The sequence below is a fragment of the Astyanax mexicanus genome, chromosome 5, assembly GCF_023375975.1.
Source record: "Astyanax mexicanus isolate ESR-SI-001 chromosome 5, AstMex3_surface, whole genome shotgun sequence".
Taxonomy (NCBI): Eukaryota; Metazoa; Chordata; class Actinopteri; order Characiformes; family Acestrorhamphidae; genus Astyanax; species Astyanax mexicanus.
In genome coordinates this window covers 48,241,198-48,470,301 of record NC_064412.1, presented here as the reverse complement: position 1 = coordinate 48,470,301, position 229,104 = coordinate 48,241,198, and the positions used below count along the sequence as shown (strand labels likewise).

The following is a 229,104-nucleotide window of genomic DNA, read 5'->3' as shown; positions in this document are numbered from 1 at the left end:
CTGGCTGCAGGAGTTTTATCACTGAGTAAAAGTGTGAAATATTTTTCACAGACGTCCCTTTGAGAAACTAATCCCATTCGAATAGGGCTTTAGGATACTTTTGGGTAGTGCACCTCTTGGTGAGAGATCATTGACTGCTAGACATGGCTTTATGTGTCGGCTTTAAGCTAAGAATCAATGTTTAGTTTGAAATCTTACTACAGGCGTGACTACAGAGTATGAAGGCCTCTTTAGTGTGAGCACTTCAATCTAGCCTTTGATGTAGAGATGGTGTGATGATATGGGGGGGCATAGCGTACGAGATTCAGTTACTCCTAGTAGTGATACGAGGGACATTAACAGCTCAGTGTTATTCCCAGAAATGTCTTCAGTAGATTTCAATACATCCTTGTTCTGCACGATTTCCAGATTTATCACTAATCCAGCATTTATGCGATCAGCTGGGATGCAGCTTCAGCTTTAGTAACCTATACGTGTAGAGCAGGATCTACAGACCCAGCTGTAGCAACATCTGTGGGTAAACGTTTTACTCTAATTTTGTAATCACTCTTTAGATCATTATATTTACACAAATACATTCCAGTTTTGAACTTCTTGCTGTGTTATGTTTTAGTGAATGAGTGTATTATTGCTAAAATGAATGATACACCTGCTGGAGTACATTGCGTCCGTGTTGTCCACCTGACATATTTACTTACATTTCAACCGTGTGATGCAATCTGTAAAAGCCTTAATTACCTTCTAACAGGAACACACAGTTCCCTCAGCTGGGTCAGTATACTGTACCAGCACTGCTCACATCACCGCTCAAGCCCTTCAACAGCACATCAGCAGAGTTCACGATGTCCTTACACCCAGCAAGACCAGGCTTTTCCCACCAGCGTCACAGCATAAGGACGATCCACCGACAGCACAATGAGCCTACGCCTTCAGAACCCCAGTCCATCTCAACACTCCAGTGTTCTGCACTGCTTACATCAGCGCTCAGGAATGTATATTTACACTGTGGATTCTCGGGAAGTGTGCGCTGTTGAAATCCGCCAGCCTTAAACTGTCGCCACGAAACACAAGACAACTAATCATTGAGTGCATCACGAAAAAATAGAATATCATTGGAAGAGTTACTTTATTTCAGTAATTCAGTTCAGAATGTGAAACCCATATGATATATAGATGTATTAAACACATAGAGTGATCTAATTTAACCATATATTTCTTTTATTGTTGGTGATTATGGCTTAAAGCCAATGAAAACCCAAAAAATCAGTGACTCAGAAAATTTGAATATTATATAAGAGCGATTGGTACTTTTGGCAGTGTGAGTCCTGCTGGAAAATGAAATCCCCATCCCCATAAAAGTTGTCAGCAGAGGGAAGCATTAAGTGCTGTAAGACTTTGGATTTGATAATAAAACACAGTGGATCAACACCAGCAGGTGACAGACATGACTCTCCAAACCATCACTGATCATCAGTAAATTTTACATTTCATTTGAAAATCAAGGAACCAGAGTCTGGAGGAAGATTCGAGAGACACTCAGTCCAAGCTGCTCGAGGTTTAGTGTGCAAGTTTCTACAATCCAATTCCAAGTAATGGTTTGGAGAGACATGTCATCTGCTGGTGTTGATCCACTGTGTTTCATCAAGTCCAAAGTCTTACAGCACTTCATGCTTCTTCCCTCTGCTGACAACTTGTATAGAGATGGGGATTTCATTTTCCAGCAGGACTTGGCACACTGCCCACACTGCCAAAAGTATCAATTGGTTTTGTCTAATTTTCTGAGACACTGATTTTTGGGTTTTCAATGACTGTAAGCCATAATCATCAACAATGAAAGAAAATAACACTTAAAATAGATTACTCTGTGTGTAAAACATCTATATAATATATGAGTTTCACATTTTGAACTGAATTACTGAAATAAAGTAACTTTTCAATGATATTCTATTTTTCTGAGGTGCACTAGTGTACACTCACTGGAACTGGATTTGTCACTGAAGATAAAATGGTTTCAGTCTGTAGCAGTCTGTCCAGGTTTCTCGTTCACACCACGACTGCAGTGGTGCCCCTTTCTAAAAGTATTTCCACTGGCTGAAATGTCTTTGAGTACATAGTAGAGGCATGTGTAGCAGTCCACAGCCTCTCACCAGGACATACACCACTCAAATGCAGTCTCTTCTAGAGAACCAGAACTAGAAGTACATAGAATGGGACTCTCTGTAGTGCATAACCAAACATTAATTTGTTTGCACCATGCAGTACCAGGCTTGAGCTGTAGGGATCATCAAGCAATTCATTATAAATGCAATGTGTGTATATAAGTAACCTCAATGAAGGTGGTCTGAGATGGTCAGGCTCGGTCTTGGTCTAACAGGTGAGTAGATCTGATCGACAACATGGCAACAGTTTTTGGCTTCATTTCTCCAGTGAACGTCGCCTCGCTTTGCCAAACATTCACACAAAGCAATCCAGACTGTTCTCATACAGAGCTCCCCAATGGTGGAACAAACTACCTTCCACTACCAGATCAGGAGAATCTCTCACTATCTTTAATAAACTCCTGAAGACTGAGCTCTTCAAAGAGCACTTACTCTCCTAACACCTCTAACTAACTACCTTCTACTACCAGATCAGAAGAATCTCTCACTATCTTTAATAAACTCCTGAAGACAGAGCTCTTCAAAGAGCGCCTACTCTCTTAACACCTCTAACTAACTACAAATTACTTCCACTACCAGATTAGGAGAATCTCTCGCTATCTTTAATAAACTCCTGAAGACAGAGCTCTTCAAAGAGCACTTACTCTCCTAATACCTCTAACTAACTACCTTCTACTACCAGATTAGGAGAATCTCTCACTATCTTTAATAAACTCCTGAAGACAGAGCTCTTCAAAGAGCTCTTACTCTCCTAACACCTCTAACTAACTACCTTCTACTACCAGATCAGGAGAATCTCTCGCTATCTTTAATAAACTCCTGAAGACAGAGCTCTTCAAAGAGCTCTTACTCTCCTAACACCTCTAACTAACTACCTTCTACTACCAGATCAGGAGAATCTCTCGCTATCTTTAATAAACTCCTGAAGACTGAGCTCTTCAAAGAGCACTTACTCTCTTAACACCTCCAACTAACTACCTTCAACTACCAGATCAGGAGAATCTCTCACTATCTTTAATAAACTCCTGAAGACAGAGCTCTTCAAAGAGCACTTACTCTCCTAACACCTCTAACTAACTACCTTCTACTACCAGATCAGAAGAATCTCTCACTATCTTTAATAAACTCCTGAAGACAGAGCTCTTCAAAGAGCGCCTACTCTTTTAACACCTCTAACTAACTACAAATTACTTCCACTACCAGATTAGGAGAATCTCTCGCTATCTTTAAGGATCTCCTGAAGAAAGAGCTCTTCAAAGAGCACTTACTCTCCTAACACCTCTAACTAACTACCTTCAACTACCAGATCAGGAGAATCTCTCACTATCTTTAATAAACTCCTGATGACAGAGCTCTTCAAAGAGCACTTACTCTCTTAACACCTCTAACAAACTACTTCCACTACCAGATTAGGAGAATCTCTCGCTATCTTTAATAAACTCCTGAAGACTGAGCTCTTCAAAGAGCACTTACTCTCCTAACACCTCTAACTAACTACCTTCTAATACCAGATCAGGAGAATCTCTCGCTATCTTTAATAAACTCCTGAAGACAGAGCTCTTCAAAGAGCGCCTACTCTCCTAACACCTCTAACTAACTACCTTCTACTACCAGATCAGGAGAATCTCTCACTATCTTTAATAAACTCCTGAAGACAGAGCTCTTCAAAGAGCACTTACTCTCCTAACACCTCTAACTAACTACCTTCTACTACCAGATCAGGAGAATCTCTCGCTATCTTTATTAAACTCCTGAAGATAGAGCTCTTCAAAGAGCACTTACTCTCCTAACACCTCTAACTAACTACAAATTACTTCCACTACCAGATTAGGAGAATCTCTCGCTATCTTTAATAAACTCCTGAAGACAGAGCTCTTCAAAGAGCGCCTACTCTCCTAACACCTCTAACTAACTACCTTCTACTACCAGATCAGGAGAATCTCTCACTATCTTTAATAAACTCCTGAAGACAGAGCTCTTCAAAGAGCACTTACTCTCCTAACACCTCTAACTAACTACCTTCTACTACCAGATCAGGAGAATCTCTCGCTATCTTTATTAAACTCCTGAAGATAGAGCTCTTCAAAGAGCACTTACTCTCCTAACACCTCTAACTAACTACAAATTACTTCCACTACCAGATTAGGAGAATCTCTCGCTATCTTTAATAAACTCCTGAAGACTGAGCTCTTCAAAGAGCACTTACTCTCCTAACACCTCTAACTAACTACCTTCTACTACCAGATCAGAAGAATCTCTCACTATCTTTAAGAAACTCCTGAAGACAGAGCTCTTCAAAGAGCGCCTACTCTCTTAACACCTCTAACTAACTACAGATTACTTCCACTACCAGATTAGGAGAATCTCTCACTATCTTTAATAAACTCCTGAAGACAGAGCTCTTCAAAGAGCACTTACTCTCCTAATACCTCTAACTAACTACCTTCTACTACCAGATTAGGAGAATCTCTCACTATCTTTAATAAACTCCTGAAGACAGAGCTCTTCAAAGAGCACTTACTCTCTTAACACCTCCAACTAACTACCTTCAACTACCAGATCAGGAGAATCTCTCACTATCTTTAATAAACTCCTGAAGACAGAGCTCTTCAAAGAGCACTTACTCTCCTAACACCTCTAACTAACTACCTTCTACTACCAGATCAGAAGAATCTCTCACTATCTTTAATAAACTCCTGAAGACAGAGCTCTTCAAAGAGCGCCTACTCTTTTAACACCTCTAACTAACTACAAATTACTTCCACTACCAGATTAGGAGAATCTCTCGCTATCTTTAATAAACTCCTGAAGACTGAGCTCTTCAAAGAGCACTTACTCTCCTAACACCTCTAACTAACTACCTTCTACCACCAGATCAGAAGAATCTCTCACTATCTTTAAGAAACTCCTGAAGACAGAGCTCTTCAAAGAGCGCCTACTCTCTTAACACCTCTAACTAACTACAGATTACTTCCACTACCAGATTAGGAGAATCTCTCACTATCTTTAATAAACTCCTGAAGACAGAGCTCTTCAAAGAGCACTTACTCGCTTAACACCTGTAACTAACTACAAACTACTTCTAACCTCGTTTCCTTCTTCCCTTTATCTACTTCTCTATCCCATTATCTCCCTTTGACCTCCTTGCCCTGTCTAAAGTTGTTTTTTACCTTTAACTTCTATTACTTTTGTGCTTCACTATTGTAAGTCGCTTTGGACCAAAGCGTCTGCCAAATGTAATGTAATGTATTGTAATGTAATGTAATCTCTATATGAAAAAAAAATAAATTTTCCAATCCCGTTGCGAAGTCGATTCAAACGGTGGAATAACAGGGATTATTATATTCACCCCTTCACCCTCCTCCTAATTCTTGACCTCTCACAGTTTATAATGGCTGCTTATGTCCAGTGGATGTTTGTACTGTAAACAATTATCATCTATATAGATTTGTGAAGTGATTGTGTCTCTGTTACTATTCTTTTTCCGTAAACACGCATTGTCCTCGTGTGTCGTGCAGGAAAATAACATCCATTGTTTTAAACTTCAGCCGTGAAAGAGAATGAAGTCATTGGAAGTGTGCACTTTTTGTTGATGCTGTAATGGAAAGTTATTTAGAATCTTTAATTTGTTGGAATACCCCGAGAGAACTGGAGTGTGGAGAGAGTGCCAGGCTTTAAATCTTTTTACTGAAGGACAGATACTGTTGCACCGTTCAGAAGCCTCACCCACGGCATACCTACTGTTATAGTTTATACTTTGTGTTTCTTACATTGCTTTGACCTTTTTATTTGATTGCAGATGGAATGAACCTAAGATATTTCATGTTTAATCTGCTCAAGTTCATTTCATTCATCCGTTCATGCGTTTTAGACCTGCTACACATTCCAAACAATGTTGGGACAGAGGAAATTTTAAAGTTAAAACTGATTGAAAGGACCATCCAGACTGTTATCAGCAACAAGTCCAAAAGCCATGTTCAGTCATGGTATGGGGGTGTGTTCGTACACTTCTGTGATGCTGCATTATTGCAGAAAAGCACATTTTAGAGATCTTACAGCAACATTTGCTACCTTCAAGACCACATAATTCTTTCATTTTTCATCAAGACAATGCTAAACCACATGCTGCACACATAACAAAGGCATGGCTGCGAAAAGAAAGAGTTTATGGGTAGTGCACTGGCCCTTCTTCCTGCAGTCCTGTTCTGTCCCCAATAGAGAATGAGTAGAGAATTTTGAAATATTGTGACAATAATGTGACAATTGTGATCCTGTACTGTTGCACACCTTGTCTCATTCCATCGTTTTTTTTCTCAATTCATTTTAAAATGTCTAGTTGTGGTCTCTAGAATGAACGAAAGCCGTGTGAGACGTTTTTGTGTAGCCCTGCTTTATTTCACTCAATTAGAGGTCTCTGAAAAAAGACAGGACTCGGGCTCTTGCTCATGAATATTTATACATGCAAACAAATCAGAATCCACCGGAGATCCGATTTACACCTATAGTTACTAACACAAGATAGCTCACATTAACTAGTTGGTGTAAACAGAAGCTGTAGCTAAGCATTTTAGCTGACAGTGTCGGCCAAGGTGGGTGGGGCCATCAACTCACTGGTTGACGTAGACACCCTAACGTCTCACTGATCAACTCGTATTTCTGAGGATTTTCTTTTACCAGCTACTGCAGACAAGGGAGGTTAAGGAACAGTTTCATATGCAGCATCATATACAATGGAATACCGGAAGGAGACCTCTAAGACGTATTTACAAGAAGAGTGGGGCAAAATGTATTGCTGTTAAATGTTTAACTTAAACACAATATATTGTACATCCAGTACTATACAGGAGACGGCTTACTCTTAACAAATTCTTATAAATGCATCTTATTTAAAGATTACTTTTGTTGGACTAGTTTGTAGGTAAAATTATTTTTAGTCCCAATACCTTTTGTCATAATAGTGTGTAAGACATCACTAAATCATATATAAAAGATAAATCTCATCATATATTTAAAAAAACTATTCTTATTTTGCACATTTCTCCAGAAATCTTTGAACAGTCATTTGCACATTTTGGTTTTAGGCCCTAAACAGTGAAAAAGTCAAATATGTTTTTAGAGAGCAGGGATTCAATTCTAGCACCACATTTAGCAACAATCGCTGAGAGAAACTGACAACAGTGCTGGACGTGACCCAACACAAACCTGGAAAATATTTGCACTAGAGCTAAAGTCCAACACTCCAGAGCACCAGAGCACACAACTCACAATCTGTCACTATCCAAAAAAAAAACAAAACAAAAAAAAAAAATTTCCAAAAGCTTCTGCTCAGCAGCAGCAGCACACCTGTACCCTGACATCAACACTGTTGCTAATGTGTTAAAAATATTCAACCTCAACTGCAGTGTTTTGGCTGTTCTGGTTTAACATTTATTTTTTATCTTGTTTAGATCAAATTAGGCCTTGTAGAATTGTCACACGGACCAAACCAAGGACAGACACTCGCAGATTTTTTTATTAAAACATACAGGGGTGGTCAGAGACAGAAATGGCAGGAATCAAAAACAACATATACAGGTCATGCAATAGGAAATCCAAACAGGTATGGGTATAGGTAAAACGAGTAGTCTAAATACAAAAATCAAAAATAGGTTTGGCAACGATAAACAAACGATACAATGAGGAAAAGGCAGAAGAGTAGTCGAAAAACACAAAAACTGGTTGGTAACAATAGGAACCAAACAAAAGAACCACTTAGAAGTAGAAGAGCTAGAAAACTAGATTCAATACCCGGCAAGGGACAGAGAAAACAGAGAGGTATATATACAGGGCAGACCAGGTGTAAGCGATCAGAAGCATGGAGAGCATGAACAATGTAACGTCATATGATCAGCAGAGTCAGGGAAGTCTGGTGAGAGAGGATGCTGGGAACTGGAGTCTTTGTTCAGAGTTCAGAACAAGCAGACTACCAGCGTCAGGACTGACAATAATAGGCAAAAGGAATTTAAATACAAGAATATATATTTTTTAAATGTCCTTTTTGTAATTTTCTCATTGACAAAATGATTTAACCCCTCAGTCACATAAACATTAGTACTTAGTACAACTAGCAGTAATAACGTCCTTAAGACATTGGCACAAGTTTTTTGCAGCGATCAACAGCTATCTTATCCCATTTCTCATGAGCAAAGGCCTCCAGTTCTTTAACATTTTTGGCCTTCTTCAAGTCCCACCTGATATTTTCTATAGGATTTTAGGTCAGACTTCAGAATCTTCCAGCCCTTCTTCTGCAACCAAGCCAAGAATTGAAGGTATGCTTGGGATCATTGTCCTGGTGGAACGTCCATCATCTTCCCAGCTTCAGCTTTGTCGCTGACTGCATGACATTTCCACCTAAAATCTCCTGGTAGTTAACTGAATTTATGATACCTTCCACATGGTGGAGATTCCCTGTACCTGAAAAGTGAAACAGCCCCAGAACATGACTCACCCACCACCATGCTTCACAGAGTGGTAATCTTTATGTGGTTAAATAATTTTGTCATTGAGAAACATTTGTTAGTAAATGTAATTTAAGTGCTTAATTTATCTGATTGTGAACAAGATGTTATGTAATGTAATACAAACAAGCTGAGCACATCCGAAATCCAGGTCGACCTGATCTGCAAACTGAAGATCAGTTACAGATAAGTGCTGTAATTGCTGTAATAAACTCTGCAGCTCAGGCTGTTACACAGCTGAGGTCAGCACAATGTGGCAAAAGTGTTGGGACACCTAGATTCTTTACCTTTTCATTTCTTCTTTCATAATCAAGGGTATTAAAGGAGTTTATCCTGCTTTTGTTGGAATAACTGTCTCTACTGTCCTGAGAAGACTTTCTACTTTAGATTTTGGATTTAATCGGATTCTGCAATGAGAACCTCAACCCATCGCAGACTTCCAGAAGTTTTGGATGGAGCTCCATCATTTCTAAGAAAACACAATTTCATAGCTTTATACCCCTCTATATGCCACATTAGCCTGGCATTAGGCAGTGGTGGCTCAGTGCTTAGAGCACTGGGTTATTGGTGACTAGGGTCGTGGGTTCAATACTGCCCACTAGTGTGTGTGTGCCAGAGAGTCCTATTGTATTGGCAGTACAGTAAAATACCTGGATACTGATGGAGGGGTCTACACAAACATCTGGGGATAAACGACAGAAATTCAGACAAAGATTAAGCCAAGTCATGAGCAAAACTACCATTTAAAATGTTTCTTATATTCAGAATTTTTTCAGAAATTTGAAAAATCAACATGCATTTGGTTTGGACACCTTCTCATTAAATGTTTTTCTTTATTTATTTTATTTCATTTATTTTCTACATTGTTAATCAATGTTTAAAGTGTAGTTATGTACAGCAAATACCTTAATTTTGGGAAATTGATCCATGCCCTTTACTTCCCCTCCCACTCGCCCTATATTAAACCAAGTTCACACCCACCTCTTCCCCTTCCTGCTTCTTTCATTCTCTTTTCTTCTCTTCCCGTATCTCTTCCCGTGGGGGGGGCTTCAGCTTTACGCTCCCCAGCAAAGCTGCCCTGAACTCCTGCCCAAAAAACCTCTGAGTTCAGCCCCCCTCCTTTTCCATTCCTATTTCAAGGGCATGGGAAATACTAGCAAATTAATATTTACGAACAAAAGAAAATGCTCCACCTTAATCCTCTGATCTTAATCTGATGAACTGAGATGGTGATTTGAGGGGATATAATTGGGATGAGCTGGAGCTTCACAGCGTAATGAAGCAAAAGCAGCGACTGTTGTTCAGCACCTCCAGAAACTCCTTCCTTCAAGATGCTGAGAAAACTATTCCAGGTGACTGTACCTAATGAAGACAATGAGATAAAAATACCAAGGGTGTGCAGATCTGTCCTCAAAGATACTTAGAAGAATCTAAAGTATAAAACATATTCTGGTTTGTTTAATAGAATAAGTTTGTATACATTTAATATTGTCTGTAATATTAAATTTACAATGTAAAAAAATCATAAAAAGAAAGAAAACACACTGAATAAGAAGGGCTGTGTCCAAACTTTTGACTGGTATTGTATATTAGGACTTTTTTGGACATTACATGATGCATGAGGGTGCAAAATACACTGTAAAATCTGCTTTTAATTCAAATCCAATTCTACTGAACATTTTATGCACATAATAAGTTTTTTTCTGCTTTCATTAAATATTTGATTTACTGTACATCTTTACTACTGGCTTCTGGCATCAGTTATTTGCATATTAGGCAACATTATTCAGTGCAGGCATAACTTTAGTGTAATGATGTTAACTGGCAGAGGGAAAGTGCTATTTTGTATTGAATAAAGGGCAGAAACACTGCTTTTGAGAGTAAGAAGTTGCAAATATTCTTTAAGTTGTAGGCAAAACATTAAAGTTATTCTTTAAGTTAATTAGACATGATAAAATGAATTAAGTTTAAAATCATGTTGGTGGAACTAAACGTATTTGTGTAACTTAAAAAACATAAAACAAGTTCAAAATCCATTAAATCCATTAAATTTCTGATATTACATTGTTTACATCGTAGTAGAAAACGTCTAAATGAATCAGCTTAATTTTACTGGATGGAGAAACATATTTTAAGAAAAGATATGAAATTTACAATTTACACTTTTTTGCCCAATTTAACTTTGCCAATAATCCCACCCACACTTTTTGGCTGTATATCCCCCTATCGTTAGTGATGCCCCAACACAAGGAGGGTGAAGACTAGCCCATGCCTCTTTTGATACATGTGAAGTCAGACTCCGCCTCTTTTTTTTTTTTACTTTGCCAAGTAGCATCACAGCGTGCTCGGAGGAAAGCGCAGCGACTCAGTTCCGATAGATCAGCTCACAGATGCCTTGTGCTGATCGACATCACCCTAGGAGTGATGAGAGGGAAAAGCGCCATCTACCCAACCAGAGAGAGCAAGCTTAGTTGTGCTCTCTCAGACTCTGGCTGCTGGAGGCAAGCTGCATGACCGGGATTCGAATCATACTGACACTGCCTTAGTTATTTTAAGTAAAATCAACACAATATTTTTTTTCAGTGTAGTGTACACTGCTAGATTAACTGCATTAGACAATAGACAAAAGACAGACAGCACCATGGAACAGATCAGGTCTAATAGGCCCGCAGGAGCAGGAACGCTCTCTCAGGCTGGCACATTAGGCAAGCCTTCAGATGCCCGTTCTCTTTCGGAGTGTGCCAGGCCATGAAAGACTGATTGGCAGGCAGAGTAACGTTAAAATACGGGGAAATGGAAAACCACATGGGAGCGTTTTATTGGGCCGTAAAGATTACAATATGTACACTGCTGTTTAAACGCTTGGTGTGCTCGTATCTTTTAATAACTCTGGCGCGCTGACGCTTGTTTGATCTGATTACAGTGAGCGGGACGCGGCGCTGCCATCCCCAGTGACTAACAGCCCCGTAACCAGTACCATCCTGCTGCATCACGGTGCGGCGTTTCTTCACAGTTTAGCCTGAAGACGTTTGAGCGTGGCATGTTTAAATGATTGCTGGTGTTGTGCTGTATCAGTCAGGAGCCTTGGCAGTGTCTGAGGAAGTGATGGGTTCAATGCCAGCTGATGCCCTTGGGCAGCACTGATTCAGGGAGGCTGAAGGCCTGTTACAGAACAGGCAAACATAGAAGAAGCAAAACATTATGACCACCCTTCTGTTGTTACACCAATTATCTTATTATGATTTCAGCTCCACTGTTCTATAATTACAGACTGTAGTTCTGTATGTTTGCCGACACTTCTAATCAATTAATTCAGCTATTCAAGTTTCAAAGTTTGTCATTTATGTACAGTGCAACTAGCTTTTTACATTTGTATATACAGTGCCTTTGATTTTACCAAATTGAAAACCTCTGGAATATAATCAAACCAAACTGAACTGCTTGAATTTTTGCACCAGGAGTAGAATAGCATAAAGTTATCAAAAGCAGTGTGTAAGACTGGTGGAGGAGAACATGATGCCAAGATGCATGAAAACTGTGATTAAAAACCAGAGTTATTCCACCAAATATTGATTTCTGAACTCTTAAAACTTTATGAATATAAACTTTTCTTTGCATTATTTGAGGTCTGCAAGCTCATTTTTGTATAATTTATTATCATATTATTTCAGCCATTTTTCATTTTCTGTATATAACATAAATGCTCTAAATTACAATATTTTTATTTGGATTTTGGAAAAAAATATTGTCCATAGTTTATCGAATAAAACAACCATGTTCATTTTACTCAAACATAAACCTATAAAAAGTAAAATCAGAGAAACTCATTCAGAAACTGAAGTGGTCTCTTAATTTTTTCCAGAGCTGTATATTTGTATAAATGCTTTTTGCTTTAGACATTCACTGAGGGTTTTTTTTCCATTGTGCCGTAGAATATCACACCATTAATTTCATGTTTTATTTCACCTCTTTACAAATAACAAGAAACTCGGGAAGTGATTCAATAGTTTTGGTTATTATTCTTTTTTATCTCCTTAAAAAGAAGCTATAAAAGGAAAAATATCATTAATGAGACGCAGGTGTGGAAGTGTTTGTAGTAAAAAAAAAAAAAAGAAACATGTAATAGTTAAACTTTTCGCAATACTATATATGGGCAAAAGTATTGAAAAAAGTATTTCTTCTAAAATCAAGAGTAAAAAGAGTTTATCCTGCTTTTGTTGGAGTATTTGATTGTGTTCAGTAGTGAGGTCACTAATTTGGATGATCACCTTCATCACTTCACCCTCAACCCCCTCCCTTCTCATACCATCCAAAAGTATATTCACTAATACCACTTACCATATGCAACTTTACTGTACACAACACAAGCCTTATATTCACCATGTCCAGAAGCTCCACCCACTTCTCTACAATACAGAGTTACTATATTCACTAATACCACTTACAACTTTACTGTACACAACACAAGCCTTATGTTCACCATGTCCAGAAGCTCCGCCCACTTCTCTACTGGACTGTTACTGGAGTGTTATTTTCATACACGTGATGAAAGTTGAGTAGGTGTATGTGATTCATGAACACTGAGTGATAAGTGAGATGTATATTCAGTGTTAGTAGTGAGTGTAGTGTGAGTTTGAGGTATACTGTTATGTAAGAGGAGTGTTCTACCTCTAGCTTCTTCCTGTTAGTAAACTCCCATCATCCTCAGCTGACCTGTGTCATTTCCACAGGAGTCATTTTCCAGGACGTCCCTGTTTATGACTGATCCCCACAGCACTGATACATTGGCGCAAAATTGTATCACTGAACTTCACTCACTGGTGTTACTAAATTATTTTAAACTCCTCATTTCTAATAACCTGAACTAAAAAAAAAAAAATTCAATTTTTTATGTATTTTTCAGTAACCATAATCAAATCAAACTCTATGATTATGTCTTATATATACATATATATATAATTTTTAAAAAAATATATATTTTTTATTTTTTATCATTTTAATCTTTCTTTTTTTACTCTTTTTAGTTATGTTGTTCTGGTTCTTTTGTGACCTCCTGGATGAGTTGTCCATGCCCTTTTCTATTAATTTTGGCGAGTCACTTCTGGGAAGGTTCACCAGTGTTCCATGTTTTCTTTATTCGTAAATAATAGCTCTCACTGTGATCTGCTGTAGTCCCAAAGCTCTAGAAAGTATTTAGTAACCTTTTTCTTATCTGTTATTAACTTTCTTCAGATAGCGGCATAATGTGTTGCTTTTTGAGATATTTTAGCTGCTTTATGTTGTCAGATTGATTCTTGATTCTGGCAGTAATCACGTGGTTAATCAACTTTTCAAAAAGTGTGATTAAGCACAGTTATTTTATGGGGAGCAAACACTTATTCACAAAGGGCTAGATTGGTATTGATAGTTTTTTCCCTTAATAAATGAAATGATAATTTAAAAAGTGCTTTTTATATTTACTCAAGATACCTTTGTTTGATATAAAAGTTTGTTTGATAATCTGAGAAGTGTAAGAACATCAAAATGAAAAAACAAAAGAAATCTGGAAGGGAGCAAATGATTTTTCACACCACTGTATTTCGAGATTAAATAACTGCTTAATCTTAAAATGTGGAACAAATGTGCACTGGAGCTCAAAATCAACCAACAACAAAGATCAAAGTCAGGATGATCTTTAATGGCCAATCATTAGTATAAAGTTTAAACAGTGATACTTTAACTCTGTGGTTATGCTGTGGGTCAGGTTGACCTGTTTCAAAGTTTCAAAAAAGCAATAAAAACCTTTCCCCCAATAAACTTCTTCTTCCCCCCAATATTGTAATCACATTATATCAATATAGGAATCATAGAATATATGTCATCATGACATATACCAATGCATCTTGAAAATTAGTTTAAAATGTAAAGATCTGACAGCACCTCATGCTTCCCTCTGCTGACAACTTTTATAGAGATGCAGATTTCATTTTCCAGCAGGACTTGGCACACTGCCCACACTGCCAAAAGTACCAAATGGTCTTATTTAATATTCAAATTTTCTAAAACACTGATTTTTGGGTTTTCATTAACTGTAAGCCCTAATCATCAACAATAAAAGAAATAAACGTTTAAAATAGATCACTCTGTGTGTAATACATATGAGTTTCACATTTTTAACTGAATTACTGCAATAAAGTAACTTTTTAATGAGTATTAGATTCAGCACATTCACACTGCTGAAGCTCTTGTTTAGAGTTAGGTGTGGTGTAAATGAAGAGTGTGTACTAGTCCGTGGTTTTATTCTTATGGGTATAGAGAGCTCGCGCTCCTGCCAGGGGGAAACAGACCGCGTCACTCCACACCGGTGCCTCGCGCCCTCAGCCAAAGCAGCGTTACGTCACCCGCAGCTCGAGCCATAAAAGCCCCGCGGAGCAGCGCGCGAGAGAGAGAGCTGCAGATCCACAGCATCAACATGTTCACCCAGGAGCTCCACAAGCCCCGCCCACCGCACTGCTCCGCCCACTGCAACATCAAGGTAACATTCTAATCATTATAATACTTACTTTTCTATAGTTTAAGATATTACATATATTATTTTTTACTTTTAGAAGTTTATGGGTTGGTTCTCTTAAAGTTCTAATTGGGTAAAAGTTAAGAATGTAACTATGATTTGTTACTTTTTTAATATAATATAATATAATATAATATTATTAAATATTATATAATATTATATAATATTGTATAATATTATATAATATAACAAAAAGAAGTTTTTTATTTAGTAGTAATATTTGTTTTTAATTATTGCTCTTATTATGGCTTTAATATTAGTATTAGTAGTAGTAATAGTAACAGCAGACTTAGTAATAATACAGTATAATTAAGTAGAAATAGTAATAGTAGGAATGGTGGTATTATTAATAGGGTGTTGCTATTTATTATAATTAGTATTAGTAGAAACTACTACTACGATACTAGTGGCAGTAATAACAGCAGTATTATTAGTATTAATAGTATAGTTTGCTTTTGTTATTTTTTTATCAGCCCCAGTAAAAGTATCATTACTAGTCTGTTGTTGGTTTTAATATTAATAGTAGTAGCAGTAATAGTAGTACTATTTGTAGTAGGATCAGTAGTAGTCACAATCTGAATTAGTAGTAACAGAAATAGAAAGAATTATGGTGCTGTTAGTAAGGTTGGCTGTTGTCTACTATTATTAGTAATAGTAGTAGTAAGAGTAGCAGTAGAAATAGCCGCATTAGTTCATTTAGTCTGGTTTAGTGTTTATTATTATTAGTAGTAATAGAACAGTCTGCTGCTGTTATTGTTAGTAGTAATAGTAGCAAAAGCAGTAGTAGTAATACTAGGAGAATGGTTTGTTTATTGTAGTAGTAAAAGTAGTAGTAGCAGAAGTAGCAGTACAATTAGCAATGTTTGTCTTGTTCCTATTCTTCTTTTTTGTATTATTATTAGCAGTGATAATAGTAGTAGTAGCAGTAGTAGTAGGAGCAATAGTAGTAGAGGCAGTAGTGGCAATAGCAGTAGCAGTAGTAGCAGCAATAGTACTGGCAGTAGTAGTGGCGGTAGTAATAGCAGTAGTAGTGGCAGTAGTGGTGGTAGTAAAAGTAGTAGTAGTAGTAGTAGTAGTAGCAGTAATGTTAATAATAGTAGCAGTAGTAGTGGCAGTAGTGGTGGTAGTAATAGTAGTAGTAGTAGTAGTAATGGTAGTAATAGTAGTAGCAATAGCAGTAGTAGTAGAGGCAGTAGTAGTGGCGGTAGTAGCAATAGCAGTAGAAGTGGCAGTAGTTGTAGTAGTAACAGTAGTAGTAGAAGAAGTAGTAGTGGCAGTAGTAGTGGTAGTAGCAGTAGTAGTGGCAGTAGGAGTAGTAGTGGTAGTAGTGGCAGTAGTGATGTAGTAGCAATAGTTGTGGCAGCAGTAGTAGCAGTAATAGTGGCAGTAGTAGTGGCAGCAATAGCAGTAGTAGTAGTGGCAGCAATAGCAACAGCAGTGGTAGTAGAGGCAGTTGTAGTGGCAGCAATAGCAATAGAAGTAGTAGTAATGGCAGCACTGGTAGTATTATGGTTTGCCATTCGTAATGATTAGATGTATTAGTAGTTGTAGCTGTAGTAGTACCATTTACTGTAGTTATTTTTAATAGCAGTAGTAGTAGCAGCAGTAGTAATGGCAATAGTAACAAAAGCAGTAGTGGCAGTTGTAGTGGCAGTAGTAACAATAGCAGTAGTGGCAGTAGTAGTAGTAGCAGCAGTAGTAATGGCAATAGTAACAAAAGCAGTAGTGGCAGTTGTAGTGGCAGTAGTAACAATAGCAGTAGTGGCAGTAGTAGTAGTAGTAGCAGCAGTAGTAATGGCAATAGTAACAAAAGCAGTAGTGGCAGTTGTAGTGGCAGTAGTAACAATAGTAGCTGTGGCAGTAGTAGTAGTAGCAGCAGTAGTAATGGCAATAGTAACAAAAGCAGTAGTGGCAGTTGTAGTGGCAGTAGTAACAATAGCAGTAGTGGCAGTAGTAGTAGTAGCAGCAGTAGTAATGGCAATAGTAACAAAAGCAATAGTGGCAGTTGTAGTGGCAGTAGTAACAATAGCAGTAGTGGCAGTAGTAGTAGTAGCAGCAGTAGTAATGGCAATAGTAACAAAAGCAATAGTGGCAGTTGTAGTGGCAGTAGTAACAATAGTAGCTGTGGCAGTAGTAGTAGTGGTAGTATTATGGTTTGCTGTTATTATTAGATGTATTAATAGTTATAGCTGTAGTAGTACCATTTACTGTAGTTATTTTTATTAGCAGTAGCAGCAGTATCAGTATGCATGGTTTGGTGTTATTAAGTTGGCTTGGTTTTCTTTTAGAACTTATGCTTTTACAAGCCAACTTACTTAAAGTTGGTTCAAAAACCTTCCTTCTCTAGTTATTATTGTTACTGGTAGTGTAGCAGCAGTATGGTTTAATAGTATGGCTTGTTATGTCAGTCTGTCAGTCCAAGGCTTTTTCCTTTTTCCTTCCGATATCTGATCACTCTGCTCCCTGACCTTTTCTCTGCAGAGTCAGAGCTGATCTTATCTCTGGTTAATTGAGGTATAATGGGTTTATAAATCTGATCTTGGCTCTGTGACCTGTATCTAAACCTGAAACCTCAGTGGGGTTGGTCAGAGAGCGGCTCATAAAGCCACGTCTGATCATAATTCCTGATCCCTTACTATACAGGCTGTTCTGATCTACAGCATAACATACATAATTATTTTATTGACCTTAATGAGTCTGAAATTATACCAAAGTACATTCACTGTTGGAATATAGAATGTAGTGAATCTTTGTCTGAGTGAATGTAATGATGATATATAAAAGTGATTACAATATTAGTGTGAAAGGAGGAGGTTATTGTGGAAAACTGTATTGTAATTGAAAGAAGGCTCTAGTACCCTGTTGGAGCCTGTATCCTAAATATATGGCATCCTGTGGCAAATTCCTGTACTCTCATAGGTTGCCAAATTTGGTGTCTCAGTTGCTCCCATAAATGCACATTTGGCAAAGAATCGTGGTCAGGGCAGGCAACACATGTGTCTGCAGGATGTCCTGTGCATATCTCTGCGCTATTAAGTGTCCCTTGCATCACTACTAGAGGTGACGATCATCCCCAGATCATCATACCAGCAGTTGGGGCAGTGTGTTGCTCCACAGCAAGGCTGGGTTGAAGGGCTCAGAGCAAAAGCTCAACAGTAGTCTGTAACAGTTCAGGTTTCTTCTCAAAGTCCAACAACTGGGCAAAATTCAATTTGAGTCTACAAATGCATCACAATCAATAATCTCTTACCAAGAGATACACTAAACAAAACTAGCCATTGAAAGCCTTTTTATAGGTCAGTCAGGAAAACAAGACTCGTGTTTAATCACACTTGTACACATAAAGGGGGTTTCACACCTGTAGTTGGTTTCTCTGGTCCGGATCAGTTGATGAGTTTGTTTATTTGGAGCATTTTCTCCCTCTGTTTGGTTTGGTTTCACACAGGCATACATCTAAATGCACCAATATTCGCACCAATAAACCATGCAGACACATTGTCTCCTCTGATTGGTCAGAGCTGTTTGGGGCCAGAACAAGAAAGTAAATATAGCGAGAAGATCCTGTTTTCCAGCTCGTATATCTGTGCAGTTTAAATGTGCAGATGTACACATAGTAAATGGAGCCACGAGGCTTACAAGCAGTGAACACAGCACAGACTGTGCTTGTGAACAGCATGGAGCAGCAGAGACAGTGTTTGTTCATGGCTGTGCTAATAAGTGTTACCTGGCTAATATATCAGATTAAACTGCACATTACCAGCAGTTTACCTCAAATAAAAGGAGTATTTTTAATAGTTGGGTCTGATCAAGACCAGATCATGTTCTCACCACAAGTGACCCTTTCCAGAGTTCGTTTGGGTCTGGACCGAGACCAGCTCCTCAGTTGTTTTCACACGTTACTGTTTTCACACCTGCTTAATGGAACCGCACTAAGGGTTCAAACAAACCAGAATCCATTTTAGCTAGATGAAATATTTCTGGTGTGGAAATGGCCTTAATTATCTGCCAGTTTTGCAGCAATCGGAGTGCATTAATCTTTTCCTCTTTGACTTTTTGCAAAGTCAACTCTGAGAAATCTTAATTTACAGCCACATATTTTAAATATTTTGGGCTATGTGTTCGTCCCAAATCAGATATTCCTGGAATGCTCTGTTAGGCGTGAACATCGTCTAAATGCACGCTTTCTCAAGCTTTGTGAAGTGTTGTGAGATAGCTGGACCGGGCCCAATCTCTGACCGCACGGTTGAGTTATGGCCATTTAAATGAATGTAATATAAATGCAGAAATACTTTCTCTTGGCTCACGCCTCATAACTCCTGGTTCTGAGCGTGACTGATGGGTGTGCTCGCAGTAAACAGTGCGTATGGTTCTCCAGGGATCGGGTCAGTTCTGTCGGTTGTTTGCGTTGCTCTGTTTTACGATGATCGATTGCCACTAAACTTCGAACCCCGGCCAAGCCTTTCTGTGGCACTGACTGAGAGTTCACTCCAGTTCAGGTTGGATTAGAGGTGAACTTGGGATTGTGTACATCCTGTGCTGGGAGAACAGTATTGGGACACCTGCTTATTTTTTTATTTTCCTGAAATCAAGAGTATTCAAGAGAGTTTATTCTGCTTTTGTTGGAGTAACTGTCTCTACTGTCCAAGTTACTGTATTGGTGCGAGGGTCTGAAGGTTTAAACTCAACAATTATTTACCAACTTTCCAGGTACTTATCCCAAAGTGGTCCCAAATACTTTGGATAGAGCAATTTCATTCCAGAGAACACATTCCAGTTCCATATTATATCAATCTAGCACACAACAAGCATGGTGCCAATAGCTTCATGTTTGATTATATCCTTCAGTTCTATTATATGTGCAGTGTGAGTGCATTTTCACATCAGTGTCAGCAAATGGGTGCAACATAATACTTTCATCCCTGAATTATCTCAAGAAAAAAAAATAAGAATGCTATTTTCTGTCTGGAATGCACAAAAAAGAAGACTCTAATATTCTACTATAAAATTTACACAGCAAATAAATCAAATTAACTAAAATATTTAGCTTATATCTATTTTATTCTCATTGTATTGGAAGCCTGTGTGTAATATTTTATATTTTACATTGACCTATTGTAAATAAACCGGATTAAAAAGCATGCTAAATCAATTTCAATTAGTAAAAATTAGCTGTTAATTAACTTTGACACAATGGCTCTAGAACTTCTGTTTTTTTCCAGTTCAGTGGGCACCTAAGGGCCAAGTTACTGTTTCATTGGTTTATAAACGTGTTCATTGGCTGGTTTTTGGTCTGTTCTAATGGACAACAGCTCTCAAATAGTGTTATGTGCAACAAAACACATGATGTCCATTGTAATGGCTACAGAGTCTGAAAGGGTTAAAGTAGGTGAATGCTACATGCCAAATACTGGAGTGGTGACCATTCAACAATCCAACACCCTAACCTCACTAACACATATCTTGTGCCTGAAGGCAAGCAAGTTTCTTTGATTTTACCAAATTGAAAACCTCTGGAATATAATCAAGAGGAAGATGAATTACCACAAGCCTTCGAACCAAGTTGAACTGCTTGAATTTTTGCACCAGGAGTGGTATAAAGTTATCCAAAAGCAGTGTGTAAGACTGGTGGAGGAGAACATGTCAAAATAAATGAAAACTGTGATTAAAAACCAGGGTTATTCCACCAGATGTTGATTTCTGAACTCTTAAAACGTAATGAATATAAGCTTGTTTTATTTGCATTATTTGAGGTCTGAAAGCTCTGCATCTATTTTGTTACTTCAGCCATTTCCTATTTTCTGCAAATAAATGCTCTAAATGACAATATTTTTATTTGGTATTTGGTATTTGTTATTGGTAGTTTTTTCCACCCCGTTTCATCTCCATAGCGTTCCTTTCTCAGTATTAGATCACAACCTGGACACAGTGTCTCGCCTTCTGTCCAAAACTAACACAGGATGCAGCCCTTTATCCAAATCCACACTTATCTGGAGTGTTGTTTTACCTCCGGCCTCTTTACTGAGCTGCGGTGGGTCTGTTTAGATTCAAATCACTGCTGAGAGCTACCAGCGTCTTCTATCCTACACCTGCAGAATGCCTTCAGTCAGGGTTATGAGGGCATGTGTGTGTGTGTGTGTGTACCACTGTGTGTTTATACACTGAACTGAATGAGCTGAATACGTGTGTGTTAGTAATTACGCCGCTGTGTGTGGCAATAGCAGGTAGTTAGTGAATACATGTCCAATCAGGATGCGTCAGACGGTGATGACGTGAGGGCAGAACAAACTGTTCAGTGTGTCAATCCTGCTAAACACACTGCTAAAGAAGACTCTTCAGTGTCTCAGAAGTGAGTGCTAAAGAAAGAGAGGCTGTAATACATAATAATAATAATAACACTTTGCCACCTGCCAGTTGCATATTTATCTAGATCAGGGGTGTCCAAACTTTTTTTGTTGGGGGGCCAGAAGTAGAAATATATTTGAAGTCACGGGCCACACTCTATAATAAAACAAATAATGAAATATAGCACTTTAAATAATACTTTTTTCCTGATTATTTCATTTACACACCATTTTACTTGACGTACTATCTTTATCTTTGACAGTGTTGTGAAAACTAAGATTTTTCAAATTGATGTTTCATTTCATGATGTCTCTTAATATTAAACTCCTTAATTACAGCAACTTTTAGACTGCGCTAGACTCTCTCCGCTTTTAGACTCTTTGGCTTGTTTTTCTGCGCTAGAAATGTGCACTCTCTCCGCTTTCAGACTCTTTGGCCCGTTTTTCTGCGCTAGAAATGCGCACTCTCTCCGCTTTTAGACTCTTTGGCTTGTTTTTCTGAGCTAGAAATGCGCACTCTCTCCGCTTTTAGACTCTTTGGCTTGTTTTTCTGCGCTAGAAATGCACACCCGCTCCGCTTTTAGACTCTTTGGCCCGTTTCTGACACCTAGTGTTCAAACTTTGAATCTCACATTATAAAAACCTGCTTAACAGCGGGCCAACTTTCATTCTATTTCTAAAATACCTCGCGGGCCGCTCCAAAAAAGGAAACGGGCCGCAAATGGCCCGCGGGCCATAGTTTGGACACCCCTGATCTAGATTAATAGGATAAAGGAAAAAGGTATGATAATTATAGATTACAGAAACTATAACTCAAATACATACATTATTAGTTCTACAATTTCTACAAAGGAAGGTTGTATTTTTGGAAAAAAGCTTATGAACACATTTAAAGGTATTCCTATAATAGAGTTATAAACTTTTGAAATACAAAGGCATCCACCTTTGTATTTCAAAAGTTTTAAAACTCCAGTGTAGGAATGTCTTCAAATGTGTTCATAAGCTTTTTATGCAAAAATACAACCTTCCTTTGTCGTTGTGACTAGTTGGTGTACATTTTCAATTCTACAGTGGAAGAGTTTATTTGCAAACACAGATAAATACTATCCTTTGTTTTTACAATAGAACTCTTTAAATCTCCTACAAAGTGCTCCTGCTTGATTTAATAATTCTACAAAAATTGGTTCAAAATCAGTATAAAGCTATGTTACTGTATAAATATTATTGTGCATATTCAAAGGCTGTACAAGATTCACAAATCAAAGTTGAAACAGAGTCAATGTCTCACAAATTATACTATTAATTCTATGGTTTTGCCAAATTTGGTATTATTTTGTTTCTAAACTGAAAGCAGAAGCACTTCTGAGTGGAGAAGTGATAAAATAGTGTGTGCAGGAAAGACCATCCCTGCTAAGTCTAATATATTTATTCTAAAAACTGGGGTGTCGGGTCATTTTTCGCGGGAGTTTTTCTGGCCACTTTACGTGTCTTTACATATTACGTCACACGTACAGCCTCTAAAAGAGAGTCCGGCTCAGTTTTGCTGAACGTGAGCAGCTGGTGGAGCAATGGAGACTTCAGAAGAGGAAACTACTCAGAGCTCAGTAGCTCATTCATTTACACTGACAAAACTGACAACCGTATATAATTACTCTCTTACATCCTCTGAAGACATTTCCCTCAGCAGTTTCTGACTGAGTGTGCTCTCTCTCTCTGACTGAACATAACCTGGAATCAGATTCATCCGCTCTGAAAGGAGACCGCATCACACCCGCCCAGTTTCAAACGATTCTTCCGCATGTTTTGTGCAATTACCCATTCTTACCAGAGAGAGCCCTAAATTCCAAAACTTACGGACATCAGCTTTAATTTTTGAAAAAGAGTTTATGGACACCTTTCAATGCCTTAAGAATGAATGGTATGTTTAGATCTATTAGCCCAAAGCATTTGCTTTCCACCATTTACCCAAATGTTTTTAGACTTCAACTGTCATGTGGACAGACACACACAGATACCAATCAGACAGTTTATTATTAATGAGGGAAGGTTTATAGGGGTAGTCAGAGACAGGCAGGGTTTGTATAAAAATGCCAGTAATAATAAACAACATACCAGAATTAGCAGGTAAAAGGGTCATACACAGTGAATCCAAACAGGTATAGGGCATAGAATCTCGGAGAGTGTGAATGCCGTAGCGTCAGGGAATTCTGGTGAGAGAGCATACTGGGAATTGGAGTCTTTCTTCTTAAGTTCAGTGTCCAGATCAGGCAGACTGACAGTGTCAGAACTGACATCAACATTTAGGCAAAAGTGTAAAGAGAGCAACACCAAAAAAGTGTTGCAAAGTTTTAATATATTTTATCAAAGAGTCTGATCCAATTCACATTGAGTACAGAGGTGGTTTTAATGTTATGGCTGTGGTTGGTGTAAATTCCCTGAGAGTTAAAAGCTGCAAAAATCCAGAATTAATGTAAAGAATTAATTACAGTAGTTGGACCAGGAGATCCTATCCTATCCTATCGTGATTGAGAGCGCATGGTCACATGGTCAGGAGAACGTTGATAAGATTTATCTGGGCTGTGTTGAACTTGTGGTGGGATTTCAACATCGTATTGTTTGGATTTTCTGCAGCCTGACATTCGTAAGCCTACACCCTTTAAATACAGAGTGGGTGTGCCGTCTATTTGGGTTACAGGTCAGCGCTGGGCTGCTGCACCTGCTAGCAAACTGAACTGGTCTTTCTTCATGTACAAACCTGACCATGACTGCCATCCAATAGCAATGCTCCTCTACACGGGTCCGGGTGTGAAAGGAGCTGCAAACCATGGTCCAGACCAGAAAAACTAAATCTGTTTTGACCAGAAGAGGAGATCTCTGAATGGGTTTATTCACAGTGTGAACACAGTTTTCTAGATGGTTCTGACTTGGTTCAGACCAATTATGGAACGTTGAGGCATCAACCATTAAAACAGGGGTTCTCAACTGGTCTCAACCTGGCACCCACGTTTGCTCATGATGATTAAGTCACGGCCCAATTTTATAGAATACAAAACAACCATTTTTTTTAAATAGTCTTCAAAAAACCCATTTGAACACACATGTGCATTTTTTATAAATCTGAGGAGGAACAGGACCATGTAAACTAAATAGTTAAAAAGTAAAAATTAGATCAGATTAGAGTTTTAGAGTCTGGGTTGAAAGTAGATAGAGTTACGCTCAAAGTATGTTCAGTGTGCAATCTGTTTCTCTGCTAGCTGTACCAAAATCAAAATAATTGTTTTTTAAAAAATGTATGTATTTATTTTTTACAAGCTGTCCTCGACCCGCCCAGAATGTCTCACTTTTGGGTCGTAGATAACCCTTATATATAAACACAAATAAAAGTAATTTGAGAGGGATCTGTTACACTCATTCTGCTGGAAAGAAACTAGTCTACATCTGACCCACATCCTTCTACAAACCAACCAATATAGGCCCAATGTAAATAATCAACAGTAGACACCCAATGGCAGGCCAATGTAGAGCCAACGTTATGCAATGCTAGACACCCAATGGCAGGCCAACTTAGACCCAATGTCAAGCAACGGTAGACACCCAACATCAGGCCAACATAGGCCCAACGTCAACCAACGGTAGACACCCAACATCAGGCCAACATAGGCCCAACGTCAACCAATGGTAGACACCCAACATCAGGCCAGCATAGACCCGCCGGCCAAAATGACATTGGACAGACGCGATTTGCCAACATCATGCCAACGTAAGCAATGATGTTGAGCCAAACTTGAGCCACCGTATATACTTGCTATCTGGGTAGTCCCCACTTAGGAACAGCATAGTAGCCACCTATAGGAACACCTTATTAATCAACGTCTATACTGTTCCCTAGCAAAACTTCTGAGCTTTAATTATACACTCACTTTCTGCAGAAACTGCACCTGTCTAGTTATTATTATTATCATAATTATAATAATATAATTATTTTCATTCCAATCATTGTGCTAAACGGTGCTGTTTATGAATATATCTCCTCTGGCTCCAGCGAACCAAAACAGTCAATTAAATTGTTTATTATTCATTGGATGTGATCCCTTCATTGTGGTGGAGGTGCACTCAAAAAAAAATCTAAAAAATGTCTTCGTACACCAGAAAAACCTCTTATAGACGATTCTTTGAAGAGTTTGTTAATTTTTTTCATATATAAAACTATACTCATGGTTTTAAAGTGTTTAGATCATTTAACTGGATTACAGCAGTAGATTGAGGGAGTTGGTAAAGTGTTATGATGTGAAAACCTGATTATTGCTGTTGTTTCTTATATTCTCTGGCTTCAGCCAACCATAATTGTCAACTAAATTGATTCTAATTGCTTGGAATTTTGATTTATTCATTGTGGTGGGGTCACAAGCTGAGTTTGGCAGGACAGCTGTACAGAATAGCAGCGTTTGATGTGTAAAGCCATGGTCTTGGTCCTTTTGTAAATTGGTTGCTATTAGTTAACTTAGCCTTCTTTAAGGACGGGATTTATATACATTCTATAACCAAATATTTAAGGACTTCTAATGAATATGTATTACACGTTGCACTCAAAGATGTGCAAATGAACCAGAACTTATTGCCACCATGTGCATACAGAAGTATAAAGCCCCCAGTATTGAGCTGTGGAGCAGAAGAACTGTGTTTACTGGAATGATGGAATTCCATCCATTACTCTCAAAACTTTTAGATGGACTGAGTTGGGGAGGTGTGGTGCACTTACTTCACTTACACTAGCTCTTGTTGCACAATGCAAGGAAATGTTCAGTTACAGCAAGGCTGTAATCCAAATTCTGGGAGAATGTTTCTTGTGGACAGTAGAGACAGTTATTCCAACAAAAGCAGAATAAACTCTTTATAATACCATTTATTTCAGAAGAAACAATGGAGCAATGATAGAGCAGGTATCCCAGTACTTTGTCCATACAGTGTATAAGCAGAACCTTTTAAATGTTTAAAGTTCTTCATATTCAAGCAAATATCTGGTAAAGCCTTTAGTATCAAAGCATGAAAGAACGTGTTTCTGAACTGTATTGAGTCTTTTTTGTAAAGAATGGAGTCTTTGTTTATCTGTGTTCTGTATCAGAACATGTTTAAGGAGGTCATAAAGTGGTTCATGTCATCCTGCTTTTATATATGAGTCCAACATCCGAGAACAATTCCTGCCTGTTCCTTCCAGCACTCATTTGTATCTCCTACCAGTGGTGGACTCAGGTTGTTTAAGGGGGGGAACAGTGCTGCCACTATGATCGATAGATCGCTGGTCATACAGCCTGCCATCAGCACAATTGGCCTTGCTCTCTCTGGATGGGTAGATGGCGCTCTCTCCCCACATAACTCCTATGGTGATGTCGATCAGCACAAGGCACCTGTGAGCTGATGTATGAGAACCGAGTCGCTGCGCTTTCCTCCAAGTGCGCTGTGATGCTACTCGGCAATGCTGCATCAGCAGCAGTTTGAAAAGAGATGGTGGCTGAATTCACATGTATCGGAGGAGGCATGTGCTAGTCTTCAACCTCCTTGTGTTGTGGCATCACTAGAGATGGTAGATATATAGCTGCTTAACAGCTGAACAGGTGGAACAATTGGCCAAATAAATTGGGAGAAAAAGAAACTTCAAATAAAGCTGGCTATGTTTCCTCCCCACACAATGTATCAGGGTGCCCAGGGTTACCTTATCCCAGATAACGTTAGAACGTTAGAAGAATGTTTAGCAACCCTTTAAAAGGTTTTTAGAAAGGTTATCCAGAAACATTACAGAAATAAAGTTCCTGAAATGTTCTGCTGCAATAATGGCTTCTATTACAATGTTATTAGAATGTTTCTCACATAACGTTCCCAGTTAGACGAATACTAACAATATGGAAATGTTAAAAAAGTAGTTAAAAATAGTTTTAAAAACTTTAAGAAGTAAGAACATCCAGAAAACTTGACAGGTTGAAGGTTGCAATAATGTTAACTGTAGTTTTCAGAAAACTTTGTTCTAACCAAAAATTGTTTCCTAAAGTTAAGTTCAATCTCTTAATAGGGGTGGTACCGAAGGATACTTGATACATTCATAACAGCACCCTTTTCTACTGGAAGGGCACCCATTGGGGAATATCATCAATGTATATTACAAGAAGTGTCATCATAGTGCCCAAGAATAGCAGCCAGTAGGGTACTTTATGTATTTTTTTATCTTTATTTTTAACCATGTTTGAATCTGCCAGTGTACAGAGTACCGAATACAGACTGTGGCAATTCACTAAGAGCTCAGGCATTGAGACTTTGATTTATTAAATGAAGCCCTGTCTTTACATCTTCAGGAAATTCAAAACATGTCCTGCCTCAAAATGTGCGCTCAGCAGTTTAGAGAATCTTCCGGAAACTACTCAGCCCTTCCCCTCATTCTTCCTCTCAGTGGGGCTCAGTGATGCTCCACAATGGCGTCTGAACTGTGCAGTGATAAGAGCGTGAATGTTAGTGAGGTCAGGATGTTTGGTATGATGATCATTTGCAGTATCTGCTTTAACTAGTTCAATTCTATTGGCAGTACTTCTTTACAGGACAAGACAAGCTGCCCCTTAGCTAGTTTTAATAGACATTTTATAAACATTTCCTTAAAGGAGGTGTTTGTCTGACTGGGAACATTGTTTGAGAAACATTCTAATCCATTATAAAAACCATTGGAACGTCACATGTTTTTTTAAAACATTCCTAAAATGCTATTTCAGAACACTACAAGCTAATCTTCCAGGAATTTTTTAAAAACTTTGTTAAATGTTCTTAGAATGTTCCCTGTTGACTGTGTCAGCTCCAGTGTCCTCAAGCGTCCTATTCAACTGGCATTGCTTATCTACTGTGTAATAAGGACTAGACAGCTGAATGCATTCATTTGAAGGGTTTGACCAGAAACATTTAGACACATAAAAGGTATAATGTCCCTCATTTGTCCTCAGAAAAGGAACAATTCAAATGCTTTACAAGTGACAGTTTGTCAAACCCAGGTATTAACCTCACACTGAGTCACCATTGATTATCTGCTCTAGAAGGTCCTGTTCTTTATAATAGGGAATAGACAAGTGTGTTAGTGTGTGTGTGTCATCAATAGGTGTAACCTAAAGTAGCTAAATGCATTCATTTGAAGGGATGTGCACAAAACAATATTGTAAGCTTGGGTATTGAACCCACAACCTTGTCATTAATAACTGTAGTGATCTACCTGTTGAGCTACAACTACTTGTGATTGAAGGAAGTTACACTTTCTAGAAACCCAGGGATGCTTTACAATCACATTTTTACACAATCATTTATACACATCCACACATTAAAGAGAAGTGGCAGCCAATAGCGCACTGATACTCTCAAGCGCACCAGATCAATTTAGAGTATTCAGTTTACTGGGCAATTTTATAGTATCCAACTTTACCTGATCTCTATGTTTTTAGACTGTGAAAAGAAACCAGTGTCCCCAAAGGAAACCCATACAGACACAGGGAGGACATAAAAATTGGAGACACCCAGATGAGGCTGTGAGACCCCAGTGCTGAGAGGCAAACGTGTTAAACCACAAAGCCACCGTGCCGCTCGATCAGCCCCAGAAGGTCTTATTCAATTGCCATTTGTTCTCTTCAAGCACTAAACAAGTTGTGTGTGTGCATTTGCACATCTGTGTCAGCAATAGAATGTCTTTAAAATGTTTGTCTACACATATTTGAACATTTGTAAAGTGTAGTTTGGTTTGAGGCTTTTGTAGATTGTAGAAATGTTCTAATGAAAAATAAGTGTCTCCAGTCTCCAGTGCTGGGGAATGTATATTAAACCAGGCCTCCTCCATTTGCTTTTAAAGGAATAAAGGAATACACACATAAACACTCAGCGACATCTTTCGGAATAAGGAACGCATTAAACTCAGATTAGAATTGTTGCAGTTTTTCTGACTTCCTGGTAAGCTCTCTGCACGCCTGCCAGGGTACAATTCCTGGAGGAAAAGGATGGAGAAGGCCTGGATCTCTGAAAGTGATTTGTGAGGAAGTATACTGTTCTGATTTCCCTCCAAAAATCTGCAACCTATTTTGCAGTCACTTCATTACAATAGGACAATAATACATGTGTTGTATATTCAACCAGGCCGGCTGTGGGGGCTGCCGCTAATGACACAACAAACAATGCAATTGTGTCATCACTATGAAGATCTGTAGAATCTTCTATCTTCTACTGCAGAGGTCTTTGAATCTTGACCTTCAATCTTGTTTCCAGTCTTGGACATAGTAATTCTTGGAAGGAATTCTTTGGTGACACTACATAGCCAATCAGTTACGTTCACTGTTCCCCTAGCTTCCAGAGAGAGCAAAATCCAAAACAGGGAACTGGAGCTGAATTTCTGGGTTCTACAGAGAAAAAATTGCTTGAATGTGAGACTGCTGACTGTGCCTCGCCAGTATGCAGGCCAATGAGCTTGCAAGGTGTTACTTGTAAGGGGTTACTGCATTTTTTTTCTGGCATCTTTTGACAGAGATGGCAAACCCAAGTTGAGAAAGTCATAAATCCACCCTAGGATTCTGTTTTAAGTTGCAAAAGGAGGTGATTGCTTCTCCTTCAGTAGGCAGCGTCCTTAGTCAATCTTAGTCCACTTCTGTGCACCACCACAGGGGAAGCAAATCAGGTAGTCACAATGATTTGTGCTTACGATAGACCTCCTTCCTGCATCATTTGACATAGAAGGCAAACCCAGGCCCAGAAAGTAAATAATCCTCCACCAGATTTTGTTCCAACTGCCTGGCCAGCTTTGTTGTAGCCAAGCTTCATTCCTCCACCCTCAGTAGTAATGAGGTCTGATCATGATGCACCTTCTAGTATGTTTTGACAGAGTATGAACCATGATTGCGACTCCCTTGGTCAGCCCTGATTTAGAGTACAAGCTGTAAGCATGGCTCTCTCGATTGGCATTAGTACAAATAGCGATTGTTGATCACAGCTCAATTGGTCTACCCCCATGCAGAGTGCAAGCTGTGATTGTGATTGTTCCCCTCAGTTTGCATAGATACACAGTGTGAGGTGAGGTCGTGGATCCCTCGTTAGGCCCTGGTTTAGAGCTCTCCCTCATTTTGCCTTGGTGAGGAGCACAAAGTGGGCTCCCTTGATTGGCTCCCTTGATTGGCCTCAGTACAAACTGTGAGGGGTAATTGAGGTTTTCATCAGTTGACCTGATCCACATCGCTTGGCTAAATTCCACTGTGCAAAGAATGTGAATTGGTAGTCACAGTGATTTATGTTCACAATGCACCTTCTTCTGAGAAATCCAGGTCCAGTAGTAAAAATCCTCCCCTGGATTGTTGATGCAGCTAAACTCCACCCCTCTACCCTTAGTAGTAAAGAGGACTGGTTAACATGTGCCTTCTTCTGTCATCTTATAGCAGAGCACAAGTGGTTTCCTTGGTCGGCTCCCTCATTTGACCCGATCTGCATCCTCTGGCCAGTTTGCTCTGCACATGCACAGGCATGCTTGGCACATATGGTCACAATGAATTCCGGTCTGGGAAGTAAAAATCCTCCCCAGGATTTTGCATTTGCCACCATTATCTTTTAATTATGTCACCAAGTTATAATGTGTCCCAGAAGATGGACTGCCAGTAGTGCTAGTGTTGGCCTGTCCGGGAGTCTTAGGGAGTCTCATAAACATGAGCTGAGCCATTTCTGCTCAAAGCTTCACCCCACAATGCTGCATTTGAAAGGATCCAGACTTGCTCTTGTGCAGCCAGACTAAATAAAGAACATCCCCCTGCTTACTGTACTGTGTGTACATGCCGGTTTTAGTAAAAGGCTGAATCGAATTGAGGCCTCTGCTGCAGTTCAGAGACATAGAGCTGCCATTCAAACGGCTAACAAAGAGGCACAAAAGCATTTTTTGAAGCAGGGCGAGTGCTGCCTGCCTATCCAAACAGCTCGATAATTAAAGAGCCCTCACTGCAAAACAAGGGCAGAAATGTTTGCGACTGTGTAAAAGCGGCCATTGTGCGCGCTAACAAACCATAAAGCCAAGCTTTAATGGTGCCTTAGCTGTTCCAGGATCTGGTGGAAAGCTTAGTGCCCGCCTAGCCTTGGCTGGCAACTGGGGGGGTAGTGAAAGAGAGGGATCTAGGTTTGTGTTTGGGTAGAAAATCCCGAAAGCCTGAATCTCGACATGTCCCATCAGATTGCCTCATACTGCTGCATTCCTCTACAAAATGATCAGCTACTTTCAGCCCTTTTGTATCAGTAGGGCGCCTGTGTGTCCTCCTTTGACTGGGCATGTCCCCTTTTGGTCACCAAGAGGGTTAATCTAGGTTAATTTCACCAAGATAATAATCTCACCAAGAGACAACCAGTATGACCAAGCTTGACCATGCTAGTTCACCAGCATGACTAAGCATGACCAGAATCATGACCAGAATACATTATGCTGGTCAAGAGTCAGTTAAACTTACCAGTATAGGTTATTTTCACTTTTCAGGTACTTTTCCAGCTTTCGATTTTGTTTTATGGAAAACATTTAGAAGGTTTTTATTTGATGTTTTAAACTTTCTATAATTTTGCTGCAATATCACTTGTATTAATTTAGAATCTTTAGTTTTGGGAAACTTTTTTTATTACTTTTAAAGTTTTCATTATGTTAGTACTCCTCAAGCTGGGAACATCAATTAAGAAACATTTTAATAATGTTGTGCTGCTAACCATTATCATGTTAAACATTTTTAGAATGTTCCTGGGACATTAATTCTGTACCAAAACAGGCTAACCTTCCTGGAACCTTTTGGATTTTTTGCTTAATGTTCTTATATATTTCTTTGCACTAACGTTAGCTGGGTTGACCATCAAAAACAGCTTAGAACATTCTAAACCAACTTCCAGCAAAACCTGCCCTTGACCCAAATTTTTAGCAGGGGACTTAAGCCTACTTGAACCTGACACCCCAGTTACAAAGCCCTAACATATCAGACACCCAAGTGTCCTGTGTCCTCTTTTATTTGCAAATGGAAAGATGGTTGACTGAATATTATTGTCTTGGGAAAAAGCAAGAATCACAGAAAGCAGCATCTCTCTCAATATATTTTTTCTCTATATATTTCTCCTCATTTTCTATTTTTTCTCCCTCTCTCACTTGCTGAGGTTTCTGGGAAATGTTCCAAATTTTGAGCTTTGATCTGTGTGCATCTCTGGCTCATGGCCTCCAGAGAGGGTAAAGAGGAGACGATGAACAAACTTTTGTAAGCCTCAAAGCAAACAAAGCGATCACTGAGCTCTGCCTGCACAGTTTAATTCTGACTGACTGCTGAGTGTTGATCTAACAGTGGGAGTTAACTCTCGGTGTGCTGGGTGGGGCCTATGCTTCTATGATACTCCCTACTCTTCTGTGCACTTGCTCAACTTTTCCACTTATCTGATAACACAAGGAGTTTTCTCTGTGTTATCAGTGTATTTCTCCAGTAGCCCGTGGAGTCTGAGGGGCCTGAATATTATTACCAAGCCAACATGCTCACATGGGTCTCTGTTGGGTTTGTACAGTAGGACTAACTTGGACTTAACTTTACAAGGTTCCCATAAGAATGAACAACCCAGATGGGGCAATCTATTTGGAATCCAAGTTGGGCTACCCTTTACTTGGGCATGTTATCTCATTTGAAAAACTTGGACCCAGTTGTGTCTTTGGAGTCTAAATGAAGATGGGATTCCCATGGTTGGAATGTGGGTTAGGTGGACTCCAGGTCGGTTCCAAGAGGGCATGGGCTTGTACAATACATGCATTGGTACCACGACCAACCAGTTGGGTTTTCCAAATATGGCTCATTGTTATAACCCAACTTAAATGCACAGGGGTCCATATCTAGGTCCATGTGCAGTGTACAACCTAGTTGGAGGCTCCTGGTTCCTAAAGGTCATCTTTAAGCCAATGCTGAACCTAAAAAATGTCTTGGTCTAAGTTGGACTAAACAAACAGGCTCTACATGGACATGTTATCCCACTCTCCAAACTTGGACCCAGTTGTGTCGTTGAAATTTGAAAGAAAATGAAGCTATTGCCTCATTTGCAGTGTTCAACACATATGGGTCCCTTGTTTAACACATTCTGGTCTCATAGCTGAACTTGTAAAACAGCCATATGTGGCACACAAATGCCGCAATGACAGTAGACTTGAAAAATGCACATTGATGGTACAATGGTACAATTGCATGAAGAAATGCATCAGGACAGTCTGTGAATCTCAAATCATGCTTCACATCCTTGCATAAAGTATGTTACAGGTCTTACAAGCTAAACACCGGCATGTTAATTGTTGAAAACTCAGGTGATGACAAAGTTGTTTCCAATCTAGGCACCGTGTGCAGTGTACCATCTAGATTTGACCCATGGTTATTCATTCCTGGTGTCATCAGTAGTCCTGGTGGGAATCCATATGTGGGGCAAACATGGATCCTAATGTCAAAGCTTTCTGGGTCCCAGCTGAACTACTCATAGGTTTGAAACATAATTCATGCAGAGATTCGAACAATGCTCTTCAAAAAAACACGATAGAAGGCAAATGTTAACAACTATAAACAGGATAGGTTTGCTGCCATCACGACACAGGACAACTTAGCTGTCTCTACAGCAATGCTTAGAATACAGCTTGGATATGTGTTATGGTATGAAATGTGCCGCGAGCCAAGTTTATAACATTTATTTTAGCAGCTTTGCATGAAGTACGCTATGGGTCATACAAGTCCCACACAGGCATGTTAATGGTTCTCCAAACCAGGACCCATTTGTGTCATCAGATTCTAAAGTTCAAAAAGCTACTTATCTGCAAGATTTGTGACAGGGATTCCAGTAACCCCAACCTTCCATTAAATGAACTTTTAGTTCACCTTGTGAATAAAGTGCTGTGCTGGTCTTCTAGCCCACTGTTTTAGTCATGGAGAAGTTTAGAAGACGGGAAGTTTTTGAGAAGCATTCCAGTTGTGTAGTGGAATGGAGGAAGTGATTCTGTGTAACATTTGTTCTCTGTTCTCCTATTGGAGTTGAGGGTTCAAAAGTGTGGTAGAATTTACTCAGTATTCTACAGAGATTGTTCCCAGGCTTCCCCATATTGAATATTTTCTAAACCATTTGTTCCACATACAAGACTAAAATCACTAGCATGCTGAACGCTTGTGCGGAGTGAGGTCTGATAGACGGGAATAATATTCAGGTCTGGGACTGAGATGATCATTCCAGAATGTTGTACTTCTTCCTCTGCATGAATTCCTTAGTAGATTTTAAACCGTGTTTAGAGTCTTGGTCTTGTTGAAGTGTCCAGCCCTTCAATTTTCTCACTTATTCTTGAAGATTCCCAGTACTTGCACTGATCACACAGCTCCACAGCATGATGGGACCACCACCAAATGTACTGTGGGTAGCAAGTGTTAGTCTTGGAATGCTGTGTTCTTTTTACTCCATGCATACCATCCTCCAAATAAGCACCTTTTTTCAAAATTAAGCTGGCTTCTCCAAATGTGCTTTAACATACCTCAATCGACTCTATTTGTGGCGTGTGTGCTGAAAAGGCCTCCTGAACGATGCACAGTAAACTCTTTAATACCTTTGATTGCAGAAGCAATGCATTTGTGCTGTTTGATTCTGTGCATGTTGTAATATAGTCATCAGGTTGGCATGTAGACATATTGTGATGTTGGTACTGTGGCTCTAGTCTGACCTACTCTTTCTTCTCTTGCAGCTCTTTGTCCTCTGTCAGGGTCTTCTACAGCTCACCCAGCTGCTCTACAGCTCCTACTTCAAGAGCACCATCACCACCATCGAGAGACGCTATGGCCTTGACAGCCTGTCCTCAGGAACCATCTCTTCCCTCCATGAGGTGCAGAATCCTCCACTAACATCACTCTACAGAGCCAAATTTTAGGGGGATTTGGGAAGCTGCCTCAACTGCAGACCTAAAAAAAACTCTTCCAGTTCAAAATTGTGAAGATTAGGTTGCTTTTACACCTACCTTGTTTGGTCCAGACCTTCAGACCAAAAAACAAACTACAGTTTGAACCAAAGGACCAATTTTTTTATCCAAAAAGAAGAGATGGTTTCACTCTGGATCATTTTACATTTACATTTTTACATTTTTAAGCATTTAGCTGACACTTTTATCCCAAGTGACTTACACGGTTATTTCTATTACAAAGGTGAGCCAGTGTAGTGTTAGGAGTCTTGCCCAAGGGCTCTTAAAGGTGGTAGTCACCACGACCACGCTTTGAACCCTAGTCTCTCACATGATGTGGGAGCTCACTAGCAAGTAGTTGTGTTATCCACTGTGCCACACCAACCAAAATCATGGATCAAATGAATCAGGTTTTCAGGCTAATCTGCAGGGTTTTTCTTAGATGATTCAGACTTTTACAGGACCATGTACAGGAAGTTGAATCAGGCTATCTACCATCACGCATTTAACAATTGAAGAAGAAAAAGAAGCAGTATTGTACCAAAATCCCCAGTAGTATGTATAAAACAGATTACACTGGTGATTCCTGTATCTACTGTAACTGTAGATTATCCCTTATTTATAATATATATAAAAGGAATCCAGGGTAACATGTTACACTCATTCTGCTGCAGGATGCACCTTCACTCAAAGGATACCTGAAATACCACAATACCTTAAAAGCTAACTTGTCATATGACACCTTTCAACGCATGCCAATCAGCATCACACATAGGGAAACTCTGCCCACATAGGTGATGATGACAGACTGTAGTAAAGTTTAGTTTTAACTTTTTTTTTAGTGCGTTTTTTCGCTAAACTGCAGTGTAAAACCAAAACCAAATTTACAGAATACAATGTACCAAACACATCAACCTTGGTTTGAACTTTTTCTAGGTTTCAACTGTAAAACCCCCTTAGTGGAGTGAAACGTTTGTTTCTGATAATCTGTTATCGTCAGCAGTCTGGGTACAGTGCTTTTGGTTTCACTTTTCCATTGGCATCGCCGTTCGCTGGTTTATGAGTAACAGTATTACCACTGTGACTCTAGCAGCCTTTCACACACAGTTTCTGACACCACAGATACGTTACAAAACGCCCCAGCCTGACAGCGTCACATAGGCTGTAAGAGGAAGTGCTGAGATTTCATAATCAGCAGAGCCTAAAGAAGCTGTGCTGAGAACATTTGTCATAGCAGTGAGTCACGTAGCATAAGAAGCCCCCACCTGAACGTGAAATAACACAGGAATTTTATTATTTTAAGAAGTGGTGCAAATTTCCTTTAAGCAACCTTTAGGAGCAAGCTTAGAGTCATTACCTGACCTGACAGGCTTATTAATCATAGAGGTGGAAAATGCTTGTGTAATTGTACTTGAAAGTGTTACACTCATTTACAAAAAAGGTAATAATAACGCTGCAGATATGTCTCAGTTATAGCAGATACATTAAGTGATTACAGGTGTGGTCTGATTAGACACCTATTTTACCGTTCTAACATAGCAAAAAATATGCCCATAGCACAAAAGGCATGTACTAATTCTCTTAGTTAATCATGGCTGTCTTTTGGGCGTAACGTGAAATAAACCGTTCAATGTGCCAGTCGTAATTCCCTTTTAGGGGCTTTGGCATGTTGGTATCTTAACAGCGCAGCCCATTTTTGTGTCTCAGCAGAGGATACTGACCTGCACATTCACGCTGCGAAGGTACGTCAGCAGCTCATTTAAGGGCGGGATTTTACTCGAGCTGAAGGCGCACAGTGCTCAGTATGCAAGATAGGATTGTTTGGCTGAGTGTTGCCTGTTGTCAGGGTTTTAATCAGTCAGTGGTGCACCAGTATTTCCCCTGTCAAGATAGAAACACAACAGAAATTTACCTGAACACACCTCACTTCCAGACCACCACACCCATCAGTGTAGATTAATTCCTAAACTCTGACACTATTTTAACAACGTGGACACAAAGCGTGAAAACAGACTGATGTTGGAGTGTAAGGTAGGAATGAGCATCACAACACATCTTGTGCAGGATGCACGATAGGGTCTTAGGTCTTTCCACAAGAGGACATAAAAGAGCTTCCCCCACTGTCCTAACAAAAAAAAATTACTTTTGGAAAGTGTACCTCTTAGTGAGAGATCTTTGACTGCTACACATTTTGCCCAGTTGACAGACTTCGAGGGAAGGTGCATCTTTGGACTAAGAGAAGGAAGATAGACCTTTTGACTATTTTTCATTATCTAGACCATTCATCAGCTAGCCATCATTGCCTTTGTTTAAGTGTTTTTTTTTGTGAATAAGAAATCTGGACTGTTACAGATTCAAATCCGGTTTTCTTTATCCACAAATCCATGTTTTGTCTGACATCTGACAATTTCAAGCATGGAGGCCTTTGCTGTGGGGCAACACACTGCCCAAACTGCTGGCATGATTAATGATCTGGGAGCATCGCTTACAACAACAGGGACACTATCAGCATATGTGTTGATTCTTGTGACTGGATTCCCAAATGCCAAAACAAAGGTTTTCCAGTAATGTCGCCACCTGATTAAACACTTCCTTGGCCTTCTCGGTCACCAGATTTATCACCAATTGAGCATTTATTTATTTTGTCAATGAATGTATTATTATTAATTTAATTATTAATGTACTTATTGTAATGCAATTATAATTAGTAGTAGTATAGAAATACTAAATTATTAGTATGTTGTTTAATTGTAATTACTTTTGTTTACTCTGTATAGGTTGGGAACGCAGTGCTGATTGTGTTTGTTAGTTACCTGGGCAGCCGTGTCCATCGCCCTCGGGTCATCGGCTTTGGTGGGCTACTGATGGCCATCAGTGCTATGATCCTGGCACTACCTCACTTCCTGTCTCAGCCCTACACCTACGACACTGTCCTGAAAGGTAAAGACCTACTTCAGTACAACAGTCTGCACCATGGTGGTGTGATTATGGTGATATACACAGAAGTATTGGGACACCAGTTAATTCGTAGTCTTTCTAAAACCAAGTGTATTAAAAAGAGTTTGTCCTGCTTTTGTTGGAGTAACTGTCTCTACTGTCTAGAGAGAGCTCACATCCAAAAGTATCAGACAGAGCTTTTTTTTTTCTTTTTTTCTAAGATCTTTTCAAGCTCCACCCATCTCAATACCTCACATTCCTGCAACAATAGGAACCCCTAAAGATCGATTCAGTCTCAGGAATGTCCCATGCTGTTGAATTGCACCTCACAAACTTTACGTCACAGTCAACATGTCCAAATTGTGTTACCCCCATTTTTTTTTTTTTATCTAGCGATGCCTCAACCCTCTTGGGCATGAAATTCACATGATCTGCAAAGTTTGCTACTGGAATCCTCTCCATGATGATATTACAGGGTTGGTGGATGTTAGACACTTCACTTCTCTACGTTTCACTTGAGGATGCCCCACAGGTGCTCAATTGGGTTTAGGTCTGGAGACATTCCTGGCCAGTCCATCATCTTTACCTTTAACTTCCTCAGCTGTCATCTTGGAGGTTTGATTAGGGTTGTTATTGTGTTGGAAAACTGCTGTGAGTTGTTGCTGTGTTATTCAATGTGGATGGTGCGGTATCCCAGATGGTTGCAATGGCTTCATAATTAAGTGGTTACTAGGTAGTTGGTATGTTACCCAAGTTAGTTGCTGTGGTGTTCCTAAGTGGTTGCTATGGTATCCCAGGTGATTGCTAGATGGGTGATGCGGGACTGCTAGGTGATTGCTATGGTGTCCAAGTGGTTAGTATGATGTTGCCAAGTGGGTGCTAGATGATTGTAACATGATTTCTGTTACATATAATGATAATGTTATTTTATCTCATCATAATGCATCATATTTTATATCATATTTTATTGTGATATTTTGTTTGCGGTTGTTAAGTGGTTGCTATAGTATCCTAGGAAATTGCTTGCGGTGATGTGACACAGCTAGGTAGTAGTTATGTTAACCAAGTTGGTTGCTGTGGTGTTCCTAAGTGGTTGCTATCGTATCCCAGATGACTGCTAGATGGGTGTAGATGGCTGTAGTAACCAAGTTTGTTAAGTGGGTGCTAGATGGGTGCTAGATGGTGGCAACATGATTTCTATAGTGCTTTGTAAGGGTGTAAGAAAGTATTAATATTTTGTCTCATCGTATCTCATCATATTTTATACACAACATATGGATCGTATTGTATTGTGATATTTTTCTTGTGATTGGGATCGCTATCATGTCAAAAATCTGATGGACACCATCTGAAATAATAAAATATTTGCAGAAACGTGAGGAGTGTACTCACTTTAAGGAGATACTGTATGTATTATTATGGATAAGGATGTATTAGAGTGCATGTGGGTGGGTGTGTTTAATATTGTTTTGTTCACTGTGTACACAGAGCAGCTGCCAGGTCCCTAACCCCTGAAAACCAAAACATCAATTTGCTTCAAACAGACTCAAAGTGTTCTGTTTAAAGAGAATCAGACATAACACAGCGGGGGTTTAAAATAACAGCAAATGGTGATAAAAATCACTGTAAACAGGACAGCGCCTTAAGACCAACACTGTACAATAGCGGGACAGGAAGCTGCTCCAGGACTTCTGCTCTCCACAGGAGATTCAGGAGGATTTAGGAACAGACTGAAGAACAAATGAGAAGAACATTAATCAGACAGAAATATGAAAAACATCATAAAAAGCAGACAGACAGCGTCTGGTACAGCGGAGGCGAGGCGGGGTACGGTACAGCGGCGATACCCACAGATAGAGCAGAGATGATAGATTGCTGTGGGAAGTGGAGTGTTCGTAGCCTGCGGGTGTTGTGTCCAAACTAGTACATGAGTCTGGCACACTGGAGGAACGTGGGGTAGATTAGAATTATCTTCCTGGTATTTCATTTAGCATCTTCCTCCCCCTTTCCCCTCACACTCTCTGGCTCTATGGCCCTGTTCTGGAGGCTCTGCTCTGGCTCTGCTCTGGAGTATATTTATATTAGTCACAGGTCAGAAAATATGTCAGATCACTTACGCGGCTCATTAACCCTCCAGTTCAGTCAGTCAATCAATTTTAAATTAGTATAAATGTGTGTTTTCTGAGGGTAAACCAGGATAGTGACAAAGCTAAAGTGGTTCCAGGCACTTCCAGGCAGTTGTGCCAGGTGGGTTTTATTGTGTTCTCAGCTGGTTGCTATGGTGTTGCTAAGTGGTTGATACATTTTTACTGTGTTATTTCAGGTGGATGCTACGATATCCCAAAAATTTGAGATGGTTGGTTACTAATGCATTGCTAAGTGGTTACTAGGTAGTTGCAAGATAGGTAATGAGGCACTGCTAGGTAGTTGCTATGTTAACCAAGTTGGTTCCTGTGGTGTTCCTAAGTGGTTGCTATAGTATCCCAGGTAATAGCTAGATGGGTGATGTGGTACTGCTAGGTAGTTGCTATGGGACCCAAATTGGTTGCTGTGGTATCCTAAATGGTTAGTATGATGTTGCTAGATGGGTGCTAGATGGTTATTTCTATGGTGCTTTGTAGGGGTGTAGAAAAATATAGATTTTTTTGTCTCATTGTATTACAACATTGCACTGATGTTTGCATGTAAAGACTTATGGCAGACAGTGTTGTAATCTGTCAATAGATCCCACTGTTCTGGCTGGATAAAAATAAATCTTTATTTTGTTCAGATTTTCTTAAATATGAAAGTGTGTTTTTTGTATGATAAGAGTTTTTCTTAATAACAAACACAATATATAGCTTTGCGCTAAGGTATCGCTAAAGATCGTAAGCCCTGTATGCAAATTCTTGCAATACACAACCATATTACTTCATATACTTGTACCAAAATGCCACAATTAATCACTGAAAACCTTGGAAACCTTCATGTTGAAGACGAAAAAAAAAAAAATGTATATATATATATATATATATTTATATATATAGTATATACACTAACTAATGTGCATGTGTGTTTGTGTTTTTTCTCTGTGCTGCAGCGAAAACACACGACATGTGTTACAGTTCGACTCTGCATGTGAACAGAACGACGTGTGGTCAGCAGGACAGCCACATGCTGGTGGATAACACTAAGCTGTGGGTGCTGATGGCCACCGCCCAGCTGCTGTTCGGTATCGGCTCCGTCCCAATCCAACCCTTTGGGATCTCATATGTGGACGACTTTGCTGGACCTGGAAACTCCCCTCTCTACATTGGTAACTATATCTACTAATGGTGTTTTTATGGTGTTCCATTTTTATTGGTGCAGTTTTGTTTTTTGTTGTTTTGTTGTTGTGTGTTTACAGGTGCGTTTTTTTCCCTCAGCTATTTTGTTTTCTGTGTCTGTGTTCGGACCCGCTTTCGGATACCTAATGGGTTCTGTGGTGCTGCGGATTTATGTGGATATTGACAGAGCCGATGCAGGTATGTTTTTTTTTTTATATTATCAAATGGTCAAATGTTAAATCAAATGTTCTACAAACATTTGTAAAAGAATAGGTCACCCTCAGGATCTTAGTGAACTCCAGCGTGGTGCTGTGATAGGATGCAGCACCTGTGCAACAAGTCCAGTCGTGAAATCTCACTACTAAATATTCCACAGCCAACTGTCAGTGATATTATAACACAGTGGGAGAGAGTGGAAGAGTTCACAAACTTTCTGCAGAGTCACTACATCACTACACACCTCCAAACTTCATGTAGCTTCAGATTAGATCAAGAACAGTAGATCTTAGAAAGCTTATGGAATGGAGAGTTTCCATAGCCGAGCAGCTCCATCCAAGCCTCACATCACCAAACTCCGGATGCAAAGCTTCGAATGCAGTGGTGTTAAACACACCACCACTTGAGTCTGAAGTCTAATTTGATAGATGACTCTAGGTTTGGCAGGTTCCCAAGAGAATGGTACTTGTATGCTTGCATTGTGCTAAGTGTAAAGTTTGGTGGAGGGGGGATCATTAGTTCCAGGGAAAGTAATTCCTAATGCCTCAGCATACCAAGAGACTTTGGACAGTCCTGACACTAATTGTACACTTTTGATAGGGCCCACATCATATTAAACCCTACGGATTAAGAATTAGATGTGTGGAAAGGCTGTAAACTCTAATGCTATAATGTGAGTTGTATTCTCTTGGGTCACTCTGTCCACTCTTACACACAGTGATGTAGCGGCTGATCAAAACATTCTTCTGGGGGTCACATGATCAGCCTCTAATTAGCTGTAATTATCTGTAAGAATGCTGAGCTGCTGGGAAATGCTGCACGGCTGGAAGTTTGCACGTCAGCAGGTCTCAGGTGTATCAGGTATATCAGCTCAGGGACAGCATGTGCAGACTGAGGCTCAGGGGGTGGAGGTCTTATTCACTGTGCAGACTGATTTAATAAATATATTCTGAAATAAGTTCATAATCTATGAAAAGTATTTTCATTATTAATTCTTAATCTGCCCATTCGCTCTCCTCTTGTTTTCCAGTGGGAGCTCAGGAGCTGACCCCGAATGACCCCCGCTGGGTTGGAGCGTGGTGGATGGGGCTGCTGATCTCTGCTGGGGGGCTGGCTCTCACCTCCATCCCCTACTTCTTCTTCCCGAAAGCCATGCATGTAGAGAACGTGAGTTTAGTTTAGAAGATTTATTCATTATCCATTATAAACAAAATACAGTTTTACAGAAGAAAAAAATATATACAAATCACAAATAAAATGAAAGGCAGCAGAAAGAAGAAAAAAATCTTTTAATATCTGCCCCTTTTATCTCAAAAATAATTAAGAACAGTAGTAAATTTCGGAAAAAAAAAAAAAAAAAAAAAAATAGACAAAACCATCAAATCCTTCTCAAACAATTTATATAGTTACACATTATACTATTTCATTTTTTTTATACTTTAAGAACTTTAAGAACTTTAAGAACTTTTTCTCTTCACGAAATTTAATTGGATGTTTGTAACTTAATATATTTTTATGAGCCTTATACATAAATAATAATATAAATAATAATATAAAAGTCAACTAAATCATAGAATTTCAATAATTTCAACTGATAAAACAATGTATTTGATGGATGACTGTAATGTTTTCTGGTGATAATTCTTACAGCCCTTTTCTGTAGAATAAGAATAGAATTTGTACCGTATTTTTCGGACTATAAGGCGCACTTAAAAACTTTTAATTTTCACAAAAATTGAAAGTGCGTCTTATAATACGGTGCGCCTTTTGTATGGATTTTACTCGTCAGGTTGTAAGGAGCAGTAAACACACACTCCGTGCAGCGTTATAGAGAGTTTCAGTGCTATACAGAGTCCAGAGCCGTGCAGCTCCGAGGCTGAGCAGCAATAGCATTAGCTAGATGCTAACCGCTAAGCTAGCTAGCTTATTCACTGAGATCAGTATTATCTAAATTTTACTCGTCAGGTTGTAAGGAGCAGTAAACACACACTCCGTGCAGCGTTATACAGAGTTTCAGTGCTATACAGAGTCCAGAGCCGTGCAGCTCCGAGGCTGGAGCAGCAAATAGCATTAGCTAGCTTATTCACTGTTCAGAGATCAGTATTATCTAAATTTTACCCGTCAGGTGTAAGGAGCAGTAAACACACAGTCCGTGCAGAGCCGTGCCGCTCCGAGGCTGGAGCAGCAATAAATAGCATTAGCTAGATGCTAACCGCTTAGCTAGCTAGCTTTTTCACTGTTCAGAGATCAGTATTTTCTAAATTTAGCACTTTTAATACTGCTGGAGCAGTATTATTAGAGTTAGATGCTAATCGCTAAGCGTTCACCGTTCAGAGGTGAGTTATCGGCCTGTAAGTCTGTGCTGCTTTGCCTGGCTAGCATTAGCTAGATGCTAAGCGCTAACTCTCTCAGAGGTGAGTTTTATCAGCCTGTAATCTGCTTGTTTACCGTGTTAAAACAAGCTACGGGGGACGAATCGCTAGCTAATATCTCACTGTCTTACCAGAACACGCAGGATTACTCAGTGTAACGCTGTCGTTTAAGTTTGGGTTAACTTTACTAGTTTAGGTGACTAGCTAGCGTGCTAGCGGATAGCTATGCTAACGCTGGTGCAGCAAGCCTTAGTGGACATCTGGAAATCTAAGCTTACTGTAAATAAACTGAAGCACGTTACTCACCCAAATAAACAGTTTTCAGGAGAGGAATCTGTGTAGATTAATGTCCAGCACTCGTTTGACTTTGAAAGAGCTATATTTTGTATACTGAGACGCTCCACCGGCAAGCGACCACCCCCGGTGGGGGAAGGGAAACATGGCGCCACCCCTGTTCACTTTGATATAGGCACCCTTTCTAGTGTCACTTAACGCGCCTTATAATGCGATGCGCCCTATGTATGGAAAAATAGCAGAAAATAGGCGTTCTTTGATAGTGCGTCTTATAATACGGTGCGCCTTATAGTCCGAAAAATACGGTAATTGTTTTACATGCTTTTCCCCAGACTTCAATACAGTAGATTAAGTGTGGAACAATTAAGCAGTGAGTACTGCTGTTACGCATATCATCTACAGTATATCTGCTTTAGATATACACTAACATGACAAACATCATGAGATATAACAAATAGTATTCATTTATTAGTATTAGTATTCGTCTGCTGCACTGATTTTTAACAGGACAAGTCTAGCCAGATGCTGTCGGTCACCATCATTACCAATTACTGCACTGTCCACTCTGGGTGGTAATATTAGTCTTCTATGGTGTATTCCCCGGTACAAACGTGACACTGTGGATCTAAGAACTTTAAAATGCTGCACAACATCAGAACTCACGTAATTCACATAGACTTGCCATTTATTGTAGGAATATTTAAAAAAAAAATGCAGTTTTGTTACATTATTTGTTTCAAACTGCTGCAAGGCATTCATTGTATTATATTTGAATTATTGTATTTTTAGTAGTGAGAAAGTTACTTCAAACTGGAAAGGTTGTGTAAGAAGTAGTGGAATCAATCAATTAAATAAGTGTATCACATTAATTATAACAGTATTCTCTTTAAAGTTTAAATGCCTGAACTTTCTTTTAGAAACGAATAGGGAGGAATAAGACAGTGAGAGTTATTTATGAGATTTAATCCATATTTTATCATAAACAAAGTGTGATGTCGATCAGCACAAGGTGTCTGATCCGAGTCGCTGCGCTTTCCTCCGAGTGCGACTGTGATGCTTCTCAGCAATGCTGCATCCGAAGCAGTTCAAAAAGAAAAACAGGCGGTGGCTGGCTTCACATGTGTCGGGGGAGGCATGTGCTAGTCCTCACCCTCCTGGTGTTGTCGCATCACTAGTGACGGGGGATATACAGCTAAGTAGCAGGTAAATGGGTGAGAGAGTTGTCCTAGCTAAAATTGGAAGAAAAATGGGAGAAATTTAGAAATAAAATAAAAAAATATATATATTTTTTCCAGGTTAATGGTGTGTTTTAACACCATAACATTAACAGCACTAGTAAGAAATGTTCTAATAACATTATTTCTGTAATGCTTCAGAGTAAACATTTTGAAACTTTTAAAAACATTACTCTGCAAGTTAATGTTGTCCTGTGAACGTTTAAGAGAATGATTGTAGCTCTAAGTGTGATTAAATAAGTGAAAATATGAGGTTTTGGCTTTAAAACCTGCTTGTTTTGATTCCTGTGAAAGACGTTTTTTGCAATTTTACGTGGATTTTCGCCAGAATGCTGTTTTTCTAGTTTAAAAAATGTAAAAAAGCCTGAAGCCACAGAGCAATTTTGAGTGTTTCATTTTGAGTCGAGTCCCGCTGCAGTTCTCACTTCAATTCATCTCTGTGATTTTACAGGAGATTGGTCCTGAGGGCAAAGTTCTGAAGAACGACCAGAAGAAGTCGGACGTCTCCATGCTGGACTTCCTCAAAAGTAAGCCCCTCCCTCTTTACACATGGGGACACTTTCTAAACAGTTTAAACAGAGCAGCTGATTGGCGATGAGTTCTGACTAAGGCCTTGATGTGAGCAGGGTGGTGTTCAGTATTTAATCAGATGGATTCCAAAGTGTCATGCTGTCTGTCTTCTACTGGCTTCAACTGTCCAGTGTATCATGGTTACAAGACCTGACGAGCTCAGGATCATTATGAGTTTACAGGGCCTGAGTGCACTGTACTCTGCTGTTGAATCTATACTGTATGTACTTACGCTGTAGAGTATGTATTGTATGTACCTGCACGTATACGTTTACACATGCATATTTTTTATTCTGTGTGTTTATGTACACTGTCAAGGTACTGGGACACCCCAACTTCTTAGCAGGTTTACTTTCTTTCCACTGTTAGTTTTACTAATATTAATGAGACATCCAGTGCATTTAAATGGTTAAAAATAATATGCATTCATTTTTGCATTATAGGCCTGCAACATGTGGTTCAGCATTGCCTTGCTAAATTGATTAGTGAGAATTTGTTTGTCCATGTTGTGTTAAGTTAAAATCCTTGTACTTCCCTTTAGAAAAGAAAAAGACAGCGAGAGTTAGTTATGAGATTTAATCCATATTTCATTATAAAGATTAAGTAATCTAACTTCTAAACTCAGCAGTAGTGACACTATGTTTAAATCATAAAAAAACACTAAAATGACATTTGGCTCTGTAAACAAAAACTATGGGAGGAAGCTGAGGACAGATATGTTAAAATGATTCATTTGCTTTAAAAATAATGTGTTAAGATTTCCAGGTTAGTACAGCATTTATCGCTTTCTAACAGTACAGGGTGAACATTATAGATTATGTTTCAAAATTAGGACTGCAGACAGGCCAGTCTAGTACTGGTACTCTCTTCTTCCACAGCTGAACAGACATTTGAATAAAGTATGTTTGTCAATATTGTAATCGTGTGTGTGTGTGTGTGTGTGTTCTGTGCAGTGTTCCCGCGTATGTTTGTGCAGTTGTTGATGAGTCCGCTCTTCATGCTGCTGGTTCTGACGCAGTGCTGTTTTTCCTCGGTGGTCGCCGGACTCGCCACCTTCCTCAACAAGTTCCTGGAGCGGCAGTACAGCGCCTCTGCAGCCTACAGCAGCCTGCTGATTGGTTCGTTACTGCATCACTATATCCCTGCATCACTGCATTATTGCATCATTACATCATAGCAATACTGCATCACCACATCATGACATCACTATATCACTGCACCACTGCATCACTGCATCGCTACATTACTGCATCACTGTACTGCTGCATCACTGCATCATTCTGCCACTGCATGACTGCATCACTTCATCACTACATTACTGTATAACTATGTCACTGCACCACTGCATCACCACATCACTGCATCACTTCACTGCTGCATCACTACATCACTGTATCACCACATCACTGCATCACTGCTGCATCTCCACATCACTGCATCACTTCACTGCTGCATCACCACATCACTGCACTGCTGCACCACTACACCACTGCATCACTGCTGCATCACCACATCACTGCATCACTTCACTGCTGCATCACTACATCACTGTATCACCACACCACTGCATCACTGCTGCATCACCACATCACTGCATCACTTCACTGCTGCATCACATCACTGCATTACTGCTGCATCACCACATCACTGCATCACTTCACTGCTGCATCACTACATCACTGCATTACTGCTGCATCACCACATCACTGCATCACTTCACTGCTGCATCACTACATCACTGCATCACTGCTGCATCACCACATCACTGCACCACTTCACTGCTGCATCACATCACTGCATTACTGCTGCATCACCACATCACTGCATCACTTCACTGCTGCATCACATCAGTGCATCACTGCTGCATCACTACACCACTGTATCACTGCACCACTGCATCACTACCATCATAAAAAAATATATGAAGCATAAGTAAATCATGCCATGTGCTTCTATGTCATTAAACAGAACTAAGAATGAAAAAACTAAAGAATAAATATTCCTGAATTTCTGATTAGGCTGAAATGTTGTTTAATATCTCTGTGTTTCTCCTCCTCCTGCAGGTGCGGTGAATCTTCCGTCTGTGGCGATCGGGATGCTGATAGGGGGCGTGATTATGAAGCGTACTGGCCTGTCACTTAAAGCCATTCCCCGGTTCTCCATCGTGTTTCTCACCCTCTCTGTGATCTGCTGTATCCCACTGTTCTTTATGGGCTGCCCCACCCAGACTGTAGCTGGTGTTTACCCACCTCCTAAAGGAGACCATGGGTCAGTACCACTGTATTCATTAACCCTAACTCTCACACTAACACTAACCCTAATTCTCCCCGTGGCTGGACATGGCATAGCATATGTGTCTTCAAAGTTATCACTTGAGACAGTGGTTATGTATGGATGAACATTGTCTTGTTTGAACAACACATAAGTGTGTGATCATAAAAAGTAGGGTTAGTTATTGAGATTATAGATTCCTGAAGTATTCAGAAACCATTGTACACTCTGCAGAGTGCTTTATGTGTGTACCCAGCTGCAAACACTCACCCGTAAGTCTGCAGTGGAAGTGGAGGGGATAATGTTATTTACAGACCTGAGGATTTACAAACACTGGAGATTACCCAGAATACCCAGCACTCAGCACTGACTATAAAACCCAGAACACACTCACAACACTCACTCACTCACTCACTCACTCAATTACAGAGACAATTAGCAGAACATCTTTATTTATCTACTGAAGAGTTTCTGTGTGTGTTTGCTATGCTAAGTTTAACTGAAACACCTTATCACTCTGATGAACTGTCTGCTCACATAATTAGTTCTTTACAGACATTTGCTGCTCCATCTTTATTTGGATTGTTCTATTGTTAAAGCTACAATATATTCTAAATGACAGAAAGCTTGTAAACTGCTCCCGCAGTCCAACTTTAAAACACTGGATGGAGTTGTCTATATGTCCCCTAACTCTGGTTGCCAGGTTGAGGACACAGAACCAACACAAACAAACCCAAGATGAGTTTCCTAGCTAAATTATAAAGTCATTATAGAGTAAAACTTTTAGTTTCTGCTATATAATTCTGTCACTCTGGTTGCTGGCCTGGTAGCAAATAGCTGTGGCGCATCTATCTGCTCCTCTGTTGTGCCTGATAACAGTTCACTTTTATCAGCATGATGTGTGTTAGCATGATGCTGTTAGCCTGCACTAATCTGGATCACTTTACCTAACTCAAACATTTGCTAGCTAAGATTAGTTAACCTTAGCTGAAGCAGAGCTAACTGATTTTGGAGAGAATTTGTCTTGTAGTCCTTCTGGGCTCTAAAGCTTCTCCATCTTTCCAACACAAACACTGGTGTTTTACGCTGTTTCTGCTCATAAAGCTTTCTAGAAGGATACCTAGCTCTTCACTCTTATAGTTTAGCTTTGTTTTCTGTTTTTTGGACAATTTCAGGAAAAGTGCACAAACATAAAAATTCAAACAAACATATTTGAACCATATCCATACATATTTTCAATGCATCCCCAGCCTCTTAGCTCAAAAAGCCCACTATAAGTCCACTTAATCTTACTTTTCCTCTTCCGATGTCTTACAGGCCGCTGCAGACCTGCAACTCCAACTGTTCCTGTCCCAGTAGCGCCTTTAACCCAGTCTGTGGAGCCAACAACATCGAGTACATTTCCCCCTGCCATGCAGGCTGTACCAACTTCACCCTGGACCCTAAAAACCACTTCAGAGTACAGGTGAGTACTGCCCTAAATCCCACCAGTATCAGATAAAAAAAAAACAGATTATAGAGCTCTGGAAAAAAAGAAGAGACTTCAGTTTCTGAATCAGTTTCTCTGATTTTGCTATTTATAGGTTTATGTTTGAGTAAAATGAACATTGTTGTTTTATTCTATAAACTACTGACAACATTTCTCCCAAATTCCAAATAAAAATATTGTAATTTAGAGCATTTATTTGCAGAAAATGAAATATTGCTGAAAAAACAAAAAGATGCAGAGCTTTCAGACCTCAAATAATGTAAAGAAAACAAGTTCATATTCATAAGGTTTTAAGAGATCAGAAATCAATATTTGGTGGAATAACCCTGTTTTTTAATCACAGTTTTCATGCATCTTGGCATTATGTTCTCCTCCACCAGTCTTACACGCTGCTTTTGGGTAACTTTGTGCCACTCCTGGTGCTTAAATTAAAGCAATTCAGCTAGGTTTGATGGCTTGTGATCATCCATCTTCCTCTAGATTATATTCCAAAGAAACTCATCATTTTAAGTGGTCTCTTATTTTTTCCAGAGCTTTATGTCCCAATATTTGTGGACTTTATTTAAGTTTGCATTCTGATGTACAAATGCACACACAGCTTGGAAGCTGGAGCTGGAACTGGAACTGCCAATATAATAGGATTTAACATGAAATATGAACCTATTGGCTCTATGTCTAATGCCAGGCTTGGGTTAAAAAGAGGTGTAATGCCTCCAGCATTGAGCTATGAAACAGTGGAACTGTGTACTCTAGAGTGATGGTGTTTCATCCAATACTCTTGGGATGAGTTGGGCATGAGTTAAGATGAGTTACAGAGTGTCTTAATTCAATCAAATTCTTTAAGATCTCAAAATATAGTGGGAAGAAGAAACAGGGATTGAATGAGTGTCCCATTACTTTGGACCGTTTAGTCATCTTGGACACAGGCCCAGGCTTTAAGTTCTGGCTATAGATTAGATTCTGTTGAAGGTGGTTTATCTTGTCCTGCAGTTTGTAAAGGTCAGCAGGACTGAGGAAAGCACAGCGAGCCGGTGACAGAAATCAATAGCTCAGGCCGATTGATCCCTAATTAGCCATGCACACAGAGGAAACACTTTAAACAGAGTGAAAAAAGCTTAAAGCATTACATCTTGTAAATACATTAGGTGGTATGCTCTTATTGACTGAACATTGGCTGTATATATATATATATATATATATATATATATATATATATATATATCATTGACAGAAAATAGAATGTTTTATATGTGCAAATATGTAATGGTAATATATATGAGTGATTACAATAAATAAATAAATAAGTGAAAGGAGAAGTTTTATTCGGGAAAACTGTACTGTAACCGTTGGGCATCTCTAGCCTGGATACAAGGAACTAAAAACATATTGGATTCATTGAAGGCTTGAAGGTCAGGGTGGAGGTATAGAGGCCTTGTGGTGAGCGTTTCAGTTCTCCCCTCATCTGGACGCAAACATACCATAGTCGGTCACACCTAGTAGTGATACGAGGGACACCAACAGCTCAGTGATATGGGCAGGACATCCTAAAAGCACAGGCATAGCCACTGGCATTATTCAGCAGTATAATACTCACCCAAACACAGCAAGGGTTTTCCAGGAATGTCTCCTCCAGACTGCAGCACCTCCTTGTCTTGCACAATCTCCAGATTTATCACCAATCCAGCATTTAATAGAGTGCAGAGCAGGATCTACAGTTCCAGCTGTAGCAACATCTGTTGGTAAATGAGCAGCAGGATTCCATACAGAACCTGTACACCTCCATACCCAACCATCTCAATCTCTTGCTTATATCCAGACTAGAGGACCCAACAGGGTACCAGAGCCTCCTTTCAGTTACAGTACAGTTTTTTTTTCCAATTATGTCATCTGAAATAGGCTTTTGTCTATTAATTACAGTATGTATTTAAGGCGAAACATGAATTAAGCTTGTCATTATAACAGCACTCCTCTATCTGTTCACACAGTCCTTCAGTAAGTGCAGCTGTGTTGCGGTGGGAGCTGGGTTGGGCAGTGCCCGGCCCGGCCCGTGTGCCAACAGCTGCCCTCACCTTCTTCTGCCCGTCATCTTCTTAATCTCTATAGCTGCACTAATAGCCAGCCTGACTCACAACCCCATATACATGATGTTCCTCAGGTATGACATTCTCTATTTCACACACCATCATTCACAAACACACACACACATGCACACACACACACATTTACTGTATATAATTTCTGTCATGCAAAAATTTTCATTTTTTGCCATTTTTAGTGCAAAAGCCTTCATTATGAATAGACCAATAAAAAAGCTCAAAAAATGAGGTGAAATAAAATCACCTTTGAATATGTGTACATTGTACTCTTAACTCTTAAGAAGTAAGGTTTTTGCATGATAGTGATGATATGTAAGTACATATTTGTAATAATTTATTCCATATTTATGGTATGTAAGCACTTATCAAATAAATCAATTAAGCTTTATTTTCACTCAGAATTACATTTAGGGTGACCCTTAATTACAATGCAGCAGAGCATTTACATTTTAAAAATGATTGAACAAAAATTTAAAATAATAAAGAAAACAAATAAATGTACCTTTTTATGTCCATTTTTATGGTCATTTTTTCCCTTTAATATATATATGTTGACCATAAATTGACACAAAAAAATTAAGAATTTCTAAAATATAAAATGACAAAAAAAAGACTGAAAAAAAAAGACAAAATGAATGATAATGAACTAAGGACACAAGAATCAAAATATAAAAAAATAAAAGATTAAAAATAAAAAATGAATATATGAAAATCAAACAAATAAAACAATACAAATGTAAATTATAACAGAAAAGATAAACTCTGTTAAAACAGTCACAGGCTTTCTGATGGTGATCAGAAACTAAAAGTTTCAGAAACTTATATGTGTATACTTACAGCATAAGTATCTTCTATAGCTGTAATATATAATGTTTATAGAGTAAGTAGGAATTCTGTTTTCTATGTAGAAATCATATGCTCCATGTTTATGGAAGATAATTCATTTATGTAGAAATCACATGTTCTATATAGTATATGATATGTAACTGCTTATTTGTATTTTTTATGCTAAATTAAACTGTATGATTAAAGCAATAATAGAACTGATCTACTGTATGTGTGTGTGTATTGTGATGCAGGACGGTGCCTCAGGAGGAGAAGTCCTTCGCTATCGGGGTTCAGTTTCTGCTGATGAGGGTTCTGGGTGAGTACAGTAATGGAGATGGACTTGTCTCTGAGGTATTTAATAAAGGAGCAGAATGGACTGAAAGGGGAGACATTAGCCTCCCTCAGACACAGACTGAGACCCCCCAGGCTGCTGTTCTCCGTTAAGATTAATGCCTCTGCTTTTATAAGACCAGTCCAGAAACAACGGCATCAATCATACTCACACAGAGAGTGTGTGTTCACACTGCTCAATACACAGTGTACAATGTACTAACACACATAAACAGTGTGTGTGTGTGTGTGTGTGTGTGTGTGTTTGTGTGTGTGTATGTGTATTAACTGGACTACAGGTGTTGTAGCTCCCTCTAGTGGTAAAACTGAGCTTTTACATTCAGCACAGTGTGTAAAAAAATAGACCTAATAATAATTTATAGTTCAAATTTAAGTTTAGTTTTGGGGGCTATGATATTTACTCTATAATTAACACTTTTAATTTGAGTTATTAAAGTCAAAATATATTGTATTTAATATTTTAGGTTTAACTAAAACTAACTTTATTTAGCAAGACTTCTAACAAAAAAGTCACTAGAAATCTGTTCAATGGCATGGTTCTATTTATATTTTAACAATATGATTCTGTACAATTCTGTACAATTTTTTAAAAAGTTTTTATGTTAATTGAAATCGTAAACCATGAATATGTTCATTCCAGTTCATATAAAATTTAAGGTCTCAAACAGGAGTTTAAAATATTATTAATATGTCTAACTCATTCATTTTACACCTGCCATGTTCAGTCTGAATTTTTATACTTTTAGTAGCACAACCAAAATAGTATTTATTTTAATCACAATGGTTAGAATAGTAAAAAAAAAAGTGACACGAAACACAATCTGGACCAAATGACCAAACTTTGGTTTGATACAAAAGAGGAGGTCTTGGTCCATACGAGTTGACCCCCTTTGGCGTGCAGGTGCATCATGCAGCAGTATGGGTAAACAGATTACAGTGCTGGTGATTCTGTATCTACTGTAACTGTAGATTAACCCTTAATTATAAACAGAAATAAAAGGATTTCCGAGGGAAATCTGTTACATACCTGCACTCGAGGGAGTCGAATTTTGGTATGGATAAATTCCTGGAAAGAGAACTCTAAATTGACAACAAACCAATGTCCAGTACATGCCATTCTACAAACCAATCAGTGGGAAGTAAAGATCGACTCCACCCAAGCACTGTATGTGATGATGACAGAATATATTCAGTCACTAAACAGCAGTGTGAAACTAATCAAAGCTAACTAAACTAAATACAGTAAGAATACAATGAAACAAACAAATCGAGCTTCTTTCAAGTATAAAACGCCCTAAAAAATTGTTATTGTGTTAAAACAAGAAGAAAAGGTCCTGTTTAAAATGTACATTGTTTTCTCTCTGTTTGTGTGCAGCCTGGCTGCCCGCTCCGGCTCTGTTCGGGATCACCATTGACTCCACCTGCATCTGGTGGAAGAATATCTGTGGGAAGAAGCTGGGCTGCGGATACTATGATAACAACCTCCTTAGAAACAGGTATGACAATGTTCAGATTTTATTTAGGGGTTTATATCTGCAGCTGATCACTACTGCATTTCATATTTCAGTTACAATACTATACACATTTATAGTGATATAGATAGAAGATAACAGATACAAGTAGCCAGTGTGTGAGACACAAAGCATAATTTAAAGCATGCATTAATGACAATGAATACATTATATTAAATAAGTATAAAATGTAGTATAAAAAGGTCTTAAAAGCAAATGTGAATGCTATGTATAGTTAAAGCGGCTACATTTGAAACATCCACCCAAACGTCCAGAAAAACAAAGGCATCATCCCAATGATGTACCACACCCATACTATAAGACACAGATATACAGCTCTGGAAAAAAATAAAGGACCACTTTAGTATCTAAATCAGTTTTGCTGATTTTGCTATTTATAGGTATATGTTTGAGTAAAATGAACATTGTTGTTTTAGTCTATAAAATTCAGATAACATTTCTCCCAAATTCCAAATAAAGATATTGTCATTTAGAGCATTTATTTGCAGAAAATTTGAATGGGCTGAAAAATGCAAACAAAAAAATGCAGAGCTTTCAAACCTTAAATTATGTGAAGAAAACAAGTTCATATTCATCAGGTTTTAAGGGTTCAGAAATCAATATTTGGTGGAATAACCCTGTTTTTTATCACAGTTTTCATGCATCTTGGCATGTTCTCCTCCACCAGTCTTACACACTGCTTTTGGATAAATGTATGCCACTCTTGGTGCAAAAAATTCAAGCAGTTCAGCTTGGTTTGATGGCTTTTGATGGCCACCAGAAAGTGTTTCTTATTACACAGTTGTAATGCACCCTCTTCATAGTTTGGCCTAAACTTGGTTAAAGTTGGTTATCATGGTTTTCCATGTAATAAATTTTTTCTAATGTTAAAAAAGAAGTGTTACTGATTGTAAAAATGACCATAGCTTTGTGTTTGCAGGTATCTTGGGCTGCAGGTGGGCTTTAAGCTGGTGGGCATTGCCCTGATGGGTGTGATCAGCTGGAAGGTCGGTAGAACCCGAGAGTACAGTCTGGAGAAGAGGCCTGATGGACCACTGTGATGCTTTAGTCCCATCAGAACACACAGTATACACTGGAGACGCTTGTCTCTGAGGGCCCACCGCAGGCCCAGAACCCTGGACACCTCTTATCAGAACCCCCAGAACTCCACTCACGGTTCTGCTGAACGAGCACGACCATATCCTTCTCAGTCATGAGGAGGTCAATCAAACTCATTGACTGGTGGTCAGATGGAGGAATGCTATTTCTACCGTCCATTCTTTTGCACTGACATGCAGCCAAGCCTGTATCAGTCCTCTTATTGGATGAGCCATACTGGGCCTGGAGAGAGACCATTTCCAACTGATCAATTTACATAAAACAACATTTAATAAATATAATCAATTTGCAGTTCCACATAAAACAATAGAACAATTTTACTGCTGCTTGGAAAGTCTTGGGTTCTCACTCACTTGCCAAATATTTTGAATTATTCTCTGTAGTAGCTGGAAATGTGAAGAAAAACTGATACAAGTTACATCATTACAAGTTGGGACAGTGTGGAAAATGACAATACTTTTAAAAAATGCAGCGTTTCACATTTACTTCTAAAAAATGTCCACATTTTTCTCCCAATTTAGCTCGGCCAACTGTCCCACCCATTTAGCTGTTAGTCAGTTGTACATCCCCCATTACTGATGATGCCACAACACAAGGAGGTTGAAGACTAGCATGTGAAATATATCAGAACTGCTTTTTGACCTGCTGCTGATGCAAGATTTCCGAGTGGCATCACAGCGCATTTGGAGGAAATACTGATACATCAGCTCACAGATGCCTTATGCTGATCTATATCACCCTAGGAGTGATAAGGGGGAAAAGCGCCATCTACCCATCCAGAGAGGGCAAGGCCAATTGTGCTCTTTTGGGGCTCTATCAGCTGATGGCAAGCTGCATGACCTGGATTCAAACCCGCAATCTCCTAATCATAATGGCTTCTGCTGGACCACGATCTTGGTTTCATACTGTCTGCAATCAAATAGAAGTCTAAGTAAATGTAAGAAACACTGTGTTTTTTATTTGCATTTTCCATACTATTCCAACCTCTTTTGTTTTAGGGTTGTAAATGTTACGCTGTAACTGTCAATATATTTTACAGTATGGGTGCCTTAAGATTTGTAAATATATATTTTTGTACATTATATAATTTTTATATGATATTACTGATATAATTGTCAGCACAAACTGTTATAATCAAGCCTTATGTGATGATCACAATGAAAATTGCATTGCATCTGTTTTTTTTTATGCTGGGAGTAGCAATTACTCCATATTTAGCTTATCACAATGATAAAATAAACAGTACACAATCTAAATCCTAAGTTATTTTTGAAGCATTATATTAAAGCTAATAAAATGATGGAAATATGTGAAATCACTCTGTGACTCAGTTCTTGTGCAGACGGTTGTGCATTGGGTTTTGAGTACATACTATATACTACAACATATGGACAAAAGTATTGGGATACCTTATTATTATTAGTTTTTTTTAAACCAAAGGTTCGTAATGTGTGTCCTGCTTATTTCCCAGGAGTAACTGCCTCTACTGTGCAAGGAAGTCTAAATTTTAAGCATTTCTGTAAAGATTTCATTGACTCCCTATTTAATTCTTACTCATCACGACTCATCCTAATTGTACTGTACCCCACATGTACCCCTCTGTATCCCACGCCTGGCATTAAGCCTGGTGCCTCTTAATTCTCTGCTCCAGAGAGTACTATTCTATTGGCAAAACTTTTCTTCTACACAGATTAAACAAGCTGTGTGTGTGAATTTGCACTTTTGTGTCAGTATTGGGTACAACTTAATGAAACTGTAAAATATATGTAAAAAATATAAATCATTAAGAAGTGGGGGCCTCAAATACAGAATTATTAGAATAAAAGACTTTATCACACTTTCTGTTTAGTAGAAATGAAAGTCTGAGGATGTCCAACTGTTTGCTGCTTCATTCAGCATGACGTCATGTGGGATACAGGGAGGGGACCAGTTATGTTTTTTCCACACCTGTATTCGTACAAACCCTCCTTCTGCACTGCGATTGGCTGTTCTGCCATTTAAGTAGTTTAAGAAGCCTCCCCTTTCTGTGTTGGAGTTGTTTAGTCTGAGGAGAAGGAGGAAACAGAAACTTTAAGGTATTTGAATTATTTAACAGCTATATTTAACTCTATATTAAAAGGTTTCTAGTTGTAACTGTAAAATATCCTTCTCTATAAATATTAAAATAAAATAATTGAAAAATAATATCAGTTATCAATTTAAATGCATTCTAGTTTAACAAAAAATACATTTCCTACATAAAAAACATTACAATTTTTTTTTTGTTTTTTTTAGAGAAAAAGTTATAATAAATAAATTAGTCTAACCAATCACAGCGTAGTGGGAGGGGTCTACCTGAAAACGGGTGGGAGAACAGTCACGGACGGACAGACGGAGAGGCGAGGCGGCGAGGTAGCGGACTGCGCATGCGCACCATCCCCAGCCTGTGACAGTAGGCAGTAGTGAGAGCAGCAGCGGCGGAGAGAGACAGCGGGACAGAGCGCTGCTTCACCCGGCTACACACCCGCCACCACCGCCACCCAACGCCGGACCCGCCGCCCTCCGCCCTGTCCCCGCGCGCTGCAGGCATGTCCGTGTCCACCGACTTCGGGAATCCGTTACGGAAATTCAAGCTGGTGTTTCTGGGGGAGCAAAGCGGTGAGTGCTGATCAGTTTATCAGCTTTATTAATCAATATCTCTTTTTAATCAATTAACTCACTGAATACAGAGTTCCCGACATTGCATTTAATATTTAATATTCACATTTACTGAACTCTGTATCTCTCCATCCTCAGCGCTGTCTCTGCTCTTATTACATTCTATTTACAAACAAACTGGAATTACTATTTACAAATAATGGTAATTATGTTCTAACATAATTACCATTATTTAATATATTTATATTTATGTTGTTTTTATTTAATAGTAATTTTAAATCTTAAGTTATTAACAACATATTTTAATGTCAAATTTGTGGTATAGTTTTTAAAATAGTTTAATTTATGAGTGTCTTCAATTGTATTTTTATTATATTTTTTAATTTAAGAATAAAGTATTAGTATATATGTGTAAAATAATGTCATTTACATTTACTAAAAATCTGTATTTGTAATTATAACATTTAAACATAACTATATTATTAATTCAAATAAATTAAAATATTTGCACAGAATTAAAATTAAAATATTTGTGTAGATTTGACCTTTGAATTTGTTTACAGCTTACTAATTTTTGTATTTCTTTCATTTTTATTTATTTTTTTCAGTTTGAATACATATAGCTATTTATCTACATATCATTGAAGTTTTTTTTTTAAATGGGTTATTTATGGATTATAGATCGTTTTTTGTTTAACTGTTATTTTTTATTCATTTGAGCCTCTGCCTTTTAGTACATACTTTACAGAACTCAAATAAATAAACACAAATAAATATATAAATAAATATTTAGTGTAGATTCTTGTTTTTTTAACATTGTTCGGATGTGTAGCCTATATGATGGCTGTATGATGTTGATGTGGCGGTGCTCTGTACACCAGGGCTGCTCTGGTGCGTGATGGAGAATAGAGGCATAGATTTAGAAATAAATAAATAATGGAGGTTGAGACACACCCAGAGTGGAAGACTCTGTTAGTGGAGGAAGTTGTGAGTGTATCTGCATCCACAGTGTGTGATGGTGTATATGTGTCTGTTTGTGTGTGTGTGTGTGTGTGTGCTTGGATGGTGGTGGGGTCATTAGGACAGAGAATGTGTACTGTATATACCAATCATCGAGTAATAGCTGCATTCAGAAGGAAGATGAAAGTTATACGGAACATTACTTGATCATAAATACTGTATAGTCTCATATTGGTAATATCTATGAAGCTACGCATACATAAGTAGTGTGTAATGCAAGTGTTACGCATGTGTAATGCTGAAACATGCTAGACCTTTCATCCTGTGATGTGTTTATGCATTTGTGTCTTATTTACACTTTTTGTGGCTGTTGGCTAGATTGTGAATGATCCTGGGTGGTTCTGTTCACACTGCCTGAGCTGAAGTAAGAATGGGGATTCCTCAGTAGACAGTAATTTGCTCTGGTGGGTGGGGGGGGGGGTGGAAGGGGGGTGTAGGTGATATGCTCTGTTTTGAGTATCTGAGGAACACTGAGGAGTCTGTCATGTTAAAGATCTGGTTGGTTCTGGTTCCTCCTGAGTGTCACTGGATTTATAAAGCCAAGTTGAACACACAGATAAATCAGATCCAGTCATTCAGTCCCTCATCTGAGCCTACGGACACTGTGGCACGTCTGAAATGTTGTAGAATATTGAATTATGAGTCAGCATGGTATATAAAATGTATTTTTGGCTTACATATTTGCTACTTGATATAAATGTTTGTGTAATTTAGGACTACACAATGTATTGTTTTAATATACAAACCACTTCAGGAGGTGGTCTGAGACGCATTAAAGGGAGAAATCCGGTGTAAAATTGACTTTTGTTGTAGTAAAACATGATACAGAATATTTACATTTGTTGAATAGCACACCTCCGCTCTCCCACAGCTTTCTGAGATCCAGTAATTTTGTGCTTTTTGCCCAGCACTCTGTACAACAGCCTCTTTGGGACATATTTTGCCCAGATAAATTGCTTTTTACACTGGTAGAGCCTTGACATTTAAAATGAGGCATTAATAACTTTAAAAGTGAACAAGAATCTTATTAAAAACCAAAGGTAAGTATTGTTTATCATATTTTACTACACCCAAAGTCCATTTTACACTGGAGTTCTCCTTTAAACCAGATACAAATCTAATCACTTAAACCACTTCAGTAGGTGGTCTGAAACACATCTAAAACTGGTAAAAAAAACTGATCACTCAAACCACTAAGATGGACTAAGTTGTCTAAGATGCATTTTTTTAGCCATATGTTAAACACATCTGTGTGTTCAAAACACATTCCACAAGCAAAACCTGCTCTCAGATAATAAACAAACCACTGATCACCACATAATGAGAAAACATGCATATTCCATCACACAGCAATCAGATTTCAATCTTACTAACCAGAGAAATAATTGTTTACAAAATGTGTAAATAAAGGCTCTAATAAATGATAACTAAAATGTTTGCTGCTTGATATAAAAAGAAAATGTATGGTTTTTTCACAATTAAAAAAATTCCTGGACGTGTTTATGATATATTTATCCAAATCATTTACTTTACTCCAGTATGGTTTACACAGAGTTAATTATTAATATCATGATATTGGATCATTGGCATCTGGTGAAATTCGGTGAAATGTAAATATCACAATATACAGTATATATTCTATTGGCAATAGTTCTTCACAGAGACTAGACAAGCTGTGCATATGTGCATTTTCATATCTGTGCCATAACGTAGCAGAATGCAGGGTTCATAAGAAGGAGTTTCCATATTTTCCATATTTTTGGACAGACAGTGTAAGGAACCATTGCAGAACCTTTAAGACTCAAATCAAGACATCCCTCCATTTCTATCTGAGCACTGCCTTTGGCAGAATATTGTTTAGCAGATGGTGAATCACGGGCTGAATCTGATCAGAACGTGAATCTGATTAAATCTGTTTGGATAATGTAGTGCAGAACTGAAGTGTTAATAATGCTAACGCTAGAGGCTAAAATATAAGCGCATTGTGAACATCAGACTGATCTACTGCTGAGTAAGGTGGCATCAGTTACCTGGTAACACAGAGCCTCCAGAGACATGCAGTCCAGCGACATACAGTATAATTCACTGTTTGTTCCCATGCTAAAGGATGAGATTAGATAGATCTGGATGACTGAACATTAATGGTGTGCCAATGAGGATTAACACCTCTACTTCCTGATGTATGACTAGGTTTATGTCCCACTGTGATGATGGTGTGTGATCCCTTCCGTTCTAAACAAATGAGGCTACAAATATCTGCCACGTCGTAATTAATTGGTAACCCACCCTTTTCTCCCAGACCAAGTGTCTCAGACTGCCTTCATTGAGTTTACAGTGTAGCCTAAAGGACATGAAGCAGAGTGGATTATTCACCAGTGTACCCAGTTTGTTCAGTAAGTATTTCAGTGTCCCAAAAATAAAAGTGCATTTTAATGCATGTATTTTATTACCAAATTACATTAAATGACATAACCAGAGCTCAGCTCTGTTTACAAACTATTAGGACTGTAAGGAATATCTGGTAGACCGTATGCTAGCTTGTTGACTGACAGCTCGACTACAACTTATCTGTTTTAGTCCATCTAATGCAGATGACCAGCCACTTTCAATCAGTGCTGTCAATCACTTTATTCCTGAGTGTAGATTCGCCTCTTATGATATCACAATAACACAATAACACAGTTCTAATGAAAAAAAGTAGAATGTTGGAAAGCACATGGAAAGAAAAACTGTTGGAATTTGACACTGGATATGGATAGACCAACATTTAGAGGAGAAAATTGAGATAGGGAATAGGTGGGGCTCTTTTGTCATTGAATCATACTGGAATGGGAGGAGCTACTGGACCTGTGTTTGCTTCACTTTTGTGTTTGCTCTTTAAAAGGCAGTAAACATATTTGTAATATTGTTATACTACAATTATACCAGAGGTATAACATGGTCTTAGATCAATAATATAATTTATTGTAGGGGTGTGCCATATCGAATCATACGCAATAATATCATCAGCATTTTTACTGTTTTTAGCAAAAGAAAATTCACACTGTTCTCATTTCCCATTATATATCTACTAGAAAGACTAGAACAGTGTGTTGATCTGGATAACGGCACTAAACAGAACTGCTCTAGATCCCGTAAAGGATAGCCTCCTGTTTCAGCCTGTTACATCAAACGATTTCCTGCCATTAGTCCTGATGCTTAGTCAATACACTTTGCGATAGCTGTGTTTGTAATGTCAGAGGAAGCAGCTGTGTCACATGACGGCTCTGTGTTCTTTATTTTTTTGTTTTGTTTTTTTTCTCCTCGGCTCTGGAGGGAGCGTTTGGAGAGCACAGTGTGAGACACTGTATTGATTTTTGTTGCAGAAAAATGTGTCTTTTCTGCAGATCTGCACGCATACAATCCTGCAGCTCTCACAGAGGATCAGAAAATACTTGTTGAGTGCGCTTTAATGGATAATTAGATAATGCAGATTTAATCCACATATTAATGGCCTTCATTTTCTTTGCAGAGTGTACACAAACAGAGCGTCAGCAGTATTCTTAGTAGAGGTGAGCATGTAAAACCTGCGTTTAATGGATGAATAGGCCTTAAACTGTGTCACTTCTCTTGTTATAGACTATACACTAGTGCTGGGTGGTATATCGGTTTATGTAGTATACCGCGGGGTGAACTTGAACTGGTATGCGTTTCTCTCATACTGCCATACCACTAGAGGGCGCTGCGGAGCGCCGTGCGGAAACGGCACCATCAAAGAAGAAAGGCAAACGCTGATGCAGCACTATCCTGCAGAGAAATCTGAACACCCCCTGCTGCTGTTTCTACTGTATGAGTGTTTTTATCCCAGTAAAATAGAGCAGTAACTACAGCCCTTTTAAATATATTAATACTGTAGCTTTAAGGATGATTTTAATGTATTTGTTAACTGGAGAAGGAAGGGAATTGTGGCTGATTTTAATACCTAATGATAATACCTTAATAATTTTATGTATTATTTAATACCTTAATAATGCCTAATGGCTTCAGGAATAACATACAGTATATTTATATTAAACTTGTATCTATCTAACTGCAATAGGGCTGCAGCTATCGATTCTTTTTGTAATCGGGTACTCTACTGAAAAATCGATTCGATTAATCGAGTAATCGGATAAAACATTTTTTTTGTTAAAGAGCAATTAAAAAGGAATTTTACTCAATAATGAATGACCAATTGGTTTCCTTTTTTAGATAAGTTATATTTTTTAATTCACAACATTTCCAAATTGCAAATACAAATAAATAAAACACAATAAATAAATAAATACCACAATAAAAAAAATAAATTTAATTACATTACTTTCACATTTGGATTTCTTGTAAATAACAAATATAGGGTATAAATCAATAAAAAAGGCATAAACATCGTCTTTGTGTTGTGCATCTTAGCTTCTGAGACGTTGTCAGTTCTGCCAGTGTTGGATCAGTGTGCTGCATTCTTTTACCACCAAGCCGCTTCTCCAAAATATATCAGGACCTGTGCAATAATTGTGACACACAAGTATTACAAATGTTGCTTTTTTCTTTATTTATATGTTGGACTATTTGGGTCTAATTACATCACTAAGACTAATAACTCTAATAATAAGTTCATGGCCGTGCATTTATTAAGATTGACACCTATCGCATTGGGGCACATTAGACACTAGTGGTAATTAATATTTTACCCAATAAATAAGAGACACACTTCCTTATATGAACAAAAGTGTTCATACTTTTTTGTCTCACTGGCCAAATGTACTCTTAGATGAAGAAATCAAGCATTTAGTTTCCAGCCAAAGTAACTTCAGTTTAGCTAACTTTTAACATTTTTATTGTTTATATTCTGAACTGCACAGCGCTGTGTTTACTGTTTAAATAAAGCCTGTATGAACTCTGTTCTAATAAACTAACCACACATTATAGACAGTGCTTCTATTAATTCACACTCCAAAGCGCTGTCGTTTTGTTATTAATTCACATTAATGTTAATCTCATTGATTTATTATAAGTTATATTTACCTGCTCTCTCGGCGTCCTCGCGTCTCGGGTGTCCTCGGCTCAGATGGTGCAGCACTAAAACGCGCTGTTTTGGCACTGCACCGAGTACAGGTCACAGTTCGAACATAAAATGCTTTTATTCCTTTAAAATCGCTGTTTTCTCTCGCCACTTCCATTTTTGCCGCTGCTCAAACCTCCGTCTCCTTGTTCCTGGGCAGGGTGACGTAACGCTGAGCGCGTTGTCAAAATAAAAGTCGCGAAAATACCGCGCGCTGAGTTTATTAATTAAATAAACGATTACTCGAGGCACAGAAAATTAATCGATCAATTTTGTGAATCGAGTTACTCGATTTACTCGAGTAATCGTTTCACCCCTAAACTGCAATATAACTTTTGAGAAATATCTCTTTAAATACTTAAACACTGAGTATTTTAGTTTTTAGTGTTTATGGAACTATTTATTAAAATATTAAATTTTGTTAATGGAGCCGTGTTATATTTGTTAGCGTATCTATTTTTAAGGTCTTTTGTTTACACTCTTTAGCTATTTTGCTGATAATAAAGTGTTATTTTTTTAAATATTGTGTAAATTTGTGGGAAAAAGTAAACCTAATCAAAGCCTTAATTCATACCTGTCAAGTCTCCCGTTTTGTCCGGGAAACTACCGTATTTTAATCCTCTTTCCTGCCGTCCTCCCGTATTAGTATTTTCCCGTAAATTTCCCGTATTATATTAAGATTAAAAAATATATATTATTGAGGAGACAGGGCACTGACCCCGCTGTGTCTCTTAACCAATCATGGAGCCGGTTCAAGGAGAAAGTCCCGCCTTTCAGGAGAAACAGCCAATCAGCTTGCAATAGAGGGTCAGTGTGGGGAAGCCCCCCGTCGCTGTGAGTTCAGGCAGCTAGTCGGAGCTGCTGATGTTAAAACATATCTGTATATTCAGCGATTTTTCTAAAAGAAAGGTAACGGTAGGCTAATTATGTAAACTGTGATGAGATTTTTCTGATAGCTGTTTAAAAATACTCGTCTCCGAAATAAAACACACAGATTAAACCTTTTAAAATAAAAAAATACAGCTTGTGACTCAGTTTAACTAGAAAATGTGGAGAGGACCGAAATGAACTGAACTGATCAGGGGTTGAGTGATCAAAAGAAAGAAGTATTAATTAAAAATGATTAATTGTGTAGGCCACTTAGGACTATTTTTTACTGATGGAATATATCTGGTCCATGTCCTTTTAGTAAAAGCTCATGATACTATTTTAGGTCACCAACAGTCATTTTGCAGAATTTGTGCACCCTTTGTTTAATTTTAAATCTATTAAATAAATAAAAAATATATAATATAAAAGAGTGCATTTATGGCAAAAAAGACATGGAATCTTAACTTTTTTAATATCTAGAAAAGTATTTTTAATTTGGCTGTATTAAAAGAATGACATATATAGGAATGTCCACAACATTTCAGATTCTGATAATCTAATTGTAGTGTGTAAGTGGTTCACATGTGGTTATTTTAAATTTTTTTGTAAACCTGTCTTAAAATGTAAGGGGTACTGAACCTTCGTTGGGCTGGTGGGACGGCTTTAAGCGGACAGAGGAAAATATCCCTTATTTTTAAATCTAAAACTTGACAGGTATGCCTTAATTTAAAGCCTTAGTGTTTTATATTATATGTACTCCTAACAGTACAGTAACTCACAAACCTGTATTAAAGCCCAGTCATGCAAAAAATAATATAAAAAAAATACCTTGATATACCGTGAAACCGTCAGACTCTTGAAAAATACTGTGATATGCATTTTTGGCCATACCGCCCAGCACTACTATACACCTATTCTCAAGTCCTGATTTCACACTCCAGGTTTGGCTGCCAGGTATGAAGACAGTAGCAGGCAAACACAGCAGAGTAAACCTGAAGTAAATCCTGGCAATTTGTTTGAAAGATGTAGTAGACAGAGATGGAGCTTAGAGCCCAGAAGTACTACAAGACAGAGGGTGAGCTTCTAATTTTCTCCTATACAGATATACACTGACTTAAGCTAAAGTTATCTAATGTTAGCTAATTGATTTATAACAGCCACTAGTAAGGATGGGCCCTTAAAAAAGTAGAAATGTTTGAGTGTCGCATTCATACTGGGTTATCAAGGCAGTGAGTATTTGAAAGAGGTAAAGTGATTCAGACTAGTGCTGGCTAACACCATTATGCTACATCATGCTAGCGTGAACTGCTGTCAGCTGAATATTATATGTTGGCACTGAAAAAGTCTTTGTTTGTTGGAGTATTGTTTTAAAGCATTGCCATGAGAATTTGATTGCATTAGGTATGGTGCAGATCGGTTAGTATTTGTTTATCTTCTGCAGAGAAAGACTAGACAAGCTGTGTGTGTGTGTGTGTGTGTGTGTGTGTGTGCATTTCCACATCTGTATGAGCAATGTGTGCAAATTATTGTAGCTGAATTCATTCATTAGATGGGGTGTCCTTAAAAAATTGGACATGTAGTGTATGCTGTCCCATATTATGCTGAATGTGTGCAAATACTTATTGTCCTCATCATATAGTGCTTTTTAACACAGGCAGTCTCTGGACTGCCAATGTCAGCAGTGCTAATAATTACTCCACACATTGCTAACGCATAGCGATTAGTGGCGGTCACAGTTTGACTCAGCAGGACTAATAGCACTTTTGTTGGGACAGTCTGCAGGGATGTGTGGTTTAGAATATGTGGCATATTTATTGGAGAAACAGAGGAAAGAAAATGTAAGCTATTATAGATTATAGAGTCTGTGTACATGGGTCGGGTGTTCCAGGATAAATGATTGCATACACTAAAGAGGTAAAATTGAAATGCAATAATTATTTCCCCAAAGAAGCAACCGGTAATTTCTGTATGTCTTTTCTTTTATTTATCCTGACACTTCTGTTCTGTCCTCTGTGCTGCTGTAATATTGCACATTTTCTCACTTTGGAATAAATTAAGGATTATTTTGTCTTATCTTAATGTACCATTTCATAATTTTGTCTGTGTTGAAGTTGCCAAGACCTGGAAAGTTATTTCGTTTTTAGAATCAACCCTTTAAAAACCACTGTGGTGAGTGCAAGAGTTACTGCACATTCAGTACTATACTTTATTGTAGTAAACTGGTCAGAGTATCATTCATCGTGTTAAGTTTCTATATTAGGCTGAGTGATGAACTTTGAAGAGGGGTCTCTAGTTAGTGTTAGCTAGTTAGTTAGGTTAGGTTTACATTGGTCTTGGGGTCCACACAGTGGCAAGGAAAATATGTGATCTTTTTGGAAATTCATGTTCAAGACTACTGACAAATATAATGTACCTAAAGTAACACAAAACAAACTATGATTCATCATTCATCTCTTTATTAAGAACAATCCTAAAGACATTATAGTCTTTGTATGTAAACCTTTAGTGTTAATGATCTCCAAAAACGTATTGGAGTCAGGTGTTTGCATAGTCTTGTTAAGAAAATTAGTTCATAGGTGTGGACTAGAGCTACTTTTAACGAAAAACGAGAGTTTTCTCTGCACAAGAAGAACACTTGTATGAACATTGCAAGAAAATTGCTTTCAGAAGATCGTCTGTTGTCATAAAATTGTTGACATACACAAAGGTGAAAAGGACAAAAGACATAAACCAGTCTAAAGTAAAGCAAACAATTTACAAATGGAGACAATTTGGGACTGTGGCTACTCTGCCATGAAGTGGGCACCCAGTAAATGACCCCAAGAGCAGAATGTAGACTCATCAGTGAGGTAAAGAAGGCATCTTTGGTCTACAATCCGTAAAACCTTGCAGGGTGTGTAAGGCAGGACACTACTAAGGAAGCCTCTGATTACTAAAATACATTGGCAGATGACTGAAGTTTGCAAAAGAGCACTTTTTGGACAATCCACAATGGTACTGGCAAAATATTGGTACGCTAAATCTGGCATGATAAAAGGCACAGCACCATGAACACAACATTCCAACTGTGAAGTATGGTAAAGGGAACTTCAAGATTTGGGTCTACTTTGTTGCACTGGGGCTTGACCAGCTTGCAATTATTAAGGGGATGGTGAATTCCAAAGTGTATCAAAACATTCAAAAGATAAACTGAGAGTGTCTGTGCATCAGCTGAAACTCTGTTGGATGATGCAAAAGGACAATGAGCCAAAACATGGAGCAAGTTCACAACAAAATGGCTAAAGAAAAACTAAATCTGCCTTTTGAAGTGGCCAAATTAGAGCCAAGATCTCAAACCTAATAGAAATTATATGGATTGACTTGAAAAGAGCCATACACATAAGATCATATGCATGCATAAAATGATCCATGCATCCATTTAAATTTTTAATAAATTTTTTAATTTAAGTAGTTGAGCCACAGTTTAAGGTGCATTCTCGACGGACACAGACTTTTAAATTTAAAGGAAAACTCTGATGTTAAATTGACTTTAGGTGTAGTAAAACATGATCAAGAGTGCTAACCTTTGTTGAATAGCCCACCTCCATTCTCTCACATCATGCTAAGATCCAGTAATTTTGTGCAGTTTGTCCAAACAGGCTAGAATGGATTTTAACAGGGCATAAATTTAATTTACTACAGCCAAAGTAAATTTCACATTGGAGTTATTTTTTAAATGCAATCTTTATAATCGCAGACTGTATAATCTCAGTTTGTATAATCTCAATCTGTATGATTTCAAAAAGAGGTCTTGCTAATAGAATAAACCTGAGGACATTGAGCCCAATTTACACCTACACAATATAAGTATAAATCCCAGAAGTGGGCTCTGCAGCTGTGGGATTGGGCTCTCTATAGTAATGGAGCTCCATCCACAAACCTGTGGGATCAGATAACATGTTCTGCATCACAATAGAACAAAATTGAAAAAAGAAAATTGATGACAAATGGGAAACGTAAATTAGCATTTTAAAATGGAGCAAGAACCCTGTTCTCTCATTGTTCCACAAATCCATATAGTGGTAGATGTTGGTAAATCTCGCTAGATGAGCGTTATTTTATAGGAAGGTGATTGGTGTAATATTTCAGATTGTTCTATGATGTGTCTTGGTCTGGCAGTTTCTTTGGTATCACAGGCGATTGGTCAGGAATACATTATTTTTTTAGCAATATCAGCACAAGGGGAAGAAAATGGTGAAAGAAGAAGAAGAATCCAGAGGGCAGGGAGGAAAGTATCTCTCAGTATATAAGTGGAATAAGATGGAGGTGGAGGCTTGGGGATGAGGAAGCTGTCCAAGGTGCTGAACCCCTCCCGAGGCACCTCAATTTCTAACAAAAAAGAGTCTCATCTGAATTAAGATTTTCTCTGAGAGGTGAGGAGGAACGGGAGAGGAGGAGGAAGAGGAGCGTTAGTTAGTCTGAAAGAGATAACGTCACTTTGGGCCGTTATCTCACTAAGGCACACCTCATCGCCCGAGGGACCATTCCGTTCCTCCATCTGCTCTCAGACGAGCTCAGCCTGAGCACAAGAGCTGGTAACCGACGCTGATTGGCTCCATTTCGATGAGTTTGGGTCATCAGAGGCATGCCGGCCGTAATGGCGACTGGCCAAGCAGCCGTGAATCCCACCTGATCAGATGCTGTTGTTTATTAGCGCTGTGTGACGGGGCTGACAGAATGCGGAGTGTGTTGAGAGGCAGCTCTGGGAAAACACAGCAAACACAGCAAACACAGAAAACACTGGAAACACCAACCAGTTCTGGTCCGCTGCCTCCTGACAGGTCTGGGTCAGTCAGTGGAGAGAGTGTGTGTGTGGGGGGGTGGTGTTGGGGGTGGGGGGTGTTGTTTATTTGAGATATCTGTATTGCTCTGGTGTAGTCTGGACTCTCAGGACATTCTGTCCCAGTAATTTCCAGAAGATCTCCAGCTGCAGTCGAGTCTGATAAGCCTTTTTATAGTTCAGTTTCACTTAGATAGTCCATCAGAGACCATCATCACCTAGATGGGTAGAGTCTTTCTATACTTCACACTGATTGGTTTATTAAAGGACACTCTTTGGATGGTAACATTCGGTGAGTTGCCTTACTAGGCGTTTTGCCGAATTCCAACTTCCGGCTTGAATCGAATTTCCTTTGAGTCTAGGTTTGTCCTGCAGCAGATTTATTCATTTTATTTCTCTATATAAATAAGTATTAATCTACAGTTACAGTAGATACAGAATCACAAGCACCGTAATCTGTTGTACCCATACTGCTGTGTGGCAAGCCTTCACATCACTAAGGGGAGTCAGATTTTGGGCACAACACTGCTTATTTTTCTTCCTCTATTGTTTAAAAGTTAATGACAGCCTTACTCGAATTCCTGAAATTGGTTGAACCATGTGATATTTAATCAGAACCAACACCTTGTCACATCTGGTGCTGTTAGCTCCTCTGTTTCTCACGCACCCAGCTCTGACAGAGGTTCTCAGTCTAACAACTACATTACCCAGAACGCACCACCCGCTGACACGCACACACCTAGTCACACGTCACCTCACCTGCTCCAACCAGGAAGCCCCGAATATTAGTTCGGGCACTATTTAAGGACACCTCTCACACACTTCTGTGCCGGGTATTGTTGGATCTTCCTCATTACTAAGCGTTACTTATCTCTTGTCTCTGTTGCCTTTGTGTATGACCTTGTTTTGTTTTTTCTCAACGCCGATTTTTGGATTACCTCTGATTGTGGATTTTTTCTGTGTATGACCTGGACTGTTTCACGTTTTTTCGATTTTGGATTACCTCTGATGTTGGCCTGCTTGTGTTTGAACTCTGGACTGTCTCTCACTCATGGTATGGTTATTCCTACGTTGCTTCTGTTTTCCGGTGCTCTAACTCTGTTTGTACGACTACCCTTTTTCCTGCCTAGTATTTTAATAAACAACCCGTTTTACTGCATCTGCGAGTGTCTGTATTCTGTGCACACCATGACACACCTCCTATTTTGGTTAGAACAAATTTTGGTCCTTTGGTCTGGGCCATGGTTTGCGGCACCTTTTAATCCTACTATTATTGTTCAAAATAAACTGTAAAATCTGGACCAAATAAGAATGATGTAAAAGAACCCTAAAAAGAATAGAACTTTTAGCAGCATTGCTGTGAGGATTTAATTACATTCAGAGATAAGAGCATTGATAAGAGCATTCCTAACACATCCCAGAAGTATCTAAATATTTTGCACTGTGCACCAGCCATCTATCCATTCTAGAGGACACAGTTTGACTGCACTAAAAAGACACATAGACAGATTTCTATTCCCCATGGAGATTTATTGCTTCATACCCATTAAGCATCAGACAGGTATGTCCATATTTGTTTATCTGCTCCAGAGAGTCCTATTCTATTGACAGTACTTCCTTTCAGGAACAAGACAAGCTGTATGCGTGCATTTTCAGTATCTTTAATATCCGTGTCAACGATGGGTGCAGAATAATTCAAGTAGCTGAAGACATTTATTACAAGGGTTGTTCATATTTGGACTAGGCTTGTACATTATCACAATGTGCACATGAGCAGTTTTACATATAGGATGCGCGATATAAAATTAGATTTTCTTTTTTATTTGTTTATACAACATGACATGTCGTCTTATTTACCTCTTGTGAAATCTGGTGAAAATTCCTGCATTCATAATATCACAATGTATAATGTAGGACATCACAATGCTGTAATGTCCTTTTTTCCAAAATGGTGCAGCCATAATTTGGACATATATTGATGTGAGAGAGACGAGTGTTGTAGAAAGGGTCGTTTAGACTTCTGTCCTCCTCTCAGTGTTAATTCTTGGCTGTCCTCTACACTGTGGCCGGGGTGTAGCGAGAATTAGCCTGTTTGGCTAAATCCGTGGGTTTTGGATCAGGCCGGAGTCAGATGGGATTTTTGTTGTTCAGCGTTCTGTGAAGTCTGCCCTCGTTGAGGAAGCAGCCTTATGCCAACTTCCTGCTCAGAGTAATGAACAGGGCTATTGTGAGAGCGCTTCACACTGATTACTCACTTTACTCACACACTCGGCCAGCGGGCCGACACACGCTCCAGAACCGGCCGGCCCAGAGTGATCCATTACCATCATAACCTAATTGCTTCGTCCCATCAATCGTACAGGAAGCATTGGGACGCTGCTGGTACGCCGCTGGTGCTGCGTCCCGCTGGCCCGGTTCCGGCAGTAGCGCTGCAGTGTGAGTGATGATGGTCTGTTTCCTGATAAATTCTGCTGACTCACGGGCTGGACCACAGTGGTCAGTTCACTGTCCCGCCGTGACGGGAGGCAGAAACGTCAATATGCATCTCTCCAGGCTACAGATCCAGACCAGTTCTACAAATCAACCAGAAACTCAAGCCTGGACTGTACTGCCGCTCCCACCTAGGATCATTCTGAACACTGATTTACTGGAATGTGAACTCTGGACCATCCTGATAGCAACCAACAAAACTCCCTATTAAAATATGTACAAAAAATTCAGCTCTGGAAAAAAATAAGAGACCACTTCAGTTTCTGAATCAGTTTTTCTGATTTTGCTGTTTATAGGTTTATGTTTGAGTAAAATTATTTTTTTTTATTGTATAAACTACACACAACATTTCTCCTAAATTCCAAATAAAAATATTCTATTTTAGAGCATTTATTTGCAGAAATAAAAAAATGGCTGAAATAAAAAAAAGATGTAGAGCTTTCAGACCTCAAATAATGCAAAAAAAAGTTCATATTCATACATTTTAAGAACTCAAGAATCAATATTTGGTAGAAAACCCTATTTTTACTCACAATTGTTAATGCATCTTAGCATGTTCTTAGCATTTATATTTTACTGAACTACACATACAGAAGTAGTGTGTAATGCATACGTAACGCATGTGTAATGTATGCCAGACATCTCAGCATAAAGTTGTAGAGGTTCCTAATAAAGTCCTGTGATAATCCATCACATACCGCTCCGTTAGTCTCACACAGTTCCTGCAGATTTTGCGTTAGGGGTATAAGAGTGTTGATAGTGTGTCCAAAAGCATCCCACACATTTTTAATCAGGCATAGACATGATATATTATCTGTGTCTTCAAGACAAGCTTCTGAGACCACAGCAGTATGTGGACAAGCATTGTCCTGTTGGAATAGAGCACTGAATTGTGTGTTCAGAAAAAGAAGAGCCACTGATTGCATTAATATAGCCTTAAGATGTCATGCGTCTGTAATAAAGACCAAATACAGGAATTTACACCAGATTTCTCAAGAATCAGTGATCCAACATATCATATTAGTAATGTTCTTCCTTGTATCCAGGACTGAGTAAAATAAATTATGTTGGACCTATACATACTTACATACTTACTGAAACACCTGGTTTTAGACCACAGTAATTTATTGTCCCGACGGACAGTTCTGGTGGAAACAGGAGAGTTGAGGTGCACATTGAATTCTGCCGTGATTTGGGCAGCCGTGGTTTTATGTTTTTTGGATACAATCCGGGTTAGCACCCGAACATCCCTTTCAGACAGCTTCCTCTTGCATCCACAGTTAATCCTGTTGGATGTGGTTCGTCCTTCTTGGTGGTATGCTGATATTACCCTGGATACCGTGGCTCTTGATACATCACAAAGACTTGCTGTCTTGGTCACAGATGCACCAGCAAGACGTGCACCAACAATTTGTCCTCTTTTGAACTCTGGTATGTCACCCATAATGTTGTGTGCATTGCATTATTTTGAGGAAAACTGTGCTCTTACCCTGCTAATTGAACCTTCACACTCTGCTCTTACTGGTGCAATAATGCAATAATAATCCTCCCACATTAAAATGACAAGTGTTTCAGTTTTATTGTTCAACCCCTGTACATGCAAAATGTCATGGGACAGCAGTATATACAGTAAATTGATTATGAACCTCAGGTTATGGCGTAGGAACACCCACATCTCTATATTTTGAGGTTTTGAGGTGTTATCTTGTGAGAGAGGTTGACTAAACACTAGTCAGTGTTTTCATGGTAAGGCCAGGTGAATAATGGGAGTTTCATTTCTAAAGGTATGTAACACTCCTCTATACACTGTGTCACGTGTGAACCTGGAATGGTGAATCAGAAGGCGTGTGGTCAGCACTCTAATCTAGGAATGTACTGAAGTTCAGCTGCTGGAACACTCCATGCTCTCTGATATCTAAATGGCGTTTAAGGAATGTTACACTTTAAGCCAGAGATCAAGGCCACAGCGCTGGACAGTTCAGTGCAGGGCTGCACAAAATATATTGTTTTAGCTTTCCTAGGACTGTGGATTAATTAGTGCATTGGTTACTATTTATTAATAAAATAGGGAGTTCGCACTGTAAGATATGATATTGGCATCACATTCCATAATAAACCAAATTACATAATCCCACTGATTGGAATGGACAAACCAAACTCACACAGTTAGTGTTCCCAGTCCAGAGAAAAAAGCTACAATATTAATATCACAATATATTGAATAGTTTTCATATGTAATACATTATCTATACGTGGTTTCAAATATGAATATTTTTATTGAAACATAGGAACACCTTTTCTCCCCAATTTACAAGGCCAATTACCCAAACCACTCGGTAGGACTCCCTCTATCACTAGTAATGCACCAACACCAGGAGGGTAAAGACCAGCACGTGCCTCCTCCGATACATGTGAAGTCAGCGTTTGATGCAGCATTGCTGAGTAGCATCACAGCCCGCTCTGAGGAAAGCACAGCGACTCTGTTCTGATACATCAGCTCACAGATGTCTTGTGCTGATCAACATCACCCTAGGAGCGATGTGGAGAGAAAGCGCTATCTACCCACCCAGAGAGGGCAAGGCCAATTGTGCTTTTTCAGGGCTCTCGCAGCTGATGGCAAGCTGCATGAACGGGATTCGAACAAGCGATTATCCAGTCATACTGGCAGTGTTATATAAAGATGCAAAGGTCTAGTAACTGTAGTCATTGTGCACAGGGAGGACATTACTGAAGACTTACTTTAGATTTACTTTAGACGCTAATCTAATTAATAGGGTAAAACTGCGGTGAAGAATATTGGTTGTAAAATTCAATAAAACTGACACCAATAAATCCATAATTCCTGGTATTTAATTATTTAGGAGTATTTTATCCTTTTCAGTAACACAAACGCTGTGAAGTATTATAGAGAATTGCTTTGTGATATATCGAGTATCACAGAATCCAGATATGGTGATATCATCATAATTGCAGGAAATACATTGTGGTAATATCGTATCATAAGATGCCGTGTGATTCCTACTCCTAGTGTGAAAATGCCCTTTCCTCTCACTCCTTCAGTATCACTCTGTACACTCCTCACTCTTCCTCTACAGGCCTTTCTCCGTTCTGCAGCTGGAAAACTCTGTTTAATTATACATCACCCTCACAGGATGGGCTAGTCTCGCAGTGTCTTCCCTATAGTCGTGTATACATGTGTGTAAGTGTGTGTGTGTGTGTGTGTGTGTGTGTGCACGCACATAGGAAAGTACACACTCAGTGCTCTCTCAGTGCTTGCGTTTCTTTTTTTAGCGTTCAGTGGTTCCCTCTTGCATTTTAATAGGATTCACTGCCATGTTTCCTTTCTGTCTCATCTTTATTCCTTTCTCTCACTTTCTTTCTCTCCCTCTCTCTCTATTTATCTTTCTCTCTTTTTCTTTTTCCTTTTTTTTGCTTTCTTTTTAATCACTTAATACAAAATGTATCCAAGGGCATTCTCTTCATCTCTTCTCATCTGCTGTTGTTTCTAAAAGGACTCAGTTTGAGATCAGTTTGGATGTAGTGGATGTTGTCTATGGGATATACAAAATATGTTCATGAAGTTATTTGCACAAAATCACTCTCACATCTTACCAGCTCTATTCTTACCAGTTTCAGTCCCTTTCAGAATGAGCCGTTTAAGAGCTCTGTCACTTTTATGCAAATAAGTTATTGCTGGCCACGTCCCAGTTTTATGCTGAGCATTCACCACACTCTAGTGTTAGCTTGTGCTAAATGGCAAAACACGAACAAGCTAGTTCATAATTAACTGTGATTAATAAACAAAACTCTATGTGAAAGTTCTTACATCTCCCTCATGAGCTGACTTGCCCTGGACACACCCTGTCTTGCCCCAGATCCCTCCATCAGACAAAGTCTGCTGGCTTATCCAGCTGTCTACTATCAGAGGTTCTCAACCAGAAGACCGAAAAAGGCATTTCTTCATCTGATGTAGTGGGTGGGGCTACGGTGGGGGTTGATGGCTGAGTGGTGGTGCCAGGTTGGTTCTATGCAGGTTTCCTTATTGTGATGTCACATTTAGAGAGGGGCATCCAAACGGCTTGTAGAAGCAGATGATTCCTGGCACCAAACTCTTTTAAATAATTCACAGAGAATGGATGCATGGATGTTTTTTTTTGTGCTTGGACTGTTTATAGGGGCAGTAGAAAAAGCATGCAGAAGTGAGTTTTGCAAATGTCCCCGTTATTTTGCCCTAGTCTAATCAGAGTCTCCTAATACTGATTATAAGTCAATTCTGATCTGATCTTTTTTATAGTTATATTTTTATTTATACTTAGGTTATTGGCTTAAACTACAATATATGAAATTGACCTCAGTCTTGAGCTCAGTATACTCAACTTTCACCGTTTTATCTATACAATACACTACATACTCAAACACTAGTTAGTATTCGTAATACAATGTAATTGGTAATACTGTGCAATTGGGATGCACCCAAAGATTCAAAATTGAATTGTGATTAAAATAAGCAAAACCCACAATATTGATACACTTTCTGTAATTAAGTGTGCTGTTGTGTTAGTGTCCTTTAAGCATTGAATAATATCGCTGGATAGAATGGGTGAAATTGCCCAAAAATAATATTTTTTAGGCATTTTTGTGTTAATAATATTATTGGCAATATAACAAAACATATAAAACAATAAACTGCTGCAACAAAATAATTCTTAAAGGTTCATTTAGTATAAATATATGAGATACATACATTCGATGGAAACAAAATAATGTATAATTTTTTTTTTTATTTAATCAGGACTAAAAATATTTTTAAATAATTATAGTGTAAAATGTAACAAATGCACAATATTTAGTGCATGCATATAAACAACAAACATACAATTAAAAGTAAATATAGTAAATATCAAAATAATATAAAATAGATACCAGTATTCCAAGAGATAAAATATCATCATTTTGCTTAGCACTAATGTGAACAATGTGAAACAAATGATTCCCAAAACACCTGTTTATTGTGTACCTTCATTATGTTCCCTCCAGCTTGTTCTGGTGTGTATACTGGTGGTCTCCTCCTCAGTTCTCATACTGACAGAGTGAATATAAACTCAGTAACTGGCAGATGAACTTTAGCAATAAGCACCGTGCATTCATCACTGCCAGCTTTATTTATAGTGGAAGTTGATGAATGACATCACCCAGACTCACCTGAAGTCCTCTGGGGCTGATTCCCGGCGCCTGATTGGTGGAGGCTGGGAGGAAAAGGTCTCAGGCTTCCAGAAGTCATTAGTGAAGCTGTCCTGATATTACTGCTCACAACCCCGCCCCCAGTCCCCATGAAAATGTGTTTATATGTGCACCAGTCAATCAGTATTACATAGCGTTCAGACAGATGTACGATACACCCACCTTCAGGGCCTGTACTCATACAATCAGAGTGTGAGGTAATGTATCAATGTTATAATAATAAAATTGGTATATTATCACCCCTTACTTTGTAAACATGTGGAGGTAATGGTTTAAAATTTATTTTGTGACAATTTTCGTCTCACATCATTAGGGCTGCCACAAACGATTATTTTTATAGTCGACTAATCACCGATTATTTTTTATGATTAGTCGACTAATCGGATCATACGTTAATTGAATATAAAACACAGTTTATCACAATAGAATGCAGCTGCTATTATACAACCATCATTAGATTTCAGCTATATGCTAACTAAAAATAAAAACAATTAAAATCATAGTTCATTAAACCTTTAATGAAATATGCAGCTTGTTGTAACAGACAATTATTTTACTGTTTAGCATAAAGTGTAAACAACTGTGTAAAATAAGGATAAGGCACTGGCATTTATGAAACATCTCAACTGTGAGGTTGTTTGAACTATTATGAAAAAAAAGTATATTAATAAAAAATGCCTCTCTGTCCAGATATTGTGTACATTACCGTCTCTCTGTCGCACTCAGTGTGTCTTTAGTTTCTGCCCGATCTTGTTTTTCTGCCAGTTCTTGGGCTCCCTATCTCTTTATAAAGGTGTTTTTCCCCGTCCGCGTCCCAATTCACTAGCCAGGGCAGCGGTCTGCACAGATCTGATTGGCAGAGGAGAGCGTTTGGTGATTTTACACCACACATGACTGATCTGTGAGTTTACTGCACCGAAAAGCACTGAAAACAGAAGCCACTGTCAGAATGAAATCCTTCTCTGTAGTTTATCGGTTTGGGACGGCATTTGTGACAACGTCTGGGTCCGGATCCGGATCGCGGTCCGCCTATTAGTGACCTCTGTTTTAAAGCTATCAAGATGAGTAAGTTAAGTACTAAGTTAACGCTCTGTTTACGCTAATTTTAGCAGCTAAATAGCAATTTAGTTTCTTCGTCATTTAATCAGCCACAACATGCCTCCTTTTCAGGTGCTCGTGCATCGCGGTTGTGCTGCCGAGGAAGGCAAGTTCTTCATTGCAGATATTGCATTGCACGCGTTTCACTTTTATTTTCTTGGTGATCCCACACTTTTGAGTTCTGTAGCGGGGTAGCCATGAAACCAGAGCCTGTCTGTATAATGTCCTGAGATGTCGTCCACTACCTACCCCGGTTTCCACTACTGCGCATGTGCGTCCAGGACAGAAAGGCAGTCGCAGCAGTTTGGAGAGAAAAACAAAGAAAAAAAAAAACGACTAATCGACTATTAAATTAGTCGTCGACTATTTTAATAGTCGACATAATCGTGACTAGTCGACTAATCGTGGCAGCCCTACACATCATATTGATTAATAAGCAAAAAGCCAAAATACTTTGACAGTGCAGTGATTCACAGTGCAAAAAACATTGAGCCAGGTATATACATTATGGAAAAAAAATATGAATGAATCAGTTTCTCTGATTTTGCTATACACACTAAGAAAAGTAAGTACAGATTTGTACTTAAAAGGGTACAAAGCTTGTCGCTGGGGCTGTACCTTATATTGAGGTACAAAAAAGTACCTTTCAGTGAAAGTCCTTTTTTGTACCCATGTTTTTTATGCCAGTAAAGATTATAATAAATATAAACATTATCATCAACTAAATATGTGTCAAGAACTTCATGTAAACTTCAAATAAAAAAATGTGCAAATAAAATATATATTTTTTATTAGTACAGTGGTACAGAATACTGAATGTACCTTTTGGCTGGTTAAATGGTACAAATGTGTACTTATTGCTGTTAGGAATGACTTTGTACTTCAGAGGGAACAAATCTGACCCTGTAAAGACCAATAGTGTACCTTTAAGGGGACAACTATGAAGAGTGTACCTTTGAGTACAAAAAAACACTCATATCGTATCTCTGTTTTTTAGAGTGTATATATATATATATATGTTCGAGTAAAATGAACATTGTTGGATTATTCTATAATCTACAGACAACATTTCTCCCCAACTCCCCAACAAAAAAAGATGCTGAGCTTTCAGACCTCAAATAATGCAAATATTCATACAGTTTTAAGAGTTCAGAAATCAATCTTTGGTGGAATAACCCTGTTTTTTTAATCACAGTTTTCATGCATCTTGGCATGTTCTCCTCCACCAGTCTTACACACTGCTTTTGGATAAGTTATCCAAAAGCAGTGTGTAAGACTGGTGGAGGAGAACATGCCAAGATGCATGAAAATGCCTTTACTCCTGGTGTAAAAATATCAAGCAGTTCAGTTTGGTTTGATGGTTTGTGATCATTCATCTTCCTCTTGATTATATTCCAGAGGTTTTCAATTTGGTAAAATTGAAAGAAACTCATTTTTAAGTGGTCTCCTAATTTTTTTTCAGATCTGTCTATAAACACCAATCAAGCATAATATAATGACCACCTTTTTTTCTTCATTTCTACACCATTAAATATGTTTTCAGTTCTATTGATCATATAGGACACTTTGTAGGTCTATAATTACAGACTGTAGTTTTGTATCTGTTTCTCTACATAGTTTTCTGTGCACCCTGTTCTTCAATACTCAGAACCCTAGAGGAGAGAAAACCACCACAGAGCATACCTTATTATTTGGGTGGTAGATCATTATTCTCAGTACTGCAGTGATTAGCACTGATTAGCATGGTGGTGGTGTATGAGGTGTTAGTGTGTGTTGTGCTGGTACAGTGAGTGGATCAGATGTAGCAGTGCTGCTGGAGTTTTTAAACACTGTGTTTAATCACTAACTGTCCTCCACTCTATTACACACTCCTACCTACAGCTGCTCCACCCTGTAGATAAAGTAAAGTTAGAGACAGAAGCTCCGAATCTGTTGCTGCACAGATTGTGATGTTGCTCATCCTCTAGTCCTTCATCAGTGCCCGCAGGACGCTGCTAACAGCAGGACACTGCTAACAGCAAACTGCCCACAGGACGCCGTTGGTGGAGTATTCTCTGAGCAGCTCAGACTTTGGGCCACTTTTACCTGCTCTTTGAATGCCGCCAAAGAGATAATATAGAGCTGTGCTATATTGAAATTGTGTTCAGATCACTGCAAACTAATGTTAGTTTTTCTTCAGTTATCCCCCACCTCCCTGTAGTCTACTCTTGTCCCTCCAGAGCTCTTCTAGCCTCCATGTAGCTGAGACATAACCTCGCTGTTTTTTTTATTAAGCACACTGCTTCAGCAATTAAATTATAGATTATGTGTCAGTGCTTAATAAGACAGTGACAGTAAAAGTGAGTGATGAGCAGGATGCTACGAGTTGTAATTTGTGTTGGGTGAAGCTCTGCACAGCACGTGGTGTGATCTTTTACCCAACACTGCCGACACCAACCTGAAACCAGCTGAAATGACTGAGCTGTCACAATGACTTCCTGTTCAGCAGTGATATGTGGTGGCATCATTAGCCTGTGGTGTGGTGTAGAAATCAGTGAACTGAATAATTCGAGACCTATTAACTTTTATGTTCTACATGTACAGTACCTGGTACTCTGTTGGGTGCCTCTAGCCTGGATACGGTTGGGTATGATGGATATATGATGAGATTGAGACGGTTGGGTATGGAGGTGTAGAGGTTTCGTATGTCATCCTGCAGCACATTTACCCACAGATGTTGCTACAGCTGGGCCTGTAGATACTGTAGCTCTATACTTGTAGGTTGAAGCTGAAGCTGCGTCCCAGCTGCTCCAATAAATGCTGGATTGGTGATAAATCTGGAGACCTTGCAGAGCAAGGAAGTGTTACAGTCTGGTGGAGACACTCCTGGGAAAGCCTTGCTGTGTGTGGGTGAGCATTATCCTGCTGAAAAATGCTATCAGTTGGAAATCCTTCCATGAGAGGCAACAACACATGTGTCTGCATAATGTTCTGCTCATATCACTGAGCTGTGATATACTAGGGGTGTCCGATTCTTGTACACCATGCTCCCCAGATAGGCCTGTCACAATAACTACATTATCGACTTATCGTTTAATACATTTATATGACTTCAATAATTTTAATAATAGTGATATCATCCATTGTGTTTATACTTACAAAATGCACTTACGTATTTTGTGAATGTGGGCGTGGCTGCAGTGACCGCAGTTCGAAAGCACAGAGAGATACAGACACAGGGAGTGAATTAACTCAAAACGTACCTTTATTAGGAAAAATGCCCTCCATCAACACCCAAAACTAACTTAAAGAAACATAATAACGGCCTAGTGCGGCTGTAGTTACTTAACTTTAGTGTCTCTTAGGTTCATGTTGCCTCACCATCATTAATTTACCATCAGTGTATCTCTCGAGCGAAAGCTGAGGCAGGGTCTTTATGGCGGTTCAACGAGGACCAGCTGGGACAGACCGGGGCTGGTGTGGGGTCGACACTGCTCTGGTTTCCCTGCCTCCGCTCTTCACAAAATTAGGTGTAGTTCCAAAATTAGGTGAACAGGAATGTAAAGTTTGTTGTCTTTAAAATAGTTAATTCCTTTGTTATGACTTTATGTTATTATTTTATCAGTGCCAAGTTAGTGGTCTTAACATGTCAACAATATTGTTTATCGCAGTAATTTCCTGGAATTTTTTTTTATCGTAACATGCCTATCCCCAGATCATCTCTCCAGCGTTTTTTTTTTTATATTGTGTTTCAAAGACGCATAGACAGGGTTAAAGCGCATGCCATGAGGCCTTCATACTCAAATCTGACTGCCATTAGATCTCAAACAGAACCTGGATTTATTTATAAAGACATGAAAAATGGTTCCAGTCCATAACAATCCATGTTTCTCGTTTATGACAACTGAAACAACAATCCTGCTTCCAAGTCCAATGATGTTCCCCCTCTTAAAATCTTCTAGTGTCTTCTAGTGCATCGTAAGAGGCACAACTGTCGTCTATCAGCCAACCATCTCTCACCAGGAGGTTCACTACACACACGTTTCCTCTGAGAGCCTTTTAAAGGGCAATTGCATGCACTGTGCAAACAATTCTTCAACCTTCCCTAACAACAAACCACCACTGTGTCAGTTAGACACATAAATCCTGGGACACACACTGGAGACACTGCTTCAGCTGATCCTGCCTGTGTTGTGGTGCCAGATTGGTGTGGTTTTTGATGGCTCACAGCCACGACAGCGAGGTCTCAGCCTAAAATAATTCATGAACCTGCCCCTCGCAATTAAGAAGAGGGCAAGGATATGACGGCTTAGAGATGAGTTGGCAGGAAAGCAGTGGGCAGGATCATGCCCGGGATTCAGGCTGACAGAGATGAGCTCTTTCCAACAGTTCTGCACTCATCCACTCGCCGTTTGCTGCTCTTACAAAACCCATTCCCAGTTTTCTATTCATTCATAAGATAAAAGAAAAAGAAAAGACTGGACGCTTTTGTTTCTGGAGCACAATTACTTCATTTCTGTTATGAGCAGGCCGAAGCGTTTCGGGGAATAGAGCTAGAGCGGTGACATTTTGCTTTGCTACAGAAATGAAATCTGTGGGCCAAGAATCTGCTGAGTAAATAGAGCTGTCCCATCTGCTGATACAACATGGCTGCAGTGAACACACTACTGATACACTGACAGGAAAAAAAAAACTCATAGAACAGCAGTATGTAAACTGATCATGTTACATAAAGTGTTATCTTAGGGGACAACTTGGAAACAGACACACCTGTATAAGCTGTGAGGTGTTATCTTGTGTGAGTGAGGTTGACTGAACACTGGTCAGTGTGCTCATGGCAAGGCTAGGTGAATTTTGGGAGTTGTAGTGAGGTCTGATATATAGTGGGAGCAGATGGATGGGACATTCCATTTCTGAAACTAAAAAGCTAATATTACCACCCACAGTGCAGTAGGGTGGTAATGATGGTGACCAGTGGTGTCTGTCCAGAATACTTTGAACAGACTCTCAACTCAACATTTAATTCAGGAGACCCTGTTCACATATCCCACAGCCCAGTGCAACATTTTTACAGCTTTAACTATATATATATATATATATATATATATATATATATATATATATATATATATATATATATATATATATATACAGCTCTGGGAAAAAATAAGAGACCACTTCAGTTTCTGAATCAGTTTCTCTGATTTTGCTATTTATAGGTTTATTGAGTAAAATGAACACTGATGTTTTATTATATAAACTACGGACAACATTTCTCCCAAATTCCAAATAAAAATGTTGTCATTTCTAGCATTTATTTGCAGAAAATGAGAAAATGCTGAAAGAAACAAAAAAGATGCAGAGCTTTCAGACCTCAAATAATGTAAAGAAAACAAGTTCATATTCATAACGTTTTAAGAGTTCAGAAAGTAATATTTGGTGAAATAACCCTGTTTTTAATCACAATTGTCATGCATCTTGGCATGTTTTCCTCCACCAGTCTTTTGGATAACTTTATGATACACTCCTTTTTGGTTAATTTATGCCACTCCACTCTGACAATTCAAGCCGTTCAGCTTGGTTTGATGGTTTGTGATCATCCATCTTCCTCTTGTTTATAGTCCAGAGATTTTCAATTTGGTAAAACCAAAAAACTCATCATTTTAAAGTGATCTATTATTTTTTCCAGAGCTGTATATATAGAGACTAGAGCAGAAAAGCTACTAGCTGTGCAGGTTTAGTTTTTCCCCACACCTAAAGATAACTCTAGATCTTTATCTCTTCTCATCTTGGATCTGCTTCCAGCTCTATTGGCTGGATCGGGGAGGCGTATCTCTGCTGCTTTGATCTGCTATTGATGTCCTCTGCTACCCAGTAATAGGAGGTAATTGATCATAAGCCATAAACTCCCTGCTATCCTCTTCTCCCAGAGATTACTTGTCATAAATCACATGGCACTGCAGTTCCCCTGCAGGAACAGGGTTATATGTTGTTGTTTTTTTTTTTGGCCCTAGAAATGTATGGTCCAGTGATCAGCCACAACAATAAAACCATGGCTAATGTTAGACATGGATCTCTATAAGACCTATACTGTGGTATCTGGAACCAAGATCAATTAGCAACATCATAGCAATAGCGCTGTTTATCACCACAGATTTTTCTAAATGGATTTGATTCAAATTCACAGATCCCCCAGATCCCAATTTAGTTCATTTTCTAATTTAATTAGATTAGATTAATTAATTTAGGGATATTATTGTTTGGATGGGATTTTTTTCAGAGAACTATTGTTGTAATTGTAGAAGGAACATTCAACCTAACATTTAAAAAAAATTACATAGTAGGGTTGGGTGATATGGCCTAAAATAATATTCCAAATTTTTTGGCAGTATGACAAAACACTGATTAATAAAAAAAAAGTCAAGAATACACAACAGAATGAAAATTAAATGTTATTATTGCATACGATATGACAAGGCACACCCAAAACTGAGATATAAAAAAATACAAGAATTTTATCAGATTTGTAACAGAAGTCACTGATCCAGAATGTCATGATACTAATAATAATGCACTCCAAATATATTCATATATCCAGGATTAAAGTCAAATAAATGGTACTGGACAGACATAATCTGTCTCTAGTAGATATATAGTGAGAAATAAGAACAGTGTGAATTTTTCTTTTGCTAAAAACATCAAAAAAGTAGTACCATGATGTGGTGATTAGGGGTGGGTGATATGGCACTAGGGTTGCAACGGTATGAGATTTTCACGGTATGATAACCGTCTCAGAAAATACCGCGGTATCACGGTTATCACGGTATCACAGTTTGTTACATATATTATTAAACTGACCCTTAAAGAAATTACAACAAAGTTTTTTTTTGATCAATTAACTATTTATTGTAGAAACCTGGAACAATTATATAGATAATGTCTCCTTTAAAAAAAATAAGCTGTACACCATCAGGTGAAGGAAACCAGGTTTTCCACTACTCTTAAGGGCATTAAGAGTGTATATATAAAAAAAAATATATATATATATAAATATATAATATATATATACACACATACACACACACACACACACGTGTCACACATTACATGTACTCTAAAAAGTAAAGATCCTGTATTTAAAATATTCAGTACAATTATTTTAGTTTTAATTATATTATTTATTTTAAGTTTAAATTATTTAATATCTGATAAACTGAGCCTGGGTCAGTGTCTGATCAACAACTGTTGTAAACGTCCGTTTTACTGCCAAGTTGGTATATAACCAGATACTGCAGAAAGAGGGGATTTATTTCTGACATGATCCTCACAATAGAGATTTCTATTTTAAGGCTTTCACACCGAGTCTGGTTTTAACATTTGAAAAACAGGCACGTCAGAATTAGAAAATGAACGCATGTAAATGAATGGCGTCTTTCACATCCAGTCCGGCCAGGACCTTTACACGGACACGTGAATCCATCGTAGCACGCACTTCACGCCTGTACCTGCGTGCCCAAATTTCGGATAACTCAGCGCTTTTGTGGGCGCTTACCGCATGGGTTGTGCACGACTACAAAGAGATTTTATTTAGGTTCAGATTAAAATTATAAACTAAACACATACTTTGCGCTGCATGGCGGGGTGGTGTTCTCGGAGATGGGAGAACAGGTTTGACGTATGTCCACCTTTAGCTGTGACTTTACGGCCACATTGATTATAAATCGGATAACCATCCTCGGGTGCGTTCGGCGGGTCTCTGAAATAGTCCCACACTGCTGATTTTAGTTTAGCCTTTTTTTAGGCGGACGGAGATTTGTTTAGTCTGATGCACTTTCTGCTGTTCTCACCGCTGTGTGCTGAGCAGCTGAAGCGGAGCATGCGCATGCGCGGGTGAGTTTCTCCGCTGGCTTGCGTTTTACCAGTAATAAGCAAAGACACACTGTATGATAACCGTGCATTTTAATACCATGGTATACCGTGAAACCGGTTACCGCTGCAACCCTATATGGCACAACATTTCAGGGTATAATATCCTTCACAATATTCAAAAATGTTGACTATATTATTGCGTATGATACAATATGGCACACCCTTATTATTTAATGGTTAAACGTGGTTAAATATATTTTTTATATATTTTATAATGTGAAGCCCAACCCCTATATAGCAGCAACCCAGTAAACCATTGCAACTGCTTACCAGCACCACAGTAACCACTTAGTAGCACCATAGTAACCAGCTTTTAGCAACGATTTAACCATCCCATCTGGGATAACACAGCAATCCCTTAGCAACACCACATCGACCCCCTGAATGGTGAATCCATTCAAATGGGAGGTCCACACATATCTGGGCATTTAGTGTATCTGATTAAGTAAATAATCTTACAGATGACTGGCTTAATTATTTTTAAATATTACAGCCAATAATCATAATAACTCTCTGTGTTCAAGAGTTAAAAGCCTTGGGGATGAGCCTTTATTAAAGTCTGTACTGTATGATCCATGCTGGAGAGATTTTCACTGATTCTCATAAATCTCACGCTGCATTACTCCGCAGCAGGAATACGAGATATGGGCAGAGGCAGCGAGTTCATAGAGCAATAAACACTGGGCAGCAGATGCCTGTGTACTCCTAATAATCATAACTGTAAAATATCCAGCATATTATATGTTACTGGTTGGACGTTTTAGAACAAGGCATTTTTTTCTTTATTTTTCTATTTAAGCTCTTCAGGTCCAAGAAATACCCTGGATTGGTACGAACTCCAGTGATTTTACATGATCCAACATTTAGTAGTAAACTATCAAGGCTTTTAATGAAAAAATGAGCTTTGGAAATTTTTGCTGCAAAAAAAGAGAATTTTCAAAATCGAAAGAGACACAGAAACACAGATAACTCTACAACTATTAAAAGTACAGCTTTGGAAAAAAGACCACTAAAAATGATAAATTTCTTTGATTTTACCAAATTAAAAAAAAACTCTTGAATATAATCAAGAGTAAGATGGATGATCACAAGCCATCAAACCAACTGAACTGCTTGAATTTTCAGAGTGAAGTGGCATAAAGTTATCCAAAAGCAGTGTGTAAGACTGGTGGAGGAGAACATGATGCCAAGATGCATGAAAACTGTGATTAAAAACCAGGGTCATTCTACCAAATACTGATTTCTGAACTCTTAAAACTTTATGAATATGAACTTGTTTTCTTCGCAGTGTTTTAGATCTGAAAGCTCTGCATCTTTTTTGGTATTTTAGCCATTTCTTATTTTCTGCAAATAAATGCTCTAAATTACAATGTTTTCATTCAGAATTTGGGAGAAATGTTGTCTGTAGTTCATAGAATAAAACAACAATGTTAATTTTTCTTAAACTGAAGTAATCTCTTCATTTTTTCCAAAGCTGTATAAGTCTTTTCTTTAGAGAAATTACAGATGAAGCCAGAGAGCGGTGAATACAGTTTCCTGCACCTTCAAAAGACTCTTGAAGCAGCGAAGAGAAAATGAAAGGTCTGACAGGTTTCAGTAATAAAGTAGAGTAATAAAGTGATTGATAAGATGAGAAAATAAAAAAGCAGCTAGTCTGGGTCATTCAGTACTGCTACTAAACTCTAAACTAAACAATAGAAAACTTTTGTCTGGTAGTGTTTATTAATTAGCCTGACCTCTCTTCTGAGCTGAGCGGGTTTATGAACTGGTAGGCTGGTGGTGCTGGTGGAGGATCTGGATCTGGCCTCACGCTGTTGAATAGCAAGCAGCGAGGTCTCAGCACAGTACATATGCTGCACGCTTCAGTGGGCCTTGATCCTGATCTCCAGCAGGGCCTCGCCAGCCTTTCCATCCATAATCCCACCCTGAAAGATGAAGGGAAAAGGGAACGTTCGGAAGAAGCCGAGCCAGGAACGAGGGAACAGTCACGCCTTTAGCTCAAATATTCTTCAGTCAGTGAGTATTTGGATGAATATATGAATGAATTCTCTGTGGAAAGAAAAAAATAATGATGCAATTCAGTTATAAAATAGTTTTTTCTGGATTTTTGAAGCTTTTATTCTCAGTGAAACTGTGGTATACCCTCCTGGGTTATTGGATTTTAATTAGGGGAAATATTTAATAGTATTTTATTAACAATATTGTGAGTGCAGTTTGAATTACATATTCATTATTAGCATATCAGTAGTCTAAACATTTACCAAGAATGCTTACAAACTTAATCCACAGTCATAATATTACCACTCTGCTGGGAGTATTTTCTGATAACTGTGCTTTTAACCCAAATATACCACCCTCTGTTTGATTAAGCTTGCTATATTTAATTATAAATTAATTTTAGACACTAGGGTAGCACAGCTCGTTTGAATACACCTGTAACACCAGCATACCCAAACCAGGCCGTGAATCTGTAGAGAACCATCTATATCTCCAGATGACAGATTAGCAGAAGAGCTAATAAACAGAGCTATCACTGCAAAACTGGTGTTGTGGTGTGACAACACTTTAGCTCCAGCGTCCCAGGGGTGTCGAAAGTCATGCAAGGTAACGTGGGTTTCTCAATTTAGTATTTGGGTTTAGATAAAATCCCCAAAATGTGTCAGAAATTAGCCCTCCCGCACCACTATTAGCAATGGCTGCTAATGCTAGCTCAGCCAGGTACCCTTGAAGGTACCCTGTATTAAGTAGTCCTGCTGTAAAAAGATGAAATTAACAATTGACAAATTGTTAATGATCAGATTAGCTGGATCAGGTGCGTATGTGTAAAGCAGTTGACACACTCTAATGTGCAGGGTGGTGTTTTAGCACCAGAGTTAAGCTAGTTACTTCCAGGCTGCTGTGTTTGGATATCAAGTCCCAAAAGACTCTCTACATCCTAGAAAAGGCACAAAACTGATTATAAAAGCAGTGTTAATTTAATTACTGAAAACTATGACAAAAACTATTTGTAGACAACCTATTTTTCATGACAAAAACTAAGAGAACTAAAAAAATGAATATTTGAAATGAAAACTATGACAAAAGTTATTCCACTTTTCATCAGTGAATGAAAACTAAATGAAAAATGTCAAAGACTGACAAACGGGAAAACTATTTGTTAGAAATTGTATTATTGACCAATGATCTTTCTTACTGGAATTGTCACGTCTGGTGCTGTTAGCTCCTTTGTCCCTTCCACACCCAGCTCTAACGGAGGTTCTCAGGTCAACAACTACACTACCCAGAATGCACCACCCGCTGACATCACGCACTCACCTGATCACGTGACACCTCACCTGCTTCCTCCAGGAAGTCCTGAATACTAATTACTGGCACTATAAATGAGCACTCCACACACACCCCCACGCCGCGTATTGTAGGTTCTCCTCTTTACAAAGCGTTTCTATATCTCTTGTCTCAGTTTATCTCGTGTATGACCTTGCCTTTGTTTTCTCGACGCCGATTATTGCCTTGCCTCTGATATTGGATTGCTTGTGTATTACCTGGACTGTGTTTTCACTACTGCCTCTTGGATTACCTCTGACATTGGATCTCTCGTGTATGAACTCTGGACTGTCTCTCGTTTATGGTATGGTTTTGTCTACATTGCTCTGGTTTCTGGTGATTACCTGTTTTCTGTATCAACCACGTATTACATCTGTTTATTTTTATAATAAACATATATTTTTATCAGTATCTGCACGTGTCTGCAATTCTGTGCTCACCATGACAGGAATAAAAATTATTTATTGGATAAGCTGAGCTGTGCTACCATGAACAAAAAACTCTGTTTAAAATATGTGGAATAAAAATCAGCAGAAGTTAAAGCCAATCTCATGAGGCGTATGTCATATGTAGTCTTTGATCATTAGGTACAATGTAAAGGTCATAATGGCCACAAACTCCTTATGAACTTGAGCTGTGAGACACAACTCAAACAGCCTTCACTGCATTTTACATACTATTAACCTGACAGTTAATTAGCCACGTTAATCCACTTTACAATACTATATAATACATACTGCATACATTACATACTACCTACATTACAATACTATATAATACATACCACATACATTACATACTACCTACATTACGATACTATATAATACATACTACATACATTACATACTACCTACATTACAATACTATATAATACATACTGCATACATTACATACTACCTACATTACAATACTATATAATACATACTACATACATTACATACTACCTACATTACAATACTATATAATACATACTACCTACATTACAATACTATATAATACATACTACATACATTACAATACTGTATAATACATACTACATACATTACAATACTATATAATACATACTACATACATTACAATACTGTATAATACATACTACATACATTACAATACTATATAATACATACTACATACATTACAATACTATATAATACATACTACCTACAATTACAATACTATATAATACATACTACATACATTACATACTGCCTACATTACAATACTATATAATACATACTACATACATTACAATACTGTATAATACATACTGCCTACATTACAATACTCTATAATACATACTACATACATTACATACTGCCTACATTACAATACTATATAATACATACTACATACATTACAATACTACATAATACATACTGCCTACATTACAATACTATATAATATATACTACATACATTACATACCACCAACATTACAATACTATATAATACATACTACTATTACCTGAAGTTCAATTAGCCACGTTAATCCACTTTACATTTAATAATGTTAACTCTTCGTAAGTCTCACTGTTTCTGTCAAAAAACACTGAAGGACAATGTATCCTCTATATTTGTAAATACAGTGATTGCTTAGGGTTTAAAGTGTTGAATAGTTAAAGGGTTTACTTTAACTAATAACAGAATATACTGTATTATGTATAAGCTGTGTAGCTGCATATGAACATACATTGCTGTTTATGTAAAGTTCACCTGCAGCTACCCAATGACATTACACACCAGCTCAACACTGCTGTTACTTGACTGAAAAGGTATAGTAATGTAAGTATAAATCTGTACTGCAGGAGAAGTGTATACTTTCAGAAATTCAGAACTTGAAAGAGAAGATGGGAAAGGGGGGTTTTGGGCTGCAGTTCAGAAAGCTTTTGCTTGTTGTAGGAAGCCGGTTTCCCCTCCTATAAGAAAAAGTTAAATTTAAAACTCGTCATGAGAGAGAAATGAAAGGTATTTATAGGATCTTAGATATTGAGGTTCTTCAGGCATGTTCCTCCTTTCAAAACTCAGTAATATCATAACAACACAAATGTCCAATAAGGAAATGCGCAGTATGTGCGTCTTATAAAAACTAAATATTATATAAAATAATATAAATAATATAAAAATATTATTTACCTGTTGGTTTTCTTTTAACTGACTGAAAATATGAGTGCTGGTATAATATTTGCTTCTGCATTGTACAAAGTTCATTGTACAAACAATGGCAAAAGGGCATTCTATTGATTGAAATTAATTTGTTTTGATGACTAAAATATGGAATACGGACATCCATGCAGTAGGAGGTGCTCTTATGTTTGGTGCACATTATTTGAAAATGAGTGAAATACACCCTTCCACCCACCCCAAATTATTTCTAAATGCTTTCATTTTATTTTAACACCACTTAAAACTAATGAGAAATTTACCAGGTAACTTGTTGCAGCTGTGCCATCCTTTTACAGTACCACACTGATGTGACTAAAGAGGCGTGTCTTAAAACGTTTGTTTGTCTTTGTATTGTAGTTTTCTTTGCCTGTGTCTTTTGAAAATTGGGTCAAAATGATCCTATTGCATTCAGGCTGCATTTGGAAGCATCGTCTGTTGTACATCTTCAGAGCCAGAGCTCTTATTATAGGCAGTGTTCTGTATCTCGGGCAGCTGAGTGGCGTGTGGTGGCGCCAAGTGGGCGTGGCTGGCATCCCCCCGGTGCGAGGTTGCGTCCTGCTTCAGTGGGTTCTGCTGCTGCCAGTATTTACCGAGTCTTTCTTTGCTCACCTCCCGGATCAGCCACTCTGTCAGAGAGCCAGCGGGGCCTGCAGTCCTCCCGGCATGCCTGCTGCCGCTCACATCCGTCATCTCTGCACACCCGGCACCCCCGCCACCCCATCAGTACCCTTCCCCCAGCATAATGAACTCCCGCTCAGGCCTGAGCCTCTGGCAGGGGGGCTTGGATCCCGTGGACAGTGATATAGAGCACTCTAAGGGTGTACTCACACTAGGCAATCCGAACCGGGCACGGTTCCCTCCCAAAGCACGGTTCGTTTCGCTAGTGTGATCGCTCCGAACCGTGCCCCGGCACGGTACGCTGAACCGTGCCCGGGCCCGCTTGGAGAGGTGGGCCCGAGCATGGTTCACTTGGACCCGGGCACGGATCAAGATGACGTCAGTGATGCGACGCTACTGTAAACGGAGGACGTGTTATACACAATTCTGCATATAATATTTTTGAAAAGGGTTCTAAAGAGCACCATAATGGTTAGTGTTACCCATAATAAATTAGGACTCCTATCTACAAGTCCTAAACAACAAACACATTTTATTATTACTTGAGTTTTATGTTTCGCTCCTTTGGTCACTATTTATGTATATAGCAAGTACGTCTCTTACCTTACTGATGAACATGAATTGTAGTCCGCGAGTAAAGCTGCAAATTTCTCCCTGGATGTCTGCTGCTTGTGTAAAAACCTTCTTACACGTGCAGCACGATTAGCAGTAAATCGCTGTGTTGCACAATCAATGAATCTCTGGTTCAGTTGCGTATTTGCACGCTCAAAACGACTCCAGAGAAACAAAAACAACAGTACAATCCTGAACTCCATTGTTTTGCGCGCGCATACTGTTCTTCAAAACAAAAGTCACCTGTTGATGACGAAAGCGTGCTCGGGCACGGATCGTTTAGCGCAGTGTGAGTGCAGGCCTGCAGGGGAGTGGGGAGGGGGCCGAACCGTGCTCCGGCACGATTCAACCAAACCGGGCCTAGTGTGAGTACACCCTAAAATACTCTGTAATGTTTCTAAATTATAATTGGCTGTGCGCAATTGGGGAGAAAATGGGAAAAATTAGGAAAACAAAATGTTCATACATTATTTGTTATTTTTTAGTATTTGTTTGTTGTTTCCCAGACAGGGTTTAAGCCTAGTCTCTTTTCTATTGGTAATTTTCATTCACAGTGCTGTATAGTTCAGGACTAGCCTTAAATCATGTCTGGAAAGCCAGCCTTATATGTTTAAATTAATACATTCAGCTACGTTAAAGGAACAATCAGTAATAAATGCGAGTGATTGTGTGAAAAAAAGTCCAATTTCCGAACACTAGATAGAGTTTTCTGACCCTTCCACTCTTTCCCAGATGCTAAGCTTACCTGGATTGCAAGATTCTTACAGAGTCTTACTCTGTAGCTGATCAGTTAATTCATTTATTTAAATATCCAAAGTGCCTTTTCTACTACACTAGTGGTGATAGTAAATGTGGTTAGCAACCTTACTGAAGTTCAGTGATTACTTGCTCAGCAGAAAAATAGCCAGCTCGCCTGTTTCACCCTGGCAAACCTCAAGGTGGAAATGGGACTGGGGGAATGGCAGTGGGCAGATTTAAAGGCTACATCCCACAAATATGTCTGCAATGTACCGCACAGTTCAAACTTAGAATGTTTACTTAATATCTTAATATCTCTAAATACATCCTGACCATTACTACAGAAACTATAAGGTAAGGGCATTTTCACACCTAAAGTTCTTTCACCAAAGTTCATGTGTTTGCTACATTTGATCTCAGATGGCTTATGTATGGCAGCATTGGATGAGGCCCTGCATCAGCCATGTAAAAGCAAGCTGAATGTGGTTTGTATTTGGCAACCGGAGAGTTGATAAAATCGTTCTGGGGTAATTCCCATGTTATACTTGGCAACCAGAGATGTTGGCAGCTGCAGCACTCAGGCAGAGACGTAATTTTATACGGGATACATTTAGTCTGGTTAGTTTTGGTTTATTACTGCAGTTTAGCAAGCTAAATAAGTTTACTACATCCTGTCATCATCACCTATGTGGGCGGAGTCTCCTTATACTTGAGATTGATTGGTTTGTAAAAGGACGTTCAAAAGACAGCAGCATGTTGGCAGTTCAGCAAGTTGACTTTCCAGGTGTTGTGCTGCAGCAGAATGAGTGTAACAGATTCCCCTCAGATTGTGTTTATTTCTCTTTAGAAACAAGGATAAATCTACAGTTACAGTAGATACAGAATCACCAGCATCGTAATCTGTTGTACCCAACCTGCTGCATGACGCGCCTGCACATCACCAATTTCGGCACAACACCACTTCTTTTTCTTCTTCTATTGTTTAATTGTGGCTATAACATCCCTATAATTTCTGTTATTGGTCTAAAAAAGACCCAATCTCACTGGTAACCTGAGTTAAGACCACCTCTTTTGGTCCTTTGGCCTGTAATGTTGTTCCGGACATTTTCAAACCTTCAATTTTGGTTCGGATCCAAACTGAAAGCTCTGAATGTTTGGATCAAACAAGTACAGTAAGGAGATGGGTGGTGGTGGTGAGGGATGAGAGTAATGGGGAACAGAAGGTAGAGAAGGTCATTTAGAGGACGTTGGATTGGACATTGTCTTCTATGAAAGGTAAGGTAGTAGCTCTGGACATGGTGACAGCAAGCAAATCGAGCAGTGCGTCAGTTAGTTCATAGTGCAGTGGAGATGGCAGCTTTGTCCTCGTGCTGGAACAATGACAAGGGTATTCCAAAGTTTCACAAGGCATTCATACCCTCTTCCTTTATTCTGAGAGACTCTACAGCTGGGAATGTTGGTCTGAATTGTAGTGTTTGGGGGAGGGGATTGTTTGAGAAACCTGCTGTCAAACTTTGAGTATAATTGCATTTCAGCAGTGTTGATGTAATAAAGGTGTTGGTCTATATGGTGTTGCTAATAGGTTACTTAGGAGTTGCTATGGTATTGGAGCTGGTTGGTAAGATGTCACTAGGTGGCTGCTAAGGTAAGTTGCAAGGCAGTTAGGTAAAGTGTTGTGACACTATTATGGTTTTGTTGCTACTTTTGATGAGTTGGAACCAATCACTGTATAAAACATAGACACTGTGGATACCATTCATTTTTGGTCTATAGAAATGAATCCAAAATCTACTTTAGATTCTTTTAAGTAGCACATTTTTATCTTTGAGGGCAGATCTGCACACTCTTGGTATTTTAATATCAGTGTCTTCATGAGGGAGAGTCACCTGGAATAGTTTTCTCAACATCTGTTCCTGGAGGTGCTGAACAATAGTTGCTGCTTTTGCTTTATGCTGTGAAGCTCCAGCTCATCCCAATTAAATCACCTTAAATCACCATCTCAGTTCATCAGGTTTAGATCAGATGATTGGTCAGGTGGAGGACTAACACTTTTTTACTGTTTACTGCATAATTCCCTATGTGTCCCTTAATTATTTCCATGTGATTTATATTAATCTACAATATAGAAAATAAATGAAATTGAGTAGTACTGTTTAGTGTACGTTGTTATGTTGTAGAAATGACTGTTAATGGCTGGTAGAATCTGTAACTGATGCTTATATGGGTCGTCTCTTTTTATCCTGTTTCTGTTTTTCTCCGATTCAGAAGTGTGTTACAGAGAGAGGCCTATTTATGGCATGGCGTTTTTTTTTTTTTTTCCTTCTTACTGCTTTGATCCTACCTGGCAGTGCCATCTAGATGGGTCTAAGCTGTGTTTTGGCAGTACAGTAATGTGTTTCTCCTGCTGTTCTTCGCTCCCAGGTGTGCAGTTCCAGCCCTGGCCTCGGTGACCGCTGTCAGCTGGACGATTTATGCAGAAATAAGCCACCCCCGTTCATCAGCACGTTTAGCATGAGCACATGCTCCCTGTTAGGCTCAGAAAAACGCTGGCTATCAGTGGAGCTGCGGGGAACGAGGGAACGCTGTGTGTGTTTGTGAAAGAAAACGAGAAACAAAGAGAGAGAGAGAGAGAGAGAGAGAGAGGGCGGGCAAACAACAGGCATGTGTACTAACCTGTATAAGACTCTCTCTACGGTTAATTAACTCACTCTCAGTCCAACTGAGGGGTGTTCTGAGAGCGCGAGTGGAGCAACTGGGGGACGGGAGGAAAAGGAAAATGTTTATCATTTCTCTCTGTGAAGTCAGAGGCTGAATATAAATGCAGACGTTGCCGAGTCTCTTTAGTCCCAGCCTGCACTTCCTGCTTTTTCATGTGTGACAGTGAACGAGAGAGCGAGCGTTCCGATGGAGGTGCAGGTTATCTTGCTCAGGAGTTAAACTGGTGTTCTACTCTTTCTTCTACTACTACTGCAGCTTACATACACTGAACGACAATTGATAAATAAAAAAAACACACCACCCAGATAATTAAATGTTGATTATTAATGTCTCAGGAGACATATTTGTAATAATTTCTAATTTAGTTGTTGTTTAGAGATAAATTTTGCCACAGATGTTCCTCCTAAAATTGTATAGGAGAAACAGCTTTAGAAATAAATGAGACATGAGGTACTTCTAAGGGTGAAGGAGTCAAAACTGACAATTAGTTTTTGGATGCATGTGAGGTCTGGGGAGATCTATTAGTGGCCCACCAAATCTGGGTAATAAACCTACAATCTTATCATTGATGGTCCAGTGCTCAAACCACGGAGCTACCACTGCCCTAGCGCTAACAAAATCATTCAGATGTTAAGAAGCGTATTTTTGTCACTATAAGGTGCACCGAATTATTAGGTGCACTATCAATAAACATCTATTTTCTGTTCTATTTTCTGGTCTATTTTCATAAGGCATAAGGCGCACTGGATTATAAGGTGCATTATGCAACACTAGGAAGGAACAGGGGTGTCGCCATATTTTTCTTCTAATTCAGCAGATCTCACCGCAGGGTGGAGAGATACCCATTGTTTGCCCACCCTCTCTCTCTCTCTCTTTCTCTTATTTCTTACAAAAATATTTTCTTTTAAAGTCAAACGAGTGCTGGTTGTTAATCTACGCAGATTTCTCTTCTCAAAACTGTTTATTTAAGTGAGTAAAGCGCTTCCGTTTATCTAGAATAAGCTTAGATTTTCAGATTTCCACTAAGGCTGGGTGTAGTATCATTAGCATTAGCAGCTAACTGCTAGCGCTGACTGTTCTGTAAGCCAGGGTGATATAAGCTAGCATTTTGTCCGATGTATTTGCCTCTGAACGGTGAAAACTTTTAGCAGCTAATGCTAATACTGCTCCAGCAGTGCTAGCAGGGGTTGGCAGCAGGCTACTGGCCAATAATATTCACCTCTATACTGTAACTGAAAGGAGGCTCTAGTACACTGTTGGAGCTTCTATCCTGGATATAAGATGAGATGGTTGTGTATGGAGGTGTACAGGGTCTGTATGGAATCGTGCAGCACTTTTTCCCTCAAGATGTTGATACAGCTGGACCTGTAGATCCTGCTCTACTTAGGTTGCTGAAGCTGCTCCAATAAAAGCAATTCATCTTAATTCTTCTTCTCTTTCACTTTTATTAGTTCAATGATATGCCCCCATTCAAAGTCTGTAAACTGTGCAATTTTAAAGGCATGTGTAGCATACAACACCAAATGTCACTTAGAGGTACACTACCCAAATGTATCCCTTTAAAAGCCTTTTTATTGGTCTGCGGCAAAAGCAATTTCACGCCCTTTTGTGAAAAGACGCAGTGTCAAATCAGACCACACCTGTAATCGTTTACATATCTGCTTGAGACACAACTGTATCCCAAGTTTTGTAGCAATCAGGGAGACCAAAGATAGATGATCACAAGTCATCAAACCAACCTGAACTGCCTAAATGTTTGCACCAGGAGTGGCATAAAGTTATCCAAAAGCAGTGTGTAAGACTGGTGGGGGAACATGCCGAGATGCATGAAAACTGGGATTAAAAAACAGAGTTATTCCACCAAATATTGATTTCTGAACTTTTATAACTTTATAAATATGAACTTGTTTTCTTCTGAAAGCTGAAAGCTCTGCATATTTTTGTTATTTGAGCCATTTCTCATTTTCTGCAAATAAATGCTCTAAATGACAATAATTTTGTTTGGAATTTGGGAGAAATGTTGTGCGTAGTTTATAGAATAAAAATATTAATTTTAATCAGAGAAACTGACGAAGAAACTGAAGTGGCCTCTTATTATGTGTGCATATAGTTATGATATTACACAATTTTTACATTTATAATATATAGAGAAGTGAGACTGGATTAGCATTGACCCTGTCTTCTCCCAGTGAACTCACTCACCTTCTTCAGTTTCTTCAATCCACAATTCTCCAGACTCCAGACAATCAACTCGAGACTCAAACTCTAAATAAAAAATATTTTCCACCTGAGATTGTGATAAGATGGAGTAAATTGCTGGCATTGGCTTCATTTCCTCCCGCTGAGGGTTCCTGATGTGCTGATGTCATTAGACTGGTATAAATGACTAATTCCAGCTGTGGCTCGGCTCTCCCTGCTAGCTGCTGATATTGACAGGCCACTGACTCCAATTACAGCTGCATAATTAGTTTACTAAATCACTGTTTGGTAACTCTGCTGCACATGTCTCTATCTGCTCATGTGGGGATAACTTTTTAATGGTTTAGAATCACTGTGAAATTTCTTATGCACACATATAAACTTTATCTTTCTAATCTAGAGTTTTATATTATCCATAGATTCACTAAAAAAAGGATAATGTTTCGGTCATTTTTACTGAAACCATCACATTTTTAATATATTAGAAATTCCCTTGTTTTACAACCCTGAATTAGAAAAAGTCATTATTGCATTTTCCTTTTAAAATTCTCCACACATTCTCTACTAGAGATAGATCAGAACTGCAGGAAGGCCAGTTCAGTACCCATACCCTCTTCTTCCACAGCCATGTCTTTGTAATGTGTGCAGCATGTGGTTTTGCATTGTCTTGTTGAAAAACTCATGGACAACCCTGGAAAATATGTTGTGTCTTTGCTATTGTAATGATGGGGAAAGTACACCTTGCACATCTCGAAATGTGCAAAATGCATGTACTAATCTTTTCATTTATCATTGGTGTGTTTTGGGCGTAACATGCAATAAACCAGTCAACATGTCACTTGCAATTCCCTTAAAGCTTTAAGAGCCAGAGGCGCTCTGACTTTGGCAGATTTGTATTTTAACGGGGCAGTGCTTCTGCGCTTCTCAGCAGAGGAAACATTTGTTTGTGTTGATGTAGAATAATGTAATTTTATTTTATTGTGTATTCTGGCATGCGGTATGAGTTTGTGTACTGCTATGTGTGCATGTGTCCTTAACAACCTGGAGTGTACACTAGTTGCTCCTGCGGTTCACTGCCAAGATAGTTATGAACACCTGACTATTGACTTCTGCATAGGTTTATTTCAGACAGTAGCGCACCTGTGTTTTGCGTTGACAAGATATCTATACTTTAGAAATTTACCTGAACACACCTTACTTCCAAACCACAACGACGTAGGTATATTTACAAGCACCTTTGCTATTTAAATAATGTAGGCGTAAGGTAGCAATGAGCATTGTGGCGATGCACCTCAGGCATAGTGAAAGATAGGGCCTGGGGTCTTAAAGGCTTAAAAACACAAGTACATTTAATGTAATTTAGCATTTTACATACTGTGACATTTTTTTATTTGTGATAGACCAGTTAGACTAAGGGTTCTGAGGGTTGTCATTTGGTGCGCTGGGCAGCAGCCTGACAGGCACAGACCATTAAGTCCGACCCGGTTCCTGCCCTTCACCTGAGTTCTGACGTACAGCAGTCTGGAGCGGGCAGAGAGCAGTTGGGCCGCAGATGGGAACCAGTTTGGCGCACATGGGCAGATGATCCGGGGGGTGAAGAGGGCACCATTACACAAGTAGATTTCTCAGGCGTTGGCTGCTGGGCTGAGTCTAACAGAAGGAGCTTAACTATACAGTCATAACTCACTTTATAAACTCGACTCAGAGACACAGAGAGACGGAGAAAGTTAGAGCTGGGTTAAAGAGTTAGAGAAAGTGTGAGTGAGGCTCACTTAGGCTCATTTTTAACATGTATATGGATTAGGGGTGGGCGATATGGCTCTAAAATAATATCACGATATTTTATGGTATTTTCACCATAACGATACTTTTGGCGATATGACAAAAAACTGAATTAGAAAAAATATTTAGAATTGTATTATTGCATGCAATATGATTATGGCTAATTGAGATATTTAAAAAATTGATCAAATTTTTAACTGAATCAATGATCCAGAATGTCATGATACTAGTAATGCACTCCACATATCTCCATATATCCAGGATTAAAGTATAATAAATGATACTGGACAGATAATCTGTGCCTAGTAGATATATAATGAGAAATAAGAACAGTGTGAATTTTTCTTTTGCTAAAAATGGCAAGTAGCACTTTGATGTGATAATTAGGGGTGGGTGATATGGCATGATATTTCAGGGTATAATATCATTCACGATATAATTTTTTTTGGCAATATTATCATGTACGATACGATATGGCACACCCCTAATATGGATATTTAAAAAAACTGATATTTCTATCCCTCCGTTTCTTGCATAAGCGTGCTAGCCCTGTAGGCAGTGATCCTGTACCTCATAAAGAGAGACAGTACCACATCACAAAAAAATTAAGAAAATGGTTTAGAGAGTAATCCTAAATCACTCCCTAATTACTACTTCCTAAGTAGTGTACTATGATGTAGAAATCATGGACTGTAAAAAACTAAACAGTGCACTAGAACAGTGTTTACATGCATTTATATGTGTAAATATGGAATATTGTGCTATCTCTGTGAAGACAATGTAGTTTTATACTGTAATTGTTATGGGTCGCTATGTAGGGAGTAAAGAGGTATTTCAGAGTCATTAAGATGGATTTTCAAGCCAAATTTTGTGTAGACTGGAGACCAAACCTCACTTTTTAAAATATCTGTATAAGTGTAAACAGAGCATAATATCTGCAGAGTAACTGTGCTTTTAAGTGGGTATCAAACTGTACTTTTCTCAGAGATAGAACTTGTTCTCCTGTTTTTTTCTGTTCATGTACTTTAAATGTGGGGACTTTTGGGAGAAACTCAAAGACCAATAAAATTTCTAAAAGGGAAAGTTGGACAAGTTAGAATCTATGGTTCTATGGGCGTTCACTCAAAAAGATCTCACCAGCTCTATTCTCACCAGTTTCAGTGCCTTTCTGAATGAGGCATTTAAGGGCTCTGTCACTTTTATGCAAATAAGCTATTGCTGGTTATGCCCTATTTATGCTTAGCCTTCACCGCATGCTAGTGTTAGCTTGTGCTAAATGGCAAAACATGAACAAGCTTGTTCATGCTTAACTCTGATAGAAGCACAAAACTCATTATTTGAAAGTACTTACATCTCCCTCAACAGCTGACTTGTCACGGACAGTAGGTACAGATCCCTCCCTCAGATGAAGTCTGCAGGCTTATACTACTGTGTACTGTCTGAGGTTCTCAACCAAAATGACCAAATTCTTCAACTGATCTAGAGGGTGTGGCTTTGGTGGAGGTTGGCGGTGGTTTTATGGAGGTTTCCTTATTGTGACGTAAGAATAAAGGAGGAGCATTCAAACGGCTCAAAGCAGCAAATGATTCCTGACACTCTTTCAGCTGATTTAAAGAAAACAGATGGATTTTTTTGGAGCTTGCAGTGTTTATAGGGGCAGTCGAGGAAAGTTTTGCATTACATGTTCCTTTTAATATATATTGTATTTCGAGATTTTTTATGGTAAATAACTTGTTGAGTATAGTTGTTTTTAACAATGTTATCATTAGAATTACCATACAAAATGTACTTTATTTAAGCAATAGAACATGAGAGAGAGTGTGTTATCACGAATAACATCACGGCTGATGTTATTCGTGATAACACACGACCTCGATTGTTCTATTGCTTTTATACAACAGGTTTTTTTTACAAAATGAATAAAGAAAATAAATCAAAGAACTTTAAGAAATTCAGTTTGAATATGCTTTAATATGGACTGAGCCTTCCGCCAAAAAGTAGTTCCACAACAACTTAACTACAAAACAGTGTATGGTTTAGGCAGACTAACACCACGAAAGTTAGCTTGAAATCAAAATTGGGAATAGTGAAGATGGTAACGTTAGGAGCGTGAAATAACGCTGATACTCTCCTCTCCTGCTCCGTGGAGTCGTCTTCAGGTGAAAGCTGCGCATTTTTTGAGCGTTTCTGCTTGTTTTGCTGGGCGGTGTTGGCTTTAGCTAGTCGGCTGGACTGTGGTTAGGTTAGCGTAGCTTGCTTTAGCTCAGCATTAGCTTAGCCTAGCCTGGCTGGTTAGCGTTTTAGCTGTCATACGGCAGTAACCGAGCGATTTTCTTTCCCTTTTTTCCACGAAAGACGAGTCAGCGCTGCAGGCTGCAGGCGAGCATGCCGCGGCTGTGCGCTAGCCTGTGCTAAGCTAACGCTGCTGCGGGTGTCCTGTGTGTATACGCCGTTACTCGGCAAAGCGTGATACACGCTTAGTGTGAGAAGGCCATGATGTTATCACATATACTAGAACACTTCTCAACCAATCAGATTGTTAGGTCGGAACCGAGAGAGGTCCGAGAGTGCTCATATGCTGATTTCTGGTGGGAAACTTGTTTTTAGATAAAATAACACTTCAGTGGAGCTTAAATGCTACGGTGTTGATTGAGGCTATTATTATAATTACAGTTGTTATTATTTATTATATTATTACGATATTATTTTATTTTAAGTTTACTCAGAACACTAAATGCATCATTCTCTGGCAGGCCCTGTGCTCTCCAGTGACGGGGGGGATGGTGGGCGGCTGGTACCGAACTCTCTGGACGCCTCGCTGTATAATTACCACCCTGTCCAAAAAGCGTCCCGTAATTTGACTCATGTCAGGATCCTGTCAGCCGCTTGTGTTTCCATCAGTCTGAACAGGCTGAATAATGGCGGCGCGAGCCGAGCTCTGGGGAGCGCAGAACGGAGGAAACGAAGGTGGAAAGAATCTGATTTTGTTATTTTCTCTTTTCTTTGTCTCTGGAGACGTGCCGTGCCCTTGGAGTGTGTCCTTTATTCATGTGCCCGCCGCCCGCCACCCGGTGCAGTTAGTGCAGTTTTTGGCCACGGTCCATTTAGATGCCATTTGTTTGTGTGAATTAATAATGTGGCAGGCAGTTCACCTCCGCTGGCACTGTACCCTGTGACAGACAGATCAATAATTATGTCTGTGTCTAAAGTGGGCACTCTCTGCTGAATCCCATCATGTGTGGCAGAGAGTGTCTGTCTTTCAGTGCCATGTTCAGTCGGGCAGAGAGAAAATAAAGATTTAAAGAAATAAAGAGAGAGAGAGAGAGAGAGAGAGAGAGAGAGACTGAGAGAGAGAGAGTTAGTCTGAGACAGAAAGAGAGAGAGAGACTGAGAGAGATAAAGCGAGAGTTACACTGAGAGAACGAAAGAGACAGAGGTAGAGGAAGAGACAAAGAAAGAGAGAGAGAAAGAGAGAGAAATAGGGAGTTAGACTGAGAGTGTAAGAGAGAGAGTTATACTGAAAAAGAGAGAAAGCGAGAGTTACACTGAGAGAAACAGAGAGGGTTATACTGAGAGAGAAAGAGAGAGAGAGAGAGAGAGAGAGAAATAGAGAGTTAGACTGAGAGAGAAAGAGAGTTATACTGTGAAAGAGAGAAAGCGAGAATTACACTGAGAGAAATAGAGAGAAAGTTAAACTGAGATTTTTTTTTTATTTTTAAAAAATACATTTTATTCAATCCTTAAACAAAAATGACCCTCCTTCACACAGTCCAATCAATATCTTAAGACAATCAAAATTAAAAGAGGCAAAAAATCCTTTTGCACACTTAGTTCCAAGGTAAGGCTATCTCTTCTTCCTCTATACTACACAAAATGTGCTTATAACACCATTCCAGTTCAAAAATCTCAATTGTATCCATAAGCTTATGGAAACCAAATTCAAAACGGATCCTGGACTCTACTAGAGCTAGAAACAGTGGCAACACCTCTTGGCCTGATTTATCCTCCATTCTGTTTTTCCTTGAATTGTACACAGCCAGTTTTGCTTGACCAGATAGAAAATTTAACAGTTGCCACTTAACCCTCTCCTTCTGACTGTACCCAGCCCCAAAAATAAACGTTGTAGGATTAAAAACAACCCCACCCCTCTGAAAAATCAAACCAAGTGTGTCAAAAAGGGGTCTTAGCCTCCGACATTCTAAAAAACAATGGAACACTGTCTCTCTTAGACCACAAAAAACACATAAATCACTGACTGCTGGATTAATAACTGAAACAAAAGCATTAACAGCTAAAACGCAATGCAGAAACTGAGAGAGAAAGAGAGAGAGAGATAAATAGAGTTAGACTGAGAGAGAAAGAGAGAGATATACTGAGAAAGAGAGAAAGTGAGACTTACACTGAGAGAAAGAAAGAGACAGAGATAGAGAAAGAGACAAAGAAAGAGAGAGAAATAGAGAATTAGACTGAGAAAGAGAGAGAAATGGAGCGTTAGACTGAGAGAGAGAGAGAGAGAGAAAGAGAGAGACACAGAGAGAAAGTTAAACTGAGAGAGAGAGGGAGAGAGTTAGACTGAGAAAGACAGAAAGCAAGAGTTACACTGAAAGAGACAGAGAGAAAGAGAGAGAAAGAGAAAGTTTGACTAAAAGCGAGAGAAAGCGAGACTTACACTGAGAGAAAGAGAGAGAGTTAAACTGAGAGAGAGAAAAAGAGAGAGAGAGAAATTTAGACAGAGAGAGAGAGAGAAAAAGAGAGTTACACTGAGACAGAAAGAGAAAGAGAAGGGCAGAGAGAAAGACTAAGAGGGAGAGAGAGAGTTTTACACTGAGAGTAAGGGAGATAGTAAGAGAAAATGTTAGGCTTAGATAGGGAGAGAAAATTAGAGTTACATTGAGTGAAAGAGAGAAAGAGAGAAAGAGAGAGAGAGTTACATGGAGAGAATGTAAAAAAGAGAGAATGTAAGATTAAGAGAAAGAGAATACTGTGCAAGGAACACGTTTAACCTAGATTTGATTGTCTGCAACAGCAACAAGAGTGTTATTGAGTCAGGATAATATACGATCACCACACCTTACCTCTTCATCATCAACTCCCAAACTCATCCTATCTATAAGTGTTGGTCTTATTCTATTGGCAATACTTCAGTGCAGGGCCTAGACAACCTGTGTGTGAGCATTTGCACTTCTTTGTCAGCAATGGGTTTAGCTTAAAGTAAATGTAAATGTCACATTTAAATGTAACGTTTTTCAAAAATGTGGACATGCACTGATGTGCCAAAAGTCATGGGACAGCAGCATGTAAACTGATATTGAAGAAATGTAATCTCGGGGAACTAGTTCTATTTTTGTTAGCACTGTCAGTGCACACATTCTGTTTTTATTAAACCTGTAAATAAAAACTGAGCTGAAAACCATCATCTCCTGCAGTGAGGTGTAATGAAGCATTTTACACACATATAACACACACACACACACACACACACATACACACAGTGCAGGAAATATATGACTCCAGTGGTGGTAGTTATTGTTTTGAAGGTGATAGCAATGCTATGTGTACTGTTTTATTATTTTCTATATGTATTTCTATATTTATTTCTATATTTGCGGTGAGGGCTGGCTCGACGTTTCCATGTTTAAATTAGATTCCGTCGGAACGCCGCCGACGTCTGACGGCACTTCAGGGATGAAGAAAGCGTCTCCCTCACAGTGTGTCCAATAAGATCAGATGTGCCTGAGTGTTCCTGCTGAGACTGGCAGGAGGCTGATAAAGCACAGTCGCCACACAGCGGCACAACACCAGGGAGAAACCAGCGGCAGCACTGGACCCGCAGGCCTGTTGTACATCTGTACACGTGCTGGAGAGTTTACAGCTGCGCTGGAGTACACACTCCCGCGCGTGCTACGTAAATAGCGCAGCGCGCTAAGCAAATGGCGCGGCACCAACACAGCGCATCCTATTCATTTAAATAGAGAGAGCCGCTGCATGAGCGCAGCCCCGCCCTCAGTTCTGCTGTGTGAGAGACAGCTGCCTTTCAACCACGGAGGAGAAACTGAAAACGGATTTATAGAAATATAGACAGGGCTCTCAAGTTTTGAGTGTCGGCGGGAGTGTGATCACTGTTTTTTATCTGTCCAACGGGGGAGGGGGGGCGGGGGTTGGGCGCGCAGGTTTTGTATCTGTATCTGACGGAGGGGTGGGTGCGCGCAGGTGAGAGCGTGTGAACTCGCTGAAATGCGTGTGTCAGTGTGACTTGAGAACACTGACTATAGATCACAGTGAGGTGGATTAAAAATCTTAAACTTATAATTGACTACACCTGTTGCTTTCCATTGAATTAAAAAAACATCTTTCTCTCAGATAAAGTAAACACAAGCGTGTTTCTGACTAAAATAAAAGCTTTTCAGGAGAGATATAAGTTATGTGTAAATATTTATAAGACAATACCTGACAAAATCTGTTTTAATGACATTAATAAACATCACTGTGACAGCGCTAGTCACAGTTTCACCACATCACTTATCTAACCAGCCTGTACTGATTTCTGCCCCCCAATAATGCTTTCAATAACCTCTAATAGCCTTTAATAGTCTTCAGTAGCCTCTAAAAGACTTACCTGGCGGCCGTGGTGTGTCCACTAAACTCCGTAGTTATAAACATCCTGAGGTTAGCAGCGCGCTAACTGACCTGTTTATAATGTAATCCCAGCAGTGACTCCATGTCGGCTGTTCTAACCTGCTGCTGTTAGCTGCTTGGGCTGAAAGATGAACTGTAGTGAGCTGTATTATCCGGTTAGTGGGGTTAAAACCTTTATTTGTTTACAGAAACAGTAAAAACGGACTGGCTGAGCTCTGTAGCCCGTGGCTGGGCTGTACTGAAGTAGTGACTGAGTGAAGAGAGCGGGGCTTGTGCTGCTGCTGCAGCTCCGACTAGTGGTTAGATGAAGAACTGCAGCTTCAAGTGAGCAGTTTCACCAGCCATCCACACACAGCTCTGATAAACTGCTTGTTTTAATAGTGCACACTGTTGCTACCAAAAAAAGTCACTAGATGGCATTACCATATATATCTTAATAAATAATAATAATAATATTTATAATATTTATAATAATAATAATAAATATATTATTTAAATTTTATGAGGCATAAAATAATAACAAGAAAAAAAAAAGGAAATTGAGAATCGAATCGAATCGTGACCCTCAAATCGAAAATGAAATCGAATCGAGGATTTAGAGAATCGTGACACCCCTAGTATGAATGTAATGATGAAATATCAAATTGATTACCGTATTTTTCACACTATAAGGCGCACTTAAAATCCTTTATTTTTCCATAAAATTGACAGCCTTATGTATGAATTTTACTCATCAGGTTGTAAGGAGCGGTAAGGAGCCTCAAATATGTTAATAGTTTTGGTACCTTAAGGAGCATCTTTCTCTCAGATAAAGTTAATAATATATCTTTGTTAAAGAAAAAAACTTGTCATTCTCAGGGACCGAGTCTTATTTTTAATGTTTACTGTTATAGTAGGATAGAGTTCAGTTTGTTAAGGCTCTAATTGTTCTGTTATTTTGTACATGACTGTTCCTGTATTTTTTTAATTATTTATTTTGTTATGTTGCACACTGCTGTTTTAATAGTGCACACTGCTGCTACCAAAAAAGCCACTAGATGGCATTACATATATATCTTAACTAAGTTATTTAAACTTGACCGTTAGTGCCTAATGTGGTGTATTATAGATCACTTGTATCACTTTGCATCACTTATATCAAGCCCACCTTTTGAAATAAGATATTGTAAATTTGATGAATCAAACCAATGACTGACCATAGACTAATCTAAAACTGGCATAGGCCTCTCTGCTGTAAAAAAAAAGAAAAAAGAAAATCGAGAATCAAATTGAATCGTGACCCTAAAACCGGAAATAAAATCAAATAGAGTATTTAGAGAATCGTGACACCCCTAGTGTTTACTGTGTTAAAACAAGCTACGTAGGAATAAATGTTAGCTGATAGCGCCTTGAGTTACCAGAACACTCAGGGGACTTCAGTGTAGCACTGTTTGGTATTTTTTATTAGCTCTAAGCTCTGCTAACAATGTCTAACGCTGCTGCTAACTGCACTGTTGAAAATATTGGAAAAGCTTACTAAGCTTACTGTAGATAAACCGAAGCACTTTACTTGTTTGACTTTGAAAAAAATAATAATTTTTTAAAGAATTTCAGTTTTGTTTATTTAGCGCAATCCCCAGCTGCGAGACACATAGCAAAACCCTTGTTCCTTACTATTACCTCTTAAAATGCACCTTATGACACGGTGCGCCTTATAGTCCCTAAAATATGGTACATTATTAGATTGCATTCATAAGTTTATTGGGGAAACTGTACTGTAAATGAATGAAGGAAGGAGGAGTACAGGTACTGTATGGAATCCTGCTGCACATTAACCAGCAAATGTTGATACAGCTGGACCTGTAGATCCTGTAGCTCTACACTCGTAGGTTACTGAAGCTGCGTCCAGCTGCTCTCATAAATACTGGAAAACCTTTGTTGTGTGTGGGTGAGCATTATTCTGCTGAAAATTGCCAATTGAAGGCCCTGTCATGAGAGGCAACACATGCATTTGGTAGAAAGGGTGTCCACTAATATTTGGATATATAGTGTAATTTAAATAATGTGTACTGTTTTGTAAATGTACACATTCATCATCACAGAAACAGCACTCGTAATGTAGTATTAGATTGCTGAGCTTTTTGAAAGGAAGACAAGCACTGTCCTGTTGGAGTAGCGCACCAAAGTGTTCATAAAAGGTAGAGCTATTGGTTGCAGGACCTCATTAATGCAACGCTGGGCTGATCAAGTTCCTGCAATGAAGGAAGTTCCTGTAATCAAAAGTGATCTCATACAAAAATGCACCTACACCATAACAGTAGGCCTTCTGGACATGTGTCACATGACGACAAACTTGAAGATGACTCGCTGTCATTCAGTCTTCCAGTCTGGATCAGCTACCAACCGAACTTTCATTCCTGTGGGTTGATTCGTTTTGGGTGAAACTATTTGTTTGAGGTGAGCATATATTTATTTTTACTGTACTCCTGCTATTTTTGAAGATGCATTGGATATTTTTAGTGCCACAAAATGGGTGTGTGCCATATCATATGTGGTGCACATATCTCTAAGCTGTTTGTGTTCCTCATATCACTACTAGGGGTGACTGACTGTCATCTGCAATGGTCCACATATCATCTCTCCAGAAGTTTGTTGGGGCAGAATTGAAGTGCTCACCTTAAGGCCTCCATACTCAAACCCTATAACCTGGATTTATCACTAAAGATGAATTCCAGTCCATAGCACTTCAGGTTAGCACTACAAGGACTATGATTAAATGACTGATGACCGATGGACCTTCAGTTCAGTGATGCACCCCCTTTCAAATCTGTCAACTGGGCAAAATTTCAATCTTTGAATGCATCAAAGAGGCATGTCTAGCAGCCAAAGATCTCTCACCAGGAGGTACACTACCTAAAAGTTGCATTTTTACAGGGCAGTGGGGGAAGCACTTAACACCCTCTTGTGGAAAGATCCTGTGTCTAATCAGACCACACCTATAACCATTAAAATATCTGCTTGAGACTTGGCAGATGTAAAGTGAGCAGATTTGCTGATCACTTTTTATAGAAAGCTAAGAATAATTAGGAGCTGTGGGCTGAATGTGAACATCACACTACTTATTTGAAGAGGAACGGTAGCGCTGGATGATGGATGATGGGGGATGATTGTGAACACCTGTGTTCCTCTTTATTTTCTGCATGAATTGCTGCAGTGAAACCGATTACCACACAACAACACGAGCGCACCAGTCTTCAGTATCTGAGTTCATTGAGTGAGCGTTTCAGTACACACTCTTAATAGAAAGACTGAAGAATAAATAAATAACTCATATTGCAGACGTCATGGAACAGCAGTATGTAACTGGTTGTGAAGTCTTACCTTATCTCATGTCTCTCTCTCTGTTTCACTGTACCTCTCTATGTCTCTTTGTCTCTCTGTCTCACTATCTCTCTATGTCTATATCTTTGTCTTAGTCTATCTCTCGTTCTCTCTCTCGCTGTCTCACTCTCTCTCTCTCTGTCTCTCTCTCTCTCTCTCTGTCTCACTCTATCTCTTTATGTCTCTCTCGGTTTCACTGTATCTCTCTATATCTCTCTCTGTCTCACTTTCTCTCTATGTCTCTCTCTCTTTCTCACTATCTCTCTATGTCACTCTCTCTTTCACTGGCCAGAGTGCTCATGGTAAGGCCAGGTGAATCTCTCTCTTTCACTTTATCTTCCTCTCTTTTTTCCTGTCTTTCTGTCTCACTCTCTCTATGTCTCTCTCTTTGTCTCACTATCTCTCTATGTCTTTCTGTCTCTGTCTCTCGGTCTTACTATCTCTCTGTCTCTCTGTTTCACAATATCTCTCTCTATGTCTCTCTCTGTCTCACTCCAGCTCTGTCTTGCTCTCTGTCTCACTATCCCTCTATATCTCCCTCTGTCTCACTCTCTTGTTGTTGTTGGAGATATGTCTTTCTCTCTCTGTTTCACAGTACCTCTCGATGTCTCTCTCTTTTACTGTATCTCTCTGTCTCTCGCTCTGTCTCTGTCTCACTATCTCTCTAAGTTTCTCTGTCTCACTCTATCTCTCTTTGTCTCTCTCTCTGTCTCACTCTATCTCTCTTTGTCTCTCTCCCTGTCTCACTCTTTCTCTCACACTCTCTCTTGTCTGTCTCTTCTTTTTTTAATCTCTTTCTTTTTAGAAAGAGATTTTTGATGCTCTCTCTCTCTCTCGCTCTTCTCTGTGTGGTGCGCTCGTGTTGTGCCGGTGCCGTGTACAGGAGGCAGGACTGAGGCTCCTCCTGACCCGCTGTCGTTTATTTTTATCTCTCTCTTTGCGATGGGAAGTGGTGCCAGCGAGTGCGATGGAGGGCAGTGATTGGCTGAGTGTCCCGGCGGATGGCTGGATGACAAAACCCACGGGAACGGGCAGGAGCCACGGTGTTCCACAGGGAGACGAGCTGAGACAACTGAGAGGGTGGGAGGTGTTTATTTGGTTTAGGGAGGAGACGACAACACACCATTATACAGTACAGTACAGCACAGTACAGTACAGTACAGTATGTGTCATCGTCTGTTAAAGCTGAGCACAATACCTGCTTATCCATTGTTTCTTCTAAAATCAAGGGTAAAAGGGTATTAGGCATGGTGCTTCAGAGAGTCCTGTTTTATTGGCAGGTTGGTTGTTGGGCTGCAACTAATGATTATTTTAGTAGTCGATTAATCTGGCTATTATTTTTCGATTAGTCGATTAGTCAATTAGTCAATGATTACTTCTGCCATGCCCTCCATCTCTGCTTGCTGTGGGTATGACTCATGTTTCCAGAACGCAGCAGCACGTCTGGTCTTCAACCAGCCAAAACGGGCACATGTCACCCCGCTGCTCATTGAGCTCCATTGGCTACCAGTTGATGCTCGCATCAAATTCAAAGCTCTTACAATCGCCTACAAGGTGATGTCAGAACAGCTCCTTCCTACCTGCACTCGCTCCTGAAGGCTTACGCTACCTCCCGGCCGCTGCGCTCCTCCAGTGAACGTCGCCTCGCTTTGCCAAACACTCACACAAAGCAATCCAGACTGTTCTCATACAGAGTTCCCCAATGGTGGAACAAACTACCCTCCACTACCAGATCAGGAGAATCTCTCGCTATCTTTAAGAAACTCCTGAAGACAGAGCTCTTCAAAGAGCACTTACTCTCCTAACACCTCTAACACACTAACTACTTCTAACCTCCTTTCCTTCTTCCTCTCCTTCACTCCTCTATCCTATTATTCCCCTTTGTCCTCCTTTTATCCCTATCCAAAGATGTTTTTCCTTTAAACTTATTTTACATTGTACTTGACTATTGTAAGTCGCTTTGGACAAAAGCGTCTGCCAAATGTAATGTAATGTTTCTAGCTTTCTCTGTCTTTGCTTCAAATCGATAGAAACAGTTGAACAATGATTTAAATACCCTTCAAATGTGCAGTATATTGTCTTTTAAACGTGAAAAGTGCTGATATTTAGTGAGGAAATGTGTAATCTATTGTGTTTGGGCACTTTTGGAGAAGCAGGGTTAAATGTAAACTGTGTGAGTGTCCCAGTACTTTGTGTAGTGCTGCAAATTAACGATTATTCGACATTTATAGTCGACATTTTTTTATATATATTTTATATACATTGTCCATTATATCGATTAATCATTGAAACCCTAGTTAATTGTTTACAAACCACCGTTTACAGATTACTATGTTTTACAAGGGCTGTCAACGTTAAAGCGTTAACCCACACAATGAATATTTTTGTATTAATATTTTTTTAATGCAGTTAATAACCCCACCTAGTTTGACTTCAACTTCCACCATAATCTGCTCAAAGCACCGATTTTTTTCCAGCTTATTGACTAAAAAACTCCAAAACGGACAACACAGTGACAGCTATCAGATATACTCCTTTTTAATTAAGGTAATGCTGTTACACATGCAGAGTTTACTGCTTGCAGCGCGTGCAGACATCGCACCTCCCATTGAAAACACTGCAACTTCACCCTGCACAGATATACGAGCTGGAACACTGAATCTTCTTACTATATTTACTTTTTTGCTCCCGTACCAGACAGCTCTGACCAATCAGAAGAGACAATATGCTCACGTGGTTTATTGGTGCAGATTTTGGTGCGTTTAGCTTTATGCCTGTGTGAAACCAAACCAAACAGATTTGGAAAACTGCTCCAAGTAAATGAACTCATCAACTGATCCGGACCAGAGAAACCAATTACAAATTTAAAAATGCCCTTTTATACTCAGCAAATTTCAAAGATCTAATTCAGAAATTCTTAGTCGAGTTTAGATGTTTACAATAAACTTAAAAAAGGTTTCTCTCTCTAATTTATCATGCATTCTTTATTCCAGCGCCCCACGTTGGCTTTATCTCCCGTCAAACATATCAGTATATGCTAGTATTTTAATTGACAGCACTAATACAAATATAATTGCAGTTTATTATTTTTTTTAAATTGCGTTTTAAAATAAGGGGCGACCGCAGTTAATTGCAGTTAATCAAAGAATATTGTTGTGATTAACAATTTTTTAATCATTTATTACTTCTAGTTTCTACTAACTAATATACAGTAAAGTAAATCTAGAAGATTTTAAGACATCTCCAAGAATATTGCTGTAACGCCAGACAGATAGGAGTGACGCTCGCCGAATAAAAGGTAAAGACTGGTTTATTTACAGAGCCGTAAACAGATTAACACAGCCAGATAACAGATCGAACAGAACTCACAGTGTAAACAGGAGACGTAGTAGTGAAAACAGTCCAAGATCCAAAGCCAGATAGACAGTCCGATAATACGACAAATCCGATAAGGGCAAAGACAAAAGGCAAAATCCGTAATACAGGAAAAAGGGTCATAACAAAAGGACAGGCAGGAAAAGGTTTGGAAAAACGCTCAGTACGCAACATGAGTCGGCAATACCTCGCAAAGTACTGAAAGTGCTAACTGAACCCTATATATACAAAACATAGAATTACTATGACCCGGAACAACTTAGAACACAGGTGACTCAGAACAGGGGAGAGTAAGGCGATTGGGTGAAGGTGAGCGGCTGACGGTGATGTCATCGCCAGTGGGTTTTTGGGAAATGGAGTTTGGGAGTGTGAGAGGAGAATCTAGAGACGTGACAATTGCTATTGCAAACATTTACTAAAATATCGCCATATTGCCCACCCCTACTTAGGGCTGTGCGATATATCGACTAAGCATCATAGTCACATGTGACAATAGTCACATCGCAGGACATGCACTGTCACTTAAGGCAATTAAGTGTTTAATTAAAATTAAACACGTCATGTTGTAATGTTTTGATTGTTGACACAAGAAGTAGATACACAGCGCTGTCTCTTTGTCTGTGTGAGTGACAGGCTGCTGCTGCCTGAGAAGCACGAGGGGAAGGGGGGGCCCAAGGGGGAGGGGGAGGACTGAACACGAGGGAACCGCATGGCCTCCATGCACATGGTTGGGCACGTGCTTGTAAACGCACATGTTGAAAGTTGTGCACCACAGTTTAGCACAGTTTTGCAGTGCAGATATTTCCAGTTACAGCTAAATTCACGCTTTTAATCCCAGAAAACAACGCTCTTATTTACCTTTTAAAAAGCCATTTAAATGCCTGATTAAAGGGCTGAGGGTTTAATATCGCAATATATCGTAGAATTTTCATTTGCAATGTAAAATTTGTCCAATATTGTGCAACCCTACCACTACTGCACAAACACTCTGTTAGCCAGATCCAGATCTGCTTTAAAGCCTGACACAGATGGGTGTATTTTCACATGGTAGCAGAAAAGATGGTCTATAAATATATAGAGTTGTATAGAGACGTTCAGCTGAAGATATGCTGTGGGATGAGCTGGTAGAGTGGAAACTGTCAGCTCTATCCAGTGTCCATCACTGCAGAATCACTGCGGCGGCGCCGCCGTTCTGTCACAGCGCTGAGACGCTGAGCGGCAGCTTTACTGCACTAAAAGCATCTTCCCCTCTAAATCAGTGGGTGGACAGGTGCGGGTCTAGGGTAGTGGGGAAATATTTGGCGTAGGAGTAACTATAGTTCATGTGTGAGCGTACTAGTGCACAAGTGCCTCTTAAAAATTTAGAATATCATTAAAAGGTACTTTATTTAAGTAATTTAGTCTAAAATGTGATACTCATTTGTTATATAGGATGTAATAACACAAAGTGATCTATTTTAAGCATTTATTTATTTTATTGTTGATGATTATGGCTCACAGCCAATGGAAACCCAAAAATCAGTGTCTCAAAAAATCAGAGTGGGCAGTGTACCAATTCCTGCTGGAAAATGAAATCTGCACCTCTAAAAAGTTGTCAGCAGAGGGAAGAATAAAGTGCTGTAAGATTTGGGATTTCAGGAAAACACTGTACTGACTTTGGACTTGATATGACACAGTGGACCAACACCAGCAGATGACATGTCTCTCCAAGGCTTATTCTAGTAAAAATAATTTTAGAATTTTTTATTCAGTCTTTGCACATAGTTTCTTTTAATTCTCTAGTTTTTTTTTCTGAAATACTGGCGATGCTTTGTTGAAAGCATTTGTGCAGAAGCTGCTATTACAGCAGTCTGGGCCTTCTAATAAAGCAATTGTTCTTCTTTATCTTCCTCACAAATCTTTCAGGAGAAAAATGATGATTAAGGATTATGAGCTGTGTATTGCTTCCTCTCTGTTATTCACAGCATGGTAATGTTCTATACCTACTAATGTGATTTTCTTTTCATATTTTGTCACATTGTATATATGCGACTTCTTCTCACTGTTTTAATGAAAGCGTTGAGATGAGGATATTCTGCAGTGTTCGTCTGCGTTTCCTGCCTTAATGTTCTCCCTGTGATTCTTTTCTTGGCTCATGAATAGTCACACACAGGTGGTTCATAGTCTTATTGGCTTCATTTAGACTTTTTTCCATCTTCGCTGGATCTGTCTGCTTCCTCTGTGATTCTTCTGCAAAAATAGAGAAATAAATAAATAATAAAACTAAAAAAAAATAAAAATCCTGTGTGGGTTGGAGTCATCCATTCAGTATTCATCCATACTGGGAAGAAACTTAGTGTAGGGTCGTATATGGTAGTATAGCATATTATTAGGTGGATATACAGTAGGGTAGTTTATGATAGTATAGGGAGTATTGGGAGTATAGAGTAGTGAAGGGTTGTATAGAGTCTTATAGGGAGTATATAGTAGTGTAGGGTTGTATAGGGTCATATAAGGAGTATAGAATGGCATAGAGTCATATAGGGAGTATAGAGTAGTGAAGGGTTGTACAGGGTCACATAGGGAGAATAGAGTACTGTAGGTTATATTGGGTCATATAGGGAGTATACAGTAGTATGGGGTCAAAAAGGGAGTATAGAGTGGTGTAGGGTTGTAGAGGGTCATATAGGGGGTATATAGTAATATAGCATTGTATAGGGTCATTTTGGGAGTATAGAGTAGTGAAGGGTTGTAGAGGGTCATATAGGGGGTATATAGTAATATAGCATTGTATAGGGTCATATAGGGAGTATAGAGTAGTGTAGGGTTGTATAGGTTCATATAGGGGGTATATAGCAGTATAGGGTTATATAGGGGGAATAGAGTATTGTATAGATGTATAGGTTCATATAGAGAGTATAGAGTAGTAAAGGGTTATATAGGGTCATATAGGGAGTATAGAGTGGTGAAGGTTTGTATGGGGTCATATAAGGAGTATAGAGTAGTGTAGGGTTGTAGAGGGTCATATAGGGAGTATAGAATAGTATAGGGCCATATAGGGAGTATAGAGTAGTGTAGGGTTGTATATGGTCATATAGGGATTTTAGAGTAGTGTATGGTTGTATAGGGTCATAAAAGAGTATATAGTAGTGTAGGGTTGTATAGGGTCATATAGGGAGTATAGAGCAGCGTAAGGTTGTATAGGGTCATAAAGAGAGTATATAGTAGCTTAGGGTTGTTTAGGGTCATATAGGGAGTATACAATAATGTAGGAATGTATAACGTCATCTAGGGAGTATAGTTTTATTTAGTATAAATGCATTTTTTTGCAGTATTAATATTTTGTACAGTATATGGCACACCCTTATTAGGGAGTATAAGGTATTATAAGATAGTAAATCAGTAAGAGGTGTGTAGTGGAGTATTGGGTTATGTAGGGTAGTATAGTGATAATAGGGACTATTGGGGATTATAAGGTAGTATAAGGAATATAGGGGAGTTTAGGGTTATATAAGTCAGTCTGGGGTACTATAGTGAGTATAGGGATTAGAGACCGACCGATATGGGTTTTTCTAAGGCCGATGCCGATACCGATCATTAGTGGTCAGAGTCAGCCGATGGCCGATGTGACCTGCCGATTTTTAGGGCCGATATGCTATCGTATTATACTTATTTGGCATGCTTAAAATCATACTAGTAAGAGGAGGCACAACAGTTGTAAACTTCACACAATTTATTGAAAATAAGGTTAGCATTTTATAGTGACTTTAATGTTACTATATCACTATATGTTAATAAAAAAAATATTAATTTTATTTAGATTGTATTATCCATAACATTTTATTTTATTCATTATATAACATATGTTCTATATACACTATATATTCATGTTTATAGTAGAAATATTATGTTGGCTATTATATAAAATTTACTGGGGCCTACTAATTAACAAATGTATGACTTGCTGCAGTCTGTTAGTCTATTAATTATTCATTTTAATATGTTTAACAGAGTGCAAGAAGACTTCCATAATGTGACAACTTTAGATAGTTACTCCAAAACGGCAAAGCTCATTTCTTCTTCAACTCCATGCAGTTGAAAACGAATGGACATGGGAGGACAATGTTATAAAATGTTCACATTAGGGCTGCAGCTATTATTTTACAAAAATGGGTGACGTTTAAATTAAGAATAAAATTATAAATAATGCAAAAACAGACAGGTGCTGTAATTTAAATATAGCTTTATCTGTTTTTTCTTCTTCTTCAAATGAGCTCCTTAGCCAGAGAAACGCGTCTCATCAGCTGTACTGGAGGTTCGGTGCGTGAGCGGAAAATGAGTTGAGAAAGCTGAAGAGCGTGGACTTTATAGGTTCAGGATAAAATGAGCTTTTATCAGAAAAGTCTGGAGGGGGTTCTAAAGTAGAACCCGACAAAACAGAAAATTCTGCTCATCGTTTCATTTAATATCTAACAGCGCAAACCGCTTTAAACGGGTGAGTTTTACAGCAGAACAGCAGGAGGCGGCACTAACGCCGGTTACTAATGCCGTTACTTTTTTCAGTAACGAGTAATCTAACTAATTACTATGACTGTAACTATAACGCTGTTACCATTTCCGACACCCCGTTACTGCACGTTACTTTAGCAGCTCTATGAACTTTTTTTATTTTATTTCGCTTTGCCCTGGTTAACCCCTCCTCTGTCCGGTGAACTTGAGCTTCTGGCCGCTGTGCCTGTGGTTTGGCGTGGTGAAGTGAGGCACAATTGTGACGATTTGCGTGCTCTAATCAATTCAGTGATTGCCGTGGACAACCCAAGTTCCGAATTAAGGACGTTAAGCTCTTTTTAGCTGCTCCGGTTTTTGTGGTGCTGCTGCTTTCTATTTTAGAGCTTAGATTCTCTGCCCGAATCCCACCTGACCTGAGGACCGACCCGAAATCAGGCTCCTATTTTTATTTTATATAAAGCTCTGGTGTGATAATCACAATGTTGCTAAGTAACCAATTATTATTGTTCACTAAAGCGAACGAAATAGCGAAAATTGAAAGTGAAAAACATTTGTGTTAACTGAATCTAATAAAAACGGTAATTAAAAGGAAAAACATAACTATCTCGAACTGTATTTTGTGTTTATAAAACTAACTAAAACGAACTGAAATTACTGATAGAATACCCTCATTTTTGTGTTTAATTTATTAATAAGCGCTGTTGTACAGCGGAGTTGTACAGCGGGAGTTGTTGTGCCGAGCGCGCGGCACTCGTGGTCCGTTAGTTCTTGTGTAAAGCGCTCGCGCTAGCAAGCCCACCCTAAAATGAACAGAAAAAATTAAAACAAAATAAAATTAAACTATAATAAAAATGAAAACTGTAATCACGTAGCTCTGGGCGCACGTGAACGCCTCCGCGTTTGACTTGCAGCATTGTGTGTAGCTGTTCTTAAAAATCATTTAAATTAAATAATAGTTCTATGCTTCTATGTTACAGTGTTAATTAACATAATTCTGATTATATTTCGCTCATTCAATCAGCCCGAAAACAGACAGTTTATGGGGCGGATCGGGTCAGGCTCATAATGACAGTTTATGGTTGGGGCTTGGGCAGAATGTGCACGGGCTCCGGCTGGGTCGGATTTTTTGGGCACGATCTAAGCTCTATTCTCTTTTGGTGAAGCTGTTATATTAATACCATTTTAACGGGCATTAAATTGTTGTTTTTGTCCATTATTTTGTTTTATATATACATATTTCTTTTGAGTGTGGCTTGGTTTGTTAAATTTCATCCCCAGACGCGTTTTTCCGCTTTTTTCAGTATTACAAGTTTTAGTAATTTTCTTTGGTTGTGTGGAGAATTTAGTTTTATTTTTTTGAAATTCGTTAGATTATATTTTTGTCAACATTTTGGGTTTATTTTCGTTTGTTATTTTTTGTTATTTTTCTAATAATAATAGTAAATGCATAATTGATTTCCTTTTTTTGACGGGTGAATAATAAAAAGTAACGCGATAGTTACTTTTACTGGTAACTAATTACTTTTATAGTGGAGTAACTCCGTTAGTAACTCAGTTACTTTTTTGGAGAAGTAACGAGTAACTATAACTAATTACTTTTTCAAAGTAACGTGCCCAACACTGTTTATATATAAGGAGAAGTACAGTCCTCTAATAATCCTGACTAACCAGTAATTATTATTTCAGCGCAGCTGATGCTGCAAATATCCTTAAACAGTTTTAGTCCTGCCCTTTTTCATTTCGTCTAAAAATAATTTAAATACTGAAAATATCAAGTGTTAATTTGATTTTATTTACTTAGATTTTCGTTTCTGAAGAAGAGACGTCAGTTATTTTATACTAGAGCTTATAGATAGGGCTTGCCTTGCATAGTCAGGGCGCATTCCAAATGCACTCCTGCCATCAACGCTAAGCATAGTTTCGTTTGGAGAGAAATGCTACAACACCGATGCAGTTGAAATTCTATTCTTTTTCAGTAAATGAAGCAACATCACAGATTACTAATCATGAGAGAAAATATAGACTTTGGGACACTGGATTGTAAAAATGGATGCCTTACCCGTTGAAAGTCTTGCTCACTCTTGAAACCTTGCGCTGCGTTCCAAGTAGCTGCCCGCAGATGTGCCGGATTAAAATCGGCGCGGCCAAATAAGAAAATCGGCCGATGCCGATTGATAAAAAAATAACAAAAATCGGCCGATTAAATCGGCTGGCCGATCGATCGGTCGGCCTCTAATAGGGATTACTGTGAGTATAGAAAAGTATAGGTAGTAACGGGAAAATTGTCTGTAATTCTTATGTAGAAGACAAAAAAACGAATAAATGTCAAAATATAAAAAAAATCATGTATGGGTAGCAGATATTCAGCACTGATCCACACTAGGAAGAAAATATAAATAAATAAAATAAAATAATAATAAAAAAACAGGCCAGACAAATGACCTTTTCTTCGTTATTCAACAAACCGGCTTTAATTAGCGTGCGGTGCTGTGCGCTGTGTCCTTGTAAACAGGCTGAGCGTCTGAATACCATTATAGCCAGCGTTAGAGCTTCACACCTCTACAACGTAACAATCTGAGACGGGTTATAACAGCGCATCGTCCGTGTATTCTCCCCGTCGCAGTGTTCGCATGCCTGCCAGCGTGACATTATCCTGCGTTCTCTCTCTCTCTCCTTTACCCGTCCTTTGCTGGGCGCTCGGTCGGGGAGGGCATGTGATCAGGTGGTGCCAGGCTGGAGCTCGGTGCAGCTCTGCAGGTTAAGGTGCAGACGGGAAGCTTTTTGGGGGCAGCAGATGTTCCCGTTCCTGCTTTAATTGGCCCTCATGACGATAACTCCCACTGTAGTTCCTTTGAACAGCCTGATAGGGGGCAGCCTTAATTAGAGGAGAAACCTATTAATTGGGGGAACGCCAGAGCCCGTGCCCATCCTTCTGCTTATTAAGCTGTCTGTGATATTTCTGCATAACTGAGTGCTTGTCTGTGACCTCCCCCATGGGCCCAGTGTTTCATATGGAGGACCAGCCTGCTTCCACATCTCTGAGGGCTTTTTGGCAAAGCAAAACTGATAGCTTCTCAAATTGCCATTTATGTTGGGAAGTATAGTATTCATAGTAAATAGGGTGTAGTTTAGTATAGGCAGTATAGGCTATTATAGGGTAGTGAAGAGAGATATAAACAACTGAAAAGGAGAATTAAAAAGGTCAAAAACAGTTTAGTATAGAGTAGTATACAGTAGAATAGGCTGATAGTGTGGTATAGGGTTATTGTAGGGTAGTGTAAGGAGTATAGTGGGTATAGAGTAGTATAGAATAGCATAGGGTAGATTAAGATAGTATGGAGTAGTAGTGTAGGCAAGTATAGGCTGGGACAGTGAATATTGGGAGTATAGGGTGGTGTAGGGTATTATAGGGCAGTATAGGGTCATGTAGGGTAGTGTAGGGTAAAACAGGCAGTGTAGAGTAATATAGGGTTGTGTATGGAATATAGGGAAGTGTAGAGAGTATATGGTAGTATTGGGTATTTTAGGAAATACAGATTGTATAAGATAATAGTGTAGTGTAGTGTAGAGTAGTGTACAGTACTATGGGGTAGAATAGGGCAGTATAAGTTAGCATAGGGCATAACAGGGCAGGATAGAGCAGTAGTGATGTAGGGTAGAATTAGACAGTGTAGAGTAGCATTAAGCAGTATAGGGTAGTATAGAATAGTATAGGGCAGTGCAGTGTAGTGCAGGGTAGTATTCAGTAGTATACAGTACTATGGGTAGAATAGTGAAGTATAAATTAGCACAGGGCATTACAGGGCAGCATAGAGCAGTATACGGCGATGTAGTGTAGAGTTGGGCAGTGTACATACGTATTGAGCAGTATAGGAAAGGATAGAATGGTATACAGTAATGTGGGGTAGAATAGGGCAGTATAGAGCAGTATATAGTAGTGTAGGTAGAATTGGACAGTGTAAAGGAGTATTGAGCAGTATAGGGTAGCGTAGAGAGTATAAGGTAGTGTAGTGTAGTGTAGTATAGAATTGGACAGTGTAGAGTAGTATTAAGTAGTATAGGGTAGTATAGAGAGTATTATAAAGGGTAGTAGGGTATAGGATGTATTTTAGTTTGTTGGTGACCTCCCCCACAGACTCAAAGCTTTGTATGGTGTATCAGGCTGCCTTCAGGTCTCTGAGGGTGTTTTTAGTGATATTCAGCTTCTCAGATTGCTTTTTTATGTTGCTGTTGTTTTTATCTTTGTTGCCGTTCCTCGAGGCCTATAATTGACCACAGCTTTAAAATCCGTCACCAGGACGGCAGGATTGGCCCGTTTCTCAGTGTTTCTCAGTTATTCTGACAATAAGAAAATAAGCTCCTCCTACAGGCTATAGATTGAAGCATTTAGCTCAGGCTGAAGTGCTGCTGTAAAACATAAGCAAATTACCAGTCGATTCTGCAGTCTTTATGACCCCGGCGCTCCTGCAGGGGGATTACCGGAGCACAATTAAAGCACATGGCCAGGGCCAGCAAATCACAGAGAACAACACGCTGACTCACTGTGGCACGGTCCAGTCCTAATTAACACTGCGCTATGGGAGATTTATTTGCATATGCAAATGAAATGGCCAGATAAACTACAGTGACAGAATAAAAAAAAAGGTTTTACCTTTTTTTTCTCATTCAGATTTCTTTGGAGGGGAAGTTTTTCTTTTTGTTTTGCTTTAAAAGTTTTTTACATTTTGAATACTAAAATGTAAGTAAAGTAATTTTTTGGAATTGTAGAACTGCATCTATGTGTATCGATGAAACAGGCGAGTCTGGCAGTCTGGATAGGATACCTTTTTTTACAGATAATTTTTCAAAGAAAGACCGGTCAAAAAAAAAAGGAGGGGGTGTGCAAATGTGAAACTATAATTTCTGCTTTTAGTTTGAAATTATTTTGTGTAACAACATAATTTGTATTACTGACTTGGATTTTGACACTGTTATTTGATACAGTCTGTTTGTTTTTATGAGTGATTTTATTTAAAAGGGATGAGGTTGGTTGATGTGTTATCTTATAGCTCAAACATACGAGCTATTCAGGGCTAGGATAATTGTCATGAAGAAGCAGGTCTCAGAAAAACAGGTTTATAGACAAAAGGGGCCGCACAAGGGGATGTCAAAACGAGCAGAGTCAAAACCAGAGAACAGCAGCAAGAGAGACAGGACATACCATAAACTAGTAAAAAGTCTGAGGGTCATTCACAGGCAAGGGGGTATCAGAGGGCAAGGAAGACAAACACAATGTAAAGTGGATAAACCGACAATACTCAGCAACGGGTGAACAATAGTGAGGGGTTTATATAGACCAGTGAACAGGTGTTTGGAATTCAGGTGATTTGTTTCATGGAGGTGCCGTGTGCAGTGTCATGTGATCGTGAGAGTCAGTGTGTGGTGCATCCTGGCTATCGTAGTCCAGGGAATGGAGATCTCAGGTAGAGCTGAGTGTGGGGGAGACAGGAGTGCTTTCAACGTCAGTTGCCTTTAATGTTTTCATATGGATTTAATAACTTTTTTCAGGATATTTTAGATTTTTCTTTATTCAGAAATGTATCAAATATTCAGGATGTTATTAGATATTTTTCAAATATGTATTGGAAATGCTTGATTTCTTATTCTGGGCTGTACTGGTTTATGATGAGGAGGAATTTTTTAAAAGTGAGTTCTGGTAAAGCTGCTCCAAGATACACAATATTATCATGATAACGATATCACAATACTGTGATACTGCGACATTTGATATATTACAAGGCACAAAACATTCTCTCCACATATCAATAATGTATCGCAAATTATACAATCTGATATATCCCAAAATCAATATATTTCCCCACCCTTTCTGTTAATAGCTCTCACTAGGGTAGGGCTAGTCTTATCTGCAGGTCTTCAAGTCTCCAGAAGGCTGTTTATGGGTTGTTACGGAGGCAGAGCTGTTCAAAAGACTTATTTATTCCCAGCGGCTCGGCGAGAGCGGCACATCCCTCCACATTAATTAGAGTTTAATGGCGATCGATAGGTGCCAGGCCTTGAAGAAAAAGATATTGATCTGCCCAAATGCCAGGATGAAACAGACAGTCCTGCGCTGGTTCTGAGGAGCGAGTGGTAGGAACTGGAGAATTACCAGACGAGGGGGTGGGGAGGGGATGGTTCTTTTTTTTAACGTTCTGATTATAGTAATCAAAGGAAACTCATTTAACACAGCATACAACACGCAATCACACACACACAATCACACACATCACATGTTACCTTTTTTACTCTGCAAAAAAATATATATATTTTGAGACTCCCAAACCCCCCCATCCCAGCATCAAAAAATATTAAAATAAAAGCTCAGTTCAGTAAAGATGGTAGTTATAGTTTGTTGTTTATTGTCATTTAAACGTTTGAACTGATGTATTTTAAGAGTCTAATCACACAATATAGCATCACTTTTGGGACCAAAAGTACCCTCTTGGGGATCCTGACCCCAGATTAATTACCCCTGCACTACAGTATAGAAAACAATGTACTGTGATATAACTGAAAGACAGAGCTGTAAGAATATATTGATTTATCAATTTATGGCGATATTAGTTATTGTAAAATGCAATAATGTATCAATTATCAAAAAACAGTATCGATTTTTAATGAAAAGTTTATATATAAAGATTAGTGGCAGACAGATAACACCTCACAACTTATACAGGTGTGGCCATTCCCAAGCTATCCCCTGAGGCAACACTTCGTGACCAGTTTACATACTTCTGTCCCATCATTTTATGACTTTGGTCAGTGTATATTGTCTATTGTGAGAATATCACAATATATTATATCGTATCTCTTGTACTAGGGGTGGGTATCACCACTGATTTCCCAGTTCAGTTTGATTCCTATTCACAAGGTCCCTATTAGATTTATTATCGATTAATTTAGGAAAGTTTCAGTTACAATAACAATTGTAGTTTAAATAGGAAATGTTGTAATTATACAAGGAACTCTCAAACTTTCATTATTAAAATATTAGTGTTTATATTATGAAGACTTAACACAACAGTTAGATTTTTCTTTTAATATCATTTAATGTAGTTAATTGCTACACCGTGCTTCACATCTTTATACATGTTTGAAATGGCCATTTAACTCAAATGTTTATGTGTGGGTAAAACATAGAACAGTAATGAGGCTTCGGAAGCCATCATTTTCAACAGTGCTGTATGGAAGTATGTATTGATATTTTAGTTGCATAAAACAAAAACATAACATGCTTCATAAATTTCTTATTTATTTGCAAATAAAAGTGTGAAATGTACCCATACCCACTAGTTCAGATGTGTTACTATAATAAACATAGTGACAATAAAAAACAATAAGCTAAATAAATAATGTTGAGAGAAAACTTTATTCAATTTTAACTCTTCATAAAAGGAGCTAATGCTGCCTCCAGCCAGTCTGAGCGGAGTTCATCTCCCTGTTATAAGAGCCTCTTCCCTGGCCCGGTAATCTCGTTCATCCCTGAGGACAAAATAATCTGAATTAGAAACAGTGCTTCATAGAGAACATAATCATAATTCCACTATTTACACATTAAATCACTTAGTTAGAGGTTAGCCTGCAGTTATTCCCTCTAATAGTTAAACCATTTACACTGTACGACGCCTGACGCTGCTAGCGTGCCTGCAGGGTTTAGCTTAGCAAGCTAGCGGGGGTTAGCTTAGCGCCCCAGCCATGTTTGGCATTTAGAAATGCGGCTAACATGGCTTTCCCGGTGAACAGGCTAACCCGCTAAACTAACGGCAGCTTAACCCGGTCAGGTCTTACTTGACATTAAGTACAGGCAAAAACAACACTGGAAAATAACTTAAAACAGTCTAAAATGTACTGGTTTGTAAACACAGGCAGCAGTGAGTGAAAATACAGAAGAAAATTACTAACATTTGTACAGAAACTCCCCCACAGTGCTAAATCTGGGGTGCTTCAGCTCCAGCTTAACTGATCACCCCAGCAAGAGGCAGGTGCTCGAAAAAAGTATTGTCTGGCGAGATAAAGCACGAGACATTGAAACTATACACATATATGGGGAAAAATGGGCTAATTCTAAAGTTCGGTCTTGGTTTTATGTAAATCGATATTGTATCATTCAAATGAAGATCTATTTAAATCTAAAAATCATTTTTTTTAAACACACCCCTGTCTTGTACTGTGATAAGTATTATATCACCAAGATCTTGCCAGTGAACAGTGATTTTAAGCAGAGTGACTGATTAATATTAGGAGTCTTATTGGTGTGATAAAGTATAGTCACCCAGACTGGGACTTAAACCATCTCATTGGCTGCTAGTGTTATTGTTTATATCACAACAATTACAGGTGCTGGTTTGGATTTGTGCTGCAATAATAACCAGTGAATAATGTTAAATCTTTAAATGTGATGCCTCACAGAATGTGAATTACTTTACTTTTATGCGCATACAGTTATATTTTATAATATCCGTGTGCTGCCTAGAGGATCTAGAGGTTCAGAGACCAGGTCCAGCGTGGGAGACCTTCATTATGAGTTCAGAATTACCTAAGTGAGCAGAAAAAGTGGTAATTATGATTCATATGATTCTCATTTGTTTTCACTGAGGCCAGCTATTAAAATTAATAAGGGTCATGCACATTCGCTACCTTGATTAATAAAACTAATAATGAATGTTAATAGGATATCATATTTTCAGTATTTTCACTCAGTGGATGCGGGTGGTCTTGGGAGCAAATGCATAATAGTTTTTTTAATGTATTGATTTTGTTTCTGTTTCTAATGTAGAAGCATAAAAAGTGTAATTTGCTACATTATTGTACTTTACTTTGATGATTTCAGGGAATATAAAGCTCACGTGCATTGTACAACCCCAGATCAGAAATGGTTGGGACAGTACAGAGTCCTTTTACACTTAATTTAAATTTCATTTGATTTAATTTCATCTGCAACACTTTCCGGAAAAAGTTGACGATAAAGCATATAATACTTTGTAACATTGCAATTCCTTCTCACTTAAATATGTTTAACACTGAGGGGTACCAAGTGATGAAGTGTTTCGGGTGTAGTGCTGGAAAATATGAAGAACATTTATATTCTATATTTCTTTATTTCGGTCAATGCGATATGAAACTGCTTGAGGTGGTGGAACAGATTAGATGTATTACCGCTGCTAGTCGTCACCGCTCACACAATTTGCAGCAAGCTAAAGTCTGAAGTTTGTCAGACCTTCGAAAGCCGAACCACTTCCACACCACTGAATTAGCCTCCTCTTAGAGCTTAGATCGGGCCCAAAAAATCTGACCCGACCCGGTCCGAGCCCGTGCATGTTCTGCCCGAGCCCGTCCCAACCCGCTTCATAAGCCTGAACCTGACCTGCCCCGCCCCATAAACTGTCTGTTTTCAGGCTGTTTGAATGAGTGAAATCTGTTCAGAATTAAGTTAATTAACACTGTAACACTGAAGAAGCATAGACCAATTATTTAATAAAAATGTTTAAGAACAGCTGCATACAACACCGCCCGCTGATAAAACTGCTGTAGTGGCAACAGCGCTTATAAATAAATTAACAAACACAAAAACGAATAATGCTGTTTTTGTAATGCTGTTTTTTATAATTTCATATGAATTAAAAAACAGCATTACATCACAGACTATTTTCTGGAGTTCGGGTCGGGCCTTGGTTGGTTTCGGGCAGAGAACATAACCTCTACCTCCTCTCCCTCAACTTTGTATCCTGTGTGATTATGTCATCACGCACTGATGTAGTCCAACTACGAAGGCTGCTTGTGTTCAGCTCTGCTTGAATGCAGCAAACTGACAGCAGTAAAAAATGCCTGTCCGTGACAGATAATTACAGTAAATAATTGCAAAAATGATATCCCCCTTATTGAAACATTCCTTATCATAATAAATACCAATATCAAATTATTGTCCAGGCCTAATCAGGTCCTATTTTGTTAGTAAAGTAATCTCCTGTTCATGTGGTTCTATCAGCTGTTGTTGAATGATGGTTCTTAATGCAGTGCGTCTGAGAGAATGGAGATCACAACTGTTCAGCTTTTTTTGTAGGGTTTTGTAATGTGCCTCGCCCTGTAAATGCTACCGACTGTGTTCCTCCTGGTGCAGAGTTTTATCATCAGACGGTAACAGTGTGGCACAGCCGTGAATTAAATTAACGCTCAGGAGTAATTGAACGCCAGATTATATTAGAAATCTCACTGCGTCCGTCTTCACGCTGCTCAATCCGTTTACTTTCTACTGTAATCAAGTGTCTTTCTGCTCCATAATCCCCATCCTCTCTCTCGCTCTTTCTCTTTCATTCTTGCTTTCTTTTATTATATTTTTTAGCTCTGTACTTTCTCTCATACTCATCTTTCTTTCATCTTTTTCATTTTATACTCTAAAGACCCTCTTTCTGACTCTTTGTCCTCTTTTTCTCTCTTTCTCAATAAACGTTCAGTCTCATTTTTCATTTTCATTCTCTCTCTTTCTATTTAATTTCACTTGGAAAAAAATAGTTTAATAAAGTGATTTACTAGAAGTTTAATAGTCCAGGTTCACAGTCTGTCAACTGGGCAAAATGTCTTCCAGTGTGTCGAATATGTTTTTCTATCAGTCGTGAATCTCTCACCTAGAGGTACACTACCCCAAAGCAGCCTTTTGGTCACTGGATACCAAACAAATAGCGGCTTCACCTCTAAAGATGATAAGAGCTCCAGTCTTTAGTAATCCATGTTTTTTTTGTTTACAACACCTAACAAACTTGACAGTGATTGGCTGATGGCCAGCCTAGATGTCGTCCAATTTAGTCAAAATGTCCATCCTTCTTCTCTCAGTTCAATGCTGTGCCTCTTCTGAGTCTTTGAGTGTGTCATAAAGGCATATCTAGCAGTCTGTGGTCTCTCACCAAGAGGTTCACTACCCAGAATTAGCATAGAATGATGATAGTCTTTTTATAGGGCAGCAGGGGAAGCACTTTCATTATTAGGATTCCAAACGGAACCTGAATTCAAGTCTAAAGGTATTATGTTTCCATTCTGTTGCATTCCATGTTTCTCGTTCATGATACCAGTGAAACTGAAGGCAACAGTGGTTGGCTGATGGATGATGATGGATGGCGTAAATGGCGAACAATCAGTTGAAACAACCTTCCTGCTTCTTTAAGTCCACTGATGCTTCCCCTCTTAAAGTCTGCTACCAACTGGGCAAATTTGAGTCTTCAAATGCATGGTAGAGGCATGTCTAGCAGTTAATAATGACCACCAAGTGGTACACTACACAAAAGTAGCCTCTGAGAGCCTTTTCATGGAAACCCTTCAGTTGCCGTATTCCAAAAAGAATTCTCTATTGGGAAAAGATCAAGACTGCAGGCAGGCCAGTACCAGTACCTGTACTCTTTTCTTCCACAGCCATACCTTTGTAATGTGTAATGTTTCCATTGTCTTTTTGAAAAATGCATGTATTAACATGGAAATTATAAAGGAAAATAATGTGGTCTTAAAGGCAGCATACATTGTTCTAAGATCTATAAAATGGACATCATAGAAGTGTACTGATACACCCCTGACAGACCCCCACACTAGCTTTTGGAGTTGTTGCTAAGAACAGTGTGGATATTTCAGTTGCTGTATTCCAAAAAGAACCTGAATTTGCCAGTAAAGACATTTGGTTCCAGTTGTTAGCAGTCAAGGATTCTGCTTCATGACACCATTAAAACAAGAGTGAACAGTGAACAGAATCTTTGATTGCATTACAGAGGCATCAGTCTATTAGTCAATGATTTCTCACCAAGAGGTACACTCACTATCCAAAGATAGCCTTTGAGATCTATGATTAGTACAGTTGAGGAAGCATGTTAACGCTCTCTTGTGGCAAAACCCAGTGTCTAAACAGACCATACCTGTAATCGTTCTTTTGTGTACTGTATGTGTTGTGTTTGATGGAGTGGATTGTGTCGTAGCTCATACGGAGACAGTGTACTCCAGCTTATTGGGGGTTTAATTCCTGATGGTGGTGGGCTCACTCTTTAACGTTATGCCTGCGGAGAGGCCACTGTACTCCCGACCCCTGAGCAGGTGTTGCTTTGGCGGTAAAGGGATGCTATTCGTCTCCGGCTCTGAGACATTGATTTTCCGCGGCCCTCTCGCTCCTCCGGGGAAATTGCTTCCTCCTATCTGGGTCACTCTTCTAGATACCATCACGCCTTCCTCTCCATTTTTCTGGGGTAACAAATGACAGCGCTGCTCATTTACCCCAACCCTAATTGGATTCAGTGCTCTCAGGCTTCCGCCTCGGACACGCTGTACAAATGGGACACGATCACGTGGGGTAGATGTATGCGTATATGTCTGAGTGTAACCCCGCTAGGCATTGACTCTGCAGCAGAACAGCAGAACCTGCTGCCCCTGGACTTTTCAGGTAAATGAAGCTAAAAAGTTTGGACACTAGAAAGTAGGTTACCGCTCGCAGAGACTTGGAGAACGCAGCGGGAAATCTTTGGACGGTGAGATCTATAGCAGAGAGAAGATAATACTGCAACTGAGGCTGCTAACACACCTACCTTTTCCAAACCAAAATAGCAGGTGTGAAAGATCCCGCTAACCAAACGCATTAACTAAATCAACTACACCATGGTTTGATTGCAGTGTGAACACAGAAGCTTCAGACTTCAGACCAATCAAAGGAAGTGGAGTCAGGCTATCATCACCATTAAACAATAGAAGATGAAGAAGAAACAGTGTTCTGCCAAAATCCAACTCCCCTTGTTGTGCAGGCGCATCTCGCAACAGTATGGGTACAATATTTATGCTGTATCTATGGTAACTGTATATTAATCCTTATTACCATATTTTTCGCACCCGATTATAAGGCGCATTATGCGACACTAGTAAGGAACAGGGCTGTTGCCATGTTTTCCTTCGAATTCAGCAGGTCTCCCCACCCAGATATTGTGTTGTTACTAAGTTAAGTAAAGTAAAGCTAAGTAAACAAAACTGTAATTCCTTAAAAAAAAAAAAACATTTTCAAACAAGCGCTGGATGTAAATCTACACAGATTTCTCTCCTCTCCTGATTTCTCTCCTTTATTTAGGTGAGTAAAGCACTTCCATTTATTTACATTAAGCTTAGATTTCCAATTTTTTTCGTTTAAGGCTGGGTGCAGCAGCATTAGAATTAGTGGCCTTATAGTGTGAAAAACACGGTAGTATGTTACACTCATTCTGCTGCAGGACAATGTCGGGAATTTAATTTTGGCAGAAAAGCAGAATTTGGCACAACACCTGGAACGTCAACTCACCGAACTGACACCATTCTCCGGACCAGTCAGTGTGAAGTACAGGAAGATCCCGCCCATTTACCTAACAACTGGAGTTATGCATGGGGCTCAGCCAGAACAACCACAACAACAGCATAACACTATGGTTCATTGTCTCAACTGCCAAGTAGGCAGAGACCTGTCTGAGACCTACAGAGAAAATTAACCAATGCTGTGACAAGGTACTCTAAGAACAAATAGAAAACCCTCTTTAGTCTGGGCTCACATTCTTTAACCATAGCAACAAACAACCAACCTCAGCATTCTACTTCAGATGCACAGTCATTTACACTTTAGAGTTGCGTAAACAGAACAAAGCAACAGCTACAATCTGATACAAAGTCATTTAATGCACTCAGATCAGCCAAGGGAAGATAAAACATTAAAATAACATTAAATTGCCTTTAAACAAAACAATGAAAGAAAAGAAGCAAGTTAAAAAATACATGATGAACTTGCAACAACTTACCAACATCATAGAAACCCCCTGTAATACCATTTCATCCTTTCAGCAACTGCCTATCAGCGATTCAACATATTTTTTTTTCCGGAAAAGCCTTTTACTAGTTTAGAAAAGTCTTCTTTACCTGCAAATCTCCAGATGCTGACGTCCAAAAACATTTGCAGTCCACGTTCACTCGTTTAATCACCACGAGCCTTAGCATGACCCTGTGTTTCCAAACACAAAAAGATGAACGTGAGAATGATAATTAGCCTAATCACTAATTACCACTCTAAACGAGATCCTTCCCGGCAGATACTGGAACAGAACGAGGCCCAAATGACGATAATTAGTCAGCCTGATAAGTGCTCTTTACATAATCCTTCATAATTAATATTGCTGTGGGTTCATCTGAGGCGCTGTACACAGCTGAGCATCTCCCACACTGAGAGCACTCTGTTCACAATCCAAATGGAGTGTAGTGTCCCATGACTTTTGCCACATCCAATGGAAGCTAAAGAGTGCTGCGTGCACTCAATTGTGGGGTATGCGTGTAAGGTTTTCGCTTGTCGCTTTTTAACCAGTCAATTATAGCTAGACGCCGCCAGTCACCATCATATAACCCTCCACTGCACTGTCCACTGTTGGTGGTAATAATAGTCTTCTATGGTGTATTCCTAGTACACAGATGACACTGTGGATGGGGGAATGTTCAATACCCGCACTTCAGATATGAAATTACCTCTATCTATTTGCATTCAATATATATCAGACCTCACTCCAACTACCATAATTCACTTGGCCTTGCCATGAGCACACTGACCAGTGTTCAATCTACTTCACTCACAAGATAACAGCTGACAACTTGTACAGTTTTAAGCATTCCCAAGCCTTCCCCTGAAGGAACACTTCATGATTGGTTTATATGCTGTCCCACAGGCCTTTGATATGTCAGGTAATATTACCATATTAAACAATATAGTTTAATATGTCTAGTCTACTAATGCACTCTGTGAATTCAACACTGGATTAAATTTATATTAGGTCTCTCCTTTTTTGTACTACTGTTTTGAGCATTTCTGTGAGGATCTGTATTGGATAAAAAGTATTTTTTACACCGATTTCATTGGATATGAGGTGTGTTTTTTTACTCTTGACAGTTTTACTTAATTTAAATTTAAATCAAAATGTGATATATCAGTCCCTATTTTAGTGATCTATAGGCGAGGTGGCAATTGTTCACCTTGCAGCTTTATTTATAGTTTGTATAGAGTTTGTTAGTGTGTTGTTGTTTGTATCGTAATGATAGGAAATGCATGTCTTACGCAGCTCAAAACACACAAAAAGCATGTACTAATTTTTTTAAAATAATCATTGTGTGTTTGGGGAGTAACTGGAAATAAACCAATCAGCACATCACTTGCCATATGCTTTAAGAGCCAGGTGCACTCTGACTTTGGCAGATTGCTATTTTAATGGTGCTGCATGCTGCGGTGTACACATCTGCATTGCCAAGGTAGCAATGAACGTCTGACTCAACCTGTTTGACTGTCTAGGTTGTATTCAGTCAGTGGCACACCTGGGTTTTCCTTTACCAAGATACCAGCACACCAGAAATTTACCTCAACACACCGCACTTCCAGACCACCACATCCATCAGTGTAGATTTATTCCTAAACGTCTTTGCTATTCAAATGACACAGGTGCAAGGCCTGAAAGACTGATGATGGTAGTGCCGGGCGATTATGGCATAAAAGAAATCGTATATATTTTTTTAGAAAATAAATGATTTTTTCCCACCTACAAAAAATCAAGCCAGAAAATGAGGCATTTAAAAGCTGGCACACACATAAACTCTGCTGATATTTCATGAAATAATCATGTGACCTGTTTAGTGCTCTAACACTTTGGGGCTGAAAACGGAGAAAAAAACGCACTAAACGAGTCACAGTAGAAACTTTGAAGGAGAGATTATTATTATTGTTTTACACAATTAATCATGGATCCTCACTGGAGAGTGATGATGCTGCAGTTTTTAGAAACTGTAAGATGTATTTCTAGCTTAATATATGCTTTATCACACTGGGTGTTTGTGTCGAGAGTGCTGGAACAGTGCTGGAACTTTTTTTAGGTACAAGCTCAGTTCTCGGGGGAACGTTAAAAAAATAAGTGTGCGTTGGTTGTATAAACACTTCAGAAATTAGTAGTGTTTTCAGATATTTTAGATTAAAAAGATAAAATGTCTGTATGTAAATATGTAAAATTATGATTACCCCATTTTGAAAATCGCATTAAAACTGTAATTTAAATAAAACCAAATTAATCGTGAAAATCGTCAAGCACAAGATGATGGAGTGTAAGATTATCGCAATATTTTGGAGTTGGATACATATTGGATTTTCATTTTAGTATTGTGATATATATGTTTCAAATGTATTTCAAGGTTTCTTGCCATCCTCAGCCCTAATTCCCAATGTATCAGACAGTGGCAGCCCTGGTCTGTGGTGTTCTAGTAGTTAATCACTGTGTTAAATGAGTTCTCCTGTTCCAGTACTGTACGTATGTGGTAAACGTTCTTCTCCCTCTATACTGAACTCTCATGAATTGCTCAAATCGTTTCTCTCACTGAGCAAATTTCATTTCAGAGAGAATAGTAATGCAGGCAGTGCAGCTGCAGCTGTGTGGGGTTTAAACTAACTGTGGGTATTTTCAAGAAGAAAGGCCGCTGTGACTGTGGGCGGCATTTGATTCAGCAGGAGAATCCCTGGAGAGACACCTTCAGAAACAGCCTCTGTCTCAGAACCAGCTCATCTCTCAGAACCAGCCTCTGTCTCAGAACCAGACTCTGTATCAAAACCAGCTCATCTCTCAGAGCCAGCTCATCTCTCAGAACCACCTCATATATCAGAACCAGCCTCTGTCTCAGAACCAGCGCCTGTCTCAAAACCAGCTCATATCTCAGAACCAGCTCATATATCAGAACCAGCCTCTGTCTCAGAACCAGCTCATATCTCAGAACCAGCTCATATATCAGAACCAGCCTCTGTCTCAGAACCAGCCTTTGTTTCAGAACCAGCCTTAGTCTCAGAACCAACGCCTGTCTCAGAACCAGCCTCTGTCTCAGAACCAGCGCCTGTCTCAGACCCAGCCTCTGTCTCAGAACCAGCATCAGTCTCAGAACCAGCTCATCTCTCAGAACCAGCGTCAGTCTCAGAACCAGCTCATCTCTCAGAACCAGCATCAGTCTCAGAACCAGCTCATCTCTTAGACCCAGTGTCAGTCTCAGAACCAAACTCAGTCTCAGAACCAGCGTCAGTCTCAGAACCAGCTCATCTCTCAGAACCAGCATCAGTCTCAGAACCAGCTCACCTCTTAGACCCAGTGTCCGTCTCAGAACCAAACTCAGTCTCAGAACCAGCGTCAGTCTCAGAACCAGCTCATCTCTTAGACCCAGTGTCCGTCTCAGAACCAACCTCAGTCTCAGAACCAGCGTCAGTCTCAGAACCAGCTCATCTCTTAGACCCAGTGTCAGTCTCAGAACCAAACTCAGTCTCAGAACCAGCGTCAGTCTCAGAACCAGCTCATCTCTTAGACCCAGTGTCAGTCTCAGAACCAAACTCAGTCTCAGAACCAGCGTCAGTCTCAGAACCAGCTCATCTCTTAGACCCAGTGTCAGTCTCAGAACCAAACTCAGTCTCAGAACCAGCGTCAGTCTCAGAACCAGCTCATCTCTTAGACCCAGTGTCCGTCTCAGAACCAAACTCAGTCTCAGAACCAGCGTCAGTCTCAGAACCAGCTCATCTCTTAGACCCAGTGTCAGTCTCAGAACCAAACTCAGTCTCAGAACCAGCGTCAGTCTCAGAACCAGCTCATCTCTTAGACCAAGTGTCAGTCTCAGAACCAAACTCAGTCTCAGAACCAGCGTCAGTCTCAGAACCAGCTCATCTCTTAGACCCAGTGTCAGTCTCAGAACCAAACTCAGTCTCAGAACCAGCGTCAGTCTCAGAACCAGCTCATCTCTTAGACCCAGTGTCAGTCTCAGAACCAACCTCAGTCTCAGAACCAGCTCATCACTCAGAACCAGTGTCTTGTCTCAGAACAGCCTCCATTTCACCTCATCACTCAGAGAGAAAATCTGAGCACACTGAAATACAGTAATAACACCCAACACAAGTGTACACAACACTGCTCCAGGCCTCTGGAGCCCCCTGTGGTCACATGTGGAACTTCAGACTCATGGGGTGCTGTGTTCAGTTTAGACAAATTCAGACAAATGTTGTTAATCTGTGTTGTTCTTAGATTAGTTGAGCTGAACAAGAGAGGAGAACAGTATGAGGAAGAAACAATGATGTATTATAAATTATATAAACCTTATTAAGTTATGTGGCTTCCAATATGATTGTAATGCAAATCAGCCACTGTCAGTTACTGGTAATCAAGAAATCTACAGTTTACAGCCAAACAATATAGATTCTTAATCAGTGGGTCACAACCTGCTGAGAGAGTGATGTTAATTAAGGGTTTAAATATTCAGACTTTATCCAGAGTCGTCCATCACTGAATCAGTATTACTGAATTACTTAATCTACTAGATCAAAGAAAGCATCAACAGAAAAATTCTAAATCCATCCAAAAAAAAATCAACCAAGTTTTTTAATGCTTAATGCTGTGTGTCGGCCAATACCAATTTAATCTGATAATGTTAAGGATGGGTTAATTTTTACAATATACAAGATAAATAAAATAGAGAGAAATAAGAGAGAAATAAAATCCAGACAGTCACCTTGTATAAATGATATACAATTATTTTCATTTTGCAGAGCACAATAAGTATTTAATGACTCTGGCAAACAAGACTCAATTCTTGGGTGGCAAAACTCATGTTGGCTAGCACAGCGGGCAGATGTTTTTGTAGTTGATGATAAGGTTTGCACACATTTCAGGAGGAATTTTAGACCGCACTTCTTTACAGATCATCTCTAAATTATTAGGATTTTGAGGCTGTCGCTTGTAAACTTGGAGCTTCAACTCCCTCTATAAGTTTTCTATGGGAGTAAGGTGTGGAGACTGGCTAGGACGCTCCCTGATCTTAATGTGCTTCTTTTTGTGCCACTCCTTTGTTGCCTTGGCTGTATATTTTGGGTCATTGTCCTGCTGGAAGACCCAGCGATGACTCCTTTTAAATGTCCTGCCGGATGGAAGGAGGTTGTCAGTTAGGATTTTATGGTACATGGCTCCATCCATTCACCCATTGATGCGGTGAAGTAGTCCTGTGCCCTTAGCAGAGAAACACCCCCAAAACATAATTGTCCCCCATTCATGATTGACAGTGGAGGTGTTGTTTCTTTTTTGGTCATAGGCAGCATTTCTCTTCCGCCAAACACAGTGAGTTGAGTTAATTTTTTTGTCCCACCTGACCACAGCACCTTCAGGTGTCTATTGATAAGTTTCATTGGCAAACTGTGCCTTCTTGAGTAGAGGGACCCTGGCGGGCACTCTATTTTCTATGCATTAAGTCGTCTAATAATGATGTGTTGACTCAATACACTGTTTAAAAGTTTGGAATTTGGAGTAAAGTTGGAGCTGCAAGGATAAAATTGGCATTCGGATTCAACAATTTAGAATCAGACAAATGGCAGGAAGGAGGCGTGGCTGAATATGAAGCATTTGTTTTGCCGTGAGATACTGGTGCTCTAGTGTGAGATCTACAGGCAGGAATCATGTAGTACTTAAGTAGTAAGCCATGCATTTAGAAGACCTAAAAAATATTTATCTAAAATGCAATTAAATGTATGTTTTAGCCGGGTTCTGTGTTTTGTTGTATGCAAGAACACTACGAGAATTTCACTGATGCATCATCATTATGCAAATAGCCATCTAATTACTGCTGATTCATCAGGATTGATGAAGATAAATTGAATTAAGTGTTTTTATCAATCGACTTTGATTGAGTGATAGTGACAGCTCCACCCCACTACCCTAATCTTCATCCATTTCGCAGATTCACTTAAGCCCCTCCCCCTCATCTTAAGGCTGGGGAGTGCAGCCATTACCAGATGTAGCTGTGCTAATGGTTGTACTGGGGGGTGCTGGGGGAGGGTTGGGTCAGGCAGACGAACAGTGGGAGGAAATGTTAAGCACTGAGCGCCGAATCCAGCCATCCCTCATCCGTCTGCATCTGTGATTAAGGGAAAAATGTCGCTCCATTTAATGACACCATATTAAATATTTAAAAAGACTAAAATTAGACGCTCACTGTGCCGCCATCCATCAGACAGCCGGTGCGCGCACACTGTGCCACCAGAGCCCACTAACGCAGCCCTGAGAGACAGGAGATAAAATATACAATGGGCTCTATCGTACACCTTGTGCAATGCGTGTTACGATGCTCTTTGCTATCTTACACCCCGTCAACAACCCTGTCTATTTTCACACCTGGCGCCTGCACCGTCAAATAGTGTCAGAGTTTAGGGATAAATTTACAATGATGCTGTGATGGTGTGGTGGTGTAAAATGAGAAGTATTCAAGTAAATTTGTGGTGTGTTTCTATGTTGGCAGCAAAAAAAAACACAGGTGATTAAAACCATGACAACAGTCAATCATCAGAATCCATTACTATAGGTGCTCCCAGTGCTCTGCATTCAACCCCACTCATTAAACACACACACACGGTCGCACTGCAGAGTGCAAACCCGACTTTTAACTGAACAATAAACAGAATAAAAAATAAAATAACATATCATTGTTCGTTCCCTTAAATGAGCTGCTGGTGTATCTTCACAGTGAGAACATGCAGGTTAATAGCCTCTGCTGAGACACACAAAAGCACTGCACTGTTAAGATACGAACAAGCCAAAGTCAGAGCTCACCTGCCTCTTAAAGGGAATGACAACTGGCACACTGATTGGTTATTTTACATTAACACCCAAAACACACCTATAATTAATTAAGAGAATTAGTTTATGGGCAAGTTAATGTTACCTAGGCTCCCAGATGGGATATAACATCTTTTCTTTGGAATGTGATTTGGATTGTGGTCATATTAGGAGATGTTCCTAAAGTTGATTATCGGACTATCGGATTATCTTTAGTCTTAAAGCAGTCAGACACTGGACACACAGAACCGAGCAATGAAGCTCTAAAGAAAGAGCAACGCTACAAAAAAAGATTTGTCTATACTGAAGATGTTATAAAGAAGCAAGCGGACACCATTTCATTTCATCTAGATTATTTATTATCTAGGTTCAGAGAGTTTCTTACGAGTAGAGCTTTACACATCTTGGCTGAATTTTTTCAGTCAGTTTAGTGAGGTAAAGTCACCTGGAATTCAGGCTTTCAGTTAACAGCTGTGCTGAACTTGTCAAGAGTTAATTTCTTGAATTTCTTGTCTCTTAATGTGTTTGAGAGCATCAGTAGAGTTTGTGTACTGTGAATAGCTCTATTTGAGTAATTGTTTAATCCAAGAAATACTCAACTAACTAAAGGAAACAAAAATCCATTAAGAAATTAAGGTCAGTCAATCTAAAATAAATAAATAAGTGCAGTAGAAAAGACCATCAAAAGTGTTATGATGAAACTGGCTCTCATCAGGACAGTTCCAGGAAAATAAGACCGAGTTACCAGCCTCAGAAACCACAACTTCACAGATCCACAGATAAAAGATAATCAATGCTTTACAGAGTATTTTGGTTTGTTTAACACTTTTAAGTAACCGTATGGGTTCTTTAATAGTCTGAATGACTTCAGTATTAATTTACAGTATAGAAAAAAAAAGAAAAAAAGAAAAAAAAACTACTGAAAGAGAAGATCTGCTGTTTGGTGTGAAGCTTTTTCATTCTAGTTATTCCTAGTACCTAAAATACGGTACTTTAAAATGGCGTAACATATCCTAGAATTCCTGACGTATCAGTCACTCTTACTGTTAAACTGAATATTGCAACTATACAGTATCTTACACACACACTCCTGCACACACACACACACACACACACACACACACACAGGGACAATCCCTCAAACTCACAGACAGAGGGAATTTGTTGAGTGTCTGAGACTCGGGGCTAATAGGGCTTCACAGTGTGTTGGCAGTGCCAGGCAGCCGCGAGTCACAAGTCATTTAAATGGTAATTTGGGGTCAGACACAGATCCGTCTGTATTCCACAGCCAGCAGAACCGGACCGAGCAGCTCTCATAAGGCCCGGTCCAGAGCTGGGGAGTAAACAATAAATTATGGGGTTAGCTTTAGCAGCGTAGCGCTTCATATCATCGCTTCACACATCACAGGGGTATTGATCCTCCGCCTGGACAGTGGATGAGGCCGGGATATGAGAGAGAGTGAGTGTGTGTGTGTGTGTGTGTGTGATTGTGTGTGATTGTGTGTGTGTGTTTCTCTGGGTGTGGCGCTCACAGTGGAGAGATAATGGTTTGGCAGATGCACAGTCATGCAGAGGATGCTGGGAGAAGGAGGAGGAGGAGGAGGAGGAGGAGGCCTTGAAGATCACCCAGGTCAAAAAAACGTCAAGCCAAATAAAAGCTCCACCTCCTGTGAATCCACTGCCTGATACTGATATACTTTCATTGTTTCATGGTTTGTACTAAAATCAACTCTATTAAAAGCAGTTTTGCTGTGAGGATTTGATTGCATTCAATTCAGTAACTCCTTTTTATTTAAGTCAGGATGTTGGATATAATGATCACATCCCCAACTCATCCTCAGCTCATCCCATCCAAATGTATTGGATGGAGCTCCATCATTCCAGAGAACACAGGTCCACTGCTTAGTTATTCTGTGATATACAGCTCTGAGAAAAATAATGAGACCACTTCAGTTTCTGAATCAGTTTCTCTGATTTTGCTATTTATATTATTATGTTTAAGTAAAATTATCATTGTTGTTTTGTTCTATAAACTACAGATAACATTTCTATTAAATTCCAAACAAATATATAGTCATTTAGAGCATTTATTTGCAGAAAATGAAATGAAAATGAATTTTTAATCACACATTTCATGCATCTTGGCATGTTCTCCTCCACCAGTCTTATACACTGCTTTTGGATAACTCTATGCTACTCCTGGTGCAAAAATTCAAGCGGTTCAGCTTGGTTTGATGGCTTGTGATGTTTTTAATTTGGTAGAATCGAAGAAACGTATCATTTTCAGGGGTCTCTTATTTTTTCCAGAGCTGTATATGGCAAAATTAAACAATGCAGAAATGAACACCATATTTGGTAAGAAATCAGTTATCCAACATGTAATGACATGTGTATTAATAATTGGAGTAACATAAATTGGGGATTGGGTAGATACCACCTGTAATCTGGTAGATACTGTCATGTAAGATATGAACCACGAACCATTATTTTTTTCTTTATATCAAAGACTTAAAAATAAATTTTAATTGACATTGCCCAAAACATTGCATGTCCTGCGATGTGAATATTGTGCATGTGTACATTCTGATGGTGATGCTGAAACGATATATCACACGTCTTGCGTTAGGCATGGTGCCAATAGGTTCCTATCCTTTTGGCATTTCTGTTACTAGACAAGCTGTTTGCACATCTGTGTCAGCAGTGGGTGCAACATAAAGTATTATTTGAGGGGGTGTCCATAAATATTTGAGCTTATTAGAATCAGTGTGTTCTGTAAGTGCAGAAAGCACTGGCTAGAAGTTAGTTAATGATGGGAAAATGTTTTTATATTTATTTATTTGTGAGCTTTGACTTTGGAAATAAGTTTTTCATTTTTGTATTTTTTCAAATGTAACACAAAGCATTTGATATTCTGTGCATAATGTTTTAATACCCGCTGTCAACCATCCAGCTGCCAAAAGATATTGGATTATTATTAGTCTGTGCCAGTCTTCATCTTCTTTTTTAATAAAAATGCCACAACCATAATCCAATTTCCTATAAGCTTTACAGAAGTGTCATAGATATTTGTATTAAGAAGTTTAAATGTGCTGCTTCAGTGCAACAGATATTTGCAGTTATTTCTTTGTTTTTTGGGGGAAAGGTTTTTCTTCACAAGCTTTTATCCTGTTAACCAAAAGTATTAGCTTTCCATCATTTAGCTAAATGTTTTGGGCTTCAGCTTTAGCAAAGTATTCCAATACAACAACTGACAACACCTTATTAACCACCTAAGAACCAAATATTTCCAAAGCAACTGCTTTAGCAATTAGGCTTTTGGTTCAGTCATCTTTTAAGAAAAAGTTAGCAACACCTTACCAACCACCTAACAACGCCTTTGCAAATACCTCCTATATCACAATAACACTGCTGGACTGCTGTTATTGATTCCACCCTAGCAAAAACCTAACAACACCTTAGCAACAGCCTGACAACACCTTATTAACCACTTAGCAAACCAACTTTACCATAGCCGATGGCTTAATATTAAAAGCATAGCAACACCTTAGTAACGACCATAGCAAAAACCTAGCAAGAATTTAGCAACAACTTAGCAAGCAAATATTACCCTAGCAACCACATCTACTACTACATCACAGTAACATTGCTGAACTGCTGTTATTAATACCACCATAGCAAAAACCTGACAACACCTTATTAACCACCTAGCAAACCAACCTTACCATAGCCACTGCCTTACCATTAAGACGAAGTAACATCTTATCAAACAAATTTCACCATATCAAAAATATAACAACACCTTAAAAAAGTATGACAACACCTTATTAACCACCTAGGAAAATAAACTTACCATAGCCACTGCCTTAGCATTAAAATGTAGCAACATCTTATCAAACAAATTTAACCATAGCAAAAATATAAAAAACACCTTAAAAAAACAGTATGACAACAGCTTATTAACCACATAGCAAACCAACCATACCATAGCCACTGCTTTAGCATTAAAACATAGCAACGTCTTAGCAACTGAATTTTACCATATAAAAAAACTAACAACACTTTAATAGTAGCCTGGCAACACCTTATTAACCACCTAGAAAAAGAACCTTACAATAGCCACTGCCTTACCATTAAAACATAGCAACAACTTATCAACCAAATTTCACCATAGCAAAAACCTAACAACATCTTAACAACAGCCTAACAATACCTTATTAACCACCTAGCAAACCAACCATACCATAGCCACTGCTTTACCATTAAAACGTAGCAACACTTTATCAATCAAATTTTAGCATAGCAAAAACCTAACAACACCTTAATAGTAGCCTGGCAACACCTTATTAACCACCTAGGAAAAGAAAATTACCATAGCCACTGCCTTACCATTAAAACGTAGCAACACCTTATCAACAAACTTTTAGCATAGCAAAAACCTAACAACACCTTAATAGTAGCCTGGCAACACCTTATTAACCACCTAGGAAAATAAAATTACCATATCCACTGCCTTACCATTAAACCATACCAACACTTTAGTAAGCTCTGCAGCAAAAGCCTAGTAAGCACTTAGCAATGCCTTAGCAACCAAATATTACCATGGCAACTGCCTAGAAACACCTTAGCAATTAACACATGTATTCATAAAATTACCCTTTTGGTCCAGCTATCTTTTTGGAAAAATGTCCAACACCTTACCAACCACCATGCAACACCTTAGCAACTGCCTCTTATATAACAGTGACACTGCTGTTAATGATGCTTTACCTTTTCCACAAAATAAATTATTTTATACCAATACACTGTAGTTTCCTCATGTTTCATGACATCACTAACATCACTCTCAGATCAGCCGTATGTTTTTTAATTAGGTGTTCTTCAGATCGCCTCAGTCTTAATCAGCAGTGCCGCTGATCTGTGCCGGGTTCCTGAGCCGGGTTACGAGCTGCCTCAGCCCGTGTCTGGTGTTGAAGGGCTGCCGTTCTAACACCATGTCCTGTTTTGTTCTGTTGCAGTGGGGAAGACGTCTCTGATCACACGGTTCATGTACGACAGCTTCGACAACACGTATCAGGTAGGCAGCTGCCGGCTCGCTTTATACCGCCGTCATCCTGCCACTCACTCACAGAGCCCTCAGTCACATTCCCTCCAGCACCAGCCATCACGGTACAGAGTGTAACAGAGTGTATTGGGGTGTAACGGGGTGTCGCACTCCGACTTTGCAGCTCACAGCAGGCGTTTATGTAAGACGAGTGGAGACAGTTATTTACAGAGCTGTAGAATAGGCTAAATTTAGTGTTTGTTGGAAATGTAGTTTTAGTAACTTGTGTTAATTGGCTCTCTGTGGGTAAATCAGACTTCCGCATTATATTATAAGGCTCACTATCAATGAACGTCTATTTTCTGGTCTCTTTTCATACATAAGGCGCACTGGATTATAAGGTGAATTATGCAACACTAGTAAGTAACAGGTATGTCGTAGGGCTGGGCGATATGGAAAAAAATCTTATCACGATATAGTTTTCCATATCAGCCGATAACGATGTGTGTCACGATATAAATCAAATCGCTTTCTGTTACACTCAAAGGTTTCTTTTTACTCATAAGTGATAGAATAAGGGAGGTATGGCCTAAATCACTAGCAGCTCAGAGTCTTTTGGACAGACACTAGGATGTCCACATCTTGCCAGGTCGGCACAAGGTGCTCAGACAGCTTTTAAATTAATTTAAAAAAGTCATTATACATCCACACAGGTCCGCAGGCAACTACATAAAGCAAAATACAAGAGTATATCACAGTGTTCATTTTGAAAGGTGATTTTGATACAGTTTAGTCTTAGTCTTTTGACTAAAATGTATAATAGTTTTAGTTACATTTCAGTCTATCGGATATTATTAGTTTTAGTCACATTTTAGTCTAGTTTTAGTCTAATAAATTTTGATCATATAAAAAGTATGTATTACATATGTTTTACTGTTTTTCTATTTTATATTTGTTGTTATTTTGAGATTATTTACTGCTAATGTTTATTAAAATAATAGGCTTTAAGTTTTGTTGCATTTAAATTATGCTAACATTTAAATATTTTAAAGTAAGTGACCTGTAATGGAGGTGGGAGGAATAAAGTCAAGTTTCTGAAATGATCCACTTCTACTGCAGTACAGATTTATACTAACATTACTGACTTTCAGTAGACTAGACTTTACATTACTTAACAAGTGTATTTAACAAGGTTGTTCTGGGCTGAGCAGCAGTTCAGCGCGCTGCCTGATCGTGTGCTTCGCCTGTTCGCAGCGCTACTTAAACGGGAAATAGAAAATAATTTTTATAGAATCCTATCGTCTGGCTTATCATAGTTATTGCGATATATATTTTCCTCGATAACTATCGTTATCGTTTTATCGCCCAGCACTAGGATGTCGCCATGTTTTTATTCTAATTCAGCAGATGTAAAGAACACTAGAACGAGGGAAGGCGGAGACACGCGCTGAATAAAACCAGGAGGCAGTAGGTCAGCAACAGAGTAACAAAATAACAACAGGAGGACAAGGCAAAGAGAGTAGTCTAAGGACGGCAGGAGGTCGATAACAAAAGGCTGAAGTATGAGGGCTATAAAGTACTAGAGAGCAGTCAGAAAACAGAAACAGGCCATAAACAGGAAAACAGGATAGCAAGGAAACTCATTGTAACAGAGCTGGAGAACCAGGTAATACTCTGAAACATGAGTGAGGAACAATGGGCCTTAAATACAAAGAGATACCTGGGAGTAATCAAGTAATCAACCTATCAATAGTCAGGAGAGGCAGAGCATGACAGCGTCGCATACTCAGCACCGCATTGTAGTCCAGGGGCTGAGCATGCTGGGAGTTAGAGTCTTTAGGAGTAACAGGGACTAGAGCAGGCAGACTGACAGCTTCAGGTGTGACAGCAGATCTCACCACTCGGTAATGGAGGTAAAGTTAAGCTAAGTAAACAAAACTGTAATTCTTAAAAAAACTCTTCTTTTAAATCCAAACGAGCGCTGAATGTTAATCTACACAGATTTCTCTTTTGAAAACTGTTTATTTGGGTGTGTAAAGGGCTTCTGTTCATTTACAGTAAGCTTAGATTTCCAGATTTCCACTAAGGCTGGGTGCAGCAGCATTAGCATTAAATGCTACACAGAGGAACCCTGAGTGTTTTGGTAAGTCACAGCGATATTAGCTAGCGGTTCATCCCACGTAGATTGTTTTAACACAGTAAATGTGTAGGCTACAGTCTGATATACTCACCTCTGAATGACAAAAGAGCAAGCATATAGCACAGTTAGTGGCAAATGCTAATGCTGTTCCAGCAGTGCTAGCCGGGGTTAGCAGCAGGCTACAGGCCAATAATACTCACCTCTGACCGGTGAAAGATCTTGCGCTTAGCACAATTAGTGGCTAATGCTAATACTGCTCCAGTCTCTGTGCTGGGGAACTCAACTGAAACTTGTGTATAGCACTGTACTTCAGCGGAGTGGCTTTACTGCGACAGGTAAAATTCATACATAAGGCTCACCGGATTATTAGACGCACTGAAGATTTTTGAGAAAATTAAAGGATTTTAAGTGTGCCTTATAGTGCGAAAAATACAGTATATTTTGCTCTCACAGAGTAGTCTGGATATTTAGCTAAACTTACAAGCTACAGCAAGCTGTAAAATGGGAAAACAAATTACAGGTTAATCAATAGTGCAGTATTTATTCTATTTACTATGCCTTTTATTTAATTGCACACGTTATAAACCCAATATATGTCATGTTTTATCTGCTCACATTCATCTTAGTTTATTTTTATTTTCATTTACCTGATTTTCATCCCTGCAACACATTCCAAACACATTTGGAACAGTAAAACATTTACTACTTTGTAATTTTGCTATTCCTTACATTCTGCACATCATTTCAAAATTCTCCAAAAATTGTCTATTGGGACAGATCAGGACTGCAGACTTCTTTTACAGCCATTCCTTTGTAATGTGTGCAGCAAGTGGTTTTGCATTGTCTTGTTGAAAATTGCATGGACACACCTTTCAAGGCAGCATATGTTGCTCTAAGATCTTAATGTACTTTTCTGTGTTAATACTGCAGCACAGAAGTGCACTGAGACTGAACCTGTCTTTTTTGCTGAGAACAGTCTGGATGGTTCTTTTTTATCTTTGGTCTGGAGCTCACAGTGTATATTTCTTTCTTAATAGATCTGGAATACTTACACATCTTTTAACAATTTCCACAATTTGATGTATCATCCAAGATGCCTTCAAGCCTCATTAATAGACATTAATTGTCTCAACTGTGTTTGGAATATGTAGCATGCTAAAATGCAGGAATGGATGTATATTAATAAATGAAATTAATTTTAGCAGATATGTAAATATGAAATACCTTTTGCTTACACTGTGTGCAATCAGAAGTCCACGGTAATGTTAGAAAGAGTTTTAGTTGTTTATTTGTGCTTACTTTTATCATACTTTTTTCTGATTTTGGGTTGTATCTTGATTCTATGTTGACTTGAAATTAAAAATTAAGAAACTTTTTCTTTACTTGCAGAGCTGTATTTACGTAATTTGCTCTGGAAACCAATTTGCAATTTTAGTTTTTTTCTTGTTATATTACTGTATTTTTTGGACAATAAGGCACACCGGATTATAAAGCGCACTACAAATAACCTTCTACAAATAATTTTCTGGTCTATTTCCATACATAAGGTGCACCGAATTATAAAAAGAACATTTAGCGACATTAGTAAGGACACCTACATCAAAGTGAGCAAGGGAGTCAAGTTTTCCCTTTCTAACATGGAAGCTGGGACAGCACCTAAGTAAACAAAACTTTTATTCTTAAAAAACATGTTCTTTCAGTATATTTAAGTGAGTAAAGTTATTCTGTTTATTTACAGTAAGCTTATATTTCCAATATTAAGGGTAATCTAAGGGTGAGTTTTTTTTTTTTACGAAGCTTCTTCAGCACTAAGGCTAGGTGCAGCAGCTTTAGCATTAGCCGCTAACCACAATGCTAGCGGGACGTAATTGTGTGTCAGTGGTATATAGAAACTCGCCAAAAAACTGCAGCCATAAGGAAGCGGGGGATTGTCATGCTATTCAGAAGAAAGACCAAAGTTATCAGGAACAATAAATGTTTACTAATGCATGTGTAATTCTGAAACATGGCAGAAATCTCAGCATAGAAGTTGTAGAGGTTCCTAAAGGAGTCCTCTGATAATCCGTCCCATGCAGCTTCAACGGTCTCACTCAGATTTTCATTACAGATTTTGAGGTAGGGGCAGAGTGTTGACCACATGGAAGTGCAACACAAGACAACAAACTGTTGATCCTGGCGCTGAACATTCTGGTCGTCTCCACCAGAGCAAACGTGGGACTCATTGCTAAAGATAACCCATGACCCCATGACTAAGTCTGCCACAACACCATTGCAGTCATTGGCAATGTTGATGTGTTGTTAAGTGCAATTGTCATAATGGTCTGCATGCATGTAGTCCTGTGTTGTGCAGCCGACTGCCAATGGTGCTGGCACTAACAGGATGGTTGGTTTATGGAGAACATCACTGCTCACTTCAAAACATGTCAAAATATCCATCAGTTCTCTCGCACTGTGTTGTTGAATTAGACCTCCCAGACCTCCTTAGCCTAACTCTATCTCTATGATGCTTGTAAAACTCCTGCAACTGCTGCTTTTAATCTCTTCTCTGAGCCATACTTTGCTTGTAAATGGTGCTCCAATGCAACAACCTGAAAGGTCAGAAAGGAAAGCACTCGCAACGGAAATATCTTACAGTAAGTAGTTAGTCAGGTAGATAAGTCCCACCCTGCTTATATTATATTCATGGCCAAGCATGAAACTAAAGGTTTCTGTGTCAAATGTGTCCACCATGTTTCATTTCTGTTGCATACTTTTTTTTTAGGTGCAACTAAACTTTTTTGATGAATAATGTTTTTTTCTGTCAGTAAATTCTGGTGTAGTTGGCTAGGCTGTGGGCTGTATCTGTGTTTGAGTTCTGCACAGTGTTTTGTTACGGTACAGCAGAAGGAAGGAAACTGAGGTGAGTTTAAGTCTCTGGAGGGAAGAGCAGTGCGTATGAGCTTCATATTTCCTAATTAAATCCACAAACCCAACTCACAGGAAGGAACTGCTATTAGCTACAGTATTCTGTCTACCTGAAATAGATGTGCTGCTTATTTTGTGTGTGTGGGAGGGAGAGACTGTAGAAATCTGTGTTCTGAAACACTTTTACTGTCAGAAGTTTTATATTTAATGATTCTTGGTTTATATTGGGAGAATATGAAGTCGCTTCTGTGTTTCTGTGCATTATAGGGCAAGAGAAATAGAGCCCAGTGAGTGTACACACCTGAATCACTGTGTGTATGTGTCATTTTACCAGCTGCCTTATAAAAAGGCTACTGAATTTTTTTATATGTATGGTGCACTTAAAATTAAATTTTCAAAAATTGACAATGCGAATTCTGTTTGTCAGGTTGTAGGGAGCAGTAAAACCACTCTGCTGAAGTACAGTGTTGTACGGGAGTTTTAGTAAAGTTTCCCCAGCACTAAGGCTGGGTGCCGCAGCATTAGCATTAGCCTCTAACCACAATGCTAGCTCTTTCGCCATTCAGAGGTGAGTATATTGGACTGTAGTCTGCATGTTTGCTTTGTTAAACAAGCTACATGGGACGAACCACTAGCTGATACCGCCCTTGGTTACTGTAACACTCAGGGTTCCTCGGTCTACCGCTATAGGGCATTTACTAACGCTAACCGCAGCTGACTAGCACTGCTAACCCCGTCTGGCTAGCAGTGCTAACCATGGCTAGCTAAGCGCTTGCTAACCGCAGCTATCACTCACTCTTGGAAATAAGAATTAATATTGTAATCAGTCTACTATAGCTCTGGAAAAAAATTAGACCACTTAAAAAATTAGTTCCTTTGATTTGACCAAATTGAAAACCTCTGGAATATAATCAAGAGGATGCTTAATTATCACAAGCCAACAAACCAAGCTGAACTGCTTGAATTGTTGCACCAGGAATGACATAAAGTTATCCAAAAGCAGTGTGTAAGACTGGTGGAGGAGAACACGCCAAGATGCATGAAAACCGTGATTAAAAACCAGGGTTATTCCACCAAATATTGATTTCTGAACTCTTAAAACTTTATGAATATAAACTTGTTTTTTTTTGGCATTATTTGAGGTCTGAAAGCTCTGCATGTTTTGTCTGTAGTTTATAGAATAAAACAACAATGTTCGTTTTGCTCAAACATAAACCTATAAATAGCAAAATCAGATAATTCAGAAACTGATTGAAGTGGTCTCTTAATTTTTTCCAGAGCTGTATATCATCATTATAGTCACACATATAAAGATTCACTACATTACAACCCTAAACTTCTTGGTGTGTGTGGCTGTGTGTAACAGTGTGTGTGTAACAGGCAGTGTTTTGGGGGATGAGTGGGTGTGTGGTGACCTAAGCGGCTGCTGTCAGGCTGATGCGGCAGTAATAAAGTGTCATGCTGTAATGAGATTACAGGAGTGCTTTGTGAGCTGATCACTGCTGTAGTGCTGTCTGAGGGCTGATGAGACGTGCTGTACAGGCCCCGCCCGCCCGATGGGGGCTCATCCCTCAGGCCTAAAACCCTTTTATAATTCGACTGTCTTAATTATTATTACTGATTAGTATGGAGAAAGGCTGTATTACAGTATATACTGTAGATTAAACACTGTAGATATATTACTACATACACTAACTGAACAAAAGTATTGGACCAGTCACTGGTCTTGTATATAATAGATGTGGGTTTTAAAAGAACAGTTTTGGACATGACTCAAATTTGCATATTTGTTAAACTTCGTAATTAAATGATTGCTTATATTTTGGTTTTATACTACAGTAACAAACCAGTTGGAGGATGTGTCGTGCGTTATTTCACGACTCTTCTAGGCCTCCCAGAAAGGGAAGCCTGGGCTAGCTAAAATGAGCTCTAAAACTTATCTAGTCATGCATCACTACAAAAGTTCTAAGTTCAAAAGAAAGTAGGTAAAAACAGACGAGAACCTTAATTTAAAGAAAGGAGAAGACGAATGTTCCGAAGTTCTAAGTTGATTCTTTATTGTTCTTGAAGTCAGCCAGATTCAGTCAGGAGGATTCAGTCTTCTGATAATACAGAGGAATACATGCTCTTTTATACAGTATCTGGGTGAACAATGGTGGGGGCTTTTGGCACAAGTCAGACAAAACCAAGGTCGCCTCGACCAGCACCTCGCGCCTTGGTACAGACTGTACAGGCCTCAGAAAAAGGGTCAGACACCTGTTTTAACAGAACTTAGTGAACTCTAGACTTTTTATCCAAATATATTATTATAAAGGTAATATAGCATATATTGATCACCAATTTAGGGCCCACAGATGCTACAGCGTTTTTCTCTTCTATCGGTTTTCATATCTGATAAATACTTTAATTCCACAGAACACACCTAGTTGAGAGTTTCTGTGGGTGTTTTCATAAAGTAGTTTTCAGTTATAAAACTGCAGGAAATCTACAGAATCTTTCAGTTAAGCCATCAGTGAAAGAAGCGCTGGCCTTGACTGATTCATTTTCTTTGGTAGCTGACTTTTATTAAATGGTATGTGTGTGTTTAATATCTTATAATACAGCCTGGCTGTCCTTACTAATCATTCAGCTCCCAGTTACATAAAAAATCATCAGTGGTAAAATAACGTATTATTTAATGTGTGTATCTGTAGTGGTACACACTTTCACTGATATCTTGTCAGCCTCTAATATGTATTTATTAGTGTATAGTGGTAAATGTATTTAGATTCAACTGATTTGATTCTGATTCTAGGGCTGGCCCGAATAGCGTTTTTTGAGCTCCGGATATTCGGCACTGATTCGAAGCGAATATTCGAATATTCGTTTTTTTAAAAAAAGAGGTTAAAAAAAAAAAAAAAAAAAAAAGCAAATCACGGCCCCTTTAATCCACTGAAAAATGTTCAATTTGCTCTGACCGACGAGACATATTCACCCCGGGTTTTTGGTGTTTTTATCCCGGATTTTTGTGTTTTCACCCCATATTTTTTCTGTGTTTTTAGCCCAGATTTCTTTGTGTTTTCATCCCGGAATTTCTGCTGCCCCACACGCGGCTTATCCGCTGCGTAAGCAGGCTAGGAGGCTGCTGCTGCACGGTTTCTCCGCTGCGCAAGCCAGCCCAGTAAATTGCTGTTTGTGTTTTCACACTTAGGTTATTTGCTTAAAAAAAACAAACAAAAAAAACGTTTGTTCAGGAAGTATTTTATATTCTTAAACATTGTTGATTATATTAGAGGACAGTCATTGTAAACTGTACTTGGTCTATTTCGGTTAAAGGATTGTGCAGGGCATATTACTGATTTTGTATTTTTGCACTTGGGCTATAAGCTCAATATTAAATATTTCGTTTGTTTAGAAATTATTTTATATTTTTAAACCATGTTAAATTATATTAGAGTAGAGGAAAGTCATTGTTAATGACGTTATTGTACTTGGTCTATTTCGGTTTAAGCATTGTGCAGGGCATAGCCGTATTACTGATTTTGTATTTTTGCACTTGGGCTATAAGCTCAATATTAAATATTTCGTTTGCTTAGAAATTATTTTATATTTTTAAACCATTTTAAATTATATTAGATAAGAGGAAATTCGTTCAGACATCATTTTTGTAGGCCAGGCTTTTGTAACCGATTTAGCCCCTACTGTTGCCACATTACCCCTTACGTTTTATTATATAAATCAGTTTCGAAGAGCCTGCATTTTTTTATCATGTATAATAGAGGTCTGCGCGAGACTGATTTTTAAACCCACTCTTCCACGCTCCCGCGTTTCTGTCTCGTTACCGCTCCGCAAAAAAATTGCTTCTTTTAATCCCGCGCCCGCCCGCCACATACACATTTCTGCCGCTCCCGCCCCACGTTCCTAATATAAATTAAATAAACTACATTTAATGCTTCAAATTTACTTATATATTTATTAAAACAGCAGCGCTGAATACTGCGGTCCCGTTCCTTACCCCAGTCCAAACACCATCGGTGTGTGCGTGTGTGTGTCGGTCCATCCTGCGCGTTGAGAGTTTTCTTTAGGTTTTTTTTTTACAATTATTACAGTTTTCTTAACTATTTATTAATTTGCTCCCGCATTGTCTGGATTAAACTCCCGCTCCAGCCAATAACAGTTCAGTTCTGTCCCGCGCGCAAGATATTCTGACGGGACCCGCTAAAACAGAAGTGGTTAGAGTGAGGTGGAACTCTGGAAAGGAGAAAAAAAACGAATATCCGAATACCAAAATTAAAAACCGAATACCTACTCAACGAACGAATATCCGAATACCCGAATATTCGGGTCCAGCCCTATCTGATTCACAAGGTCTCAATTCACTTCAGTTGATTTGATTCAGTATTGATTTATTTAGGAATATTTCAGTTACAGTTACAGGTTTTGTTTTTTAGAGAACTAATGTTGTAGTTGTACAAAGAACACTCAAAGTTACACAACTTCAGTGTCAGAAAAGACCTTGAAAAGGTTTTGAATGAATGATTGCATTGATTTATTTTATTGTATGTATTGAATGTGACTGACACCGCATTTAAGGTGAAACGGAAAACTTAGGATAAAAGCTAACTTGTTTAAATAAGAAATATAACTTGTGATTAATGTTAGCTAAGGCATGTTTTGGAACTGCTGGTCTGCATCTGCTCTCTAACTCTGCACGTGGACAACACTTCAATCTCGGGTTTATATGTTATTTATACGTTATCGGATCATTAAACTATAGATAGATTTGTATCGAATACATTTTTAACTTCAGAGATTGCACAGCTTGATTTATGGCTTGTCGGTGTATCTTTGTTATCATTAGTGAGCTAAAATCACACCTTGTGTGAAAAGTCCCATTATCTTATGTTTTGATGTTCCTGTGTTTAATTTTCTCATACTGCAGACTGTTAACTGTTCTGTCACCTTCTGAGAACTCTCCTCAGTGCTGTGGCCTGTGAATAATGTCGGTAATTGGTATGTAGATGATACCAGTGTGTGCTTCAACAAAGAACAGTGGTAAAAAAAAAAAAAGGACTGGTACTGGTTCTGAGTTCTCCAGCTTATCTTGGAACGTTTAGGAGTTTCTGGTCATTTTATATTGAATGTTTTATGGTCTAGACGTATTTGTGCAGGTATTTAACATTTCTCCATCCACAGATTCACATATGCACCAGAAATTTACCATAGAAGATTAATATTACCACACACAGTGGACAGTGCAGAAAGGGGTAAAAATGGTGACTGGCAGCATCTGGCTAAAATTGCCAGAATTGAATCTTTAACTTCCATGGCGCATGTTATTATATGTGAGGGAAACGGTGATAAATGTAGAACTGTGCTCTTTATCTCAGTCTGTCTGAGAGTTTCTCTGTCTAAAAGAGACAAAGGAGCTCTATTCTCTACGGCTGGACTCCACCAGGCCCTCATTAGCATATTTGTGAATATGCTCAGATCAGTGAACAGCGATGTTCTTTAAGATGTCTGGGTTTGGGCCGGTCTGAGGGGCGTGTACCAGGAGGGCAGCTGTCCGTCAGTCTGTCTCACCAGAGAGGAGTACAGAACACATCTGAATATTTATAACTCAGAGAGAGAGAGAGAGAGAGAGAGAGAGAGAGAGAAAGAGAAGATGCAGAAAGCAATAGATAGAGAAAGAGGGAGGGAGAGAGATAGGGGGATGATGGAGAGAGAGATGGAGAGAAAGGGAGAGAGATAGAGAAAGAGATAAGAGATAGAGAAAGAAGGAGAGAGATAGGGGGGTGGAAAAAGAGGGAGAGAGGGAAAAGATGGGAAGAGAAAGATAGGGGAACGATGGAGAGAGAGAGAGAGAGAGAGAGGGGGGGTCGGATGGACAGAGGGAGAGAGATAGGGAGGATGGAGAGAGAGAGATGGTGAGAGAGAAAGGGAGAGAGATAGGGTAAAGATGAAGAGAGAGAGAGGGAGAGCAATAGGGCAAAGATGGAGAGAGTGGGTTAGAGATAGTGTAAAGACGGAGAGAGAGAGAGAGGGAGAGCAATAGGGCGAAGATGGAGAGAGTGAGTTGGAGATAGTGGAAGATAGAGAGAGTGGGTGAGAGATAGTGGCAAGATGGTGAGAAAGGAGGAGAGAGATAGGGGGAAGATGTTGAGAAAGGAGGGAGAGAGATAGGGGAAATATGGAGAGAGAGAGAAAGAGATAGATGGAGAAAGAGAGAGAGAGGGGGAAGATGGAGAGTGAGATAAAGAGATAGGGGAAGATGGAGAGAGAGTGGGTAAGAGATAGAGAGAGATGGGGAAGGTGAGTAGAGAGAGGGAGAGAGACGGGGAAGGATGGAGAGAGAGCGTGAGAGAGAGAGAGAGAGAGAGAGAGATGGAGAGCAAAGTAAAGAGAAAGACAGAGAGAAAGAGACAATAGATCCTTCCATTTCTTGTTGAGTGCAATTTTTTTTTTGTTTATCGTCATAGTTTTCCATTTTAGCAAGTTGGTTTATTTTAGCAAAATTGTAATTTATTTAAACCTAAAGCTTTTTTATGCAGTTTTTTGCACCTTTTCAAATTTTGAACAAGCTTAGTATTGGAAAGACTAGCTATTGACTGAGATACTATAATATCAGGGCTGTTTTAGCCTACTGTACATCACAGCACTAGACATTGATATCAGCTATTTAATCAGTGGATTTTTTTAAATCAACTCCGTCGCAATGCTGCAGTCTGAGAGCACAGCTGTGTAAAGTGTAAATAGCACTTCATTACTGCACAACAATTCTAAGAACAACAACAACAAGAATCTTTGGACATTAGATTAGTTATCAAGAGAGAAATGTGTGCAGAATTGGATGGTGAGGTGTTAGTGTGTGTTATGTTGGTATGAGTGGATCAGATACAGCAGTGCTGCTGGAGTTTTTAAACACTGTGTTTAATCGCTCATTGTTCACTACTCTATTATCTGGCTTCTCCACCTCGTAGATATACATTTAGGGACTCATCTTAGTTTGTGTTGGTCAACCTCTAGTCCTTTACTCAAGGTGCCGCCCCAGGATGCTCCATACAAGAGGCTGTTTATAGGACAGGATGTGGCCCACAGGACGCTGTCCCCAGGACACTGTGCCCCGGGATGTTGCCCACAGGATGCTCCACACAGAATGCTGTTAATAGGATACTCATCCTCTAGTTCTTCACTCTGGACGCTGCCCCAGGACGCCACCCACAGGATGCTGTGCTTAGGACAGGATGCTGTTTATAGGACGTTGTTCACAGGATAGTGCCCACAGGATGCTGCTCACAAGACGCTGCCCACAGGATGCTGTTTATAGGACGCTGTTCACAGGATAGTGCCCACAGGACCCTGCTTACAAGACGCTGCCCACAGGATGCTTTTCATAGGACCCTGTTCACAGGACAGTTACCACAGGACCGTGCCCACAGAATGCTGCCCACAGGATGCTGTTGTTGCACTATTCTCAGTCCTCAGGATGTTGCCCCAGGACGCCACCCACAGGATGCTGTGCTTAGGACAGGATGCTGTTTATAGGACGTTGTTCACAGGATAGTGCCCACAGGATGCTGCTCACAAGACGCTGCCCACAGGATGCTGTTTATAGGATGCTGTTCACAGGATAGTGCCCACAGGACCCTGCTCACAAGACGCTGCCCACAGGATGTTTTCATAGTACGCTGTTCACAGGACAGTTACCACAGGACCGTGCCCACAGAATGCTGCCCACAGGATGCTGTTGTTGCACTATTCTCAGTCCTCAGGATGTTGGCTCCAGGACAAAACCCACAGGATGCTGTTCATAGGAGGCTGCTCACAGAAAAATGGCCACAGGATGCTACCCACAGTATGCTGCCCACAGGATACTGTTCATAGGACGATGCCCACAGGATGCTGTTTAAAGGATGCTTGTCACAGGACAGTGCCCACAGGACGATGCCCACAGGATGCTGTTTATAGGACTCTGTTCTCAGGACGCTGCCCACAGAATGCTTTCCATAGGACACTGTTTACAGGACAGTGCCCGCAGGATGCTGTTTATAGGACGCCGTTCACAGGACACACTGCCCACAGGGCAATGCTCACAGGATGCTGTTCATAGGATGCTGCTCACAGGACAGTGCCCACAGGATGCTGCACACAAGATGCTGCACACAGGACAGTGCCCACAAGATGCTGCCCACAGGACGCTATTGTTGCACTATTCTCAGTCCAGCAGTGACATTGAGATTGAGTTTAAAAACTCCAGCAGCACTGCTGTATCTGATCCACTCACTGTACCAGCACAACACACACTAACACCTCATACACCACCACCATGCTAATCAGTGCTAATCACTGCAGTGCTGACAATAATGACCACCCAAATAATAATAATAATAAAAATAATAATAATAATAAAAATAATAATAATAATAACAATAATATCTGCTCTGTGCTGGTTTTCTATTATTTAATATTGAAGAACAGGGTGAAAAGAGGAGAATAATAAAGTATACTGAGAAACAGATACAGAACTACAGTAGGTGGTCATAATGTTTGTTCTGCTTGACTGGTGTATATTATTTACCCCACATGCTGTATGTTTGTAGTAATTAATGAACAGTAGACATTTACACAGTACAATAGCTTATACGTAAACTAAAACTGAACTAACTGAACCGGTTCCAGCTCAGTCCCATTATAGAGCTGAGAGATTAAAGTGTTAATGGAAATTGTGTTGAATTTCTTTAAAGGTCAGGACACAGCTGAGGCGGACTGTGGTGATTTTTATGTCACGCTGCTCTTTATAACAGCAGGGAAAAGCTCGGTAATTATTCGGTAGATTGTACGCGAGTCGTAAACCCCTCCCCCACCCCCAACCTCCTCCAACCAATTTTCTTAAAAAGCCATTCCTTTCACACACAGTCCAGCCGACTGCACGGGAATTAGCCGAGTCCAGCGTAGCAGAGTGTGTAACGGCATGTCTGTGAGGTGTGTAAATATACCTCTGAGAAATCAATCAGACGCCCACTGTGCCGCCTGCGCCCACGTGCTGTACCCGCTTTAAATTGCCGGCCTGTGTGATGTCATCCCGCTGTAGGTGCCTCAGTGAGCTGCTTCAATCAATAGGGTTTAATGAAATGCGATTAGCTTTTGGGTTGCCATTTATCCTCTGACATCCTGAGCCCTTAGCGGTGCCAAATTGGCATCCAGCCAGAGTCACATGGAAGTATAACTGTAAGCCACTGCAATATGTGATACTGAAATCTGATCATATCTGATTTGCGGCAATTTGACTCAACCTGATCAGAATTCATGCGACTTTTACACAAGGAGAAGTGATAAAATGTGAAGAGAGTTGAAAATGGATGGCAGTAGTGAGTGAGGGTTTCAGTCAGTGTTGATTTTGACAACAAATTTTTATTTAGTTTTAGTCATAGTCTTGTGATGAAAATGGCATTTAGTTTTAGTCATAATTTAGTCGTCTAAAATGTTTAAAAAAAGTATTAGTTTAGTTTTAGTCGACTAATTATCATAAGAATATTGTCCACAAAAATTACAGTCAATTTAGTCGACTAAAATGTAAAGGATGTAAATGTAAATGCTTTTAATGAGATCCCATAAATGATTAACTATACACTTGATGAAAAAATGAAACATTTATTAGGCAATTGTGTAATATTACTTATGTTTGAATGTGAAATATTTTTATATTTATATATGATTTAACATATTTTATTATTGTAGGTATGTGACTGTAAATATTTTAAATTTAAATTAAAAATTTTGTTCTAGAAATCAGGTCATAATTAGATGTATAGAATGTAAAACCCTTAATTAAAGCATTTGAATGGTTAGATAGTTTAAACAGAGCTGTAGACGCAAAAACACAGCTTTTAAAGGAGCTAGTTTTATTTACAGCACTAACCCAGCACACCTAACCTAGCTTCTATAACATTCTATAAATGTCCTGTCCTGTAGAGATGCTCTCAGGATGTACTTAGAGGCTTTATGAGTTAAAGTAAGTAACTTATGAGAAAAAAAATGCTGTAAGTAACTACTTTATACAGACTTTTGGGGTTAATAGAGTCACTTGTTTTACTTACATATTTTCGCTACAGCTTTTTTTTTCTATTGAGTTCCTTTCTGACCTGTTCCTGCTGTCAGAACCAGCTACATGTTTCCCACTGTGGGACTAAACAGATGATCTGATCCTAATGAGTGAGTTAATCTGTATCAGTAACTTAAACGTTACAGAACAGACGATGAACACATCATCGTCAGCTCATGAAATAACATTAGGATTAAAACGCTGATCTCTGCATGGAGATCTGTGTGACTTGTCTGCAAAAGCTGAAAGATTTGTGGTGTTTTTACCGGAGATGGAGTCGCTCCACATGGTTTTTTACACATTGTCTCATTTTTTCGCGACGTCAAAGGAGAACTATATGGTCTCTCCTCTTTCTCCCTGATGACACTGTCGAGTTAACTTCCAGTCTTTTCGGGGTTTGTATCTGACCGCGCTACTGCAATAGAGACAGGTACTGATTGGATACTACTTTACTTCGCTAAAGTAGTAATGATTGGATGTCTTCCTAACTGGTCCCTACCTTTCACAAAACTAAATTAGTTCTGATTGGATGTCATTTATTATTTTATGCTGTTTTTATTTAGTTATCGTCTTGTTTTCATCTTGAAAAAAAGGATCGCTGACGAAAACTATGACGAAAATTATTCGTCAACAAAATTAACACTGGTTTCAATGGTGGGATATTGAGGATTACAGATCTTATAAATATTAGGACAGGTGTCTCTGTTCCAATAATATTAAAAGGCTGGTGTCACAACTAATGTCTTTCTAATGAATGAGCAGAAAAAAATCAATAGAATAAAAACTAAATTTAGTAAAAAAAAAAAAAAAAAAGTGAGCGTGGCTGAATAACATGAACATGTTTTTTTTTTTTATATATATACAGTGAGCTGGAATGCATTCCCTGTGATAACTCCAGCTGCAGACACTAGAACAGGATAATGAAACCGAAACTTCATGTGAAGCGCTGCTCTTTAGGGCACAAGCAGCAGTTTTGGTTTGGTTACTGTATATCTGACGATTGCATAAATCAGTCAGCACGCTGTTGAAACATTACACTTACTGGACAAACTGGGAAAACGTGGTATTTTAATATGGTGAGAAATTTGTAGCTTGCCTGGCTGTGCTTGTGCTCTTTAAGTTTCTAATTTTATTAAATGCAAATGAGAAGATAAAAAGCTAAACACTGTTTACCGCCAACATGTTCAGATCAACCCGGGGAGCAGCTTCTGAAAAAGATGAGTTCTTTTATACGACTAATTTTTATTTTCATGGAGCTTAACTGTGTGGCATTTGATTTATCTCTCTCTTTCTCACTCTAATTTTCTCTCCCTCTCTTTCTCCCTCACTTTCTATCTACTTTCTTTCTCTTTCTTTCTCTCTTTTCTAATTTTTAAGCAATAAATCTCATTTTCGTCTCTTTTGCATCTGTCTTTTACCGCTATCAGAGGCAAACTGCTGCTGCTGCAGCTCAGCCAATCAGCTCTTTCTCCTGCCCAGCCTCTAAACCCATACATCATCCAGTGCCACTTCCTAACTATCCCTTCAATTTTATTGTTTAGTGCCGCTATAATCCTTTACAACAGCAGATATTTATGTAAAAAACATCACATATCATCTCTGGCCCACAGTTCCCATAATCAGGCCTCTGTATCCCTAGCATTAAGGTGAAGTGAGGAAAAACTGTGTTCTAGCTTGTAGCTCATTAAAAATCTGATAAACTGATATAACTGATATAAATATTGCTGCCAGGCTGATTATAGCAGAGGATAAGTGTTTATAAAGATCAGTATCTGCAGCAGGAACAGTCACCCGAGCAGCTGAGAGACAGTGGAGTTAGTGGGCAGGAAGTAGCCCTGTGTGGCTCAGAGCTCTGTGTGTGTGTGTGCTGTTTAATAATTGAGATGTGTATGAATAATTTGTTCTAGATATGTTCCTGTGAGCACCTCTCTTGCTGTGCAGGAGTCTATATATAACACAGGAGCTGGAGAGGTAGAACACTCTCTCTCTTTCTCTTTCGGTCTTCAGTACAGGCACTTTAACAGCCCGATGTTATGTAAATAAGGTCCTGCAACCAGTGGCCCTAAATTGTCTGAATGCACACTCCAGTGCACTATTCCAGCAGGGCTATGCTCATCCACATCACCAGACCTATCCCTGATTCAAAATGTGTAGGAATATTTGTGTATCTATATTCAAATTGGATTTGTTTCTCAAATTAGATTGGTTCAGATCGAGACTGAGACACTGTTATTTATGAGTGATCAGATCAGATTTGTGTTGCTGTGCTCTCTGTATGGGTTGCTGTGATGTCAGTATTGGGGTGCTGTGGTATCTGCATGGGGTGCTGTGGTATCTGTATGGTATCTCCATGGGTTGCTATAGTTTCTATATGGGTTACTCTGGTATCTATATGGTATCTACATGGGTTGCTGTGGTATCTGTTTGGTATCTGCATGGGTTGCTGTTTTATCTGCGTAGGTTGCTATGGTCTCTACATGTGCTGCTATGGTCTCTGCATGGGTTGCTGTGGTATCTGCATGGGTTGCTGTTTTATCTGCGTAGGTTGCTATGGTCCCTACATGTGCTGCTATGGTCTCTGCATGGGTTGCTGTGGTGTCAGTATTGATGGCTGTAGTATCTGTATGGTATCTTCATAGGTTGCTATAGTTTCTATATGGGTTACCTTGGAATCTGTTTGTGTTTTTGTGGTCTCTGCATGGGTTGCTGTGGTATCTACATGGTATCGACACCGGTTGCTTTGGTATCTGTTTGGTATCTGCATGGGTTGCTATGGTACCTGTATGGGTTGCTGTTATATCTGCGTAGGTTTCATGTGGTTTCTGGCTGTTCAGACTATCTATAATCAATCTGGATACAATCTAAAAAATATATACTGGCAGTCTAAACATAGCCAAGGTGTCTTTGTGTAGTGTGACAGTGTGTGCAGGTTATATCTTGTGAGAGTACGTTAGCTGTATGAGTGGAGGTGTGAGGTGAGGAATGGATAAGGTGGAGAGGGAGAATGCGGAAACAGAAAACAAGAGGAAAGAGAGGGAGAGAGAGTATAAAAGAGAGGCGAGAGAGAGGCCCCACCCCTGTGGTCTGCATGGCACCACGGTTGGCATCGCTACGGAAACGGATGCGTGATCATGTTGCTGATGACCAGCTGTGTCTGAACAGGGAAGAGGGATACCCTGCAGGGCACACACACACACACACACACACACACTGTATGCCTATTGTGTGTGCACTTTCCTGAATACAGTAACACAGTACAGAATCTCTGGAAGACTGTCTTTATAGTATGTTATATTTAGGTGCATATATAACCAATATTCCTTACTAATATCATTACCATTTATCCTTTTGTTTGATCGCAACAGTTTTTTTTTCAGAATTTCTGTTCAAGCTGCTTTGAAATTTATTTCTAATTTTATTTAATTTTCACACCAATTTGGAGGGCTATTTACCTCAACCACTCATTAGGGCGAGCACATGCCTCCTCCAATACTTGTGAAAACAGACTCCGCCTCTTTTCTAACTGTGGCCAATCAGTGCAGCATCACTAGGCAGCATCACAGCGCACTTAGAGGAAATGCTGGATCCCCAGTTCTGATACATCAGCTAACAGACGCATATGCTGACCAGCATCACAAGAGGAGAGAGCACCACCTACTGTACCCACCCAGAGAGAGCATGACCAACTGTACTCTCTCTCTCTGACTCCGGCTGCTGATGGAGAAGCAGCATGACCGGGATTCAAACCAGCGATCTTTTAAAACCTGTAAAGCTGCTTTGCCACAGTGCCTGTTATAAAAAGGGATATACAAATAAACATTATTGATATTTGTATTTAAAAAGAATAAAGCCCACAAGCAGCGTGTTTGTGTTATTGTGTCCATATTCTGCTGTCCTGCTACAGAGTACAGTGTACACTGACCAGTCAGTGCTTAGAATAGCTCAGTAGGGGAGCTGTAAGTGTGTGGAGTGCATGTGTACAGACTCCACACTAAAGTGGACGACTATTCAGTGCACTACAGCTCATTTCTCTGAAGCTGTTTTTTTTTATATATTTTGTTTATTTTTGTGCTGTAGAAGTGTTTAATTTATCACAGTCGATGTCTCCACATCAGCAGAGCTCTAATTTTCAGGATTCCATCCGTCCATCTACCCGGCCTTGTGTACATCCCTCTGTTCACCCCTCTATCCTTCAATCTATCCAGCCATCCATCTATGCATCCATCCAATCACCAAGCTATTCATTAATCTATCCATACAACTTCCCTCTATCCATCCAGCCACCTATATATCTATCTATACATCAATCCATTCATTTAACTGTCCAGCTCTCCATCCATCCACCATTCCATTCAGTCATCTGTATCCATCAATCCAGGTTTCTGTCTAACCATCTATTCATTCACCCACCCATCCATGCAGCTACCCATTAATCCATCCATTCAGCTGTCTAACTCTCAATTCATCCTGCTTTCAATCCATTCAGCTGTTTCTCTAGCTATCTAGCTAGCTATCCATCCAGTTCTCTGTCTATCCCTACTACTTCAAAGCTATCTAAACTCATAGAAGACGTTTTTAAGTTTATCAGACGTTCTATGCAGTATGTGGTTTTGCATTGTCTTGTGAAAAATGCATGGACGTCCCTGGAAAAGATGCAGTCTTGAAAGCAGCATATCCCAGTGTACTTTTTTGTTATAATTCTACATCACATACATATACTGACACAACCTCCATAACCTGACAGAACCTGACTTTTAGACTTGCTCCCGAGAACCGTCAGGCTTAGATCTGTAAATTTTTTTCTTCCAAAAAAAATATTAATCCAGTAAAGAAGTGGATGACACTTCTGGTCATGGTGAACATAAGGCTTGTGTTGTGTACAGTAAAGTTGTAAGTGGTATTAGTGAATATAGTAACTCTGTATTGTAGTAGAGAAGTGGGCGGAGCTTCTGGTCATGGTGAACATAAGGCTTGTGTTGTGTACAGTAAAGTTGTAAGTGGTATTAGTGAATATAGTAACTCTGTATTGTGGTAGAGAAGTGGGCGGAGCTTCTAGACATGGTGAACATAAGGCTTGTTTTGTGTACAGTAAAGTTTTTGTGAATTACTGTAACATTCTTTTTTTGCTCTTTTTTTCAGGCTACGATTGGAATAGACTTCCTATCAAAAACCATGTATCTGGAGGACAGAACGGTAAGGCTCATTGTTCATTGCTGTATCACAATACTCTAACAATACTGCACTGTGTGTTAATCAGTTGTCAGTAATACAATATCAATATTGTATCATATTGAGATATTTTACTTTGTAATACTGTATCGGTTTTTAAAAACACAGTACTGGTGTTTAAATATTATGTTAACTGTAAAGATTGGTGCCAGAAGTGGTTTACTGAGTGTTGTGTTTGAAGTTAGCCCAATAAATAGCAGTATTGTACTCTGTTATCAGATCCGACTGTTCTGATTGGATAAAAAGTAAACTTTTCTTTTATTCAGATATCATGATAATGTTTATTTTTATGCTTGTTTATGTTTACAGTATAACAATATATTACCATATATTGAATAGTAGCTCCTGTATTACGATACATATTGTATCGCCAAGTTCTTGCCAATACACAGCATTAATCATTATCTTTCACTCTCTGTAATGAAATGTGTAGTTAGTCAGTGTTTGTTAGGCACTAATTACATTGACAATACGCCCAGAAAAAAAAAATAAAAAAAATAAAATGAAGGTTTCGGAGTGGCCTAGTCAAAGTTTGTTTGAGATGCTGTGGATGATTTTAATCAGGTGGGTTATGCTGGAAATCCTCCAATGTGTCTGAATTAAAACAATTCTGTAAAGAAAAGTGGAACATAATTCCTCCACAGAGATGTGAAAGACTTGTTGCCAGGTGTCGGTAAAGCTTTATTTGCAGTTGGCCCTAATTATGTTGACAATACACTGTTCACAAAAATATATTTTGTATTACAATAACAATATGTATCACAATATTTGTCATATTGTCCAGGGATATGTTATGGTTTTGGCAGCACTGCATATGAAATAAATAAAACGTTACTTGTATAATCTATATATCTGGAGCTAAATTCAACATGCCACAGCAAAGTGTGCACCTGTATACTGTGTGTGTGTGTGTGTGTGTGTGTGCATGTGATCTCTGACTTTAGCGTTCTCTGTGGTGTGTGATCTGCAGGTGCGGTTGCAGTTGTGGGACACAGCGGGTCAGGAACGCTTCAGGAGCCTCATCCCCAGTTACATCCGAGACTCCACTGTCGCTGTGGTGGTTTATGACATCACAAGTGAGTGTTTATAAATATATACACAGATGCGCTATATGGACAAAAGTATTGGGTCACCTATCTATTCATTTCATTTGTTTCTTCTGAAATCAAGCGTTTTAAAAGGGTTTATCCTGATTTTGTTGGAGTAACTGTCTCTACCGGCCAGATATTGGAGCATTGCTGTGAAAATTTGATTATATTCATTGACAAATGTTAGCGACTCCTACCATTTTAGTGCTCTGTCCAGAGCTTTTTGATGTGAACTGGGGAGCAAAGATAGCCGCATTCACAATTTAAATTACTTTATGTACTGAAATGCCAAAAGTCATGGGACATGGTGTAAAAATTATGAATCATAAACTCTTACCACAGAGGGCAGCTTGGCTTTGGAACGCCCACACCTGTATAAGTTGTGAGGTGTTGTGCTCCAAATGGTTCAGCGGTCTAAAGCGCTGCCACTATGACCGGGAGACTGCTGGTTCTAATCCCGGTCATGTAACTTGCCATCGGCTGCCGGAGCCCTGAGAGAGCACACTTGGCCTTGCTCTCTCTGGGTGGGTAGATGGCGCTCTCTCCCCACATCACTTCTAAGGGTCTGACTTCACATGTATTGGAGGAGGCATGTACTAGTCTTCATCCTCTTGGTGTTGGAGCATTACTAGTAATGGTAGGAGTCCTAATATGTTGTTAGGTAATTGGCCTTGTAAATTGGGGAGTAAATAGGATAAAAAATATAAATAAATTTACAGAAAAGAAAATTGTGAGGTGGTATCTTTTGAGTGAAGCAGATTGAACACTGGTCAGTGTGCCCATGGTAAGGTCAGGTGAATTGTGGGAGTTGTAGTTAAATACTCATGTCATGTGTGTACAGGGAATTTGTGTACAGGGAAGACACCTTAAAAGAAACTAATATTACCATGTGAACAGACAAGAGACTCAAAATGCAGAAGACTCCGCCCACATATTCTTTAGGTTAGTGCAGTGCCAAAAGTCATGAGACACAACAGTTCCTGTCCCATGACTTTTGGCACATCACATTAGTGCTGCAGCAGCACATTGTCCAAGACAGTCATGGTGGCAATGTCATGCTATGACATAGAACATTATTGTAACCCTGTCCTTGTTTAATCATAAACTGTAGGCTTGTACATACACACACTCATCCCCAGAGAGCCAGTGCTTCTTCCTTTTATTAGATCAACAAAAAGATGACATGTTTATTGTCTTTAAATCCCATCATGGTCATCAGAGAGCGGAGCGTGCTGTGGTTTCATGGCGTAGTCGAGCGCGGTGGGGATGATAGGGTCTCTGTGGGGAGATGAATATTAAAGTATGATTTATAAACAGGCTGAAACAGCGTCAGTTTGACCTTGAGGCATCAAGGCCATTAAAGTGTCTCTGATCTGATGTGGGCTTTGATGTCAGATACTAAAGAGTCACTCTATGAACACGTAGCTCCTGCATTAAAAACGCTTTAAAGTTCTGAGAGTTAAAATGCTAAAGGGGTTGATTTAATCTGAATCTGTTTTGAAATGATAGAATGTAACGTAATAAATACAGTGTATATCTAAACATTTATGGATACCTATTCTAATGAATGCTGTATTCACCCACTTTAAACTACACATATTGTTGTTGACTAGGGGTGGGCGATATGGCCCTAAAATAATATCACGATATTTCATGGTATTATCGTGATAAAGATACTCTTGGTGATATGACAAAAAAATTAAAATACACTACTGCAACAAAACAAAACTTTGTTATTGTATATGATATGATATTGCACGCCTCAAACTGAGATTTAAAAAAAGTATGAGAATTTTATCAGATTTGTAATTTGATCCAGAATGTCATGATACTAAAAATAATACACTCCAAATATCTCCATATATCCAGGATTAAAGTAAAATAAATGATACTGGACAGATATATTGATATATAATGGGAAATGAAAACAGTGTGAATTTTTCTTTTACTAAAAACAGCAAAAAAGTAGAACCCTGATGTGATTATTAGGTGTGAATGGCACAATATTTCAGGGTATAATATCGTTCACGATATTCAAAAATGTTGAAGATATTATCGCGTGCGATACGATATGGCACACCCCTATTGTTGACACACAAATAAAGATAGATAGATCATGGAGCACTGTTCAATCCATTATCCGTAAATGTAAAAAGAGTATGGCACAACTGCAAACCTGCCAAGATAAATTCATCCACCTAAACTTACCCACCAAACAAGGAGAGCACTGATCAGAGATGCAGCCAGGAGGCCTATGGTGACTGGATGAAATGCAGAGATCCACAGCTCAGGTGGGGGAATCTGTTCACAGGACAACAATTAGTCGTGCACTGCACAAATGTGGTCTTAATGGAAGAGTGGCAAAAAGAAAACCATTGTTAAAAGAAAACCATAAATAGCCAGAAGCCATGTTAGGGACACAGCTAACATGTGGAACAAGGTTCTGTGGTCAGATGAGACCAAAAAACTATTTGGCCAAAATGCAAAACACTATGTGTGGCGGAGAATTAACACTGCACCTCACTCTGAACACACCATCCCTACTGTGAAACATGATGGTGGCAGCATCATGCTCTGGGGCTGCCTCTCTTTAGCAGGGACAGAGCTGGGAAGTTGGTCAGAGTTGATGGATGGATGGATGCAGCCAAATACAGGGCAATCCTGGTAGAAAATCTGGTGGAGGCTGAAGAAGACTTGCGACTCGGAAGGAGATTCACCTTCCAGCCGGACAATGACCGTAAACATAAAGCCAGGGCTACAATGGAATGGTTTAAAACAAAACATATTCATGTGTTAGAATGACCCAGTCAAAGTTCAGATCTAAATCCCAATCGAGAACATGTGGCAATATCTGAAAACGGCTGTTCACAAACAATCTCTACCTAATCTGACTGAGCTTGAGCTTAAGCACTTCAGTGTTTTATTTGTAAAAAATGTTTTGTATCATGAATAATTTTCTTTCCACTTCAAAATTGTGTTGGTCTTTCACATTAAATTCCAATGAAATATGTATGTTTGTGCTTGTAATGTGACAAAATATGGAAAAATTCAAGGGGTATGACTACTTTTGCAAGCCACTGTAGATAAACAGATAGATAGCTGAGTTGGTAGGTAGGTAGTTAGGTAGTAAGGTAGGTAGGTAGATACATAGATTGTTAATTTGCGGAGAAAAACTGACCAAACATTTATCTTTTATTAGCAAAGACAATTTTTTAAGTAAATGAATGAACATTTAACAAACACTGTGCTTTTTTAAAATTTATATCTATATTTTTGCTTGTTTTAAACTTTCTATGTGCAGATTTCTAGCTACAAATGAAAGCAATATAGGACCTTTTTTATGAACAGTAACCGTAAATATCATTAGTACATTTCTACATGTACTTGAGATGGACATTTATAGATCAATTCTGTCTCTCCCTTTTTTCTTTCTTGCTCTCTTTCAGATGTGAATTCGTTCCAGCAGACCTCCAAATGGATCGATGATGTCAGAACAGAGCGAGGGAGTGACGTCATCATCATGCTTGTGGGCAATAAAACAGATTTGGCTGATAAGAGGTTAGTAATGCTCTCAGCTCCTCTCGCTGCTGAATTGTGGGTGCTGGATTAGGAGAGCTCTGGGTGCAGCTGTGTAATGTGTGGATCTGGGGCAGAGCTCATATGGATATAAACACCCAGCCGAGGAGAGGAGCGTACTGCAGCAGTGATGATGTCATCAGCAGCAGCGTGAGAGCAGTGCTACTACTACTGATCATCTGATCTGTTCCTTCTGTAGATCCTCATCCACCAGTGGTGGACTGTAACAAAGTAAATGTAATTTCATACAATACTTAGATAGTTTTTATCTATTTCTGTAGTAAAGTATTTTCACTTTTATTTTCACACTCTTTTGCATTTACACTCAAATATCTAATTTTATCACTCCACAGAATTATGCAGAATCTAAAAAAATGTAAAAGTTACATATATAAAAAAAAGATGAACATTAAAGATCATCCATCAGGACTTTAGGCCAATGTATGTGTCTATGTCAAATCTACACTGTCCTACAGTGTAACTGGATATGCACCTCCCCAGATATGCAACTATTAGGGCTGTCAACAATAAAGCATTAATTAATCGATTAAGTGTGTAATTAATTTGGAATCAGTAACACAGTATTATTTTTAATGCAATTAATTACAGCTCTAAATAAACATAATCAAAACAGAAAGATAACACGTGTAGGGATAGCACAAAACAAGAATAAACAAGACTAAAATTACTAAATTACAAAGCTCAGAACATAGATTAAACAAAACTAAGAAAAAAAGGAACAGAAAAAACTGGATAAACCAAACAAACCTGACATGAGAACAAGCAGCTGACAAGGAACATGAAGCGAACACACAACAAACATAGCAAACTCGACCAGGAACACTCAAACAAAAGGGCTTATATACACAAAGAGGATGAGGAACACCTGGGGCTAGAAATCACGTGGGCGGGGTTGCAAACAAGGCAGGGGGCAGGGTTAAAAACGAGACAGGAGGGATTACAGATGACAGGGCGGGGCTCAGGTGAAGACAAGACTAAAAACAAAACAGCCATAAGGAGGAAAACAAAACAAGAGAACAAAAGACTGGAACAGAAAGCACCAAAAAAAAGAAAAACACAAAAACACGTCCCACGTGCAGATTTTTTTTTCTTTTCTGGAGCGGTTTGCTTGTGGTGAGAACATGATCTAGTCTCTATCTGACCCCGCTTTTAAATTGAGCTAAACTGCTGATAAGGTGCAGTTTAATCTGATATAGTAGCCAGATAATATACTGCTATGAGCAAACGCTGTCTCTGCTGCTCCATGCTGTTTACACACTGAGCGTGTTATGTGCAGCATTCCTTCTCACAGCCATGCAACTCACCTCTGCTGCACGTCCCATTAACCCTCCTGTCTATGTTCATTTGTCAGGTACAGCAGTGATGTTCCTGGGTCAGTTTGACCCGGTGCATATTTAATTATCCAGAAGATGTTTGAAACCAAAAAATCTAAACAGCAGCGTGAATATTTAATTACTAACTCCATTACTAATTATTCTATCAATATTTAGTGCAATCGTGTTCCTTACCTCTAACAGGTAATGCTTCAATAAGGATAATTCACTCATTTTTCATCAAAAATATACATGTTCAAACACAATAGTTTTATATTACATTGAAACATAATATTGCAGCTTTGTATTAGTTTTTTATTTAGCATATTTTCTTTTTTTTGCATGATTTTTCCCCATTTTCATATTATATGTTGATTGCACAAATAAAGGCAAGCAAAAAGTATTTTAAACTATATTTCCTAGATCTTCAAATTTTAAAATGTGTTAATTTTTTAGCGTTCTCTGTTAAAGCAGCTTCACACTGCACAGATATACACGCTGGAACATTTTGGTGACTGGGATTCAAACCATCTCCCAATCATAGTGGCAGTGCTTAGCCAGCTGGACCACTCTGTGCCGAACATCATAGTTTTTTAATTGTTGAACATACAATATCTACCCAGTATTAACATACCCTTCAACACTGTGTAACTCAGAGACTGAATTAAACCAGTGATCTCTCAAATTCTAAAATGCAGCCAAAGGAATTTTAAAATTAAAAATTACACATCCAGTTTTATTATTTTTATTGTTGTGTCATTTCTATAATCTCTGGCCACATTAATGATTAGTTGTTGGACCAGGAGGGGTAAAACTTGTCCCATCTGGGTTGTACACTGCATATGGGGTCTAGATGGGTCCCACCTGAAACCCACCCAGCCAGCGTTTCACCCATCTGAGCCCTATATGAGATCAGTTGGCTTCAAAACATCTTAACAGCGAATGATCCACTCTTAAATGCAGTCTATGCTTTTGCAGCATAGTGTCCACATATAAACTGTACGTTCTGGGGTCAATAAAACCTCAGAATGTATATAAAGTAGTGTAGTTGATTTTTGAGAGAAATAGAGGAAATAGAGTAGAGCTTTTCTGAGGGAGGTACAAGGCCAGGTCTTCAGGGAGATAACCGATGGTTATTAACTATAATCAGTGTTTCTCATCTCGTTTATGCAGCATCTGTAGTCTGCTCTTAACCGTGAGCCGACGCCTCCAGCTCCGAGCTCCTGCTCCTGCTTACTGATAATGAGCTGTGGGCCTGAATTCATTACCAGCATTCCCGAAATTAGGAAAGATCAAGGCTAAATGAGCCCGGTCTGTTTCTGCTCACATTACCCATAGAGATTTACAGTAATGATCAGGTGTGTGTGTGTGTGTGTGTGTGTGTGTGAAACAAGTTTTATTGATCAGGAAAAATAATGGAAAATTAGAGAAAAGCCATTAATTTAATATATATATATATTACAAAAACTCACTTAACTTACTTAAGTTATAAATCTACTATACAGTATGTCCAAATACTTGTGGACACGCTTTTGAATGAATTTGCCATTCAGTAACTTTAATCATGTTTTGCACATTGTTGACACAGATGTGCAAATGCCCCTGTAGAATTAGAGGTATAGTAGTACTTTCTAATCTTTGATTAATTTTCGATTATAATCGGTGCCCCTTCCCCCAACTAAAAATCAAACTACAGATGATAAAAAATTATTAAAAAGTAGGTTGACCTGTAAAAAAGACAATTACACGTTTTGGTTTGTGAGGACTAATTGAGTGAATCAGTGATTTAAAACGTTGTTTTCAAGCTCAGGCATTCATATCTGTCACGTCTGGTGCTGTTAGCTCCTCTGTCCCTTCCACACCAAGCTCTAACGGAGGTTCTCAGGTTAACAACTACACTATCCAGAATGCACCACCCGCTGACATCACGCACTCACCTGATCATGTGACACCTCACCTGCTTCCTCCTGGAAGTCCCGAATACTGATTACTGGCACTATAAAGGTGCACGCCAAACAGACTACCACGCCGCGTATTGTAGGTTATCCTCGTACAAAGCGTTACTTATCTCTTGTCTCAGTTTACTTTGTGTATGACCTTGCTTTTTTGTTTCTCGACGCCGATTCTTGCCTCTATCTTTGATATTGGATTGTTTGTGTATGACCTGGACTGTACTTTCACCACCGCCTCTTGGATTATCTCTGATACTGGATTGTTTGTGTATGAACTCTGGACTGTCTCTCGTTTATGGTATGGTTTTGTCTTCATTGCTCTGTCTACTGGTGATCAACCTTATTTCTGTATCGACCCTGATTACATCTGTTTATTATTATAATAATAATAATACTGATAATAATAACTGATAAATTTGTTTTTATCAGTATCTGCGCTTGTCTGCTATTCTGTTCTGACCATGACAATATCACACGCTCGCCTCCGAGAAACTCACACACACGGACACTGGAGTGATTTCAGAATGCGAAAAATTTACTGAAAATTGAAAAATAATACACTAAATGAGTCACAGAAGAAACTTTGAAGGAGAGTTTATTATTATTGTCCTCCACATTTATTCACGGATCCTCACTGGAAAATGATGATGCTGCAGTTTTTAGAAGCTGTACGATTTATTTCTAGCTAAATATATGCTTTATCACACCGGGTGTTTGTGTTGAAAGTGCTGGAGCAGTGCTGGAACTGAAATAATTAGAAAATATGAGCATGTTAGTCTGTGGGAGGAGCCAGTAACCAAGGTAAGACAGATAAACACTTCATAAATGAGGAGCATTTTCAGATATTTTAGATTAAAAATATAAAATGTGTAATGCCAGTGGAAGAACTATGTTTTCTGGAATGATGGAGCTCCATCCAACATTTTTGGATGGGATACGTTAAGTAGTTTTGTCTCATCAGGCATGTCATCAGTCAGCGATCTCTCACCAAGAAGTGCACTACCTAAATGTAGACCCTGTGAGGCAGTTTGGGAAGCACTTGATTTGATTTAGTTTTGATTTCTGTCTTTCAGGTTAATTGTTAGCAGTAGCTTTAAATAAAATACACTTTATTGAGGTCTAATTCAGTAAATCTGATGCGTCTGATTTTCCAGGGTGGCAGGATCAATAGTAAGGTATGTCTGATTCATTACAGGCTCAGTTCAGCGCTAAGAGAACGATTCAGGTTTGAGTTAGACAGTGAATCATTGAATGGTTGGGGGTATTGGGGGGACTTAGGCGAGATGGTGATGCTGATTGGTTTAGGCACACAGGCAGAAAACAAGCTAGCACCTGTCACAGGCACCCGGCGCAAATATTGGCAGGTCGACGTTTCTATACACACACACACATAAGCACACACAATCTGCACACACACACATACACACAACCTGCACACACACAAAACCTATAGACAACCTGCACACACACACACAACCCACACACACACACACACAACCCACACACATACTTATACACTCACAACTTATATACACACACAAATACAAAACCTATACACACATACACATACCTAAACCCACACAAAGAAAACACACACACACATGACAGTAGATGGTGGGTCGGGCTCTCTTTCCACATGGAAAAGAAATATGGGTAACACTTCATAATAACATTCAGCTATAAAATATTTTTAAGTTTTTAATTTAGAATTAACTAAACATGAATTAATCACATACTCATATCTATAAATCACAGATTAATATATTAGTAATGCTTTACAAGAAACATACAAGTTATTAATTTATTCTTAACAAATGATCAACAAATGATGAATAGGTCAGGAATTCAGTTATTATATATCAGTTACATACTTACAATAATAATAATTCATATGTTAATAGGATATTTACAAAGGAATTTAATGTTAAGGCTTTTTTTAGCCAAAATTTCTTCACGAATAAAGATCTATAAACTTTGACCTTATAATTTACTTATCATAACTAACAAGTACGAAACAGTAATTTACCCAACAGCCCTGTATGTTCTCTGGGATCTGTTACACTAATAAGTGTATTAGTAGGTGAGTAATACATATCTAAAAATGTATGTAAATCATTTATAAACTATACTCCTTTTGTTAAATGATTTATAAATGAATTGTTCAACATTTAAAAAAACATTTTGCAGGCCCTAATCTAAAGTATAAACTATTCTCTATATATAAATATCTGAAAATGCACGTAAAGCATTTATAAACTATACTTCTTTTGTTAAATCATTAATAAATTAATTGTTAACATTTATAAGACATTTTGCAGTCCCTAATCTAAAGCGTAAACTATATTGTATATTCAGAATATACAAATACAAAAATGCCTGTATATCATTTAATAAAACAGTAAAGTCTTTTGAAGTCACAACAATTTGTTTTTAGTGTTCAAAGAAGTTTTTAAAGTTTTTTTATATATTTATATATATTTGTATATGTACATGTACATGTACATGAAGAGCTGATGTGAGAGGTGAAGGATCTTATAGAAAAGAAAGAGGTCCAGAAAGCAATAGAACTGCTTCAGAGGCAGAGAATGAAAGAAGTGACAGAATCTTGGACTGGACTGAAGCAAGTGATGAATGGAAGGAGAAGGAAAAGAAGATGGAGCTGGAAATAGAACAGCTAAAGAAGGAAGGAGAGAAGCTGAAAACAAGGAAGAAGAAAGATGAAAAGCTGATGAGAGAGGTGAATGAGCTCAAGAAAATAAGAGAGGCCTGCATGAAAGAGAACAATGAATGGAGAGAAAAGATGGAGATGATGATGAAAAAATGAGAAAAGGAGAAGAATGAGAAGCAAAAGAAGGAGATGGAAAAGAAGAAGAAGGAGCAGAAAGAGGGGAGGAGAGAGAGATGGAGGAGATGGTGCAGAAGATGGAAGCACTAACTCTTGACGAGAAAAACGAGTGGCAAAGGATTAGCCTGAAGATGAGGAGAAGAAGAAGAGTTCCATTAAATACTCTTTTCTGATTTTCACTTTTTTTTATCTTTCTTTTAAGATTTCAATAATGACACATCATAAATACAATAAATACAATACAATGATTTTACAAGAGAAAATCAGACAATGATTAAAGTATAGCACTTACAGTGCCATGAGATAGTATTTGCATTTTACAGATTATCAAACAAAGGTTAATATCAGAGAAATATAACTTAATTAAATACAAAATGTATTTTTTAAACAATTATACGGTGTGTAAGATAGCAACGAGCATCGCAACACACCTTGTACACAGGATACACAATAGGGCCCTAAATCATTTTGTAGAGATTCTGTTTACATATTAGTTATTATAATGTATAATATGTATGTAACTGATGTTTAACATCTGAATTTCTTGATGTATTTAAGGTTTGTTAATCATTTGTTAGAAATGAAATAGGAACCTTTATGTGGCTTGTAAAGCATTGCTAAAAATTTAATTCATGACTTAAAGCTTTGAGTACATAATGAATTCATCATTAATTAAATATTAATTAAAAATGTATACATGTTATAATGACTAACATTATAATAAAGTGTTACCGAAATATGTTTAAATTATTAATTTATCTATTTTCATAAAAAATATCAAGCTTTCCACTCTGTAATTTTGGGATAACCCCGCCCCTTTAAGAAAATAAACTTTGACATCATCAGTGACATCACAACATTCATACTGCATGAGCAGCAATTAATAATATTAATTTCCCTTCATATTTTCTCTATACTGAGCTTAAAATTTAAATGTATGTTTGAAACAGAACAAGTACAGTTACATTAACAATATGCCTGCAGCTCTAGATCAGCCATGTTTTCATCAAATGCCAATTTATTACTAAAATTGTTTATCCTGTTCATCCTGTCATTGTCCATTTTGTCGTGCAGCTTGTTATAACAGGATGAACAAATGCATGACAGGAAGAAAAGCGATTAACGTTTAAGTTTTTAAATTTTGAGGGTGTAAAGGATCAGTATTCTGATAATCACCACATTAGATTAAAGAACAATAATTATTTGGGCTTTTTCATACATTTTCAAATGTATTTTATAAAAAAACTGTACTTAAATTTATTTTTCATGTGGGTTGTCTGGCCTGTGGTGCTGGGTTACGTTAGCGCTACGCTAACCAGCTTCATTATCATCCTATTATTGTCCTCCAGCAGCCACCTACACCTGCCACATTCCATCACAGTTGTCTGGGAAACGAACCCGGCGCCACATTCATATTCCGGCGCACCGCGGAGTCCGTCGCTGAGGCCGGCGGAGCGGTTCTGATGAAGCGATTCATTATAAACACAGGGCCGCTCTGACTGGCGGAGTGAAGCGTCAGGCTCATTGTGGGATGTAATGGCCTGGAGTTACAGTTATTCAGTGCGGCTCGTGTCAGTCTGTCACGGGTTCCACCGGTTCTGGTTCTGCTTTTAGTGATGAAATTGCTTTCTCTTTATTGGACGAGTGATAAAAGCGTGAGGAATGTTATAGCAGGGCTGTGCTGCTCACTGAAGAGTCTGCAATACACTTCTTTTATTCTATCAAACTGACTGGAATATCATACTAATGCTGCTTCTAGCGCTTCTAGATTTCAGGATCAGGATACTGAAGGTACTACAGTTACTAGAGTATCTAGAATGCAATCCAATACAGTTACAGTGAACAGTGAGCCTTTCTGGAGTTTGATGTGGACAAAGAATGTTTTACACTGCCTGGCCACCTAAAAGTCCGCAACTGGTTTTGGCCTGGATAAGCAAATAATCTATTTGGCTTTGCTGCAGTTGGTCTGCAGGTCTAGGTTCAGCAACAGTATGTACTGAAAGAATGAGGTCAGCTGACTACCTGAATATACTGAATATAGACCAGGTTATTCCATCAATTATTTTTTTTTTTCCCTGATGATACACACCGCCATATTCCAAGATAACAATGTCAGGATTCATGGTGCTGGAATTGTGAAAGAGTGATTCAGGGAGCATGAGATCATCATTTTCACACATGGAGTCCAGACCTTAACCTCATTGAGAATCTTTGGGATGTGCTGGATGGAGAAGACTTTGTGCAGCAGTCAGACTCTACCACCATCAATGCTGCTGTAAGATCTTGGTGAGAAATTAATGCAACACTGGATTAAAAAATAAATCTTGTGACACTGCAGAAGCTTATTGAAACAATGCAACAGCGAATGTGTGCCGCAATCAAAGCTAATGGCAGTCCCACCAAATATTAGAGTATGTGACCTTTTTTTTGGTGGCGACTTTTTATAGTATATTATGTAATTTGCTGTGCTTACGACAGTTTCTTGCCCACTTTGCACATTTTGACTGGATTTTTTCAGTCAGCTTTATGAGGTAGAATCTCCTGGAATTCAGGTTTTCAGTTAACAGCTGTGCTGAACTCGTCAAGAGTTAATTACTCGAATTTCTTGCCTTTTAATGTGTTTGAGAGCATCAGTTGTAAAGTTGTGAAGAGGTAGAGTTGATATACAGTGAATAACCCTATTTGAGTAATGTTCTAATACATATTATGGCAAGAAATACTCAACTAAGTTAAAAAAGATTGAAATTAAAGGTCAAGAAAAAAGAGTCAGTCACTCTTTTTCAATTTCACAATTTTCAAGAACTTTAAAAGGATCCTCTGTGCAGTTACAACAACCATCAAACACGTTAAGATAAGATAAAAAATAACAGTAAAATGAGTGCATAAGATTTACTCTACCCCACTGTCATGAGCTGGGGGTGAGAAGCATTGTCCATGATGGCAAGCAGCTAATTGTGAGTTCGTTTTTCAGCCACAACATTCAGAGTATACAGTTTGACTCCTGCAACGAAGCCAGCCTTCATTAGAGTATGTTTGGTTTGTTTAACACTTTTAATTTTATTACATGATTCCTTATGTGTTCCTTTATAGTTTGGATGACTTTAGTATTCATTTACAATGTAGGAAAAATTCAATAATAAAAATATTAAATGAGAAGATGTGTCCAAACTTTTGAGATAGCATCACACCTAACCCTCTTCAACACTGCAAAGGCTGACTGTGTCTGTTAACACTGTCGCACTAACCCAGCTGTTAGAGTTCAGCTTTTACCATTATAAAAACTACAACTATATATAGCTGAATCCATACAATAAATACACTTATTAACATTTGGACATGTTTAGTATTATAATAATATTAATAACAATAAAAATAATTATAATAATAAGTTGTATAAGCTTCAGGTCTGTAGATTAGAATGGGTCTGTGTTCAGGTGAGCTCAGACTGTTGCCATGGTGCTGGCATCTCTCCAGGGTGAGCGGGTTTTCAGGGCTGTGTGGAGTATAGAGTGATGAGTGGTGACAGCTCTGTGTTTATGAGGATGGATGGGTATATGTACTGTGCTGTATATACAGTATCTGCAGTAAAAAAAATAGACCTGCACTGCTGGATACAGATACACACCACACCTGTTTAGGCTTCTGCATCCTAGCTGTAAGAGTTAGTTTTTTTGGTGCCAAAAAACGAATATTGTTGAAATTGGGTACAATGGCACTTTAACAACCCAATGTTACGTTTATAAGGTTTGCAACCAGGGCCCTATCTTTTCTGAACACACAGCTCTAGTGTGCTATTCCAACAGGACAATGCTCATCCACACACTTCCGCTATCTAAAGCTTTTGCCTGGAAGACACTATGAAGATGCTATACCATGTCCAGCTGCCTCTCCAGATCTATCCCTGATTAAAAATGTGTGGAATGCTATTGAAAACGGTATCAAAACTCCCTACACCCCTACCGCAAAATCTGCAGAAAGAGTGTGAGAAAATTGAAGCTGCACAAGGACATGGGATGGATTATCACAGGACTCCATTAGGAACCTCTATAACTTGAGAGTGCATAGATGTCTAGGATGTTGCGCTGTGCATGTGTTTAAAGGAAATATATGCAAAACTTACTTTTTGAATGCTTTTGTATTTTCAATTAACTGCCCCTATAAACAGTTCAAGCTCGAAAAAAAAATCCATTGATTCGTTTCCTGGTAATCAGTTAAAAAGTTTGGTGTCAGGAGTCATTTACTTCTTTGAGCCATTGAGATGCCCCTCCCTTATTGTGACATCATAATAAAAAACGTAAAACTACATAGAACCACCCTGGCAACACTAGGGATTATACTCTGATTATAAAAAAATGTAGACTCCAAATGTTTATTGTCGACTAATCGTTAATTATTAGCACTACACAAATTACTGGGGACCAAAACACAACATTATGGTTAACACACAACTCGGCCTGCGTCTCCAAAAGTTCCCAATTACAACAGATTTCACATTTCCTCACCAAACATCAGCACCTTCCACATTCAAAGGACAATGTTCTGAACATTTAAAGGGCATTTAAATCCCATGTTCAGCTGTTTCTATCTTTTTTTAACCAATTGTGAAAACTAGAAACAGAAGCCGAACCCACAGCCAGCAGAGAGGGAGGATATGGCAGAAATATTCGTTGACTAATTGATTAATTAAAAAAATAATCGACAAATTAGTTGACTACTAAAATAATCATTAGTTGCATCCATAGGCTCCACCCCTCTCCCATCAAACCACACCAGAGCCCCACCCACTATATCAGTTGAAGGTCCACTATTTCATCTGATGGTTGAGAACTTCAGACAGTAGACAGCAGGGTAAGCCAGCAGACTTCGTCTGAAGAAGGGATCTATGGCAAGACAGGGAGGGTCTGTGGCAAGTGAGCAAGGGATTAAGGAAGATGTAAGCACTTTCAAATAAAGAGTTTTGTTTTTGTACTGCAGTTAGGCATGAACTAGCTTCAGTGTTCATGTTTAGCCATTTAGCACAAGCTAACACTAACCTGTGGTAAATGCTAAGAGTAAAGATGGTGTGGCCAGCAACATTTTATTCGTGCAAAAGTGACAGAGCCCTTAAATGTCTCTTTCTGAAAGGGATTGAAACTGATAAGAATAGAGCTGGTGAGAGTGATTTTGTGCAAAGATTTTGTAAAAACAGGTATAATATCTTCATTTTAATTATTTTAATGTTTCTTGTAACTTTTATCTTCCTTCTGAATTGCAACCATGAGATTAAGTGTATATATTTTCCCATAAAAAAATCAGAACAATCGAATTGTTTTTCATATTGCATGACTGAAAAGTAAGAAGAGGATTGTTTAAAAGTGTATATTTTTATTACATTAATGTGTGTGTGTGTGTCTTTGGGTATATGGATGTGGGTAGATAAGCTGTGTAATATCAGCGTTTCTGTGTGGAGGAAGTTGTTTCTCCTGCAGGAACAGATGGTGCCGTTCTGTTCCAGATTCTCTGTTTGATGCCAGCAGAGATTACCTTTTCTTAGTGGCCTTGAACCAGAGACAGAGAGAGAGAGAGTGAGAGAGTTAGAAGAGCAGTCATGTAAAATGGCTACCACAGTCCTCCTCCACTGTGATGGATAGCACTTCACGTTAGCATGATGTTGGGTGACGGCTTTAGTCAGCACTAGTCTGGATCATTTTACCTATCCTTATCTAGTGGTTGTGATAAATTACTTACTTACTAACAGTACCTAATATTAGCTGAAGCTCAGTGCTAACCTTTTTGGTAGAAAATAAGAAGCTCAGCATCTGTCTTGTAGTCCTTCTGGGCTCCAAGCTCTAAGTTTCCATCTATTGTGGACCTATTGCCAGTATTTACTCGTGTTTTACTCCACCTCTCATGGAGCTATTGAGAAAGAGTCCAAGGCAGCAAAATGCTGTGTTAACCTGCTTTTGGGTTTCATACCTGGCAACCTAGGTTTGTGAATAGGACTAGGGAACAGGCACTCTGTAACAAATAATCTAAATAAGAACATACTGGCTGAAACTCTGCTTTAAAAAGATGCCAGAGCGTAAATTTAGCATGTTTTCTTATTATCTGATCTCACATCCACATTGTTTTATCAGTTAATACAGAAAATATAATGCATATTGTTCTTTTAACCCTGTGATTTTAAAATGATGTGCTTTTTGTAGGCAAGCAGTAGAGGACAAGTCTGAGTACTGTCAGATCACAATGTTTTACAGGTAGCATACTCTGTGTAGTGAAATGAAGGCAGGCAGACAAAGTCAGGTCGCCCAGCGGACTAAAATGGCGTGAGCTGCTGCTGGGAGCTGCAGTTTGAGATGGCGCAGTATGAAATATTGATGATGGCTACATGGCATGCGGACGCTTTCCTTCACCAGGGCAGACAGGAGGTCTGAGCTGACGTTTCCCACCATCAGCACTTTCCTCTCCTCTGAACTTCAGCCCTGAAGTCTTATCTCTCGTTCATTCCGAGATTTCAAACACTTTCACTTTCACCTTAGAGGGAGGAGTCCAGCACCAAAGGCTTGTTAATGGATGAGAACATGTCAAGCTCCTGTAGAAGCCACAGGGCTTTAAGGCTTTAGAGTTCAGACTGAAGGCAAATCAGATTTGTTACTTTATTTTATTTTTTATTTTTCTTTTTTTTTTACTATCCCATTTTCTCCCCAGTTTAAGAGGCCAAATACTCAACCCACTTATTAGGATTCCCCCTATCACTAGTGATGCCCCAACACCAGGAGGGTGAAGACTATCACATGCCTCCTCTGATACATAGTAAGTCAGCCACCATCTCTTTTCAAACTGCTGCTGATACTGCATTGCTTAGTAGCATCTCGGGGGATACATCAGCTCACAGACGCCTTGTGCTGATCGACATCACCCTTTGGAGTGATGTGGGGCGAGGGCTGCATCTACCCATCCAGAGAGAGCAAGGCCAATTGTGCTCTCTCAGGGCTCCGGCAGCTGATGGCAAGCTGCATGACTGGGATTCAAACCAGCAATCTCCCAATCATTATGGCAGAGCTTAGCCCGCTAAACCACTTGGAGCCAGAATAGTTCTTTCAGTCAGATCTGTTGGAATGACTATCTGCACTATTTTATTTGCAAGGATCAAGATGGAATATATCTACATGGGTTGCTGTGGTAACAAGGTTGCTGGTAAAATCCTAATTGAGTGTCCAGACTGAGACACATCTGTACAAATCTGATTGTAATCACATTTCAAACCACCTTTAAACTTTCTATCTATCTTTCTATCTATCCACAATAGGGGTGTGCCATATTATATCACACACAATAATATCAGCAACATTTTTTTCTATTGTTATTGCAAAAATCGCAAAAAAAAAAAAATAAAATATCATAATATTATTTTAGGGCCATATGGGCCATCAGGGTGATTATTTTTGCTGTTTGTAGCAAAAGGAAAATTCACACTGTTCTCATTTCCTATTAAATAATATCTATTAAAGACAGAGATGTATATCTGTCCAGTATAATTTATTTTACTTCAATCTTGGACATATGGAGTGCATTTTTTTCATTATTGTAATCATGACATGTTGGATCATTGACTTCTTTTACAAGCTGGTGAAAATCGTATCATATCTTATTCAAAAATATCTCCAAATAATTATAATAATTAAAATTCAATTTGTTGGAGTTTTCTTTTTATTCAATGTTTTGTCACATCGCCATGAATATCGTTAATTGCAAATACACCCTGAGATACTGTGATATTATTTTACCCCTACTCCGGACTATAAAAAATCAATCTTAATACAGTGTAGATATGGCAGAAATCAGATTTGGGCAGGCAATCTAAACAGAACTAAAAAACTAAGAGACGACAAAGCTGTAGTTCTTCCTTCTTGTTGGTATTCTGCCCGCTGCAGTCACCCTCCGCCTCCCCCCGGAGATTGATGGGTAAGTGAACGAGAGATAAACAGCTGGAATATGTGCTGACACAGAGAGAGTCATTAACAGACTCTCTCTGGGCAGAGGGGCGAGGTATGTTAATGAGCTTCTTTAGTCAGCTGACTTTTGTATTAAAACAAAAACGAGTAAACCAGACTACAGTTCCCACAATACCATGGAAATCAAACAGCTTAAAGTTTTCAGATAAAGCGTGCACTTGTGAAATGAACTTATTCACCCTTACCCCGTGTTCACACTGGCAGGCGACAGAGCAACAAGTAACCATTCATTTCTATGGAAGGAGTCGACACATTTATTTGAGTTTTTTCAACTTAATGCAAACTAATTATGACCCAGAAGCAACATTCTATACGTTCTACAATTGGTTGAACAAATTCTTCTGACCAATCAGAGACACAGGGCTCTGAGATCCTCACTGTCAGTGTGGTTCTGAACACAGCAGATGGGCTTAGTTGCTGCTTATTCCTCAATTGTTATATATGATGCACCTTTCCAAAAACACTGGGATAATTAGCGTGGACAAAAGTAGCGGACGGCTCAAAAAGGTAGCTTGCTAGATCAACATCCAACACCCTGACCCGAATAACAGTGATCTTGTTTCTGAATACAATCAAATCCTCACAGCAATGCTGTGAATCCAAAATGTAGTAGAAAGATTTCTCTAGACAGGAGAGACAGACTCTTTTTAATATGATTGATTTCAGAAGAATAAATAACTAAGCAGGTGTCCCAATATTTTTGTCCATATAGTGTATGTTTTGTCATGTTATTGCCGTGTGCAAGTTTGCATCAGATGCACAGGGCTGTGTGTAGAGATGCTCAGGCGTTTAATGGAATACAACAGGAGCTTGAAGCAGGCAGTGTAGCAGATCTGCTGGTAGACGCCACAAACGCTGACGCTGCGTTTGTACGGCTGCCTGCGCACGCACTGTACCAACCGATTGGCACTTGTTGTCATGGTAATAGTGATGAATAGCTCGACAGCTTGCAGTCTTTATGTTTCTGTAGACTTTTAGAACCAAATAAATCTCTTGTAAACAGAGGAAATGCTCAGATTACTTCAGCACTGTTACAAGAACCATGCTGCCCTCACACTGTGTTCTTCTGAATTTGCAGAAGTAGACAGCTAGCTAACACTTGGTCTTGAATACAGTTGCATAGTTTCAAATGACTCCACAAAGCGTGGGTTATGTTCAACTAACTCTAATAACTAATCTTAGTTTCATCAGTCCACAGCACCTTATTCCAAAATAAAGCTGGCTCATCAAAATGTGCTATAGCTTTAGCATACCTCAAGCGACTCTGTTTGTGGCGTGTGCTCAGAAAAGGCTTCCTCTGCATTACTCTCCTATACAGCCTCTCCTTTTTGGTCTGTGGGTTGACTATGACTGTTCTCACCATTCTTCTCCTCTGCTTATCTGAGATTTTTCTTGTTCTGTTACTTCGGGCCTTAAATAGAACTTTGCGTGTGGTTCTTCCATTTCCTCACAGTGGAAACTGACAGCTGAAATCTCTGAAAGAGCTTTTTTGTATCCTTCCCCTAAACCATGATGTTGAACAATCTTTGTTTTCAGGTCATTTGAGAGTTGAGTTTTGAGGCTACCATGTTGCCACTCTTCAGAGAAGCTGCAAAGAGAAGAAAAACTTTAACTCTTTCTCATAATTGGATTCATCTGTGTATGGAGGTCAAGGGGCAATGAGCTTATCAAACTAATTTTGTGTTTCAATAATTAGTGCTCAATAAATTAATAAAATCAGTAAAACAAGGGTGCCCAAATTTATGCGCCTGCCTAATTTTGTTTAAAGAATAATTGCACACTTTCTGTAAATCCTATAAACTTCATTTCACTTCTCAAATATCACTGTGTTCATCTGCCATATGATATATTTAACTAAAATTGCAATAATTTATCAAGGAAAACCATGAAAATTATCAGGGGGACCCAATCCTTTTCATACCACTCTTTATTAACAGATAAATCCTACCACAACGCATAGCTTTCAATTTATGTCCTGCTTTAATACCACAGTTACTGTTATTCTCGGTGACTGATGGACTTTGGAAGCTGCAGGTGGATATGATTATCTGTCTGTATCGTGTGGTGTACCATTCAGAGCTGTAGCATCATCCTCAGACTGCAGCATCATGTTTCAGAAATCAGACTAAAGAGCTTCAGCTCTCTGATTATGTCTCAGTTCTTGTGCATGAGGTCAAATGAGGATAAAACAGCATCAGAGGTGAAAATAAACACGTATTTGCCAGTGTTTATTCTTACACAGATTTGCTGTGCCGCCTTAATTTCATGCTGCTCCTCTGATGTTTGCATAATATTTAAGATGGTCTGAAAAATTATGATAAACTATGCTATGTAGACGAATTTAATTAAGGATGTTCTTAGTCTCTAAAAATGACAGGAAAAAAAACAGAAAAAAAACATGTAAAATTTAGAGTTATATAGTAAACAAAAAATCAACAAAAATTGAGATACTTATTTTTTATTGAACAGTGACGAGTTACCTAAAACCCGTTACCTCTGCGACCCGTGTTTTGTAGTTTTGAGACACTACTGCTTCTCACCCTCAGAATAAAGCTCTGATTCTGGTCTACCTCCTGTTATCTCTGTTTATACAACAGTTAGTTCCGACCTCACAATCTAATTGGTTAAGAAGTGTTTTAGCTGTGCTGATATTTGTGATAACAGCACGGACTTCTTACACTAAATATGTATCGCTCCATGGACACATAAGGCGTTTTTGTATAATTGCCTCCAACAGCAGCAGTAGCATTAGCTTAGCACAGGCTAGCGCCCAGCCAAGGCATGCTCGCCCGCAGCCTGCTGTGCTGGCTAATCTTTTGTGGAAAAAAGAGAAAGAAAATCCTTCAGTCACCTCGGCCGGTCTCACAGCCGGAACGGTAACCAGCCAGGCTAGGCTAGGCTAGGCTAAGCTAATCTAATGCTAAGCTAAAGCAAGCTACATTAACCTAAACACAGTCCAGCCGGCTAGCTAACCAACATCACCCAGCACACCGGCAGAAATGCTCGCAAACGACAAGTTTCACATGACGACAACTCCAGGGAGCAAAAGAGTAGAGTTTCAACATTATTTCACGGTCCTAACGTTTACTAACTCCTTAACCCCCAATTTTGATTTTAAGCTAACTTATAAACCATACACCATCTTGTAGTAACAATTCTGTTACAGTTCACTTGTTGTGGAACTACTTTTTGGTGGAAGGTATTAAAGCATATTCATTATGATCTTCATTATGATTAGGATCTTTTATTTTCTTTATTCATTTTGTAAAAAAAAAAAAAGAGGTCATGTGTATTCGCGATAACACACTCCCTCTCGTGTTTTATTGCTTAAATGAGAGAGGGAAGTGATGCACAGCTGAGGTGATTCACTAATCGTTAATATCAGTCACTCGCCTTTGTTTATTGTTGTTTTGGACTACAGTCTCTTCCTGGTCGCGTGAGTTCACGTCACAAGTTTTTTGCCGCAGTCTCGCTTATCGCGAGGTCAAAGTTGACTCATGTTGAACTTTGGCCACGGTGAGCGGTAGCGCAGTGGAGGCGTGGTTTTGGGCAGGGAAACCGGTGGTTATGGGAGGTGTATGCAGTATGTAAGCACCTTAAGGGAGTTGGAGTGAGGTCTGATATATAGTGAGTGCAGATTAATGGGACGTTACAGTTCTGAATATTAAACATTCCTCCCTCCACAGTGTCACATGTGTGAACAGGGAATACACCATAGAAGATTAATATGACCACCCACAGTGGACAAAATCTCATCCGCATTGAAGGCAGGAGACCCATCCACATATCCCACAGTTCTTAGATTCTTAGTTTCTTAGAGACATGGCAAAAGTCTTGGGACACATTGCATAATACTCGTTCCTGTCCCTGTTTATACAGCAATTTAGAGGGGGGGGGTTTAGAGACATAGAGGTGTTTCTCTGATGTGAAATCTGTTGGTGCTAATATTAATTTGGCTGCAGCACTATGCAGTGCGTGTGTGTGTGTGTGTGTGTGTGTGTGTGTGTGTGTGTGTGTGTGTGTGAGTATTTTTGCTGTTTTTTTCTGCTTGGATAAAAACAAAGGAGGCCGCATGGTTTCGTCATGCCTGTCCCAACAGACCTTTCTCAACCCCCCCATCTCTCTCTTTCTCTCTCTCTCTCCCCCCTGTCTCTCTCTCTTTCCCTCCCTCCCTCTCTCTCTCTTTCTCTCTCTCTCTCTCTCAGACATGGCTTAATGCACAAGTGTGTCATACAAATGTGCTGTAATTAATGGGACGGGCTTTTGTTCTATTAATCAGTTTCAGCATCAGTTAATTACCGCCGTTCGGCTGGAGTGAGGCTGCAGACGGTGAGGGATGAGCCTGTCTGAGTGTTTCAGTGTCTCTGCTCTCCATGCTTCACCTGCAGCAGGTGAACTGGAGTCGTGTGCAGAGTGAAGGATGGTTCCGTCAGTTCCATTTACTCTGTTATGATGAGCATGTAGAGCTCTGATCATTAGTTATTGTGCTGGTATCAGTGCATGTGATCGACTGTTTATACATTAGTTTATTTAAAGCTGATGTCTGTAAGTTTTGGGATTTAGGGCCCTCTCTGGTGAGAATGGGTAATTGCACAGAGCATGCGGAAGAATCATTTTAAACTGGGTGGGTGTGATGCGGTCTCCTTTCAGAGCGGTAGAATCCGATTCCAGGTTATGCTCAGTCAGAAACTTTACTTTAACTATACACTTTGGTTTTATTATGAGTGAATGAGCTACTGAGCTCTGAGTAGTTTCCTCTTCTGAAGTCTCCATTGCTCCACCAGCTGCTCGCGTTCAGTAAAACTAAGCCGGATCCTCTTTTAGAGGCTGTACATTTAATGTAAGTACGTAAAGACGCTTGATATTTTAGAATGAATATATTAGGCTTAGCAGAGATGGTCGTTCCAGCACACTGGTACCCTTAAACACAATATTTTAACCTGTTCTACACTCAGAAATGCTTCTGCTTTCAGTTTAGAAACAAAATAATACAGACTTCCACTTTAACAGCAATAAAAATAAACATGGCGATGCTATAGAAGAACCACTTTTATAATAGAAATATAAATGTAAAGATCTATAAATGATGGTCCATCAATAACCCTAAATATCCCCTGTCCAAGGTTTTTTGGCATGTGTTGCAGGCCTGAAATGCAGGAGTGGATGTTTAATATTGTCACAGACTGAGGAGAGTGAGCTCTGGGCCTGCCCTAACAATGCCCCGAACAATGCCCCGAATGAGACTGATTAGCCCAGCTGGGCACATTAAAAAGCTGCCTTAGGCGACGGGGACTAAGTGCCTGTTTGAATTCCTAGTTAAAAAGACGCTAAAATGGTACAATGCTTATTTAAGCTTGTTTCGGTTGAGGTGGAGGGCAAATACGTATTGAGTTCACTTGATTACTGTGTTTTTCCTACTCTCTGCCGCTTCCCCAGGGGCAAAACACAATATGTTCAAATGTACCAGTTACATTATGCTAATATGATATGTGTACATACTGTCTGAGTGTAAGTTACAACAAAAGTATATGGCTTTTTTACAATACAGTAGTTTGGTTATTGACTTTGAAGTGATAAAGAAAAAAGATATGTATATTGCTGAAAGTAAGATATGCATTTATAACAGTATTTATACATTGTCCTGAACTTATTAGTTAAAGTTTGTTTCTGTAATTGTTTCATACAGTTCTGAAGTGTAGTTCATGATAAAGTAAGTGGTCTTCCTTTGCTCTTACAGGCAGATCACGATTGAGGAGGGAGAGCAGAGGGCTAAAGAGCTCAGCGTGATGTTCATCGAGACCAGCGCCAAAACAGGATACAACGTCAAACAGGTGAGTTTACTCATAAATAAATGTTAAAGAAAAATGTCTGATTCCTGGAGATCACACAATATTTTGAATATGACTCACCATACATCATACACAGGATTTTTTATAATGTTAATAAAATATTCAGTCGATACTTCAGTTCGATTAAGGGCAGGGCTGGATGCATGGATACCTTTTTTATTTACACTAATAAATGCATCACCTTGCAAGGCTTCTGTAATGTTTGCATCGTTTCACAAGATGAAATGTTCTGTACTTTTTGAAATCAGCCGCATTTAATATGCTCTGGAACCACCAGAACTGGCACCAGATAGAAGAGACAGTAAATTCCTGTACAGAAAAGCACTGTAGAGCTGCTGTTTTCTGATTCTTACTGTACAGGGCTGAGTGGTGGACTCTCGCTAGGGGTATCTAGTTAGTCTTCTACTAGACTCTGTACTGGCTAAGTGATGGACATTTGAGTGGGATATCCAGTTAGTGTTCTGAAACTCACAGTACTGGACTGAGTGATGTACTTTAGAGAGGGAAATCTGGTTAGTGTTCTGATACTAACTTTAATAGGCTAAGTGATGTACTTTAGAGAGGAGTATCTAGTTAGTGTTCTGACACTCACTGTACTGGGCTTAGCATTATACACTTGACAGGGGTCTCCGGTTAGTGTTCTGATACTCACTGTACTGGGCTTAGTGTAATACTCTTGAGAGGGGTCTCCGGTTAGTGTTCTGATACTCACTGTACTGGGCTTAGTGTTATACTCTTGAGAGGGGTCTCTGGTTAGTGTTCTGATACTCACTGTACTTGGCTGAGTGATGAGGTGGACCATGTCATGTTAATGTGTCAAGGCATTTAATGAATGCCGGTTTAGTGTTGCTCAGGTAAAGAGTACAGTACAGTACACAGGATTCCAGGAATACCTACCCTCTTTATTATTAATAATAGATATTAATGCAGGATATTAACACAATTATTAGTTACTAATCTCAGCTCACGCTCTGCAGATTTACATTGGGTTCTCAGGATAAGGAGTAAAACCAGGGTTAGGGTTAGGTTTAAGTTAAGGATTAATATGTAATCCCTGCAGGGGGTGGGGAAGTATGAGTGTGAGAACAGTCTGCATTCATTGGGTTTAGCAGTCTGAGGTGTAGTCAAAGCAGTGAGTCAGGATGAGTAAGCGCAGGGGCGGAAGAGATGCAGCACTGACGGCACTGCTCAATCCCCACCCCCCCTCTCTCTCTCTCTCTATCTGTAGTGAAGGAAGTGCTGTTTACTGAGTGGGCTGGAGAACGGCGTATTAGCCCCAGATTTAGCTGCATCACGCTCTGCATCCACACAAAACACTCCCTTTCAAAAGCCTTTTGCATTAACTCTGTCTTTGTACTGATTCTGTGGCATTGCTGTGGATTTTAGAATTTTCTAAACTAAAACATTTTCAACTATTAGCTCATCATGTCTTGATTATCTTTTTTTTTTTCACATTTTATGTTTCAAAATTCTCCACACATTCTGTACTGGGGACAGAACACAGTACCCATATACTCTTCTATTACTGCCATGCTTTGTAATGTGTGCAGCATGTGGTTTTGCATTTTCTTTTTGAAGAAATACATGGATGCTCCTTCAAGATGTGATCTAGAAGGCAGCATTTGTTACTCTAAGATCACTAAAATATATTTTCTGCATTAATGCTGCATCACAGAAGCATTCTGCATCTTTAGGACTTCTTTAGAGAAGTGAGCAGAGCCTCTGGACATGGTGAACATAAGGCTTGTGTTGTGTACAGTAAAGTTGTAAGTGGTATTAGTGAATATAGTAACTGTGTATTGTAGAGAAGTGGGCGGAGCTTCTGGACATGGTGAATATAAGGCTTGTATTGTGTACAGTAAAGTTGTAAGTGGTATTAGTGAATATAGTAACTCTGTATTAAAGTAGAGAAGTGGGTGGAGCTTCTGGACATGGTGAACATAAGGCTTGTGTTGTGTACAGTAAAGTTGTAAGTGGTGTTAGTGAATATAGTAACTCTGTATTGTAGAGATTAAGGTTAGTACAGTAATCTGTTGTTCATGTGGTTCTATCAGATGTTGTTGAATGATGGTTCTTCAAGTACATCAACTGCACTTTTATTGCTTTGCTCATGGTCTTTTAAGCTGTGTTGTAAACTCAATGAAGGCAGTCTGAGACAGTTACACTTCCAATGGGAGAAGTGGCAGGTCTGGAAAATCTGAAAAATCTGGTTTAGCTTCTGGTCTCTACTGTGCAGACAGTTCATTGTCCATGCTTATATACAGTTACTGATCCAAACACACACATAAACACACACAGAACCGCATGCCTGACACCATCGACTCCTCTTCAGATACAGCTCAGTACTGACTGACCAATATGACTGATTCTCAAACCCGGCTGATACATGGTTGATGAATGCCAGCCTTATCAGGCAAGCTGCTGTTCTGTCTCTTAGCTCTGCATGGTGTCCGGTTCTGTATAGCCCGGTTTGTTCTCATTAAGCTTGTATCAGTGCAGGTTTCAGTGCAGGCTACTGCAGGACTGTAATAACTGTTTGTTTACTGGGTTTCAATCTGTTCCCGCTGTAGCATCTGCTTCATAAACAGGATCAGATTACAATCAATAGCGAAATGTAGGTTTTTATCTGCATTCTGTAACACCTGCACAATCAGCTAAACGGATTACGGCTCAGAGGTAATTGCGGGATGTTAGCTGCCGTATTGATTCCATTAGTACAATATGCTCTCGGCTGAAGGTAATTTAGATTTTTTTATAAAAAAATTTAGTTAAATAGAGTTTTTCTAGTTCTTGTCATATCAACACCTGGTTTGGTAAATTGCTAAATTTGATAAATCAGGTGAGCTGCTGACGAAACTGAACATAATATACACATGCTGGCTGAGTGCATCCAGGAGAAATCTGGAGAAACTACACTTTGTTCTTCCTCTTATTTTACAGGATATAACATACTTAGTTAAAAATGAGAATTCCTTGTTATATTTTACTGTATATATGTTTATTTGCATCTGTTCAAACCATATGTGGTGCTTTTTTCAGGTAAACGCTCATATTGCTTTCCTGGGCAGCCTGATGAGAGACAGTTTCATCATAACGTTTTTGATTGTCTTTGTGACTGCACTTGAGGATACTTTTAAAGTTGTTGAAATTTGTTTTTTAATGTAAATGGCCAGATGCATTTGGAGACCTATCCCAACATTGAAGCTGCATGGCATGGATTATCACAGTACTCCATTAGGAACCTCTACAACTCTATGCTGAGATGTCAGGCCTTTTGCAGCGTTAAAAATGCATTATACACCATTTTGGTATATGACGCTTCATAAATATTACCCATAGTAGTCTATATTTATAATGATTTATTGTTCCTCATAACATTGACCTTCCTTCTGAATAGCAGTTATGTTTTTGATGATGTGTATATATAGATATGGTGAGGAGCCAAGCCACACAGCAGAAGGCAGGTTGCCAGGTGTCAGAGCATTGGAGACATGTGGGTCAAGGGGGTCCATGTCCTTCACCAAGGGCGTATGCTCGACAGGCCATAGACATAAAAACAGCACAGGTCTAGACCCAGGTAGTTGGAGCTCCCACTGTAACACCTTCTGTTCAGACACCACTCACACCAACCCAGTTTCAGGTCTGGGGTCGATAAACTGTCAAAATGGCAATTTCATACAAGGAGGACAAAACGTTTTGGAACTTTTAGTGAAAGTCACTGTGAAAAAAGATTTCGTTTTAAGTCATTAGAACATTTCTATTAGTCCATTTATCATGAAATTCTGGTATATTTTACAAAACAACTATCAAATTCACATTACCGTATTTTTCGCACTATAAGGCACACTTAAAATCCTTTCTTTTTTCCAAAAATCGTTAGTGTGCCTTACGTTTGAATTTTAGGAGTCAGGTTGTAAGGAGCAGTAAAGCCACTCTACTGAAATACAGTTGTTTATACAGGAGTTTCAGTTTAGTGGCTTACTAGAACACTAAGGGTTCCTCAGTGTAGAGCTGTCGAGCAGCATTAGCCACTAACTGCTAGCGGTTAGCCGTTAATTTTAATGCTCCAGCCTAGTGCTGAGAAATTCTGGGATCTAAGCTTACTGTAAATAAACTAAAGTACTTTGCTCACTCAGTTTTCAGGGGAGAAATCTGTGTAGATTATCATCCAGCACTCGTTTGACTTTAAAAGAAAGTCTTTTTTATTACAAATTTGTTTACTTAGCTTGGCTTTAGCAACCCCCCACCACCACCCAGTGACAAGACCTGCTGAATTAGATGTTCCCTATAGTGTCTTCTAAAAATGCCCCTTATAATTCATTGCGCCTTGTGTATGAAAATAGACCAGAAAATACACCAGAAAATAGATGTTTATTGATAACGTGCCTTATAATACGGTTCACCCAGAGACTGTAAAAAGATGGACGCCCTGTCATCGTTTCCGTTCATTCAATGAGAATGGAGCCAAAATCTTCCGCCATGTTGGCGTTTCTGAAACCCGAGTCTGTGCAGTAGAGACCAGAGGAGGGAGAAAGACTGTGGAGAGGCAGCCTACTCATTTAAATAACACCGCCCCTGAGGGCTGCCTCCACAGAGCTCACACAGTCATTGGTCCCACCCTGGCTAGGTGTAACCCAGCCCTTTTACAATAAACACACCTTTTTAAATAGAGCTGAATGACGTTTTAAAAAACGAATTCTGTGGGGATATAAAAAATTGACAATATAAGCAGAGGTTACACTAGCTGTTGCATTTAAATAATGGAGGTAGAATTACAGTATATTGGAAGAAAACGTGATTGAAAGTTGTCTGTTTTGCCATTGAAACCTATGGGGATGGGTGGAGTTACTCAGCTTTCTGCAACCGAACTGCAGGGGGCGCCCGACCTGTGGTGGTTTCACTTTTGAGAGACGATGCTCTGTCCAGCTATACACAGTTTATGGGTTCACCTTATAGTGTGAAAAAATGCGGTATGTCAAAAAGTTCTTTCACACAAACCTTCTATGGGCTAGAATTATTTTTTGGTGTGAACCGAATAAAATAACTCTCAGTGGCTACTTTTGGGTAGGGTACCTGTTGGTGAGAGATCATTGACTGCTAGGCAAGTCTTTAATGTACTTAGAATTATTAGAAGAATTTCCCCCAATTAACAGGCTTTGGCCTGATAGCACCAGAATGGTTGTTTAACGAATTAGCCACCATCTAGACCACCCTACAGTAAGCCCCCATCTTCTTTGTTTTAAGTGGTGTCGTGAACGGACCTGAGCCGCATCGTGTAGCGTCTTTAGTGATGAATACAGGTTCTGTTTGGGATCCCGTGATAGTCATGTTCGAGTATGAAGGCTTTGTGGTGAGCACTTCAATCCTGCCTTTGCTGTGGAGCTACACACTGCCCCAACAAACTGACAGTCAGTCACTCCTAGTAGTGATACGAGGGACACTAACAGCTCAGTGACACGTGCAGAACATCCTGCAGACACGTGTTTCCAGCAGGATAATGCTCACCCACACACAGCAAAAGTTACCCAGGAATGTCTCCACTAAATTAAAATTCTTCCTTGTTCTGCCCGGTCTCCAGATTTATCACCAATCCAGCATTTATGGGAGCAGCTGGGATTCAGCTTCAGCATTCTTCGAGTGTAAAGCAGGATCCCTGCTGTGGCAAATCTGTGTGTAAATGTGCCACAGGATGCCAAACAGTTTTCAGGCTGGAGGGGCTTAAAAAATAAGGAATATAAGTGAGGAATTGTAGTGTACACACTTGACACAGAATTTATGTATTTCATTGTTTTATTTTTTATCATGTATAACTCCCTGCTGTACAGTGTATGTTTATGTCTGTGTGTGGTACATAATTGGAATGGATGATGGTCTGGCCTTTGTTCCATCCACATTAAAACATGCTTCATGGTTCTCTTTGTCTTTACCCATCAAACGCAATCGCCTGGAGGAAGCTAACAGAATAGCCTTTTTTTTCTGTCTCTCTGCCTAATGGCCCGCTGTCCCGCACACTCCTGCGCACTCCCGGCTGGTTTGGGGTGATTGATGATGCGGAGTGAGCAGACTGGAGTGAATGCGTACACTAACTGGCCTTTTTGTGGGGATTTGGACAGAGCGAGATTGATTATTCTATACTGTGCTGTAGGACTGTGTATTGGCAAGAACCTACCGATACAATTCATATCACAATACAGAGGTTACGATTCACAATGTATTGCAATACTGTAAGAAAGGCAATTTATGTGTATGTTTAAATGTAATTTAAGAAAAAAAATGCACCAATCTTTACATAAAACCTACTGGATTTTTCGGACTATAAGGCGCAAAATGCTTTTATTTTCCTACAAATCAGCGGGCCGTATAAGCTGGTGGGCCTTACATATGAAATTCTACCGGTCAGTTTGTAAAGAGCAGTAAAGCTACTGTGATGAGTTACAGAGTATAAGGTATAAGTGAGTTTGTGCTGCTAACCAAGGCTGGGTAGTGCTGCTAACTGGGGCTGTGAATCGCTGTTAACTGGGGCTGGCTAGCGCAGCTAACCAGAGCTGGCTAGCGCTGCTAACCGGGTTTGACTATGCTGCTAACTGTGGCTAGCTATGCTGCTAACCGTGGCTGAGTGGCATTACTAACCGGGGAATTACTGTTAACCGGGGCTGGCTAAGGCAGCTAACCGTAGCTGGCTAGCGCTGCTAACCGGGGCTGGCTATGCTGCTAACTGCGGCTAGCTATGCTGCTAACTGCGGCTAGCTATGCTGCTAACCACGTCTGAGAAGCGCTGTTTAACAGTCCTGGCTAGCACTGTTACCTGGGTCTGGCTGTGCTGTTAACTGCGGCTGGGTAGCACCAAAATACTGGAATTCTAAGCTTAAAATATACGGAAGTGCTTTACTCACCTGACAGTTTAAACTTTTTTCAGGAGATCTGTGTATCTAAAATTTGTGTAGATTAACATCCAGTGCTTTGATAAAAAAAAATGCTTTTGTTTAAGAAATACAGTTTTGTTTTTACTTATGGGCGCTTCCCCATTAGAAGGGAAACATGGTCACACCTTTGCTCACTATGATGTAGGCGGCCTTACTAGTGTTGCTTAATGCGCCTCATAATCCAACACACCTTATAGTCCGAAATATATGGTAATCATTAAAAATCTACTGCTCTACAGTTTCTCAGGCTGGCAGGCAGAGGTTCAGGTACAGGATGCTGTTTCAGGAGACTACGTCCCAACCTAAGATTTTCTCTCACACTGCTCTTCACATCTCAGAGCAACAGATGTTTAAGAGCTGCTATAAGTGCATTTTGCTGTCCGTTTCTGCTCTGATACTCGGACGCTGAGAGCCCGGTTAGACCCGAGTCGGGGAGAAAGGTTCTGGATGGGAATTAGTTCTATTTATAACGTTAAGTAGACACACCTGCATCGGTGCGGAAGAGAAGCCTCAGCTTTATTCCCCTCTGAGTTCCAGCAGTGCAGATCTTCTTAGCCTAGAAATCTAGAGTTTAAATTGTTCTGCTAAACTATCTAAATGTAATTTAACTGTAATGTGATTGAACAATTACATTGTTCTGTAGTCAATTACATTTGCATTTGATGTACCCTGTGGTGCCAAATGTCATGGAACAGCATGATTGAGGAGTAAGTTTGAACACTAGCCAGCATGCTCATAACAATGTTATCTCCTGTACTGAATGGGGATTCTGAATATGGAGTCGCTTGTCTGTACAAACAGATGTTTCTAGCCAGAGGCCGCAGATCAGCATCATTACCATGTTAGTTCATGTCTGTATGCTACATACATATATGTCCTTATATACATATACCGTCGCTGTCCAATAAAAAACGAGTATCTCCAAACAAACTGTCCCTAAATTTCTTGATGAGCGAACCAATAGAAATACTTCAAAATGAACTCTTTTTACATTGAATTCCTTTGAACGATAAGAAGTCTTTTTCTCCCTCCTGTAAAGCTGCTGTTCTGGAGATACTTGTTTTTCATTGGACGGTGACGATAAAAATATAAATGTCCAAACATTTGTGGACACCCCTTCTAATAAATTCAGTATTCTGCTTCTTTAAGTTGATCCCATTGCTCACAAAGACCTGTCTAGTCCCTGTACCAGAGAAGTACTGCTGATAGAATATGAATCTACTCTACTGAAGTAAATCAAAAACAAACATGAAGCTATTAGCACCATTCTTAATGATAGGGGTGGGCTATAGAGGGTATGAAAGCCCCTCTATAGGTGTGGAGCACTGGAATTGTGTTTTCTGAAATGATGGAGCTCCATCCAATACTTTTGGGATGATTGAAGCAGAAAAGAAATCTTTTACTAATAGTCTCAAACTCTCTTTCTCTTTCTCTCTCTGTTTTCCAGCTGTTTCGGCGTGTGGCCGCTGCCCTACCCGGGATGGAGAGCATGCAGGAGACGAGCAAAGAGGGCAGTATCCTTTTAATCACCAGCCTGTGTCAACTGTACATTTACCCAACACTGCAGATCCAACCTAATGGTTTTCTCACTGTTTTAAACCTAGATACATCTATGGCCTGTAGTCAGTTACCAAACAGCAGTGATTTCAGCTTTAAATTACAGCCTCTTGAATGATGGCTACATTTATAAGAGTGTTTCAAGGCCACAGATTTTCTGTTCTTTTACTGAGCAAAGGAAAAACACAGAAACATAGCTGAATGATTGGAGTGATACTAAAGGTCAAATTACCATTTCATAATCATATTTTACTGATTATATAAAATCTTATACAAACTTTATTAAAAGTTTGTAGCTTTTGGCTCAATAATGTACATAATGCATGTTCGAGAGGGGTTTACCTAAAAATGATACAAATTAGGATATCTGCCACTGCTTTAAATATGAATAGGAGTGTTTTGAATTGTCAAAGTAGTGTCTGTTAACAGGTTACGTCCCACCCTTCAACAAAAAGAACCAATCAGCTTGCTGGAATGAACAGCAGTAATATGATACTAGTGGGAAAGCCAATACACTCTGCTTCTGGTGCTTTAGTCTGCACTGTAAACCCAATGAAGGCGGTCTGAGACACACTTAGTCCAAGAAAAGGGAGTGGGTCTATTAAATGAATGAGTCTTGCTTAACCTCTGCAAATTTGACATAGTAGTCAGCTGTACGTCTCCCATTACTTGTGATGCCACAACACAAGGAGGGTGAAGACTAGCACACGCCTCCTCCGACACGTGAAGTCAGCCATCTCTTTTTAACCTCTTTTTAAACTGCTGTTGATGCAGCATTGCCGAGTAGCATCACAGCACGCTCGGTTCCAATACATCAGCTCACAGACGCCTTGTGCTGATCATTTGAATAAAGCTCTCTTACTGAACTGATTTGTGATGTACGCACAGACAGCCTGGCATGCTGAAGGTTTGGATGCCCATTTCCTCATTATAGTGCAGCGTTGGCAGGAAATTCAGCACTCAGACATTAACTTAGGCATTCGGTTCCAAATGGGCGCTTAGAAATAAATAATTAAATAAATAGAAACAGATTGCCAGGCTCGTATTTTAGACCTGAGCGTTGTTCTTACTGAGGCCAGTGTCTGTCATTCATATCACACAGAGCCTCTGCTGAACAGCCACTGTACCCAGAGGAACCGTGGCACTGTGTTGGCAGGGAGGTGAGGTAACCTTAAGAAAATGCTGCGTGGCATTTGTGCAGGTCTTTCACACTGCTGAGAAATGAACCGCTGAGTTTCAGACAGACCTCAGCTGTTAAAGGTCAGGAGCCGAGCCCTGGACAAGCGCTCGCTTCAGACGTTTTTTGCTGATGTTGTAAGATCCTCACGCTTCAGTGCCTCTAACTAACCTACAGACACACACTGTCTGTCAAAAGTTGAGACACAATGTTGAAAAATAACACATCAAGAAGTTGGAATGTAATAAATCTTTATATGTGTGAATGTAATGATGATATAGTAGATTGATTACAATTTTACAGTGAAAGAAGAAGTTTATTGGGGGAAAACTGTACTGTAATTAAAAGAAGGCTCTTGTTTAGACCCTGTTGGAGCCTCTAGCCTGGATTCAAGATGAGTTTAAGATGGTTGGGTATGGAGGTGTAGAGGGTTCAGTATGGCATCCCGCAGCACATTTACTCACAGATGTTGCTATCGCTAATATCAGTCCAAGTTACTTGTTCATGATATTCTGCAAATGAAAAAGGCAACGTCACAAAAGGCCTAGATGGTTGTCAACAGGGAAATTTTAAAATTTGAGTCTTTGAGTGCATCATAGAGGCATGATAAGTATTTAAAGATCTCTCACCAAGAGGTACACTACCTGAAAAGAGCCTCTGAGAGCCTTTTCACAGGGCAGTGAGGGAGGCACTTTAATTCCTTTTGTGGAAGGACCCAGTGTGTAATCAGACCACACCTGTAGTCATTTACATATCTGCCTCAGACAGAACTGCATGCTGAGATTGTCAGCGTTCTGGGGTCACAATTTTTTTGTTAACGAGTGCATTTGATTGTAATTGCGGTTAGAGCACTGTGTCATAGATTAGTGTTGTGGGATCGAGACCCAGGTTTGCCAGGTTGCCACTCTGCTTCGTGGTTGGTCGCAGCTAGGTCTGCCCACCACACTGGGCAGGTGTGCTCACCATGTGACAAGCATTAGGCGTAGTGCCAATAATTTCTCTGCCACAGAGAGTTATTTTCTATTGGCAGTAAATAAGCAGGGACTGGACGAGCTATGTGTGTGCATGTGCATATTTGTGTCAGCTGTTGTAGCAACATAATGTAGCTGAATGCACTCATTAGATTAGATGGGGACATATAGATATTTGGACATACGGTACATACAGTGTGTATATGAGACAGACAGTACTGGGTGGGTAGGGACAGTATAATGTGTGTGTGTGTGTGTTTTATGGTGCTCTGTCAGAGTGATGTAGAGGTCTAGCTGACAGTTACCCCATCCTGACGGAGTGTGTCTGTGTGTGTGTGTGTCTTAATGGCACTGAGGCCTCCTGCTGTTACTGCACTCCACTGAGTATCGATCCAGAGATGGGGGGCTGGAGGGGGTGAAATGGATGGAAAGAGAAGAGAGGGAGGTTGAAAGAAAAACACTGAGTGAAGAAGGAGAGGTAAAGGGTGAAAGAAAGAAAAAAAGTATAGAGATAAAGACAAAGGTGGGGAAAAGGATTGAAGGGAAGGAGAAAGAGCACTTTCCCTAGACAGTAGGCTGTGTCCCAATTGTGAGCTAATTACTAATACTAACTAGTTTTGGCATTTGTAGTACTGATGAGTATTTGTAGTGTGAACTGAGTATACTGAGATTAGGGAATTACCTTAAGGATTTTTTAGCTGAAACTGAAACCCAAGAAAATGGAAAATATGGCTGAATATTATTAAATATTAAATTAAATAGCATAAATGAATTTTTGCTTTTTTTTTTTTTTATTAAAAATAAGTTTAATAAAACACTACAATAAAAAAACGTAATGTTTTTTCATCCTTGCAGACATGTCAGTAAATCATATTAGCAAAAAATAAACATTTAATTTAATATATTTAATTAAGATTTCATGTCATTAGATTTCATGTCTTTATTTCGTTTTTTTCACTTTTAGGTTGCCACATATTTGGTGCATCCTAGTACAAATATGCATGATACATACTTAGACATGACATTCTTGAGTGCAGTTATGATAGACACTAATATTCCTCAGTGGAGGAGCATTTACTCACGACTATTTTAGCAATTGGGGTTAATACTTAATGAACTAACCTGCCAAACGTGTACAATTAATATTAATTGTATATAGTCTGTACTAGTCCACAAGTACAGAATAGACTATACTATATATATTATGTATAGTCTATACTATACTTGTCTGTTTAGACTAATATAATATTAGTGTGTGGAACACAACTGAGACACAGCCTTAGTCTGTCTGTGTATGGGTGTTAATTATTTCACAGATTTCAGATAGCTGCTGAATTTATTGTAGAGGTGAATGTGTTCCCTTTGGTAAAGGCCTCCTTCCACTCTAATTCACACTCTGTCACACACACTCTCACACACACACAGACACAAACACGACACACACACACACACACAACTTGCCAGGAAGAGCACAGTCCATGGGGAAGCCAAACAAACATGAATATTTAAAGCTAGTGTTGCAGTAGAAACACAGCCGAGCTAAACAGTTAGCCTAGCGCTCTCTGCTGCTGCTGTGTATTGATTATGGTGCTAATGAGTTTTTCCACAACGCAGATGCTGTATTTTAGATCTGTCAGCACTTTATCTTGTCCAGTATAATGTAGCTGAGGTGTGTGTGTGTGTGTGTGTGTGTGTGTGTGTGTGTGTCAAGCGTGAGCTATAGGTGCATAAAGCCCTTAGCATTAAGCAGTGGAACTGTGTTCTCTGGAATGATGGAGCTCCGTCCAATACTTTTAGATGGGATTAGGTGGGGTGGTGATCATCTACTCACCGTCAGTTAACTTGTGGCTGAATGCATTTAAATCCTCACAGCAATATTCCAGAATCTAGTAGAAAGACTTTTCTGGGCAGTAGAGGCAGTTACTCCAACAAAAGCAGGATAAACGCTTTATAATACCTTTGATGTCTTCTGAAAACTTTGTTCAAACTGTGATGCACTAACACCACCATGTTTAACAACTGATCTCTGCCTCACTTTACCTCATTCTACCCTCACTCTACATCATTCTACTCTTACTCACTCTACCTTACTCTGCCTCCCTCTACCTCGCTATACCACACTCTACCTCACCCTATATCACTCTACCTCACACTACATTGCTTTACCTCACTTGTGTTTCACTCTACCACACTGTACCTCACTCTACCCTGCTCTGCCTCCCTCTACCTCGCTGTACCTGACTCTGCCTCACCCTCTATCACTCTACTTTACACTACATTGCTTTACCTCACTATGTCAATGTGTCTTAATCTACCTCTTTCTACCCTGGTGTACCACATTGTACCTCACTCTACCTCAGTCTGCCAAACTCTACCACACTCTACCTCACCCTATATCACTCTACGTCACACTACATTGCTTTACCTCACTTGTGTTTCACTCTATCACATTGTACCTCACTCTACCCTGCTCTGCCTGCATCTACCTCGCTGTACCTGACTCTGCCTCACCCTCTATCACTCTACTTTACACTATATTGCTTTACCTCACTCTACATCAATGTGTCTTAATGTACCTCTTTCTACCCTGGTGTACCACATTGTACCTCACTCTACCTCAGTCTGCCAAACTCTACCACACTCTACCTCACCCTATATCACTCTACGTCACACTACATTGCTTTACCTCACTTGTGTTTCACTCTATCACATTGTACCTCACTCTACCCTGCTCTGCCTGCATCTACCTCGCTGTACCTGACTCTGCCTCACCCTCTATCACTCTACTTTACACTATATTGCTTTACCTCACTCTACATCAATGTGTCTTAATGTACCTCTTTCTACCCTGGTGTACCACATTGTACCTCACTCTACCTCAGTCTGCCTAAGTTTACCATGCACTACCTCACCCTATATCACTCTACCTCTCACTACATTGCTTTACCTCACTATTCATCATTGTCTTACTCTACCTAATTTTACCACGCTGTACCTCCATTTACCTCATTCTGCCTAACTCTACCACACTCTACCTCACCCTATATCACTCTACCTATCACATTGCTTTACCTCACACTACATCATTGCGTCTCACTCTACCCCATTTACCCCACTATTCCACATTGTACCTCACTCTACCTCAGTCTGCCTAACTCTACCACACTCTACCTCACCCTGTATCACTCTACATCATTGTGTCTCACTCTTCTTCATTCTGCTGTGCTGTACCACGTTGTACACCACTCTACCTCAGTCTGCCTAACTATGCCACACTCTATCTCACCCTATATCACTCTACCTCACACTGCGTTGCTTTACCTCATTCTACATCATTGTGTCTCACTCTACCTCATTTTACCTCATTCCATCCTGCTGTACATCATTGTACCTCACTCTACCTCAGTCTGCCTAACTCTACCACACTCTACCTCACTATGTTACAATGTGTTTATCATAAAAACTCATACGCAAATACGATTTATCCTACATCCCTAGTGTTTGTGTGTGTGTGTGTGTGTGTGTGTGTGTGTGTGTCTATGGTACAATATTGTTTCTGTCTCCTTTAAAAGCTTTTCCACATGGCAGATGCATCTGGAATCCCAAAAGACCAAATACATTAACCTCCACCTACACACATACACACACACACACACACACACACACAAACATTTATTCATGAATGCAAATAAAAACAGGTTACACTTCATTCAGAGCAGTGAATCATTTCCAGCTTCTCTGACTGATAATATTCTGTCCTTGAAATCCCCCACCCACCTCAGCCTGCTGAAGCCCCCCAGGGACAGCTACATTTACCAGTGCAACCGCTGCTGGACATGAAGACCATTACTGGGAGCATGGTGGCAGCCGCACTACACCTTTATCTCTGTTTATTGAGTGCCACTTCCTACTGTCTGGCTACTGTCAGGGTATGGATTTTATAGGCTCTTAATAGAGAAAATTGAAAAAATCATTTTAGACCCAAGTTATTTCATGTTTTTTGTGCTCAACTTGATTTCAATTATTAATATAAATCTATTTCTTTATTTCAGACCTGCTACACATTCCGAACACAGCATTTACAACATTTATGTCTTTGCCTTTATAAAGTGTGCAGCCTGTAGTTTAGCATTGTCTTGATGGAAAATGCGTAGACGCCTCAGTTGTAAGTGGTATTAGTGAATATAGTAACTCTGTATTGTAGAGAAGTGGGCGGAGCTTCTGGTGAACATAAGGCTTGTGTTGTGTACAGTAAAGTTGTTAGTGGTATTAGTGAATATAGTAACTCTGTATTGTAGTAGAGAAGTGGGCAGAGCTTCTGGACATGGTGAACATAAGTCTTGTGTTGTGTACAGTAAAGTTACACTTGGATGCTTTAATGATATGGTCTATAGACAGAGAAATATTCAAATATGTAATATTTCTTTAAGTAAGATAGTTTTTAAACCATTTAATAATTTCCTCACACATTTAAAAACAAACTGAAAATTCTAAGACTTAATATAAAATAATGATTTTATACCAAATCATAAATATAATTTGGCTGTTCAAAATGACACGCCATTATATGGTCTGAAATGCAGGAATGGATGTATATTAATATCTAAAAAAGGTAATCTGTTTTACAGCAGACTGTAGTTTAGTGTTATTATTGTGAATAGAGCGCCACCTAGTGTACGAGAGAAATCACTGCAGGACCTCAGCCTGCACTGAGCCATTCTGCCTCCAGGGGTCAGCAGTGTTTCATATGTTACAGCCAAGGGTGTCTGACTCTATTCCTCAGTGTTCTAGAAAAAGACCTATACTAACTAAACAGAAGTTGTTTATTGGTTGCAAACAAATCTCACATTTCTTTGTAATGGTTTTATATGTTGAGAAACAGAAATCTGTAGATTATTCTTCACTACCCAACACTGTGACAATATCATGTACATAATCAACAACACAACAGTGACTTCATAAGCGTTAATGAATAAATAACGAATAAAAGAGTGCAATATTTAATTATTGGTGAAAGTAAAACAAAAGACTCACAATGAGCTTTTGTCTGTACAGACATCCAGCACTTCATTCATCTATTGAAACTACTAAAACTATGAAGTAACACATGGATTCATATAATAAATAGTAAAATAAATAGCAGCTTTGGTTTGAGGCAAAGCTGGCACGATAAAAGAGGGTAACAATTTAGTGTAAGTGTACATTAATTAACATTACTTATTAATTGACACTAATTAAGATATTATTAATCATCACAACACTTTTCAAACTAATGTCTCAATTCTTTATTATTTACAACATTCTTTGTAAAGTAGTTACGGTTAATAATGTCTTAACTAATAAATAGTTGATACATGAGTTAAACTTACTATTGAAGTACTATTATTTGTGACCCTTATAGTAAAGTGTTACCAAAAATACTATATCACCGGGTCCATCTACAAATTATGTAACATTAATTTCATCATACATCTTCACTTCTTTATTTTCATTGGAAGTCTGCAGACATCAGCATTTTTTCCTTCCATCGTATTATCATGAACAGTGCTTTCTACACACCATTTCTTCACAGCTCTGCCTTTTCTTAGAGTGCTACTGAAATGCTATAGTCACAATATAGACAAGTTAAGCATAACATTATGACCACCTCCTTTTTTCTGCACCCATTATCTATATTATTCATTGCACTGATCATATAGTACACTTTGTAGTTCCATAATAATTACACACTGTAGTTCTGTATCTGTTTCTCTGTATACTTTATTATTCTCCTCCTTTCACCCTGTTCTTTAATACTCAGAACCCCACAGAAGAGAAAACCACCACAGAGCAGATATTATTATTATTTGGGTGGTTATTTATTCTCAGCACTGCAGTGATTAGCACTGATTAGCATGGTGGTGGTGTATGAGGTGTTAGTGTGTGTTGAACTGGTACAGTGTGTGGATCAGATACAGCAGTGCTGCTGGAGTTTTTAAACACTGTGTTTAATCACTCACTCTCTCCCTCTTTATTACACACTCCTACCTACAGCTGCTTCACCCTGTAGATAAAATAAAAAATCAGAGACAGAAACTCTGAATCTGTTGCTGCACAGTTTACACTGTTCGTCAGTTTACACATCCTCTCGTCTTTTATCAGTGTTCACAGGTTTCCAAACTTTTGAGTGGTGCTATATGTAATGTTTTTTTCCTTAACCATCTTTCACAGTGATTGACATCAAGCTAGACAAACCGCAGGAGCCGCCCACCACCGAAGCAGGCTGTTCCTGTTAATGGCCCTCAACCAATCAGACGGCTCCAATTTCATCTACACCACATGCTTGTTGTGTTGCTTCCTATTGGTTAGCTTCCAGTTGAGTTTTTTTTTTTTTTCTTGAGATTGGATATTTGGCACTCACATTTGACCATGGGTTCATCCTCCGGTTGGAAACAGTGTTACGTCCATTTACGTTGTAAAATAGTGTACTTTATTAACGAAATTGCCAAAAAAATGTCTTAAAAATGTAAGAAAAAGAACAAAAAAAATCCAAGAAAATCAACAAATGTCCTGAACAAACAGTAACATAGTAGTTTTTGGTTTGTTTTTTGTTCTTTTGTATTTTATTTTTTATATTCGAGGAAATGCTTGAGAAGGCAACATTTAAACACCCTTTTGCTAGAAGGAGAAAGATTACAAAAGTAACAGACAGGATATACAGAACCTGAACCATAGTAAAATTATTATAATAATTACTGAAATAACGATAATACAAAGCGAGCCTGCATGCAAGACTTTCTTTTTTGGGTTGTTCTAATGTTTTTATTCCACTATAAATTCTGTCAGATGGTGTATTATGTGTACACGACTTTGAAGGTGTCCATATAAATGCTTACCTACACCTGTAACTTAATGCACTGCGTCCAGATTTCACCTTATTTTTTTAATTTTGTAATATTTTTAAGTTTCGTAAGTGTTTCGGTGTATTCGAGTGATCTAGACCCACAGTAGAGGCCCTAGGCTCCAACATAGACCGTCATTATAGACTCTCTTCATTCTTCGTCACATCCTGAATGGTGAACGTCCTGGTTTGTACGTACAGTATGTTCTTGTACAGTTCTTCACGAGTTTCTCTCACACATGCAGTGTGAAACCTTTTAGATATTTGGGAATTTGGAGCGAGAAGCTGAGCATTATCTGCTGTTTTGATGGAGGCACGCTTTAGGTAGGCTTTCTCTCACGCTTGTAAGATGTTTCCTCAGCTGTAATCGTTGTGTTACAAATTGTACAAGACCTGAGTATACTGTAAGAGCTCTTAAAAATATACATCATATTACAATTAGGGATGCACCAATATGAGTCTTTCTTTTACAATACACTTACCAATAAGTATAGAATAATATCAATACTGATCTGATACTGTTCCTCACACATCTTCCAGTGATGTCTTCTTGACCCAGCTCTAATCTCTTTTTACTGCTAGAAAATTCCTGAAACTGCCAAAAAGTGTTTTTATTAATCTATACAAGGAATTTAAAATTGGAATGTACTGAAAAATATATAGTAAGAAAAAACAAATTATCTGTTGTCGCTGTTTTTGGATACTTTGCAAAGTCTACAAATGAAAATGAAGCAGATTAAGAAATACAATCCTTACAGCAAAAAGTTTGAGTATAATGCAAGTAAACAACAGATCTGTTTATTTTCTGGACCTTTTACAAACATTTCTGATCCTGATCACTCAGCAGATGCAGAGACTGGAGCATTGAAAAGCGGGTCAGCTGATTTTCGGGTCTAACTGATTTTCTGAGCTGGATTACCTGCTGACAGTTGATGAGAACCCTGATTAGATGTACTGTTGTACTGTATCTCTAGTTTCTAAAACTCAAAAACTGAGTTATGAACCTAGAATGTCCACATTTTGGGCATTGGATTTAGTCATTTTCAGGTACCCAGTCCATCTAAGTTTGTAAATATCAGGAGCAATATATATATCGTACCTCTTCTCGTTTTGGTGTATCCCTAATTACAACAAACTTGAGATTTCTCTTCTTAAGACAGAAAAAAAACTGACACAGGTCGACTTAGATAGGTCTTAACCTGTTAACATGCTGTAGTGTGTAGGTTTCCTTGTAAATAGGGTCGGTCATATGCTCTCAGATAAGTGAGATCAGTGAGTATGTGGAAAATTCTCCAGAGCACGATTAGCCAGCTAACGAGAATTAGCATTATTTAGGTGTTGTATAGGCGTGTCTTGGCCAGGGGAACACTGTGGTCAGCCCCTCCTCTTTTTTGGGCCAGTAATCAGTAGTACGCTGGCTGTAGGAGTCAGAACAGCACTGAGCGGTAGCATACGTACGTACACTACTTTTATTGGTGTGAATCTTTAAAGCACTTTTTGATGGAAGATAGAGGAAGAGATGTAAAGGTTTCGGGGTTGATGTCTAATATCTAATAATGTATCTGTTATTCACTTCCTTTTAGGATGGGTTTAATGAACACCATGTAGGTGACCCATCTGACCCATCTCTAGAGCTGCCAGAACAAAGTTAGAACTAAACTGACTCTGACTTTCTTTTTTAAATGAGCCAAAAACTGGTGCCACCTGAAGGCATTCCTGATGCTTTAGCTGCCCTGCTGTTAAAAATCCAGCTGGTTTCAGATGGTCTAAGCTGGAGCACTTTGATGATCAAGGTGAATGAAAAGCTGCTCATCCAGACAAAAAACATATCCTATACTCTTGACCAGCAGAGAGGATGTTAAATAAGATTTATACATTTTGTTTGACCAGCTATATATATATATATCCAGCTAAGAATTTTTGGTTAGTAGATTGTTTTCTGTACTTTCCAGTTCCAGTAGAAATTTCAATCTGTCAAGTTTTCTGGATGTTCTTAGAAAGATTTTAATCAATGTTTTTAAAAAGTTTTGGGAATGTTTGAAATTTTAACATTTCTGTAATTTTAGTAGCTGGGAACGTTATGTAAGGAATGTTCTAATAACATTGTGATGCAAACCATTATTATATCACATGTTTTCAGAACATTATAGAACATTATTTCTGTAACGTTACAGGCTAACCTTCCTGGAACATTTTCTAAACTATCAAACTAACAAAACCTTCCCTATACTAGTACGCTAACCGTAAGTTATAATTGATATAGGGTTATGCTGGTCATATTAGTTAAGCTACATGGTCAAGATGATATTATGATACTGTGATTCTGTGATACACAATATATATCACAAGATAATTCTTTACAATACTTTATTGCATCTGTGTTACCGAAGATGATGAAATATATATTCCTAAATAAGCAAATACCAGAAATTATGAATTTATTGGTCAGTTTCACAGAATTTCACAATCAAAATTCTTCACCACAGGTTTATTAACCCTTTTCATTTGATTATAGCCCCTAAATGTGGAGAAATTAAGCAGTAAGCCTAATTGGAGGGGAGATTCTTAGAAAGTTTAGAGCTCCTATGTCAATACAAATTTAATAAAAAATATGTTGGCTCATATTTTATGGATGGCAAGCAGAAATACAGTACATCGCAGTATCAATATTTTGTCCAACTCTTACTATTTGCTGGTCAAGAGCTTAGCATTTATTCATACTATACTGGTTGACAGTATACTTTGGTCAGGTTGATCACACTTACAGATTAACTAGCTACACCATCAAACTGATCAACCAGTTGAACCAAGATTATCAACTTTTTTTCAGCAGGCTATTCACAAATAACAATGCTCAGCTTATCTGTAGTGAATGCTGGAGTGACTGATACAGTGTTGTGGAAAAGTATTTGCAAATCTATAGATTTCTCATACTGATATTTTTATGTCGATTATCAAACAAACAAATTTAATATCAGACAAAGATAACCTTAGTAAACAGATATTTAAATTTATTAAGGGAAAAAAATATCCAAAGCAATCTAGCCCTGGATGAAAAAAGTGTTTTTCCTCTAAACCTAATAACTTAGTTGTGCCATCCTTGGCAGCAACAACTGCTATCAAGCTTTACTGATAACAGATTAATTTATGGGGGGGGCAAACACTTTTTCATAAAGCAGACAAACCAAGTCTCCCTGAAGCTGCGGGAGTCTCCCGCATTTCGGTAGTGGCTCCCTGATGCCCGCGAGTCACATATAATCTCCCGGAATTCAAAACAGTGCCCCAAACGCGCACACAGGCGACAGACTTTTTTTCTCTAATCACGTGTGGGAAGGAGAGAGAGAAAACAGAGAGGGTTCTGATTGGCCTGTTCTCTGCAAAGAGTCTGTGAGACAGCCAATCAGTTTTTAGTGTGGGCGGGCAGTGTTTTCCCCCCCTCCCGGATGGGATTTGTTCAGCGAGTGAGAGAAGCAGATCATGGTGGAGGCAATATTAATAATTATTGTAATATGATATCAAACGTTTTTGATGTGCAATTTTTTGTGATATTGTAACTGTCAATTTGGCAAATAAAGGTTTTTTTTTTTTTAAAAAGGGAAAGCAGAGAGGCAGGGCCTTCGAAAAAGAAAAAAGATAAAACTAATTTCACCTCCGAATACTCTAAATTAAAAAAACAAAAAAAAAGTCAAATTAATTAATATAAAAGTAAATTTTCGTTAGCCTTTGGTGAGTGTGCAATTTTTTTTGGTTAGTGGTGGGTGGTGGGTTAGTGGTAGGGTAACCTCCCTGAAATCCACTTTTGCAACTTGGGATGTCTGATAAAGGGCAAGATAGGTTTGGATAGTTTTTTACTTTAATAAATGAAATCATTATTTGAAAAAAGTGCTTTTTATATTTACTCCGGTTATCTTTGTCTGATATTAAAGTTTTTTGCTAATCAAATATCAGTATGACAAAAATATGAAAGAAACAAAAGAAATCTTTAAGGTGGTAAACATTTTTTCACCCTACTGTTTATGCGAACTCATCCAGATTCCCACAGCGATCGTATCCTGTGAGTGGGATCGGATTTTCTGTACTGTAATTTTTTTTCCACTGGTGGCTCATTCTGCACTGTATGACCAGCTCACGCCTGCCCCGCTCTGTATTATAGCTGCTTTTAGTGGAGATACACTCTTTATAACTGAACTGTATCTCTGAACGCTTTTACTGACCTGCCTGACTGCCTTGTAGGACCCCCCAACAACCCCCTCACACCCATCAATGCCCCATCTACCCATCATTAGCTGTTGAACAGATGAGAATATGGAATATGAACTGAACATGAACTCGTACGAAGAGAAAAAGTAACTGCCGTGCCAGTCTGCAAATGACGCCATGTACAGTAGGGTTGCAACGTGATTAAGATATTCACAGTATAAAAATACTATTTCAGAATTACCCTACAGCATTGACAAAGTAATTAAAATGCTTTTAAAATTTGATGGAAAACCAACTAGCATAGGTCCTGAAAGCTGCAATATTTATATCAGGTTTGTAGTTTATTCTGAACCTACAGGTGTGGTCAAAAGTTTACATACACTTGTAAAAAAACATAATGTTATGGCTGTCTTGAGTTTTCAATAAGTTCTACAACTCTTATTTTTCTGTGATAGAGTGATCGGAACACATACATGTTTGTCACAAAAAACAGTCATAAAATTTGGTTCTTTCATAAATTTATTATGGGTCTGCTGAAAATGTCACCAAATCTGCTGGGTCAAAAATATACATACAGCAACAAAATTTGTCAATTTTGGTGATGTAGCGAGTTGTGTCAATCAAATTAGCTTCATGTCATGGCCTCTTCACTTCTTGTAAGTGATTCTGATTGACTACAGCTGTTGACTTCTCATGAGCCCATTTAAATAGGGCTCATTTGACCCAGTGATTAGACTCAGCTACAAAAGCTACAATGGGAAAGTCAAAGGAACTCAGTGTGGATCTGAAAAAGCGAATTATTGACTTGAACAAGTCAGGGAAGTCACTTGGAGCCATTTCAAAGCAGCTACAGGTCCCAAGAGCAACTGTGCAGACAATTATACGCAAGTATAAAGTGCATGGAACAGTTGTGTCACTGCCACGATCAGGAAGAAAACGCAAGCTATCACATGCTGCCGAGAGGAGATTGGTCAGGATGGTCAAGAGTCAACCAAGAATCACCAAGAAGCAGGTCTGCAAGGATTTGGAAGCTGATGGAACACAGGTGTCAGTCTCCACAGTCAAGCGTGTTTTACATCGCCATGGACTGAGAGGCTGCCGTGCAAGAAAGAAGCCCTTGCTCCAGAAAAGGCACCTTAAGACTCGGCTGAAGTTTGCTGCTGATCACATGGACAAAGATAAAACCTTCTGGAGGAAAGTTCTCTGGTCAGACGAAACAAAAATTGAGCTGTTTGGCCACAACACCCAGCAATATGTTTGGAGGAGAAAAGGTGAGGCCTTTAATCCCAGGAACACCATGCCTACTGTCAAGCATGGTGGTGGTAGTATTATGCTCTGGGGATGTTTTGCTGCCAGTGGAACTGGTTCTTTGCAGAAAGTAAATGGGATAATGAAGAAGGAGGATTACCTCCAAATTCTGCAGGAAAACTTAAAACCATCAGCCCGAAGGTTGGGTCTTGGGCGCAGTTGGGTGTTCCAACAAGACAATGACCCAAAACACACATCAAAAGTGGTAAAGGAATGGCTAAACCAGGCTAGAATTAAGGTTTTAGAATGGCCTTCCCAAAGTCCTGACTTAAACCCCATTGAGAACATGTGGACAGTGCTAAAGAAACGGGTTCATGCAAGAAAACCATCACATTTAGCTGAACTGCACCAATTCTGTCAAGAAGAGTGGTCAAACATTCGACCTGAAGCTTGCCAGGAGCTTGTGGATGGCTACCAAAAGCGCCTAGTTGCCGTGAAAATGGCCAAGGGACATGTAACCAAATACTAATGTTGCTGTATGTATATTTTTGACCCAGCAGATTTGGTGACATTTTCAGCAGACCCATAATAAATTTATGAAAGAACCAAATTTTATGACTGTTTTTTGTGACAAACATGTATGTGTTCCGATCACTCTATCACAGAAAAATAAGAGTTGTAGAACTTATTGAAAACTCAAGACAGCCATAACATTATGTTTTTTTACAAGTGTATGTAAACTTTTGACCACAACTGTATCTAGAATGTGTATATTGTAGGTTAGCTATAGTAAATAGTATATAGTAGTTTAGCCATAATGCTAACCACCAGACTCAGCTGGGATAAATCCGGTATGCTAACAGCCAGCCTCTGTAGGCCTTTTAGTGTGTTAGCTGTGATGCTGTGTTCAGCTAGGGGTATCCAGAATATATTTTTTCAGTTCTGTTTTCTCCACTCTGTGTGTTTGTGTTTCTTTACTGTGTGTGTGTGTTTGGGTGTGGCACCATGCATTTTCATACCATGGTATACTGTGAATCTGTTTTCCGGTGCAACCCTAATGTGCAGAAAAGCATAGACAGTTAAGGTGTGCTCTGTTCTAAATCTAAGTTTTGCCCTTTCACTTATCTGGTGCCTTTAGATGTGCTGATGAAAGGCCTGGAAATGATCCAAATTGAAGAAATTAACATGGAATCAAGGGTATTTATTGGTTGATTGATTAACTTTTTGTCTTTGCACCTTTTTGTTTACAGTTTGTTTACAGTTTTTTACTTTTTACCCCATTATTTTTATGTTCCACCTACAGATAAACTCCATTTTCCACGTAGAAAGAGAGACACTACTCCATAAATTGGCATGAACAGGAAGTGTGTGTGTGTATATACAGTATAGTCAAGCTTGTATGAGGTGTGTCCTAAATCAGCAGTGAATCTGTGATCTGTTCATTCTTCTGTCGGCACAGTACGGCACACCGTTCCTGGCAAAATGTCTGTGTGTGAGTCGGGTCCTACTTTACCAGGGTAAAGGCCATTCCTAGTGTAAATGTTTTGATCAGAGGAGCGAGTCTGATTGATTCAGGACAAGCTCTCCATTCACATTGTACAGAGATCTAGCATGTCTGTCCAAATCAATAAAATAAAAAGTCTTATTACCTAAACAGCAAGAGTCAAATTTTTATTGATATACTGTATCTCATTGATTATGCCGATCTGTTTGTTTTTTCTTTAAGCTGGTGTGAGTCTCAGGGTGTTTTCATACCAGCAATATTTAATCCGGTTTTATTGGACTCAAACGGCTTCTCTCAGCAAGAAACGGCCAAAAACAGAGAGAGGAGCTCAGCACTATGCAGAAAACACTTCTCTCAGTGTGAAACTTCCAAAAACAGCCTTTGCTGCATTCAACATATAAATTAACCCAAACACTTAAGAAATGTTGAAAACGAGACAGTAGTGCATTTTCCACAGTTATAATATGTTTTAGGTCTTGAAAAGTCATTGCAGATGAAAAGAAAAGTTTCAGTTCAAAACAACTCTTGAAGCAGTACGTAAAGCGCAAACGGCTTTTCTCAGTAAGAAACGTCCAAAAACAGAGTTTATTGGAGTCTTGTTTCAACAGGTGTTAAACAGTAATCACACTTGGGTTCAGACCAAAATAATAACTGACCCAAACCATCTCAGTATCATGACCTGACCTTAACGGCTGTTGAGATGCAGTTTAACCTGATGTATTTCTTGCTCCCATGCCAGACATATCTGACCAATCAGGGGAGATGACATGCTCACATGGTTTGTTAGGGTGCATTTTGGTCTAGGCCCTGACATCAGCCCAGGTCTTGTCCTGCTGCAGAACCCAAGTACTCCTGAGTTTGAGGTCAGAAACTGATGGACAGATTTTCAGGAGAATTCATAGTTCCATGAACAGACCATCACACTACTACCACCGTTTTACATTCAGTAAATTCAATTTCTAAAGTTATGTGTTAATTGTATGCCAGATATAACAGGACACATACACCTTCCAAAAATTTCCAATTTTTGTCTCCCATGAATAACACTGACCTTAACTGAGGCGGGTTTGGTCTGCAGTTCAATAAATGTCATTCTGGTTTCTTTTGGGACCTCCTAGATGAGTTGTTCATGCCCTTTTGGAGTAATTTAAGTCAGCCGGCCACTCCTAGGAAGGTTTTATTTAAGTGATATCTTGATTCTGCAGGTTGACAGTAATCAGGCCTGGCTGTGACTTGTGACATTAAACTTAGCTTTCCCAAAAAATGTGGTTATCACAATTAACATTTTTACATAGGGCCAGGTTTAAAAAAAATATATATATATAAAAAAAAAAAAATATATATATATATATATATATATATATATATATAATGAACTCTGATATATATATATATATATATATATATATATATATATATATATATATATATATATATATATAATGAACTCTGATATATATATAATGAAAGCTGATATATATATATAATGAAAGCCGATATATATATATATAATGAACTCTGATATATATATATATATATATATATATATATATATATATATATATAATGAACTCTGATATATATATATATATATATATATATATATATATATATAATGAAAGCTGATATATATATAATAAAAGCTGATATATATAATGAAAGCTGTTAAGACCTCGGGTCCGCACAGTCAGCCTGAGAGACTGAAGGTGGCGTTGTGGTTTCAGCCGGCCGCAGCTCCTCGCGTAGGGGAGGCCGACCACCGGCAGGCAGCGCGGCGCATTCTCTCCACGGAGGTGTGGCGCCACCGGCCTCGGACTGGCTTTAAAGTGTCAGGGGGCGAAGGTGGCAAACAAGCTCCGGCCCACGAGCTGCTTTCACCGAGCCGGGGACGGTCTACCAGCGTTCATTGTATATATATCAGCTTTCATTATATATATATATCAGCTTTCATTATATATATATATCAGAGTTCATTATATATATATCGCTTTCATTTTATATATATATATATATATATATATATATAAATATATATATATATCAGAGTTCATTATATATATATCGCTTTCATTATATATATATCGGCTTTCATTATATATATATATATATATCGCTTTCATTATATATATATCGGCTTTCATTATATATATCAGAGTTCATTATATATATATCGGCTTTCATTATATATATGTCAGCTTTTATTATATATTTCCTGTTTGGCGTGCCATAATATAAATATATATATATATATCAGAGTTCATTATATATATATATATATATCAGAGTTCATTATATATATATATCAGAGTTCATTATATGTATATATATATATATATATATATATATATATATATATATATATATATATATATATATATATATCAGAGTTCATTATATATATATCGGCTTTTATAATATATATATATCGCTTTCATTATATATATATCAGCTTTCATTATAGATATATATCAGAGTTCATTATATATATATATCGGCTTTTATAATATATATATATATCGCTTTCATTATATATATATATATCGGCCTTCATTATATATATCACTTTCATTATATATATATCGGCTTTCATTATATATATCAGAGTTCATTATATATATATCGGCTTTCATTATATATATATCAGCTTTTATTATATATTTCCTGTTTGGCGTGCCATAATATAAATATATATATATATCAGAGTTCATTATATATATATATATATATATATCAGAGTTCATTATATATATATATATATATATATCAGAGTTCATTATATATATATCGGCTTTTATAATATATATATCGGCTTTTATAATATATATATCGCTTTCATTATATATATATATCAGCTTTCATTATATATATATCAGAGTTCATTATATTTATATATATATATCGGCTTTTATAATATATATATATCACTTTCATTATATATATATATATATATCGCTTTCATTATATATATATATATCGCTTTCATTATATATATCGGCTTTCATTATATATATATCGGCTTTCATTATATATATATCGCTTTCATTATATATATATCGGCTTTCATTATATATATCGGCTTTCATTATATATATATCGGCTTTCATTATATATATATATCGGCCTTCATTATATATATCACTTTCATTATATATATATCGGCTTTCATTATATATATCGGCTTTCATTATATATATATCGGCTTTCATTATATATATATCGCTTTCATTATATATATATCGGCTTTCATTATATATATATATCAGAGTTCATTATATATATATATATATATATCAGCTTTTATTATATATTTCCTATTCCTATAGATCTTTCTCTCCCTCACACACAGACGCACGCGCACACACACACACACACACACACACACACACACACACACACACACAGACCTAGACCCATGCTTCTGTCCTGCTCCTCATCCCTGAGATTTTTATAGTCATCAAATTAAGTTCGCATTCATAAATCCTCACAAGCTGAGACATTTACAGTCTAATTTATCATGCCTTCTTTATTCCAGCACCCTGCGTGGATTTTATCTCCCCTCAAACATACAAGTATATATCATTATTTTAAATGACACCACTAATATACATATTACATATTTCACACTTCTTACATTCATTATTTTATTTACATTTAAATATCCATTATAAAAAATAGTAATTAATCACACTTAATTACAAAATTTTGTAGTGATTAATCGGATGAAATTGTTTAATTGATTGACACCACTATTATATGGTTGATTGGTTGGTTTTATGACTTTTTTCTTACAGGATGTGTTATGTAAATCTAGAGACACTACGCTGACACAACTGGCCTAGTTTTTTTTTTCAGAGGTAGCTGAGATGCTTCTTCAGAAGTGTGTGAAAAAGTCTGTCAGTGTCAGATCAGACACAGTGGGCAGGTTGGAGCCTGCTGCTGCCTTCAGCCAAGAGCTGTGTGTAACCTGACGGATTCATCACGGCCGGAACTGAAACTGTGTTGTAACTGGGTTATTCTCTCTTTAGCCTGTATGTAAACCTGTTTTTTTCCCACATTAACCAACAGCTTTTTCCCATAAGTCTGATGAATGGATGCAAAGATGCCTGTTTATGTCATTTCTGACTGTGTTACTCAGCTTCCATTTAGACTTCTGTGAAATGGCATTTACTCATGTTATCCACTTTATTTTTTATATAGTTTGTGTGCTCTGAGTTGAGTTGTTGAGTTGTTCCAGCTGAGTTAAATCAACCTGACCAGGAATTGACCAGAATATAACTGAGCATTTGTCTTAACCTAGCACATTATTTTTTTAAATAATAGTGTTAGTCAATGTACAAATAATATAAAATCTAAAATGAATACTTTTTTAAATCAATAGGTAGGGCCACAAACACTAAATGACTACAATATATACTGGTTGGCTTTGTGGGCAGCAGTTGATTGCAGTGCCTGAAGTGCAACAATGTTTTTTACTATTATTATTTATCAAACACATTTCTTAAACTGGCATTATATATAAAGTCATTATTCCACTTTAACAGTACACCTTTTCATTTAATTAAATAATACACAGACGTGTCAAAAGGCATGGGAGTACTTATAAGTAGTTAAAAAAAAAGTTTTTATAAGTTTTAATATAATTTGTAGACGATCCCTTAGGTTGATCCTGTTATGGCATTCCACACAAACAAATGCTGTGCTTTTGTGCAAAAAGTGTTAAAAATGTTACTAGTCCATTATTCATCACTGCCAGGAACTATAATCCTGTCCCATGACTTTTGTCTTACATCATATAGAACCTGAAAAATGCTGCACTGGCCTGTAGGAAATGTGGGCGGAGTCTCACACACTGAATGTGGATGTGATTTCTGCCAATTGCTTGTTGCTATATACTTGCTGTTCACACTGAGAACTCTAGCCAGATACCCCTGCGCTGCACTGTCCACTGTGGGTGGTAATATTTGACTTTTTGGTGTATTCCCGGTTCACACTTGACACTGGATGGAGAAATGGTGAATAACTGCATTATACCTTCAGAAATGTAAAGTTTATAGATTATGTCCCAAATGTTTGTGGTGTATTGAGTCTAGTGTAAATAGTGTGAATATCTAAAAATATCTAGATACATGTGAACAAATCTGAATAAATACTTTGTCTTTGGGGACTATTACTATTAGTACTATTTGGGGAGCTTTTCTTCTGCATGTATTTGTCCAGTCTTCTAATGATATTTGATTATAAGTACAGGTTTCAGACCAAAAATCCTTTTAAAACTGTGGTAAATCTGTTTCTCGGGCATCAGGCAGTTTATTAATAATAATTTGGTGTAATAACTCTTTATATGAACGTTTTTAGAGGTTCAGATGCTTGTATTACATTGCGTGCCATTAAACCTGAATTTACTAACACAATGGCCTGAAAAGTATTTGCCCCTTACAGATTTATTTTGTTTTGGCCTTTTTGTCATACTTACATTTTTCAGATTATCAAACAAACTTTAATATTAGACAAATATAACCTGTGGACATGTATAAATCACTTTTTTAAATTATGTTTTTTATGTATTAATAGAAAAAAACTGTCCAAACCAATCCAGCCCTTTGTGGAAAAGTGTTTACCCCCCTTCCCATTCATAAATGAAATGTGTTCAGTTTCACTACTAACCACAACCAGGTCAGATTACTGCCAGACTTGTAGAATTGAGAAGTCACTTAATTAGAACCTAATCCTAAACATAAAGCAGATAAAAGATCTCAAAACAACACATTATTTCCTGATCTGAAGAAATTAAAAAACAGATGAGTAAACAAAGTAATTAATCATCTATTAGTTTGAAAAAGCTTACAAAGCACAGTAAGAGCTATTATTTACAAACGAAGAAAACATGGAACACTGGTGAACCTTCTCAGCAGTGACCGGCCTACCGAAATTATTCCAAAAGGGCATGGACCACTCATCCAGGAGGTCACAAAAGAACCAAGACTTTGGATTTTGGGTAAGTATTTTTGGACTGAGTAAGTGGAACTTGGTGGAAGGTGTAATTTCAGAAAAAGAACATCATAATGACAATGATTCAAAGCACACAAACAACCTCGACCTCTAAATGGTTTAAAAAAAAGAAAAGAAAATGAAGGTTTTGGAGTAGCCTAGTCAAAGTCTGATTGAGATGCTGTGGATGATTTTAAACAGGCCGTTCAGGCTCAACAACCTGCCAATCTGGCTGAATTAAAACAATTTTGCAAAGAAAAGTGAACAAAATTCCTCCACAGAGATGTGAATTATTGTTCAAATAAATATATAGTCAGTGTGATCATAATAAATGTGCGATATAGTCCTGAAGTACAGCAGAAAGTGGACTGCAGGACTTAACGTCTGCTGTTTTAACGAGAGCAAATTAAATTTTTCCCTCCCTGAAACTGTGTTTTCTGGAACAGAGATGCATGGAGCTTCAAAACCTAGTAGAAAGCCTTCCTGGACAGTAGAGACAGTTACTCCATCAAGAGCAGGATAAACTTTTAAAATACTCTTGAATTTAGAAGAAACAATAAATGAGCACATGTCCCAATACTTTTCCCAATATAGAATTTATGTGTAATTTTACTCACCACATTTATTTGTAGAAAAGTGAAACATGATAAGCTCGGCTTATTCTGAAAGTTGAACAAATTTCAGCCTGTTCTGTGACGAAACACGGCAGAGAGAAAGATGAGTCACTATGAAACGCGCAATCTACCTTCATCAGTCATCCTTTCCTTCCAACATTTAACCTACGAGGAATTATTACCTCATACTGTCTCTCCACAGCTCTGTCTCTCTTTATGTCAGCCTTACACCCAATACCATTGCAATTCATATCAAAATTGCACAGAATTTTGGTCATTTTTCACTGTCAAAATCATTAATTTTTATTTCTATTCATGGAGTTATAGTGCGCTCCTATCATTTTAAAAGAAGAGTCAAAATGACAAGTCTTTTCTCATCTTCACCGGCCGATAAAATCAAGCGACTTGCATTATCACCCACAGTGGACAGTGCAGTGGATGATAACGATGGTGAGTGGCGGTGTCTGGCTTGTATTGTTCTCTTGTATTGTTCTCCGTCTTTATTAAATACATTCAGAAGACCCCTCCCACAGCTCAGTTCAGTGTTTTTTAGCTTCTAGTGGACTGGTACAACTTTTCATAGCTCAACAGCTGTCAGTTTCCACTGTGAGGAACATAGTAAGGAAATTAAAGACCACAGGCACGGTTCTAGTTAAGACCCGAAGTGGCAGACAAAGAAAAATCTCAGATAATCAGAGAAGGATGGGGAGAACAGTCATAGTCAACCACAGACCTCAACAGCTCCAAACACCTACCACATCATCATCTTGCTGCAGATGGAGTCACTGTGCATCGTTCAGCTATTCAGCGCACTTTACACAAGGAGAAGCTGTATGGGAGAGAAATGCAGAAGAAGCCTTTTCTGAGCACACGCCACAAACAGAGTCGCTGGAGGTATGCTAAAGCTAAAACACATTTAAACAAGCCAGCTTCATTTTGGAATAAGGTGCTGTGAACTGATGAAGCTAAAATTTAGTTATTTGGAGGGCGGTATGCATGGAGGAAAAAGATTCCAAGTACTATTTCAAGACAAACACTTGCTTCCATCATGTTGTGGGGCTGTGTGATCAGTGCAGTAACTGGGAATCTTGTTAAAATTGAGGGTCACATGGATTTCAGTCAATATCAGCAGATTTTTAAGAGGAATGTTGAAGAATCAGTGAGGAAGTTGAAGTTGCACTGGGAGGTTGGATACTTCAACAAGACAACAACCCTAAATACTAAACACTGCTTAAAATCTACTAAATCATTCATGCAGTACAACATTCTGGAATGATCATCTCAGTCCCCAAATCTTAATATTATTGAAAATCTGTGGCGTGAATGAAAACAAGCTGTTCATGATCAGAAACCATCAAACCTGACTAAACTGGAGATGTTTTATAAAGAAGAATCATCCAAAATACCTTCAACCAGAAGCCAGACTCTCATTGGAAGCTATAGGAAGAGTTTAGAGGCTGTTATTTCTGCAAAAGGAGGATCTACTAAATATTGATGTAATTTTTCTGTTGAGGTGCCTAAATTTATGCACCTGCCTAATTATGGATTAAAGAATGAATGCACACTTTTTTGTAAAGCTTTTAAACTTCATTTCACTTCTCAAATATCACTGTGTTCTTCTGCTATATAATATATTTAACTGAAATTCTGATCCCAACAATAAAACATTTATAAAGAAAAATCATGAAAATCATCAGTGGTGCCCAACCTTTTTCACACCACTGTATATTGTCTAGATTTACTAAGATATCATTTTCACTTTCATCTTCACTTCTTTATTTTCATTGGAAGTCTCCAGACCTCAGCAATCTTTTCTTTCAGCAGTTCTTGCCATGACTTACCATAAGCCATAAGCCATGCTTACCACACACTGTTTCTCCAGAGCTTTCTTTGTGATTTCACCATTGCAGACAAATTTCCAATATCAGAATCAGAGACGGACCACCCTGTATGCTAATTAATAAAGGTCCCCCATCTCACCCTCTCGACAAGTTAATAGAGAATATTAAAAGTGGTAAAAGATTTCAGGAGAGAGAACTATGCAAACAGCAGTCAGGAAAACCTGTGATTGTTCTTTTCTAGTTTAGGTTGTAGATAAATAAAAGTGTAGAAACCATTTATAGCCACGTGAAGATATTTAGAGGTGCACAACAGCTCTCCACAACCTTACAATCTTTACGGCGCCACAGTAAATGCATACATTAAGCATAAAGCAGAAAAATGAAAAATGAACACATACTGTACTGACTAGTACTAATTTAAACTACCCTAAAACTTAAAAGCTTCCCACAGCTAAGCTGAGTTCTACAACATTTCAGTTCCACCTTAAATGCTGCCTCTACAGTATATTCACACAATCACACTAGCACTAGCCTATTTGACATTTTCATTCCACCTTAAACAGTGAAGCAGCTACAGGTGCCTGGACAAAACTGCTGCACAATTTAAGGTGGCATGAAGCTACAAGCTGGAGAATAAACAGCAATATTGTCTTCTTTTTCTTCTATTCCACCTTAAGTGCTGCAGCTGTTACAGCATAAGTGTTTGCCAGCTGCTTTTTAAATATTTTTCCTCCACCATAATCAGTAAAGGAGTTGAAAGTTCTATAAGTTCCACATCTTGGTTTCTTACCGTTTTATTTATTCCACCTTAAATTCTACGTCTACAACTACAAAACAGTAGTGTAACCCTTGTGAAAAGGAAGTATATGTTCAAATTAGGTAAGGAATACTAAAAGTACATTTTAATGTAATATATTTTAGGAAAATACACATTAAATATACTTTCTCTGTATTCCCATAAAATGCATATTATACATTATATATTGTGTTGATAGAAAATATATGTAGTGGCATTAAATACTGCTTAAAGTGTAGTTAAGTGTAGTTTTTTTTTTTTTATAAGTATAAGTAGCATTAAGGTCTACACAATATGTGCATGAAAATGCTAAGTAGTACATTTACAATATACTTCAAGTGTATTAAAAATGATGTTTAAAAATGTATACTTAAATCTACTTAATATATACTTAATATACTTACATTACCCCATGGGCATGGTAGTGGGGGAAAAGTTGACCTGACTACCCATAACCCGAGTAGGGAGAGGGAAAATCCAGTTGTTTTTTTTTGCTCACGTTCCTTGTGTACTGGCATGGATAGGGGCCCACTGACATTGAGAGTGTACAGGGCCCAGAATTTGCTGTTATGTCCCTGCGTTACCATAATTTGTTTCAAAATAGTACAGTTAGTATGTATTTAAGTACATATTTTATGTTAAGTATACTTTTAAAAATATATTTAATATACTTTTCTTTTACAAGGAAAAGTCAAGTGCAACCATCAAAAAAGTCACATTTTGGCTCAAAGTTCAGAAGTTCAGAAGTCCTCTTATCAGAATTTTGCTTTTAGCCCAGGGGAAGTCTCAGATTTTTTTATTTTTTTAGAATTGCAGTGCTTTCCCATAATTTTGATCATTTGGCGTAAGGTCTTCAGGATGACAACCTTTTTCACATCTTCACATTCAGTACTGGAGACCCACAATCCAAGTTCCTGTCTCATGACATATGGTTTAAAGGTGTAATATGGTGGTGCTTACTAGTGAACTAGTAAAACCTTTTAATAGTGCAACACTTCCTTATTTTCATTGGAAGTCTTTAGACGTGAGCAATTAATCCTTCAAGCAATTGCAGCAGAACTTGAAGAATGCTTACCACAACCTGACTGTCACAACAAGTTCAGAGCTAAAAGGAATGTCTACAAATTACATAACATTTGCTTTCTGAACAGCTGAGTAAAGCAGGATTTATATTTTTAACATTACAAAATGTTTTTCTAGAAAATTACGGCAAATTAGTCAAATGTCTAGGAATAAATAGAGGTATTCTATTATTATATTATATTATTAGTATTAGTAGTGTTAACACAGATTTCACTTAGCAAGATATCATCTTTACTTCTGTATTGTTATTTTTAGGTTGGCCTTCTCCATCCATCACACAGTACACTGTAAAATAGAAAACTTAAAATTGTCTGCTGAACAAGAAATATAGAATTGCAACATGAACTAAAGCAAACTGATTGTGTCATCTAACATTATTAACTTTCTTGTTAAAAGTTGGTCTAACTAAATTATTTGTGTTGCAAAATTTACAAATTGTAGTTGAACCCAAGTTGAGGCCAAGCCAACTACTCACATACACTACTGCACATGCTCAGTTTGACTCTTTAGTTAACGGTGGTCTACTGAGCAATTATGCAGAGGTTTTCACCTGATGTTGGTCACACTATTTGTATATTGTTCTCCCACCTCTCACTCAGCACCAGTGTGTAGTCATTTCCCACAGGCTGCTGCCTTCTTTTGGGATTTATATCTGCGTTATATAATAGGTAACTATAGCCTGGCCTCAGTGTTGACGGCTATAAGAGCAAGTTACTGTGTTTTGTGTTGCTGAGTGTGTATAGAATATATGCTATGTGGGTCCAGCTGGTCATATTTGCATTACCGCACTACTTATATGACTGAAAATAAGAGATATACTTAATAGTTATTAATTTTTAGTTCCTGACCTAAATTAACAAAAACTATGGTGTTATGTGAGTTTAATTAAAGTAAAACATATGATTTACACAAGTTAATTGTTTTAGTTGATTTTAAAGGATAGTCAGAACTTGCAATACTTACAGAACTTTTCATATAACCTAAATGAGGCCAACAAACAACACAGACTGATTTTATTAAGTTGGTAAGACTTAATTACATATGAAAAAGTGAGTTTGCCTCAAAACTCAAAAATCTAGTGCAGTAATTTGCCTTGAAATTTTACTTTTTCATTTTTACAGTGTAGAAATACAGTCTATTGTGATCCAATGAAATATTATTGCACAACAACATCCTATTTATGGAGGACCAAAACTGCCAAAATTAAATAAATAAGTAAAAATAAATAGTAAATCACTCAATAAAAGTAATATGGTAATTAAAACAGTAAAGAATATATAATTAATATAAAAATAAATACATATACATAAAAATAAGTATCTTAATAAATTGTTATTAATGGGTTTAATCAATCTTTTGATTCATTTGTTTATTTATTTACATAACTATTTATTTCTGCATTAATTTATTTCCCAATTTATTTACTTCCTAATTTATTTATTTTCAAATTTATTTATTTATGCATTCATTTACATTCCAATTTATATATTTATTTCCCAATTTGTTTATTTCTGTTTTTCCTTTTCCTTATATGAGAATGAAGGGGCTGTCCAGCAATAATGTCAAGGTGTCTTAGCATTCCTATTGGTTAATCGATGTCAGATAACCTAGATTGATTGTACATGTCTTGCCCCTTTGGCGGTAACTTTGGTAATGTAGAGGATTATTATAAAACACGCCCCTTCATTATCATATAAGAACAAGGAAATACAGAAATAAATAAATCAGGAAATTAATGAATGAAGAAATAAATAAATCAGGAAATAAATGAATGAAGAAATAAATAAATCAGGAAATAAATGAATGCAGAAATAAATAAATAAGGAAATAAATTAATGAAGAAATAAATAAATCAGGAAATAAATGAATGAAGAAATAAATAAATTGGGAAATAAATGAATGAAGAAATAAATAAATTGGGAAATAAATGAATGCAGAAATAAATAAATTGGGAAATAAATAAATGCAGAAATAAATAAATAAAAAATTAAACAATGTTAGTAAAGAAACCCATAAATAACAAATAATATTTTTTTTTATAGATATTTATTTATTTTTATATTTTTTTATACTTTACCGTTTTAATCACCATTTTACTTTTATTGGGTGATTTACTTACGTTTTTATTTATGTATTTATTTATTTTTAATTTTGGCAGTTTTGGTCTTCCATACCAATTGTGGCTTGTCTTCTTGTTCTATTTTTTATTTTTTATTTTTTTATTTATTAAAAAAATATGTTTGTAGTCAAATGGTGTCGGTAAAACAATTTAGTTACATATTAACCGTTTATCTCTGTCAAAAAAAGGATATCCAATTACCTGCCAGATGTTTCCTGTTTTTAAGATTTCTGGCCTGTATGAGAGTACTATAAAACCTGGTTGCTGGTTGTTTTTGTCAAAAACAGCAGACAGAATTGTACTTTATTCCGTCTTTGACCTTCTTTGCAAAGAATAAACTTTAGAAAATGTTTTTGGTCTCAAGATCTTTATTTCAGAATTCAACACATTACAAATCCCATGATATACAGTAGAGTAGCCTACATATGCTGTCTTCTAGACCACATCTTTTTAGGTATGTATGTTAATTTTTTAACAAGACAATACCGAACCACATGCTGCACACATAACAAAGGCATGGCTATAGACAAAAAGGGATTACAGGAGGAATTGGACAAAACAACACATGAAACATCTCATCACTAGGAATTATTGGTGCTAAAATAATTATTAAAATAATAAATACGTATGTATTTAAGTATGGTTGTACTTGTAAAGTGCAAATGTACATACAAGAAAATCTAATGTCAAACAAGGGATAATACTACTATTTTACTACAACATAATATTATTCATCAACCCTAACTTTTACAGCAACAATAAACACAATACAAAATTGCTGTTCCCATAAATTACATGCTTTCGCACAGCCATAGCATGAATAATCAAGTCAGTTTCCTCTACTGAGAAGCGTTGGACAAGTTTTAAGCTGTGCAAGGTGTGCTTTTCCCATCATTGCGATAGCATAGACACACTGACACGCCCTAAATCCAGCTGTGCAGTGCGCTGTTCATGGCTTGCCTCTAGATCGCTAAATGCTTTATTTATTTGGTATTATGCAGATTTATACAGCATTCTGCCCCCTGCACTTCCCACTTCCCACTCAACTCATTCCTTAACTGCACTTACTCATAGTTATTCTGTCACCTACTGGACTATTTCCTCACTTCCACACACACACACTCTAGACATCTGCATATCTACATGTGTGCAATATTTGTCTATAGGGTAAGTTTTTATGTGTATTGTTATTGAGTATACTGTGTATATTATTTATACTGTAAAAGTATCTGTATGTCTATTTTATATTATATTTTATTTTATTATTCTTATTGTAAATATTGTTCTCTGCACATTGGTGGGAATCTGCACCCAAGTTTTTTTACTCACATGTACACCTGTACTCTGTGACGTGTCAATTAAAATCTTGAATTCTGAATCTTAAGTCTTGAATCTTAAAAACAATTAAAAAGATTTTAATCACTATACAAATGAAATTAAATAGTTAAATAGACCCATTGTTTCGATGCTGCACTTATATTTAATCAAGTAATTTTCTGTTTAAATTTACCTCTTGCACTGTGGCCAGTAATTCCTCTGGATCCATGTCAGTTTCCATCAAATGTCAGTCATGAATGCTTGTTCTGTGTTCTATTGTTTGAAACTTACTCTGTAAGCCTTGTCTGACTCATTTAAACAAACTGCATCTCTTCAACAGCTCTAATGAGTTCATATAAAGAAGCTTTTAAAAAAAAAGCCCTGACAGCTAAACAGAACTCAGCCCAGCCCATAACCGTTTCCAGCCTTTCACATGAAACAGCTGTGGGAATTTTTTTTGTGAATCTGCAGTCGTGGAATCCGGTCAGGTTGGATGTATGAACACTAACCGCACTGCCTTATTTCACCTGCTGTGATCTGAATACAATGCTGATTTTGGCACCATCTCACTTCACTTACCTGTAAAAGTCTTTAGGCTAAAAGGTTATTAAAGCTTCTCTTTAAAAGGAGTGGCATCAGATTATTGCCTGACAATACTAACTACTGAAGAAGTCAAACCTAGCAGTCCATCAGCATGGATTACTGCGACCATGTCCTGTGGTCTGGCTCAGATAGTGTCCAGCAAGTGTGGTGGCGCCCTGGTAAGAAATACCAAAACAACTGCCCCTTGCTAACTACAGCTAAGCATGGGGGTGGTAGCATAATAGTCTGGGGCTTTGAGTGCTAATGAGAACTGAATCCCAACATGTACTGTGACATTCTGAAGCAGAGCATGATTGCTTCCATTCGGAAACTGG

At 38.6% G+C, this 229,104-nt stretch overlaps 2 protein-coding genes and 1 long non-coding RNA gene across 3 annotated transcripts; 2 read left to right on the top strand and 1 right to left on the bottom strand.

Annotated features, from left to right (window-relative positions):
- Positions 1 to 14,990: 14,990 nt before the first annotated feature.
- On the top strand, positions 14,991 to 57,416 carry slco2a1 (solute carrier organic anion transporter family, member 2A1). The gene is made up of 14 exons (XM_022675472.2): positions 14,991 to 15,170; positions 35,298 to 35,435; positions 38,285 to 38,447; positions 41,524 to 41,739; positions 41,849 to 41,947; positions 42,996 to 43,132; positions 46,318 to 46,393; positions 47,390 to 47,554; positions 48,500 to 48,704; positions 50,025 to 50,172; positions 52,182 to 52,351; positions 53,372 to 53,436; positions 54,847 to 54,967; positions 55,923 to 57,416. Exons 1-14 carry the CDS (start codon positions 15,108 to 15,110, stop codon positions 56,041 to 56,043), a joined length of 1,887 nt encoding a protein of 628 aa, XP_022531193.2. The 5' UTR covers positions 14,991 to 15,107; the 3' UTR covers positions 56,044 to 57,416.
- A 1,095-nt stretch (positions 57,417 to 58,511) lies between these two features.
- On the top strand, positions 58,512 to 211,060 carry rab6ba (RAB6B, member RAS oncogene family a). The gene is made up of 8 exons (XM_007253667.4): positions 58,512 to 58,738; positions 144,952 to 145,010; positions 165,242 to 165,295; positions 166,302 to 166,407; positions 169,866 to 169,977; positions 189,858 to 189,951; positions 198,340 to 198,406; positions 206,808 to 211,060. The coding sequence occupies exons 1-8, from the start codon at positions 58,669 to 58,671 to the stop codon at positions 206,870 to 206,872; spliced, it is 627 nt and encodes a 208-aa protein (XP_007253729.3). The 5' UTR covers positions 58,512 to 58,668; the 3' UTR covers positions 206,873 to 211,060.
- On the bottom strand, positions 63,995 to 65,153 carry LOC125802184 (uncharacterized). Its single transcript, XR_007439157.1, has 2 exons — positions 64,799 to 65,153; positions 63,995 to 64,274 (listed from the first exon to the last, which is right to left on the bottom strand). It is a non-coding gene; the product is annotated as an uncharacterized LOC125802184 (long non-coding RNA).
- Positions 211,061 to 229,104: the final 18,044 nt, after the last annotated feature.

Coding starts and splice junctions, on each gene's coding strand:
- rab6ba (XM_007253667.4), top strand. CDS start 58,669: ATGTCCGTGTCCACCGACTTCGGGAATCCGTTACGGAAATTCAAGCTG. Junction 166,408..169,865: donor GGTGGTTTATGACATCACAA/GTGAGTGTTTAT, acceptor GCTCTCTTTCAG/ATGTGAATTCGTTCCAGCAG. Junction 198,407..206,807: donor GGAGACGAGCAAAGAGGGCA/GTATCCTTTTAA, acceptor CATCTTTCACAG/TGATTGACATCAAGCTAGAC.
- slco2a1 (XM_022675472.2), top strand. CDS start 15,108: ATGTTCACCCAGGAGCTCCACAAGCCCCGCCCACCGCACTGCTCCGCC. Junction 43,133..46,317: donor AAGCCATGCATGTAGAGAAC/GTGAGTTTAGTT, acceptor GTGATTTTACAG/GAGATTGGTCCTGAGGGCAA. Junction 53,437..54,846: donor TCTGCTGATGAGGGTTCTGG/GTGAGTACAGTA, acceptor GTTTGTGTGCAG/CCTGGCTGCCCGCTCCGGCT.